At 43.3% G+C, this 286,561-nt stretch overlaps 4 protein-coding genes, 3 long non-coding RNA genes and 5 pseudogenes across 9 annotated transcripts, besides 18 other annotated features; 8 read left to right on the top strand and 4 right to left on the bottom strand.

The window, feature by feature from the left end:
• Positions 7,189-11,056: an enhancer, noted in NCBI's record as "VISTA enhancer hs1962". NCBI's record gives its function as "enhancer in: heart[15/17] | melanocytes[7/17]" and the evidence as "EXISTENCE:transgenic organism evidence [ECO:0001131][PMID:17130149]".
• Positions 22,904-23,403: an enhancer, noted in NCBI's record as "H3K27ac hESC enhancer chr8:30122695-30123194 (GRCh37/hg19 assembly coordinates)". NCBI's record gives its function as "activates a minimal SCP1, AML or CMV promoter by ChIP-STARR-seq in naive H9 embryonic stem cells {active_cell/tissue: H9 hESC(naive)}" and the evidence as "EXISTENCE:reporter gene assay evidence [ECO:0000049][PMID:30033119]".
• Positions 33,948-59,115, top strand: LOC124901928 (uncharacterized). The gene is made up of 2 exons (XR_007060881.1): positions 33,948-34,100; positions 58,916-59,115. It is a non-coding gene; the product is annotated as an uncharacterized LOC124901928 (long non-coding RNA).
• Positions 38,413-39,082, top strand: TAGLN2P2 (transgelin 2 pseudogene 2; annotated as a pseudogene).
• Positions 38,646-39,845: an enhancer, noted in NCBI's record as "P300/CBP strongly-dependent group 1 enhancer chr8:30106253-30107452 (GRCh37/hg19 assembly coordinates)". NCBI's record gives its function as "activates an origin of replication core promoter dependent on BRD2, BRD4, P300/CBP, MED14 and CDK7 cofactors, with strong dependence on P300/CBP, by STARR-seq in HCT116 cells {active_cell/tissue: HCT116}" and the evidence as "EXISTENCE:reporter gene assay evidence [ECO:0000049][PMID:35650434]".
• Positions 49,193-51,296, bottom strand: HSPA8P11 (heat shock protein family A (Hsp70) member 8 pseudogene 11; annotated as a pseudogene).
• Positions 77,178-77,679: an enhancer, noted in NCBI's record as "H3K4me1 hESC enhancer chr8:30068419-30068920 (GRCh37/hg19 assembly coordinates)". NCBI's record gives its function as "activates a minimal SCP1, AML or CMV promoter by ChIP-STARR-seq in naive H9 embryonic stem cells {active_cell/tissue: H9 hESC(naive)}" and the evidence as "EXISTENCE:reporter gene assay evidence [ECO:0000049][PMID:30033119]".
• Positions 83,799-84,466: an enhancer, noted in NCBI's record as "OCT4-NANOG hESC enhancer chr8:30061632-30062299 (GRCh37/hg19 assembly coordinates)". NCBI's record gives its function as "activates a minimal SCP1, AML or CMV promoter by ChIP-STARR-seq in naive and primed H9 embryonic stem cells {active_cell/tissue: H9 hESC(naive and primed)}" and the evidence as "EXISTENCE:reporter gene assay evidence [ECO:0000049][PMID:30033119]".
• DCTN6 (dynactin subunit 6) lies at positions 104,943-132,213 on the bottom strand. Its single transcript, NM_006571.4, has 7 exons — positions 132,176-132,213; positions 124,407-124,471; positions 113,392-113,497; positions 111,368-111,456; positions 109,127-109,174; positions 107,952-108,094; positions 104,943-105,507 (listed from the first exon to the last, which is right to left on the bottom strand). Exons 1-7 carry the CDS (start codon positions 132,196-132,198, stop codon positions 105,409-105,411), a joined length of 573 nt encoding a protein of 190 aa, NP_006562.1. The 5' UTR covers positions 132,199-132,213; the 3' UTR covers positions 104,943-105,408.
• On the top strand, positions 130,472-131,410 carry LOC124901927 (uncharacterized). The gene is made up of 2 exons (XR_007060880.1): positions 130,472-130,558; positions 130,700-131,410. It is a non-coding gene; the product is annotated as an uncharacterized LOC124901927 (long non-coding RNA).
• Positions 131,843-131,952: a silencer, noted in NCBI's record as "silent region_19076". NCBI's record gives its function as "represses an Ori minimal core promoter by ATAC-STARR-seq in GM12878 lymphoblastoid cells {active_cell/tissue: GM12878}" and the evidence as "EXISTENCE:reporter gene assay evidence [ECO:0000049][PMID:35858748]".
• Positions 131,922-132,753, top strand: DCTN6-DT (DCTN6 divergent transcript). The gene has a single exon (NR_186490.1). It is a non-coding gene; the product is annotated as a DCTN6 divergent transcript (long non-coding RNA).
• Positions 132,013-132,162: an enhancer, noted in NCBI's record as "active region_27211". NCBI's record gives its function as "activates an Ori minimal core promoter by ATAC-STARR-seq in GM12878 lymphoblastoid cells {active_cell/tissue: GM12878}" and the evidence as "EXISTENCE:reporter gene assay evidence [ECO:0000049][PMID:35858748]".
• Positions 132,013-133,122: a biological region, named in NCBI's record as "NANOG-H3K27ac-H3K4me1 hESC enhancer GRCh37_chr8:30013010-30013992".
• Positions 132,106-133,088: an enhancer, noted in NCBI's record as "NANOG-H3K27ac-H3K4me1 hESC enhancer chr8:30013010-30013992 (GRCh37/hg19 assembly coordinates)". NCBI's record gives its function as "activates a minimal SCP1, AML or CMV promoter by ChIP-STARR-seq in naive H9 embryonic stem cells {active_cell/tissue: H9 hESC(naive)}" and the evidence as "EXISTENCE:reporter gene assay evidence [ECO:0000049][PMID:30033119]".
• Positions 132,913-133,122: an enhancer, noted in NCBI's record as "active region_27210". NCBI's record gives its function as "activates an Ori minimal core promoter by ATAC-STARR-seq in GM12878 lymphoblastoid cells {active_cell/tissue: GM12878}" and the evidence as "EXISTENCE:reporter gene assay evidence [ECO:0000049][PMID:35858748]".
• On the top strand, positions 143,917-156,911 carry MBOAT4 (membrane bound ghrelin O-acyltransferase MBOAT4). The gene is made up of 3 exons (NM_001100916.2): positions 143,917-144,099; positions 149,826-150,050; positions 155,676-156,911. The coding sequence occupies exons 1-3, from the start codon at positions 143,981-143,983 to the stop codon at positions 156,637-156,639; spliced, it is 1,308 nt and encodes a 435-aa protein (NP_001094386.1). The 5' UTR covers positions 143,917-143,980; the 3' UTR covers positions 156,640-156,911.
• Positions 150,234-193,174, bottom strand: LEPROTL1 (leptin receptor overlapping transcript like 1). 2 transcript variants are annotated; one of them, NM_001128208.2, is made up of 4 exons: positions 193,054-193,174; positions 186,609-186,684; positions 184,096-184,282; positions 150,234-151,310 (listed from the first exon to the last, which is right to left on the bottom strand). In NM_001128208.2, the coding sequence occupies exons 1-4, from the start codon at positions 193,067-193,069 to the stop codon at positions 151,080-151,082; spliced, it is 510 nt and encodes a 169-aa protein (NP_001121680.1). In that variant the 5' UTR covers positions 193,070-193,174; the 3' UTR covers positions 150,234-151,079. The 2 variants fall into 2 exon arrangements, with proteins under 2 accessions (NP_001121680.1, NP_056159.2); NM_015344.3 differs by lacking the exon at positions 150,234-151,310 and adding an exon at positions 180,058-182,836.
• Positions 170,773-171,242, top strand: RPS15AP24 (ribosomal protein S15a pseudogene 24; annotated as a pseudogene).
• Positions 192,867-193,326: a silencer, noted in NCBI's record as "silent region_19075". NCBI's record gives its function as "represses an Ori minimal core promoter by ATAC-STARR-seq in GM12878 lymphoblastoid cells {active_cell/tissue: GM12878}" and the evidence as "EXISTENCE:reporter gene assay evidence [ECO:0000049][PMID:35858748]".
• Positions 195,442-195,611: an enhancer, noted in NCBI's record as "active region_27209". NCBI's record gives its function as "activates an Ori minimal core promoter by ATAC-STARR-seq in GM12878 lymphoblastoid cells {active_cell/tissue: GM12878}" and the evidence as "EXISTENCE:reporter gene assay evidence [ECO:0000049][PMID:35858748]".
• Positions 205,195-205,564: a silencer, noted in NCBI's record as "silent region_19074". NCBI's record gives its function as "represses an Ori minimal core promoter by ATAC-STARR-seq in GM12878 lymphoblastoid cells {active_cell/tissue: GM12878}" and the evidence as "EXISTENCE:reporter gene assay evidence [ECO:0000049][PMID:35858748]".
• SARAF (store-operated calcium entry associated regulatory factor) lies at positions 205,374-225,579 on the top strand. Of its 2 annotated transcripts, NM_016127.6 has the most exons (6): positions 205,518-205,735; positions 214,527-214,705; positions 218,523-218,940; positions 221,664-221,805; positions 222,443-222,594; positions 224,669-225,579. In NM_016127.6, exons 1-6 carry the CDS (start codon positions 205,633-205,635, stop codon positions 224,692-224,694), a joined length of 1,020 nt encoding a protein of 339 aa, NP_057211.4. In that variant the 5' UTR covers positions 205,518-205,632; the 3' UTR covers positions 224,695-225,579.
• Positions 205,605-205,954: an enhancer, noted in NCBI's record as "active region_27208". NCBI's record gives its function as "activates an Ori minimal core promoter by ATAC-STARR-seq in GM12878 lymphoblastoid cells {active_cell/tissue: GM12878}" and the evidence as "EXISTENCE:reporter gene assay evidence [ECO:0000049][PMID:35858748]".
• Positions 212,077-212,126: an enhancer, noted in NCBI's record as "active region_27207". NCBI's record gives its function as "activates an Ori minimal core promoter by ATAC-STARR-seq in GM12878 lymphoblastoid cells {active_cell/tissue: GM12878}" and the evidence as "EXISTENCE:reporter gene assay evidence [ECO:0000049][PMID:35858748]".
• Positions 230,443-231,642: an enhancer, noted in NCBI's record as "MED14-independent group 3 enhancer chr8:29914456-29915655 (GRCh37/hg19 assembly coordinates)". NCBI's record gives its function as "activates an origin of replication core promoter dependent on BRD2, BRD4, P300/CBP and CDK7 cofactors, and independent of MED14, by STARR-seq in HCT116 cells {active_cell/tissue: HCT116}" and the evidence as "EXISTENCE:reporter gene assay evidence [ECO:0000049][PMID:35650434]".
• RNU6-1218P (RNA, U6 small nuclear 1218, pseudogene) lies at positions 244,674-244,781 on the top strand (annotated as a pseudogene).
• Positions 254,418-255,239: an enhancer, noted in NCBI's record as "NANOG-H3K27ac-H3K4me1 hESC enhancer chr8:29890859-29891680 (GRCh37/hg19 assembly coordinates)". NCBI's record gives its function as "activates a minimal SCP1, AML or CMV promoter by ChIP-STARR-seq in naive H9 embryonic stem cells {active_cell/tissue: H9 hESC(naive)}" and the evidence as "EXISTENCE:reporter gene assay evidence [ECO:0000049][PMID:30033119]".
• On the bottom strand, positions 258,750-261,306 carry MAP2K1P1 (mitogen-activated protein kinase kinase 1 pseudogene 1; annotated as a pseudogene).
• Positions 268,075-268,369: a silencer, noted in NCBI's record as "tiled region #14750; HepG2 Repressive non-DNase unmatched - State 23:Low". NCBI's record gives its function as "represses a minimal TATA promoter and a strong SV40 promoter by Sharpr-MPRA in HepG2 cells {active_cell/tissue: HepG2}" and the evidence as "EXISTENCE:reporter gene assay evidence [ECO:0000049][PMID:27701403]".

Raw genomic sequence — 286,561 nt, 5'->3', positions numbered from 1 at the left:
TGTCTATCTATCTATCTATCTATCTATCTATCTATCTATCTATCTGCCTGCTATAAAATGGTTTATTTCAGATTCGAATTTAACTGGGCATTATTATTTTTATCTACTAAATCTGGCAACCCCAAATCTATGGGGAAACAAATTCAATTCATTGTGTAGATATTTGGACTATGTGTCATCTGGCTAAATTAATTTCATTTTCATACATTAATAGATGCTTGGCTTTTGCATAAAGTGCTTCCTTCCTTTCTTCCCTTGCTTGTAAGTGTTTGGCTGATACAAAAGATTTTTCTTGCCATTCCTCCAACCCTCAAGGACCCAAGGGCCAGAAGTTCTGGGTAATTCATTTATTTACTTTCCATGGAGAGGGCATTCATAAAAGGGGTCAAAATGTGTGCCTGGGCTTTCAAAGAGCTCAAAGTGTAAAAAAGCTAAAAGTGACAAAACCAACTCATTCCTCGACACACTTTCCAATCTGAGAGTCACACAGCCCTGGCCATAAGGAACCATGCTAGAAAACCTAGTCTTAGGGAACATGCTCATAATTTTTCATAACAAATAATAACGTGGACAAAAGACACAGAGATACTCTCCCATATAGCAAATCAAACCCAGAAATGCTGGGGTTTGAGGTATAGGATGCCCATGGACTTGGAGAAGAAGAAATCAGTAAAAATGGAAGGAATTTGTGCAACAATAAAAAGTTGTAATTTAAAAAGGCAACAGTGGGCTTGATGTCATTTTTAGTCTGATATACCTACATGGAAACTTTACCAATCCATTTTAGCTGGAGGTAAGATCTCCAGCTAAAGTTTCATTTTAAGAGTTCTTTAAGAAAGAGCCAAGTTTATTCCTTTCAAGCATATATACTAATTGAAATTAAGCTGATCAAGTGGAACTATTAGAAGTCCTGTGTTAATGAACGGGCAAGAATAAGGGATATGGTTAAAATGACAGAGGCACCCCAAGCAGTAACTGACTTCTTATAGCACAACTACATAATTCATGATAATACAAATATTAATGACACATATTTATTATACATTTATTGGGTACAAGTGTGCTAGAATTCTTGGGGTGCTCATGAAGATTCACCCTTTTTTTCTGATACAGAGTCTCGTTCTATCGCCCAGGCTGGAGTCTAATGGCACGATCTCGGCTCACTGCAACCTCTGCCTCTTGGGTTCAAGCAATTCTTCTGCCTCAACCTCCTGAGTGGCTGGGATTACGGGTTCCTACCACCATGCCCGGCTGATTTTTTTGTATGTTTAGTAGAGACAGGGTTTCACGATGTTGGCCAGGCTGGTCTTGAACTCCTGACCTCAAGTGATCCACCTGCCTTGGCCTCCCAACGTGCTGGGATTACAGGTGTGAGCCACCATGCCCGGAAGAAGATTCCCCCTTTCTAAAAGTGACTCTAGAACTCAGGAGTGGGCTGTGCATAGACTGAGTCACCCAATCCCCTGGCCATAGCTGATGGGTCCAGGGGCAGACACCTGACCCACACTGGACCCATTAGAGCACTTCTCTAAGATTTTTATTGCATTAATTTTTTTCTCTAAGATTTTAAAAAGAGGAACTGAGGGAACAGAGTCCATAGTCTTTGGGGCTAGAAGCCTGGTATGTGTGACCTGGGGGTCCTCAAACTACATGGGGGTATCCTGGCTGCAGCAGAATGACTCCACATGCAGAGAGAAATAGTGATAGAGCAGGAACATGTATCCTGTTGAATTCCAGCCCCTGGCTCCAGGCTTCTCTGAGGCCCAGCAGTCCGTGTACTTCCTACTGCTGTCTGTAAGCAACTGTGCGTGTGTTTATCTAATGTACTTTTTTTTTTTTTTTTGCCTTTGTTAGAAAAGCATCTTGGGCTGGGCATGGTGGCTGATGCCTATAATCCTAGCTCTTTGGGAAGCCAAGGTGAAAGGATCACTGGAGGCCAGGAGTTCAAGACCAGCCTGGACAACATACAGAGCCCTCAATTCTAAAAATGAACAAACAAACAAACAAACAAACAAAACAAAACAAAATTGGCCAGGTGTGGTGGCATGTGCCTGTAGTCCCCAGTACTTGGGAGGCTGAGGTGGGAGGATCTCTTGGGCCCAGGAGGTCAAGGTGGCAGTGAGCTATTATTGTGCCACTGCGTTCCAGCTTGTGCAACAGAGTAAGATCCTGTTTCAAAAAAAAAAAAGTTAATTAATGAATTAATTAAAAATAAAAATAGAAACATCCTGAATAGACTAGCATTGTGGCTCATATACTGTGCTACTGCTGTGGGGTCTGTACCGAGGTGTAGAACGGGCCCTGGCCCTTAAGGAACTTACCTTCCTGTGCATTAACTGGAGGATAAGGTGGAAGGTTATAAATGCTGCAGGAGGATTCAAGAGCTGTAAGAAAGCAAAAGTGGGAGCAGTCCCTTCTAGCAGGAGGGTTTAGGGACAACTTCTTGGCCAAGATGGGTTTTGCGCTGGCCTCTGAGGTAAGACAAGATTAGATCATGTGGCAATTGGGAGAGAAGGCCCTGGAGCTAGAGAAAATAGCACAAGCAAAGATTTAGTGGCAGACAAAATGGGGTATGTGGGGAAAACAGCCATGCTGGCAGGTCAAGGCATTTAGATTTTATTTGGTGGCCAGGAGACATCTAAAGATTTCCTTCTTTCCTTTCCTTCCTTCCTCGACAGAATCTCACTCGCTCTGTTGCCCAGGCTGGAGTGCAGTGGTACAATCATAGCTCACTGCAGCCTTAAGCCCCTGGGCACAAGTGATCCTCTGCCTCAGCCTCCTAAGTAGCTGGGACTACAGGCATGCACCACCATGCCCAGCTAATTTAAAAAAAAAATTATTTTGGGGAGGGGCAGAGATGGGGTCTCGCTCTGTTGTCCATCTGGTCTTGAACTCCTGGCCTCGAGTGATCTTCCCACCTTGGCCTCTCAGAGCACTGGGACTATAGGTGTGAGCCACCATGCCTGGCCTACCTGAAGATTTTTAGGCAAGGGAGGAATGTTGTCTTTGAAACAATAAGTCCAACAGTGCACTGGAGTGAGGAGAGAATGGGGTCCTGCAGTCAGGAGGTTATGACAGTGTTCCAGGCTGAAAATAAATATTCTAACTAAGAGAAGGCTGGCAGGGAGATAGAAAATGAGGCAACCTCTTACTTCAGATAATCACAATATTTTCAGTAAAGAAGGATATCTGAGAAGGAGAGGGCAGAAATGGGCTGGGACTCAGAGCAATGTGAAGGAGCCAGAGATGCCTAAGGACTGCCAGGAGTTATTGAAACCTTCATGGAAGTTAAAGTAGGCCAGGCACAGTGGCTCATGCCTGTAATCCCAGCACTTTGGGAGGCTGAGGCACGCAGATCACTTGAGGTCAGGAGTTCGAGACCAGCCTGGCCAACATGGTGAAACCCTGTCTCTACTAAAAATACAAAATTAGCCGGGCGCAGTGGTGGGCGCCTGTTGTCCCAGTTACTCAGGAGGTTGAACCAGGAAAATCACTTGAACCCCAGAGGCAGAGTTTGCACTGAGCCAAGATTGCAACCACTGCACTACAGCCTGGGTGACAGAGCGAGACTCTGTCTCAAAAATAAAATGAAATAAATAAGAGCTAGAAGTAAACCCAGCCACCAAGAAGGACCCTCTGTCGGTGGCCTCCCAGCAGAGGAGAGAAAGTGGAAGGGACAGGTTATCCAGAGTGGGGACCACATAAGGTCTGGGAAGGAGAAAGTGGGAAAGATGAAGCTGGGACCCTGGAGGGAGAGCCTCACAGAAACCAGGGAGGCGGGGGGTGGGGGTTGGGACTCATCAGGGAGTAGGGGGATGGCTCAGAGGCGGAAGTCTCTAGGCTGGGTGAGCACACAAATTAAGACTGGAGTCATGGAGGAAATAGTGAGAGGGGAGTGATGAGATCTCTGGTTGAGCAAGAGGAAGACAGCGTGAGACGTGCAGGGCAGAGGAGAATTTCAGGAATTCAGAGCGTGGGGCTGGAGCAGCTCTGCCTGGTCATCTGTTTGTGTCTTGATGATGTGGAATGAGTGGAGATAAAGGTCTCTAGACCTGTGGAGGCTGAAGAACTGCAAGGAAAGGAAATTTATGGATGTTTCTAGAATGGAAAGGGGAAAGACTAAGACCTCTGAAGAAGATCCTAGAGCATGTTGAGCAGGAAGAAGGATTGGGAAAGGCGCGTGAACAGAATGGTGTGGACATCCATGGAAGCTGCCGAGAGTTGATGAAAGAACTAGTTGGGAAAAGGGACGGGGACCCAGGAAAAGGAGAGGCCCCTAGGAAGGTGGAGAGTGAGAGGAATGTCATACCAGGGGAGGAGGGAGCTATCGTCCAGCAGATAAAATAGATTTTGATTAAAGTGAAGTGTTACAGAAAGGAAAAGGGATGGTTTACTTCCCAGGATACCCCGAGGAGAGCACAGACTGAGCTGAGAGAAGCAAGAATACAGACAAAAATGAGTACAATTGATCATTTTCCACGTTAAGTTTAATGAAGTGAGGGGTGGGTCAGGACTCACGCAAGTGATGAGGACACAGATATATGACGATGGCTTCTCCCCAGATTCTCTTTAAAAGATTGTTTCTGGGCGGCTGAGTTGGCTCACGCCTGTAATCCTAATACTTTGGGAAGATTGCTTAGGAGTTTGAAACCAGCCTGGGCAACATGGCAAAACACTGTCTCTACAAAAAAATACCAAATTAGCCAGGTGTTGTGGTGCTTGCCTGTAGTCCCAGCTATTTGGGAGGCTGAGGCAAGAGGATCACTTGAGCCCAGGAGTTCAACGCTGCAGTGAGCTATGATTGTGCCACTGCACTGCAGCCTGGGTGACAGAGCAGGACCCTGTCTCAAAAATTGTTTTTTAAATAAAAAAATAATAAAACAGGCTAGGCACAATGGTTCATGCCTGTGATCCTAACACTTTAGGAGGCCAACGCAGGCAGATTGCCTGAGCTCAGGAGTTCGAGACCAGCCTGGGCAACATGATGAAACCTTATTTCTACTAAAATACAAAAAAATGAGCTGGGCGTGGTGGCACACACCTGTAGTTGTAGCTACTCAGGAGGCTGAGGCAGGAGAATTGCTTGAACCCAGGAGGCAGAGATTGCAGCGAGCCGAGTTGGTGCCACTGTACTCTAGCCTGGGCGACAGAGCAAGACTTGTCTCCAAAAAAAAAAAAAAATAATAATAATAATAAAAGTTTGTTTCCAAGTATAATATCTCCCCTCCCATCTTGCATCCTTTATTTGTTTGGCAAATCGTGTGTGTGCGTGTGTGTGCACACGCATGTGTGTGCATGCTTGTGCATATGTGTGCACATACCTGTGTGTGTTCATGTGAGGTCAGAAGGGCTCACCTGACCTTTTGACCTTTGGTGTTTGTGTGTAGAGGGCCTGTGTCCCCTTTTTCCATCACTGCAGTGGACAGTTGAGTATTAAAGACTCCAGAGTAAACAAATCCCTTCCCTTACTCTCTTACTCCATCTTCTGGAATGGGGAAAACGACAAAGGAATGCCAGGACCTACTGTGAGCTGAAAGTGGAAGCAAGGGCAGCTTTCTGAGATAAGCCTGTTTTCCACTGGGGGCATCTTTCCCAAAGCCTCAAAATCTGAAGATTGTCACCTCTTTTGTTTTTTCTCTGCCTCATGGGTGTATGGTAACCCTGCTAAGCTCATTCTCAACCTCACGTGGCAGTGTTCTGGGGGCCCTAGCACCCCAGCTCCAGTGCCCGGATGCAAGGAGTCCTGTTTGGTGAGGCTGTAGTCTCACACAGAAGACAATTAGGCACGGGTTCCAGAACTGTGCCCAGAGTCCAAGAAGGTGCCCACTCTTCAGATCTCTGGGCATTTGCCACCTGTGCTCTTAACGGGGCACAAGCAGGGTGCCATAATTAGAGTCATCAGCTCATTTCTCAGAAACTCGGTGTCCTTCCTTGGATTGCAGTATGGTGGCCACACACCCCATCTGTGACGATTCATGTTAGCACAGTGCCCAGTGTAGAATTTAGCAGGTGGGCAATATTATTATTATTGATTCAATAAGTTTCCATGGGAAGCAGGAGGAAGGCAGTATGTGTAGGGTCACTCAGTCCTTGGGCAGAACAAGAACAGAACACAGACCAGGAGTGCTGGACGTGGGGGCTTATGCCTGTAATCCCAGCACTTTGGGAGGCCGAGGTGGGTGGATCGCCTGAGCTCAGGAGTTCTAGACCAGCCTGGGCAACATGGTGAAACCCCATCTCTACTAAAAATTGCTAGGCGTGGTGGCGTGCACATGTAGTCCCAGCTAGTTGGGAGGTTGAGACACAAGAATTGCTTGAACCCAGGGGGAGAAGGTTGCAGTGAGCCAAGATCATGCCACTGCACTCCAGCCCGGGGCACAGAGCGAGACTCCATCTCACAAAAAAGCAAAACAAAACAAAACAAAACAAAAAACATAGACCAGGAGTTCCAGAGCAGCCAGGAGAGCTTGAGTCCATGGGGAGGAAGGGGAGCTTCACAAAGCTGGATGAAATCCGCAGGTGTGCTCTGGACACACAGCGCTTCTATAACGAGGTCCTCCGGGCCTTGTCTTTCCTTTTTTTTTTTGAGACAAGGTCTCACTTTGTAACCCAGGCTGGAGCGCAGTTGCACAATCGCGGCTCACTGCTACCTCCACCTCCCAGGTTCAAGCAATTCTCCTGCCTCAGCCTCCCAAGTAACTGGGATTTCAGGCATGCCACTATGCCCAGCTAATTTTTTTTTTTTTTTTTTTTTTGGATTTTTAGTAGAGACAGAGTTTCACCATGTTGGCCAGGCTGGTCTGGAGCTCCTGACCTCAGGTGGTCCACCCACCTCGGCCTCCCAAAGTGCTGGGATCACAGGCGTGAGCCACCGCGCCCGGCCTGCTTTTCAAAGTGTTGTTTGCACCAAGCCCTGGCGTCCTCTGGAAGCTGATTAGAAATGCTGACTCCCAGGCCAGGAGCTGCTCCCGGCTACTCGGGAGGCTGAGGCAGTAGAACCACTTGAACCTGGGAGGTGGAAGTTGCAGTGAGCCGAGATTGCACCATTGCTCTCCAGCCTGGGTGACAGAGTGAGACTCTGTTTAAAAAAAAAAAAAAAAATCTGACTCCCAGGCCCCAGCCAGCCCTCCTGAATCAGAGTCTGCGTTTTAAACAAGATGTACATGGGAGTCTGAGAAACCTTGCTGTTGGGATCTGTGGAAGCCTACAGCAGCCTTCCAACAAAGGTGAGAAGAAACTTGCAACCCTCCTGCTGCTTCTGGGGAGTTACTGAGAGGAGGTGATAATCAGGAAGAAACCTCTGGGCTGGCTGCCGCTACTTGGAGACATTTCACTGACCTTTGTCCAGTAAGGCCACTAATACGGCAAAAGAGTGGGACCGACCCTTTAGAACACCCTTACTGGTGACCAGTGATTGCAGGCCTCAGACAAAACAGGGAAACACTTCAGGGAAGCAAATTAATGTCCTAACCCAGGTCTGCCCTGAATAGGCACATGTTTACAAAGTGCCTAGTGCTGTACTCGCGAGAGAGAGTGTGTGTGTGTGTCTGTGCGTGTGTGTGTGAACAGTCCTCCCCTAACGTGCATGGCCAGAGACAATGTCTGCTTTCTTTTATAAACAGAACCCATGTGTCTGCATAAAAGAGGAATACTATTTTATTAACATCTCATCTAAGGATACAAAAACTTCTGTCTTAAAGAAAAAGCCATTTCCAAAAATCAAGAATTTTTTTTTTTTTTTTTTTTTTGAGACAGTTTCGCTCTGTTGCCCAGGCTGGAGTGCAGTTGTGCAATCTCGGCTCACTGGAACCTCCACCTCCCGGGCTCAAGTGAGTCTCCTGCCTCAGCCTCCCAAGTACCTGGGATTACACGCCTGGCTAATTTTTTGTATTTTTAGTAGAGACAGGGTTTTGCCATGTTGACCAGGCTGGTCTTGAACTCCTGACTTCAGGTGATCTGCCTGCCTTGGCCTCCCAATGTGCTAGGATTACAGGCATGAACCACCACGCCCTGCCAAGAATTTCTTCTTACTGTGAAATATGACTGGTCTCTCTGAATCCATCTCTTTCTCTTTGCCCTTTCCCCAATAGATTTCCTTTCTCTTTTTTTTTTTTTTTTTTAACAGAGAACATGAGTTTCCAGTTGACAAAGTCTGTGCTCAGCTCCTTCACTGAACATTGCTCTGAGCCAACGCATGTCAGCGAGAGGACGCGGTGACACCGGCCTGTGGTTGCACCCAGAAACAAACAAGTAGGGAGAGCAGCCCCAGTTCTCCAGAATGACCTCTTTCCTCCGAATCCCACTCCAGGAAGAGAGTCCAGCAGGGGCCCCTGAGCTTGGGGCTGGCCCTGTGCGCTGTCAGCAGAGACCCCTGTCCATCAGCACTTTGCATGGGTCTGTCCTGCTTCAGTGGGGAATGTTCCTCAGCAAAAGAACTGAGTGCAATGCAGGGATGCCATCGGAGTTGGCTGGGGACAGCCTGGCTTTGTCATGTTAGGGGGCATGGAGGGGCATGCAGTGCTCAGGGTGGACACCACACACAAGGGTCACACTGAGCTCAGAGGAACAAATCGCAGGGAGAGAATGTGCCAATGGTGCTTTCTCCAAGACACCTCTGACCTGGAACTGCAAACCACCGCTGATTCCCCTGCCCAGCTCCTCTGTTAGAATGACCCCGTGGGGCTGCAGATGACTTAACAGCTATATTTAGCAAGTCATGGGAGGGATGGGCCAGTTCCAGCCAGCTAGCCTGCCTTCAGAGGCCCTAGATTCCTTTGTCCTTCCCTTCTGCCTCCCCTCCTAGTTTTTCCCACTGGCTGGCTCTTAACCCCTTCATGGCTTGAGGACTCCTCTCAAATATGGGCAAAGCAGATAGAACGTAAGGGAGGCCACCCGAGTATCCCAGCCCCCAAATTTCTCACTCAGCTGCCTGGAACTCTGCTTTACGAACTCCCTTTCTTCAGTCCTGAACTTTTCTTTTTTTTCATCATTAAGTGTTTCCTAATAAAATTATGCAAGTACCCTTGGGAAGGGGATGACTCAAGCTTTTCTTTGATCAGCTCACAGACTCCGCAGAATGGGCACAGTCGAGGCTTTGGAGGGGACGGGACTGACTTCGGGAGAAAACGGAAGATGATTACACACCCAAAATCAGTAAAACAAAGCAAAGTGATGCAAAAGGGCAAAAGGCACGGAAGAAGGCACAGAGGAGTTCTCTCTGGCTGGTTCTGCTAGCCCTGAATGAAATTGACAGTTAGAATAATGGAAACCCTACATATTGATTTAATCAAAATCTGTGAGAGGAGGAGTGTAGGTGGGAGCTGGTGCGGATGAAACACTCTAGATCTTCATCTTTCACACGAGAAAGATACGGAAAACTGAAATATTGAGAGAGCTTGAAATATTCAGAGAACTGGATATGCTTGTATTTTAAAAATAAGGAGTAAGGCCGGGCGTGGTGGCTCACGCCTGTAATCCCAGCACTTTGGGAGGCCAAGGCAGGTAGATCACTTGAGGTCAGGAATTTGAGACCAGCCTGGCCAACATGAAGAAACCCCGTCTCTACTAAAAATACAAAAATTAGCTGGGTGTGGTGAAAGGCGCCTGTAATCCTAGCTACCCAGGAAGCTGAGGCATGAGAATCACTTGAGCCCAGGAGGCGGAGGTTGCAGTGAGCCGAGATCGCACCACTGCACTCCAGCCTGGGCAACAGAGTGAGACCCTGACTCAAAGGAGAAAAAAAAAAAAAAAAGACACTGAGTTTGGGGGTGGCTTTTTATGCAGCATTATTGTGGCAATAGCTAACTGACATATTGCCTGACCCCAGAGCTATGCTCTTGAACGCTGCTATATTGTCAATATGAAATTTAAAGGGGAATAAAAGAAAAATAAAAACAAACATAAAAAAAGAAAGAAAAGAATTTTTTTTTAAAAAAGGAGCAAATAGCAGAAAAAACAAAAAGGAGGAGAATTAGAAGTGAAGAGGAATGCACTAGGGACCCTTTTTCTTTACAATTCTAGGAGTATTTAGCTTCTAAACTATTTTTAAAAGAATTAAAAAGAGGTCAATGCCCCTTAATTTCAGATTTCTACACAGGGTTCTCAGCTGGGTTTTTCTTTTTTTTTTTGAGTCGGAGTCTCACTCTGTCACCCAGGTTGGAGTGCAGTGGCGCAATCTCGGCCCACTACAACCTCCACCTCCCAGGTTCCAGCGATTCTCCTGCCTCAGCCTCCCTCAGCTGGGTTTTTCTAAAGCCTGTGCCATTCAGAGGCCCAGCACTTTGCTGAATGGGTTGAACAAGATCCACCACACCCTCGAGAGGATGGCAGAAAGCACTGCCAGGGTCTTTCCCAAGAAGTAGGACTCATAAAGCTGGTCTTTTTTTGTGATGACCCCAGTAGCGTTAAGCAAAGAACCAGCTTTGTGAAATGTATTTTTTTTTTAAAAAAAGAAGAAGTAGCACCAAGAAGACAGAATTCTTTGTCCTGGTTTGGCTTGAAAAGGGGCAAACCTGGGTGAATCCACAGGACTTGAAGCCGCAGGTTTGTCTGTGTGTGGGGTTGCGGGGGAGAACTTATAAACGGGCAATTCCAATGGAAGAACTTGCACACCCTTTGCCTCCCAGGGCTTCATAGTTTCCATGCTCGCTGACCTGTTGTGCAGAGAAACCACACAAACAGATAGACCTGGCCTTCCTGTAATTCCTGTCCTTGTGACTGTACTCTTAGGGGGCTCAGCCTGCCACATGCAGCAAACACTGCTCGGCTGATGTTCAGATGGCGGGGTCCACGCCAGATAGGAGCCCCAGCAAAGATCCAGCACAGCCCCTTTCCACAGGTATCTGGGGATCTGGGCTCCTACAGCTCCTGTCCCATGGGTAAGCCAGGCTGGACAGTGGAAATCCACTTCCCTGGTTTCTGTGCGCAGTTTTCTTCTCTTTATTGCATCAAAACCTGGAACCCAGCTGCTAGCATCCCTAAACTATAACTCAGACACCACCATTTCACAGTGGCATTGTACCCAACTTACAGGCGTAATGCCTGGGAGAAAAATGGACTGAAACGCTGTGTATGGGTGGGCTTTACAAAACATATAAAATGAGATCGTGCAATGCACTTAAAGCCCTTCCCCTAGGCTGGGCGCGGTGGCTCACGCCTGTAATCCCAGCACTTTGGGAGGCTGAGACGGGTGGATCACGAGGTCAGGAGATCGAGACCATCCTGGCTAACACGGTGAAACCCCGTCTCTACTAAAAATACACAAAATTAGCCGGGCGTGGTGGCGGGCACCTGTAGTCCCAGCTACTCGGGAGGCTGAGGCAGGAGAATGGCATGAACCCGGGAGGCAGAGCTTGCAGTGAGCTGAGATTGCACCACTGCACTCCAGCCTTGGGGACAGAGCGAGACTTCGTCTCCAAAAAAAAAAAAAAAAAAAAAGCCCTTCCCCATATAGTCAGCACTTAGCATTAAAATAAAGCAACAAAATAGCATGCAGCTGTAATCCTAGCTAGTCGGGAGGCTGAGTCCAGGAGTTTGAGACCAGCCTGGGTAACATATTGAGACACGTCTCTAAATAAATAATATTTAGAGCATGTGCCTGAATAAAATAAAACAAAGAATATTAGTCATAAATATGATAATAATTATTATCACCTACTTTGATCAGGAAATATGCTAGGAACTGAGATTAATTTACATGTATTCTCCTACCACAGTACAAACTTTACATTTTTTAATTAAAAAATAGCTTAATAAACCCATTGTTGGATGATAAATCTCTGAATTCCAGGTTGTAACAGTATGTGTAAAACAAAACAGTCAATTCTACTCAGCAGGTTTTAAGGGAGACCTGCATTCTTTTTTTTTTTTCTTTCAAGACAAGGTTTCGCTCTGTCATCCAGGCCGGAGTGCTGTGGTGTGATCATAGCTCACTGCAGCCTCAAAATCCTGGGCTCAAGCGATCCTCCCATTTTGGCCTGCCAAAGTGCTGGGATTAAAAGCATGAGCCATCATGCCCAGCCAACTTGCTAACTTTCTACAACTTTCTCAGTCTTTGCCCTACAGCTAATTAGATGTGATCATTGCCAGTCCTTTAAGACAATATGATATTGTACTGAGTGAACTTACTGCACTTTTTATAATTATTCCCCCAAGTGCTGGATATTTAGGTGGTTTCTTACTTTCATACTATTTAGAATACTGGATGAGCATCTTTGTTCAAAAGCTCTTTTCTATCTTTAAAATTATTTCCTTGCTTTAGAGTCATAATCAGGGAAATGTTAAAGGGGAATGAAGACTTTTAAAGGCTTTTGAATTTCATTCCTTAAGAATTGTACTAATTTATGATTATCACTGGGAGAATTTGAAAGTTCCCATTTTATTGAACTCTTGCTAGCATCAAATATTTTCATTTAAAAAATAATTTTAGGCCAGGCGTGGTGGCTCACGCCTGTAATTCCAGCACTTTGGGAGGCTGAGGTGGGTGGATCACTTGAGGTCAGGAGTTCAAGACCAGCCTGGCCAACATAGCAAAACCCCATCTCTACTAAAAATACAAAAATTAGCCAGGCGTGGTGGCACATGCCTGTAGTCCCAGCTACTCAGGAGGCTGAGGCAGGAGAATCGCTTGAACCCAGGAGCCAGAGGTTGCAGTGAGCTGAGATCACACCACTGCACCCCAGCCTGGGTGACAGAGTGAAACCCTGTCTCAAACAAACAAACAAAAAATAATTTTAAGTACTTAAAATACTTATATGGCATTTTCTTTTAGCTTGTACTTCCTGGATTACTGGCGAGATTGAACATTTTCTTATTTGCCTGCTAATTAGTAGGATGTCTGTGTTTGCTATTTTTTTCTGGTCATATCCTGAAGGCAATTATGCATATTTAGGACCAAATATGATAAATGTAAATACTGAATATCCTGATTATCCAAAAAAATCACACCTTTAATTACTTGGAGTTTTTGCAATTTTTTAACTCCTGGGAGAAAGTGGTAAACTGTCAACTAAAATCTAACAACATGAATGAAGCTCATGGACATGACGTGGAGGCAAAGAAGCCACACACAGAAGTGCACATGCTTTCGTTCAGACGAGCTCCAAGGACGAGCTCCTGAATGAGGGCATTGACTGGGGGTGGAGGGTGGGGGTTGGGCAAAAGGAAGCAGTTTGGGAGACTGGAAATATTCTATGTCTTGATCTACATATATATGTATACACACACATGCACCCTCACATACATATTTTTAAATCCCCCTAACGTGAGAACATTTCACATTTTACTGGGTCTCTATTCTCTCTGTATGTGCATATGTGTGTATGATATGTACATCCACACATACACAAACTTTTTCTCTCGTAAACTTACTTTTATAGCTTCCATAAGGCTTCCTAGGGTCAGAACTCTGAGGATCCAACAGTGGCCCAGGGGTTGTCAGTTCCACTGCAGAGTCTAGGGAAGAGGCAGCAGAGTGACCCCCCAATCCCCAGCCCTATGTGAGAAACCGAGAACAAAAGCCCATTGTGAACACAGAAGGGGAAAAATCCTAGATTTCACGAGGCTCTGAACTAGGAAGTATTATGAGGTCCACAAGACTCCAGTACTCGAAGACCACAGACAATGTGGCCCAAGATCTGGAGCTACTGTTAAGTCAGAAGAGACCAGAAATGGTAGGGAAGAGAGTTAGGAAGCTGTGTTGACATTTTGTCAGAAACCAAGATGTCTGTGAAAGATCTCAGGTTAGTCTTCAAGGACACCTCCTGAAAAGCAACAAGCGATACCCTGACACTCCTCTGAGATGTGAGAACGAATGTTTAGAAGGTGACCCTGTGTCCCTGCAAGAAACTGCCTGAAGAAAAGATCCATTTGGCTGGATCTAGACAGGGAACATAATATAAATATGTTAAAGGGTTTTCGTTGATAAATATTGACTTGGATTAACCTGAGTGTTCTGTTGGCAAGGCAGCCGGAAGGGACCCCTCCGTAGGCATCTGGATCACCAAGTTCTGTGTCTACATTCCCTCATCCATCATTAGTGTCACCTTCAGCAGATGCTTCACACCTGAGCCTCCTTACCTCCATTTGGACTATTATGTTTGGGGTTTGGACTATTATGACCTCTCAGGTTTTCTCAATCTCTTACTGTATTAGTCAGTATAGTAAGGTATAGTCACAGGCATGTAGCCTAACCCACTCCAATCAGAGTGAATGCAATGCATTAGTCAGTTCTCACAGTGCTCTAAAGATACTACCTGAGGCCGGGCATGCTCGTTCACGCCTGTAATCCCAATACTTTGGGAGGCCGAGGTGGGCAGATCACCTGAGATCAGGAGTTTGAGACCAGCCTGGCCAACATGGTGAAACTCTGTCTCTACTACAAATACAAAAATTAGCCAGGTGTGGTGGCAGGTGCCTGTTATCCCAGCTACTTGGGAGGCTGAGACAGGAGAATCGTTTAAACCTGGGAGGCAGAGGTTGCAGTGAGCCGAGATTGTGCCACTGCACTCTAGCCTGGGAAACAGAGTGAGACTCCATCTCAAAAATATAAAAAAATAAAATGAAGATACTACCCAAGACTGGGTAATTTATAAAGGAAAGAGGTTAATTGACTCACAGTTCCACATGGCTGGGGCTGCCTCAGGAAACTTACAATCATGGCAGAAGGCAAGGGGGAAGCAGACCTTCTTCACAAGGCAGCAGGAGAGAGAAGTGCATGTGTCAGCACAGAAAAAACTACCATTTATAAAACCGTCAGATCTCACGAGAATTCACTCACTATCACGAGAACAGCATGGGGGAAACTGCCCCCATAACCCAATCACTTTCCACCCGGTCTCTCCCAAAACACCTGGGGATTACAATTCAAAATGAGATTTGGGTGGGGCCACAAAGCGAAACCATATCACTTATCATTCTGTTATTTTATGCAACATATTGCTGGAGAGTGCACAAAGACCAGGATGTGGTGTGTCTGGGACTGCAGTGTGTTTTACAGCTATGATCCAGGATCACTTGAGCCCAGGAGGTTAAGGTTGCAGGGAGCCATAATTGCACCACTGCACTCCAGTCTGGGTGATAGAGCCAGACTTTGTCTCAATAAAAAGAGTTTGGGGGGAGCAACAGACTCCTCTACTTTCAGATTCCCCTGAATATACATGAGATTCTGTTGTTCTCATTTCCCAGGTTTTGAGAATGAAAGTAGAGCAGGGTGCAAGGGCCCCATTAAGAGATAAGCAGCATATTACTCCTTTGTTGCCTAGCTCTCTTCCTCTAGCCTAGAAAACCATTATCTGGCCTCCCCAGGTATAGGGTATCTATTCTCTCTTCAGCCTATTGTTTATGACCCTAATTTTATGATTCCTTAATGATTTCCTTTTGACACTTAAAACCAAGCTCTTGGAACTAAAAATTACTTTCATCATAAAAAATCTTTTAATTAAGAATGGGGATTTCTATTCATTATCCACGGAATTCATGCACCCCAGGAATGGGTCACTGATTTAGTTTCCTAAGGCTGCTGTAACAAATCACCACAAATTTAGTGGCTTCAAACAACACACAGTTATTATCTTACAGTTCTGGAGGTTAGAAGGTCAACACAGGTTTCTCTGCGCTAAAGTCACGGTGCCAGCTGGGCTGTGTTTCCTCTGGAGGCTCTAGGGGAGAATCCTTTTCCTTGACTTTTGCATCCTCTAGAGGTCATCTGCATTCCTTGGCTCGGGGCCCCTTTCTCTGTCTCCAAAGCCAGCAGCATAGAGCCGTGTCTCGCTCACTCTGCCATCCCTCTGGTTCTTTCTCTTCTGCCTCCCACTTCTACTTATAAGGACCCTTATGAAGACTGTGGGCTCACCAAGATGATCCAGGATAATCTCCTCATCTTAAGATCAGCTGATGAGAAAGTTTAATTCAATCTGCAACTTTCCTTGTCCTCTGTCATGCAGCCAAATGTGTTCATGGGTTCTAGAAACTGGGACATGGATATCTTCGGAGGGGGACATAATTCTGCATACCAAAGTCATGCCCAACTTTAGCTGATTGGCACAATCCATACCTCTGGCTACAGTCACTGGCGTAAAGTCACAGACATAGAGCTGGAGCCCGGTAAAGATTCGCTGGTATAGTCACAGGCATGTAGCCTAACCCACTCCAATCAGAGTGAATGCAAACTCTAGCTGAGTGTGGGGACAGAACCACATTCCCTCTTTCTCTAGACCTGTGCTGCCCAGGACAGTAGCAAACAGCCACATGAGGCTGTTGAGCACTTAAAATGTGGGCACTGTGGGCCAGGCATGGTGGCTCACACCTGTAATCTCAGCACTTTGGGAGGCTGAGGTGGGTGGATCCCCTGAGGTCAGGAGTTCGAGATCAGCCTGGCCAACATGGTGAAACCCCATCTCTACTAAAAAACTAATAATAATACAGAAATTAGCCAGGCTTGGTGGTAGGCACTTATAATCCCAGCTACTTGGGAGACTGAGGCAGGAGAATTGCTTGAATCCGGGAGCAAAGATTGCAGTGAGCCGAGATCACACCACTGCACTCCAACCTGGGCAACAGAGTGAGACTCTGTCTCAAAAAAAAAAAAAAAAAAAAAAAAAAAAAAATGTGGCCACTGTGAATCAAGATGGCCTGTAAGCATAACACACATACTGAATTTTTTGGAGGGGGAGAGGACAGTGTCTCACTCTGTCACCCAGGCTGGAGTGCAATGATATGATCACAGCTCACTGCATCCTCAATCTCCCAGGCTCAAGTGAACCTCTTGCCTCAACCTCCTGAGTAGCTGGAACTACAGGCATGCATCACCATGCCTTTATAATTTATTGTATTATTTGTTGTAGAGATGGGTTCTCACTCTGTTACCCAGGCTGGGCTCAAACCTCTGGGCTAAAGCAATCCTCCTGCCTCAGCCTCCCAAATTGCTGGGATTATAGGTGTGAGCCACCATGCCTGGCCCACACTGAATTTTGAAGACTTGGTACAAAAGAAAAGGAATGTAAAATATCGCATTAATTTTTATATTGATTATACACTGAAATAATAGTTTATATACATTGGGTTAAATAAAAGTATTTTTAGGATTAATTTTACCTTTTCTTCTTACTTTTTTTCTTGAGATGGAGTCTCACTCTCCTACCCAGGCTGGGATGCAGTGGCACGATCCGGCTCACTGCAACCTCCGCCTCCCAGGCTTAAGCGATCCTCCTGCCTCAGCCTCTTGAGTAGCTGGGACTACATCTTACTTTTTAAGAATGTGACTACTAGAAAATTTAACATCACACATAAGGCTTATGCTATGGTTCGAATGTGCCCCCTCCAAAACTGAGGTGTTACCAGTGTGGTAGTATTGAGAGTTGGGCTCTTTAAGAAGTGATCAGGGACCGGGCACTGTGGCTCACGCCTGTAATCCCAGCACTTTGGGAGGCCGAGGCGGACGGATCACTTGACGTCAGGAGTTTGAGATCAGCGTGGACAACATGGCAAAAGTGTCTCTACTAAAAAAATACAAAACAATTAGCCAGGCGTGGTGGCACATGCCTGTAAGCCCAGCTACTGGGGAGGCTGAAGCAGGAGAACTGCTTGAACCCAGGAGGCAGAGGTTGCAGTGAGCCGAGATTGTGCCACTACACTCCAGCCTGGGCAACAGTGAGACTCCGTCTCAAAAAAGAAAATTAAAAAAAAAAAAAAAAAAAAAAAAAAAGGAAGTGATTAGGCCAGGAAGTCTCCTTATTGGTGGGATTAAGGCCCTTTTAAAAGAAGCTTCACCCTCGTCTAAGAGGAGGGTTTTGTTAGCTCGTTAGCTTGCTCTGTTCTGCCTCTGCCCGATGAGGACTCCGTGTTCTTTCCCTTTGGAGGAGGCCGTCTTCACCATACAACGGAACCTAGCAGCTCCTTGATCTTAGACCTCTCATCCTCCAGAACTGTCAGAAAATAAATTTCTGCTCTTTATCAATTTCCCAGTCTGCGGTATTGTGTTATAGCAGCCACAAGATGGACGAAGACAGCTTGCATTGTATTTCTCTGGACGGCACTGTTCTAGATGGTGTAGTGAATAGACATGAAGTGTGGAGCTACTATAGCAATTTTTTATCCGTATGTGGGAAGTCAGTTTAGGATGAAGGCGAGACCGAAGAAGGCAGAAAAAGAAATCAGCCTCTTTGAAAAAAAGAAAAAATATATTTTGGGCCGGGCGCGGTGGTGCACGCCTATAATCCCAGCACTCTGGGAGGCCGAGGCAGGCGGAACTGAGGTCGGGAGATCGAGACCAGCCTGACCAACATGAAGAAACCCCATCTCTACTAAAAATACAAAATTACCCAGGTGGGTGGTGCATGCCTGTAATCCCAGCTACTCGGGAGGCTGAGGCAGGAGAATCGCTTGAACTCAGGAAGCGGATGTTGTGGTGAGCCGAGATCGTGCCATTGCACTCAAGCCTGAGCACAAAGAGTGAAACTCCGTCTCAGAAACCAAAAAAAAAAAAGTTATTTTGGAGAGATGGAGTCTTGCTCTGTCATCCAGGCTGGAGTGCAGTGGTGCCGTCAGAGATTGCTGTAGCCTTGAACCCCAGCCCCAGCCATAGACAAACCATCTCCGGAGCGCTTGGCTAGAGATTCCCTTTCCTAGGGAATCATAGGTTGGTCTGATAAACACCTAATTAGAAAGTTTTCTGGTTTTCTTTCCCCATAATCAGAGGAAAGGAGTAGGTGCCTAGTCCACCTGGGGGCCAATGATAGTTGTTTCTGTCCGCCTATCCATGGTGCTGTCTCTGCCATCTAGTAACCGGGATGCTGGCGTTGAGTCCAATCATTTCAGTAAAAGTCTCTCGCTGCTCTGTTCCCTTCTTTACATCCTGTAAGTGGACCTGCCTTAGACATCCAGTTTTTCTATTTATGCCCACTGCTTTTGAGATGACATAAGTTGGGGGGAAAGCTGGGTTTTACAGTCAACTCAGCTATTTTCCTGTACATCACCTTCTCGGATAAAAAGCACTTCCCTTCTGGGTGCAGTGGCTCACGTCTTTAATCCCAGCACTTTGGGAGGCTGAGGTGGGTGGATCACTTGAGGCCAGGAGTTTGAGACCAGCCTGGCCAACATGGTGAAAACCTGTCTCTACTAAAAATACAAACATTAGCCGGGCACGGTGGTGCATGCCTGTAATCCCAGCTACTCGGGAGGCTGAGGCAGAAGAATCGCTTGAACCTAGGAGGCGGAGGCTGCAGTGAGCTGAGATTGTGCCACTGCACTCCAGCCTGGGTGACAGAGCAAGACTCCATCTCAAAAAAAAAAAAAAAAAAAAAAAAAAAAGCACATCCCTAATTATGGCTCCTAACCACAGGAGTTATTGGGGCTAGGAAGTTCCAAGGGACAACTATGAAACAAGATGTGAAGCAGGATTTTTCCCATCAGACTGGAATTGTGGCTGAGGCTGAAAGCTGAGGACAAGAGTTGCTAATACCATGAGAAGTTGCTAATAACTGGGAACTAGAAGCATTCCTCGCAGCTTACCAAGAAGTGGAAGAACGGGCTCTGCTACCATCACCCTCCTCACCGTGGATTCTATTAGAGAATACCTGGGTGGGCCTCCGGGCTCAGAATGAGGGGAGAATCTCTCCCCATCCACCAAGGAAAGAAATGCTTCCCTTCCGTGAACCCCAGTGAAGATAAGGTGCTTCTCAGAGAATAGTTTACAGGAAATGAGGGTGCCCACAAGAGGCTGTTGTTTGGGCATCTCATTTCCCGGTTGGACATTGACTTAAGCCACAGATTTACTTGCTGACAGCCCCTGTGCTGGTGTGAGCAGGGACAAGGGAGTTGGGAAGAGGTGGCTGGACTCCAGGAAGGGGTTAGGCAAGGAGCAGCCACAGTCCCAGCACTGGAAATGGAAGGTAGCACCGCCGCCACCCACACAGAGTCAGTTTTGTGAGGGGTGGCTTTGCGGTGCCAACTCAGCTAGGCTGAACTAGACTCCTGTCATTCCCTTTCTTATATGTTTCTGGTTAGGGTTGGCCACAGGAGGAATTTGCATGAGATTTGGATGATGGAAACTCAGCAGCACCTGTGTTTTTGTCTCAGAAGGCCCAGGTGGGTCAGGTTTTAGCGGATGCAATGGGTCCATTGTTGGTGTGGGAAGCAATCTGGCCTAAAGCCCCAGCTCCCATGGGATCACTTCCTTCAGCTTTTCTGAATCCCGAGCCAGGTGCAAGTATGGCTCTGGGCAAGACAGCAGCTTCTCCTGCAGATAGTCTGCGGGCCCGGAGTTGGAGGCTCTGAGATGGGAAGGGGCTGACATGGACGCCAGTGAGAGACAGACAGAAGTCCAGCTGCCTGCCTCTCTCCCAATTTGTGTTCCCCTTTCTTCCCAGCCCCTGCCCTGTGACTTCCAGCTTGGCGCCAGGCACAGGAGAAACAGCTGGACTGAGACGGCTTTATGGCTCTCTGGAGTTGAATCCCTACAAGAAATATCTTGTTCTATCTACATCACACTTAGCAGTTCTGCTTCTTGGACTCAGTGCTGATTGATACTTCTAGGTTACGTGGAGAAACTTGGTACAGTAATAAGAACACAGTCAGATACATGTTCTAATTTCATCTGTTTGGCTGGGCGTGGTGGCTCATGCCTGTAATCCCAGCACTTTGGGAGGCCGAAGCAGGAGGATCACTTGTGTCCAGGAGTTTGAGACCACCCCGGGCAACATAGTGAGCCATCTCCACAAATTTTTTTTTTTTTTTTTGAGGCAGTCTTGCTCTGTCACACAGGCTGGAGTGAAATGGTGCAATCTTGGCTTACTGCAACCTCCACCTCTTGGGTTCAAGTGATTCTCCTGCCTCAGCCTCCCAAGCAGCTGGGATTACAGGCGTGTGCCACCATGCCCAGCTAACTTTTTTTTTGTATTTTTAGTAGAGATGGGGTTTTGCCTCCAGGCTGATCTCGAATTCCTGACCTCAGGTGATCCACCCGCCTTGGCCTCCCAAAATGCTGGGATTGCAGGTGTGAGCCACCACGCCCAGCTCACAAAACATTTTTTAAAATTAGCTGGGTGTGGTGGCATGTGCCTGTAGTCCCAGCAACTTGGGAGGCTAAAGCAGAAGGATAGCTTGAGCCTGGAAGGTTGAGGCTGCTGTGAGCCAAAATCATATCACTGCACTCAGCCTGCACAACAGAGTGAGATGCTATCTCAGAAGAAAAGAGAGAGAGAGAGAGAAAGAAACAATTTCATCCGTTCATCTTTTCAGCTAATTTGCTGTGTGACCTTGGGCATGTCACTTTGCCCACCAAGTCCCAGTTTCATCACTGGTTTAAATAAAGGAGGGTTGGATTAGGTGGTCTGTAAAGATGTTCCCGGATTTAAACATACAAGCAGACACATGATACTAAAGTTTATATTTAAGAGTTTCTGAACTCTTGAAAAGCAGTTGTGAAAATTATGCCCTAACAAAACTATTGCCTACTGGCTAATTCCAAACTTTATAACAATTTTCCCGCTGCTCAGTTATGGTCAACACTTTTTCAGGTGTGGGCAAAACTCACAATTCCTCATTCTCTGGGAACTGCCACCAGGTGCACTGGGGTAGGGCCCTGGCAGCCATGCTGATATTACAGGATACCCTCTGCTCTTGCCTATTGCTGACTGGACCAGAGGCGAACACCTGCTCCAAGGTGGCCTCAGGTCCTCTCCCCTGGGAAATTGAGAATTGGGACCAGGAAGCTGCTCAGTTTGTCCAGGCTGGTGCCTCAACCTCTGGAAACACTGGAGTGGCCAGAGAAGCAGAGAAAGTGTGTCTGAATTGAGAAAGAGAGAAGAATGAAGCACATGCTTCAGAGAAAAGCAAAGACAAGAGCTAGAGAGAAAAAAAAATCCTACCCATTTCTATCCGCATTACTGCCCCTTGTTTCCTTGAGAGGATCTGATTTTATTCCTTCCTTTCTGTTTATGTGAGCCCAGGTTCACCTGTATTACTTGTCTCTAAAGAACTTTGATAAGCCAATAGGAAGATCTATTTTTCTTGATAAAAACTGGCTAAAATTTGATTTGGGGGGAAACACGGTCTCACTCTGCTCCCCAGGCTGGAACCCAGTGGCACAATCACAGCTCACTGCAGCCTCGACCTCGCAGGATTCAGGCAATTCTTCCACCTCAGCCTTCTGAGTAGCAGAGACCACAGACATGTGCCACCACATCTGGCTAATTTTTTAATTTTTTGTAGAAACGGGGTATCCAGGCTGGCCTCGAACTCCTGGGCTCAAGCGATCCACCCACTTTGGCCTCCCAAAGTACTAGGATTACAGGTGTGAGCCACCTCGCCCTGCCTGATTTTATTTATTTATTTATTTATTTGAGACAGGGTCTCACTCTGTCACCCAGGATGGAGTGCAGTGGCACGATCTCAGCTCACTGCAACCTCCGCCTCCTAGGTTCAAACGATTCTCGTGCCTCAGCCTCCCAAGTAGCTGGGATTACAGGTGCACGCCACCATGCCCAGCTCATTTTTTTTTTTTTTTTTTTTTTTGGTATTTTTAGTAGCAGCAGGGTTTCACCATGTTGGCCCAGCTAGTCTTGAACTCCTGACCTCAAACGATCTGCCCGTCTCAGCCTCCCAAAGTGCTGGGATTACAGGCTTGAGCCACCACACCCAGCCTCTGATTTTTTTACTATTGTGCTTCTTCATCCAAAACAGAAATTCTGGTTTTGAAAAAATAGCCTAGCTCTGTTAAAAAGTGGACATTCTTGGGCTGCTGATAATATTATATTTGATGGCAATAGTGACAATGACTTCCACTGTCAGTCTTGTTCTCTCTTTCTATGGCAAACAAGAATTAACCTTCCAACTGAACACTCTCACACAAAAGTTTACTGAGTTGCCAATGGTCCCATATTGGAGCACTGGGCCTGGCTTATAAAGGTAGGGTTCAAGTCCCACTTCTGCCATTTACTGTGTGTGTGCCCTTGGAAAAGTGTGCAAACTCTCTGACCCTCAAATATGTCATCTATTTGTGTTAGTCCATTTTGCATTGCTATAAAGGGGAATAACTGAGGTTAATGCATGAAGAAAAGAGGTTTATTTGGCTCATGGTTCTGCGGGCTGTATAAGCATGGTGCCAGCATGTGCGTCTGGTGAGGGCCTCAGGTGCTTGTACTCATGGTGAAAGGTGAAGGGGGAGCAAGCACAGGGAGCAAGAGAGGAAGGAAAAGGTGCCAAGCTCTTTTTTTTTCCTTGAGACGGAGTTTCGCTCTTGTTGCCCAGGCTGGAGTGCAATGGTGTGATCTCAGCTCACTGAAACCTCCACCTCCCGGGTTCAAGCAATTCTCTTGTCTCAGCCTGCCAAGTAGCCGGGATCACAGGCATGCGCCACCACACCCGGCTAATTTTGTATTTTTAGTAGAGATGGGGTTTCACCATGTTGGCCAGGCTGGTCTCAAACTCCTGACCCTCAGGTGATCCGCCCACCTCAGCCTCTCAAAGTGCTGGGATTACAGGCATGAGCCACTGCACCCGGCCTGGTGCCAGGATCTTTTAAGCAACCAGCTCTCACGTGAACTGATAGAGTGAGCACTTACTCATTACTGCAAGGACAGCCCCAAGACATTCATGAGGGATCTGCCCCCATGATCCCAACACCTCCCACCAGGCCCCACCTCCAACACTGGGGATCACATTTCAACATGAGATTTGAAGGGGACAGACATGAAGCTATATCACTATTAAATAGGGACAATGCCTTCCACACAAAGTTATTGTAACATTTACATTAATTGCTATATGTAAGAAGTGTTTTATAAACCACAAAGCTCTTTACACACATGAATTCTGGATACTGAATATTTGAGTGTGTTGAAATATAGTAGAAAAAACCACAAACAATAGGAGGAAGAGAAAGGAATTATTGTCAGACAATGGACTTCCAAGTGGAGGGCCAAAACCCCAATGGAAAATTCCTTTTTTTGCCCCAATTAATCTAAAATAAGAGTAACAGAAATAACATAGAAATGAGCTCTTCAAGTCTACACTAAGGTAGAACTTCTCTACCAAGAATGTTTTTTAAACATTTTCTTACATTTCTGTGGGTACGTAGTAGGTGTATACATTTATGGGGTACATGAGATGTTTTGATACAGCACACAATGTGAAATAATCACATGAGACAGAATGAGGTATCCATCCCCTCAAGCTTTTATCCTTTGTGTTACAAACAATCCAATTGCACTGTTAGTTATTTTAAAATGTACAATTAAGTTATTACTGACTACAGTCACCCTGTTGTGTCTACCAAGAATGTTGTTCTGTATAAGAATGTGGTTCTTTCCCTCAAGCCAATTGTGTGAACATGGGCTTGAACAGAAACTCTAACAGAGACTCAAAAATGTGTTTTGTTTTGTTTTGTTTTGTTTTGTTTTGTTTTGTTTTGTTTTGTTTGAGAAAGAGTCTCATTCTGTCACTGAGGCTGGAGTACAGTGGTGCAATCTTGGCTCACTGCAACCTCCACCTCCTGGGTTCAAGCAATTCTCCTGCCTCAGCCTCCCAAGTAGCTGGGGTTACAGGTGTGCACCGCCACACTCAGCTAATTTTTGTATTTTTTAGTAGAGACGTGGTTTCATCATGTTGGCCAGGCTGGTCTCAAACTCCTGACCTCGGGTGATCCACCCGCCTAGGCCTCCCTAAGTGCTGGGATTACGGGTATGAGCCACCACACCCAGCCCTCAAAAACGTGTTTTTATAACTTTAGCTCAATGAGATGTGGCATATCATCTATATATACAAACACTTCTGTGAATGTTCATAATTCCCCATATAGAGTACAGACCTACTAGAATCATAAGGATTCCAAAGTGAGAGCCTCACCAGGGAATCCACTGGGAATTCTGACGTGTCCAGGCATGGCTACAGAGCCACAATGTGAGATCACCCAGGATCATCCAGGATCTATTTACATGAAGAACTGAGATGCCACAAGTAGGAGACAATGATGGGAAATGCTGGGACAGAGAGTGCATCCCCCAAGAATAAGCTCATCTGCCTTTGGGGTAACAGGGAGATCTGTTACCTGCTCTTTGCTCCTGATATGTGTGCCTGAGAGGAAGAGGGACTAGATGCACAATACCCTGTGTCTGGAGACATAGTTTTGGGTGCAAGGAGGTCTAGTTTCCCACGGCACCAATATGCTGCATTGGTGTCATCCAGATGCCCTCAGTATCCCTCTCTTGTGACCAAGAACTAAGAAAACGGCTGTATTCCTAGAGTCTGTGGGGGCCAAGTAAGATAGTGTAAGGAGATGCGGGTGGAAGTCATTACCTCCCTGCTTCAATATGGTATCTGTCTATTAAAAGCCAATAAGGGGCCGGGCACAGTGGCTCATGCCTGTAATCCCAGCACTTTGGGAGGCGAGGCTGGTGGATCACCTGAGGTCAGGAGCTTGAGACCAGCCTGGCCAACATGGTGAAACCTCATCTATACTAAAAATATAAAAATTAGGTGGGTGTGGTGGGATGTGCCTGTAATCCCAGCTACTCGGGAGGCTGAGGCAGGAGAATCACTTGAACCCAGGAGGCAGAGGTTGCAGTGAGCCAAGATCGTACCACTGCACTCCAGCCTGGGGGAAAGACGGAGACTCTGTTTCACACACACACACACACACACACACACACACAAAGCCTGGGGGAAAGACGGAGACTCTGTTTCACACACACACACACACACACACACACACACACACACACACAAAGCCTGGGGGAAAGACGGAGACTGTTTCACACACACACACACACACACACACACAAACACACACACACAAAAAGCCAATAAGGCCCATGAAAACAATAGATGTATTGGAAGCAGCACCTGTCTACCATGACATGGGCCAGCTGACCTCTCCAGCTCACATCCCTCATCACCCCTCACTCTGTTTACCTGTCCCATGCCTGTGGCAACTTTCTTTCCATCCAGAAATGAAGCTGTTTACACCCTCTAAAAAAACTCCTGTGACTCAACTCAAATGCAGACGTCTGTATTCTCTATGTCACCGCATCCTGGTGTGCCACGACCCCCTCACAAAGATGATGCAGCCTTAACAGGGCAGAGAGAGTGATCTTCTATTTAATTTTAACTTTTCTAGAGAAGGGATCTTGCTATGTTGCCCAGGTTGGCCTCGAACTCCTGGCCTCAAGCAATCCTTCCTTGGCCTTTCAAAGTGCTAAAATTGCAGGCATGAACCACCACACCCAGCCAGAGCAATCCTTTAAAGTGTGTCATGTCACCTCTCTGCCCAAAACACTCTACTGCTCCCTGTCCTACTCAGAGGAGAAGCCCCAGCCACCTCCTTGTCTTCATCTGTCTTTATTTCTACCTTCAGCATCAGATCCAGGTTTTGTGGAGCCCAAAGCTTATAAAATGGAGAGCTTTTTAAGAGGTACCATCCAAAATAATGTATGAAATTGAATATTTATTACAATCAGAAAATAGAACAGACGAAAAGTCTCCCTGTATTCATCAGGGTTCTCCAGAGGGACAGAACCAATAGGGCAGATATGCAACGTAGGTAAATAAGGGGGATTTATTAGGGGAATTTGCTGACATGATTATAGAGGCTGAGAAGTCCCATGACAGGTATCTGCAAGCTGGAGACCTTGGGATGCTGGTAGCATGGCTCAGTGCAAGTCCAAAGACCTCAGAACCCAAGGGGCCACTGGTGTAAGTCCTGAAGCCAGAAAGCCTGAGGTCCAAGGGCAGGAGCAAGGGGGTGTATCCCAGCTCCAGGAAAGAGAGCAACCAATTTGCCCTTCCTTTGTTTTTGTTCTATCCAGGCCTCTAGCCAATTGGATGGCGTCTGCCCACATTGAGGGTGGATCTTCCCCACTGAGTCCACTCAGGCTCACACGCCAAACTCCTCTGGAAACACCCTCAAAGACACACACCCAAATAATGGAGTATTAGTCTGTTTTCATGCCACTGATAAAGACATACCCAAGACTGGGCAATTTACAAAAGAAAGAGGTTTAATGACTTACAGTTCCACGTGTCTGGGGAGGCCTCACAATCATGGTGGAAGGCAAGGAGGAGCAAGTCACATCTTCTGTGGATGGCAGCAGGCAAAGAGAGAGCCTGTGCAGAGAAACTCCCATCTTCAAAACCATCAGATCTCATGAGACCCATTCACTATCACGAGAAGAGCGCAGGAAAGACCTGCCCCCATTATTCAATCATCGCCCACTGCCTCCCTCCCACAACACGTGGGAATTATGGGAGCTATAAGATGAGATTTGGGTGGAAACACAGAGTCAGACCATATCAACTGCTTTACCAGTTATTAAGGTATTCCTTAATTTAGCTAGGTTGACACCTAAAATTAACCATCACTCCCCAACTCAACTTCCTCTTAGTTGGATCCAGAAAATGTCAAATGCCAAATGTCCAACACCATCCAACTCAGGGGATGTGCAACAGAGGGGAAGTGGTAGTGGAAGGAGACAGCAGTCCCAATCATTTGCAGTTGAAATATCTTATTTCTGCAAAGTTTGCAAAATATATGACCACAGGAGTGCATTGCTAGGGCTCTCTCAGGGCTTGGAGGGCACCGTGCAAGTGACGTGTCCTAAAACTTTGCAGTGAATCCACCTTTCTCTACTTCCTTTTCTATTTTCTCTTCTCCCTAGCCATGTTGGCTTCCTCTGTAGGAAAATGCCAAGTCTGTTCCCTTCCCAAGGCTTTGGCTTTGCTGATCTCTCAGCCCACAATTCCTTTCTCTAAGATATCTGAATATTTCCCTTCCTCATTCCCTTCTGGTCCCTGCTCAAATATCACTGTGTCAGAGAGTCCTTCCCAGACATCCTACATGAAAAATTACCCCCACCACTCTCCACCCCTCTTGCCCTGACACATTCCTCCACCTGGTACATGTCAGCACCTGATAGGACTTCTAGCTATTTGCTGTTTTTCCTCACTAGAATGTGAGGTAGGCAGACTTATCTATTTGACTCATTAATTTATCTCCTGCACCTGTAACAATGCCTGGCCTATAGTAGATGATTGGTAAATACTCATTGAATCAATAAACGTCAATGTTTTATTCACTGCAGGTGTTACTTTGGAAATACTTATTGACAGGCCTTGGTTGGATGGTGTAATTCTGGGGAGCAGGGGGCTTATTTCTCCTTTCATTTATAAATTCACCAAATCTTCTGAGCACCTCATGTTAGGCAGTGGATAGGCAATGATAACAAAAATGGTCCTGACCCCAGCGTCAGGGAATCTGCAGCATATACTACAAAAAGTAGATTTTGGCTGAGCGCAGTGGCTCACATCTGTAATCCCAGTACTTTGGGAGGCTGAGGCAGGCGGATCACTGGAGGCCAGGAGTTTGAGACCAGCTTGGCCAACATGGTAAAACCCCATCTCTACTAAAAATACAAAAATTAGCCAGGCATGGTGGTGCATACCTGTAATCCCAGCTACTTGGGAGGCTGAGGCAGGAGAATTGCTTGAACTCGGCAGGTGGAGGTTGTAGAGAGCCGAGATGGCGCTGCTGTACTCCAGCCTGGGTAACAGAGTGAGACTTTGCCTCAAAAAAAATAGTAGATTTTGATACAAATGTTCATGGGAGGCGGGGTATGCTGAAGATAGAGTCTGAAAGCACTGTGGGAAGCATGGGCTCTTAACAAGAGCAATACTAATAGCTGACATTTATTTTGCACTTCCTATGTGCCAGGCACTGTTACCTGAAAGCAACTCTGTGAGGTGGATAACGCTACGATCCTCATTTACAGATGAGGAAAGGAGGCACAGGGAGGTTATACACCTCGCCCAGGGTCACGCAAATAGTACCTGGCAGAAACAGGATGTGAACAGAGGCAACTTGCTTCTAGAGCCATGCTCTTAGCATTTGGCTATAGAAGGTTTGAGAACCACCCCATCCCCCTCACCTTGTAGATGAAGATCACAACTTTCTTCTTTCCATCTCCAGCATCCTACGCCTGTATGTTAGCTGGGTTGAGCTGACACTCCAACCCTCTGCAGAGTTTACAAGCTCCGGTACTGCCCCCTCCATGCTACTCAGTTACCCATGGCCTTGATATTTGTCATAATCACTGATATTAGTTCAGTAGTTAATCAGTTCACAAAGCATTCTCACATGCCTTATGTATTAGTCTGTTTTCATGCTGCTGATAAAGACATACCCAAGACTGGGCAATTTACAAAAGAAAGAGGTTTAATGACTTACAGTTCCACATGGCTGGAGAGGCCTCACAATCATGGCGGAAGGCAAGGAGGAGCAAGTCACATCTTATGTGGATGGCAGCAGCAAAGATAATGGGCAGGGAAACTCCCCCTTGTAATACCATCGGATCTCATGAGACTTATTTGCTTTCATTAGAACAGCACGGGAAAGACCTGCCCCCATGATTCATTACCTCCCACCAGGTCCCTTCCACAACACATGGGAATTCAAGATGAGATTTGGGTAAGGACACAGCCAAACCATATCACCTTATCACACTTAATGTTTATAGTCATACTAATTGGTAGGTATCAGGATGCCCATTTTACATGAGAAGAAATTGAGAGGATGGGAGAAGGACATTGCCAAGGATGTTGCCTTAGAAGGAGTGGGACCTGGCCAGGTGCAGTGGCTCACACCTGTAATCCCAGCACTCTGGGAGGCCAAGGCGGCCAGATTGCCTGAGGTCAGGAGTTCAAGACCAGCCTGGCCAACATGGTGAAACCCCGTCTCTCCTGAAAATACAAAAAATTAGCAAATTAGCTGGGCGCTATGGTGGGCGTCTGTAATCCCAGCTACTCGGGAGGCCGAGGCAGGAGAAACGCTTGAACCCGGGAGGCAGAGGTTGCAGTGAGCCGAGACTATGCCACTGCACTCCAGCCTGGGCAACAACAGTGAGACTTCATCTCAAAGGAAAAAAAAAAAAGGAGTGGGACCTTTGGAGTAGCCTCATTGGGATTTCTGGTCACAGGCTTGGACTTCACTAGATCTGAAGTCTTGAGCAAGTTCCTCTGCCAGGGAGAGATGGCCAATGCAGGGTTTTTTTCCTAAGCCCAGCCTTGTTACTTTAAGCAGGTTTCTCACCCTTGGCACTCCTGACATTTGTAGGGGGCTATCCTGTGCGCTGTAGGACATATATTAGCATCCCTGGCTTCTACCCACTAGAGGCCAATAGCACCCCCTCTTCCAGTTCTAACAACTAGAAATGTCTCCAGACATTGGCAAATGTCCCCCTAAGGATAAAATTGCTCCTGATTGAGAATCACTGCCTTAAAGACAGGCCAGGGAGGCCAAGAGTCATTGAAGCTCATCCCTAAGGATGTGGGCGTATATCAAGATAGAGCCACCGGGTCTTCCTAGCCTTGCAGCTGATCAAAGCCTTCCTGATCTGCCAGACAGGAATCTACACTTTGCATTTAGCAAGTGTCTTATTATTTAATATTATAAATCTTGTTTTTGTTTGTTTCGTTTTGTTTTTGAGATGGTCTCGCTTTCTAGCCCAGGCAGGTGTGCAGTTGTACAATCTTGGCTCACTGCAGCCTTCGCCTTCAAGTGATTCTCGTGCCTCAGCCTCCCAAGTAGCTGGGATGACAGGTGTGTGCCACCATGCCCAGCTAATTTTTGTGTTTTTAGTAGCGATAGGGTTTTACCATGTTGGCCAGGCTGGTCTCAAACTCCTGACCTCAGGTGATCCGCCCACCTCGGCCTCCCAAAGCGCTGGGATTACAGGCGTGAACCACCATGCCTGATCTTAACATTATAAATCTTTATACTGGGTTCTGCCACCGTTCACCTCATCAGGTGTTGCTGGTATACAGTGATGAGCCTTTCACTGCAGCTGGGAGTGAGGTAAGGGGCGGACCCAGGCATGGAGTTTACAGAGCCAGCGACAGGCTGAAAGGTCTGGCTGATCAGGTGGTTCCAGGGATCATCTGGCCGCGTAGGCCGGTGGATTGGGCCCTAGCAAAGCCCTGTGTGCCTGCTTGAATATTTAATTTTGAGACCTGGGTTCTAGCCATATTTTAGCCATCTGGCTCTGGTGTGGCCTTCATAAAGTCCTAGTTTGCTCCTCCCTAACTTAGGGTCAACTGTACCTGCCGTACTTGCTCAGTTGAGATGAAGCAGGCAGAGGCTCTTTTAAACTGTGTTGCATGTCAGCTATTAATATGAAAAGTATCTGCCCTTCTCCTACAGGCCTACTGACTGTTGCCAGAAACTGAAACATCAGAACATTTCTTGGGGGTTCAGGTATGGTCTGGAACTAATCTGAAATCTGTGCTAGCTTCCTGGAGCTCTGGCCCAGCCTTTCTGAATTTGCTCCCATTCAGGCCTGCCTGTATTAGCTGGCTTGTCTACCTACCTACAGGTTTCCCAGGAACAAAGTCCATGTGAGCTGCAGACCATCTGGAAGAGGGCCAGTAAAATCTGGAACCAGGACTGGCTCCTGGAGTCTCCTGCCAGCCACAAACAGCCCTGGTGACTGGAAGACTGTAGATAGCCCTTACCAGCTTTACTTTAAACAGCAGCTGGGGAAACTAAGGGAATGATGCTGTCCACTTGTGAATTAGCACACGTGGCATGGACTTTATAGTATTGCCTGTAGTTTCTGTAACACTGAATTAACGAGAAATAGTTTAGCTGGGTGCAGCAGCTCATGCCTGAAATCCTAGCACTTTGGGAGGCCAAAGTAGATGGATCGCTTGAGCCCAGGAGTTCAAGACCAGCCTGGGCAACATGGTGAAACCCTGTCTCTAGGAAAAATACAAAAATTAGTCAGGCATGGTAGCGTGTGCCTGTAGTCCCAGTTACTTAGGAGGCTGAGGTGGGAAGATGTCCTGAGGTTGGGAGGTCAATGCTGCAGTGAGCTGAGATTATACCACTGCACTCCAGCCTGGGCAACAGAACAAGACCCTGTCTCAAATTTTTTTTTAAAAGGCAAGAAATGATTTGAAATACACTTCTCTTCTTTCTATATTTTATATGGATGTTAAATTACCACTTTAAATCTGTGTTTTTAGAAATAGTCAAAAAAAAATCTGCCCTTTCTGATGGAGGTTCATTTTTTTTAACGTAGAAAATGTCAAGATTTCCTAAATATACCATTTGCAAATAGCTGGAGATGTCACATTCAGTGTGTAAATTTCTGTTAAATTTTTGTTTGTTTTGTATTACTATTGTTTTTTGTAAAGACAGGGTTTTGCCATGTTGCCCAGGCTGGTCTCAAATTCCTGAGCTCAAGTGATCTGCACACCTCGGCCTCCCAAAGTGCTGGGAATTTTTGTTAAATTTTTTAAGTTAATTTTTAAATTTAATGTTTGCTTCTTTCCTATCCACCACTGTGCACAGTATCACCAGAGTCAGAATCCTCTGTAGTTCAATATCTCTGGAAACAAAACCTGTCAACTCCAATGGTTTTCAACAAAGTTTCTTCAAGGAAATTTCCTTCCAATTATAGAGAAAATTTAAATTCTCGACATCAGTGATGAAAGGGGTAGACCAAGCAAGTGGAAGAAAGGCTATGGGGTGTGAATCTTCCCTGTGGACTTTCAAAATTGTTGATTAAAAAACAACAACAACAACAACAACAAAACAAAACAAAAAAACAAGCAGAATTGGTTGAAATAGAAATTTTCTAAATTAAAAATTGACAAAGATATTAACAGCACTAGTCAATTTTAAGCTAGTTTTGTTAACAAATTTTGACTTTTGTTGTTGTTGTAGTTGTAGATACAGGATCTCAATATGTTGCCTAGGCTGGACTTAAACTTCTGGCCTCAAGTGATCTTTTTGCTTTGGCCTCCCAAATGCTGGGATTACAGGTATAAGCCACCATGTCTGGCCTGACCTATTTGTTTAACCAAAATGTCTGCTTCCATGAACTACTTCTTGTTCTTCAAATAATACTTAGTCCCTTTTCTGCTGCTATAACAGAATATCGCAGACTGGGTGGTTTACAAAGAATAAAAATTTATTTGGCTTACGGTTCTGGAGACTGGAAAGTCCAAAAGCATGGCACTGGCATCTGGTGAGGGCCATCCCATGGTGAAAAGCAGAAGGCAGAATTGAGCATGTGAGACAGAGAATTGGGGCCAAACTTATCTTTTTATCAGAAGCCCACTCCTGAGATAACTTACCCACTCCCATGATAACAGCATTAATCCACTCATGATCTAATCACCATGTAAAGGTGTCACCTCTAAATACTGTTACAATGGCAATTAATTTTATTTAAAAAAAATAGAGACAGGTCTTGCTATATTACCCACGTGGGTCTCCAACTCCTGGGCTCAAGCAATCCTCCTGTCTCAGCCTCCCAATGTGCTGAGATTACAGGAGTGAGCCATTGCATCCAGCTGGCAATTAATTTTCAACATGAGTTTTGGCAGGGACATTCAAACCACAGCAAATACGCAATTCATGATTCATTCCATTTAATGCTTTACTCCCTAGTTATTTATTGATTCTCCTCAGGGTCCCTGGCAAACAGTGAGAGACTTCATCTTTGGCCTCCTTGACCTCTGCTAATTCGTTCATTTAACAAACATTTGTTGAGATCCTGCTGTGCTTCAGACAATATACAAGCAATGTGGATACAGACCAGGAAGAGCTCATAATAAACGGTGAACCGCAAATAGTACATAGGTAAGAGCTATGACTGAGAATTATGTATGAAATATTGTGTGACTACAGCTGAGAAACCGTAGAACTTCCAGTGAGAGCATGAGTCAGCTTGGCTAACGTGACAGCTGAGGTATTTTAAAATCACTTTAGCCCATATCATCTGGCTCACTCATCTTCTCCACTACATGCAAAGGAAAATAAAACCTATTGTGTTTTCCCATTCAAATGAAAATATAGGTTGAAGTTCTCTCCTGAGTTGTCATCTTTTTTCTACCCATGTTTTCCCAGAAGATTGTGATACAGTGAAAGGTCACAGAATTTGGAATCAAAATTAGAATTTTCTGCCACTTAGTTGCTATGACCTTTTGACAAGTTACTTGACTTCTGTGGATCTTAGAGTCTTCGTCTGTTAAAACAGGAGTCCCCAACCCCTGGGCCGTGGACTGGTGCTGGTCCATGGCCTGTTAAGAACTGGGCCACACAGGAAGAGGTAAGTGGCAAGCAAGAGAAGTTTCATCTGTATTTATAGCTGCTCCCCATCACTTACATTACCGCCTGAGCTCCATCCACCTCCTGTCAGATCAGTGGTAGCATTCAATTATCATAGGAACATGAACCCTATTGTGAACTGCACATGGAAGGGATCTAGTTTACACACCTCTTATGAGTATCTAATGCTGGATGATCTGTCACTGGATGATGTCTCCCATCATCCCCAGATGGGACTGTCTAGTTACAGGAAAGCAAGCTCAGGGCTCTCACTGTTTCTACATTATGGTGAGTTGTATAATTATTATATGTTCCAATGTAATAATGTTATAAATAAAGTGCACAATAAATGTAATGTGCTTGAATCATCCTGCAACCATCCTCGCCACCCCCAGTCCATGGAAAAATTGTCTTCCATGAAATGGATCCCTGGTGCCAAATATGCTGGGGACTGCTGGGTTAAAAGAGATGACAGATGCCAGGTGCGATGCTTCACACCTGTAATCCCAGCACTTTGGGAGGCTAAGGCGGGCAGATTACAAGGTCAGGAGATCGAGACCATCCTGGCTAACATGGTGAAACCCCATCTCTACTAAAAATGCAAAAGAATAGCCGGGCGTGGTGGCGGGCACCTGTAGTCCCAGCTACTCAGGAGGCTGAGGCAGGAGAATGGCGTGAACCCGGGAGGCGGAGCTTGCAGTGAGCCAAGATTGCGCCACTGCACTCCAGCCTGGGTGACAGAGCGAGACTTCGTCTCAAAAAAAAAAAAAAAAAAAAAAAAAGAGATGACAATAGGCTGGGCATGGTGACTCAGCCTGTAACCCCAGCACTTTGGGAGGCCAAGGCAGGGGGGATCACTTGAGGCCAGGAGTTCGAGACCAGCCTGGCCAACATGGCAAAACCCCGTCTCTACTAAAAATACAAAAATTAGCTGGGCATGGTGGTGCATGCCTGTAATTCTAGCTACTCAGGAGGCTGAGGCAGGAGAATCGCTTGAACCCAGGAGGTTATAGGTTGCAGTGAGCTGAGATCATGTCACTGCACTCCAGCCTGGGCAATAGAGCAAGACTTCGTCTAAAAAAAAAAAAAAGAAATAGCAACTATGTGGCAGGCTGCTGTCAGTATTAGCAATGATGTATACAAAATTATAGACTGTTGTACTGATGGCTCCCTACTGATATTCCTGGTATTCATGCCCTTGGGTAGCCTCCTCCCATACTGACTCTGGACTTGGTTATATGACTTGTTGGCTAATGAGACATAACTGTGACCCAGGCAGAAGCTAAATAAATATTTGCACATTCAGCCTGGCCAACATGGCGAAACCCCGTCTCTACTAAAAATGCAAAAATTAGCTGGGCGTGGTGGCCAGGCATCTGCAGTCCCAGCTACTTGGGAGGCTGAGGCAGGAGAATCGCTTGAACCCAGGAGACGGAGGTTGCAGTGAGCCGAGATCGCACCACTGCACTCCAGCCTGGGTGACAGAGTCAGACTCTGTCTCAAGAAAAAAAAAAAAAAAAAATGTGCACATTGAGGCTTACACTCTTGGAACTCAGATGCCATGTAAAGACATTTGGGCTACCCTACATAAAGAGAGGGGCCCCCGTCTTCCAGCTGTCCCCACCAAGTGAGGCCCTCTGGGACCTTCTAGCTCCAGCCAATCCACCAGCTGAATGCAGCTTCTTCAGTGAGCCCAGACAAGACCAGAACCACACAGCCAGACCACAAAATCATGAGAAATTACTGTTTTGTTTCAAGCCACTACATTGTAGGATGGCTTGTTAAGCAAGAATACATAATGGACACACCAATATTTTAAAAATACTCACATATACCTACTATGAGCCAAGCACTATGCTAGGCTTTAGGGAGACAGCCGTGAACAAGACCAGCAAGGGCCTCCCTCTCATGGAGCTCACATTCTAGTGGGGAAGACAGACCAGAAAAATCAAATGATTGTGCTTTTTTTGGTGTACTATAAAGGACAAGGTTTATGAGCTGAAGCAGAGAATAACAGGGAATAGCAGTTGCTTTTGATAAGGCGATCAGGGAAAACCTCTCTGAGATTAAATTCAAGCAGAAACTTACAACATGAGAAGAAAGTAGCCAGGGAAAGTCATAGACTAGGTCTCAATAAATCACAGCTATTACTAGTAACATATAAAATTATTGATATTTATTATTTGTATACTTGGTATACAGAAGACATATATATATATATATAATCGTCATATATCTATAATCCATATATCTATATACTCCATATATCTATACACTCCATATATCTATATATACTCCATATATCTATATATATAGATATATATAGTTTCCTGCCCTTTCCCTTCCCCTATGTCACCAGTCAGGGTCCAATTAGAAAAATAAAAATCACCAGAAGGATTGTATTATCCTGTTCTCACACTGCTATAAATAAATGCCTGAGACTGGGTAATTTATAAAGGAAAGAGGTTTAATTGACTCACAGTTCCACAGTGCTGGGGAGGCCTCAGGAAACTTACAACCACGATGGAAGGCGAAGGGGAGGCAAGGACCTTCTTCACAAGGCGGCAGGAGAGAGAAGTGAGAGTGTAGGACAAAAACTGCCACTTTTGAAAACCATCAGATCTTGTGAGACTCACTCACTATCGCTAGAACAGCATAATCCAATCACTTCTCTCCCTCAACACGTGGGGATTACAGGGCCCTTCCTCAACATGTGGGGTTTACAATTCGAGGTTTTGAGATGAGATTTGGGTAAGGACACAGATCCAAACCTTATCAGGGATTTAATATAGAGGATTTGTTTCAGGTGTCAGAAAGCTGAAAGAGCAGAAAGCAATGCTGAGGTAGCCTAGAGGGCTACAGAGAGCAACTAATTCTTGTAGTGCTGGAATAACTAAAGGGAAGAGGTTGGGAGTCACCAGTACCGAGAAACTTGGAGGAGGGTCTATGAAGAGAAAGCATCACTCAGCTGCTATTGATATTTCTGAGAGGGCTCAATGAGGTTGGTTCTCAAGGAGCACCCAAAGTAGCTGGAAGCTGGAACCAACTACTATTTGTAAAGTAAAGTGTTGTTTTGGGGGTAACATTGGCTGAAAGAGCAAGTTGAAAGAAGAATGTCCCTTCTTCTTTTCTGTTACCTTCCAATCTTCCTCTAGTGCCTGCTATTGACAGAGCTTTGCAGGAAGGCAGCTAGCAAAGAAATCTGTGAAAGGAACATTGCAGCGTCCCAGACACAGCATAAAAGAGAGGAGCATGCAAGGGCAGATTTGGAGCTGAGAAATGGCAGGCAAAGGGCTAAGAATGTCCAGGTTAGTTTTACCTAACTTCTGTTTTTCCAGTATCTGGTCCAGTATAGCATTTGTTCTGAATCTCTCTGTTATTTTTAAGAAGGAATTTTTCTTTTAAAAAAGTTTCTGAGTAAAACTGGTTTTGGCCAGATGCAGTGGCTTACACCTGTAATCCCAGCACTTTGGGAGGCCAGGGTGGGCAGATTGTTTTGGTTCAGGAGTTCCAGACCAGCCTGACCAACATGGTGATACCCCATCTCTACTAAAAATACAAAAAAATTAGCCAGGCACGGCGGTGCATGCCTGTAATCCCAGCTACTTGGAAGGCTGAGGCAGGAGACTCGCTTGAACCCGGGAGGTGGAAGTTGCAGTGAGCCAAGATCGCACCGCTGCACTGCAGCCTCTGTCTCAAAACAAACAAAACAAAACAAAACAAAACAAAACAAAAAAACCTGTTTTATATATACTAATAAAATGACGATCAAGTATGTATTAGGTTGGTGCAAAAGTAATTGCGGTTTTTGCCATTGAAAGTAATGGCGAATATGTCCTTCATTGAAACATGACGGCAGGAACTTCTATCTTTGTCTGTCTCAGTAAAAATGAATGAATGGTTGAGGGCATGGACGAATGGAACTTACAAGATCTGTCTTTCCAATGGCCGGGGGGCATTTGGTCCCCACACTAAGGCTATTGGACATCTGCACAGGACAGTCCTATTTTTGGTGTCCTTTCCTTTCTGAAAATAAAGTTGTGCTTTAGAGAATGAAAAAAAAAAAGTAATGGCAAAAACCACAATTACTTTTGCACCAACCTAATATATAAACTACCTAGAGCAGCCACTAAAAGCTAATCAAAGATATATACTTAAAAACACTATAATAAATAAAAAATGAAAATCTGAAAAATGTTCAAATAACCGACAGGAAGACAGAAAAAAAAAAAAAAAAAAGCCAGAAAGACAAAAACAGGGAGAAACAGAAAACAAAATAGGAGACGTACACCAACATATCAATAATATCCTTAGCTGCTACAGCCCCTGCCTTGATGCATGGCACTCCAGCCTGCATGAATGCTCCCCACAGCCGCCACTACCCATTGGAATGGCCAACAAGGTACCTGCGTGTGGCCTGAGCCGGGAGGTGCAGCAGAAAATTGAGAATCCATATGACGCAGACCTGGAGCAGATCAATGGATCACCACCCAGTGCCAAAAGGATGTGGGCTGGCCCCAGCTTGGACATGAGAACTTCCAGAATTTCCTCAAGGAGGGCACAGAGCTATGTGAGCTCATTAACGCACTGTGCCCCGAGGGGCAGGCCCCAGTAAAGAAGACCCAGGTCTCCACCATGGCCTTAAAGCAGATGGAGCAGATATCTCAATGCCTGCAAGCAGCTGAGTGCGCTATGGCATTAACACCACAGACATCCTCCAAACTGTGCATCCCTGGGGAGGAAAGAACGTGGCCTGTGTGCAGTGGATCCTGATGAACCTGGGTGGGCTGGCAGTAGCCCAGGACGATGGGCTCTTCTCTGGGGCTCCCATATGGTTCCCTAAGAAACCCAAGGAGAATCCTTGGAACTTCTCAACCAGCTACAAGAGGGCAGGAACATGATTGAGGTACAGATGGGCAGCAACTGCGGGGTGTCTCAGGTTGGCATGACCGGCTATGGGATGTCACGCTAGATCCTCTGATCTGAGGACTAAGCCCTGATTTTTTTTTTTTAATCTTGTCCAAATTCCTATCTGGGGAGTCATGCCCTACAAACCATAAATTCTCATCAGATGGGTTTTATTTAACCCTGTATATCGTGACTTACTTTCCAACCTGACTCTGGAATAACATTACGAGACAAGGAAGAAAATCAAAATATTTTACCCCAAGACATGTTTCTTTGCCATATCTTCATATGGCCCTGCAAAGCTATCCTTTTGGGAGGAAATTTTGCATCTGTAAAGAATCTCTATTAACATAGCTGGATCTTTTTTTTTTTTTTCCAGGCCCTCCCAATCCTAAAGAAATTAAAAGTCTTGCACCTTTTTTTTTGAGATGGAGTCTCGCTCTGTCGCTCAGGCTGGAGTGCAGTGGCGTGATCTCTGGTCACTGCAACCTCTGCCTCCCAGGTTCAAGTGATTCTCCTGCCTCAGCCTCCCAAGTAGCTGGGATTACAGGCACGTGGCACCATGCCCAGCTGATTTTTGTATTTTTAGTAGAGACGGGGAAACTCAGTCTCAGGTAACCTCCGCCTCGCAGGTTCAAGTGATTCTCACTTGATTCGTGTGCCTCAGTCACCCAAGTCGCTGGGATTACAGGTGCCCACCACCATGCCTGGCTAGTTTTTGTATTTTTAGTAGAGATGGGGTTTCACCATGTTGGCCAGGTTGGTCTTGAACTCCTGACCTCAAGTGAGCCGCCTGTCTCAGCCTCCCAAAGTGCTGGGATTACAGGCGTGGGCCACTGCGCCAGGCCTGGGGATTAGAGTTTTTAAGGACAACTTACTGGGACGGGGGAAGCCAGTGAGCTGTGAGTGCTGATCAGTCAGGTCAGAGATGAAATCACAGGAAGTTGAAGATGTATTCCTGTGCTGAGTCGGTTCCTGGGTGGGGGCCACAAGATCAGATGAGCCAGTTTATCGATCTGGGTGGTGCCAGCTGATCCATCAAGTGCAGGGTTGGCAAAATATCTTAAGCACTGATTTTAGGAGCAGTTTAGGGAGGGTCAGAATCTTGTAGCCTCCAGCTGTATGACTCCTAAACCATAATTTCTAATCTTGTGGCTAATTTGTTAGTCCTATAAAGGCAGTCTAGTCCCTAGGCAAGAAGGAGGTTTGTTTTGGGAAAGGGCTGTTATCATCTTTGTTTTAAGCTGTAAACTAAGTTCCTCTCAAAGTTAGTTCGGCCTTTGCCCAGGAAGGAACAAGGACAGCTTAAAGGTAGAACCAATATGGAGTCAGTTAGGTTAGATCTCTTTCACTGTCTCAGTCATAATTTTGCAAAGGCGGTTTTTAGTTCTCCCACAGCTGTGGCTGCAGGGACTTAATTTATAGGGAGGGGCTTGTGGCGGTTGCTACCCCAGCCACTGCTGCACCGTGCTCACCACACATCTGGGGTAGGCTTCCCTGGCAGAGGCCCTCGTGGCTTCTCATTTTCCATTCCCCTCACTGTGGCTAGGGAGTAGGGGTGAGGGAACAGAGAAAGGAGGGCTGCCTACCATGGTCTGGGGCTTGAGGAATATGAGTTTGTTGATTTAAATAAAGAACTCCCCTGTCCCTGTCCCTGTCCCTGTCCCTGTCCCTCTCCCTCTCCCTCTCCACGGTCTCCTTCCACGGTCTCCCTCTGATGCCGAGCCAAAGCTGGACGGTACTGCTGCCATCTCGGCTCACTGCAACCTCCCTGCCTGATTCTCCTGCCTCAGCCTGCCGAGTGCCTGCGATTGCAGGCGCGCGCCGCCACGCCTGACTGGTTTTCGTTTTTTTTTGGTGGAGACGGGGTTTTGCTGTGTTGGCCGGGCTGGTCTCCAGCTCCTAACCGCGAGTGATCCGCCAGCCTCGGCCTCCCGAGGTGCCGGGATTGCAGACGGAGTCTCGTTCACTCAGTGCTCGATGGTGCCCAGGCTGGAGTGCAGTGGCGTGATCTCGGCTCGCTACAACCTCCACCTCCCAGCCGCCTGCCTTGGCCTCCCAAAGAGCCGAGATTGCAGCCTCTGCCCGGCCGCCACCCCGTCTGGGAAGTGAGGAGCGTCTCTGCCTGGCCGCCCATCGTCTGGGATATGAGGAGCCCCTCTGCCTGGCTGCCCAGTCTGGAAAGTGAGGAGTGTCTCTGCCCGGCCGCCATCCCATCTAGGAAGCGAGGAGCGCCTCTTCCCGGTCGCCATCCCATCTAGGAAGTGAGGAGCGTCTCTGCCCGGCCGCCCATCGTCTGAGATGTGGGGAGCACCTCTGCCCCGCCGCCCTGTCTGGGATGTGAGGAGCGCCTCTGCCCGACCGCCCCGTCTGAGAAGTGAGGAAACCCTCTGCCTGGCAACCGCCCCGTCTGAGAAGTGAGGAGCCCCTCCGTCCGGCAGCCACCCCGTCTGGGAAGTGAGGAGCGTCTCCGCCCGGCAGCCACCCCGTCCGGGAGGGAGGTGGGGGGGGTCAGCCCCCCGCCCGGCCAGCCGCCCCGTCCGGGAGGTGAGGGGCTCCTCTGCCCGGCCGCCCCTACTGGGAAGTGAGGACCCCTCTGCCCGGCCAGCCGCCCTGTCCGGGAGGGAGGTGGGGGGGTCAGCCCCCCGCCCGGCCAGCCGCCCAGTCCGGGAGGTGAGGGGCGCCTCTGCCCGGCCGCCCCTACTGGGAAGTGAGGACCCCTCTGCCCGGCCAGCCGCCCCGTCCGGGAGGGAGGTGGGGGGGTCAGCCCCCCGCCCGGCCAGCCGCCCCGTCCGGGAGGTGAGGGGCGCCTCTGCCCGGCCGCCCCTACTGGGAAGTGAGGACCCCTCTGCCCGGCCAGCCGCCCCGTCCGGGAGGGAGGTGGGGGGATCAGCCCCCCGCCTGGCCAGCCGCCCCGTCCGGGAGGTGAGGGGCGCCTCTGCCCGGCCGCCCCTACTGGGAAGTGAGGAGCCCCTCTGCCCGGCCAGCCGCCCCGTCCGGGAGGGTGGTGGGGGGGTCAGCCCCCCGCCCGGCCAGACGCCCCATCCGGGAGGTGAGGGGCGCTTCTGCCCGGCCGCCCCTACTGGGAAGTGAGGAGCCCCTCTGCCCGGCCACGACCCCGTCTGGGAGGTGTGCCCAGCGGCTCATTGGGGATGAGCCATGATGACAATGGCGGTTTTGTGGAATAGAAAGGCGGGAAGGGTGGGGAAAAAATTGAGAAATCGGATGGTTGCCGGGTCTGTGTGGATAGAAGTAGACATGGGAGACTTTTCATTTTGTTCTGTACTAAGAAAAATTCTTCTGCCTTGGGATCCTGTTGATCTGTGACCTTATCCCCAACCCTGTGCTCCCTGAAACATGTGCTGTGTCCACTCAGGGTTAAATGGATTAAGGGCGGTGCAAGATGTGCTTTGTTAAACAGATGCTTGAAGGCAGCATGCTCGTTAAGAGTCATCACCACTCCCTAATCTCAAGTACCCAGGGACACAAACACTGCGGAAGGCCGCAGGGTCCTCTGCCTAGGAAAACCAGAGACCTTTGTTCACTTGTTTATCTGCTGACCTTCCCTCCACTATTGTCCTATGACCCTGCCAAATCCCCCTCTGCGAGAAACACCCAAGAATGATCAATAAAAAAAAAAAAAAAAAAAAAAAAAAAAAGAACTCCAGGCCAGGTGCAGTGGCTCACGTCTGTAATTCCAGCACTTTGGGAGGCCGAGGCAGGTGGATCACCTGAGGTCAGAAGTATAAGACCAGCCTGGTCAACATGGCGAAATCCCGTCTCTACTAAAAAAATACAAAACTTAGCCTGGCATGGTGGCGGCGCCTGTAATCCCAGCTACTTGAGAGGCTGAGGCAAGACAACTGCACCATTGCACTCCAGCCTGGGCAACAAGAGTGAAACTCTGTTTCAAAAATACAAAAAATAAAAAATAAAGTGAGTCTCCCCTAGACAGCATACAGTTTGAGCATGTCTTTTTTATCCTTCTCCCAATATTTCCCTTTGATTGAAGTGTTTAATCAATTTATATTTAATGTAATTATTGTAGGATTTGTATCTGCCATTTTGCTATTTGTTTTCTATATGTCTTATGGCATTTTATTGTTCCTCTATTCCTTTATTACTGCCCTCTTTTGTGTTAGATATTTTCTCATGTACCATTTTAATTCTCTTGTCATTTTCTTTCTTTCTTTCCTTTTTTTTTTTTTTTTTGACAGATTCTTGCTCTGTCTCCCAGGCTGGAGTACAGCAGCACCATCTCAGCTCTCTACAACCTCCGCCTGCCGAGTTCAAGCGATTCTCCAGCCTCAGCCTCCTTAGTAGCTAGGATTACAGGCATGTGCCACCAGGCCTGGCTAATTTTTGTATTTTTAGTAGAGATGGGGTTTCACCATGTTGGTCAGGCTGGTCTCAAACTCCTGACCTCGTGATCCGCCCGCCTCAGCCTCCCAACTTTCTTTTTTTAGAGATGGGATCTTGCAATGTTGCCCAGGTTAAACTTGAATTCCTGGGCTCAAATAGTCCTCCCACCTCAGCCTTCCAAGTAGCTGGGACTATAAGTGTGTGCCACCACACCCAGCTCTTGTCATTTCTTTTACTATATTTTCTATTTATTTTCTCTGTTGCCCTTGTGATTACAGTTAACATCTTAATTTATAACCATCTACTTTAAATTAATACCAACTTAATTTCAATAATAGACAAGAGCTTCATTTCTATATAGTTCTATTACTTCACCACTAGTTTGTGCTATTATAGTCATACAGAATAAGCCCAATACAGTTTTATAATTATTGCTTATCCAGTTATCTTTTAAATCGGGTAGAAAAAGGAAAGACTTATATACACATAAAAATAATTTATAATGTCTTTTACATTTACCTATATAGGAGGTACCATTACTAGTGCTTTATTCCTTTGTGTAGGTCAGAATTACTGTCTATTTCCTTTTACTTGTTCAGGATCTCACTCAGTCACCCAGACAGGAGTGCAGTGGTGTAATCATAGGTCACTGCAACTTCAAACTCTGGTGCTCAAGTGATCCCCCTGCCTCATCCTTCCAAAGTGTTGAGATTACAAGCATGAACCACCATGCCTGACCCACAGTTTTTTGTTTTTAACCAGTGAATGTCTTTATTTCTCCTTCACCTTTAAAGAATAGCTTTACTGGATATAGAATTATTGACTGACAGTACTTTTTAATTTCGGCACTTCATATGTCACCCCAGTGCCTTCTGGTCTCCATGATTTCTGATGAGACATTCTCTGTTAATCTTATTGAGGCCTTACTGTATGTGACAAGGCACTTCTCTCTTGCTGCTTTCAAGATTCCCTCTTTAACAGTTGGATTAGGATGTTTTTAGGTGTTGATCTCTTTGAGTTTATCTTACTTGGATTTTGGTGAGGTTCTGGATGTGTATATTAATGTTTTCCATCAAACTTGTGAAGTTGTAGGTCATTATTATTTAAGATGTTAATTATGCCCCATTCTCTCTCTCCTCTCTTCTGGGACTCCCATTATGTATAAGCTGATATGCTTGATGGTGGCTCAAAGATCTCTGAGTCTCTTGTTTATTTTTATTCATTTATTTTCTTTCTATTCCTCAGATTGGATGATCTCAATTGACCTATCTTCAAGTTTGCTGTTGTACCCCTCTAATGAATTTTTTATTTCAGTTTTTGTACTTTTCAACTTCAGGATTTCTATCTGGTTCTCTTTTTAATATAATTTCTATGTCATAATTGATGTTGTACATATGGTGACACATTGTTTTCATGCTTTCCTTTAGTTCTTTAGACATATTAGTTCTTTGAACATATTTTTAGTAGCTGATTTAAAGTTTTTGTCTAGTAAGTGTAATGTCTGGCCCCCCTAAAGGACACTGAAAGTTTACTGGCACCATATTACCTTTTTTGACCTAGTCTTTTACCTTGTTTAGGCAGTCACACAAGTCCACCCAATTTCAAGTGGGGAGTGGCAAAGCTCCGGAATTGCAGGTGGGACCACAAATGTTTCTGTGACCATTTGTGGAAAATATAATCTGCCACATTTACTGTTTTGGAAAATCAAGTCACTAATGGCAGCACTGCTTATAGTAGTCAAGTCACCAGTTCAATACACTTGTCTCAGCCTGCATTAGTACCATAAAGCATATATATGAAGTTTTTTTTTTTTTTTTTTTTTTTTTTTTTTGAGACAGAGTTTCACTCTTGTTGCCCAGGCTGGAGTACAATGACACAATTTCGGCTCACTGCAACCTCCGACTCTTTGGTTCAAGCAATTCTCCTGCCTCAGCCTCCTGAGTCACTGGGATCACAGATGACTGTCACCACGCCCAGTTAATTTTTGTTATATTTAGTAGAGACGGGGTTTTACCATGTTGGCCAGGCTGGTCTCGAACTCCTGACCTCAGGTGATCCACCTGCCTCAGCCTCCCAAAGTGCTGGGATTACAGGTGGGAGCCACTGCACATGGCCCAAGATGATTTTTAAGATGTGAGCCTTAAGCTCCTTCTTGGGTCTTCTGGAGTTGTAGTGGCCAAGCATTTTTATATTAAAGTATCTTTCATAAATTGTCTTTATTTTATGTATCTTTTATATAACAATTAGGACATTACATTTATTTTCTGCATTAAATAATTATTAAATTTTATAATTTTTTATTGAAGCATAACATATATGCTGAAGTACCCAAATCTTCAGTGTATAGCTCAAGGAATTTTTTCAAAGTAATAGTACTCATTTATTATCTCACAGTTTCTATTGGTCAGGAATTCAAGAGAAGCTGAGTTGGTGGTTCTGGCTCAGAGTCGCTCATCAGGTTGGAGTCAGATGTTGGCTGGGACTGCAGTTATCTGCAGGCTTCACTGGGGCTGGAGGATTTACCTTCAGTGTGGTTCACATGGCTGGCAAGTTGGTGCTGGCTGGTGGTTGGGGGCCTCAGATCCTTTCTCCACGGGGCTCTCCCTGGGTTTCTCTGAGTGTGCTGACAATATGGTAGATAGATTCCCACAGAGCAAATAATCCAAGATACCAAGGTGGAATCAGCAATACCATTTATGATCTAGCCTTGACAGCCACATGCCATCATTTCTACCATATTTTATTGGCCACACAGAGCCAACTCTGATTCACTGTGGGAGGGGACTACACAAGGGCGTGAATACCAGGAGGCTGGGATTACTGGGGGATGGCTACCACATTGCCCCATAGATGGATTCTATTCTGGGTTCCACAGGGGTTCCATAGTCACATCAGTGTCTTGCATCACCTTCTTTTTTTTTTGAGACAGAGTTTTCCTCTTGTGCCCCAGGCTAGAGTGCAATGGTGTGGTCTTGGTTCATGTGAATCACTTCTTTTTTTTTTTTAAATCAAAAATCACATTTTTTTTTATTATACTTTAAGCTCTATGGTACCTGTGCACAACATGCAGGTTTGTTACATATGTATACATGTGCCATGTTGGTGTGCTGCACCCTGAATCACTTCTTAACTTCCTGTGTCTTGAATGTTGCATTGGTATTTTCCAACAATCACCCTTGGCTCCTCAAGGCTGTGCCCTCCTTAGTATCTTTGAGTTCTGAGAACACTGTTTATTACTAGCTAAGCAATAATTCCCATTGCCAAAGCTCCAAGGCTCATCTGCTTGTTTGTCTGGAGGTTTTCAAATAGACAAGGATGTGTTAATGACCTAGTACGTTATCTGTTAAGTTTTGGCAGGCAGCATGGAAATGTGACTTTTTAAATAGGAAAAATAAAATTGTAATTTTATTCTTAAACAACCACAATTACTTACTAATGGTATGTGTGCCTGTTGAGCAATGCACAGTTCCTCAAACCGTGGAATCAAATTAGACATTGCCATTCACATTTCCTGTTCCACATTGATATTTACACACTACTTACTTTTTTTTTAATAAGGGGAAATATTTTTAATTTTAAAAGTTTTTAATTAAACATTTTTTAATAAAAGGAGACACTGATGAACACTTTGTTTTCAATTTTGTACGCTTACTAACAATATTCCAAAGAATGTCTCATACAAATATCCTTGTTCATATGTGGGAGTGTTTCACAATAGTTTATTAGAACTGGAATTTCTGGCTTATAGAACATTTGCATTTCCAATCTTACTAGGTAATTCTGAGTTGTTCTCCATAGTAATTTACTCACTTATGCTCCTAAAGTGTTTAAGAATTTCCCTTTTGTCCATTCTTGCCAAGTTGAGTATTATTAAACTTCTCCATGTCTGCCAATCTGATGGGTGTGAATTTCATCTCATTTTTTAAAAAATTAGGGTAAATTACATCTAACATAACAATCACCTGCATCTCATTTTTTTCCAATATTAAACACAGTTTTATTTAAGACATTGCATTTTCCACTTACAATACAGTGCTTATAAAGTGCAATGTTATTTCCTTCCCTTGTGCACATGTTCCATATTCAAGTATTGAGAATGCCCAGTAATTTACTATAGCAGCTGAACTTTAAAAGCTGCCACAGAATTTGCTACAAATTTAAGTCCTTCCATATTTTCACTGTGTGGAACAATGCTACATCTTTTCTTGGGTTGGCTTAATTAACTTCTTCAATGGTAGGCCCTGAGGAAGCATTGACAGAGGGAGGAGCTCCACTACCAGGGTATCCCCCAGGCATTCCTCCTGGTATGCCTTCTGCACTCTGGTACAGCTTGGTAATGATGGGGTTGCAGACTATCTCCAGCTCTTTCTGCTGATGTTCACATTCTTCCTTCACTGCGGTCTGATTCTGTTGATAATTTCATTACACTTGTCAAGAATCTTCTGCTTGTCTGCATTGTTCATCTTGCCTTGAAGTTTCTCATCTTCAACAGTGCTTTCATGTTGAATGCATGGGACTCAAGTGAATTCTTGGGTGACACCTTGTCCCTCTGCTTCTCATCTTCAGCTTTGCACTTCTCAGCTTCCTGGGCCATAGCTCAATATCTTCCTTGTCCAAATGGCTCTTGTCATTAATGACAGTAATCGTGCTCTCTTTTTCTACTCTTGTCCACAGCAGAGACACTGAGGATGCCATTGGCATCAATGTCAAAAGTGACTTCGATCTGAGGAACAGTGGAGTGCAGGAAGTAGGCCTGTGAGTTCAAACTTGCCAATCCATAGAGACAGAAAGTAGATTGATGCTTTCTAGAGGGAGGAATAAGTGAATGGAGAATGATGGCTAGTGGATATGGGATTTCTTTTCAGGTTGATCAAACTATTATAATATTTTTGTTGTTGTTTTTTGTTTGTTTGTTTTTGAGACAGAGTTTTGCTCTTGTTTCCCAGGCTGGAGTGCAGTGGCATGATCTCGGCTCACTGAAACCTCTGTTTCTGCCTCCTGCGTTCAAGCCATTCTCCTGCCTCAGCCTCCCGAGTAGCTGGGACTACAGGTGCACAGCACCATGCCTGGCTAATTTTTGTATTTTTGGTAGAGATGGGGTTTCACAATGATGACCAGGCTGGTCTTGAATTCCTGATCTGAAGTGATCCTCCTGCCTCAGCCTCTCAAAGTGTTGGGATTACAGGTATGAGCCACCGTGCCCGGCCAAACTATTGTAATATTAGAAAACAGTGATAGTTGTATATCACTGTGTATATACCAAAACACATCAAATTGTATGCGTTAAAAGAATGATGTTTATTGTATGTGAATAATATCTCAATAAATTTGTGATAAAATAAGATGAAAATGCATTTCAAAATTCTTTCCTTTATGTTTCTTTTATATATCACACTTAGAAATGGAAATAGCTTTTTCAGGGAGAAAAGCCATCTAGAGACCTTGTGATGTGGTTTGGATGTTTTCTATCTCCAAACGTCATGTTGAAATTTGATTTCCAGAGGTGAAGCTGGGACCTGGTGGGAGGTGATTTGATCATGAGGACGGATCCCTCATGAATGGCTTAGCACCATTCCCATGGCGATGAGTGAGTTCTTGCTCAGTTAGTTGATGCGAGATCTCATTATTTAAGAGTCTGGGATCTTCCTCTTCACTCTCTTGCCATGTGATACACTGCTCCCCTTCACCTTCCACCATGATTGTAAGCTCCCTAAGGCTCATGCCATAAGCGAGAGGTTTGCGCCACACTTCCTGTACAGCCTGCAGAACCATGAGCCAAAATAAACATCTTTTCTTCATAAAAAAAAAAAATTAAAAACCCCAAAACTTGCCAAACAGGTTGTAATCCTTGGTCATGGAATGCTCATCTCTATAAACCTGAATAAGCACACCAGGCTGGTTGTCAAAATAGGCAGTGAAATTCTGTGTCTGCTTGGTAAAAATGGTAGTATTGTGCTTAATGAGGACAGTCGTGACTCCGTCATCAGTTTCAATACCAAGGAAAGAGGAGTGGCATCCAACAGAAGCAAATCTGGAACATTTTCAGACTTGTCTCCAGATAGGAGGGCTGCCTGGACAGCTGTGCCATAAGCAACAGCTTCATCAGGGTGGATGCTCCTATTCAGTTCTTTTCCATTGAAGAAGTCTTGGAGAAGCTTCTGAAGGTTGGGGATATGAGTAGAACCACCAACCAGGACAATATCATGAGTCTGTGACTTGTCTAGTTTGGTGTCTCGAAGGGCTTTCTCTACGGGGTCGATGGTGCCATGGAGCAAGTCAGTTCTTCAGGTCAGTTCTTCAAATCAGGCATTGGTAATGGAGGTATAGAAGTCGATTTCTTCATAGAGAGAATCAATCTCGATACCGGCCTGGGTGCTGGAAGAGAGAGTATACTTACCACATTCACAAACCATATGATGGTGTGAGATAGCTCTTTTGTTCTCACTGACATCCTTCTTTTTTTTTTTTTTTGAGATGGAGTCTTGGTCTGTTGCCCAGACCGGAGTGCAGTGGTGTTAGCTCACTGCAAGCTCCACCTCCCGGGTTCAAGCGATTCTCCTGCCTCAGCCTCCCAAGTAGCTGGGACTACAGGCACATGCCACCACACCCAGCTAACTTTTGTATTTTTAGTAGAGATGGGGTTTCACCATGTTGGCCAGGCTGATCTCAAACCCCTGACCTTGGGATCCGCCCTCCTCGGCCTCCCAAAGTGCTGGGATTACAGGTGGGAGCCACCATGCCCAGCCTCACTGACATCCTTCTTATGCTTGCGCTTGAACTCAGCAATAAGATGGTTGACTATTTGGTTGTCAAAGTCTTCTCCACCCAAGTGAGTTCTCTGGGTGTAGATTTTTTTTTTTTTTTTTGAGATGGAGTCTTGCTCTGTTGCCCAGGCTGGAGTGCAGTGGCACGATCTTGGCTCACTGCAACCTCTACCTCCTGGGTTCAAGTGATTCTCCTGCCTCAGCCTTCCACGTGGCTGGGATTACAGGTGCACACCACCACACCTGGCTACTTTTTGTATTTGTTTTTTAGTAGAGATGGGATTTCACCACTTTGGCCAGGCTGGTCTTGAACTCCTGACCTCAAGTGATCTGCCTACCTCGGCCTCCCAAAGTGCTGGGATTATAGGCATGAGCCACAGTGCCTGGCGTTCCAGCTGTAGATTTGATGTCAAAGATCCCATTCTCAATAGTGAGGATTGATACATCAAAAGTGCCACCTCCCAGGTCAAAGATCAGCATAATTATTTCAGCTCCAACCTTTCTCTGTCTAAGCCATAAGCAATAGCACCTGCAGTTGTCTCATCGATAATTCTAAGTACATTGAGACCAGCAATAGTTCCAGCATCTTTGGTAGCCTGACGCTGAGAGTCATTAAAGTCAGCTGGCACTGTGACCACAGCATCGGTAACTGTTTTCCCAAGATCAGCTTCTGCAATGTCCTTCATCTTTGTTAGAACCATAGAAGACATCTCGTCCTCTGGGTAGAAGCTTTTTGTCTCTCCGCTGTCTCCTCCTTGGACCTTGGGCCTGCCAGCATCATTCACCACCATGAAGGGCCATTGCTTTATATCACACTGGACAACAGCATCATGAGATCTGCATCCAATCAGACATTTGGCACTGAAAACTGTGTTGGTGGGGTTCACTGCAACTTGATTCTTTGTGGCATCACCAACCAATCATTTGGTGTCTGTAAAGGCGACATAGCTTGGAGTAGTTTGGCTTCCCTGATCATTGGCAATTGTCTCTACTTTTCCGTGTTGGAAAACACCCACATGAGAGTAGGTGGTGCCAAGATCAATACCAACTGTAGGTCCCTCAGACATGGTTGCTGCTGCGTAGGTCCAGCTCGGACAGTGAAAAAAGACACAGAAACCCCAAGAGCTGCAGGAACCCCAAGAGCTGCAGGCACGTTCCATGAGCTGCATCTTTTTTTTTTTTTTTGAGACGGAGTTTCACTCTTGTTGCCCAGACTGGAGTGCACCAGCATTATCTTGGCTCACTGCAACCTCCGCCTCCTGGGTTCAAGCAGTTCTCCTGCTCAGCCTCCTAAGTAGCTGGGATTACAGGCACCCGCCACCACACCCGGGTAATTTTTTGTATTTTTAGTAGGGACGGGGTTTCGCCATGTTGATAGGCTGGTCTCGAACTCCTGACCTCAGGTGATCCGCCCGCCTCAGCCTCCCAAAATGCTGGGATTACAGGTGTAAGCCACCGCGGTCAGCCACATCTAATTTTTGATTTAGATTTTTCTGGAGATAATTGTAGATTCATATACAGCTGCAAAAACAAATACAGAGAGATCCCTTGTTCAAGGAGGTATTTTTTTTAGAGAGATGAGGGTCTTACTATGTTGCCCGGGCTGGACTTGAACCCCTGGGCTCAAGTGATCCTCATCCTGTGCCTCAGCTGCCTGAGTAAGCTGGGACTATAGTTATACGCCACCATGCCTGGGTTTCAATGGCTTTTTATGTAGGAATGTAGTCATGTAGCCAACACTCACATCAACACACATCCATTCTCAGCACCCTCGAAGGCTCCCTCATGTCCTGCCCAGTCAATACCTATCAAAAGTAAATATACTGACTTAAAATTTTTATTTTGGCTGGGCACAGTGGCTCATGCCTATTAATTCCAGCACTTTGAGAGGCCAAGGCAGGTGGATCACCTGAGGTCAGGAGTTCGAGACCAGCCTGGCCAACATGGTGAAATCCCTTCTCTACTAAAAATACAAAAATTAGCTGGGCATGATGGTGGACATCTGTAATCCCAGCTACTCAGGAGGTTAAAAATACAAAAATTAGTTGGGCATGGTGGTGGACACCTGTAATCCCAGCTACTCAGGAGGTTGAGGCAGGAGAATCGATTGAACCTGGGAGGTGGAGGTTGCAGTGAGCCGAGATGGCGCCACTATACTCCTGCCTGGGCAACAACAGTGAAAATCTGTCTCAAAAAAATTAAAAATTAAAAATAAAATTTATATATCAAGGATGATAATAAACATAGTGTATTTATCATATTTGTATACTATAAAAGTATATTTATATATTTAGGGGAGTTGGGACTGATAAGATTGAGAACCACTGTGTCTAGTAAGACTTCCTTAGGCGGGTAGGTTGGAGGCATCAGAAAATGTGTTTTCCACCCTTTGCTTATTTTCATTGTCTGTCCCAGTCTGTAGTCTCAGGCACTGTGCTTAGTGAGGCATCACATAAAAATGGAATGATTAAGTTTTCTTTTTTTTTTTTTTTGAGACAGAGTCTCACTCTATCGCCCAGGCTGGAGTGCAGTGGCATGATCTCACCTCACTGCAATCTCCGCCTCCCGGGCTCAAGCCATTCTCTCACCTCAGCCTCCCAAATAGCTAGGATTACAGGCATCTACCACCTTGCTCAGCTAATTTTTGTATTTTTAGTAGAGATGGGGTTTTACCATGTTGTCCAGGCTGGTCTCGAACTCCTGACCTCATGTTATCTGCCTGCCTCAGCCTCCCAAAGTGCTGGGATTACAGACGTGAGCCACTGCACTCAGCCAAGTTGCCTTGTTTGAAAGTAATTGATGACAGTCTTAGAATTCGCCTAGCCCCACCCCTCGATGTGCCTTTTTTTTATTTTTTATTTTTTATTGAGACAGGGACTCACTCTGTCATCCATATTGGAGAGTGCAGTGGTGCGATCTCGGCTCACTGCAATCTTCACCTCCCAGGCTCAAGTGATTCTCCTGCTTTAGACTCCCGAGTCGCTGGGATTACAGGCACCTGCCACTACGCCTGGCTAATTTTTGTATTTTTAGTAGAGATAGGGTTTTACCATGTTTGCCATGCTCGAACTCCTGACCTCAAATAATCCACTCTCCTTGGCCTCCCAATGTGCTGGGATTACAAGCGTGAGCCACTGTGCCTGGCCTCGATGTCCTATTTCTTATTCATGTAACCTTTTCTGTTTTTACTGAGAAAGGAGTAAGACAAAGAGCATGGGTTATCAAAAGGACGTCATCCTTGACCACCACGCAGCAGGTAAACACCAAGAAAACCCAGAGAGCAGGAAGTACAGGCAGACTGTGGCTGAGGACCGGGTCAGGAATTCTCTGTCTTGTGGTTCACCGGTGGTTGGTTCCTCTTGGTTACAGGAAGAAGAAGGGACTAAGAGTATCTGAGTATGTGATGTGCAATTTTATGCACAGGGAACTCTGTTGGGCACATTGTGTAGATATCATTTAATCCTCACAACAACCCCGTGAAACAGGTGTTACAATTCCCTTCCTCTGGATTAAAAAAAAAAAAGGTACCCTGTCTCTACTAAAAATACAAAAATTAGCCACAGGAGGAGGTCAGGTAGGGAAGAGGATAGAGTGAGAAAGACTGCATCTAGTGTCTTCTGGCCAACCATTATTTGAATAACTGAGCAGAAGAAAAAGGCTCTGCAAAGGTATGAGGAAGAGGGGAAGAGGCCAGGTCCACCGGAAGCCAAGGCATGGCAACTAACATGATTCACCACCGCTGAGAGGGAAAGAAGAGGATGGAAACACGTCTGCTGACATTAGCAACAGGCACGTCTTGGGTGATGACGCTGATTGGGATGAAGAATGAAAAGGAAATGAGGCCATGGGACAGAGTGTATGGACCACTCTTTGGAGAGGATTAGTTGCAAAGGGGATACGAGTGGAGATGACGTGTTAAGGCTGTGTGTGTGTGTGTGTGTGTGTGTGTGTGTGTGTGTGTATGTGTGTGTGTGTTGTTTTGTTCTTATTGAACATGACTTGTGCATACTATGGAATCAGTAGAAAAGATCTGAAAGAGCTGGAGATAGAGACAGGAGAGTGAAGGGATGATAGACAGTTCTATGTTCCTACCAAAGACTCTTGGCCAAGATGCAAGGCAGGAATGAGAGCCTCACCTTTGATGGGAGGAACAGCAACCCCTGCTACAACAAGAGGCAAGGAGAGGAAAAAGTGAGCCTTTCAGTTGGTGTCGGGAAGAAGAGGCAACCATTGGCTTAAACACTTTGATTTCTCTGAATCTTAGCAGGTAGGTCCGCCTGAGAGTGAGAGGATCTGAGCAGAATAGAGTGGGCCTGAAATCATGCTTGCATGAGTAAGAAAGTGAGTTGGGCTGGGTTCGGTGGCTCACACTTGTAATCCCAGCACTTTGGGAGGCCGAGGCAGGAGGATCAGCTGAGGTTGGGAGTTCGAGACCAGCCTGACCACCATGGAGAAACCTTGTCTCTACTAAAAATACAAAATTAGCTGGGCATGGTGGTGCATGCCTGTAATCCCAGCTACCCGGGAGGCTGAGGCAGGAGAATCACTTGAACCTGGGAGGCAGAGGTTGTGGTAAGCCGAGATCGCGCCATTGCACTCCAGCCTGGGCAACAAGAGCGAAACTCCATCTCAAAAAAAAAGAAAGAAAGAAAAAGAAAGAATGTGAGTGGACTGGCAAAGCCTAATAGCCTAATAGTGTTACCCTGAAGGTCTAGTGGACCATTTGTGGAAGGGAACCAACCTGATTAGGTCAAAGTGAAATCTGCCTCGTATCCATGGATATAATCTGAAGAAAGGGCACCAGACATGCACAGATGAACAAGAATCAGTCCTTGCTCTCCAGGGCTTGTAGTCCATTGGAAAATTTCAAGGACACAGGTTGTAGGATAAGGATTAGGTTTGGCTGGGAGTAAAGGAGATCCCCCCAAAATAAAATAGTTTCTTTCTCTCTCAGAAATAATGTATGTAGTATACCAGAGATATTATGGCACACCACAGTGTTGTGAACCAAGACTTCTGTCTTGTTGCTCTAACATGTATGGCTTCCACTCCCAAGATATCTCATGGTCTTAGGCAGCTGCCATAGCTGCTATTCCAACCAAGAGAAATGTGGAAGAGAGAAAGAATTGACAAAGGGTGCATGCCAGCTATCTTTTATAGGGTTTCCTGGAAGCTGTCATCTCACTGGCCAGAACTTTATTATTTTTTCTGAGATGGAGTCTCATTCTGTCACCCAGGCTGGAGTGCAGTGGCACAATCATGGCTTACCAAAGCTTCGACTTCCCAGGCTCAATGATCCTCCCACTCCAGCCTCCTGAGCAGCTGGGACTACAGGCTGTGCCACCACACCCAGCTATTTTGTCATTTTTGCAGAGGCAGGGTCTCACTGTGTTGCCCTGGCTGATCTCAGACTCCTGGGCTCAAGCCTTGGCCTCCCAAAGTGCTGGGATTACAGGTGTGAGCCACTGCGCCCAGCCCAGAACTGAATCATATTACCATACCTCGCAGTAAGGGAGCCTGGCGAATGTCAGCTTTATTCCATTTAGCAATGTGCCAAACATAACACTTGGGGGAGGGGGACTTAGCTACCAAGGAAGAGGGAAGGAGCAGAAACTAGAGATCACTAACTGTCTCTTCTATATAGATAAATTAACAGATGAATGAGGCAAGGCACGGTGGCTCATGCCTATAATGCCAACACTTTGGGAGGCCTAGGCAGGAGGATTGCTTGACCCCAGGAATTAGACACGAGGCTGGACAACATAGGGAGGCCTCGTCTCTACTAAAAAAATTTTTTTTTAATTAGCTGGGCATGGTGGCACATGCCTGTAGTCCCAGCTACTTGGGAGGTTGAGGTGGGAGGATTGTTTGAACCTCAGAGGATGAGACTGCAGTGAGTTGTGATTGTGCCACTGCATTCTAGCCTGGAAGACAGAGCAAGACCCCATCTCAAAAAAACACAAAAAACAAAAAAAAGACGACAACAAAAACCCAATCAACTAATCAACAAACAGATGAATACAGTGCAGTGATACGGGCTAAGAACCACGTACAGAAAAGGGAGACATCAGCTCAGCTTGAAGCGGTCAAGAAAAGCTACACAGAGCTCAAGTTGGGGTTCTTTGGGTGCAATGCAATTTACAGAAACCATCAGGCAGACAGTGAATTGTTCGTTATCTGTTCTCTCCTTCTTCCATAGGATAGGATTTCAGCTGCCCAACTGAGAGCTATATTCCCAGACTGTCTTGCAGCTAGGTGGGGTTATTATTCAGTTCTGGCCAATGAGTTGTGAGCAGAAGTGCAGAAGTGGTGTATACCATTTCTGAGTCTTGCCCTTCTAAATCCTGAGCATATTCCTCCCTGGTGTGTAGGTGTGGTGCTGGGATCTAGCTTTGATCTTGCAGAGAAAAGCAATACCTTAAGGCATGGACTGCTGGGAAACAGAGACAGAAAAAGCCTGGTTCCCTGGATGTCCTAGTGCCTCAGAGCCCCCAACCTCCCTGGACTGCCTGCCTATAGATATAATAGGTAAACTATCCTGTTGGAGCTATATTTGGGGGTCTTTTGGGCAACAGCAGCAGTTTAGCCCATGCTGTAAATAATTTATTACTCAAGCTATTTGAAGGAAAAAAGAAAAGAGGGCAATAAAGGGGTACTATGCAACCCAAGTAGTGGAAAATGCTGCCCAGCCTCAGGGAGGAAAAGGAACTAAGAATTGGAGACTGGGTGGAAACCCACATATGCCTTTCTTGACTCTCATCCCTGCTTTGCTCTGCACACCTGCTTTGGTTGTCTGTCCCCCTGCAGACCAGCTTTGTCCGATTCTGCACTTATATAGCTTTTAAGGCTGCCCCGCAGTTTCCAGTGTATTTGTTATTGTTCTAGACACAGGTCGGCAATAAGCAGTGGTTTCAATCCCATTTTCAGATTCCTGAGAGGAAGGATCAGATTTGCCTGTCCTGGGTCAGGTATTTATCCCTGGAACTGTCAGTTAACTATGAGCAAGACAGTGAGGGTCAAATACTATCAACTAGGGGCTGAGCAGGGTGGTTTATGCCTGTAATCCCAGAACTTTGGGAGGCTAAGGTGGGTGGATCACCTGAGGTCAGGAATTCAAGACCAACCTGGCCAACATGGTGAAACCCCGTCTCTACTAAATTAGAAAAATCAGCCAGGCTTGATGGTGGGCGCCTGTAATCCCAGCTACCCGGGAGGCTGAGGCAGGATAATCGCTTGAACCCAGAAGACAGAGGATGCAGTGAGCTGAGATGGTGTCACTGGACTCTAGCCTGGGCAAGAGTGAGACTCCATCTCAAACAACAACAGCAACAACAACAACAAAAACATCTATCAACTGGCTACCTGGACCCCAACCCATGGAGTGACAGAATTTTTGGACAGGGTCATGGCTCTTGGACTGGGAAGGACCCCCTGATATGGTTTGGCTCTGTGTCCCCACCTAAATCTCATCTTGAATTGTAATCCCCGCGTGTCGATAGAGGGACCTGGTGGTAGGTGATTGGAGCATGGGAGCAGTTTCCCCCGTGCTATTCTCATGATAGTGAGTTCTCACAAGATTTGATGGTTTATAAGTGGCAGTTTCCCCTGCACTCTCTCTGCTGCCACCTTGTGAAGAAGGTACTTGCTTCTCCTTCTCCTTCCACCATGACTGTAAGTTTCCTGAGGTTTTCCCAGCCAGATGGAACTGTGAGTCAATTAAAGCTCTTTTGTTTATAAATTACCAAGTCTCAGGTGGTATGTTTATAGCAGTGTGAGAACGGACTAATGCAACCCCCAAAGCATCTACTCTGCAGGGTAAAATCCAGCTTCCTTAGTTTGATGTATAAGGCCTGGTACAACCTGACTCCACCCCGTTTTCTCTCTCACCTGCCTTCCCTACACACATACCCACTCCACACAATGAACATACCTTGTCTCCCACAGGACTACAGGTCTCTGCACATGCTGTTCACACTCTGGAATTTTCTTCCCTCTTTTCTGCTTGGTTAGCTTCTATGCGTGCTTCAACAGCTGACTTAAATGTTGCATTCTCTTGAGTAGACAACAACTTGATACTAAGTTTCATTTTACTGGAATTTTATCCGCTTAATTGCCATTGTGATAACACTTGTTATCCCTGAGGGGGAAGTAATAGATGTCTCATTAACATGAAATGTGCACAGTAAACTGCTACAGGACATTCTACTCACCAGAAATTTCTATGAACTGGCATTTCTAAACTATGCAATTGCAACTGATGGCAACTCTAGAAGATACAAAGTTGTTTCACAAGTCAATTAAAAATAAAGTGAGGTGTGAAAGAGAGAGATGCTTTCTGACTAGACTGCTAGTTGCCCCACTTTTATTTTATGTTTTATTTTATTTGAGAGGGTCTTGCTCTGTCACACAGGCTTGGGTGTAGTAGTGCCATCATAGCTCACTGCAGCTTTAAACTCTTGGGCTCAAACAATCCTCTTGCCTCAGCCTCCTGAGTAGCTGGGACTATAGGTGTATACCACCACCATGTCCAGCTAATTTGTCCATTTCTTTATTTTTGCAGAGACGGAGTCTTGCTATGTTGCCCAGGCTGCCCCACATTTCTAACTAGGCTCATCACTGCCTAGCAAAAGGCTACATTTCCCAGCCTTCCTTGCAGCTAGATGTGGCCATAGGACTAGGTCCATGCCCTAGAATGTGAATAGAAGTGCTAGGTGTGACTTCTGTGTTTCTTGCTTAAAAGCCAAATTGCATGCCCTCCACTTTTTCTCTTTCCCTTCTCCAGGGTGAAGCATGGATGAGGTTATGACTCAGCTTTGACCATGCAGCCAAAGACAACATCCTAGGAACTGTGAGCCAAGGGGATGGGAGGAAGCCATGGCCCCGACTGACCCGATGGAGCTGAGTAGCCCGACCAGTCTGGACCACCCACCCCTGGCCTTTTGCTTGAGAAATAAATTAATTTCAGATTCTTTAAACCTCTGAGTAGCTTATCCAGTGTCTTATGTATCTCTCATATATATAATTGTATCTTATAATTAAGATTAGCAGCTTAGATGCTTAGCCAATGCTATGGATATGGATAATTTTATATATATAAATGTTAAATAATTTTATATCTATATTATATATAAATAAATTTATATCTATATTATGTACAAATTTATAAGTTATTTATAAATAAATTTATACATAACATAAACATAATTTTATATCTATATTATGTATACATAAATTATTTATACATAATATAGATATAAAGTTATATCTTATATATAATTATATATAATATAAACATATATCTTATATATATAATTATCCATATCCATAGCATTGGCTATGAAATATATGTGTTTCATGTATATTTCATATATAGCTGCTAATTAAGATTAGTAGTCTGGGCTCGGTGGCTCACAACTGTAATCCCAGCACTTTGGGAGGTCGAGGTGGGTGGATGGCTTGAGCCCAGGAGTTCAAGACCAGCCTGGACAACATGGTGAGATGCCGTCTCTATGAAAAATACAAAAATTAGCTGGGTGTGGTGGCCCACACCTGTAATTCCAGCTGTTCAGGAGGCTGAGGGGGAAGGATCACTTGAGCCCAGGAGGTCAAGGCTTCAGTAAGCTGTGATCGCACCACTGCACTCCAGTGTGGGTGACAGAGTGAGATTCTGTCTCAAAAAAAAAAAAAAATTAGCAGCTTAGCAGCTTAGCCATAGCAGCTTAGTCAATGCTATAAATATGAATAATTATATATATCATTCATATATAATTATATGCAATTAATATAAATATATCATATATAATTATATATACAAAATATAAGTATATAATTATCCATATCCATAGCACTGCTATGACAAATATACATACATACATACACATGTATAATGTGTATATCTATACGTATATGCTACGTAATGTCTAATAGCATATATGTGTATATGTACGCACACATATTTGTTGTAGCAGCTTAGTCAATTTTTTTTTTTTTTTTTTTGAGTTGGAGTCTCGATCTGTCACCCAGGCTGGAGTGCAATGGTGTGACCTTCGGCTCACTGCAACCTCTGCCTCCTGGGTTCAAGCAATTCTCCTGCCTCAGCCTCCCAAGTAGCTGGGATTACAGGTGTCCGCCACCACTCCCGGCTAATTTTTGTATTTTTAGTAGAGATAGGGTTTCACCATATTGGCCAGGCTGGTCTCTTGGCCAGGCTGGTCTCGAACTCCTGACCTCGTGATCTGCCTGCCTCGGCCTCCCAAAGTGCTGAGATTACAGGCATGAGCCACCGCTCCCGGCTGCCAATGTTTTAACATAGCAGCTTAGCCCTCTCCTGGGCAGAGTAAGCCATGCAATTCTCCGGAACAGAGGTGAAATCTCTGTCATCTTTTCATTTCCAGCCCCCGGATAGCCCCTTACAAATAACGAATGTTCAATAAACCTCTGCTGATTGAATGTGTGCCTGAATTGGCAAGAACTAAGGCAGTAAACCATGAGTTGGGCCAAATATGAAGGGCCTGGGATGTCCTAGTTAGGAATTTGGACTTTGCACTTGCCCACACACATTTTGGTGCCATCAAAGGTGTACGGAAAAAGAACCTCACATTTTTAGGCTTCTCTGAATCGTGTTAGCTGGGGTGACACCTGCTGGCAAATTGAAATACTGCAGCCTCAATCCGTCAGCCAGAGAAGAGATCAAGGAAGCAGTTGTTAAATATTGTTAAGTTACAAATAGGAGGTGCTGAGGAAAATATGATGGATAGCAATCGTTTGGAAATACTCTGGGCTAGTCATGGTGATGGGTGCCGTAGTGGGGATGCAGAAACCTTTTGACATAGTTCTGTGATGGTGAGTTTCAGGGTTTGGTTTTGTTTAGAGATGGCCTCTGTCCTTTGATCTTGATAAGCTGTAAAATGCCTCTCCCACCCTTTCCTCTTCCTGGGATTGATTCTTCATTATCTATTTGCATCAGCTTTTGATTTTCTCATTTCTGCCAAAGGGGTTAATCACCATGACAATGTTATTTGAGTCAACTTGTGAATTGGATTAAAAACAACGCAAAAGAAGGAACTATCACCCAAATACCATCCGACAACACTCCCCTCCCCACCCCCGGCCCCAACCCCGCAACACTTATCATGAAAACAGAGCAGCTGGGCTGGGCACCGTGGCTTATGCCTGTAATCCCAGAACTTTGGGAGGCTGAGGTGAGAGGATCGCTTGAGCCCAGGAGTTTGAGACCAGCCTGGGCAACATAATGAGACCCCATCTCTATTTAAAAAGGAAAAGAAAGAAAGAAAAAGAAAGCTGAGCACTCTTCTCGGGTGAGATAGTGCAACAGCGCTCCTTGGCTGGGCCCACTGGGGGAGATTTCGCTCTGTTCTCACTTTTGAGAGACAACAAGATATGCTATTCCTAAACACCAGTGTGATCACCCCTAAGGCCTGTGCAGCTGCTGCAATGATCATTTGCCCTTTTGCTTTGGCCTCCTGAAAACTTGGAGAGAATCCTAGTCCTCTTCCAGCAACTGTAGAAGACTGTGCTTTTCCCAGCCTGGGCAACATGGCAAAACCCCGTCTCTACCAAAATACAAAAAATTAGCAGGGTGTGTTGGTGCGTGTCTATAATCCCAGCTACTCCGGATGCTGAGGCAGGAGAATTGCTTGAACCCGGGAAACAGAGGTTGCAGTGATCCAAGATCATGCCACTGCATTCTAGCCTGGGCAACAGAGCAAGACTCTGACTCAAAAAAAAAAAAAAAAAAAAAAAAAGACTGTGCTTTGCTCAGTGCTAAAGGCATAACCTGGCCTTAAAATTTTTTCTCCTCTTATTTTGCCCAATCCATCTGGTATTTTTGTAAGCCATCTGAAATCCCGAATACAACCTAGGACCAAACATTAGGACAAGCGGCCCAAGTAGTGCCCTGGTGGTGGGGCTGGGGAGTCGTAGAAGTGAGGGGAAGAGGCCAGGCGCGGTGGCTCATGCCTGTAATCCTAGCACTTTGGAAGGCCGAGGCAGGTGGATCACCTGAGATCAAGAGTTCAAGACCAGCCTGACCAATATGGTGAAACCTTGTCTCTACTAAAAATACAAAAATTAGCCAGGCGTGGTGGTGGGCACCTGTAATCCCAGCTACTCGGGAGGCTGAGGCAGGAGAATCGCTTGAACCCAGTGAGAGACAGGACTAGCTGGATTTCCTAGGCCGACTAAGAATCCCTAAGCCTAGCTGGAAAGGTGACCGAATCCACCTTTAAACACGGGGCTGGCAACTTAGCTCACACCCGACCAATCAAGTAGTAAGGAGAGCTCACTAAAATGCTAATTAGGCAAAAACAGGAGGTAAAGAAATAGCCAATCATCTATTGCCTGAGAGCACAGTGGGAGGAACAATGATGGGGATTTGGGTCCCCTCCCTTTGTATGGGAGCTCTGTTTTCACTCTATTAAATCTTGCACCTGCATTCTCTTCTGGTCCGTGTTTGTTACGGCTCGAGCTGAGCTTTTGCTTGCCATCCACCAACCCCGCTGACTTCCATCCCTCTGGATCCGGCAGGGTGTCCACTGTGCTCCTGATCCAGCTAGACTTCCATTGCCGCTCCTGATCGGGCTAAAGGCTTGCCATTGTTCCTGCACGCCTAAGTGCCTGGGTTCATCCTAATTGAGCTGAACGCTAGTCACTGGGTTCCACGGTTCTCTTCCGTGACCCATGGCTTCTGATAGAGCTATAACACTCACTGCATGGCCCAAGATTCCATTCCTTGGAATCCGTGAGGCTAAGAACCCCAAGTCAGAGAACAGGAGGCTTGCCACCATCTTGGAAGTGGCCCACGCCATTTTGGAAGTGGCCCACCACCATCTTGGGAGCTCTGGGAGCAAGGAAGCCCGGTAACACCAGGAGGCAGAGGTTGCAGTGAACCAAGATCGTGCCACTGCACTCCAGCCTGGGCAGCAAGAGTGAAACTCTGTCTCAAAAAAAAAAAAAAAAAGAAACATAGAAGTGAGGGGAAGATAGATCTGAATGAGGGACAGAGGCTAGGAAAGGGCCCATACCTGGGGAAGGGGGGCTTGATTAAACATTGAAGGGTGACATTGATGGCAAACAATGCCAGGTGGGCTCACTCCCACCAACCCTGGCACCCTTTTCTGATAACACTTCTCCTGGCCTCTTTAAATGACAAAAGTCTTGTCCGTTGAGTTCATTTTAAAAATACCTGGTGATAGCCTGGGCAACATAGCGAGACCCTGTCTCTACAAAAAATGAAGAAATTAGCCAGGCATGGTGGCTCACACCTATAATCCCAGCTACTTGGGAGGCTGAGGTGAGAGGATCACCTGAGCCCAGGAGTTTGAGGCTGGAGTGAGCTATGATCGCAGCACTGCCCTCCAGCCTGGCGGACAGAGCGAGAACCTGTCTCAACAACAAAATCTCCCAGCCATAGATCCAATGATAAAGGTACACCCATGGCTTAGTCCTATGGGGGAATGTGGCAGCCAACCTCCAAGATGGCACCCTGTGGAGAGTGGCAGCCTGCCTCCGAGATGGCACCCTTCAAGGAGACACTCTCACCTCCTGGTTTTGTCTGTTTGTGTGTAGCTCCCTCCCCACTGAGTAGGGCCAACCTATGTAACTTCCCTGGTAACTGGCCACCCCTCCACCCCTGAGTTGATGAAACAGGGCACCAGCATTTCCACTGCGGCTGTCATGCCATCCAGAAGCCCACTTGAACCTATGTCTAAAATAAATACACGCAGCCCTGCTGGAAGTAAGAGGGGTACACTTTAGTCATGGCTTGTACAGAGATTTTTTGGGGCATGGGATTCCTACAGCGAATGAAGTTACACATAGCAGGCAGCTGCTGCTAGAAGGGGCCGAAGGCTTCGGCCCATGTGTTGAGATGTTTTCATAGCCATGCATGTCTGTGCACTGAAGAGGGACCTGGCACTTTCTGGGTCCTTGGTTCCAGCTGCTTGACAAGGCCAGGCGTTCAGACACAGGCAGCAACAGAGGCTGGAACGAAGTCTTCAGACTCAATGTCTAACTTCTGGACAGGCATGGTTGCTCACACCTGTAATCCCAGGACTTTGGGAGGCCAAGGCAGGCAGATCACCTGAGGCCAGGAGTTTGAGACCAGCCTGGCCCACATGGTGAGACCCTGTCTCTACTAAAAAAAAAAAAAGGGGCAAAAATTAGCCAGGCACAGTGGCTGATTTAGTAGTCCCAGATACTCGGGAGGCTGAGGCAGGATAATTGCTTGAACCCAGGAGGCAGAGGTTGCAGGGAGCTGAGATTGTGCCAATGCACTCCAGCCTGGGCAACAGTGCGAGACTTCATCAAAAAAAAAAAAAAAAGTCCAGCTCCTTTGCACAGTCCCTGTCTGTCTTCTAGGCAGGCAGGTGGTCTAGAGCTGCTGGGGTCCGATGCTGCTCCCTGGGCTCTAGAACCCCTAGATGGGCCAGGCCTTCAGCCCGTCACTGGCTCTGTGAACTGCATGCTTGAGCCTGTCCTTCCTCTCCCTCCCAAACACAGCGAGAAGGTCATTACTGCATGTCCTCAACATCCCAATGCAGGGGAGTGTGGCAGAACCGAGTATAAATATTTAGAGTGGCAAATAGGAGGTCCTTGCTCTCTGGAGCCAAGCATGTGTTTCTGTCCTGCAGCCAAGTGATCAGTGAGGTTGGATGGGACAGTAGGAGCTTGAGGCTGGCCAGGAGGTCCTTGGCTTACCAAGGGCAAGGTGCAGTGAGGCTACAGAGCTCAGAGGGCTGTGGCTGTGCCTCTGAACATGGCATTTACCTGGGTGGGCTTCAATAGCTCCTGTCTCACCCTAATGGAGACTCAGAGGCTTGGGCTGATGGTGGGAGAGAATTGATCTGAGTGTAAGGCTGCTGGTGTAGTGTGTGAGTGTGTGTGTGTCTGCGCATGCACGCGTGTGTCTATGTCTGTGTGGCAGAAGCTGGTGTTTACTCTAAGCCCAGGAAAACTTCCCAGTACCTTGTTGTTGAGCGAGAAGACTGAGGAGAGAGGTTTATTTAGGCAGTTAGACCTAGCCACAAAAACAAATGAGGAGGGAGGACTATTTCCCAGTGTCTTTGGTACCCTAGGAATGGACAAGATCTTTCCTGTTCATTACCAAAGTGCATTCAAATGATCCCTGGGGTGGATGCAGGGTGCACCACAGAGGGGTTGGCCACTGATAAAAAAAGGAAGGAAAGTTCATAGAAATAGAGCTGAAATCAACTGCCCAGGAAGTGTTAGCAGGTTCAGGAGAGCTGGGTGGCTACCCAAGCCAGGGCACTGTGCACACTAGATGCCCAGGGAGAGGAAGGAGGTGGGGAGCAGGGGGGAAAATGAGGGAAAGACAAAAAAGGAAGGGTCAAGGTCGGAGCGGCTGACCCTGTATTCCCAGACACCACCACATGGTAGGCACGCTACCATGGGTGCCTGCCCTTCGCTAAAGAACATTAGGAGAGTAATCCCAGCACTTTGGGAGGCCGAGGCAGGCAGATCATTTGAGGTCAGGAGTCCAAGACCAGCCTGGCCAACATGGTGAAACCCTGTCTCTACTAAAAATACAAAAATTAGCCAGGCATAGTGGTGGGTGCTACTTGGGAGGCTGAGGTACGTGAATTGCTTGAACCTGGGAGGCAGAGGCTGCAGTGAGCTGATTGCACCACTGCACTCCAGCCTGGGCAACAGCGTGAGACTCCATCTCAAAAAATAAAATAAAATAAAATAAAATAAGAACATTAGGAGAGAAATTGAACATGGACTCTATATTGGGTAATAGTATTGTACTAGTATCCAACATCTTGGGCATAATAATGGTATTGTGGTCATGTGGAAGAACGTCTTTGTTGTTAGGAGCACATACTGAAGTGTTTAGGGATGAAGTGTCTTGGCATGTGCAACTTTCAAGTAGGTGAGTAAAACGAAAAGAAGAGAGAAAGAATGGAAGCCAATGTGGCAGAATGTTAACAATGTAAAGGTCTAGACCAAGGGTTCAACTTCATGGTACTATCTTTGAGTTCTTCTCTAGGCTCAAAATTTTTTAAAAAATGATAAGTTAGGGGAAACAAATTACTGGTGCATGACAACATGGATGAATCAACATGCTGATTAAAAATGAAATCAGACAAAATATCAATTAATTTGAAATTCTAGAGCATGTAAAACTACAGTGAAAGATACCAGAACAGTGGTTGCCTCAGTGTGTGAGTGTGTGTGGCAAGGGCTGGGGAGTTGGCTGGAAAGGAGCATGAGGACATTTTCTGTATTTCTAAAGGGATTTAACTTACACAGGTATAAGATATTATTCAAAACTGGGCAGATGTACACCTAAGATTTGTGCATTTCATGGTACGTGAAATGTATATCAAAAGGGAAAAATGATTAAAAAGAGTTGGGGGCAGCCAGGAACAGTGGCTCCTGCCTGTAATCCCATCACTTTGGGAGGCCAAGGCGGGCAGATCACCTGAGGTCAGGAGTTCAAGACTAGCCTGGCCAACATGGTGAAACCAGGAGGCTGAGGCAGGAGAATCGTTTGAACCCAGGAGGCAGAGGTTGCAGTGAGCCGAGATCGCACCACTGCACTCCAGTCTGGGTAACAAGAGCAAAACTCCGTCTTAAAAACAAAAAAAAATTGCTGGGTGTGGTGGCAGGTACCTGTAGTCCCAGCTACTTGGGAGGCTGAGCCAGCAGAATTGCTTGAACCTGGGAGATGGAGGTTGCAGTGAGCCAAGATCGCGCCACTGCACTCTAGCCTGGGTTACAGCGAGACTCCATCTTAAAAAAAAAAAAAGGAATTGGGGGAAATGTTGAATTCAGATAGATTATGGTGGTGTGTCTTGGATTTCTAACCTCTTTGGGATAAACCTTGGGAGCCTGGCTGGACATATTTTGAATGCTTCACTTTGAGGATTCAGAAAGAACACATTGTTGCTCAGGTTTTGGAAGTTCCCAGCCCCAGAGTTGGTTTCCCTGCACTGAGTCGCAGCCATGGATCCAATGATGAAGGCACACCCATGGCTTAGTTCTATGGAGAATGTGGCAGCCAGCCTCCAAGATGGCACCCTGTGGAGAGTGGCAGCCGGCCTCCAAGACGGCACCCTCCAAGGAGACCCTCTTACCTTTTGGTTTTGTCTGTGGTGTGTGTGTGTGTGTGTGTGTGTGTGTGTGTGTGTGTGTAGCCCCCTCTCCCGCTGAATAGGGCCAACCTGTGTAATCAATAAGATATATGGAAATGATACTCTGTGTGTGTGTGTGTGACTCTGAAACTAGGTTATAAAAGACAATGCATGTCCGCCTTGCTCTCTCTTGGATACTTGTTCTGGGGAAAGCCAACCCTATGGAGGCATCCACCTTGCAAGGAACTGAGGCCTCCTGCCAACAGCCGTGTTGAGTCTGCCAGCCGTGTGAGTGACCTACCTTGGAAATGGCTCCTTCAGTCCCAGTCAATTTTTCACGTGATTGCAACCCTCGCTGACATCTTGACTAAAACCTCCTCAGAGACCTCAAGTCGGAATTATCCTGCTAATTCAATCCTGAATTCCGTACCTGCAGAAACTCTGACATAACAAATGTGTCTTGTTATGTTAAGCCAGTAAGTTTTGAGGTTAAGCCACCAGAGATAACTAGTACAGGAAGGGATGTTGGGACCTCCAGAGGACACCGAAGGAGGCTGTGGGCAGGTGTGGTCCGCCTTCTTGTGGCAAACCCCAGAGGCTTTCCCCTCTGCCCACAGACTTCACCTTCCCTCCTGGTTCTCATTCACAGCAGCCCAAGAAAAGACTGAGAAGTATTTACCTTTGCCATTCTGGCCCCATTGTCATACTGAGTCACTAAACTCTTTCAAGACTCTGCTGTCTTGCACCACTCCCACACCACCCTCGTGAGGGGAATTCAACCCTCTCTACACATTTGCCTCAGGACCTCACGGTACCCCATAGCACCTTAAAGACAATTACTTCTTGGAGCTGAGAAGTTCCCAGGTCTCACACATTAAAAGTTATTGCCAACATCCCACTTACATTTTCCTCCCCAACCTGAGCCTCTCATCTACGGAGAATCTCTCCATCCATAATCAGTTTTTGTGGCAGATATGGCATCCTCCTATAAAAGAAAGTATAGTTTTTTCTTTCTTTTTTTTTTTTTTAACAAAAAGAGTTTCACTCTGTCACCCAGGCTAGAGTGCAGTGGCACAACCACAGCTCACTGTGGCCTTGAACTCCTGGGCTGAAGCAATTCTCCTGCCTCAGCCTCCTGAGTAGCAAGGACTACAGGTCCCTGCCACCACACCCAGCTAATTTTTAATTTTTTTGTAGAGACAGGGTCTTCCTACTTTGCCCAGGTTGGTCTTGAACCCCTGGTCCCAAGTGATTCTCCTGTTTTAGCCTCCCAAAGTGTTGGCATTACAGGCATGAGCCACTGCACCCAGCCTAAAAATGTTTTTATTATGAAGGTAATACACGCTCATTTTAGCATTTCCATTAGTTGGAAAATATAGCAATCGCTGTCAAGGCTGTGTGCATGTATGTGCACACACGTGTATTCCCAAAGCAAATCCTCTATAAATAATTTAGGACTAAATGAAGCTCTGAAGTAATTTGCTTTGTCATAGCCAAAGCTTTAAAGCCAACATATTTTCAACCTGGAGGCTTTTTGTATTAAAGGCATATTCTGGCAAACAACAACTTAAATCTCCTAGAAAGAATATGGATACAGTTAAAAGTGGGGGAAGTGGATCTTTGTGGTACTTTCTCTGTCTGACCAGAAAGGAATGGCCAGCAGGTGGAGAGATCAAGGAGAAGGATGTGATCCCATACACCAGCACACCGCTTGGCCCTTTGCTCACGGCTTTGCACGTGGGCTCTGTGAATCCCCTCAGATGTCTGCTGACCCGGGCAGCCAGAACCACGGCCCTGTATTCCACAGAAGTGCCAGAGCTGTGCTCAGACCCAGGTCCCTCTAAGGCCACAGCCCATTGTATTTAGTTTGCAAGGGTTGCCAAAATGAAATATCACAAAGGGGCTGGGTGTGGTGGCTCACCACTATAATCCTAGTAGTTTGGGAGGCAGAGGTGGGAGGATCGCTTGAGGCCAGTAGTTTGAGACCAGCCTGGACAATATAGCTAGATCCCATCTCTACAACAAATTTTACGAAGAGTTGGGCATGGTAGCGCCTACTGTAGTTCCAGCTACTCGGAAGACTGAGAGATGGGAGGATCCCTTGAATCCACGAGGGTGCAGTGAGCTATAATTGCACCATTGCATTCCAGCCTGGGTGACAGAGTAAGACCTCGTTTCTTTTTTTTTTCTTTTTGAGACAGAGTTTCGCTCTTGTTGTCCAGGCTGGAGTGCAATGGCGCAATCTCGGCTCACTGCAACCTCCTCCTCCCAGGTTCAAGTGATTTTCCTGCCTCAGCCTCCAGAGTAGCTGGGATTACAGGCATGCACCACCACGCCCCGCTAATTTTGTATTTTTAGTAGAGACGGGCGTTTCTCCTTGTTGGTCAGGCTGGTGTCGAACTCCTGACCTCAGGTGATCTGCCCACCTCAGCCTCCCAAAGTGCTGGGATTACAGGCATGAGCCAATGCGCCTAGCTGAGACCCTGTTTCAAATAAACAAAAATAAAATCACAAAGAAAGTGGCTTAAAACAATAGAAATTTATTCTCTTGCAATTCTGGAATCTAGAAGTTGAAAGTCAAGGTGTCAGCAGAGTTGGTTCCTTCTTAGGGGCCTGTATTTTTCTGGTCTCACACTGCTAATAAAAACATACCTGAGATTGAGTAATCTATAAAGGAAAGAGGTTTAATGGACTCACAGTTCTACATGGCTGGGGAGACCTCACAATCATGGAGGAAGGTGAATGAGGAGCAAAGTCACATCTTACATGGTGGCAGAAAAGAGAGCGTGTGCAGGGGAACCCCCCTTTATAAAACCATCAGATTTCATGAGACTTATTTACTATCAGGAGAAGAATATGGGGGAAACTGCCCCCATGATTCAATTATCTCCACCTGGCCCTGCCCTTGACACATGGGGATTATTATAACTCAAGGTGAGATTTGAGTGGGGACACAGCCAAATCATATCAGGGCTCTAAGGGAGAATCTGTTCCATGCCTCTCTTCCGGCTTCTGGCAGTGGCCACCATCCTTGGCTTTCCTTGGCTTGTAAACAAATGCATCACTCCAATCTCTGTCTCCATCTTCTCCATCTCCATTTGTGTGTATGTCTCTGTCTTCACATGGCCTTCTTATAAGGACACCAGTCACTGAATTTAGGGCCCACCCTAATCTAGTGTGGCTTCATTTTACCAAGTTACATATGCAAAGGCCCTAATTTGAAATAACATTGCATTCTGAGGTTCTGGATGAATATGGCTTTGAGGTGGGGTTGTTGGGGGCACTATTCTATCCAGTACATCAACATTCAAACATTATGCTTTTTAGCCATCAGCAATGACAGCACCTGGGTATCCCTAATAGATAAGTCCCTTTATTGTGAGCAATAAAGACAAGGGAAAAAGTCAAAAAAAGAAAGACTTTACACTTGAACTCTACTGAAATACATTTGACTAAAGTTTTATAGAGGCCCAGGAGAACATGGATGAAGATTTTGCTGACTTCCCTGTTGCCTTGGAGAAAACAGAGGAGCAGTTCTTTGCAGGGGGAAACCCTCTAAGACATGGATAATGAAAGCAAACCTCATGGAAACATAAGGGCTGGATCACAGCTAATTTAGACAAGAAAATAGTGCAATGATTATTACGTAACCTATACAATTGTCTTCAAGAAGAGTTCTTACGTACATGGGAAAATGCTTATGCTGTAATATTAAACAACAACAAAAAAAGCCAGCATTCAAATTTGTCTTTGCAACATGAGCTTAACTATGCATATCCCAGAAAATAAGTCTGGTGCCAATTTAGACATGAGGAGATAGAAGCAGAGCACTATTGTCTTTTATTTTATATGCTTTTGTATTATTTGAATTTTGTACCCAATAATAATGTAGTACTTTTTAATTTTTCTTAATTTTTTTTTTTTTTTTTTTTTTTAGAGAGAGAGAAGGTCTTGTTCTGTCACCCAGGTAGAAGTGCAGTGGTGTGATCATGGTTCACTGCAACCTCCACCTCCTGGGCTTAAGCCATCCTCCCACCTCAGCCTTCCAAGTAGTGGGGAATACAGGCACCAACCACCATGCCTGGCTAATGTTGTTATTTTCTGTAGAGACAGGATCTTGCTATGTTGCCCAGACTAATCTCAAACTCCTGTCCTCAAGCAGTCCTCCCACCTCAGCCTCCCAAAGTGCTGGGATTACAGGTATGAGCCACCACACCCAGCCATAGTACTTTTTAAAAATAAGCTTTGTATTTAAGAATAGTTTTAGATTTACAGAAGAGTTACAAAGATAATAGAGTTCCCATATGGTATCCAGTTTCCTCTATTGTTAACATTTTATATTTGTCACAAGTAATGAACCAACACTGATACATTATGATTAACTAATGTCCATACTTAAATGGGGTTTCTCAAGTGTTTTTCTAATGTCCTTTCTCTGTTCCAGAATCTCATCCAGGATACCACATTATGTTTAGTGGTCATGTCCCTTTGTGACTGTGGCATTTTCTCAGACTTCCCTTGTTTTTGATGACCTTGACAGTTTTGAGGAGTACTGGTCAGGTATTTTGTAGAATGTCCCTCAATTTGAATTTGTCTGCTGTTTTTCTCATAATTAGACTTGGGTTATGAATTTGGAGGAGAAAGACCACACAAGTTAAGTGCCATTCACATAAAGTCATGTCCAAGGATACATTACTTTTGTAATGAAACATACGATGAAATATTAAACAAAGCCAGCATTCACAATTGAATATATAAGTTTTGTAATGAAACATACAATGAAATATACAATGAAAAGGATATATTACATTTGTAATGAAATGTACAATGAAATATACATTTCTTTTTGTTTTTTTATTTTGTTTTGTCTTGTCTTTTTGTAGAGACAGGGTCTTACTATGTTGCCCAGGCTGGTCTTGAACTCCTGGGCTCAAGTGATTCTCCCACCTCAGCCTCCCAAAGTGCTGGGATTACAGGCATGAGCCACTGTGCCCAGCAAAACATATTCTTAAATAGGATTATGCCAAAAAACTGTTTGACTCTAGGTGGTGGATTATAAGGGTTTTCTAAATATTTTCCTTTACAGTTTTCTATAAAAAGCATACAATATATTTTATAATTTTAAAAATTTATTTTAAAAATCCTACTGTAAATACTTAAGCTGCCTGGCTGTAGAGACAGAGGAGGGAGGGAGGGAAGCATCCCGGGGCCTCAGCCTGGCCTGCGTGGGAGCAGAAAGTGTCAGAGTGATGGGGAACACACCAGGACTTGGCTGTATGCTGGGAGCAATCAAGATTACTTATGGCAGGACAGAAAGTAACAGCAACAAAAGGAGAGTGAGGGCCGGGGCTGGGAAGACATCTCTAATGAGAACATTGAGATGCATTCCAGGCGAAAGGGTAACCCAAAAATGTAAGCAAGCCTAGAGCAGAGATTAGTTATAGCCAAATAAGTCAGGCAGAACTCAGAGGGTGCAGGCGGCTTCGGGGAGGGACAGGCCAGCTCGGTGTCTCCGAATCCAGCAACCTGAGGCTTTGTATAAATACTGACTTTTTAGGGAAGACACAGAGGAGCCTCTCTCTTTTTCCACTGGAGGGATTAAGAAGAGTTTACTGATTTTCAAACAGGCTGTTTCTAATCAGGGCTTATTGTAGATCTAATAAGGCTCTTATTTTTTTTAATTGGGTACAGAGAAGGGAATTTAATGTCAATCTCTGGGTAAAGTATTTTTAATTACTTTGGATGATGTTACATTGAAACTAAGATTGTAGGTCACACGCAAACCCCAGGGAACTGGTCCTACAAGGATATTCTACTAGAATTAGGGGAGCCTTGCCCAAGGTGTCTCCTAGCTCTTGGTCCAGCATGAAAATGACTGGGCAGATGGGCTGGCATCCATAGATGGGGTAAATGATGATAACTTCCAGAGTAAACAACTTTTTTTTTTTTTTTTTTTTTTTTTTAGATAGAGTCTTGCTCTGTTGCCCAGGCTGGAGTGCAGTGGCTTGATCTTGGCTCACTGCAATTTCCACCTCCCAGGTTCAAGCGATTCTCCTGCCTCAGCCTCCCTAGTAGCTGGGATTAGAGGCATGCACTGCCATGCCTGGCTAATTTTTGTATTTTAGTAGAGGTGGGGTTTCGCCATGTTGGCCAGGTTGGTCTCAAACTCCTGACCTCAGGTGATCCACCTGCCTCAGCTTCCCAAAGTGCTGGGATTACAGGCATGAGCCACCATGACTAGCCTAAACAACCATTTTTTTTCTTTATTTTTAAATTTTTTTAAAAATTAAATTTTTAAATAATAGAGACGGGGTCCACTATGTTGCCCAGCCTGGTCTCAAAATCCTGGGCTTAAGCAATCTTCCCGCGTCAGCCTCCCAAAGTGCTGGGATTACAGGCGTGAGCCACCATGCTCTGCCTTTTAATTACAGTTGGCAAACTTCTACATATCCTTCAAGACCCATATAAAGTGTTCTGTGAAGTCTGCTCTATGAGCAATCATAGCAGCTCTGACTTCTGCCCCCACTGTGGAATGTCACAGCTATTTTAATTATTGCATTTATCACACTGCACTACAATCATTAATTTATAGTTCTGCTCCCCCGGTAGACTATAAACCTTAGAGAGCAGAAGCTGTAGCTTATTCTCATCCTGTATGCCTTTCTCCTTCAGTGCAGCTCAGTTATTAGAAAACAGAAGGCACTCAGATAAAAAATGCTTTTTCGGCCAGATACGGTGGCTCCTGCTTAATCTCAGCACTTTGGGAGGCTGAAGTGGGAGGATTGCTTGAGCCAAGGAGTTTGAGACCAGCCTGGGCAACATTGCAAGACCCGATTTCTATAAAAAATAAACAAAAATTAGCCAGGTGTCCTGGCACGTTCCTGTAGTCCCAGCTACATGGGAGACTGAAGCAGGAGGATCACTTGAGCCTGGGAGGTTGAAGCTGCAGTGAGCCAAGACAGAACCACTGCTCTCCAGCCTGGGTAACAGAGCAAGACCCTATCTTAAAAAAAAAAAAAAAAAGAAAAGGCTGGGCGTGGTGGCTCATGCCTGTAATCCCAGCACTTTGGGAAGTCGAGGAGGGTGGATCACGAGGTCAAGAGATCAAGACCACCCTGGCCAATGTGGTGAAAACCTGTCTCTACTAAAAATACAAAAATTAGCTGGGCGTGGTGGCATGCACCTGTAGTCCCAGCTACTCAGGAGGCTGAGGCAGGAGAATTGTTTGAACCCGGGAGGCAGAGGTTGCAGTGAGCTGAGATCATGCCACTGCACTCCAGCCTCGTAACAGCAAGACTCCATATCAAAGAAAAAAATTAAAAAAGCTTTTCTCTGAATAATAGACTTAGCTATCCTTCTGCAGATCTGGTGTGTCTAGATGTACCATCACATGTGCATCCAGTCAATTTTTGATTTACTAACTTTATGAAGATTCATTGTTGAGCACTTCCTATGGGCTTAAGTTCTGTGCTAGACATAAAACTTCTGTGCAAAGTTATGTAATCACGCTGTGGTGTAGCCCTTGATCTTTAAAGAAATACAGTGAAGGAAAATATTAAACCATTAGAGAATAGGAGAAGATGTAATTATAAAAAAATTCAAAGTCAAGTGCCCCCATGCATGATGAAGATGGTGCCTGTCGAGGGGCTGAGGCAGGGGAAGTGGCAATGGCTGGAGTCATCAGGAAGGGCTTTCTGGAGAAGTGGGGTTTGGGTTGAGACATGGAAGACAGGGACAAGCAGCCAGGTGGAAGGAAGCGGGGAAAGCTTCAGACCGGCAGAGCAGCCTCCAGGATGAGACGGAGCACAGAGGGGAGAGGACAGTGAAGAGACCAGAGTGGGATTCCTGATTGTAACTCGGAGTCTTTGGGGTCCACACCTAAGCTGTAGTGTAGGCCAGAATGACGTCACAGACACTCGCAGTGGACCAAGAGGCCAAGTGCTGAGTGAGCACAGCTGACAACAGAAGCTGGCAATGATCTGAGTGAAACTAGGGCCAGGGGTGTGGCATCACCCTGATTGCAGCTCGGAGGCAGCATCTGGATAACCTGGGGGCCCTAGAGGAAGCATCTGGATAACCAATGGAGATGGGGCTACAGGAATTGGCGAGATCTGGCAGTGCAGGCACCAGAGCCTCAGGAAGCCAGACGATGCCACTGATTGCTGTGTCCCCATCCCTGCTCCTCCCTCTGAGACAGGCCTCTTCTCTCTACAGTGCTTCATGGCCCTAAGTTATTTCTGAAGACTAAGAAGGGGCAGGAGGAAAGGAAAGGATGGGTTGAGGAGGTACCTATAAAGGAAACAAAATTCTGAGAGGAGGGAATTCAGGCAGCAGCGTGGCACTTGGGCAAAGTTTTGGTGGACACCACAATATGGCTACCTGCTAGCACTGCACCCTGGGCAGGCAGCCTGATCTCTCTGAGCCTTAGTCTCATTTGTACAACTCAAATGCTCATCCTTCTCTTCTGTTTTTACTTGATAGGTAAATATTGTATAAATTCATGGTGTAAAATTCCTTTCTTTCTTTCTTTTTCTTGAGACAGTGTCTCACTCTGTCATCCAGGCTGGAGTGTGATGGTGGAGGCATGGCTGACTGCAGCCTCGATCTCCTGGTCTCAGGTGATCCTCCTGACTCAGCCTCCTAAGTAGCTGGGAGCACAGGTACACATCATCACACCTGGCTAATTTTAAAGATTACTTTTAGAGACAGGTTCTTGCTATGTTACCCAGGCTGGTCTTGAACTCCTGGGTTCAAGTGATCTGCTAGCTTTGGCTTCCCAAAGTGTTGGGATTACAAGTGAGCCTCTGCCTGGCTTCAAGCTATTTCACACGTGCATTACCTCATATACTTATTTTTTGGTGGTGAGAACACATAAAATGTACTCTTGGCAATTTTCAAGAATACAATACATTGTTATTAACTGTAGTCACCATGATGTCTGATACGGTTTGACTCTCTGTCCCCACCCAAACCTCACCTCGAATTGTAATCCCCATGTGTCAGGGGAGGGGCCTGGTGGGAGGTGATTGGATCACGGGGGTGGATTTCCCCCTTGCTATTCTTGTGATACTGAGTTCTTACGACGACGTGTGATGGTTTAAAAGTGGTTCTCTTATGGCCAGGCACGGTGGCTCACGCCTGTAATCCCAGCACTTTGGGAGGCTGAGACAGGCGGATCACCTGAGGTCAGGAGTTTGAGACCAGCCTGACCAACATGGAGAAACCCTGTCACCACTAAAAATACAAAATTAGTCGGGCATGTTGGCACATGCCTGTAATCCCAGCTACTAGTGAGGCTGAGGCAGGAGAATCACTTGAATCCAGGAGGCAGAGGTTGTGGTGAGCCAAGATCACACCATTGCACTCCAGCCTGGGCAACAAGAGCAAAACTCCGTCTCAAAAAAAAAAAAAAAAAAAAAAGGCAGTTCTCTCCATGTATCCCACCCCCGCCCCACTCCCGCCACCTTGTGAAGAAAGTCCTTGCCCCTGCTTCGCCTTCTGCCATGATTGTAAGTTTCCTGAGGTCTCCCCAGTCATGTGGAACTGTGAGTCAATTAAACCTCTTTCCTTTATAAATTACCCAGTCTCAGGCAGTTCTTTATAGCAGTGTGAAAGTGAACTAATACAATGTCCAATGCATCTCTTGAACTATTCCTCCTGTCTGATATTTTGTGTCCTTTGACCAACACCTCCCCAGTCTTCCCCGTCAACCTTATGGTGCAGTTCTTGGGACATAAAGCAAATGAGGCACTTGGTTGCAAGAGACTCACTGGGACCATCTAAAGTGTGCAGAGGGTGATGGCCAAGTTAATTGTAAACAGTTCATCCCGGCACGGCCCTCCCAGCCTCATGGCAACCTGGGGCAGACACACAGCGAGGACCCACTCTGTGTGGGATGAAGCTCAGGTCCGGGGGTGAGCTCGGGGTGCAGAGTGGCCCCGGCAGCAGGGCCACTTTTCTGTGCACTGAGGAGCAGGTGCTCTCATTGGCTGCCTCTCTGCCATTGATTCGCCAAATCCTCTTTGAGGGCCTACTGTGTGCCAGACCCTGAGTGGGTGCTTGGGACGCGGTTTGGTCTCTGCCTCTCTATGGTCTTTTGGCTTCTGTGCCCTGTCCCTAACTGCTCAGCTCCCCCTGCCTGCATTAGTCAGTGGTCTTTGTTCTCGAGTGTCTGACTGAAACCCCACTCAAACTAACTGAAGTAAAGGGAGCCATTAGGAGATCCTAGTATAAATCATCTATAGAAAGAAAGGCAGGGGTGGGCGTGGAAGGCAGAGGGAGGCAGCGGAGAATGAGGCTGACTTCCAAGTTGACAGATCTAGCTCACCAGGGAGCAAGCTGGGATTTTAAAATAGCTGCAGTTGGGTGCAGCAACTCATGCCTGTAATCTCAGCACTTGGGAGGCTGAGGCAGGAGGATTGCTTGAGCCCAGGAGTTCATGACCAGCCTGGGCAACATAGTGAAACTCTGTCTCTACAGAAAATAATTTAAAAATTAGCCAGGCATGGTGGCATGTGCCTGTGGTCCCAATTACTCGGGAGGCTGAGGCGGGAGGATTACTTGACCCCAGGAGGTTGAGGCTGCAGTGAGTAGTGATTATGCCACTGCAATCCAGCATGGGTGACAGAGCAAGACACTATCTCAAAAAAAAAAAAAAAAAAAAAAGAATTGGGTTTCTGTCTCCACTTAACAAACGAGATTTCTTCCATTATACCTCCTCAAATCCCAAACTCTCCAATATTTTAATAGTGCTCTGCTGTAATTTAGAAACTCTGCTCTCATTTGAAATTTACTGAGGATCTGTATAACAATAATATTAATAAATAGCAATTGTTGGCTGGGTGCAGTGACTTATCCCTGTAATTCCAGCACTTTGGGAGGCCGGGGCAGGAGGATTCCTTGAGGCCAAGAGTTTGTGACCAGCTTGGGCAACATAGTGAGACCCCATCTCTACAAAAATTTAAAAATTAGCAAGGTATGGTGGTGCACGCCTGTGGTCCTAGCTACTCAGGAGGCTGAAGTGGGAAGATTGCTTGAGCCTAGGAGTTTGAGGCTGTAGTGAGCTATGATGGCACCATGGCACTCCAGCCTGGGTGACAGAGCAATGCCCTGTCTCAAAAAAAAAAAAAAAAAAAAAAAGCCAGGCATGGTGTAACACCTATAATCCCCACAATTTTGGAGGCCAAAGCAGGTGGATCACTTGAGCCCAGGAGCTGGAGACCAGCCTGGGCAACATGGCAAAACCCCATCTCTACAAAAAATACTAAAATTAGCCAGATGTGGCAGTGCATGCCTGTAGTCCAAGCTACTAGGGAGGTTGAGGCAGGAGGGGATTTTGCTTGAGCCCAGGCTGGGATTTCAAGACTTCAGGAAGCTGAGATCACACCACTGCACTCTGACCTGGGCAACAAAGCAAGACTCTGCCTCAAAAAAAGAAAAAAAAATCTGTGTAGATACTAGGCAAACATTTTTCTGAGCATGGCTTTGATCTTTTGGTAGGAACATTCCAGGAGAAAAACAAGAAAAAAAGCTTCTTAAGGATCTGCTGTTCCTTGGCTGAAGGATCTGGTATCAGGCTGATTGATGAAGGTCATGACATGCAGCAGTTAGGCAAAAAAAAGTCCTCTTCTCACGATCAGAAGAGCCGCATGTGTGTGTGAGCCAGTTGCTATCCTGCCTCCTTCAAGGTTAAGCACCTCAAAAAACTACCATGTGTCTGCTGGAAATTTTACTTAACCCAAGAAATAAGCAACAGTGCATCATAGGGCCATAAAGAGTTCTGCACCTATGTTCACATTATTTGCAGAATCATGTCTATTACAATTGTGACCTGTGTACAAACAAATAGACTTCTTAATGCATGGATCAAGTATGATAGTCACCTCTGAAGATTTTTAACGTGGGAATGTGATGGGGTGAGACTGGAGAACTTAACAATCATATTAACAGCTGCACAAGTCATTTTCTCATTTTTCTACTTTTCATAATAATCATGTAACTATACATATGTTAGTATTAATGCTTATTTCTTTGGTTAAATAAAAATTCCAAAGGACACAGGGCAGATTTTGGAAGTTCTTAACCATGAATGAATCAAGATAGGGTAGTGATTAGCCTTAGATAAATCCCAAGAAAATTACATTCATTTGGTGGATTGAGACCAAATGCAGATTTTTTTTTTTTTTTTTTTTTTTTAAATAAAAAGAAGCTCACGCCTGTAATCCCAGCACTTTGGGAGGCCAAGGCAGGCAGATCACTTGAGGTCAGAAGTTCAAGACCAGCATGGCTAACATGGTGAAACCCCATCTCTACTAAAAATACAAAAATTAGCTGAGCACTGTGGCAGGCGCCTGTAATCCCAGCTACTCGGGAGGCTGAGGCAGGAGAATCGCTTGAACCTGGGAGGTGGAGGTTGCAGTGAGCTGAGATCGCGCCATTGCACTCTGGCCTGGGCGACAAGAGTGGAACTCCATCTCAAAAAAATAAATAAAATAAAATAAAATAAAAAACATTTAACCCTCAAATTTTCTTTTAAAAAATTAGTATTTTCTATTTGATTACTGATGGAAATTGATCATGTCCACATTCCCTCTGTGTTAGTCCGTTTATGTTGCCATAAAGGAATACCTGAGGCTGGGTGACTTATAAAGAAAAGAGGTGCATGTTGGCTTATGGTTCTGCAGGCTGTACAAGTACGGCACCAACATCTGCTTGGCTTCTGGTGAGACACCAGGGAGCTTACAATCATGGCGGACAATGAGGAGAAGGCAGTGTCACATGGCAAGAGCGGGAGCGAGAAAGAGAGGGGGAGGTGACACAATTTTTTTTTTCTTTTTTAGACAGGGCCATGCTCTGTTGATCCTGCTGGAGTGCAGTGGCACAATCATAGTTCACTGCAGCCTCAAGCTCCTGGGCTCAAGCCATTCTCCCATCTCCGCCTCCCAAAATTCTGGGATTATAAACATGAGCCAGTCCACACTCTTTTAAACAACCAGATCTCACGTGAGCAAGAGCTCATTCATTACTACAAGGAGGGCACCAAGCCATTCATGAGGGATGCACCCCCATGATCCAACACCTCCCACTAGGCCGCCTCTCCAACATTGGAGGTCAAATTTCACCATGAGATTTGGAAGGGACAAACCCAAACCATATCACCCTTCCTTCCTTTCCTTCTTATCAATTCATAAAACAGAACATACTCCACCTATTGTTCCTCCCCTCACCCCAAATCCTCTTATTTTCAGTAAGGAAGAGTTGCCAAATAATAATATTTGATGGTAGTTTCTGATACGAGAAAGAGAATTGGATAGAGGCTGACGGCACATCCAACAGATGTGGGCAAAGGGCGAGTTACGTGTATGGGGAAATCTGTAAGATATCATCTAGACATTTTTATTTTGACAATTCATTCCCTTATTTGAAAAAGTAGTTTTCCAGTGTCTCATGGCTGTAATATCAATGCTTCTTCTTCTTTTTTTCCCCTCTTTCTTTCTGTGAATGGAATAATCCCAAAACTTTGGGAGGCTGAGGTGGGAGCATTGCTTGATGTCAGGAGTTCGAGACCAACCTGGGCAACATAGCAAGGCCCCATCTCTACCAAAAATTTAAAAATTAGCCAGACATGGTGGCAAGTGCCTGTAGTCCCAGCTACTTGGGAGGCTGAAGTAAGTGAATTGCTTGAGCCCATGAATTTGAGGCTATAGTGAGCTATGATCACACCACTGCACTCCAGCATGGGCAACAGAGGCTGACCGTGTTTCTAAAAAAAAACCCAACCAACCAACCAACCAACAAAACAAAAAAGAAAAACCTGGACCGAACTCACAGCATTAGAGCCATTTTTGTTCTGAATTGCTTTTTGGTTCTAATTCAGTTATTCCCTGCTTACTATGTACTATGCTGGGATACCTGGGGAAAGGCCAGGCTTTTACACACTACCTTCTGATATTGCCTTAGGTGGATCAAAGAATAAAATGGAACTGGGCATGGTGCCTTATGCCTGTAATCTCAGCACTTTGGATCACTTGAGTCTTGGAGTTCAAGACCAGTCTAGGCAACATAGCAAGACCCCATCACTACCAAAAATTTAAAAATTAGCCAGGCACAGTGGCATATACCTGTTGTCTCAGCTAATTGGGAGGACTGCTTGAGCCTAGGAGTCTGAGGCTGCAGGGAGCTATGATCGCACCACTGTACTCCAGCCTGGGTAACAGAGTGAGACCCTGTCTCAAAAAAAAAAAAAAAAAAAAAAAAAAAGGAAGGTTCTAAGGATTTGGAGGGAGGCAAAAGGGAAGAGCTATAGGAAGGCATATGAAGAGAGCCTTGGCCTTCAGGCCTAGATGGAATCTTGCTGGCTTTTTCTTTCTTTTTTTGTTTTTTTGAGACAGAGTTTCATGCTTGTTGCCCAGGCTGGAGTGCAATGGCACTATCTCAGCTTACTGCAACCTCCATCTCCCAGGTTCAAGCAATTCTCCTGCCTCAACCTCCCTAGTAGCTGGGATTACAGGTGTGTACCACCATGTCTGGCTAATTTTTTTTTTTGTATTTTTAGTAGAGACAGGGTTTCACCATGCTGGCCAGGGTGGCTTTGAACTCCTGACCTCAGGTGATCCACCTGCCTCGGCCTCCCAGTGTGCTGGGATTACAGGTGTGAGTGCTGGGATTACAGGCGTGAGCCCCCGTGCCCGGCCTCTGGCTGGCTTTTTCCAAGGTCAGCAATTGTGCTATTGATGCAAACCACTGTCTGTTGTAGCAAGTAGGATTCTCTCTCCACACCCCACACTTGGGCATTGCTGGGAGACTCTGGGGGCAGCTCTGGGGCCGCTCTGGGGCCTTAGGGGTATACAAGTAGGTTATTGAGGGCAGTAATCTCAGATCCAGATGTGCAGTGATAAGAGGAAAATCCTGTTTGGTTGGATTCTACAGTCTCTCTGACCTGCACTGGAAATATTTTCTGAGGACCTTCTAGCTGAAAGCTTCCTTTATGTGTGATGAGAACAATAGCCTTACTCTTTTTTCTTATTTGTCATGGCTACCAAAAATCACAGAGATGTTTTTCAGACCAATATATTGGGGACTTTATTGCTTCCAAATTTTCCAGGCAGAGAAGAAAGAACTAAACTTATGGGGAAAGAATACTGTGAGTTTAATTATTGTTTTTTATTTCCTGAAACACAAGGCTCAAAAGTTCCTGGGTCAAAAGAAGAATGCAGCAGGGCATAATGGCTCACTCACACCTGTAATCCCAGCATTTTGAGAGGCCGAGGTGGGAGGATTATTTGAGCCCAGGATTTCGAGACCAGTCAGGGCAACACAGCAAAACCTCATATCTATTAAAAAACAAACAAACAAACAAACAAACAAACAAAAAACTAAGAGTGGGATCACACACTGGCCGGTAGAACTTGATGCTGGACTGGGCTGGAGGGTCCACCCAATGGTGTCTTGTTCCAGAATTATTTTAAAGCCTTAAGAATGGATGTACTGGAAACAGTGGCTCCAGCCTGTAATCCCAGCACTTTGGGAGGCTGAGGCAGGAGGATCACTTGAGGCCAAGAGTTTGAGACCAGCCTGGGCAACACAGTGAGACTTCATCTCAAAAATTAAAAAAAAAAAGAATGAGCGTAGCTGCAACTTCATTTGGTGACACAACATGGGTGAGAAGTGTAATACTGGTTGTGAAATATAATACTATTAGCTACCATTTATTAGCAACTCCTGTGTTCCAGATTTTCTGCTAACTGCTTTGTATACGTGGTCTCAAAGTCAAATCATCTCATAATCAGTCACAGTGGTTAGTTAGTCAGGGCTAGCACATCTGCTTTTCCACATTCCCTGTTGCTCTGTTCATTTCTACTTTATTAACCTTGATGTATACACATTCTCAATCTTAACCCCCTGCAAATTACTGTTAGAAAGAGGAAGCATACAAATCAGGGAAACAAATATTTGGAATGATTTTCTAAAGAGTGATCAATTGTGAAGGCTTTGTTTGTTCTAAAACTCTAAAGAATAGCCGGTGTAGTTGTACATTTTACTAGGAAGAAAAACAACCACCATTCTTGTTAAATTATTCTGCTAATGTTTACTTTGTTGAAACAGTGGTATTTTATGAAAACAAAACAGAAAAGTTTTTATTTGGGCATGGCAGGGGGCAAAGGCCTTTCCTCTATTACTAGGAACTGGTTGAGCATCCCTAATCCGAAAAATGGAAAATCCAAAATGCTCCAAAATCCAAAACTTTTTGACCACCAACATGATGCTCAAAGGATTAGAGCATTTTGGATTTCAGATTTTTGGATTAGGGTGCTCAACTGGTAATTACATAATGTAAATATTAAAAAAAAATCACTCTCAAATTCAAAACACTTCTGGTCCCAAGCATTTCAGAGAAGGGATACTCAACCTGTATTCTGGAAGGAGGCTTTGTCATTTCTATCACTGCCCTTGGATCGTAATGGACTTGTGGGGTGTCAAGTCTTCTAGAATGAAATCTGATTCAATCTCCTTTTCAGTATAAATAATGTGTAGTCATAGACACATAATCTTTGCACTTGTCCTCAGGAACAATGTATGCAGGTGTGTGTGCATATAAATACGTAAACCAAAAATAGTATTCTAAGCCAACTGATGGACCCTGTCCTCTCAGCCAACGGCATTCCAAAGTTAACCTGAAAAACTAGTTCAGGCCTTGATGGGAAGGGGACATGTCAGACATGCCTCCTCATTCCCTCCTCCCTTTTGGAATTCAGGCCCAGCTGACCAACATTAACATCAACACAGAGACCTGAAGACTGATAGGACAGACTCTTTAAGTCTGAAAAGAAGCATTTACAATCTATTCTCTCTGAAGCCTGCTACGTGGAGGCTTCATCTACATAATAAAACCTTCATCTCTACAACCCCTTATCTTCACCCAGACATTCTAGGTCTTTAGAAAAGAACTCTTTCAACCAATTGCCAATCAAAAAATCTTTGAATCTGCCTATGACCTGGAATGCCACCCCCACCTTCCAGCTGTCTCACCTTTCTAGACCAAACCAATGTACATCTTACGGGTGTTGATTACATGTCTCCCTAAAATGTATAAAAATGTATAAAATCAAGCTGTAGCCTGACCACCTTGGGCACATGTTCTTAGGATCTTCTGAGGCTGTGCCACAGGCCATTCATTGGTCACTCATATTTGGCTCAGAATAAATCTCTTCAAATATTTTACAGAGTTGGACTCTTTTTTTTTTCGACAAATATGTGGTATATATGTAATCGTTTCTTTTTTATTTTTATTTTTTCTTTTATTTTTTGAGATAGTGTCTCACTGTGCTGCCCAGGCTGGGGTGCAGTGGTGTGATCTTGGCTCACTACAGCCTCGACCTCCTAGGCTCAAGTGATCCTCTCACCTCAGCCTACTGAGGTAACTGGGACTACAGGCTTGCACCAGCATGCCTGGGTAATTTTTGTATTTTTAGTAGAGACAGGGTTTCACCGTGTTGCCCAGGCTTGTCTCAAACTCCTGAGCTCAAGTGATCCTCCCGCTTCAGCCTCCCAAGTGCAGGGATTACAGGCATGAGCCACCACTGTGCTTGGCCTGCATCATTTCTTTAAGCTGTTTCATTTCTCCTGAGTAGCCCTACAAAATTATGCAAAATAATTATGTACAATAACCTAATAGAAATATAAACTTTTAAAAGAGAATTTAGATTTCCAGAGAGGAGGACAGCTGCCCATTGACAAGAACTCCTGCCACTGGGAAGCCTTTTTGTTTTTTTAGAGACAGAGTTTCACTCTTGTTGCCCAGACTGGAGTGCAATGGTGCGATCTTGGCTCACTGCAACCTCCATCTCCCAGGTTCAAGTGATTCTCTTGCCTCAGCCTCCCAAGTAGCTGGGACTACAGGCATGTACCACCATGCCTGGCTAATTTTGTATTTTTAGTAGAGACAGGCTGGTCTCGAACTCCCAACCTCACGTGATCCACCCACCTTGGCCTCCCAAAGTGCTGGGATTACAGGCATGAACCACCACACCCAGCAGGAAGCCATTTTTACCCTTGGGGGGAGTATGTGCCACCTGGGAAACTTTTAAAGTTTTTCAGAGATTTTGAGGTCTGGCCTAGGGGTGTCAATGCACAACCAAGGTCAAGGGCTTCCACAGACTCTCTCATAATCTGGGTGTAACCCTTCTGTGAGGACCATGGCAAATGGGACCCTAGACTAGAATAATCAGAGCTGAAGGGAGTGCTCACAGTCATCCACTACTGTATTGAGCACCCTTGACATAACTAACTCCATCTTAGAAAAAGACTCCATTTTATATTTCACAGGGGACTCTGCCAACAAGGATAAGATGTTTTGTTTAATACACAAATAAAAAGATAAAGACTGCATCCAACCAGATAAAGACACAAACAGGCACACTCTTCCAGGATCAGTTCTCACCAGAGGACTCTGTGACTATAAGAGGTCAGGCTTTCAGCAGCTTGAAATGGCTGTCTTAAATGACACTGTCTGGCGGTCACTCGTGATAAGAACTTTGCATCTGTGTCTGAAGGCTCTGCCACATAAAACACTCTTCCTTGAAAGACTGACCTGGCCCAGGCCCAGACTCCTTTTGTCTCTGCTTCCCTGGTCTGGTCCATTAACCCTTTCTCCTATCTCTTTTTTCTGAAATTCGGGAATACTTAGACAAGCAAATTCCTTTTCAAATGAGTGGAGTAGGAGACATGGATGATTGCTCTCAGCTCCTGCCCCTCTTTCCTGAGAGCTGCCCCTGTTCAGGAGCAGCAGTTGTGCTTGCAATACAGGACCACACACTCTCTGGATCCTGAGAGTTTCAAGTTGGGACTGTGAGATGCTACTTAGTCATTCCTGCAGGGCAAGCAACAGAGGACACATAAACCAGGGAGCTGAGAGCTGCCACGGTGGGTCTTGTGCGTGCATAAGCAGTGACCACGTGTGACTGCTGAGACCTACAGAGCAGACAAATTCGAGAAAGAATGAAAGCACAGGCAGCCGGCGCCGGCTTCCTGGTCCAGCCCTCTGTGGGGCTGGCTATCCTCGGTGCTCTTGGAATCCATTAGCTATCTCCAAGGCCTCCCAGAAAAGGCCTTTTGCTTAAGCTAGTTTGAAGTAGTGTTTTTATCTCTTGGCCCCCAAATCCTTAATTAGGAAAAATGGTAACCAAGGCAAAATGCATAACTTAAGCAATAATTAACATGGAGATAGAAATGCAAATGGAAGCAAACATTAAGGATGTATTAGTCATCTTTCCCTGTTGAAAATCTTACAGCAATCATTCTTAGCTTTTTGAGGATGGCAGTAGTTAGAATTTTTTTTTTTTTTTTTTTTGAGACAGGGCTTGCTCTGTCATCCAGGCTGGAGTACAGCGGTGCAATCACGGTTCACTGCAGCCTTGACCTCCCAGGCTCAAGCCATCCTCCTGTCTCAGCCTCCCGAGTAGCTGAAACTACAGGCAGGTGCCAGCATGCCTGCTAATTTTTGTATTTTTTGTAGACAGGGGTCTTCCTATGTGACCAAGGCTGGTCTTGAACTCCTGGGTTCCAGTGATTCTCCTACCTTGGCCTCCCAAAGTGCTGGAATTACAGGCATCAGCCACTGTACCTGGTCAGTTATAAATTTCTTTATAAAGGATAAGATTATTGTTACTCTGTAAATTTATTTTAATTTCTTTACCTGATAGCTCAATTAGAATTATTACTGTTATCATTTGTTCAGTAATAGGATATAAATTTTTAATATTTCAGCCATTAAAATACAGCATTGTGTAGAATTAGTTGAAATTTTATTAACATGTTGTCCACAATTAGTTCACCAAAATCAATGAATTTTACCTTGTGAACATTATTCAAATACTTTCCAAATGCAAATTGTGATGCGTGCCCCAAACTTTGTAAATGTCCTGTTAAGATGGATTACGAATAGTTCATACAGAAATTGAAGAACTTCTTCTGTGGGTTATCCTTGGGTGGCCTCTACTGAACTTGTAATTTATCAAAGAAGGGCCAAATAGGTGTCAATGAAAAGAGTCAAACTCTGTAAAATATTTGAAGGGATTTATTCTGAACCAAATATGAGTGACCATGGCCCGTGACACAGCCCTCAGGAGGTCCTGAGAACATGTGCCCAAGGTGGTGGGGGAGCAGTTTGGTTTTATACATTTTAGGAAGGCATGAGACATCAATCAAATACATTCAAGAAATACATTAGTTTAGTGCAGAAAGGCGGGACAACTCAAAGCAGGTGCTCTCAGGCTATAGGTAAATTTAAACGTTTTCTGATTGACAATTGGTGGAGTTTGTCTAAAGACCTGAGATCGATAGAAATGAAATATTCAGGTTAGAATAAAAAATTGTGGAGATCAGGGTTCTTCTGAAGTCTTATAGTGGCTGCCCTTAGACACAATAGATGACAAGTGTTTCCTATTTAGATGTTTAAAAGGTGCTGGAGTTTTAATTAATCTCTTCAGGATTGAGAGGACCTGGAAGAAAAAAATCTAGCTATGTTAACAGAGATTCTTTACAGATGCAAAATTTCCCCCAGAAAGAACATCTTTGCCAGGCCATATCAAGATATGGCAAAGAAACATGTTTTGGGGTAAAATATTTTGATTTTCTTCCTTGTCCTGTGAAGTTATGCCAGAGTCAGGTTGGAAAGTAAGTCATGATAGATAGTGTTAAATAAAAGCCATCTGATGAGAATTTGTGGTTTGTAGGGCATGACTCTCCAGGCCCCTTAGACAGGAATTTGGGCAAGATTAAAAAAAAAAAAATCAAAGCTTAGTCTTCCTAGGTATCCAAGTCAGACTGTCTGTATTTGAATCCAGGCTGTACTACTCACCAAAAAACCTTGGGCTAGTTATTATATTTGTTTCCCTGACAGGATTTCTCCACAGGAAAATCAGGTATTAGTGGTATCTAATCATAAGGTTTTTGTGGGCTTTTAGGAAGACAATCCATTTAAAGCAGCTAGGAAAATGCCTAGCACACAGTAGGTAACCATTATTTTCTTATCTCTATGATTAATATAGAATATTAGTAACTATTGTTAAGCTGCTTCTGTTGAAAGACCCTTTTCCTGACTTGTATTAATCAGGACTTTCTAGAGGGACAGAACTAATAGGATAGATATATATATGAAAGAGATTTTATTAAGGAGAATTGACTCACACAATCACCAGGTAAAGTCCCACGATAGGTTGTCTGCATGCTGAGGGGCAAGGAAGGTAGTGGTGGATCAGTCCGAGTCCCAAAACCTCAAAAGTAGGGAAGCCGACAGTGCAGCCTTCAGTCTGTGGCCAAAGGCCCGAGAGCCCCTGGCAAACCACTGGTGTAAGTCCAAGAGTCCAAAAGCTTAAGAACTTGGAGTCTGATGTTCGAGGGCAGGAAGCAGCCAGCACGGGAGAAAGATGAAGTCCAGAAGACTCAGCAAGTCTGCTCTTCCATCTTCTCCTGCCTGCTTTATTCAGCTGGCAGCTGATTAGATGGTGCTTACCCAGAGTAGGGGTGAGTCTGCCTCTCCCGGTCCACTGACTCAAATGTCCATCTCCTTTGGCAACACCCTCACAGACGCACCCACGAACAATACTTTGCATCCTTCAATCCAATCAAGTTGACTCTCAATATTAACCATCACAAGTATCGTCCTGTGTACTTGTGCTCACAGAGTAAGGGCTAAGGTTGAGTCAAGGTCAAGGTCCAGTCAAGGCTTTCCTCTTCATACGGTTTGACTGTGTCCCCAACCAAATCTCATCTTGAATTGTAGCTCCCATAATTCCTACATGTCAAGGGAGGGACCCGGTGGGAGGTAATTGAATCATGGGGGTGGGTCTTTCCCATGCTGTTCTCCTGATAGTGAATAAGTCTCACGAGATCTGATGGTTTTATAATGAGGAGTTCCCCTGCACATGCTCTCTTGCCTGCCACCATGTAAGACACCCCTCGCTCTTCCACCATGATTATGAGGCCTCCCCAGCATGTGGAACTGTGAGTCAATTAAACCTCTTTCCATTATAAATTACCCAGTCTCGGGTATGTCTTTACTAGCAGCATGAAAACAGACTAATACACCTTTCCTGTGAAACTTCCCTCTGTTTCTCAGACAAAGTGAGTATCCTCTCTGGGTTCCCTGGGCATTCCTCCACACTGAATTGGAATTAACTGTTTAGCTGGGCTCCCTCTCTAGACTGTAGGTACTCTGAAGACAGGAACTCTGTTATTCTCCTCTGAACCCCATAACAGTTTGTTGAATAAATACATGAATAAAAAAAGAGCAGAGGCTCTCCTGAGGGACAGCATAGAAGAGGTTACTGAAAACATGGAAGAGGTTGGGATGAGAATAAAAAGGGTCTCACAAATTTAGGGAAAGACTGATTGTTCTGTAGCCATGGTAACAAACAGCCACCAGAACCAATTTTAAATCTGTTCCATTAATTCGTGAGAACTAGCCTCAGTGAACATGCTTTTGCAAACCAACCAATCAATGTCAGCCTTTGCTTATGAAAATCAGCTAAATAAGAATGGATTTGGGGCAGGTGTGGTGGCTCACACCAGTAATCCCAGCTACTCAGGAGGCTGAGGCAGCAGAATTGCTTGAACCCGGGAGGGAGAGGTTGCAGTGAGGTGGGTGGGTAGATCACTTGAGGCCAGGACTTCGAGACTAGCTTGGGCAGCATGGTAAAACCCTGTCTCTACTATTAACAAAAATACAAAAATTAATACAAAAATTAGCCTGGTGTGGTAGCACACAACTGTAATCCCAGCTACTCAGGAGGCTGAGGCAGGAGAATTGCTTGAACCCGGGAGGCAGAGGTTGCAGTGAGCTAAGATCACACCACTGCACTCTGGCCTGGGTGACAGAATGAGACTCCATCTCAAAAAAAAAAAAAATTAGCTGGGCATGGTGGACATGGTGGCAGGCACCTGTAATCCCAGCTACTTGGGAGGCTGAGGCATGAGAATCACTTAAGCCCAGGAAACAGAGGTTGCAGTGAGCCAAGATCACTCCACTCTAGCCTGGGCAACAGAGCGAGACTGTGTCTCAAAAAAAAAAATGGATTTGCTTCATTAAAAATACCTCCAAGTGACAACAAATCAATGTTATGTCTCACTTATGTGACCACACTTCTACAGATGATGTCAACCTATTTATATCTGTGAACTTCTCCAAAACCCTAAATGAGATCAGATCAGCAGTCTGGTCTGCTCCTGGAGACCATGCCTGACCAGTGTAGTGGTATAGTTCTCCTTCATTATAGAAGCAATAAATTCAGTTTTGCTCTTTTATTTCAGGTATTGAGTGCTAGTTTCATCATTCTTTAACAACTCTGATACAGAAATTTTTTTTTTAGGTAAAATTCACTTAACAAATGTCTTAGTCCATCTGGGTTGCTATAGGAGAAGACTTTAAGTGGGATAACTTAGAAACAACAGAAATTTAATTCTTACAGTTCTAGAGGCTTGGAAGTCCAAGATCGAGGCACCAGCAGATTCAGTTCCTTGTAGAAGGTGACTTCTATGTGTACTCACATGGCAGCAGGAGCTTGCAGGCTCCCTCAAGCTTCTTTGTAAGGGTACTAATCCCATTCATGGAGGTGGAGCCCTCATGGCCTAATCACTTCCCAAAGACCCCACCTCTTAACACTGTTGCATTGGAGATTAAGTTTTAGGATACGATTTCCAGGGAAACACATGTTTTGAAAATAGCAACAAAATTCACCATTTTAAATATTTTGCAACATACAATTTGTGATATTTATTATATTTACAATATTGTACAACCATTATCCTTATCTAATTCCAGAATATTTTCTTCACCCCCAAGGGGAAGCCTTGTACCTTCCAATTTCCTCTTCTGTTCATTTCCTGTCAATGACTAATCTTTCTGTCTTTATAGATTTGTTTATTTTGAATAGTTCATATAAATGGAATCGTACTGTATGAGGCCTTTTGGGTCTGCCTTCCTTCACTTAGCATGTTTTCAAGATTCATTCATGTTGTAGCAAGTATCAGTACTTTGTTCCTTTTTATGGCCAAATTATAGTCTACTGCATGAACATAGTACATATTTATTTAGTTTTTTGAGACAGGGTCTCGCTCTGTCACCCAGAATGGAGTGCAGTGACACCATCTTGGCTCACTGCAACCTCCATCGCCTGGGTGCAAGTGATTCTCCTGCCTCAGCCTCCCGAGTAGCTGGGATTATAGGCGTGCTCCACCAAACCAAACTAATTTTTGTATTTTAGTAGAGATAGGGTTTTACCATGTTGGCCAGGCTGGTCTCAAGCTCCTGACCTCAGGTGACCTGCCCATCTTTGCCTCCCAAAGTACTGGGATTACAGGCATGAGCCACCATGCCGGGCCTATACTACATATTTTTAATCCATTCATCTGTTAATGGACACTGGGCTATTTTCTACCTGCAGCTGTTGTACATAATGCTTCCATAAATGTTGGTGTACACATATTTGAGTTCCTGTTTTCAAGTTTTTGGAGGTATTTTACCTATAAGTAAAATTGCTGGGTCAACTGGAATATCTATGTTTAATTTTAGAGGAATTGTCAAACTGTTTTTCACTGTGGCTGTACCATGTTTCTTCCCACCAGCAATGAGCAAGAGATCCAATTTTTCCACATCCTTGCCAACAGGTTATTTTTCATTGTTTTGAATACAGACATCTTAGTGGGTGTGAAATGGTATCTGGTGGATTTGATTTGCATTTCTCTAATGACAAATGATGTTGAGAATTCTTTGGTTATTTGTATATCATCTTTGGAGAAATATTTATTCAAGTTCTTTGCCCACTTTAAAACTGGGCTGTGTGCTAATTGTTGAATTGTAGAGTTTCTGTATATAATCTGAATGTTGTGCCCTTATCAGATATGATTTGCAAATATTTCCCCATTTTGTGCATTGTCTTTTCACTCTCTTGATAGTGTCCTTTGATACAGAAAAGCTTTTAATTTTTGTTGTTGCCTATGCTTTAGCATCATATCTGTAGGTCTTGTATGCTTTTTGTTCTTTCATCACTTCCTTTTTTAATTTAGTTGATTTTGTTTGTGTGTGCTACAATTTTAATTACCTTTTTCTTTCCATATATATAAAAGTTATTTTCTAACTGGTTACCTTGGGCACTACAATGAACAACTTAAACTTACAACAACCTACAGTAATTAACACTAACTAGTGTTAATAAACACCAGTTTGAATAGTACACAAAAACTGTGCTCCTATACATCTGTATCCCTTTCCCTTATATTGTTATTACCACAGATTACATCTTTATACATCATGGGCCCATTCCTATAGATTCATAATTATTGTTTTATATATTTGCCTTTTAAATCATATAGGGAAAAAAGAGGAGTTACTTAACAAAACACAATAATACAGGATTTTGTATTTACCTATGTAGTTACCTTTACTCGTGTTCTTTATTTCTTCTATGGCTTTGAGTTACTGACTAGTATTCCTTCATTTCAGCCAGAAAGATTCTCTTTAGCATTTCTTGTAGGGCAGATCTAGTAGCAACAAACTTCTTCAACTTAAAAAAAAAGTGGAAATATCTTAATTTATCCTTTATTCTTGAAGAATAGTTTTGCTGGTTTAGAATTCTTGGTTGAAAGGTCTTTTATTGTTTTTGTTTTTATTTTCTAAAGACTTTAGATGTGTTATCCTACTGCTTTCTGGTCTCTGTGGTTTCTGATGAGCAATCAGTTGTTAATCTTGCTGAGGATCCATTGTACATAATGAATTGCATCTCTCTTGCTGCTTTCGGCATTCCATATTTGTCTTTGGGTTTTGACAATTTGCCTATAATGTGTCTTGGTGTGGGTCTCTTTAAGTTTATCCTGCTTGAGTTTCTTGGATGTATTTATTCATGTCTCTCCTCAAATTTGAGAAGTTATTATTTCCTAAAATATTTCCTTCAAATATTTTTCTTCTTTTTTTAAATCTCTCTTTGGCACTCCTATGATGTGTGTATATGTTGACATGCTTGATGGTGTCCCACAAGTTCCTTGGGCTCTGTTCATTTTTCTTTCTTCTGTGTTTTCTGGTCCTTAGACTGGTTAATTTCAATTGCTTTATCTTTCAGTTTGCTGATTCTTTCTTCTGTCTGCTCAAATCTGCCATTGCATTCCTCTAATGAATTTTTCATTTCAGCTGTTGTAATTTTCAGCTCCAGAATTTCGATTTGATTCTTTTTTACTATTTCTTTATTGACGTTCCCTATTCATTCATACATTATTCTCCTGTTTTCCATCAGACTTTTTCTTGGTTTCCTTTAACCTACTGACTATATTTAAGAGAGTTAATTTGACATCTTTGGCTAGTAATTCCAGTGTCTGGGCTTCCTCAGGAGTGGTTTCTGTTCAACTCTTTTTATCTTGTGAAAGAGCCATACTTTTATGTTTCCTTGTATGCTTTGTAATTCTTTGTTAAGAACTGGATATTTTGCGTTTTGTAATGTGGTAACTTTGGAAATCAATTTCTCCTCCTCCTCAGTGATTGCTGATTTTTGCTTTTTGAAGGCTGCTGCTGTCCACTAGTTAACTGATTTTTTCAAACTATTTTTTTTTTTTTTGCAAAGTGTGTATTCACAGTTGCGTTTGGCCACTGAGGTTTCTGTTCTACTATCTATAGAGTCATCAGTGACCTGACAAAGATTTTTTGAAGTGGTTGGCTCCCAGAATGGGAAAAAAAAAATTGTCACCTTAAATATTCTAATGGATGCCACCAGGGAAAGCCATTACAGCTCATGAAGGCCGAATCCAAGGCCAGCATTAGAGACAGAAAAGCAGCTTGGTGGTTGCCAGGGGTTAGGAGGAAGGGAGAATAGGAAATGACTGCTAAAGGATATGAAATTTTCTTTTTGGAGTGATGAAAATATTAAAAAATAATTTAGATAGAAATGATGGTTGCATAACTCTGAATATATTAAAAACCAGATAATTTTTTAAAAGGTAAATTATATATTAATCAAGCTGTTATAGAAAAATCTAAACTGGATACTTCAAAGGTATCTCAAATTCAGTGTGTCAAACATCAATTTTTTATTTTTTTTTTTGAGATGGAGTCTTGCTTTGTAACCCATGCTGGAGTGCAAGCGGCATGATCTCGGCTCACTGCAACCTCTGCCTCCCGGGTTCAAGCGATTCTCCTGCCTCAGCCTCCTGAGTAGATGGGATTACAGGCATGTACCACCACACTCGGCTAATTTTTGTATTTTTACGGAGTCTCACCGTGTTGATCAGGCTGGTCTCGGACTCCTGACCTCATGATCCACGACATCAGCCTCCCAAAGTACTGGGATTACAGGCATGAGCCACTGCGCCTGGCAAACATCAAATTCTTGTTCTTCAATATTAAACCTTCTCTGTTCTGGTGATCTCTGGAGCTTAGTGAGTGTATCACTATCCATCTACTTATGCAAAATAGAAACTCCTAGGGTCATGCTTGCCACCTGTCTCTCCCTTCCCTTAGTATTTAGTTCATCCCTGAATCTTATCAGTTTTGTCTCTTAATTACATCTTTAATTTTTCCACTTGTCCATATCTTTATTGCCACATCCCAAAGCTGCCATTATCTCTTGTTAAACAAAGCTTTTTCTCTGGCTTCATATCTACAATCATGTGTCACTTAACAATGGGGATGAGTTCTGAGAAATGTATCATTAGGCAATTTCATCATTGTATGAATATCACAGAGTGTACTTACACAAACTAGATGATATATCCTACTATATATCTAGGCTATAGCCCATTGCTCCTAGGCTACAAACCTGTACTGCACATTACTGCTCTGAATACTATAGGTGATTGTAACACAATGATAACTACTATACTTCTATACAACTAGCAGCACAGTAGGTTTGTTTACACCAGCATTGCCACAACACATGAGTAATGTGTTGCACTATGATGTTCCAATGGCTATGACATCACTTGGTGATAAGCATTTTTCAGCTCCATTATAATCTTATGAGACCACTGTCATACATGTGGTCTGTCATTGACTGAAACGTTGTTATGCAGTGTGTGACTGTACATGTATAATATGCTCTTGCCCCTTTTCAGTTAACCATCCCTACAGCAGCCAGCAATGTTGGGACCAGGCAGATGCTTACTGCATCAGTAGAGCAGGACACTAGAAAATTGAGGCAACTTTTTGATATTTTGTAACAGGACACAAAATTTCTGCAAGTCACAGACAACGCAGTTCACTCTCGCTTAAATAGGGAGAAAATGTATTATCTACAAGGACTAGGCTCTAAGTTTGGGTTCAGCCATGTCTTGAAGCATCTATATTTTTTATATCTTTGCATTTTGTTGCTTCCCCTCATGGTGGTAAGGTGGCTGCCAGTTCCAAACAGGCAGCATGTTCCCCTATTCACATCCAGTGGAAGAAGGAAAACCTCCCCCAACTATGAAATATGTTCTTCCCTTAGCTTGTATTAGGCAAATTATACATGCACCTGTGGATCAGAGAAAGGCCAAATATTCATTGGAATGGACTGATTAAAGTCAATCCATGGATGGGTGGATAGTTGAACAAAATTGAAGATCTGTTAGGAAGAAGAAAGTGATGTGCTATGGTCTGAATCTGTGTCCCATCCCCCAAATTTATGTTTGAAATTCCATCCCCATGATGGTGGTATTAGAAAGTGGGGACTAGGCCAGGCACGGTGGCTCACATCTGTAATCTCAGCACTTTGGGAGGCCGAGGCAGGTGGATCACCTGAGGTCAGGAGTTCAAGACCAGCCTGGCCAACATGGTGAAACTCCGTCTCTCCTAAAAATACAAAAAATTAGCCAGGTGTGGTGGCACATGCCTGTAATCCCAGCTACTTGGGAGGCTGAGGCAGGATAATCACTTGAACCTGGGAGGTGGAGGTTGCAGTGAGCCGAGATTGCACTGTTGCACTCCAGCCTGGGGGACAAGAGTGAAATTTCATCTCAAAAAAAAAAAAAAAAAAAAAAAAAAAGGAAGGTGGGGCCTTTGGGAGATGATCAGGTCATGAGGATGAAGCCCTCATGAATGGGATTAGCATCCTTATAAAAGAGGCCCAAGGAAGATTGTTTGCCCCTTTTGCCATGTGAGGGCACAGTAAAAAGATGGCCTTCACCAGATATCAAATCTACCAGCACCTTGATCTTGGACTTCCCAGCCTCCAGAACTGTGAGAAATAAATTTCTATTGTTTAAGCCCCTCAGTCTATGGCATTTTGTTACAGCAGCTTAAATGGACCAAGACATGAAAGACAGAAGCTTGTCCTTGATCTCATATGTCTCTTCTTTGGTGCAGAGCTTTAAACATACAGAAGGGGCCACATATCTTGCAAAAAGAGGAAGGCAGCCTTAGCAAAATATCATTTCCAACATGAGAGATTTCACCCTTCATTTTCAGTGTTCAAAACTGAAAATGCACTTGATTTTACGTGGGACAAACAAAATTTAATAATTATAACTTAGTAAAGAGCTTTTTAATGTTTCTATTTGCATTATGATAAAGTTAGAATGTAAAGAATGCCATCTGGGGCAGGGTGCTGTGGCTCACACCTGTAATCCCAGCACTTTGGGAGGCCAATGCAGGAGTATAGCTTGAGCCCAGGAGTTCGAGATCAGTCTGGGCAACATAGGGAGATCTCGTCTCTACAAAAAAAAATTTAAAAATGAACTGGACATGGTTGTGCATGCCTGTAGTCCCAGCTAATTGGGAGGCTGACGTGGAAGGATCATGTGAACCTGGGAGGTCAAAGCTGCAGTGAGCCATGATAGTGACACTGCACTTCAGCCTGAGTGACACAGTGAGACCCTTTCTTAAAAAAAGAAAAAAAAAAAAAGAATGCCATCTGGGATTCAATATGGTCATTTTTTTTTTTCTGATTACAAAGTCTACTGAACATAATGGCGAAAGTTCACGGGTTACAGCAACCAAAAGTGGAAGTCTTCCCTTTCATGCTAAGCATTTAAGCAAAATATATTACACATCTACAGCAGTGCCAGGTAGCCTTAAGTAAAAAAGGAACATATTTTAGGCACAGTTGCAGGATAAGCTGACAGACTTGAAATTGTTCTCTGAACAAACAAGTGTAGATACTGATATGGTTTGGCTGTGTCTCCACCTAAATCTCATCTTGAATTGCAACTCCCACAATTCCCACATGTTGTGGGAGAAACCTGGTGGGAGGTGATTGAATCATGGGGGTGACTCTTTCCTGTTCTGTTCTTGTGATAGTGAGTTGGTCTTGGTCTCAGTCTCACAAGATCCGATGGTTTTAAAAACGGGAGTTTCCCTGCACAAGCCCTCTTTTCTTGTCTGCCACCATGTGAGATATGCCTTTCACCTTCTGCCATGATTGTGAGGCCTTCCAGCCACGTGGAACTGTAAGTCCAGTCAACCTCTTTCTTTTGTAAATTGCCCATTCTCCGGTATGTCTTCATCAGCAGTGTGAAAACGGACTAATACAGATACATTAATGATGATTAAGTCCTAAAAATCTATTCTACTAAAATCAAGCACAGCTAGCCTACAGATAAGGGATGCCAAAGTATAATCTTCATAAAAAGAGGTTATTCATTTGAAAGTATACATGTGTCACTGACACTGAGGATATGTTGAGGCCCAGGCAATTCATTTCCTTATACCACTGTTTGGCAGCTCCTGGAACTATACTGCAGAAATTCTGATTCTTCTTCTTCTTCTTCTTCTTCTTCTTTTTTTAATAAAGATGAGGTCTGGCTGGTCTCAAACTCCTGGGCTGAAGCAATCCACCCACCTCAGCCTCCCAAAGCGCTGGGATTACAGGTGTGAGCTACTGCACCCGGCCATCCTAACTACGCAGTCAGAATCTGTAGTTGGTTGGTTAAAGAAAAAAGTCAGCTATATGGGGCTTCATAAAATTATTATATATATCTTCAAAATTTTATTTTTAATTTAAAATATAAACAGGTTTATCTACCCATCACTCCTTTGATGTCAGGATAAGACCTTTTCTTTGCGTGTGGGCCTGCTGATGCAGGCTGCACAGAGGACATTGATTAGCACAGCAAGAAGCATTATCAATTTCAGCTTTAGTAGAATGAGGACTCAAGACACTTGTGAAACAAAATGAAGGCAAAGTCCTATATTTTGACACTTTTCTCTCCCTCCCAAACATTCACGGTTGCTTTACCCACACCTAATTCCACAGCATTTTTTTCTTTAATAACACGTCTTTTATCAGGTCTTTCCCAAGTTTTCAACTTTTTTTCATAGAGATTACTCTCTTCACACTCATAATTGTTTGATTTTGGTAATATTGAATTAAATTACATCGTTATTAAGTACAACTTGCAAAAACAAGTTTTGGAACAAATACAACTGATTTTTTTTTTTTTTTTTGAGATGGAGTCTTGCTCTGTTGCCCAGGCAGGAGTGCAGCAGCACAGTCTTGGCTTACTGCAGCCCCCGCCTCCTAGGCTCAAAGAATTCTCCTGCCTCAGCCTCCTGAGTAGCTGGGATTACAGGGGCCCACTACCATGCCCAGCTAACTTTTGTATTTTTAGTGGAGATGGGGTTTCATCATGTTGGCAGGCTGGTCTTGGACTGTCCTCAAGTGATCTGCCCACCTCAGCCTCCCAAAGTGCTGGGATAACAGGCATGAGCCACCATGCCCGGCCAAATACAACTGATTTTTGGAAAGCATACAACTCAGAGAGAGCAGTGATTAGCCTACCAAGGAGCAGACGACTTCATAGTAGGGGAAATTTGGGTTCTGAACATCCGGCATTATTTTTCACCGAGAGCAGAGACTGGCTCAAAAGTCTGAACCATATAGGTAGCTAATGAAAGCTGAGTTAGTTTAAGAAATGGAAAATCTAGGCAGGCCATGGTGGCTCATGCCTGTAATCCCAGCACGCTGGGAGGCTGAGGCAGGAGGGTGGCTTGAGTCCAGGAGTTCAAGAGCAGCCTGGTCAACATGGTGAGTCCCTGTCACTGAAAATTTTAAAAAGGAAAAAAGAAAGTCTAAATTCAGGGACTTAGCACCAAACTTTCATGAAGGTGAGCAATGCTGAAACCCTGTGGAGAGGGATGCTGACAATGAAGGCTTGGGCAATCAATCCATTCTTGGCTGGGTCTCTAGTGGGCCTGACAATGATTCTCTTCTCAAAGCCTGAGCCTCCATTTGCATGTGTTTAGTGTCATGAACCTAGTCCCAGCTAAATGTTCTAAAATATTTAAATACAACACCCTTTAAAGGAGACAAGAAAGGAACTGCTCCTAGTTTTGTTTAATAAAGTATTAAAGTCTAAAGTATCCTTAAAATGGGTCAGAAAGAGCGATGGCTCATGCCTGTAATCCCAGCACTTTGGGAGGCCCAGGCAGGTGGACAACTTGAGCCCAGGAGTTCGAGATCATCCTGGGAAACATAGGGAGACTCCATCTCCACAAAAAAAAATTTAAAAATTAGCTGGGCCTGGTAGCACAAGCCTGTGGTCCCAGCTTCTCAGGAGGCTGAGGCAGGAGGATTGCTTGAGCCCAGGAGGTTGAGGGTGCAGTGAGTTGTGTTTTCCAGCCTGGGTAACAGAGCCAGCCCCTGTCTTCAAATAAAAATAAATAAATAAAACTCTCCAAGAGCACCCATTTGCTAGACACTATGGGGGGACTATCCTGTCTACTGGTGCCCTCTTGTGTTAAAACAGCAGGTCTACATGAGAATTATGAAGCTTTAAGGTGCATGTGTCTGAGAGATCTTCATTCACCTTGGATTGCACATTAAAAATTAGCCCCAAAATGATTCAAATGGTGGTGCTTGAGGTGGGGCCATGGAATCAGAAGTGTTTTCTCCCCACCTCCTAAACTGTGTAAAATGAAATTATTAATGTATTACTTTTACCAGTAAAACACACACACACTAAAAAAACAGAACAAAACACCACCACAAATTACCACTACAGTTAATTAGTTATAACAAGCAGACCCAGACTGGGCACAATGGCTCACACCTGTAATCCCAGCTCACTCAGTTTCTGAGAATCAGGAATCTGCATGTGGCTTAGCTGATGCTGGGGCTGCAGTATTCATTTCCAAGATGGCACACTAACATGGTTGTTGCCCGAAGGCCTCAGTTCATCATCACATGAGCCTCTCTACAAGGCTACCTGGGTGTTCTCTTGACATGGCAGTTGGCTTTTTCCAGAATATGAGTGATCCCAGAGAGGATCACTCAGTTGAAGAATTTAAAGAGAGGCAAAGCGTTTAGGAAAGGTGAATCCACATCTGTTTTCTCCATTTGTATTTAGGAAGCCCACTGAATTATAGAATATCTATCTTAAAAGGTTTAGTCTTCCAATAAAGCAACAGAGAATATGCTTAAGATCATGAACTCTGGAGCCAAAATGCCACTTACTAGCTGAGTGGACCTCTGGCAATTACTTAACCTCTTTGTGCCTCAATTTCTGCAAAATAAGGATAGTAATATCACCTACCTGATTAAGACAATTAAAGGAAATAATGTGCAATTAACAAGTTACACGTAAACTGCTTTTAACAGTGCTTGGCATGTAGTCAGCTCTATGCAAGCTTAATAAATGCGATTTTTAAAAAAGTCAGACTTGACAAAGTATATTAGGGTTAAAATAGTTCTTCTATTATTTCTCCCGCTTAGTATTCTTATCTCTCAAGGTTTTTGCTAATAATAATTTCTGTTACGCCTCAACTTAAACTGATGCTTAATGGAATTTGTTATATTTAAGGGAAAGTAATCTAAATTGCTAAGAAGATAGATGTGGCAAAATAAAAAATATTTGGTCTTTGTCCCTGGTCCCTGGCACAGAGCTTCTCAGACCCTTGGAAATTACTGGGTTTTTTTTTTTTTTTTTCTTGAGACGGAGTCTTGCTCTCAGGGGGAGTGCAGTGGTGCCATCTTGGCTCACTGCAACCTCTGCCTCCCGAGTTCAAACAATTCTGCCTCAGCCTCCCAAGTAGTTGGGATTACAGGTGCCCACCACCATGCCTGGCTAATTTTTGTATTTTTAGTAGAGATGGGGTTTCACCATGTCAGCCAGGCTGGTCTTGAACTCCTGACGTCAAGTTATCTGCCCACCTCAATCTCCCAAAGTGCTGGGATTGCAGGCATGAGTCACCATGCCTGGCCGGAATGTACTGTCTTTTGTATGCTAATGAGAACATAGGGCTAGAGGATCAGAACTCTCAGCCCTGACCCACAAACTCCAGGGAGGTTAGAGGGGCTACAGACCGGATCATAAAAACTCCTGAATGATTAGATTTGGAAAGCTTCCAGGCTGGTGCTGTGCTGGGAGGCTGACGTGCTCAAAGAAGGAATGGAAACCCTGTGCCATTCCATCCCATCCCATGGCCTTGGTACTTCTTGCTTTCAGCTGTTCCTGAGTTGTACCCTTGTAATACATCTGCAGTAGTAAATACACACTTTCCTGAGTTCTCTGAGTCATTCTAGAGAATTATTGAGCCTGAAGGATCATGGGAATACCCTAATTTGGAGTTGGGGTGGGCAGAAGTATGGGTAGTTTGGGTACCCTATTTGATGCTGGCAAATGAAGTGGGTGTAGTTTTATGGGAGTGTGGGGTCTGGGCTAACTCCAGATAGCACCAGAACTGTTCTGAATTGCTGGACATTCAGTTGGTGTTGGAGAATCGGTTGCTGGTGTTGGAAAAACCACACATTTGATGTCAGAAAACACTACATAATGGGGCTTCAAGTGGGTAAGATGACCTTTGATGACGTCATGTGCCATGGCAATTAATATACAGCAGTCCTTCCCAAAGTCATCTTCCTCCCAGTGTGGAGACTCTCTAAAGAGATGCTGATAGTGCACTGGGAGAAACCCAGATGTAAATGGATGTGTACATACATGCTGGAGTTTAAAAATATGAGCATGGGCTGGGCACAGTGGCTCACGCCTGTAATCCCAGCACTTTGGGAGGCTGAGGCAGGTGGATCACCCGAGGTCAGGAGTTCGAGACCAGCCTGGGCAAAATGGTGAAACCCTGTCTATTAAAAATACGAAAATTAGCCAGGCATGGTGGCACACACCTGTAGTCCCAGTTACTCAGGAGGCTGAGGCAGGAGAATCATTAGAACCTGGGAGGCAGAGGCTGCAGTGGGCTGAGATCGTGCCACTGCACTGCAGCCCGGGTGACAGAGCAAGACTCTGTCTCAAAATAAATAAATAAATAAATAAATAAATAAAATAAAAAATAAAAATATGAGCATGAACTCTTTGATGCTATTGCCTTCAAAAGGTACAGCTTAATTCCCCATCCCTTCAGTGTAGAATGGACTTAGTGACTCACTTCTAACAAATCAAATTCATTGGAAATGATCGTGTGCAACTTCAGAGACTGGGTCATGAAAGGCCTTGTGGCTTCCATCCTCTCTGGGATCACTCATTATGGAGAAAGCCAACTGCCATGTCAAGAGAACACCCAGGTAGCCTTGTAGAGAGGCTCATGTGATGATGAACTGAGGCCTTCGGGCAACAACCATGTTAGTGTGCCATCTTGGAAATGAATACTGCAGCCCCAGCATCAGCTAAGCCACACACAGATTCTTGATTCTCAGAAACTGAGTGAGCTAATAAGATGTGTGTTGTTTTAGTTTTGGGGGTAATTTGTTACACAGCATACATAACTACTACAGTGTGTGCTTATGGATGAAGTGAAGTTTCATCACTGTTTCTAGACCTTACACTGTTCAACTGGTGAAGATCCATCATCTTGCCCGAAGAGCTAGTGCCAGATTGCAATAAGATGATTTGATAAAATGGTTTCTCTCTTTTCCCTGCCCAGTTACTACCTCATGTCACATGGATGTCTGGGTTCTCCTTACCACTTAGCTTATTTGTCTAGAATATTTGGGATGCAGTTTGAGTGTAGTCTCAAGTGAGATAGAGTGCCACTAGAAGAAGGCTGACAGCCTGGCTATGCAGAAGCCCCAAAGAGTGAAGTTTGCAATAATCTGTCCGGGCTTTGGTTCTCTATCCTGAAGAATCAGAAACTATGTTTCATCAGAATATTTAGAAACTCATAGGCTAAACTGACAAACTTGGGGGCAGAACCACACACACAAAATTCACATGAGACTGACATATAAACCAGAGAATTTCTCTAAATTTACTATGTGCAGAATGAAATGTTGGTGCCCTCATGCAGAATTCTCCCTTTTCCTGAACAACAATAGCTTAAAAGGCCATATCAACAATCAGAAGATGGTTCAGTTAGGCTTGTAATTAGTGCCAAAAGAAGTGGCAAGTCTCAAGGTATGTTCTCCCTAAGCCACATACCTTGGGTCTTGATAAACTAGTCCTAACTGAAGTAGAGAACACTTTTGGTCACTGAATTACTCACATCTCTTGGATGCAGGACTTCCTTTTCACGGATAACACTGTATACACACTGTCATATTTTGTTTCTTCAAACCCCATTTTGGTGAGTTGATAATTTCGGTTTTCTTTTCTCAAATGAGTTAATATCATGTAATAACCTACAGTGTACCTGGGAAGCATTGAGACTCTCCTCACTATGTGTAGACTCTCTGGTGGTTTCTTCTTATCAAGTCCTTAGAAGGTATCTCACTGCTGCCCCACATAGTACCTGTGTAGTTTGGAGAGGCCATTTACTTAGCATATCAGAGCCTGTCCAAAGAGAATACATTAGAACCAGTAAAGAATTTCAAAGACTGTCTTGTAATTTCTCATTTCTTTTATCTAGAAAATTTCCATGATCAACAACATTCTGAACTGATCACCAGGGGGTTGAAAAATGAATAAATAGCAGTTAACAGAAATAGGGTATTTATGTTCTCCTTTTCAAAAGCTCAATGTTTCATCTGCTACAGTATAGTTTTCCAAGTTTAGTCATGAGTATTCTTACCAAAATCATTCCAATTTCGAATGATTACGCTAATTTGCACTGTCAGTTTCAGAAATTCAAAAATATATTTTTTTCTATTCACAATTAAAAATTAAATTTTGAGTCAGGAGTTTGAGACCAGCCTGGGCAACACAGCGAGATCCTGTCTCCACAAAAAGTTAAAAAAAATAAAAAAGCTAGGCATGGTGGCTTATGCCTATAGTCCCAACTACTCAAGAGGCTGAGGCGGGAGGATCACTTGAGTTTGAGGAGGTCAAGTGATCCATGTGAGCAGACTGTGCCACTGCACTCCAGCCTAGGTAATAGAGTGAGATCCTTGTCTCTAAAATAAATAAATAAAAATTAAATTTTGAGAGAATATCTTAGTATTTTAGTATCTTAGTATTAGTCAATATCTACTAATTCAAAAGTTGAGAAGTATGTTCCAGTAAATTTATGCACTTGAATTATTTTAAAAATTTGGAATTATAAAATTCTCAACATTTTGCTCACTACATAGACAACAGAATAATAAAGCTCAATGATTAGTGATTAGCACTATGCTAAAATATTAATAATTTCATAAATTTGTATAATTTCAAAATTTCTTTTAGTTTCATTGTCCTCAGAAACCCAAGAATGCCACTAATTTGTATTCTACTGAAAACATCTTTCCCTGATTACTTTTGTTTTACCAAAAAGAAAAAATTGTACTTTTCTTAAAAACAAAGTGAAGTCTAAATTAATTCAATAGCTACTGAAATTCACCTGAAATTTTAAACAGCTACAAATCCACAAGAGGAAAAAGTAAACACATTAGCTTTAATACAACTAGTACATAATAAAAATTAAGAGAAAAGATTAATTCAAGGAGAAAAACTGATTAAAGTATGCTTACTAAAGGTCCTGTTATCAGCATTTTTATTCAGTTTAGTCTATGCTAGAATATAAATACATGACAGTATGTCTTTTCTTGTCAAGGGTAGCCTTTTACATAACTAAAATTTGTGGCTAGCAGTTTATATAACAAAAGAAAAGCTAAATCTGTAAATTATCAGAAAAGAACCAAGGATATAGGAAAATAATACATTTATATAAATTACAAAGGACAGTTACAATGAAACTCCATTAGTTTCCTCTCAACCCAATTTTACAAAATAAAGTGAACATGTATTATTCTGTGAGTTGTTAAGAGTACATAAACACTGTGGGCCCATTCAAAAGACAGTGGTCAAAGACAAAATGTTATCTTCATGTTATACACTGTTCTTAGTTCTTTACTGGAGTTGAGCTTCCTTTCATAGTCTTCTTTAGGTGGTGGTAATTTGGCAAGATTTTCATCAAGAAATCCAGCTGTAGTGTCTGGGGCTAAAAAGATAAGGTAATTAAGGCCGATTGGCAGAAAGCAAAGTCAAGAGTACCACACAGCAACCAGGCGTGGTGGGTCATGCCTGTAATCTCAGCACTTTGGGAGGCCCAGACAGGAGGATGATTTGAGCTCAGGAGTTCCAGAACAGCCTGAGCAACATAGGGAGATCTTGTCACTAAAAAAATTTAAAAATTAGCTGTGTGTGGTGGCACACCCCTGTAGTCATAGCTACTCAGGAGGCTGAGGTGGAAGCAGGGCGGCAGGGGTGCAGGTGGATTGTTTGAGCCCAGGAGGTTGAGGCTGCAGTGAGCCATGATTACACCACTGCACTCCAGCCTGGGTGACAGAGCCAGACCCTGTCTCAAAGAAAAAAAAAAAAAAGTTCCAGGTAGCAATGGTTATTAATAAGTTGTGGAATTACAGGTGCTTTTCATTGACTCATTTTTGCTTACATGCTTGTTTTTTTTTTTAATTTATAAGGAACATATACTAAGTTTGGTTACAAGAAAAAGCCAACAGATTTTATATATTTATATAAAAATATACAGAAATCAGTTTTAAAACTCGCTTTTGTAGATTTCACCCTGGCTTCTGAAAAGTTAAAAGTTCCGATTACAGAAGACCACATAAGTAAAACACCCAGAGTATTTTGTTTTCCACGTGACCTACAGAGCCACACAGCTGAGGTGTACTTGTTGGTTACATCTGTCTGATCTTCACTCTTCATATACCAGTACTGCCCAGATTTTCCTGATTGTAAAACTCACTGCGGTACTTGTGAAAAATATAGATTTTTAGGCCCCTGCCCTAGCACTGTGACTCAGTAAGTCTGGGGAATCTTTATTTTGAATAAAGACCTCTACATAATCCTTATGATTAGTGAAATTTAGGCATATTATAAAATATAAAGCTTCAGATATTCTTGCTCACTTAATTCTAATCTCCCTTCCCCAACACAAGCTTCATTTCCCACTCTTCAGTCATTTTTGCTGTTATGTAGAAAGTAAAACAAATGACTGGATTTGACCTTATTTCCTTTTTAGTCTATAGAGTAATACTTGCTTAAAATAATAATAATAATAATGAAGCCAAACATTACAGAAATAGAGTAACCCAAAAAGAACTGGAGTTTTGATTTCTGATAAAATATGGCTAAGAATCAGAAGCAAAGTTATGTCTTGAAACTATTCTTTTTTTTTTTTTTCTTTCCCAGGCTGGAGTGCAGTGGTACAAACAGCTTACTGCAGCCCTGACCTCCTGGGCTCAAGCGATCCTCCCACCTCAGCCTCCAAAGTAGCTGGGACTACAGGTGAATGCCACCATGCCCAACTAATTATTTTTTATTTTTTGTAGAGATGGGGTCTCATGATGTTGCCCAGGCTGGTCTTAAACTCCTTCCTGGGCTCAAGTGATCCGCCCGCCTTGGCCTCGCACAGTGCTTGAAACTATTTTCTTTAGTGGGAGGAAAAGGAGGCTAGGTAACTAAAGAAATATATATTGAATGTGCCAAGCAATGAGGCTCGAAACTGCAATACAAATGTCTTATGTCCAAAGGAAGCCCAAATGTCCTATCTTTTTCATCTCCTACTCTAATATTAAACTCCAAATATGTACTCTACATTATTCTTGATCTGAATTTCTAGGAGGAGATAATTTCTCAAGCCAGGAAAATATCCAAACACAGTTTCTTATTCACAAGCTGTGTTTATTATGAAGCTATGGCAATAAATAGACACACCCCAGTTAGAGGCACAGGATAAATGTAGTATGGTCATTCCTTAACCTTGAAGACTGATATTTTAGGAGTAAATCAATATGGCTTGTACAGTTTGTTTATGCATTGTCAGTGACAATGCATGAGACCAAGAGTAACATTTCTGGATCTTTTCTCATAACTGACTTGTCATTGTCATCCTTGTATATATTTTTGATATTAACCTAAAGACTAAATAATTGAACTGCAATTAAATCTTGGTTTTAGGGATTGAACTGCAATTAAATCCTGGTTTTCGGGATGTTTCTCATTGTTTTCTTTTTATTTATTTATTTTTTGAGTTGGGGTCTCTGTTGCTCAGGCTGGAGTGCAGTGGCATGATCATGGCTCATGGTAACCTCACACTCAAGAATTATCTTCCCACCTCAGCCTCCTCAGTAGCTGGACTATAGTCATGCCCCACCACACCTGGCTTAGTTTTTCTAGTGTTTGTAGAGACAGAGTCTCACTATGTTGCCCAGGCTGCTCTTAAATTCCTGCCCTCAAGTCATCCTCCTGCCTCGGCCTCCCAAAGTGCTAGAATTCCAGGCACGAGTCACTGAGACTGGCATCTTTTGTTTTATTTTAATTATGTTCTTAAATAGTGTACCTGCTGCCTCATGAAGACAATTACATTGTATTTTGGGAAAATCAGCAGATAGAACTCTTTTTAAAGAGAGGTTCTAGTACCTGCGGTCGCTCAGTCTGCACCCGACGAAGGCAGTCTGCACCATAGATCACCGTATTCTCAGGGATGACTTCAAATGTATTTAGGTTGCAACAAGCCCCAATGATGCAGCCACTTGTCAATATTACATTTCTGCCTACATATGCTGCAATAAAAACACAGAAAGAACTGCAACTTAAGACATCAAATGATTCCAACACTTTTTTTCTTAAGGTGATTTAGGTATAAAAATGTAAACTGGCCTCAAGAAAAAAGTTAAAGAAAATACATCAGTTTGGAGTTTGTATGGACAACACAGAGGCAGGCAGTACAAGCCAGGGTCAGATGAATTCAAAATGGAGCTCTGCTGCTATTTGTGTGACCTTGGGAAAGTCGCTGCAAAGTCTCTAAGCTCAAGTTCATCTATAAAACAAAGAGGCCACTCTACTTCACAGTTTAAGGAATAAATGTGATAACAGATGTAAAGTGATGAGCACAGGTTTGACACACAGTAAGCATAAAATAAATAGAAAATGCTGATGATAATAGTGATAATTGATAATCCAAATTAAAATAAAAGTCATTAAGTAGATTAACAAAAAGTGTAATTTTATTATTTTAAAAAGAAGCATTTTCTTTCGTGCCACTCAGGACCAAGAAAGATAACCCACTATTCTAAAGAATTGTCATCATTCAGGTTTTTTCTGGACCTTGGTGGGACAAGCTCTTGAAGTTGCTTCCCAGTAGTGACAGTGACTTTAGGTAATCTCCTGTCTGGTCCCACTTACAAGCACATGATATTTGTTTCTGATTGGCTAGGGAAAAGTATTCCTGAAATTAAAGAAAACAACTGCTACAGAAACTTTGATTTTTCCCCCCCTTTAATTCTACAACAACACTAACCAACTAAAATTTCAGAGACTAGTATTTAGTAGAAATCTTTTCCAAATCTTTCATTTAAAGTTTATGGTTTAATTCAATCCTGTACATAGCTGATTTTAAATTTAATGTATTTAACATTACCAGATAACCACATAACCAGATTAGGTTCCTTAGTGGCAAACAATTAGTTCGCCAGCTATTGTAGCCCACTTCCAAGCACAACACCTTGCCACAGTTTCTATTAGGTTGTTTCCCAGGACACCACAAAGAGAAAAGAGGTCACTGCTTTGACAATGAAACTCTGAATGTAGCTTACCTTTTGATTCAATGACATTATTATCTCCCATCTTCATGGCTTGGGAATCTGTAAGCCAGAGTTAGGTAAATACTACAAATATGTTCATCTTTAGTCCCCACTAACACAGTATGTACTTACATTGCACTGGGACAGAGGACAGGGGTGTCAGATGGGCCATGCAGGCTCACCCTTGCCAGAACTCTTTGCTCTGGGCAATCTGTGGTAACGGTTTAATCTTTAAACATAAGTATCTCTAGGTATAAATAAATGACTTGTGTTTTTAAAGAAATGAGCACCTTATACCCTGATTTTATGAGTAAAATATTTTCATAATTGTTTCAAGATAATTAAAACTATCCATCACCCAATCACTTAAACACTGTTAAAAGTTTGATATATCTTTATATAAATATATAGAATTTCCTGTATATAAGTGGGAATCAAACTGTATAAACTTTTATAGCTTATTCAGTTCACTTAAATTTGCAAGCATTATTCCACGCTATTAAAATCTTTAGGCCAGGCAGGGTGGCTCACATCTGTAACCCCAGCACTCTGGGAGGCCAAGGTGGGAGGATTGCTTGAGCCTAGGGGTTCAAGGACCAGCCTGGGCAACAGAGTGAGACACCATCTCTACCAAAAATAAAATTAGCTGGGCACGGTGGTGTGCACCTATAATTCCAGCTACTTGGGAGGCTGAGATGGAAGGATTGCTTGAGTCTGGGAGCTGAGGCTGCAGTAAGCTATGATTGTGCCACTGCAATGCCAGCCTGGGTGACAGAGCAAGAGCCTGTCTCAGAAAAGATAAAATAAAAAAAAAATCTTTAAAAACATAACTTTAAATGACTGCTTAATGCTCCTAGTGGTTTTATGCTCATAGTTCAATTTATTTAAATATCTTGCTATCATTGAACATTTAGATTTTTCCTTCTAAATATTTTCTACTATAGTATGTTTTGCTGACACCATAAGATTTTACTATCTTTTTTTTTTTTTTTTTTTTAATCTTTTTGAGACGGAGTTTCGCTCATTGCCCAGGCTGGGGTGCAATGGCGCGATCTCAGCTCACCGCAATCTCCGCCTCCTGGGTTCAAGTGATTCTCCTGCCTCAGCCTCCCGAGTAGCTGGGATTACAGGCATGTACCATCACGCCCGGCTAATTTTGTATTTTTAGTAGAGACGGGGTTTCTCCACGTTGGTCAGGCTGGCCTCAAACTCCCAACCTCAGGTGATCTGCCCGCCTCGGCCTCCCAAAATGCTGGGATTACGGACATGAACCACGGTGCCTGCCCTGATTTTACTATCTTTTTAGAGTACTAAACTAAGCAAAAGAACTGGAGACATTCTAGGGAGGAAAAAAGACAACACATGAATAATGGAATATTTTCACCCCTACACACCATTTTCTTGAATCAGACAATGCATTGTCTACCTAAAACTACAGAGGAACCACACTGACAAAGCTGGGGTTCTTGAATCAAGAAGGAAGCCAGCATTGCTGCTTCTATGTTTACTGTCACTCAGCCATTGCTACCTGTCAACAAGCTGTAGTACCAGCAAAAGAAGTGGTTTCTTTCAAAGTGCTGAGCTAAAGATATGTGTGTGTCTGCGTTTGTCTAAAAACGGCATACTTATTTTACTCTATTGACTTATTTACAGGAACAGAAGGGACCATTTTTAAAATATATACTATTCAAGAAGTCTGTTCAAAGAGCTAGATGACCTACTTTTATTTATTTTTATTTTTATTCTCTTTTGAGAAGGAGTCTTGCTCTGTCACCCAGGCTGGAGTGCAGTGGCACAATCTTGGCTCACTGCAACCTCTGCCTCCCGAGTTCAAGCGATTCTCTTGCCTCAGCCTCCCAAGTAACTGGAATTTCAGGCGTGCACCACCGTGCCCAGCTAATTCTTGTAATTTTTTTTTTTAATAGTAGAGATGGGGTTTCACCATGTTGGCCAGGCTGGTCTTGAACTCCTGGCCTCAAGTGATCCGCCAGCTTCGGCCTCCCACAGTGCTGGGATTTACAGGCATGAGCCACCGCACCCAGCCTGGATGACCTACTTTTAAAAATGTAATTATAATATATATTGTGAATGTAAGTATGTTTGATAGATAAATTATGACAATTTTACAATTTCTACAGGAGAAGACTTAGGTACTAAAGGAGAGCCAGGAATTATTTACAATTTCTACAGGAGAAGACTTAGGTACTAAAGGAGAGCCAGGAATTATTTATGGTAGATTATTGTAAAGGATACAACAGCCAACTTCAAACACATTATTGGTGCCAATGATCATAGGTTTTGGTTCTGGATCTTCAGTGTCAGGAGTGATATTATCTGGGTAACTGTAAACAGAAGAAACAAATCATCCAAAAAGTCAATAACACAATAAGCAATTTTCTTCCCATTTTCGAATTTGGGTTAATTCTTTCAATTTTACCTACATCAAGCTTAAAAGACATGACTATATAAGTTATTTCTTTTTTTCTTTCTTTTTTGATATGGAATCTCACTCTATCACCCAGGCTGGTACAGTGGCACCATCTTGGATCACTGCAACCTCCGTCTCCCGGGTTCAAGAGATTCTCCTGCCTCAGCCTCCCGAGTAGCTGGGACTACAGGCACGTGCCACTAGGCCTGGCTAATTTTTGTATTTTTGTGGAGATGGGGTTTCACCATGTTGCCCAGGCTGGTCTCGAACTGATCTCAGGTGATCCACCAGCTAGGGCCTCCCCAAGTGCTGAGATTACAGACATGAGCCACCACGCCCAGCCTATGTAAGTTATTTCTTAATTCAAGTGATTCATTCATCCTGTGTGCTAGAGAAGGCTTGATTTTGAGTTGAAGAGAGCTACTGAAAAGTGAAGAAGTCATTGGTGTGTGGAAAAGAATAGCCTTCCTTAGTTTATTTGATTTTTTTATTTTTTATTTTTTTTTGAGACGGAGTCTTGCTGTGTCCCCCAAGCTGGAGTGCAGTGGCACGATCTTGGCTCACTGCAACCTCCACCTCCCAGCTTCAAGCGATTCTCCTGCCTCAGCCTCCCAAGTAGCTGGGACTACAAGGTGGGGTGCCACCACGCCCGGCTAATTTTTTTTTGTATTTTCAGTAGAGACGGGGTTTCACCATATTGGTCAGGCTGGTCTTGAACTCCTGACCTCGTGATCTGCCCGCCTCGGCCTCCCAAAGTGCTGGGATTACAGGCATGAGGCACCACGCCCAGCCTACTTTATTTTTTAAATTCAAAGTCCAGTGGGTCTTCTCCAGGACAAAGGAAAGAAGATGCTAGCTATCTTTTTAGGCTGTTAATTAGAACCAAAATCATGCCTAACTTGAAAATTTTCCACCCTTAATAATCATTTGGGATTGTGAAACATAAACAGATATTCACATAAAATAATTATTGCTATTAGTTAGCTAGTTGAAATATTTGGAAGATAAAATGTTTGTGTTCTAAGAGGTGGACGCCATTTTTAAATGGTGCTTTATCTCTGACAGTTGAGTTACTGCAGAATATAGTTGCTGTTAATTGACTTACACTGAAGGTGCCAAATGTATTTTAAATCCTAAGTAAGCATTAAATCAGTCTTTTTCTGACAGTTAAATATTTTCCCAAGGTCTTTCTTACAAATTCCATACATGGTTGCTATAAATTAGGTATAAGCTTGAATTCCTTCCCAAAATTTTATCTAGAAAGAACTTATGTTTATGAAAAATTCATACGTATTACAGTCTAGTTCACTCAGATCATGCACATGTTCTAGTATTTTATTATTTTTAATCTTTACAGTTTAAAAATTGCCTCTAAGACTCCACATTTTTCAACTATAATTCTGGGTGTCACCTGTGCAAAACATGTGAAAAAATATATTTGAGTTAAATTCACGTGTTTAGGCATGAGTAATAACATTTCAGCTACAACCAAAAAATCAAAAAAAAAAAAAACTCTGCAGGGTGGTGGGCACAGCACTTGGAGGCTTGAAGTGTTCGGGAAATGTTTGCTTAAGGAATGGGTGAGATAGCCACATGTAAGGGGAAGATCACCAGACCGAGCGTCAAAGATTCTAGGCAGCTACTCAGCTCTCTCATCTTGGACAAGTCTTTTCCCTCATATGGTATTTGGTTTGCTCATTTACTTATGTTGAAAAAGACCCTTAATGCTTCTCTAGCTCTAAAATAGTAGGCCTCCTGGATGTCAGCTGAAAAGGTTCTTACAGACAGCTGAAATTAAGAAAAACCGTTACCCATGGTACTTGGTTCACAGTATGTATAAGAGTCTTACGCATTTATGATAAGGGCCTGTTCTTCTATTAGGTTCCCTTCGCCAATCACTATTGGCCCGGCTTCCGCAATAATTCTTGCTTTAGGGTGGATCACTGTCCGAGGTCCTGTTAAAAATAGTTTGAGAAGAAATTATTGGTGGAGGCTATGCTTCCAACAGAAGGGTGGAAGGTGACTGAGGATGGGTGAGGCTGTTGGGAGGAACATTTTCTAAGTATGTGCCAGGCACCAAGCTAGGTACTTCACAGATACTATCTCCCAGGCTTTATCATCAGTAGTCAGGGCCAAGTTGCAAGCCAATGTGAGTGGAATGGCACAGGCACTAGAGCCAGACAGCTCTGGCTCAGCCTCCACTCGGAAGCTTCCTGTGATCTCAGCGGTGAAACAGAGGTGATGACAACACCAGTCCCACAGGGTTGCTGTAAGGGCTAGGGGCGATAATGCTGGAGACACAGCATGTGACACAAAGGTGGCAATAAAAATTAATTCCTTCTTTTCCCTCAGCAAGGTAACACTCTCTTTGCTTAAGCTGTTCTGCTTTCTTATGCGAGTGTACCTCCGAATTAGTCTTTTTATTACATAATTGAGAAGAAATGTGGAGGCCAAGGCGGGGAGATCGCTTAAGGTCAGGAGATCGAGACCAGCCTGACCAACATGGCGAAACCCCATCTGTACCAAAAAATACTAAAATTAGCCAGGCATGATGGTATGTGCGCCTGTAGTCCCAGCTACTTGGGAGGCTGAGGCAGGAGAATCATGTGAACACAGGAAGCAAAGGCTACAGTGAGCTGAGATCATGCCACTGTACTCCAGCCTGGGTGACAGAGCAAGACCCTGTCTCAAAAAAAGAAAAAAAAAAAAGGAGAAATATGGGTGGACAGAAGTCAGAAATTATGGGATCTAACAGCTTTGTTCCTCTGTCAGTGTCCCTATTACAAGCACACCTACTGAAAGGTGGCACAGCTTCTGCTGTCTGGCCCAGGATATGATTTAAACCAGTGAAAGCTGAAAAGGTTAAAGGGAGGCAGCAGAAGGACCCAAAGGTGATCACTGGAGTCCGAGGACTTTGGCGTGGGGAGCCCTGAGGCGATGCCTCTAGTCTCGAATTGAAGGGAACAGCCAGGGCCCTCATTACTCCCACTTCACCAGCACGGTCTACCCCGCCCTGAGCCTGGAATGCTAACATACTCCCTCCCAGCTTTATCTACCACAGGCTGAGGGTTCTGGTGATAATGAAACCACTGATGAGAAAACATAGCCTCCTTTAGGCTCTCTCCAATATCCATCCCACGTACCCCTCAATACCAAGGCAATTTTTATGGGTAAACAAGTGCAGATGAAGTAACTGACTCTGAAAGTAAGGGAGGGTGGACAGAAGTGTTGATAGAGGGGGTGGGGGATTAGGAAAGAAATTCAGTATTCAATTGTGTAAACTGGTTTTTTTTTTTTTTTTTTTTTTTAAGAGACAGGGTCTCATTCTGTCACCCAGGCTGGAGTGTAGTAGTGTGATCATAACTCCCTCCAGCCTTCAATTCCTGGGCTCAAGCAATCCTCCTGCCTCAGCCTCTTGAATCACTGGAACTACAGGCACATGCCACCACATCCAGCTAATTTTTAGAGATGGGGTCTCACTATGTTGCCCAGGCTTGTCTTGAACACTTGGCCTCAAGAAATCCTCCTGCCTCAGCCTCCCAAAATGCTGGGATTACAGGCGTGAGCCACTGTGCCCCACCTAATGATATAAATTGTCAATTCATAATTATTATCTGCCTGTGACAGCTGAGATGCCTCACTATATGTTATGGGGCAACAAAAATAAATACATGTTATTTTTGTCCTTTTGAACTTGTTATCTTGAAAACTGGGAATGCTTAATATACACTCATTCACAAATGTACTAAAATAAATAAGGAGGTGTTTCTGGTGCCCAGAGAATTGGAGAGAACCTCAGGAATGCCTATTGTTTTTCCTGATGAGGAATTGCTGGGGGCTGATAATGAGGGCGGGGGCCTAAAACAGGGTGCTCAGTCCAACATCCCAACATTTCTTATCAGAACGCACAGTCTGGTAAGAAATAACAAGAGTGGCCTTGATCTCTCAGTCACTTCTGGCTTTCCAAATCTTCAGCTGTTAAAGTAAAATTTCCCAGGCATATTCTCCTATTCAGGATGGAAGATTTCAGGATGGAAGATGGGATGGATCTCTGAGATCCCTGGGAAGCTTCTCAAGTTGAACATGAGTGTAAATGTGTGCATCTAACCTTTTCTTTAAAACAAACAAAAAATATATATGCATATATAACACATATTCACATAGATACATATATAAAATAACATGATCATTACAAAAAATTACAAAAAAATAGTTAGCTATTCTTAAAAGTTTGGAGTATATTATTCCAGATGTAAGCTCCACTGTACACTTAAGATATGTAAATATTGCTGGGGGCGGTGGCTCATGCCTGTAATCCCAGCACTTTGGGAGGCCGAGGTGGGTGGATCACTTGAGGTCAGGAGTTTGAGACCAGCCTAGCTAACATGGTGAAACCTTGTCTCTACGAAAAATACAAAAAAATTAGCCAGGCATGGTGGTGCACACCTGTGGTCTCAGCTACTCAGGAGGCTGAGGTGGGAGGATCGCTTGAACCTGGAAGGTGGAAGGTGCCGTGAGCCAAGATCACATGACTGCACCCCAGCCTGGGTGACAGAGCCGAGACTCCATCTCAAAAAAAAAAAAATTTGTAAATATCACTCCATATAAACTATATCTCATTAAAAAGTTTAAAAATAAATACGATTTGGAAAAACATATGCATTTCAAGCACACACTTCTTTCACACCAAGAAATATTACCTTCTTCTGCAATTTGCTTATTTCATGGTAATTTTTCCAAGTAAGTATATCTAGATAGATATTCTTTTTAATGGCTGAAAAGTATCTCATTTTATATTAATATACCATAATTTATTTCACAGGTCCCTTAATAATGGCATTTAGACATCACAACTTTCGGGGCTGTGATCCTAAACAACAGGGAAATGAGCAGTGGATTTCTTTTAAAGGAGAAACTGTAAGGCTTCCAGCTGTGGGAACCAACTGAAATTTGTAGTTTGCACCATACCAGGTTTATATTTTACGTCAAAATATTCTATGATAACAGGACACAATCTGCCTCTTTTAGGTTCTTTGTAATCAAAGCCCCAGCCAGCCCCACCCCCCTTGTCTAGAGAGTCTAGACACCGGACTCTATCACTAAAGGTGATGTGCTTACTCTCACAAAGGCTTGTTTTCTCATCTACAGAAAGAAGAGATCTGTAACCTACTTCTTTGGGCTGAAATGTGGATTATATGAAATGTTTGAAAGAGGGATTGTGGGGTCTGGACCATGGTTCTTAAAAAATGGGAGATTTATCACTATTTACTACTAAGAGCTAATGCACAACTTTTTCATAGTAAGCAAAATAACTAATTCTGGTCTGGGACACAGAAGAAAATGAACCACTTTGCACCTCTACTCAGGTATCAGGGTAATACCTCCTGTTAGCCAAGGGGAAAAATTCCACACCACATGATCAGACAGTAAAAAGATTAATGAAAGTATTTTCCATAACTAGCTTTAAAAATCTTAGATATGGGGCTGAGCACAATGGCTCACACCTGTAATCTCAGCACTTCAGGAGACTGAGGTGGGAGGACTACTTAAGGCCACGAGTTCCAGACCAGCCAGGGCAATGAGTCAGACCCCCTTCTCTACAAAATGAAAAATTAAAAAAAAATTGGCCAGTTATGGTGGGGTGCACCTGTGGTCCCAACTACTTGGGAGGCTGAGGTGGGAGGATTGCTTGAGTCCAGGGGTTCGAGGCTACAGGGAACAATGATTGTACCACTGTACTCTAGCCTGGGCAACAGAGCAAGACACTGTCTCTGAGGGGAAAAAAAAAAGATAGGAGGAAGTGATCGTCATATCTGTTACAGAAAGCAGATCCTCTGCCACTGCTAGATAAGTAGCCAGAGACACTAGATATTCTGCCGGTCATCAAGCTGTAGTTCTTGACAAGACAAGGATACCCCTGGGACCTGTGTGTTTCTTTAAAACTTATGAAAACAAGTGACAGTTTCATTTTTCCCTTTCAAAAATGACTAAGTAATACAAATTTCTTATATAAAGAACTCAAACAAATAAGCACACTTTTTAAAAATTTTTAAAAATTTTTTTCACAGAAGATACCAGAAGCACACATTTTTAAAAATTAAAATAGGCCAGGTGTGGTAGCTCACATCTGTAATCCCAGCACTTTGGGAGACCGAGGCAGGTGGATCACTTGAGCACAGGAGTTCGAGACCGGGCAACATGGCGAAACCCCATCTCTACTAAAACACAAAAATTAGCCGGGCATTATGGCGGGCATCTGTAATCCCAGCTATTGGGAGGCTGAGGCAGGAGGGTCACCTGAACCCGGGAGGCAGAGGTTGCAGTGAGCCGAGACTGCGCCACTGCACTCCAGCCTGGGTGACAAAGTGAGACTCTGTCTCAAAAAAAAAAAAATTAAAACAACCCCAAGTCCCATAAGATGTCTTGCACAATATTTAAAAAATAATATGTGAGCTATTTTAAGCAGGTATTTTATTTTATTATTGTTATTACTGTCTTTATCATTATTAATAATTATTAAACAAGTAACTGGAAAATGCCTGGTTAGAAATCTGAGGGCTGTGTCCAGAGAGGGAGAGAAAGCACCGCCGCATTTAGGTGAGACCAGTGATTTAGACACCACCTCCACCTGCTGGCAGCATTGCCAAACTACAGGTCCCAGTGTTAAGAGGCTGAAATAAAAGTTTGAGAAATGATCAGCTTTAAATTGTGAGGTGACAGCAAATGTCACGGGCAATAACTCATCAAATAGCTTCTCTCAACTTCTTGCGGGTCTTTTTTGGGCACAGACTGAAGTAGTTAGCATAAGCGTACTTCAGGATACATAACCGCTAGATTTTGGTTTGGTGAACTTTTTTTTTTTTTTTGGATACAGAGTCTCGCTCTGTCGTCCTGGCTGGAGTGCAGTGGCACCATCTCAGTTCACTGCAACCTCCGCCTCCCAGGTTCAAGCAATTCTCCTGCCTCAGCCTCCCGAGTAGCTGGGACTACAGGAGCCCACCACCACGCCCAGCTAATTTTTTGTATTTTAGGAGAGACGGGGTTTCACCGTGTTGCCCAGGCTGGTCTCAAACTCTTGAGCTCAGGAAATCCGCTCGACTCGGCCTCCCAAAGTGCTAGGATTAAAGGCGTGAGCCACCGCCTCTGGCCTGGTGAACTTCTTAAAGGAAGGCTGTGATTTCCGTGAATGATGCGGATAATTCTGCTTTGTCTGCGTGGTCTATTGATGGAGGTTGGGCAGCACAGAGCCCAGAGCCCAGCAACTCAAGCACCATAAGAAACAGCACACTGAAACGTGGCCACGGTTCACTTCATGCTTTTCTGATGCCATGAGCACTTTTATTACACCTAGATCAGGTCTGAATTCAACATAAAGTTTAAGGGTCTTGAGGTTAAAGTGCTTTAAAAATAAAAATCTGTCACCACGGAAAACATTGAAAGCCTGCTGTGAACCCTGGCGCTCCTTCTGGCGGGGTAGTTTGTGTATTTTCTTACTAAATGTGCTGAAGCCCTATTTGGCTTATCTGCTTGTTTGGAAAAATGTGTCTAGAGTTGGAACTGCCTTACTGGCTGATGAATTATTTTTCTAAATGGTTGGCTGGGCTTGGTGCCACATAGCCAGAAAGATATTCCTTGCATCCAATTTCCATTTCCCTGGTAAAGGACACTTTTCCTGTCTATCTTTGCCACAGAAAGCAATCTTTGTGTACATTTCCATTTGTCAATAAATAATTCAAAAGGCCTTAAGCTCTGTTTTTTTGACAACTAAACAATTTTCTTGAACTGTAAGCTGAAGTACCTGTAAGAGTGCTTTATAGGTGATAATTTCTCAAGTCAAAGCCACTGTTCTGCCTTACTGAAAAAGACTGCCGCAATGAAAGGGAGGCTTTTGGTCCGTATTAAAACTCTCCTAGAGAGACTAAGTAAGTGGGACAAAGTGCTTCCAGCACAAAACATTTCCACTGAGCCGAGTTCCGCCTTCACATACTGATGTCCTGACCAAGTTCTGTCCCGGCCTCTCGCCCTGTAATGGACCACGGGACGGTGCTTCAAGGTACCTTTCAGAAATGTTTTCAGCTCTCAAAATAAAGATTTACAGGAAATAATTCATGGGCCATGAATTAAGGCAGACTAACTAAAAATAGGCTTGATGCTATGAAACCTTATTTACCCAAATTATAATTAACAAGAGGGCTGTTACTTTTCCCAAGCTCTGTCTCTGAACAGCCTTGAATAAGGGGGTCAGGCTCCAGCAGAGCTTCAAGTCATAGGGTTTCTGGTTAAGGACCATACTTCCAAGCATCCAGCTAGTTTCTCTGAAAAAACAAATACCTGCTTTTCTAGGAAAACAGATCGGGTTTAAAGTTCCATTAGCCTGAAACTTAGCAAAGGAAAACATTACTTTCTTCCTGAAATATTTCAGAATGGAATAATTTGTAAAAGTATACATGACTAGAAGATGGAAAATTACACAAAACATCCTGAAAAAAATCTATGAATTAAACAACAGTTTATTGCTACTTAACTCAGATAAACTAAGTAAAAACAACAATAAAAGCCCTAAAATGAAAAATAAAGCAGGGTGGGGAGAGTTGTAATCAGATGACTTATCTCCACTCTTTGCTTTTATAATTGTATCTCCCAGGAGCTTTTTAATCTGATGCATTACATCAGAAAAATGAATTAATAGAAGCCAAAAGACTTGAGACATTTTATACCAAATATAACAATGACAAAAATGATTATCTAATTACTAATTCTGAAAAATTCCCATATTATACAGTTGAAGATAAGAAACATACATAACAAAAATGAGACAAGAATTGTAGAAGACAGAACCATGGGTAACTATATAACTCTTCTGAACCTTCATTTTTCCTCATATTTTCCTTAACTTTTAAAATTGAGTTTTTCTCCTCAGTATTTGAGCAAAAATTTTCTTGTTTAGAAACACTGGGTCAAAGTAAATATAACAAGTATTCACTTGGAGGCTGTCTGCTGTGATAAACTTTAAATCGCTAGAGATTTCTTTCCTTAAAAATGTATTACCACTTCTTATGTTATAATCTGTGCTAACTTTGGGAGGCCGAGGAGGGTGGATCATTTGAGGTTAGGAGTTTGAGATCAGCCTGACCAACATGGTGAAACCCTGTCTCTACTAAAAATACAAAAAAATTAGCCAAGTGTGGTGGCACATGCCTGTAATTCTGGCTACTTGGGAGGCTGAGACACAAGAATCGCTTGAACCCAGGAGGTGAAGGTTGCAGTGAGCTGAGATCATACCACTGCACTCCAGCCTGGGCAAGACAGCGAGACTCTGTCTCAAAAAGAAAGAAAGAAAGAAAGAAAATCTGTGTTAAAATGTCATTTTAACCATCAGAATTGTGCACTACCAGCTAGTGGTCAAAAACTAGCTGAAGGGCCAAGAGCAATGACTCACACCTGTAATCCCAGCACTTTAGTAGGCCAAGGCAGGAGGATCAACTGAGGCCAGGAGTTTGAGATCAGCCTGGGCAAAAATACAAAAATTAGCCAGGTGTGGTGGTGCGTCACTGTAGACCTAGCTACTTGGGAGGCTGAGGTGGGAGAATCACTTGAGTGCAGGGGTTCGACACTGTAGTGAGCCATGATCACACTGGTGCGCTCCAGCCTGCCCAACAGAACAAGACCTTGGTTCTAAACAAACAAACAAACTAAAAGGAAAGTAGATTTAAACAATGCACTTCCTTATGTAATTTTTTTTTTTTGAGACAGGGTCTCACACTGTCATCCAGGCTGGAGTACAGTGGTGCAATTATAGCTCACTGAGCCCTCTCAAGTAGCTGGGACTACAGGCATGCGCCACCACATGCAGCTAATTTTTCCCTTCCTACCTCCCTCCCTTCCTTCTGCTAATTTTTCTTTTTTCTCCTTCCTTCCTTCCCTTTCTCTTTCTCTTCCTTTCCTTTCTTCTTTCCTTCTTTCTCTTTCCGTCTCTCTCCCTTCCTTCCTTTCCTCCCTCCCTCCCTTTCCTCTCCTTCTTTCTGTCTCTTTTCCTTCCTTCCTTTCCTTCCTCCCTTCCTTCCTTTCTTCCCTTCCTCCCTCCCTTCCTCTCTCTCTCTTTTTGTCTTTCTTTCTGGTCCCACTATATTTTCCACACTCGTCTTGAACTCTTGAGCTAAAGTGATCCTCCCAACCTCAGCCTCCCAAAGTGCTAGGATTATAGCCATGAGCCACGGCATCCAGCCTGTACTTCCTTAAATAATTTCAACATGTAGGGAAGGTAGGAACATAAGAGGGTTAAAGATGGGGGAGGACCACAATGTAGTGAAAACCAGAGAGAGAAACAGGAAAGTGAATACTGATCCCTGATACCCCTAAAACTCAGTCCTAGGCAGTGGTCCACCAATCACTGGCAGCTACCTTCCTTGCACAGGATAATGCCTTTACAGCCCAGAAAAGCTTCTGCAAAAGATGTTATTTCAAATCTGAAATACATACCCCCCCCACCACATAATGCCTGTGTATATTTATGCCTGCAGATGTATCTATACTATCTACATACCTATCTTATAGTAGACATTATATACTTATTTAAAATGGGGTTGTTGTTGGGCCAGGTGTGATGGCTCACTCCTGTAATCCCAACACTTTGGGAAGCTGAGGCAGGAGGATCGCTTGAGCCCAGGAGTTTAAGACTAGCTTGGCAAAATAGCGAGACCCTGTCTCAAAAAAAAAAAAAGAAAGAAAAAAAAAACCAAAACGGGGTTGTTGTAACATTGGGGGATTTAAAAAAAAAAGAAAAGAAAAAATGTAAAATGGGGAAGAAGTAGAAATGCCAGGGAAAATCTACATAATTAATTACATCACTTCAGTCTTACTTTCCTTCTAACTGAAGAATGCATTGCAAACTACTATAAGGTATTATTCCTAGAATATCATGATGATAGCCACAATTATAATGCAGTAAAATGATGAGTAAAAAGAACACAGAGGAGCATTTTGATAAATATGTGGTCCCAGTCTGCAGTAGAGATTGTAAAAAATTAAAAAACATAACTTTCCTCATTTTGCTTCATAAACACTTCGCAAGTGGTTTAGGTAATACAAAAGACAAAGAGTTACCACGGCACTGAAAAGAAATAATTAAATCAACCAACCTGGCAAATTCTTTTTTCTTTTTTCTTTTTTTTTTTTTCTGAGAAGGAGTTTCGCTCTTGTTGCCCAGGCTGGAGTGCAACGGCGCGATCTCGGCTCACCGCAACCTCTGCCTCCCAGGTTCAAGCAATTGTCCTGCCTCAGCCTCCCGAGTAGCTGGGATTACAGGCATGCACCACCATGCCCAGCTAATTTTGTATTTTTAGTAGTGACGGGGTTTCTCCATGTTGAGGCTGGTCTTGAACTCCTGACCTCATGTGATCCGCCCGCCTCAGCCTCACAAAGTGCTGGGATTACAGGCGTGAGCCACCGTGCCCGTCCTAACCTGGCAAATTCTTAACAATGTTCCATAATACTGGCACAATCTCCACTGGTTTTATAAGACAAGATGCCTAAATTGTTTGGAGGCTTAGATTTTTTTTTGGAAAAAAAAAATGACGTTACAGGGTTTTTTTTTTTTTCATTAAAGAAACTGTTCATTTAAGGAAATAAAGTGTATTTCCTCTCTGAAAGTGTAATAGTTCACTGAACACTTTAGTCTGGTAGCATACAGGTGACATGCGGCTGCTGGTAAGAATGAGCTCACACCAATAAAACTACAAGGGCACCATATCCAGGTAAACCCCAGTTAAAAGAACAGAGTAAAATGTTTGAGGAACTTAGTCAAGTTCACGTAAGTAAAATGTTGGACTTGAACTCTGGCAAGGCTACACTGAGAAGATCTGACAGCGTTAACAGCAAATATTTATTGACAGCTTACTACTCACAATTTTCATGTTTTCTTTCAAGAAACCTAGGAGGTAGATACTACTATTTTGCATGTTATGAAAATTGCTCATTGCCATCCAATATCTCTTCTCCTCTTTTTCCTTGTAATAGAACCCTGATCTCATTAGCGGCTGCAATGCAACCAGCTAAGACTACAACTCCCAAACTCCCTTGCAGCTTGATGTGTCCATGAGATTGTCTTAGCCATGAGACACACAGAGGAGGGTCGTGTGGAACTTTCAGGAAGGCTGTTTAAAGGGAGCTGACTCACAGCTGGAACACATGCCCTTTTGCTTCCACGCCTCCCCTTTCTCATCCAAGATGATGCTTGGTGCTCTAGCCATCACTTCCTGGCCTGCAGGGCCGGAGCTCCATGCTGGACAATCAACCGATCAGCCCTCCATTACTCACCTTGAAACTTTTTATATGAGAGAATAAACCTCTGCAGGTGTAAGCCACCCCTACATGCAGCCGAACCTGATCCTGATACACACAATTATATAGATGGGAAAAACATCAAGGTTAGAGAGGTTAAGTAATATGTTCAAAGTAACCCAGCAAGAAAGGAGCAAGGAGCAGAGTAGCCCAGGTCTGTTGACTCCATGGCCCACGCTCTCCACGAAGCTCCACAAAGGCAGCACCTTTGTCTGCTGTGCTTACTGACGTGTCTCTAGCACTAGCACAGTGCCTGGCACATCGCAGGTACACAACAGATCTCTCTTAAATACATGAATGACTTTGTTATACAGCCTCATTAGTATTTCAGATAGGAGTTTAAACACAGCCTCCATCACACTACATTCTTTCAGAAATTTAAACACATAGGAGAAAATGCATTATTTTGTCAATAAAACTAGGACATCAGTGAAATAAACATGGAAGACGGTATCTAATTGTAAAGCACTAAAATAGATTAAATCACATCAATTCTTGAAAAACAGTAAATAAACTATTTCTTACCGATAGTTACATCTCCTCTGATTTCACTTTCTACACATACAACTGCTCCAGGAGCAATCTTCACACTGTAGCAAGAAAAAGGTAACATTTACCAGGGGTAAGATTAAACATACTGTTGGAGGAGCTACCGTGACATTGTAATGAAAACAAGGTTTAAAAAATGATGGAAAAAAAGGCCAGGCGCAGTGGCTCACGCCTGTAATCCTAGCACTTTGGGAGGCCGAGGTGGGGGGATCACCTGAGGTCAGGAGTTCGACACCAGCCTTACCAACATGAAGAAACCCCATCTCTACTAAAAATACAAAACTAGCCAGGCGTGGTGGCGAGCACCTGTAATCCCAGCTACTTGGGAGGCTGAGGCAGGAGAATCACTTGAACTCGGGAGACAGAGTTTGCAGTGAGCCGAGATCGCGCCATTGCACTCAAGCATGGGCAACAAGAGTGAAACTCTGTCTCAGGAAAAAAAAAAAAAAAAAGATGGAAAAATGGAAAGTCAATGGTAAGAGGGTAAGGTTTTAATACATTATAAATTTTTCAATTGGTATATTGTCCATCATCCCAAATCACATGTGCTAAAACACTTGAGAAGAGTTTTGAATCTTTTCTTTTAATAGCAGCACGTTTCTAAACAACAAAAAGCTGAAAACAACCTAGATATTCATCAGTGGAAGATTAGTTAATAAATTATGGCACATTATGGACTATTACATGGCCATCAAAAAGAATGAATAATCTCTTGTCAAGATTTTGGAATGGCTGAGCACAGTGGCTCACACCTGTAATCCCAGCACTCTGGGAGGCCAAGGAAGGAGAACTGCTTAAGCCCAGGAATTCAAGACCAGCCTGGGCAACATAGTGAGACCTCATCTTTTTTTTTTGAGACAGAGTTTCACTCTTGTTGCCCAGGCTGGAGTGCAATGGCACCATCTCGGCTCACTGCAACCTCTGCCTCCCAGGTTCAAGCAACTCTCCTGCCTCAGCCTCCCTAGTAGCTGGGATTACAGGCATGTGCCACCACACCTGGCTAATTTTGTATTTTTAGTAGAGACGGGGTTTTTTCAGGTTGGTGAGGCTGGTCTCGAACTCCCGACCTCAGGTGATCCACCCACCTCAGCCTCCCAAAGTGCTGAGATTACAGGCATAAGCCACCGTGCCCGGCGACCTCATCTCTTAAAAAAAAAAATATGGAATGATCTCCAAGCTATATTGTTAAAAGTAAAAAAGAGTGAAGTGAGAAAATGGACAGTATGTAATATGCCATTATTTTTGTAAAGGTAGGAAGAAAAAATATACATTCAAACTATTTAACAACCAGCAAGGTAATACTAACTTAGAAATTTAAAATTTACAAATGTTTCTGTTTACTCTCATATATATATATACATACACATATATGAGAAACTTTTTACCAAGTAATATAAATTGTAGTACAAATTCTTCAAAAGACTCTAATAATTTCCATATAACTTATTGATGCTTTTTTATATTCTGCTGTTATCTTTTGTTTGACAAAGCTGTATGTAAACACTGACCCTAGCTGAACCATGAGCTGACATGAGGAAGTACATCAAATGACTTCTCCATTACAGTGATAGTTATTAGGAAACTTCTTTTCATTAATAAAAGAATTTTTCTAAATGGCAATGACATTCATGGTGTTAAATCTGCTCTCAGCTACTATGAAATAACACTAACATTTTAGATATTTTGTCTTTGTAATTTTGTTTGGATTTTTCAAAATTTTGATTTCCAATTGTCACAGTATACAGAAATACAATAGTTTTGGGCTGGGCATGGTGGCTCACACCTGTAATCCCAGGACTTTGGGAGGCCAAGGTGGGTGGATCACTTGAGGTCAGGAGTTTGAGACCAACCAGCCTGGCCAACATGGCAAAACCCCGTCTCTACTAAAAATACAAAAATTAGCCGGGCATGGTGGTGGCCTGTAGTCCCAGCTACTGGGGAGGCTGAGGCAGGAGAATGGCATGAACCCAGGAGGCGGAGCTTGCAGTGAGCCGAGGTAGCGCCACTGCACTCCAGCCTGGGTGACTGAGCGAGACTCCATCTCGAAAAGAAAAGAAAAGAAAGGTGTAAATGTTTGTGCAAGAATGCTTATGTAAAAATATTAAGGCTGGGCGTGGTGGCTCACACCTGTAATCCCAGCACTTTGGGAGGCCAAGGCTGGCGGATTGCGAGGTCAGGAGATCGAGACCATCCTGGCTAGCACGGTGAAACCCCGTCTCTACTAAAAATACAAAAAATTAGCCGGGCGTGGTGGTGGGCGCCTGTAGTCCCAGCTACTTGGGAGGCTGAGGCAGGAGAGTGGTGTGAACCCAGGAGGTGGAGCTTGCAGTGAACCAAGACTACGCCACTGCACTCCAGCCTGGGCGACAGAGTGAGACTCTGTCTCAAAAAAAAAAAAAAAAATTAAAACACAATTTTATCTATTCTATCTATTTTTAAATACCATATGCATACATCTAAGCAAAGACTGGTAAGTAACAAAGTAAAAACCTCTTCCCCCCTCCCAGGTTGGACATCACTGAATGAGAAGAAGCACAAAAATCATGAAGAGAAAGGGAGCAGGTAAGGCTGGGAGGAAAAGCAGGATCAGCCCATGAATAAGCTTGTACACCATGACCAGGGATTTGAATTTGCACCTGTAGGCAAGAAGTCACTGAAGGATTCCTATTCCCAAGCCAACAATGTCACCAAATGGTATGCAGATAATTGACACTTGTATGAAGAAGTACTTGGTGGTGGGGGGGGTCAGGGAGGCAGTTGGTCTAATCCTACAGAGATAATGCAGGCCTGAAATGCTGTATTAGTCCATTTTCACACTGCTCTACAGAACTTCCCTGAGAATGGGTAATTTATAAAGGAAAGAGGTTTAATTGACTCACAGTTCCACATGACTGGGGAGGCCTCAGGAAACTTACAATCATGGCGGAAGGTAAAGGGGAAGCAGACACCTTCTTCACAAGGCAGCAGGACAGAGAGACAGTGTGAGCGCAGGAAAAACTACCATTTATAAAACCATCAGGTTTCACAAGAACAGCATGGGGGAACCACTCCCATAATCCAATCACTTGGATTACGGGTCCCTCCCTCAACAGGTGGGCATTATAATTCAAGATGAGATATGATGGGGACACAGGGCCAAACCATATCAAATGCACTGGTAGCACATAGGAGAAGCTGCAGGTATGTCTAGGAAATAGAAACAAGACTTGGCAACAAACACATTTAATAAAAATCTGGTTTCTAGGCAACGTTGAAGGTAGGTATTTCCCATTCCTTGTTACAGGCCCCATGGACCACAAAGTGCATACAGTCGCATCCCTCAGTACCCAGTATCTGTGGGAGATTGGTTCCAGGACCAGTCCTCAGATGTTCAAGTCTCTGATATAAAATGCTGCAGTGTTTGCATAAAACCTATACACATCTTCTCATACTTTGTCATTTCTAGATAATTTACAATACCTAATACAATGTAAATGCTATGTAAATAATTATACTGTATTGTTTACAGACACAATTTTTTTTTCCTATTTTCGATCTGAGGTTGGTTGGATCCATGGATGTGGAACCCATGGATATAAAGAGCAAACTATATTTGCTTTCTTCTCTGTGCAGGGGAAGTAAGTTTGACTAGTGTATTGGTCTGTTCTCACACTGCTAATAGAGACATACCTGAGACTGGGTAATTTATAAAGGAAAGAGGTTTAATTGACTCACAGTTCAGCATGTTTGGGGAGGCCTCAGGAAACCTACAACCATGGCAGAAGGGGAAGCAAACACGTCCTTCTTCACATGGTGGCAGGGAAGAGAATGAGTGCCCAGTGAAGGGGGAAGCCCCTTATAAAACCATTAGATCTCATGAGAACTAATTCACTATCATGAGAACAGGATGGGGGAAACGGCTCCCATGATTCAATTATCTCCACCTGGTCCCTCCCACAACATGTGGGAATTATGGGAACTACATTTCAAAATGAGATTTGGGTGGGGACACAGCCAAACCATATCAACTACAGAAGGATGGGTGTGAGGGGCATGGAGTGAAATAAGGAAACTGGTGCCATCTTGTCCCCTTCCTGGGAAGGGATGATTCCTGATGGAGAGGGAAGCTCAAATTCCAGGGCTCAAAATCAGCTGCTGTGACTCTGCTTCACTTATGCCAGAAAAACAACCAAAACCAGCCTGGGTCACATGGTAAAACCCCATCTCTACAAAAAATACAAAAATTAGCTGGGTATGGTGGCTTACACCTGTACTCCCAGCTACTTGGGGGGCTGAGGCGGGAGGATCGCTTGAGCCCAGGAGGTAGAGGTTGCAGTGAGCTGAGATTGCACCACTGCACTCCAGCCTGGGTGATGGAGTGAAACCCTGTCTCAAAAAAAAAAAAAAAAGAAAACTAATCAAAAGTCTGGAGCTAGGGAGCAAGGTCAAAGCCTCTAGGTTTCTGATCTGGAAAACTAATGGCACCATCTGAGAATAGCCTATGGGAGGAGGGGTAGATTTTAGAGAAAAAAGTCATTTGGCTAAATTTTAGATAAACTCAGTCTGAGGTATCTATGGAATGGTCACCAGATATATCCAATAAGCGACTGAAAATACAGATTCTGAAGCTCATAAGAGAGTTCTAAAAATACAGCTCTGAGAGTCAGAAGGGTAAAGATTCTTTCATTAACATGTCTCTCCATCATTTCTATGCCAGAATCTTCCCCCCAAGTATTCCCTAATATACATGCAAAGTAAGATGAAAACTATTTTTAAGATTGTACCAACTTCCCTACTGGTGTGATGAACTAAAAAAAAAAGAAGACATACACAAATTTTTCTTCCACAAATTAGGGTGGACAAACCTTCACACCGCCATGAATTTTTAAAGCTCTAAGTAAACAAAAAAACATGTATCAAATAGAAAAAACTAATAATCCCTGAGTCTATCTTCAAGAAATGGTTTTGAGAATAGACACAGCTCCAGCTGTTTCCATCATTTTGTTAGGCTCTGACTTTTTATAAGGCGTAAGTCAATGAAATCCTACCAATGGTCCTTCTGGGTGATACAGCCTGTCAAGAGTCAATCTGGGCCAGGTGCAGTGGCTCACGCCTGTAATCCCACCACTTTGGGAGGCCGAGGTGGGCAGATTCCTTGAGGTCAGGAGTTCGAGATCAGCCTGGCCAACATGGTGAAACCCCATCTCTACTAAAAATACAAAAATTAGCCAGGTGTGGTGGTGGGTGCCTGTAGTCCCAGCTACTCTGGAGACTGAGGCAGGATGATCGCTTGAACCCAGGAGGCAAAGGTTGCAGTGAGCAGAGATTGTGCCACTGCACTCCAGCCTAGGCAACAGAGTGAGACTCCGTCTCAAAAAAAAAAAAAAAAAAAAAGGAACCAGGCATGGTGCAAAGCTTTCACTGCACTCCAGCCTGAGCGACTCTGTCTCACAAAAAAAAAAAAAAAAAAAGTCAATCTACTGAAATAACAGAAAATATGTAGCCCTCCTGCTGTATTGAAGAAGAAAGATTTTAGTAAGATTAGAAGAAAATCACCTGGTCTAACCCTCTCATATTATAGAAGAAAAAACTGAAATTCAGAGACTAGAAATTTCTTGGAGCAGAGTTCATTCCTGGGGCATCACTGTCCTGAAATCAGTCATCTGTCTTCTAGTTGAAAGTTTTCTGGAAACATCCTGTCACTCCAGATGTTTTTCCATGATAAATGAGCGACACTGTCCTTGAATGTATCACCAGCTGTAAATGTCATTTCTCTGATACTTTTCATTTAAAGTGGGTTTTTTTTGTTAAAATATGCAATTTTATTAAGCCCTGGTCAAATACATTAGCCTCTATAAAATGTCTCTTGTTTTAGACCTTATTTCTCATTGCAATTTTCCATTTCCTCAGCTTCCTTCTCATTATGAAAAGAGCATTATCTAACATTGAACTTGTCCTGGGCAACTGAGAGTAGGAGAGACTCACAAATGCCCCCTGCCTTCAGTTTTACGCCCAAGGGAGAGATCCCAGGTAATGCTTGCGTCACAATCAGCACACTTCTCAGTGGGGCAGGCCACTAGGCCAACTAAAACGTGGTCCCGATATCTCTGCAAGGACCCCTTGTATCTCGGAGTGGTGGGAGCAGAGAGGTGAGCCGGCAGATGGGAGGGCAAGACTTAACCTCAGATCTGTAAAAGTAACAAGTCAACAATACCTTAATCTTCACTGTAAGCTACTATCTACTGCTATCTACTGCACATAATATTTATAGTACATCTGTTCCTCTTTAGCTTATGAAAAAAGATTACAGAGTATCTACTTAAATGGAAGAAAAATCTACATTTTAATTTATGGCACCAGAAACAATGTCAGTTTTCTTTGTCAAAAATAGTCAGCAGAGGGAGCTCAACACTGCTGCTGTTCGAAATGGCTTTACTTATGCACTTGTCTCATCCCAGCCACCAACAGCCACCAACAGCCCCCAGCAATGAAGACTACCGGAGAAGAAGCCAAACTTCCTGTCCCCACATGTTTACAAAGGAGCTTGTCCACTCCACGCCTGGCAAAAAATGTCACAGTTCTAAGCTTATACACTATTGGTGGGAATATAAATTAGTTCATCTATTGAAAATAGTATGGTGATTTCTCAAAGGACTAAACACAAGTACCATTGGACCCAGCAATCCATATAGAGCTACCAATCCAAACGGAACTACCATTCGACCCAGGATCTACTCAAAGGAAACCATTGTATTAAAAAGACAACTGCACTCCTATGACTATCACTGTACTATTCACAATAGCAAAGTATGGAATCAACCTAAGTGTTCATCAACGGATGACTGGATAAAGGAAATGTGGTGTATCTATACGATGGAATACTACAGAGCCATCAAAAAGAAAGGAAACATGTCTTTTGCAACAACATGGATGGAACTGGAGGCCATTACCTTACGCGATAACTCAGAAATAAAATCAAATGCACATGTTCTCACTTTTAAGTGGGAGCTAAAATGAGTACACATAAACATAAAGAGGGAAATAACAGACACTGGGGACTCTAAAAGCAGCGAGGGTAGGAGGGGTTTGAGGGCTGAAAAATTACCCATCTGATACAATGTTCACTATTTGGGTGGTAAGTACACTAGAAGCCAACTTCACCATTACGCAATTTATCTATGCAACAAATCTGCGCAAGTACTCCTTGCATCTATATAATGTGTGTGTGTGTGTGTCACAGTTCAAGTCCAGGCGCGGCCCCCCTTTTGACAGCGACCGTAAATCCCTTTACACACCCCACCCTCCAGAGACAGGAAGGGCCTGGGGTGCGGCCAGCACTGGCGTGGGGGTCTCGCAACATGCAGCAGAGAATCCAGCGCCAAGCCGTGGGGTACAGCGGCGCCAAGCACCGCCGATTATGCGGGAGAAGGGAGCCGGCCTTCCCCAGGAAAAAGCTGACGTCACCCTCCCCTCACAGCCCCCCCCGCCCTCCCGGCCGGGAGACCCCCTCTGCGCAGGCGCATGTGGGGAGGGACGGCCAGACAGGAACAAAAACCTTCCAGGCAGCGACTCCGCGTCCCTTCTCAACCCTCCCCGCCCCCACTCCGTCGCCCCCTCCCTCAGTGGACGCCAGGTCTGGGCTTCAGGTACCTTCGGCCCGAATGCCCAGGATGAGACACCTTCTGAGTCGCCACCATTGGCGACCAGGAACAGGTTCCACCCCTACGGAAAGCTGAGAAAAGGCTTTTCTCAAGCAGCAAACCCACCTCTTTTGAGTCTTCTCCGCCATGGTACGGCCCCAATTGGAACGTAGATCGACACCACCGCCTGGGTAGAGCGATAATTCCACATGCGATTGGAGAGCCTGGCAGGGTTGGGGGAGGGGCGGAGCCGGGGTGGGGCGGGGACCCGGAAGCTTGCGACTCTTGTTTGCGTCGCGTCTGGGCGCACAGGACTGTACTTTTGGTAGCGGTGCGGGGCCGCCCGCGGACTTTAGCCCTGCATAGAGATGGGTAGACCCTAATTTGGAACAGCCATTGACTGGGCACAGGCCAGCACTTTGGGAGGCCGAGAGGCCGAGGCAGGAGGATCGCTTGAGGCCAGGAGTGCCAGACTGCGAGACTAGCCTGGGTAACATAGTGAGACCCTCTCTTCAAAAAAAAAAAAAAAAAAAAAAAAAAAAAGCCTGTCACGGTGGCCTGCGCCTGTACCCCAGCTACTCGAGAGGATCGCCTGAGCCCAGTGAAGCTGCAGCGAGCTGTGAGGATGCCACCGCACTCCGGCCTGGGCTAAAAAGCTAGATCGTGTCTCTGATAAAAGAATAAAAGCTGTTTATTGCAATCCAGTCCGCGTCATTATGCCCTCATTTTACCCACTCGCGTAGGCGTAATTACACCCTAAAGGTATTTCTCTGACCTCGCCGATGTCCTTTTCAGCCTGTCTTTCTCTACTCATTAGGGCTCCTTCTGGCCCTTTTCTCGCTCTATATGAGTGCATCCTTCCTATAGGTTAAGTGCCCTCTACCTGTTTGCTCTCTAATGAATGTCTCTGGTTCTGCCCTCTGTGCCGATCTTCACACCTGACATTCGGTTGACTAATTGACATCTCCGCTCAGAGTCGTATCGAACCTAAAACTTACAGAACATGACTTTCGATTAACACTGCCGTCCTCCCTGCAACCTGCTGCTTTTTTGATCCACACCATTTGCCTAGCTGCTCAAGCCAGACACTCAAGAGTCACCCTGGCACTCCTCACCCCTACATCTGTAATAGATCTGCAAGTTCTGCTTGTCCTACCTCGGGTCTCATGCTTACACTTTTGTCTACCGGACCATCTCTCTAATCTCAGCCGATGTGTCTCTCCCAGTTGTTCACTCATTCTGTACTTGGCCTCTGAAATCACACCTCCTCATCTCCCACCCCCAACCCTGATCCAAGTAGTTCTCTTGTAGTCAAAATCATCCTTTAAAAGACAAATTGAGGCCAGGCGCGTGGCTCAAACCGGTAATCCCAGCACTTTGGGGGGCCGAGATGGGAGGATCGCTTGAGGCCAGGAGTTGGAGACCAGCCTGGTCAACACAGCATGATCCCGTCTCTATATATTTTTTCTATAATGTATTTTTTTAATGGAAAAAAATTAAAAATAAGAGCCAAATTCAGTTATTTCCCCTTCCTCTTAAAATCTAAAATCCAAACTGCTTTCCATAACCTATCTCTGAGCTACATCCAGCCCCTGCCTACTTCTCTCTTTCTCTTTCTATGTGTTCGATCACACCCTCATTCTCCAAAAAAGCAAAGCTGACTCTCCACCCCCAACCGCTTCCACTTGCCCCCACCCTAACACCTTCTGACCCTTTATGTCTCGGATGTCACATACTCAGTTTCCAACCAGAGAAACAGAACTAGTAGTAGATGGATATCAAAAGGCTTATTGTAAGGAATTGGCTTACATGATTGTGGAGCCCCAGCTAAGCAAGTCCAAAATCTGTACACTAAGCTGGAACTCTCATGCAAGGGGTGAGGCTGTTGTTCACAGGAGGAATTTCTTCAGGGAAGCCCATCTCAGCTCTTATGGCCTTCAACTGATTGAATCAGGCCCACCCAGATTAGCTAGGATAATCTCTCTTCCTTAAAGTGAACTGATGATGGGCTTTAATCACATCCACAAAAATACCTTTACAGCAGCATCTAGATTAGTGTTTGACTAATGACTTGGGAATGTAGCCTAACCAAGTTGACACAAAAAACTGACCATCACACTCAGGGAAACCCTCCTTGACTGTCTTAGTTCTTTCTGGCTGCTATAACAAAATACAGTTGGCCCTTTGTATCTGTGGGTTTGACATCTGTGACTGGTTGACAGCAACCCACGTTGGATCAAAAATTTGGGGGAAAAAATTACGCAAGTTTCCAAAAAGCAAAACTTGAATTTGCTGCATGCCAAGTGCTACATTGAAGCCACATGAATGAAGTGATATGTAGGAATTGTATTAGATATTCTGAATAATATAAAGATGATTGAAAGGATATGGGAGGATATGCATCAGTTAGTTATATGCAAATACTACACCATTTTATATCAGGGGCTTGAGCATCTGCAGATTTTGGCATCAGGGTGTCCAGGAACCAGTTCCCCAAGCATACTGAGGGACAGTTATACCTTAGACTGGGTATAGTAGTCCTTTCTTATCCTCGGGGGATACATTCCAAGACCTCTAGTGGATGCCTGAAACCACAGATAATACTGAACCCTCTATATACTATGCACACATTTCCTTTTCCTCATTAACAGTTTCATGGGTAAAAGATTTATTCTTACCATAGATCTTAGCAACCTCAGCATATAGTTTTTTTTCTTTCCTTTTGAAATCAAGAAGTTTTCACATTTTCACTTAAAGCATTTTACAGTTTCTCTTTGGCAGATCCAAATCACCTGCATCGCTACTTTTGTGCTTTGGGGCCATTATGAAGTAAAATAAGAGTGACTTGAACACAAGTACTCTGATACTGCAACAATGTATCTGATAACTGAGAAAGCTTTAATGGGCAGGTAGTACCAACAGTGTGGATACAAAGGGATGATTCATGTTCTTGCCTAGAGAGAGCAGCATGGTACGAGAGTTCATCATGCTACTCAAAATGGTGTGCAATTTAAAACTCACAAATTGTTTATTTCTGGAATTTTCTATTTAATATTTTTGGACTGATGTTGACTACAGGTTACTGAAACCACAGAAGATGAAACCATGGATAAGTGCGACTACTGTTATTTATAAACAAAGACATTTATTGCTCACAGTCCTAGAGGCTGGGGAGTCCAAGATCAAAGCGCTGGACATTCTGTGTCTGATGAGAGCCCTCATCACCTAATCACCTCCCAAATGTCCCACCTCTTAATTGCCAAGTAGTCAATAAAATATCAGATGTGAGGCTCGGCAGAGAGGACAGAACCTTGAAGGTATTATTTCAACATATGAATTCTGGAGGGACAAAAACATTCAGACCATAGCACCATCTAATCAAAAATAGGCTACCCTTCCTATTCTAATTATTTTCTCTGTGGGGTAAGGATTGCACTCATCACCAGCTATACTTACTTATCTTACCATTTCCTCCAAAGACTTAAGTTCCATGAAGTTAGAGCCATGTGAGTTTTGTTCCCACTCTTTACTCAGCACCAACCACAGTGCCTGGTGCATGGTTGATATTCCTCTAAACTTGTTGAATAAGTATATGAATGAATTTAGAGTGTTTTGTCACTGCCAACCATGTAAACACCTATCCATTTTCAAGCAATGTGTATTTATATTAATTTGAAAGACTTCTATGGCATACTTATAAAGGATCATTTTATCAGTATTAGGTACAGTGTCTAGGGCCTATAGGCTTTTTGGGGATCAACGAACTGTTTGAAACCTGAAAATAAAATGTACTGATTCCAGAATGTAAACCGTACAGGTAGGAATTAATTAATGCTAAGGCCAGGCACAGTGGCTCACGCCTGTAACCCCAGTTCTTTGGGAAGCTGAGGCAGGTGGATTGTTTGAGTTAGGAGTTCGAGACTAGCCTGGGCAACATGGCAAAACTCTGTCTCTACAAAAAATACAAAAATTAGCGAGGCATGGTGGCACGTGCCTGTAGCCCCAGCTACTTGGGGCCTGAGGTGGGAGGATCACTTGAGTCCGGGAGGTCAAAGTTGCAATGAGCCAAGATCATGCCAGTGCACTCCAGCCTGGGCAACAGAGCAAGAGCCTGTCTCGATAATAAAATAAATAAATGCACACATACTTTTTTTTTTTTTTTGAGATGGAGTTTCACTCTTGTTGCCCAGGCTGGAGTGCAATGGCGTGATCTCGGCTCACTGCAACCTCCACCTCCTGGATTCAGGTGATTCTCCTGCCTCAGCCTTCTGAGTAGCTGGAATTATAGGCACCTGCCACCATGCCTGGCCTTTTTTTTTTTTTTTTTTTTTTTTTTTTTTGGATTTTTATTAGAGACAGAGTTTCACCATGTTGGCCAGGCTGGTCTTGAACTCTTGACCTCAGGTGATCCACCTGCCTCTGCCTCCCAAAGTGCTGGGATTACAGGCATGAGTCACTGTGTCCAAACCCACACGTACATACTTAATTCAATGTCTACAAAGCAACTTTTTTCTTAACTAATCAACTGCAATTCAACTCTTCTATACCTAGAAATTATATTTGATGTGGGATTTGGTTTCATTCAATATGTTTAATATGATGTTATCTTATTTAGTTCCTTAGGGAGCCCTCTTCTTCCCTGTTGGGAATAGGCCCCCAAAATCTGGTCATAAACTGGCCCCAAAACTGGCCATAAACAAAATATCTGCAACACTGTGACATGTTCGTGATGGCCATGACGCCCACGCTGGAAGATTGTGGGTTTACCAGAATGAGGGCAAGGAACACCTGGCCCACCCAGAGCAGAAAACCCCTTAAAGGTGTTCTTAAACCACAAACAATAGCATGAGCGATCTGTGCCTTAAGGACATGCTCCTGCTGCAGATAACTAGCCAAACCCATTCCTTTATTTCAGCCCATCCCTTTATTTCCCGTAAGGAATATCTTTAGTTAATCTATAGAAACAATGCTTATCACTGGCTTGCTGTCAGTAAATATGTGGATAAATCTCTGTTCGAGGCTCTCAGCTCTGAAGGCTGTGAGACCCCTGATTTCCCACTCCGCACTCTATATTTCTATGTGTCTGTCTTTAATTCCTCTAGTGCCGCTGGGTTAGGGTCTCCAGGACCGAGCTGGTCTTGGCAAGTGGCGCCCATACGTGGGGGCTCAAACCCAGGTCGAAGAGTCATCAGAGCAATGGTTGGAGAATGTGGAGCTAAGCTGGAGGACACCCAAGTACTCTTAAAGCAATCCCCGTGGTGGGTAAGAAGGGGAGCTCAGAAGCATCAGGGTAACAATGGGACAAGTGTGGGCTCTGGTTCGTTCCACTTTGGAACCTTTTCACACTGATGATGAGGAAGGAGAGTATAACGAGATAACAGAAGAGGTTACAGAGGAGGTTTATTTGCCAGCTAAAGCTAAAGTGGCAAAGGAGGGAGAGGTTCATCCCTACCCTTCTGCACCCCCTCATTATTATTTTGAAGAAAAAGAGTGGCCTCACCCTCCAGATCTTTCTTTTCTGGAGGACACTGAGTGAAAAGTAGTTGCCCCAGTGACTGTTCGAGCAGCGCCTCCAGCGACCACTCTCAGTTCTATTCAGGCAGGAATTCAGCAAGCTAGACGAGAGGGTGATATAGAGGCTTGGCAGTTCCCTGTTAGAATACACCCACCTGATCAACAGGGAACTATTACAGCTACATTTGAGCCTTTTCCTTTTAAATTACTCAAAGAATTTTAAACAAGCTATTAATCAGTATGGACCAGGTTCTCCTTTTGTAATGGGACTGTTAAAGAATGTTGCTGTTTCCAGTCGGATGAGTCCTACTGACTGGAACACTCTTACTCGAGCTGGTCTAATTCCCACTCACTTCTTACAATTTAAAACTTGGTGGGCAGATGAAGCTTCCATTCAGGCTGCTCGCAACACCCAGGCCCAACCTCAAATTAATATAACTGCAGACTAACTTTTGGGGGTCAGCGGCTGGGCTGGTTTAGATGTAGAAGTGGTCATGCAGGATGATGCCATAGAACAGCTTAGAGGAGTGTGCATTAGAGCCTGGGAAAAAAAATCACTTCAGGTGGAGAGCAATAACCTTCCTTTAGTGCTGTAAAGCAGGGACCAAAAGAACCATATGACGATTTTATAGCTCGGTTACAGGAGTCTCTTAAAAAGGTAATTGCAGATTTGGCTGCTCAAGATAAAGTGTTGTGGTTATTAGCTTTTGACAATGCTAATCCCGATTGCCAGGCTGCTCTGCCACCTATTAGAGGGAAAGCACATTTAGTTGATTATATCAAGGCCTGTGATGGTATCGGAGGTAATCTGCATAAAGCTACTTTGTTGGCACAGGCAATGGCAGGACTGAGAGTGGATAAAGGAAATACTCCATTTCCTGGAGAACTGTGGGAAGCATGGTCATACTAAAAAAGAATGTAGAAAAAAATCAGGAAGTCAGGCCACCAGATGGGGGAAAAAAGAAAACTGCTGAGCCTGAAGTATGTCCAAAATGCAAAAAGGAAAACATTGGGCTAACCAGTGTCATTCTAAGTTTGATAAAGATGGGAACCCGATTTCGGGAAACACCCTGAGGGGCCCATCCCGGCCCCATTCCAAACCAGGGCATTTGTGGCTCAGGCCATTCCCTCACCCCGTACAATGTCTGTCCCCTGCCACAGCCGGTAGTGCCGCAGTAGATTTATGCTGCACAAAAGCTGTGAGCCTTCTGACTGGGTAACCCCTGCAAAACGCCCCAACAGGAGTCTGTGGACCCTTGCCAGCAGCGATGATAGGATTACTTTTAGGAAGGTCTAGTTTAAATTTAAAAGGGGTACAAGTACAAACAGGAGTCATTGATTCAGATTACAATGGGGAAATTCAAATTGTTATATCTACTTCCGTTCCCTGGAAAGCAGAGCCAGGAGAACTCAGAGCACAGCTCCCGATTGTGCCGTATGTGGGAATGGGGAAAAATGAAATTAAATGAACAGGAGGATTTGGAAGCACGAATAAGCAAGGCAAAGCAGCTTATTGGATAAATCAAATTACTGATAAATGTCCTACCTGTGAAATAACTATTCAGGGAAAGAAATTTAAAGGTTTGGTAGATATAGGAGCGGACATTTCAATCATTTCTCTACACACTGGCCATCCGCGTGGCCAATTCAACCCACTCAATTTAACATAGTTGGAGTTGGTAAAGCCCCTGAAGTATATCAAAGTAGTTATATTTTGCATTGAGAAGGGCCCGATGGACAACCTGGGACTATTCAACCAATTATAACTTCTGTACCTATAAGTGTATGGGGAATAGATTTGTTACAGCAATGGGGAGCACAAGTTCTAATTCCTGAACAATTATATAGCCCTCAAAGTCAACATATAATGCATGAAATGGGGTATGTCCCTGGTATGGGACTAGGAAAAAGTTTGCAAGGTTTAAAGGAACCGCTTCAAGTGGAAAGACAAAGTTCCCACCAAGGTTTAGGATATCATTTTTGATGGTGGCCATTGTTAAGCCTCCAGAATCTGTACATTTAAAATGGTTAACAGAGTAGCCAATTTGGATAAAACAATGGCCGCTAAGTAGAGAAACTTGAGGCTTTAGAGGAATTCGTTACTGAACAATTAGAAAACGGGCGCATAGCTCCAATATTTTCCAGTTTTCGTAATTAAGAAAAAATCAGGTAAATGGAGAATGTTAACTGACTTAAGAGCCATTAATTCAGTTATACAACCTTAAAATAATAACTTGGGGTAGACGTTATGCTTGTGTTTCTCCAGGACCAAATCAACAGCCGATTTGGATACCATCAAGACACCTGAAAACTTATCATGAACTAGATGCTGAGGAAGAGATTCTGGGAGGATCCTGAGGACCCCCCAATTACAGCCACGTTGAGAGTGATGCTGAGGAGGACCCCAATTGTCACGAGCAACACCCATCAAACACAGCCACCCACCTGAGGACAGATCAAGAAGCTGTCACAGATGGCAGAAGAAAACTTGAGAAAAGCGGGACAACCAGTCACAATGAGTAATTTAATGGTAGCTATGATGTGGTGATCACCATTGCCGTAAGTATTCCTTCAACAAGGGCTGACACAAAGAACAATTATACTTATTGGGCATATTTATCAATCTTGGCTGGCAATAATGCCTGGATGTAATCAGTCTATGACACAGTTACACATGCTTTCTGACCTCAGTATTTACCATAATAAATCTGCTCCTATAACTGAGGCATACCACCCTCAAAAACCTATTTGTAAACAGAATTGGACCTGGCCAGAATTAATGGACGTACTTGTTTGGGAAGATTGCATTGCAGAACAGGCAGAGGTGCTGTGCAACGATTCCTATGGAATCATTATTAATTCGTCCCCAAGGGGATGTTTAGCTTGAATTGCACCTCTCAGTCTGCATGCCATGGCCACACTATATTCAGCTGGTCTGAACAAAACAGTCAGATGGTAGAAACGGTAAGAAGTATGGCAAGAGTTCCTATTATCTGGAACCATGGTGGTATAGTGGCACCTCAACCTCAAATGATACGTCCCACTGTAGGAGCTAAACATAAGGATTTGTGGAAACAATTAATAGCTCTTAATAAGATCAAAATTTGGGAAAGAATAAAAAAGCATCTAGAAGGACACTGTACAAACTTGTCTTTGGATATCACAAAATTAAAAGAACAAATATTTAAAGCATCCCAGGCACACCTGACATTAATGCCAGGAACTGGAGTGCTTGAAGGAGCTGCAGACAGATTAGCAGCTAGTAACCCATTAAAATGGATAAAAACACTTGGATGCTCTGTGATTTCAATGATGATTGTGCTTTTAATCTGTGTTGTTTGTCTTTGTGTAGTCTGCAGATGCATATCCTGACTCCTGTGAGAAGTAGCTCACTGTGACAAAGCTGCCTTTGCTTGTATTGTTTTGTAAATCAAAGAAGGGGGACATGTTGGGAATAGGCCCCCAAAATCTGGCCATAAACTGGCCATAAACAAAATATCTGTAGCACTATGACATGTTCGTGATGGCCATGATGCCCACACTGGAAGGTTGTGGTTTTACTGGAATGAGGGCAAAGAACACCTGGCCCACCCAGGGCGGAAAACTGCTTAAAGGCATTCTTAAACCACAAACAATAGCATGAGCGATCTGTGCCTTTAGGACATGCTCCTGCTGCAGATAACGAGCCAGAGCCCATCCTTTTATTTCGGCCCATCCCTTTATTTCCCATAAGGAATACTTTTAGTTAATCTAAAATCTATAGAAACAATGCTTATCACTGGCTTGCTGTCAATAAAGACGTGGGTAAATCTCTGTTTGAGGCTCTCAGGTCTCAGCTCTGAAGGCTGTGAGACCCCTGATTTCCCACTCTATACGCTTTATTTCTGTGTGTGTGTCTTTAATTCCTCTAGTGCTGCTGGGTTAGGGTCTCCATGACCAAACTACTCTCGGCATTCCCATTAACTGTTTTATTGTTGCCTAAGACTTTGTGCCTTCTGTGGCCTAGAATAAGCCACCCATCTGCTTGCAAACATCCTTTCACAGAGAGCCAACTTAAGCAGTTCCACTCTTCCAAAATCCTTTTTGATTCCCTATTTCTGCAGGTGATTGTTTCTTTCTTTATCCCCTACCATACACCTGTGCACCTACAGTTCATTAAGAAAGGTATTTATTTCCATTTCTGTCTCTCCAGTAGACTGAGAGCAACATGAGTGCAGGGACCATGTCTTACTCATCCCCATATTCCTAGTGCTTAGCAAAGAGTCTGTCATAAAGTGGTAGCCCAATAATGCTCATAATGTTAATTATTCAATCACTTTACCTTCAGCTACATTCAACCAGCCAGCTTTATATGCCATGCTTTTACATGCTTTATCTGATTTTCATAACAGTTCTGTTGAGATAGGCCTAATTATGTCTAGTTTTAAGGTGAAGCTTAGTCCCAGAGAGGTGATGTGACTTGCTCAAAGTTCCCCAATCAATAAGATTCTTTTGGATTTTCTTCTCTGTGCAGAGCAGTCTCTGATATGTTTGGGTCTATGTCCCCACCCAAATCTCATCCCCAGTTATAATCCCCATGTATTGAGGAAGGGAAGTGACTGGATTATGGGAACGGTTTCCCCATGCTGTTCTCGTGATCATTCTCACATGATAGTTCTCATGAGATCTGGTGGTTTTATAAATGGTGTTTTCTTCCTGCGCTCTTACTTCTCTTTCCTGTCACCTTGTAAAGAAGGTACTTGCTTCTCCTTTGCCTTCCACCATGACTGTAAGTTTCCAGAGGCCTCTCCAGCCATGCAGAACTGTGAGTCAATTAAACCTCTGTCCTTTATAAATTACCGGTCTCGGGTAGTTCTTTATAGCAGTGTGAAAACGGACGAATACAGTCTCTCACTAAAAGATGGTCCTTGCCCTGAAGATGCTCATGTCAGATTTTCCTGTCCTTTATTGACAACTTGCTCATGCAAGTGACTTTGGAGAGGGAAAACAACTGATCAGGGACAGCCCTGGAATGCCCTGGGCTCAGGAGATGGATCGCTACTAGCCAAGAGATGTCTTGCCTCTAGGAAGTCTCTTCTGTATTACTTGTCAAGAAAAGATTCTCTTGAAATGTTTCCCCTCTACACTTTGATATCCTCAAAACCTTTTTTTTTTTTTTCCAAGACGGAGTTTCACTCTTGTTGCCCAGGCTGGAGTGCAGCGGCATAATCTCAGCGCACTGCAACCTCTGCCCCCTGGGTTCAAGTGATTGTCCTGCCTCAGCCTCCTGAGTAGCTGGGATTACAGGTGTCCACCACCATGCCCAGCTAAATTTTTGCATTTTTCATAGAGACAGGGTTTCACATGTTGGCCAGGCTAGTCTTGAACTGCTGACCTCAGATGATCCACCCACCTCGCCTTCCCAAAGTGCTAGGATTACAGGCATGAGCCACCACAGCCAGCCTCCTCAAAATCTTTTAAACAAATATTTACTGGGTATATAGTATGTATTCAGCAGTGTTCTATGTGCTACGGATACAGTAATCAACAAAACAAAGTCTTTCCCTTGTAGAGCTCATGTTGTAAAGGGGGCAGGAAAATGAATTGAGAAATAGATACATAAGAGGTACTGATACGAAAAAAAGTAGCATAAGGAGGAGAGTTGTGGTGAGGAAGGGGAATCTTGGTTTTTGCCTTAAGAACCTGCCTCCAGCTGGGTGCAGTTCCTTATGCCTATAATCTCAGCACTTTGGGAGGCTGAGGCAGGAGGATCGCTTGACACCAGGAGTTTGAGATCAGCCTGGCCAACATGGCAAAACCCCATCTCTATAAAAAAAATATAAAAATTAGCTGGGCATGGTGGCACATGCCTATAGCCCCAGCTTCTCAGGAGGCTGAGGTGGGAGGATCACTTGAGCTGGGGAGATAGAGGTTGCAGTGAGCCAAGGTTGTGCCACTGCACTCCAGCCTGGGTGACAGAGCCAGACCCTATCTCAAAAAAAGAAAAAGAAAAGAACCTGCTTCCCTTCCTCCTGGTCACATTCTTGTTTCCCCTTTTCAGTCCACAGAGTTGTCTGTCCACAGTTGGGAAATGAGATTTTTCATTAACTTAGTGAAGAAAATACGACAGCATGATGACTGGAAAGGTAAATAGTATACTATGTCAATGAAACAAAACCACGCTTCCAAAAGCAATGTTTTTAGTGCATGTCATGATTAATGTTACACCAAAATGTGTTTTGGTTTCCATAGTGCAGTTCCTCAATCAGAAAGCCAGTTTTTATTCTGCTTATCTCCAGAGCTTTTGTTTGCCTTTTGCTCACCCTAGCCCCGCTAAACCAGATAAAAAGACCAGAGACAGCCTGGTTGAGATTACTCTTGGAGGAAGGCATCAGTTAAGGACACTGGAAAAGACAGGCTCTTTTGTTCTGGTTCCTAATGGAGTGGCTTTGGCTGTTCTTTCTCCATCCTATATCGTTTTACCAGGGGGCTGCATTTCCCTTTGCACTTCTCTTCAATTATCTCTGCATCATGGATTCATTCTCCACTCGTGCCAGGTAGGCTGGATGGCTATTTTTACTCTTACATCCAGAAATACTATAGTGACTGGGTGCGGTGGCTCACGCCCGTAATCCCTGCAATTTGGGAGGCTGAGGCGGGCAGATCACTTGAGGCCAGGGGTTTGAGAACTGCCTGGCCAACATAGCGAAACCCTGTCTCTAATGCAAATACAAAAAAAATTAGCTGGGCATGGTGGCTCATGCCTGTAGTTCCAGCTCCTCGGGAGGGAGGCAGGAGACCTGCTTAAGCCCAGGAGGTGGAGGTTGCAGTGAGCCGAGATGGCGCCATTGCACTCCAGCCTGGGCAACGGAGCAAGCCTCTATCTAAAAAAAAAAAAAATTCAGAAATACTATAGTAGGGCAAAAAGCAGAGTAGACTGCAGATGTGAAGATTACAATATATTAATTACACTTGTTTTTAACTTACTCTCACTGTCACTGATTATTGATATTTGATAATGAATATATATAACAGAGTAAAACTAAACTGGAAATTCACATCCTTCCTGCACTGATGTAAGGTTTGCTGGGTTCAGGTTAAATGGCAGATGAGTGAAAATAAACTCTCAGGAGAGATGGTTGTTGCGATGGTACAGGAATTCTCCAAATGGATACATCTCTGTCAACCATGGATCTCAGATATTCTTGAATAGTCCTAATTTTATGGAATTTTATCATTTTCAATCAAATTAAATTTTATATAAAGTTACATCAGTATAAGTTTTATTATAACTAAATGTGATTTTTAAAGTGCCTTTATATGAATTCTCAGAGAAATGAAATAAGTCAAAATGAATCTTGTTAGATTAGCTATATGATAATTTGAAGTTCAAAAATTATCACTAGAGATGTGATGACTTGATTGTAATGATTTTTTAAATATCAAATAACCTCAACACATTAGAGACAGCACCTATTTTTTTAGATTGCTCATATAAGATTTTATGTTTTTAACATAGTCAAAAGGCAAGAACTTAACTGAACATAGAACAGAAATGGTGAGTGTACTGTTAACATGGCTACATGATTTTCTGTTAAATTGAAAAGTCGCAAATACATTTTTTATTTTATTTATTTTTATATATATATATATATATATATATATATATATATTTTTTTTTTTTTTTTTTTTGAGACGGAGTCTCGCTCTGTCGCCCAGGCTGGAGTGCAGTGGCACGATCTCGGCTCACTGCAACCTCCACCTCCTGGATTCAAGGGATTCTCCTGCCTCAGCCTCCCCAGTACCTGGGACTATAGGTGCACACCACCATGCCCAGCTAATTTGAAATACATTTTTAAAAATAATTCCAATTTTTATTTTAGATTCAAGGGGTACATGTGTAGGTTTGTTACGTGGGTATATTGTATGATGCTGAGGGTTGGGGTATGATTGATCCCATCACCCAGGTAGTGAGCACAGTACCCAAGAGTTAGTTTTTCAACCCTTTTTCCCTGACAGTCCCTATTTTTAACAAGGTTTTGTGGAATGTCCTTTTGTAAAGTGAAAATCTGTTGCCAAAGGGCCACTTCCTAATAATTCACTTATTTTGGGAATTAGGATTTTTATATATTGGGATTCTTAAATAAAATATAGCTGTATCTAACGATCAGTTAGGATTGTGGAATTTGATTAAACAATGGTATGATCAAGTGTTCACAACTGTCTCATGGCCCTTAACTTCACTAATGGAGATTGGAGTTGGGGGACAGCTGTAAAGAAGTTTCCTTTTGAGAAAGATTCTCAAAACAATAAAGCAACATGAGTGCAAAAATAAGGATTAATCCTCATGGAGTTACCTTAGGGTGAAGATTGCTCAGTTTCTGGCTGGATGCAGTGGCTCACACCTGTAATCCCAGTAACTGGGAGGCAGAGGCAAGTGGATAGCTTGAGCCCAGGAGTTTGAGACCTGCCCGGGCAACATGACAAAATCCCTGTCTCTACAAAAAGTACAAAAAATTAGCCAAGTGTGGTGGTACATGCCTGTAGTCCCGGCTACTTAGGAGCCTGAGGCAGGAGGATCCCTTGAGCCCAAGAGGTTGAGGTTGTAGTAAGTCGTGATTATGCCACTGCACTCCAGCCTGGGCAGCAGGGAGAGACTCTGTCAAAAAAATAAAAATAAAATAAAAAAGACTTCTCACTTTGGATTCAGCCTGTTGAGTCTTGACTCCCTCACCTAACTAAGTGTCCTTGTGTATATCAATATACTTCACCCAAATGCCCTCTTCTTATCTGTAGAACAGAAAACATAATGCCTATCTCATGGGGTTATTTTAAGTATTAAATAAATATATTTCTCGTAAAGGGTTATTAGCACTATGCCTAGAATGAAATATGCAATCGCTAAGTCACACATTGCTAAGTCACACATTCTACATTGTCCATGTACAGACAATTTAATGTTTATAAATCTCCTAGGGGAGTTGCCTGTGGGTGGGAGTGTTGCTGTGTAAAGGATAAATGTTCCCCCTTTTGTTTTCCCATAGCAGGGAAGTAAAGGCTTGGACCACAATGTTAACTGGGGTGTTGAGGGGGGAAGTCACCCCAAGCATAGGTTCAAAGAGAAGCACAAGAATGGTCCAGGCTTTTGAGTCATAGATGCTCTCACACTGAGACACTTAACGCTCTCCCCCAAGGAAAAAAGTGGTTCTTGCTAACCTGTACTTGGCACTGTGCCCGGAGCCGTGACACACATTTGCCTTGCAATGGTGTTTCCTGGTTCTGAGCTGGTAGAGAAATCCTAGGCTTCTTTGAGTCGCTTTCCCAGCGAGTCAAAAGGACCAGTGAGTCCTTTTTTCTTTTCTTTTATTTTCGCTTTTCTTTTCTTTCTTTTCTTTTCTTTTTGAAACAGAGTCTCTCTCTGTCACCCAGGCTGGAATGCAGCAGTGCGATCTCAGCTCACTGCAACCTCTGCCTCCTGAGCTCAAGCGATTCTCCTGCCTCAGCCTCCTGAGTAGCTGGGATTACAGGGGCCCGCCACCATACCCTACTAATTTTTTTTGTATTTTTAGTAGAGACAGGGTTTCACCATGTTAGCCAGGCTGGCCTCGAACTCCTGACTTCAAGTGATCTGCCTGCCTCAGCCTCCCAAAGTGCTGGGATTACAAGCATGAGCCACCACGCCCTGCTATTCCACACTTTTTCTGACCCCTTCATTCAGTTTTATTAACTAGGCACCAATTAAAAAACAAGCCTCCATATAATGCAGAAGGAAGAACCAAGTGTGCGTAATGTGAAGCTTCCCAGGCCTCTGCAGATCTGCATCTCCTTGGCTTCTGAGAGAGGCATGATTCACAAACCATTTCATCAATGTGGGTATTTTACAACATTAAAAAAACAATGGCCAGGCACCCTGGCTCATGCCTGTAATCCCAGGACTTTGAGAAGCTGAGGCAAGAGGATTGCATGAGTCTGGGAGTTCAAGACCAGCCTGGGCAACATGGCAAATCCCCATCTCTACAAAAAATATTAAAAAAATTAGCCAGGTATGGTGGTGCGTGTCGATAGTCCCAGTTACTAGGGAGGCTGAGGTGGGAGGATTTCTTGAGCCGGGGGGGTCAAGGCTGCAGTGAGTCATGATCGTGCCACTGCACTCCAGCCTGGGCAACAGGGACCCTGTCTCAAAAACAAGACAAAACACTGCTCTTTTCCTCCCTGGCCACCTGAAAATTGGCCACTATCATGAAAGACACAGCAGCTACCCATTCAAAGGAGTTCTTAATCAACTGACAACTTTGGTGGAAACATACGGTCGTGGTCACCCTTCACTCTGGGAAGGCAACAGTAATAAGAAAGAAATTTGGGAAAAACCAGCCAAAATGTACAAGATCTCATGGACATGATATATAAGATGGAGATCGTCTTTGTTTAGATTCTGACCCCATTTTGTTGTAGCAAGATAAGTGGCATGATTTATGATTCCCTGGATTATGTAAAGAAAAGTGAACCCAAGCATAAACTTGCAAGACATAGCCCAGATGAGAGAAAAAGACATCAAGAAAACAGCAAAAGGAATGCAAGGACAGAATGAAGAAAGTCAGGGGGCCCCAAAAGCCAGTGTTGGTGCTGACAAAAAAGAGTCCAGATTCTGCAGTGGCCGGGCGCGATGGCTTATGCCTGTAACCCCAGCATTTTGGGAGGCTGAGGTGGGCGGATCACCTTAGGTACAGTGTCTAAGACTGTACCAGGAGTTCAAGACAGCGTCTAAGACTGAGGCCAGGAGTTAGAGACCAGCCTGGCCAACATGGCAAAACTCCATCTCTACTAAAAATACAAAAATTAGCCAGGCATGGTGGCAGGTGCCTGTAATCCCAGCTACTCAGGAGGCTGAGGCAGGAGAATTGCTTGAACCCAGGAGACGGAGGTTGCAGTGAGCAACATCGCACCTCTGCACTCCAATCCGGGCAACAGAGCGAGACTCTGTCTAAAAAAAAAGATTCTGCAATGACTTCATCTGCGGTGATTGTGCAGATTTTTCGTGACAGGATATAATAAACTGTAACAACTTTTTGGGTTTTTTTAGAGACAAGATTTTGCACTGTTACCCAAGCTGAAGTGTAATGGTGTCATCATCGCTCAAGTGCAGCCTCTAACTCATGGGCTCAAGTGATCCTCCCACCTCAGACTCCTGAGTAGCTAGGACTACAGGTGTGCCACCATGCATGGCTATTAAACAAATTTTTTTTTTGTAGAGATGGGATCTTGCTATATTGCCCAGGCTGGTCTCAAACTCTGGCCTCAAGTGATCTTCCCTCCTTGGCCTCCCAAAGTGCTGAGATTACAGGTGTGAGCCACTGTGCCTGGCCTAAACTTTAATAAGTATAAACTTTAATAAAACAAAACAAAATCCTAACTCATAAGATCTTAAAGTGCAGTAGTAAGGATGAAGGGTGGATATAAAGATTTTTCTGAGTTTTCACTTTTCGAAGGGAAGTGTTGAGTCTCCTTTCTCTGTCAGCCTCTGGAATGCTTCCGGGTAGCACGACCCTGTGAAAAGGAAGGTACTTGTCTTGAGAGGATGCCTAGGGCGCTCTTCTAGATCCTTGACACTAGGTTCACAGCACTTTTCAGTCAGATGACGTACCAGGAGATTTCAAAGATGTCCTTGCTAGCCAGACTTCCAGGACGGTCAGGGGCAGGCGGTGGAATACCTTGGGAGGGAATCGCTTGAATGGAGGGCATCAAAGAGAGGTTCCAGGGCCACTAAGGCAGGAACTGAGATTTGTCTCCAGGCCAGGGGGGTGGCTCATGCCTGCAATTGTAGGATTTTGGGAGGCCGAGGGAGGAGGATCGCTTGAGGCCAAGAGTTTGAGACTGGGCGACACACCAAGACCCCATCTCTAAAAAAATAAAAAGCTAACCAGGCATGGTGGTGCATGCCTGTAGTCCCTCCCAGGTAGGAGGATCACTTGAGTCCAGGAGGTCAGGGCTGTGGTGAGCCATGATTGCAACTCTATACTCACCCTGGGTGACAGAGAGAGACCCTGTCTCAAAAAAAAAAAAAAGATTTGTCTCCAAGGTGGAAATTTACAAATTTACCCTGGCTCCTTCTCCCGTGATTCTTTTCTTCTGAAGAACAAAAGGAAGGCCCCAGAGTGCAAACAGCATGGCTACTTTAGGTGTTGTGTGGGGCCTACCAGATCGGGTTCCCTGGAGTGACATCTGCAGTAATTCCTTTGCTGTGCCGTTCTAAGTCATTCTCCCCAAGGTGTCCCTTCTCTTTCAGGTACCTCTTTCTCCTGACTGGAGGAGGTGCCCTGGCCGTGGCTGCCATGGGTTCCTACGCCGTGCTCGTCTTCACCCCTGCTGTCTGCGCTGTGGCTCTCCTCTGTTCCCTGGCTCCTCAGCAAGTCCACAGGTGGACCTTCTGCTTTCAGATGAGCTGGCAGACCTTGTGTCACCTAGGTCTGCACTACACTGAGTATTATCTGCATGAGCCTCCTTCTGTGAGGTAAGCAGCCTGTTCGTTGGTCATGCTCAGCCCACCTACAGTTTGCTTGCACCACGGTGGTAGCAGAGAGAACCTGGGTGTTGGGTTGGAGTCCTAATTTTTCCACATTTGACCAGTGTGACCTTGAGCAAGTCATTTTACCTCTTTCAGACTCATTTCTTTTTCTGGAAAAGATATGGGGCTAACAATACTGTGTTGCAAGATTGTTGTGAATGTTAGTGTAACCGCCCAGTGGGTTCACCTTCTCCACTGCCTAGACAAACAGGGGAATTGCAGTAAAGAAAGAGTAATTCACAGAGAGCTGGCTGTGCGGGAGACAGGCCAGTTTTATTATTACTCCAAGCTTTGGGGTAATCATAATCAGTTTCCCTGAGCATTTGGGGATCTGAGTTTTTAAGGATAATTTGGTGGGTAGGGGGAGGCCAGTGAGTTGACAGTGCCGCTTGGTTGGGTTGGAGATGAAATCATAGGGAGTCAGAACAGTCTTCTTGCATTGAGTCAGCTCCTGGGTGGGGGCCACAAGATAAGACGAGCCAGTTTATCGGTCTGGGTAGTACCAGCTGATCCATCAAGGGCAGGGTCTACAAAACATCTCAAGCACTGATGTTAGGCCTTAGAATAGTAATGTTATCCCCAGGAGCAATTGGAGGAGTGTCAGAATCTTGTCATCTCCAGCTGCATGACTCCTAAACCATAATTTCTAATCTTTCGGCTAATTTGTTAATCCTACAAAGGCAGTCTAGTTTCCAGGCAAGAAGGGGGTTTGTTTTGGGAAAGGTCTGTGATTGTCTTTGTTTTAAACTGTAAGCTATTAACTAAGTTCCTCCCAAAATGAGTCCCGGGAATGAACAAGGACAGCTTGGAGGTTAGAAGCAAGATGGAGTTGGTTAGGTCAGACTTCTTTCACTGTCTCAGTTATAATTTTGCAATGGCAGTTTCATTAGAATGAATATAAATGTGATTTTGTGACTAATCATCACTGCCACGTGTTGCCTACATGGTGCAGTGTCTGGCACTGAGCAGTAGTTGTCATTGTGCCTGAGAGGGAGGGCAAAGCAGGAATCCTAGAGCCCACAGAGCAGGCCTGCCCAGAAGTGACTCAGCACTGTCTGCCAGCCTCAGCACGGGTTGAGTGGACACTCTGCTTGCAGGTAACAATCTTCTCATGGCGGCTGCTGGGAGAGGCAGCTGCTGTGTCAGTGTTTCTCTTCCTTCAGACTCAGCTGTTCCCATCTTGCTGAAGAAGGGTAGGCGCCCCATCTAGAAAACAGAAATCAAGAGCTAATTACAGTCTAGAGAAGTGTTGTCATGAATCAGCAAGATCCCTGAGATGAGAGGAAACATTGCTTTGTGATCTGGAGATCTCATGTTCCTGGCTCTCTCTGGTGATCACAATTGGCTTCAGGGTCACTTGGAGCACAGAGGCTGTGATGCTCCAGGCGGTCACCTATCTGATTCTAGCCTGCGGTTGGTTCACTTGCTTTGCCATCCTCCTGACTATACCTAGAATTTTTTTTTTTAATTTTCCTGTAAAGACTATTTTCAGCCAGGCACAGTGGCTCACTCCTGTAATCCCAACACTTTGGGAGGCTGAGGCAGGCAGATCACTTGAGGCCAGGAGTTCAAGACCAGCCTGGCCAACATGGCAAAACCCCGTCTCTGCTAAAAATACAAAAATTAGCTGGGCATAGTGGCGGACGCCTGGAATCCCAGCTACTCGGGAGGCTGAGACAGGAGATCGCATCACTGCACTCCAGCCTGGGTGACAGAGGGAGACACTGTCTCAAAAAAAAAAAAAAAAGTTCGGGGGGAGAGACTATTTTCACCAAAGGCTTCAGGTTGGCTGCTCTAAGGAAAAGGCAAGATGGCAGGTGGGTGGGGCGTAGGAAGTACCAAATGGGATGGAGTGAATCAGGATTTCAGTAGGGAGCTGGGGCCTGATGGGGCTGGGAGAGCAAGTTGAACAGGATCTGGCTGGATGCGAGGCAGGCTGGAGCAGACCTGGAATGGGGGGCTCTGCTAGTCGGGCAGGGCTGCTGCCATCACACAGTGCCACAGACTGGGTGGCTCAAACAACAGAAATTCATTTCCTCACAGTTCTGGAGGCTGGAAGTCACTGATGATGACGTCAGCAGGGCTGGGTTCTTCTGAGGCCATTCTCGTGGCTTGCGGGTGGCAGTGTCCCTGTATGTCCGCGTGATGGTCACTCCTCTGTCTGTGCATGTGTCTGTGTCCTAATTGTCTGTTCTCATAAGGACTCTGTGCATATTGGATTAGCGCCCATCCTAATGACCTCATTTAACCTTAATCACATCTTTAAAGACCCTAACTCCATATACAGTCACATTCTGAGGTACTGGGGTTAGACCATAAGCACAGGAATTTTGGGGGCACATTCAGTCCATAATAGAGAGTGAATGAGCAGGGTTTGGTGGCATTTGGAGGCTACCTTGCTTTCAGTGAGAATCAGTCAAGTGACGGGGTCAGTTTTTCTTAAATCTTCAGACACATGGATAGAAACAGCAGCAGTTAGAAGACTGTTGTTTTCTCTCCACAGGACAGCATTTCTGACTGTAGAGTGTGTCATTGTAATTTTCTTTCCTTTTTTTTTTTTTTTTCAGACAAGGTCTCACTCTGTTGCCCAGGCTGGAGCACAGTGGCATGCTCATGGCTCACTGCAGCCTCGACCTCCTGGGCTCAAGCAATCCTCCCACCTCAGCCTCCTCAGTAGCTGGGACCACAGGCATGCACCACCACATCGGGCTAATTTTCATATTTTTTGTAGAAACGGGGTTTTGCCATGTTGCCCAGGCTGGTCTCAAACTCCTGGGCTCAAGTGATCAGCCCACCTCACCTCAGCCTCCCAAAGTGCTGGGATTACAGGTGTGAGCCATTGTGCCCAGCCTAATTTTCATTCATTGTTCTCCTCAATAATCTTGCCAGTGGGATCTTTGATGGTGAAGCAGTAAGAGCTCAGGTGATTGGTTAAGGCCATATTTCAAATTGCTAATGGCTCAGCACACATTGTGATCCATTCCTCAGTACAAATCCCACATTAGGCAAAGTCCTACAGCCAGGGCCTGGTTCGTATTTAAAATCTTCAGCTTCCTATCTTTTCTTCACTACCGAGTTTTTATTTCCTCTACGGCAAATTTCTCCCAAGTCTCTGATCCTAATCTTTGTAGGCCTTTCTTGGAAATATTATAATCAACATTTCCCACAATGTTCCTCATCATTCTCTTATTTGCATCTCTAATGTTTAATTTCCCCATTTACATGATCCTGCCTGATGTCACCCTAAATAACAAATAGGAAGAGTCTCCCTAAAAGAAAATGATGGGGCTGGGCACAGTGGCTCACGCCTATAATCCCAGCCCTTTGGGAGGCTGAGGTGGGTGGATCACTTGAGGCCAGGAGTTTGAGACTAGCCAGGCCAACATAGTGAAATCCCATCTCTACAAAAAAAAAAAAAAAACCCACAAAAATTAACTAGGCGTGGTAGCGCATGTCTGAAGTTCCAGCTTCTCAGGAGGGAGAGGTGGGAGGATCACTTGAGTCTGGGAGGCAGAGGTTGCAGTGAGCCAGGATGGTGCCACTGCACTCCAGCCTGGGTGATAGAGTGAGACCGTGTCTCAGGAAAAACAAAACAAGAGAAAAGAAAAGAAAAAAGAAAAGGATGCTTATGGCTGGGAGCAGTGGCTCACACCTGTAATCCTAGCACTTTGGGAGGCCGAGGCGGGCAGATCTCCTGAGATGAGGAGTTCAAGACCAGCCTGGCAGACATGGCGAAACCCTGTCTCTACTAAAAATACAAAAATTAGCTGGGCGTGGTGGCGTGCACCTGTAATTCCAGCTACTCAGGATGCTGAAGCAGGAGAATCGCTTGAAGCCAGGAGGCAGCAGAGGTTGCAGTGGGCGGCTGAGATCGCGCCACTGCACTCCAGCCTGGGCCATAGAATGAGACTCTGTCTCCAAAAAAATAAAAAAAGAAAATGATACTTATTTAGGAATTGGGCATTACAGTGGGAATATGTGTGCCATCGTATGTGTTTTCAGGTAGGTAAAGGAAGACAAAGTTTTTTTTTGTTTTTTTTTTTGTTTTGTTTTTTTGAGATGCAGTCTCGCTCTATCACCAGGCTGGAATGCAGTGACACAATCTCGGCTCACTGCAACCTCCGCCTCCCAGGTTCCAGTGACTCTCCTGCCTCAGCCTCCCGAGTAGCTAGGACTACAGGTGTGCACCACCACACCCAGCTAATTTTTGTATTTTTAGTAGAAATGAGGTTTCACCATATCGGCCAGGATGGTCTCGATCTCTTGACCTCGTGATCCACCTGCCTCGGCCTCCCAAAGTGCTGGGATTACAGGCGTGAGCCACCACACCCAGCTGGTAAGAGAAAGTTTTTTAAGAGAAAAATAAGGAGCATTACATAATTGTTTTGAAATCATTATCTTTGAGTACAGGCTCAATGACAAGGGTGATGTCAGTCTGTGGTTGGGCAGGAAGTGGCTGGGCAGGTGACCTCACAAAAGTATTTTTTTGTATAGGGTTGCAATGGTTGTTATGCAAGGTTGTGGTTTTTGCAGTCTTTTGTGGTAGTTTTTGTTATCAGACATACAAGCATTGAGAACCCTCTCTTCATACCTTTTCCTGGCTCTGTTTGTCAGAAGTGTTTTGTTTTGTTTTGCTTTTTAACACAAGTGACTTCATTTTCTTTTCTCTTTCTTTTTTTTTTTTTTTTTGAGACAGGGTCTCACTTGGATGTGTAGGCTGGAGTGCAGTGGTGCAATCATAGCTCACTGCAGCCTTGAACTCCTGGGCTCAAGGGTTCCACCCACGTCAGCCTCCCAAAGTGATGGGACCCACTGCACCCAGCCATGATTCCATTTTTATTCCCACAACTTTCAAATTGGAGTAGTGTGTGGTTCTGAATTAATTCAAGAACCTTCAGCTGTTAAAGTAAAATTTCCCAGGCAAATTCTCCTATTCAGGATGGAAGATTTCAGGATGGAAGATGGGATGGATCTCTGAGATCCCTGGGAAGCTTCTCAAGTTGAACATGCGTGTAAATGTGTGCATCTAACCTTTTCTTTAAAACAAACAAAAAATATATATGCAAATATACACACATATTCATACAGATATACATATGCTTATTTATAAAACACACATGATCATTACAAAAAATTCAAACAACGCAAAAAGTGAAAGATTTTTTACGCTAATTTCATTCCCTAGAGGTAACTATTCTTAAAAGTTTGGGGTATATTAGTCTAGACTTAAGCTCCACTGTATACTTAAGATCTATAAATATTGCCAGGGGCGGTGGCTCATGCCTGTAATCCCAGCACTCTGGGAGGCCGAGACAGGCAGATTGCTTAAGCCCAGGAGTTTCAGATCAGCCTGGGCAACATAGTGAGACCCCATGTCTATAAAAAAATAAATAAATAAGATTGATTTATTTTATTTTAAGATTTATTTTGTGTGGGGTCCTGCAGGCCATGAGATTAATCTTAGCTGTACAGACCTATCTATTTCCTGCGAGATCATGTATGACAGACTGGAATAAGAGAGAGAGAATAAATACAGAGTGTTTTTATGTTCTTTAAAAAATTATCTTGCAGGTTCTGCATCACTCTTTCTTCTCTCATGCTCTTGACCCAGAGGGTCACGTCCCTCTCTCTGGACATTTGTGAGGGGAAAGTGAAGGCAGCATCTGGAGGCTTCAGGAGCAGGAGCTCTTTGTCTGAGCATGTGTGTAAGGCACTGCCCTATTTCAGCTACTTGCTCTTTTTCCCTGCTCTCCTGGGAGGCTCTCTGTGCTCCTTCCAGCGATTTCAGGCTCGTGTTCAAGGGTCCAGTGCTTTGCATCCCAGACACTCTTTCTGGGCTCTGAGCTGGAGGGGTCTGCAGATTCTTGGACTAGAATGCCTAAACGTGGCAGTGAGCAGGGTGGTGGATGCAGGAGCGGGACTGACTGATTGCCAGCAATTCGAGTGCATCTATGTCGTGTGGACCACAGCTGGGCTTTTCAAGCTCACCTACTACTCCCACTGGATCCTGGACGACTCCCTCCTCCACGCAGCGGGCTTTGGGCCTGAGCTTGGTCAGAGCCCTGGAGAGGAGGGATATGTCCCCGATGCAGACATCTGGACCCTGGAAAGAACCCACAGGATATCTGTGTTCTCAAGAAAGTGGAACCAAAGCACAGCTCGATGGCTCCGACGGCTTGTATTCCAGCACAGCAGGGCTTGGCCGTTGTTGCAGACATTTGCCTTCTCTGCCTGGTGGCATGGACTCCATCCAGGACAGGTGTTTGGTTTCGTTTGCTGGGCCGTGATGGTGGAAGCTGACTACCTGATTCACTCCTTTGCCAATGAGTTTATCAGATCCTGGCCGATGAGGCTGTTCTATAGAACCCTCACCTGGGCCCACACCCAGTTGATCATTGCCTACATCATGCTGGCTGTGGAGGTCAGGAGTCTCTCCTCTCTCTGGTTGCTCTGTAATTCGTACAACAGTGTCTTTCCCATGGTGTACTGTATTCTGCTTTTGCTATTGGCGAAGAGAAAGCACAAATGTAACTGACATCTTTCCCTGGCTTTCACCTTAAACACCCAGGAAACATTTTAGAAAGTGCCAGATGACGCATCGATAATGCATACATTTGAACTTTTCCATAATAAAATTTTTTCTAAAGTTTTGGATGGATATACCCAGTGACTTGCAGTAGGAATTTGTGTATCTACTTTAGCAAGCTATTCTGCTGGTACTGAGGATACAAAAAGGAAAAAGATGTGGTTTCTTCCCTTAAGGTTTACAGTCTAGATGTGGAAGCAAAGATTAAGTAAAGTGATACATAAAAACACAAGGTGCTATGAACCAGATGGCAAACGCTCTATATATAGACACCCCAAAATTGAATGTTCAGTTGACCCACCTGATCCTGGAATGGGAACTTTAGCAACACAAAACCAAAACAAAACCTAACTCATTATCATATTGGTTTGTTATGTGGACTACAGACTTATATCCATTATTAGGTTTGAACTTTTTTTTCTAAATTTGGAAATTTGGGCCAGGTGCAGTGGCTCATAACTGTAATCCCAGCACTTTGCAATGCTGAGGTGGAAGGATTGCTTGAGGCCCAGGGTTTGAGACCAGGTTGGGCAACATAGCAAGACTTTGTCTCAAAATATATATATGTGTATATATATATATATACACACACACATATATATATATATATATACACACACATATATATATATGTATATTTGGGTGGACATGGTGTATGCACCTAAAGACCTAGCTCCTCTGGAGGCTGAGAAGGATCTCTTGAGCCCAGGAGTTTGAGGCTGCAGTGAGCTGTGATTGTGCCACTGCACCCCAGCCTGGTTGACAGAGGGAGACCCCATCTGCTAAAAAAATTTTTTGGGCCGGGCGTTGTGGCTCACACCTGTAATCCCAGCACTTTGGGAGGCCGAGACGGGCGGATCACAAGGTCATGGGATCACAAGGTCAGCAGTTCAAGACCAGCCTGGCCAATATGGTGAAACCCCGTCTCTTCTAAAAATACAAAAATTAGCCGGGCGTGGTGGTGGGCGCCTATAGTCCCAGCTACTTGGGAGGCTGAGGCAGGAGAATCGCTTGAATCCAGGGTGTGGAGGTTGTAGTAAGCCGAGATCACACCACTACACTCCAGCCTGGGCGACAGAGCAAGATTCCACCTCAAAAAAAAAAAAAAAATTTTTTTTTGAAAATTTGAAAAAAAAATTGTCCTAAAAATAAATGGCTGATATTATTCCCAGGTATATGTTAATAAGTAAAAACCCACATGATAACTATTTACATAATTGTTAAATACACAGCTGACTCATAAACATGTCTTACAAAGAGATCAATAACAGGAAGTAAACACTATTTTAATATGACTTTGAGGGTGGGTTTGATTCTTTTTTTCTTGGCATATCCTAAATAACTCCCTCTGTTTCTTCCTGTTAGGATTTAATATACACAAGAGAAAGGTTTCAGGACTTCTAAATTATGCAGTAGCAATGTCATTTAACTAGCACTTACAAATTACTGCCACATCTGCAGGTCACCTGTACTGTTATGTAATTACCATTTTTCTTTAGTCAACTTTAATTCAACTTACTTATAAAACTTACCCTTCTTCTAAGCAATGGCAGTGATGAAAATTGGGTTTGGTGTGCTAATTCTATTTTACTCCAGTACTCACTAAAAGAAATACATGCTTGTTCAAATAAAAAAAAACAAACTTTGTATTTGTGTTCTGTGTAAAACCATCTGCTTATCTAGGGTGACATCTATCCCACCATACAAAACACTGTACAGGTATCTCAGCTTGTTGAGTATTCCAAACCAATCCTTCTCATCATTTTCAAAATGTAAAATTGCAAATAAGCTTTTTGATATGGTTTGGGTCTCATGTTGAATTGTAATCCCCAGTGTCGGAAGAGGGGCCTGGTGGGAGGCGATTAAATCATGGGGGTGGATTTCCCCCTTGCTGTTCTCATAATAGTGAGTGAGCTTTCACATGATCTGGTTGTTTATAAAAGTGCGTAACGCCTTCCCGCTCTTTCTCTTCCTCCTGCTCCAGCCATGTAAAACGTGCCTCCTGCCTCTTCACCTTCCGCCACGATTTTAAGTTTCCTGAAACCTCCCCAGCCATGCTTCCTGTATAGCCTGTAAAACTGTGAGCCAATTAAACCTCTTTTCTTTATTAATTACCCAGTCTCAGGTAGTTCTTTGTGTGTGTGTGTGTGTGTGTGTGTGTGTGTGTGTGTGTGTGTGTGACAGGGTCTCACTCTGTCACCCAGGCTGGAGTGCAGTGGTGTGCAGTGGTGTGATCTCAGCTCATTGCAACCTCTGCCTCCTAGGTTCAAGCGATTCTCCTGCCTCACCCTTCCAAGTAGCTGGGACTACGGGCACATGCCACCACACCCAGCTAATTTTTGTATTTTTAGCAGAGACGGGGTTTCACCGTGTTGGCCAGGCTAGTCTTGAACTCCTGACCTCAAGTGATCCATCCACCTTGGCCTCCTGAAGTGCTGGGATCACAGGTGTGAGTCAACGCTCCCGGCCTCAGGTAGTTCTTTATAGCACTACGAGAACAGACTAATACACTTTTAATCGTTAAAACTTCGCAAAGATAATACTAAGTTAGAAGTTATAGATAACTTAGAAAGTTATAGGTCAATATCACTGATTAACATGAAGGCAAACAACGAGCCCAATCTTAGCACTCAGAACATAACACAGTGAGGGTCTTGATGAACAGAGATGGCAAGGATTTGTAGTGGCCTTGGTGGGGTGCAGTGGCTCACGCCTGTAATCTCAGCACTTTGGGAGGCTGAAGCAGGAGGAGCTCTTGATCCCTCGAGTTTGAGACCAGCCTGGGCAACATAGGGAGATGCCATCTCTATTAAAAAACACACACACAAACCCAAAACTTGTAGTGCCTTAACCAGAAGGGTTCTATACTTTCTCTCACCATACTCAGTAGCTCAGAGGAGACAAAGTAGATAAATGGGGTTTCCCAGAGTTGGGAATAGTCAAAGAGACTCTGTCTCAAAAAATAGTTTCAGACTCTGTCTCAAAAAAAAAAAAAGAAAAACAGAGTGCTTTTTATAGGGGCACTTCTGGGGAGCTGTCTAGGGGTGTGTGCAGTTGATGAAAATCCTTCGAGAGGTACACTTTAGATGTGTGCAAGTTTCCATATATATGTTACACTTCAGTATTTTTTTTTTTTTTTTGAAACAGGGCCTGGCTCTGTCACCCAGGCTGGAGTGCAGTGGCATGATCTCGGCTCACTGCAACCTCTGCCTCCTGGGCTCAAGGAATCCTCCCACCTCAGCCTCCCAAGTAGCTGGGACTACAGGAACGCACAACTATGTCCGGCTAATTTTTTTTATTTTTTGTACAGACAGGGTTTTGCCATGTTGCCCAGGCTGGTCTCGAATTCGTGAGCTCAAGCGATCCAACCTCCTTGGCCTTCCAAAATGCTGAGATTATAGCCGTGAGCCACTGTGTCCAGCCCCGTAATTTTTTTAAGTGACTACTCTTCATGATGAGGGAAATGCTCATGAAGGAATGTTAAATTTAAAAAAGAACTTGGTTAACAAAGCCTTTTAAAATGCAATCTGGCCTCCAAATCTATCTCCCCACTGATGGCCAGGGGTAATTTCTACTCCTCTGATTGGTTAAACCAGGACGTCTGCTTCCTTCTTTTTCTATTTGCATTCTGTAGAGAATGATTCATTTCTCTGGACAGTAGTAGAAAGAACATTTCTCTGGACAGTAGAAAGTGATTTGTGGGAATTGATCTAAGGAAAGAAGTCGGAGCCAGAGATGTAGACTGGAGCCATCTGTCTGCCCAGAGGACAGCCCGGATCCAAGATGGGCAGAAACAGAGAGGAGGTGTCTCCTTCCAGTTCTGATTTTTTTGTTAGATCTTAACTCATTCACTTCCCAACTCCTGCCCCCGCTGCTCCCTCCCATTTGGCAACAGTTTCCCTATCCTTCATTACCCACTCTATTACTTCCAAGACTCTGCCCATTGCTCCTGAATTCCCTTTGCTACATGACTGGTAGTACCTGGTTATTGACACCCCACCCGCTCTTTTTAAAAAATTCAATCACTAACCTTCTGGAATATCCTCTCATTAATGTTCTCTGACCTCACTTCCAGATCTGGATTTGATGTTTTCCTTCTCTTGCTTGATCTAGAAGTAACCCTCAGGTTACCCCTGCTTTTTGTCTTGTTCTGGCCCATTTATTGGCCCAAGCAGAATACATATACGTGTGTGTGTGTGTGTGTGTATTTTTTTTTTTTTTTTGAGACAGGGTCTCACTCTGTCACCTAGGCTGGCATGCAGTGGCACAATCATAGCTCACTTCAGCATTGAACTCCTGGGCTCAAGCGATCCTCCCACGTCTGCCTCCCAAGTATAGAATAGTATTTTGATGAATCGTGCCTATCCTTACAAATGCAAGGATGGGGCCAGCTGTCTCTGTCTTGCAGGCAGTAGCCTTGGACAAGTGAACTCAATTCTGTGGACCAAGTACTAGAGCTCAGTAACCCATGGAAACAGCGCCCATTGGGCACACACCTCCTGACCTCTGGCCTCCCACTTTCATCAGCCGAATCACTCTGAGAGGTCTGGCAGCTCTTTCAGGTCCCCAGGGGATCTCATTCATTTGTTTGAAAATAGTGTCTGAGAGTTTGGTGATTAAGAAATCCCTAAGAGGAGGGTAAGCTAAGCCATGAAAACCATCAAGCTCAGGATGCTGGCAAAGGTTAATAAGAAAATGTTTAGCAGAAAGCTATAGCATTAGCCTTTCTAAGAGCAGCAAGAAACTATAGCCTTCATTATTTATAGATTGAAATGGCATCATCACCTAGGAAGTGTCATGAGAACTCAGGTCATCTGTCAGCATATTATTTTGTATTTTCTTTTTTTTTTTTCAGACACAGTCTCACTCTGTCACCCAGGCTGGAGTGCAGTGGTGCCATGTTGGCTCACTGCAACCTCCGCCTCCTGGGTTCAAGCGATTCTCATGCCTCAGATTCCAAAGTAGCTCGGATTACAGGCGTGTGCCACCATATCCAGCTAATTTTTTTGTATTTTTAGTACAGATGGGGATTTGCCATGATGGCCAGGATGGTCTTGAACTTCTGGCCTCAAGTGATCCTCCCGCCTCAGCCTCCCATAGTGCTGGTCTGGCCTGTCAACATATTATTCTGAATATACTACCCTCATAGTGCAGCCCCATCCTTCTGAATCATAGCAGCTACTAAGCTGGGCTGGCCTCCTTCTTAATCTGTAGACAGTTGTCATGATCAACAGGCAGCCAGTGGCTTTAATGTATGTCCCAGGTTTAGCAATCCACTCAAGTAGTTAAACTTTTCCATAGGAGACAATCCAACCTTGGCCTTTTTCTATCTATGTAGTTTCATAAAGCAAACCACAGGAAGGCTTCACTGATACACATTCAGTCTGTTGATTCATCTATACTGGATTCATCAATTCCATGAGGACTTGGAAAAGGAGGTTGGTATGGTTTGAACGTGTCTCCTAAAGTTCAAATGTTAGAAACTTAATCCCCCGTGCAGCAGTGTTGGGAGATGGGGCCTAATGGAAGGTACAGTCATGTGTCACTTAATATGGGGACACATTCTGAAAGATGCATTGTTAGGCTATTTTGTCATTGTATGAACATCATAGAGTGGCCTTACACAAAGCTGGATGGTCTAGCCTACTACATACCTAGGCTATACGGTATAATCTAGGGGTCTCTGACTCCCAGTGCTGATCCACAGCCTGTTAGGAACTGAGCCACACAACAGGAGGTGAGTGGCAGGCAAGATTATAGATAGATTATGGGCATTGCAATGACCAATTGCAATCATTAGTAATTATCCTGATTAGAATGCCAACTATTAGATAGTACATTCAAATCACTTACAACAGATTCTTCACAGATTTATAACATAGGAGATGGTTCAGGAAACTTGATTCTCCATAGTCTAAGAGTTCAGTACTAACAGGTGAAGGGATAGTGATTATATTTTATGTGAGCTTTTTCCAAATGTCTAAATGCATCTATTTCCGAAACATTTCAAAGGAAATTATAGAGTAAAATGGCCGTGACTACTTTAGCATTTTCTTCCTGATAATGGCTGATTCGGATGTTAGCAAAGCCATCTCATGGGGAAGCAGTCTGAACCCCTCTCCTGGAGGCAGGAGTTCTGGCCCTGTCCCAGTTCTAGCACAGGCCAACTGTGGGACCCAAGCAATTCCATCTGGGCCCCAAGTTTCCTAGTACGCCATAACAGGATGTGGATAAAATATTCCTTTTAGAGTATTTAATTTTAAAACTGAAGGCATTATGATTGTATAAGTGTTCTATTAATTTTTCAACACATTAAGCAGAAAAAGTAAGGCATCCATCTCCCAATCTGCCTCTATTCATCCAACAAGAATTTTATAGAAAGCAATGGAAGAAAATCTGCTGAGTGCTCAAGGTTCTTTATAAACACCCGGCATTTCCTATTATATTCCTTCCATTTGTTTTCTATTGTATAAAAAGAACAAAGTGATATTTTTGTGGCTCATCAAAAAACTGAGAGTTGACAATAGTTCTCTCCTACTAAGAAAACACTGTTAACTTCTCTGACTCTTTCTTTTCTGAATCGTAGGTTTAATTTCTTAGCCTTTATTTGGCAGCTCATAACAGTCAGATACTTATTAATCTGTTCTGGCTCGTTTCCAGGGACAATCATAACAACAGCTAGAGATGCCAGATTATTTCTAAGGAAGTATTTTTGTCTTACTTGGTTCTTGCTGCACCTTTTTCTTCAGAAACACCTTTTAAGTTACAACAAGTGAGATAATTATGTACGTATGTTTTCCTTGCAGGGAATTTGTGCAGTTCATAAGATTCAAGTGATACTTTGGTTTAGTTTCATGGCCAATCTGGATATGTTACATCGAGTGCCTTAAGTGGATTCATTAGCCTGAGGACATGTGAGGTGATGTTTTCTAGCATTCTCAATTTACTAAAGGAATGCTTTCCACAACTTTGCTTCTAAATTGTTTGTTTAGAGGTTAGATGACATTTCCCTGTAGAAAGAACATTATGTTAACTCCTAATGGATGACACTCATGGTAATGACCTGAATTCAAGGGAACATGTTGTTTAGGATTGAAGAGAAGAGCAAAGGTAATTTCCTCCCTATTTCTTAAATATGCAGCTGACCCTAAGTACATTTTATTTTTATACTTTTTTCTGTTTATATAGTTATTTACATAACTATATAATAAACTACATTTATGAACTATATATGGACTTTGTTTAGATCTTGATTCAAATGAACCGACTTTGAAAGAATATTATAGGGAAATTTAAACACTAATTGGATAGTAAAGCTTTATTGTTAACTTTTTCAGGTGTAATAATCATACTGTGGTTTTTCTTAAGAATAAGGAAGGGTCACATTTTAGAGATATTCACAGATTAAATGATATTTAATCTTGGATTGCTTTAAAATAATCTGAGTTAGAGAGAATGGAGAATACATGGACGAAACAGAACAGCCATGTGTTCAGAATTGTTGAAACTGGTTGATTGGGAGTTCAATATATTCTATTTTTTATAGGTTTGAAAATTTATATGAAAACAAGTGTGCAAGAGACTACTGGGTAGATAAGGAAGAAGGAAGTCAGATACAGGAATTTCCATTCCCCAATTCCTAATGAAAAGATCAAAAACTGCAAAAAATCATTGTGGCCCCAGTGACCCATCCCCTCTTCTGGCATTTTCTTCATCCCACATTGAATCAAGGTTGGTCTGTGTGATGAATATTACATGACAGAAGTGATGGTATGTCACCTCTGAGATTAGGTTATAAAAGACAGTTAGTATAAGACTAACAATCTCACCAACTTTGTGTTTTGGTAGTTTCTTCTTCACTGCACTCCAGGTACAATGGCCTTGCTATCTTCTGGAAAAAAAAAAAAAAAGCCTATTCCTCCCTTTGAGCCTTTGAAATTGCTTGTCCTTCTATCCAGAATGTTCTTACCCAGGTCTCTGTGGATAGAGATGCTGCTCCTTTACATCATTCATGTCTCTGTTCAAATGACATCTTGCCAGAGAGGAACACCTTGTCTAAAATAAATCCCATTCCCATGCCATCATTCCCATCTCCTCACTCTGCTCTATTTGGTTCATTTACTTTTCATTGATTGAAATTATGTTATTTATTGTTTGACTAAATGAATAAATGATAGGTCTGGATAGAGCTTCCTAAGCAGGAATAAGTATAGACATGGGAACCATGCAAACATACTTCATACTTGAGGTTTGTATGTGTGTATATGTATGTGTGTGTGAGTGAGAGAGAGACGGAGCGAAACAGAGGAATGCTAGTATGACATGAGAAAACCTGACATATTTAGGAATAAATGTAGTAAAATGACTGCAAGACTTGTACTTGGAAAACTATGAAACACTGCTGAGAGATGTTGCAAACCTCAATAAATTGAGAGATATATCATGTTCATTGATTGAAATACTCAATATTGTTGTGGCAGATTGCATTTTCCAAAGATGGACACCATAATATATTCCCTCCCATATGCTTTTCTTACAATGTAACATTAACACTCTTCCCATTGAATGGTCTACGGTCATTCCCCTTGAACCTGGGGGGACATTTACACAACTGGGTTGACCACTAGAGTATGGCAGAAGTGATGCTTCGTGACTTCTAAGGTAGGTCATAAAATATCCATACACTTCTGACTGGTTTTCTTGGGATGATTCACACTCTTGGAATGGATGTAAGAAAGCCACATTGCCATGGAGAGGCAGAGTTTTATATGGAGAGGAGCAGAGACCCCTGGCCTTCATACTAGCTGAGCTCCCATTTAGACATCCAGCACCAATTGCCAGCTATGTAAGTGAACCATCTTGGGAGATGATCCACCAACCCCCAGCTGACACCATGTGGAGCAGACAAACACGTACTGTTAAGACAGGACCAAATTACAGATTTGTGAGCTGAACCAATGATTATTGGTTTAAGTCAATAGGTTTTGGGTGGTTTGCTATGCTGCAATAGGTAACTGTTACAATTGTTAAGATTCATTCTCCCCAAATTGATCTATAGCTTCAATGCAATCCCAATTAAACTCCCAAAAGTTTTTTTGGGAGAGAGTCTTGCATTGTTGCCCATGCTGCAGTGCAGTGGCGCGATCTCAGCTCACTGCAACCTCCACCTCCTAGGTTCAAGGGATTCTCCTGCCGCAGTCTCCCGAGTAGCTGGGATTACAGGCATGCACCACCACACCTGGCTAAATTTTTTTTGTATTTTAAGTAGAGACGGAGTTTCACCATGTTGGCCAGGCTGGTTTTGAACTCCTGACTTCAAGTGATCCACCTGCCTTGGCCTCCCAAAGTGTTGGGATTACAGGCGTGAGCCACCATGCCTGGCCCTCCCAAAAGTTTCTAAAAATAGAAATTGACAAACTAACTCTAAAGTTTATATGAAAATACTAGACTGGGTGAAGTGGTACAGGCCAATAATCCCAGTACTTTGGGAGGCTGAGGTGGGAGGATTGCTTGAGGACAGGAGTTTGAGACTAGCCTGGTCAACATAGTGACACCCTGACTCTACATAAAAATTTTGAGTGATTTTTGAATATAGAGTGAAGTAGGGGTCCAATTTCATTCCTTTGCATGTGGATATCTAGTTATCCCAGCAGAATCATCTGGAAGAGGTGATTCTTTCCACATTGAATTACCTTGACACCTAAAGTTAATTTTTTTTTTTTTTTGAGAGGGAGTCTCGCTCTGTTGCCCAGGCTGGAGTGCAGTGGCATGATCTCGGCTCACTGAAACCTCGGCCTCCCGGGTTCAAGCGATTCTCCTGCCTCAGCCTCTTGAGTAGCTGGGATTACAGGCGCGTGCCACCACGTACAGCTAATTTTTTGTATTTTTAGTAGAGATGGGGTTTTACCATGTTGGCCAGGCTGGTCTCGAACTCCTGACTTCAAGTGATTTGCCCACCTTGGCCTCCCAAAGTGCTAGGATTACAGGGGTGAGCCACTGTGCCAGCCTAATTTTTTTTTAAAGATAAAAAGAAAACAAAAAAGAAATCACTGGAATGCTTAGGGGAGCAGAAGGTAAGGAGCTCTCCACCAGCTTTCCTGTTAGACCCCACACCCCTAATCCAGAGGCCAGGACATTTCTACTGCCATCCAGAGGCCAAGAAACCACTGCCAGAATCACACATCCCTGCATTGGGTAAAAAGCAGTGCAATAGAGTCTTGTCAGCCCCAGAAAAAACACACCAAAGCCCACATACCACTGCTGGCAGAGGAAGGATGTCTTTTGCTTTCCTTCAGGTTTCCAAGTCATCTCATGAGTTTATTTTATTAACAATATCTAGGCTGGGCGTGATGGCTCACACCTGTAATCCCAGCACCTTGGGAGGCTGAGGTGGGCGGATCACTTGAGCTCAGGAGTTGGAGACCAGCCTGGCCAACATGGCGAAAACCCATCTCGACTGAAAATACAAAAAATTAGCCTGGCGTGGTGGCGGGTGCCTGTAATCCCAGCTACTTGGGAGGCTGAGGCAGGAGAATCACTTGAACCCAGGAGGCCAAGGTTGTGGTGAACCAAGATGGAGCCACGGCACTCCAGCCTGGGCGACAGAGTGAGAGTCCATCTCAAAAAAAACAAAAACAAAAACAAAAACAAAAACAAAACCCCAAAAACAATAAACAACAAAACACACAAAACACAATATGTAGATGAAACACAGAACCCTGGAGGTAAGAGAATCGAGTAAATGTAGTTTCAAGGCTCCTGAGATAAAAGGGGATGGGAATCAGTAAACAATATACAGCTTATCAACCAGTCCCAGAAGAACAAACGCTATATGATTCCATAGGAGGTACCTAGAGGAGTCAGACTTACAGAAACAGAGTAGAATGGTGGCTGCCAGGGGCTGGGAGCAGGGGGAATGGGAGTAGAGTTTGTCATGCGAGATGAAAAAGTTCTAGAGATCTGCTGTATAGAATTATGCGGGTATATAACAATACTGAAGTGTACACTTAATAATTTAAGATGGTATTTCAGCCAATCCTGTTTGAAAAGAAAAACAAAACAGTTGGGTGTGGTGGCTCATGCCTGTAATCCCAGCACTTTGGGAGGCTAAGGCTGGTGGATCACTTGAGCCCAGGAGTTCAAGACCAGCCTGGGTAACATGGCAAAACTTCATCTCTAAAAAGAAATACGAAAATTAGCCAGGCATGGTGGCTCATGACTGTAGTCCCAGCTACATGGGAGGCTGAGACAGGAGGATTGCTCAAGCCGGAGAGGCGAAGGTTGCAGTGAACTGAGATTGCACCACTGCACTCCAGCCTGGGTGACAGAGAAAGAACCCATCTCAGAAACAAAATTAAACAAAGATGGTAGATTTCATGTTATGTATTTTGTTACCAGAGTTAAAAAAATATATACATATATATATATGCATATACAAATACATACAACTTATTAAGCGACCATTTACATTTTGCCCTCTTTATATTTTACAACTAAAAGAGTATCATGTAACATCTTATGCACATGCAGTCTTATGATAGTTCTTATTCTTCTATTTCTCCCCAAATGGCTGGGGGAGATCTGGATCCATGCTGTTCTTTTATGTTTGTTATGGAGGAAGCAACTGTTAACAGATTTTCCAACTCAGAATCTGCTTCAAAGGGATGAGCTATTTGGACCCTTTTCAGAAACTTGCTTGGGGCAAAACTCATTAGTAATAATGACAATCAATTATAATTTTATTATTTTATTTGAGGTAGTTTAATGTGCAGCCTTAAAAACATACATTTATTTATTTATTTATTTATTTATTTATTTATTTATTTATTGATGGAGTCTCACTCTGTTGCCCAGTCTGGAGTGCAGTGGCATCTCGGCTCACTGCAACCTCTGCCTCCCAGGTTCAAGTGATTCTCCTGCCTCAGCCTCCCTAGTAGCTGGGATTACAAGCATACGCCACCACGCTCTGCTAGTTTTTGTATTTTTAGCAGAGACGGCATTTTGCCATGTTGGCCAGGCTGGTCCTGAACTCCTGTCCTGAAGTGATCCACCTACCTCGGCCTCCCAAAGTGCTGGGATTATAGACATGAGCCGCCAGGCCCAACTTAAAAGCATTTTTATAAAAAAATCACGAAAAAACTCTCCATATTTTAAAAATACCTAGTTAATATTTTCGTATATAGATGTTATGGGCTGAGTAGTATTCCCCTAAAATTCATATCCTAACCCCCAGTACCTCAGAATGTGACTATATTTGGAGAAAGGGCTTTAAAGATGTAATTAAGGTTAAACGAGGTCATTAGCATGGGCCCTCATCCAATATGACTGGCATCCCTCTAAAATCAGACAATTAGGACACAGACACAGAATAGAAATTGACAAGTGAATTGTAAAGTTTATATAAAAAAACTAGATACGGTGCAGTGGCAGCTCACGCCTATAATCCTAACACTTCTGTGTGAGGACACAGGGAGAATGGGCCATCTGCAAGCCAATGAGGGAGACTGTAGGGAAAAGAAAGAGAGATCAGACTGTTACTGTGTCTACGTAGAAAGGGAAGACATAAGAAACTCCATTTTGACCTGTACCCTGAACAACTGCTTTGCCCTGAGATGCTGTTAATCTGTAACTTTGCCCCAACCTTGAGCTCACAAAAACACATGTTGCATGGAATCATGGTTTAAGGGATCTAGGGCTGTGCAGGATGTGCATTGTTAAAAAAATGTTTACAGGCAGTATGCTTGGTAAAAGTCATCACCATTCTCCAGTCTCGATAAACCAGGGGCACAATGCACTGCGGAAAGCCTAAGGGACCTCTGCCCTGGAAAGCTGGGTATTGTCCAAGGTTTCTCCCCATGTGATAGTCTGAAATATGGCCTCGGGGGATGGGAAAGACCTGACCATCCCCCAGCCCGACACCCATGAATGGTCTGTGCTGAGGAGGATTAGTAAAAGAGGAAGGGAGGCGAGACATGTTGGCAGCAATGCTGCTTTGTTATTCTTTATTGAGATGTTTGGGTGGAGAGAAGCATAAATCCGGCCTACGTGCACATCCAGGCATAGTACCTTCCCTTGAACTTATTTGTGACACAGATTCCTTTGCTCACATGTTTTCTTGCTGACCTTCTCCCCACTATCACCCTGCTCTCCTGACACATTCCTCTTGCCGAGATAGTGAAAATAGTTATAAATACTGAGGGAACTCAGAAACCGGTGCCGGTGCAGGTCCTCCATATGCTGAGCGCCAGTCTCCTGGGCCCACTGTTCTAACTCTATACTTTGTCTCTGTGTCTTAATTTCTTTTCTCAGTCTCTTGTCCCACCTGACGAGATATACCTACCGGTGTGGAGGGGCAGGCCACTCCTTCAGGAGATCTCAGAAAAAACTGAACCTGTTGACACCTTACTGTTGGACTTTCAGCCTCCAACAGTGAGAAAATAAATGTCTGTTGTTTAAACTACGCAGTCTGTGGTACTTTATTATTGCAGCCCTGGCAAATTAATATAATAACCTTCTAGCTTTTTCCACATGTACACATGTATCTGTATGTACATATATTAATATATTTGTGTTTTTCTGGCCAGGCATGGTGGCTCACACCTGTAATCCCAGCACTTTGGGAGGCCAAGACAGTTGGATCACTTGAGGTCAGGAATTCGAGACCAGCCTGGCCAACCCAGTCTCTACTAAAAATACAAAAATTAGCCAGGTGTGGTGGCGGGTGCCTGTAATCCCAGCTACTTAGGAATGTGAGGCAGGAGAATCCCTTGAACCCAGGAGGCAGAGGTTGCAGTGAGCCAAGATTCTGCCACTGCTCTGCAGCCTGGAAGACAGAGCGAGACTCTGTCTCAAAAAAAAAAAAAAAAAAAAAAACAAATCAAAAAATATATATACAGATTTTTTTCCCAAACAGTAGATTCATACTAATTTCTATTTTATAGCCTGCTTTTTAAACTTTATGTCTATAAGCATTTTTCTACAATGTAATTTTAAATAACCACCTAATACAGTCACAGTTGATTTAATCAATCTTCTGCTAACTTTCAGATTTTAAAAATTTTTTATAGAAACAGGGTCTCACTGCTCCTCCTGCCATCTTTCTGCGCCGCCACAATGGTGCGCATGAATGTCCTGGCTGATGCTCTCAAGAGCATCAACAATGCCGAAAAGAGAGGCAAACGCCAGCCAGGTGCTTATTAGGCCGTGCTCCAAAGTCATCGTCTGGTTTCTCACTGTGATGATGAAGCATGGTTACATTGGCGAATTTGAAATCATTGATGATCACAGAGCTGGGAAAATTGTTGTGAACCTCACAGACAGGCTAAACAAGTGTGGAGTGATCAGCCCCAGATTTGATGTGCAACTCAAAGATCTGGAAAAATGGCAGAAAATCTGTTTCCATCCCTTCAGTTTGGTTTCATTGTACTGACAACCTCAGCTGGCATCATGGACCATGAAGAAGCAAGATGAAAACACACAGGAGGGAAAATCCTGGGATTCTTTTTCTAGGGATGTAATGCAGCATATATTTACAAACAAAATGCCTCACAGACAATTAAAAAAAAAAAAAAGAAACAGGGTCTCACTATTTTGTCCAGGCTGGTCTGAAACTCTTGGCCTCAAGTGATCCTCCTGCCTCCACCTCCCAAAGCACTGGGATTACAGGCCTGAGCCACCACACCTGGCCTTAAGATCATTTTGATTTTTCATTACCATAATTAGTAAAGCGATGATCATCTTCTGTCTCTGACTAATTCCCTAGGATTACAATACAAGGAGTTAGTAGGTCAAACAGTATGCATATTTTGAAGGTGTAAAGGGGAAAAAAAAACATTTTTTTCCTCTACTCACACATCTCTCAATACTTCTGATCACCAAATGTATGGTTTTTTTTCTCCCCCATACTGACCAATTCTCCAGCACTAGCTGGGTGTCCTATAATTCAATTCATGTCTAATACTGACTACCTGGAGTTAGTATCAGATCCCACAGGGTGAGGGCCCAGTCCCACAAGATTGTCCCTCCCTTCAGATGCAATCACAAGTAGTAGGTCCCTAGAGAACCCACGATGTCTGTCTGACTTGGCTACAAATCAGAGGTTCCAACCCCCTTCTTGGGTTTGACCATTTGCTACAGTAGCTTATAGAACACAGGAAAGTGCTTTACTTTATTACCTGTTTACCCTAAGGGATACAACTCAGGAACAGAAGGACATTTATCACGTAAGACAGGGGTCCCCAACCCCCGAGCCCCACAACCCCCAGGCCAGGGGCCAGTATCAGTCCATGGCCTATTAGGAACTGGGCAGCAGAGCAGGAGGTAAGCAGCTGGTGAGCGAGCATTACTACCTGAGCTCCACCTCCTGTTAGGTTAGTGGTGGCATTACACTCTCACAGGATCACAAGCTCTATTGTGAATTGCACATGCGAGGGATCTAGGTTGCGCGCTCCTTATGAGAATCTAATGCCTGATGATCTGAGGTGGAACGGTTTCATCCCAAAACCATCCCCCGCCTCCCTGTCCATGGAAAAACTGTCTTCCACAAAACCAGTCCCTGATGCCAACAAGATTGGGGACTGCTGACCTAACAAACTGCAAAGATGTTATGAGCTGTGTGCCAGGAAATGAGGGTAGCAACCAATTTTTTTTTTTTAAGACAGGGTCTCACTCTGTCACCCAGGCTGGAACACAGTGGCATGATCACAGCTCACTGCAGCCTCTACCTCAAGGCTTAGGTGATTCTGCCACCTCAGCTTCCTAGGTAGCTGGGACCACAGGCATGTGCCACCATACCTGGCTAATTATTTATATTTATGTAGAGACAGGGTTTTGCCATGTTGCCCAGGCTGGTCTCAAACTCCTGGGCTCAAGCAATCCGCCCAGCTTGGCCTCCCAATATATTTCTTATTATATCACAACATTACAGAAGGCTTTTAATATTTACTACCAAATTACATTTTAGAAGGTTGAGACCAACTACTTACACTTCCACCTAAAATCTATGAGAGTGATCATTTTCATATGTACTACCTGGGTATTATAATTTCTTAGGAACACTGGGTATTAAAATTTTTATAGATCTTTGCCAAATTTGTGGGTAATATAAAGTATCATATTGATGTTTAAATTTCATTTATTGGATTACTAATGAGAATAATGCCCCTTCCCACATTCTTTATTTGCCACTTACAGGTTTTTATTCAGAAATTGCCTGTTTATATATTTTGCTATTTCTCTCTTGGGCCTTTTGTCTTTTCCTTATCTATTTGTGAGGTTTTAAAGCATTCTCCTAAGCCTGGGCATCATGGTGAAACCCCGTCTCTACAAAAAAAAAAAAAAAAAAAAAAAAAAAATTAGCCAGGCATGGTGGTGCGTGCCTGTAGTCCCAGCTACTTGGGAGGCTGAGGTAGGAGGATCACCTAAGCCCAGGGAGATCAAGGGTGCAGGATTAGATGAAGGTATGCATTTTTGGTAAGAATGTGGTGTGCTTTTCAGTACATCATATCTGGGGGTACATGATATAGATTTTTTTTTTTAAGATGGGGTCTGGCTCTGCTGCCCAGGCTGGAGTGCAGTGGTGAAATCTTGGCTCACTGCAATCTCTGCCTCCTGGGCTTAAGTGATCCTCCCACCTCAGCCTCTGGAGTAGATGGGACCACAGCGGCACCACATCCGGCTAATTTTTGTATTTTTATAGAGATGAGGCTTATCATATTGCGCAGGCTGATCTTGAACTACTGCTCTCCAGGGATCCACCCGCCTCTGCCTCCGAAAGTGCTGGGAATACTGGCATGAGCCACCACTCCTGGGCCACAGTATTTATATCAGAAAAAAGTCAAATACTGTACATGAGTTTCAGGAGCAGGAGAGAAATAAGGGAAAAGTTGTATAAAGAAGGGCGGTCAACTGTCTTGCTGGCGTTCACATTCCCCCATGTCTTGAGATCAGGTGTGGCTGTGTGACTTGCTCCGGCAATGAAAGGGGAGTAGAGGAGGTGCGTGTGACCCCCAGGCAGATCTAACAGCCACCATGGAGGCCTCCATGCTTGTTCCCAAGTCTGCTAAAAGACGGACAATGCTACTGATAGCCCAGGTTCCTGAGACAATATTCCAGTAGAATCACAGCCAATCTGTGATACATTGAGTGAGAAATAAACCTTTGTTGTTAGCCCTGAGATATGGGAGTCGTTCGCTGCTGAAGCATAACTGAGCCCATCTGGACTCCCATCAGAGTTTTCCAACTCGAATAAATGTCCACAATGGGCCATGCAGGGTTCTAGGTGGGTAACCAAAATGTCATGTAAGCTGGGCGCAGTGGCTCACGCCTGCAATCCCAACACTTTGGGAGGCTGAGGCAGGCAGATGACTTCAGGTCAGGAGTTCAAGACCAGCCTGGCCAACATGGTAAAACCCTGTCTCTACTAAAAATACAAAAATGAGTTGAGTGTGCTGGTGGGCGCCTGTAATCCCAGCTACTCGGGAGGCTGAGGCAGGTGAATTGCTTAAGCCAGGGAGGTGGAGGCTGCAGTGAGCCAGGATCACATCACTGTATTCCAGCCTGGGTGACAGAGCCAGACTCCATCTCAAAAAAATAAAACAAAACAAAACAAAACAAAAAAATATCATGTAAGATGTGTCATTCTGAGCATAACTTTTCCTTACCTTCCTATCCAAGCAGATGGCAGGTTCTGGGTTCATTGTCTCAGGACGAGTGTTAAAGGAAGGAGAATACATTGTTGAATAAGGTTTATCCATATTAAGATTATACTATGTGTCTTTGAATCAAATCCATCTTTGTGATAAAACAGAGAGCCTCTGAGGAAAACCAAAATGTTTTCCCTAGGGTTCAGTCCTGGGGCAGCCTAATTGGATTTGGGTGCAAAAAATGTAAAATGTTCTCTAACTTTAACCCTCATCAGCCTGACTTTGTACAACAGTTGCTAGGGTCTCCCTAGGCCGGTGGGTGGCTCCAATACTTAAAACTGTAAAAACGGAGCTTCGGTGTATTCCATTGTTTCCTCAGTGGTGAGTTCTCTGAATTTGTTTTCTTCCTGCACTGTTGGGTGATCCTCTTTGCATGGAGACCCCCTGGCTGGACGGCCAGCCATGACTGCTTGAGGGTCTCACTAAACGGAGAGGCACAGTGTTTTCCCAGCATTACGGATGAAAACGATGTGCTGCTGAGCAGAGGGCCCGGTGGCTGCTCTTCCAGACTTGGTATTCTTATCCTCGCTACTGCAGGAAACATGTTCTCTCCGGCCCATAATGGAGGGTGAGATGGAGACCTGTGTGTACGTGGAGATGCGTAGTCATCTGCCGGCTTGGCTGCTCCCCTGCCACACCCCAAGTCCTCCCTCTGCAAGTTGCCTCAGTAAGCCCCCTCCTGCTCCTGGATTCCACCACTTGCAGCGATGACAGGCTCTTTGGCAGGGGTCCCAACTTTTATGGTAGTATTCTCCCACGCTTGCTAGCAGCATTTTAGGCTGCAGTTTCCCTCTTCAATACGATCCCGTATGTTTTCGTTTTCTCAGAAATTTCTTAGTTTCAGATCCACCAAGGCTTCCCCTTCTTGTTTTAACTTTGCCCATGTATTTCTCTGTTCTTTGTTTGTTTTGTTTTTGTGACAGTCTTGCTCTGTTTTGCAGGCTGGAATGCAGTGGTGCAATCTCGGCTTACTGCAACCTCTGCCTCCCAGGTTCAAGCGATTCTCCTGCCGCAGCTTCCGGAGTAGCTGGGATTACAGTCATGAGCCACCACACCCGGCTAATTTTTTTTTTTTTTTTTTTGGAGAGACGGGGTTTCACCATATTGGCCAGGCTGTCTCAAACTCCTGACCTCAAGTGATCCGCCAGCCTCAGCCTCCCAAAGTACTGGGATTACAGGGGTGAGCCACTCTGCACCTGGCCAAAAAGGGTATCATTTCTAAGATTCGGTGCAGGAGTAGGGGTAGGGAGGATCAATATGCTTAGTCCAGTAGATCGTTAAAATGTGTTTTTAAAAAGTTTGCCCTCTTAAAAGAGGAAACTGCTTAGCAATACAGGCAATTGGTAAGAAACAGTGAAAGCAACAGCGAACATCTAACATTCACTATCTATGTGAGCTCTCTGTGGGTTACATTTAAATCTCACCACTTTATGAGGTAGATACTATTAGTATCTTCACTTTATAGATGTGGAAATGGGACACGGGTTAAATAACTCGGCTAAGGTTACACCACTAGCATCAAGAAGAGCTAGAAGTTGGGTGGTCTGCCTCCAGAACCTGGTATGTAGCCCCTATGCTGTGATGTGTGCTACCATGTAAACCCTCCAGGAATTTAGAAAATGGTTACAAAGGCCGGGTGCAGTGGCTCATGCCTGTAATCCCAGCACTCTGGGAGGCCGAGGTGGGTAGATCACCTGAGGTCAGGAGTTTGAGACCAGCCTGGCCAACATGGTGAAACCCTGTGCCTACCAAAAATCCAAAAAAAAAAAAAAAAAAAAAAAAAAAAAATTAGCTGGGCATGGTGGCGCACACCTGTGATCCAGCTACTCGGGAGGCTAAGCCAGGACAATCGCTTGAACCCAGGAGGTGGAGGTTGCAGTGAGCCGAGATCACACCACTGAACTCCAGCCTGGGCGACAGAGCAAGACTCCATCTCAAAGAAAGAAAAGAAAAATGGTTACAAAGTTAGCGTCCCAACTCTGAATAGTGTTTTGTTTGGCAAGGGTCTGAAACAAAGCAAATTGTGGCATGTCTGGGTAACAGGTGGATATGATGAACCAGTTTGGATCTGTGTTCCAGAACCTTGATTTTTATTTTCCATTTCTCCCTTACTACTCCTTTACTCCTATCCAGGTGATATGGATGAGCAAAAACTTGGTAGTCATCACTGACTCCACTCTGTCTTCCACACAACTCATCAGCAAACCTGCTTTTATTCCTTTAAAATATAGCCTGAGTCTCACCACTTTTTATATCTCCATGGTATCTGGGATCCAGAGATCATCGTGTCAGAATCAAAAAGCTGTCCCCAACTGCCTCTGAAACCTCAGGATGCTGAAGAACCCCAGACTGCTGCTCCAAAGGAATTCTCACATCCTGTGACCCTGCTGGCTGGCACAAGACCCACCAGAGCAACAGAAAACCACCCCCCACCCGACCTCTTTCTGTCTCCCAAATCTTTCCCTTCCGTGAACTCCACACTTCTCTCTTGGCTTGGAGATGAATTGGCTTCGATATATTTCTGTCTCTCTTATCTCATTAGATTACCACTTCAGAGAGGGACTGTGCTCCAAGATTTTCCTGTTTCCAGTAGTACCTGGAATGCGGCATGTAACTGCCACTGGGAACAAGGAAGTTTTCTAGAGGAAAAGCTGAAACCAAATGCGGAATTTCAGCATAACTACCTCATGACATAGCCGAAGTGAAATACAGAGATGTGAACACCAAGTTGTTTCTACCTAATACACTGGACATTTCTTAGCATCTGGGTTTTTAAATGTATATATTTTTGAAATCACTGTTTTAAGCACTGTTTGGATTTAGTTGATAATAAATTATTTAATTTAAATAATTACTAGGCCATTTAAATTAGTAAATGACAAACATCATTTGTAGTATGAAGTATAGCTCAAAACCATCTTCTTTTTCTTTTAATTCTTAGGGACTAACACCTTTGTCTTCACTGCTACACTCAGTTAATGTTTAGAGCCAATTCTTGCTTATGTTTTGGAAGTTGATGATTTAGACCCTCCCTGACAAAAATAAATCCACCTACACTTGGTTTAATCCTAGGAAGTTGTTTCAATTGTAAACCCTTTCAGAAACAATCTTCAAATAGATGACATAAGTAAACCTAGCTTTCAGGAAAACATCTGTCCTATTTTGGGGAGGTTCCCAAATCTACACAAGTTCATTTACTTTTATGTCACAGTTGTATTTACATGATATTATACAATAAACTGATCTACCAAGAGAAAAAGATACTTCCAATATTAAATGCCAGACACACTATATATCAAGATAATTAATAAATACTAATGCTTTTACAAACAGATATGGAAATACTCAGGTTTATTCTTTAGTATTTTATTCTATTGGCTGGTTTCTATGGTTGTAAACTGCCACAACGCTTCTCTTTCATAGTATTAGACATTCTATTTGCTTTTTTTTTATTTTGGGACAGAGTCTCACTCTGCCACCCAGACTGGAGTGCAGTGGCGTGATCTTGGCTCACTGCAACCTCTGCCTCCTGGGTTCAAGCGATTCTACTGCCTCAGCCTCCCAAGTAGCTGGGACTACAGGCGCCACCACCACACCCGACTTAATTTTTGTATTTTTAGAAGAGATGGGGTTTCACTATGTTGGCCAGGATGGTCTCGAACTTTTGACCTCAAGTGATCCGCACCGCCCCCCAACCCAGCCTCCCAAAATGCTGGGATTACAGGTGTGAGCCACCATGCCCAGCCTCTACTGGCTTTTGAAGTAAAAAAAAATTCCTGATTCTGCCCCCACTACACACACGCGCGCACGCACACACACACACGGAGTACTGCCTCTAAATACAAAACTCTGCAGAATTACAGTTGAAAGATAAGTGTTTTATGGTCTTAATCTCTCACTCATAGAAACAGGTTTGGATTTGCTCTGTTCCCACCACCCTCTGCTAGAATTTACAAGCTTAACAGTTAATATCTGAATTACTGTGACTAACCATGTGTATGGGCATAAACCCACAGATGAATTCAAATAATCTTCAAGAGACTGGAAGCAAAGCATACAGTATAAAGTTTCTTGTAAAAATAAACTGTAAATCTATCTTCATCCCTAAACTTTCAGTAACTAAACACAAAGGGTGAAGTGAGATATAAGACCCTGGAAATCAGACAAAGGTCTATGAGTATCTTGAGCTCAGAATAACCCCAACATTAAAGTGTAGTAAACTTAATTATAAGCCTTCTTCTGCTGCACAGCATGGTAACACCTCCCTTATCTGGTGCTCCTTTTGCAATCTCAGATTATCTAGTATACAGTTAAAAATTATTTTTTTCTTAAAAAAGCCTTTCAAGAGGAAGAATACCTGTCACAAAGCATTTCATTTGTGTAAGAGGTAGGAGGCACCCTAATTAAGTCCACTGATGTACTGTGTACAGAAATGTTACATAATTGATTTAATAAGCTTGGTTGCCTTATTTTTTTCTTGACCACTTTCCACTCTTCCTAATATACTGTAAGTCAGCAACTTGGAAACAAAATAAGTTAAGGGGTGCTAGAAACAAATACTCAGTTGTATGAAAAGGATCAAAAACACAATTCCAGAAAAATACAGGTCGGCAGCCACTTACAATGGGGGGGAAATAGTTTATGATGATAGTCCTAAATTACCAAGGAAAAATTAAAGTGTTTTAATATATTCTAAGAAAGCACATGTGTACAATCCATTTAATACTTTCATCAAATGATTAAAGTAAAACAAACATTAGTTCTTAGTAAGCTAAGCTTCATTGATCTAAAATATTTACCTACAGGACATGTTTTCTTCCTTGAGAATGCCATAAAATGAACAGACCTGTAATAAAATCAGAGCTCCTAATCTTCACTGAAAGAAAGGGCAATACAAGCTTATAGAGAAGAAATACGAATTTCAATTTCCCACCAATCGTATACATCATAAAGCATCCTGGGATCTAAAACACACATACCACTTAACAATAACGTTGTGTTGCTTGTTAACTTTGGTGCATTGATTAAAAGTTATCTGAAACTTAAAAATCTAGTCACATTCAATATAAATATCCTAGACTTTAGAAATCTGGATTATTTTGGCCAAAGTGTGGTGGCTCACGCCTGTAATCCCAGCACTTTTTTTCGGGGCGGGGGGGTGGTTTGAGGGGGGTTGTGGTGGTGATGGCTTGAGGCCAGGAGTTTGAGACCAGCGTGGCCAACATGGCAAAACCCCATCTCTACAAAAAATACGAAAATTAGCCAGGCGTGGTGGTGCAGGCCTATAATCCCAGCTACTCAGAAGGCTGAGCGGCAGGGCGATAACTTGAGGCCAGGAGTTTGAGACCAGTGTGGCCAGCATGGCAAAACCATGTTTCTACAAGAAATACAAAAATTAGCCAGGTGTGGTGACCTATGCCTGTAATCCCAGCTACGTAGGAGGCTGAGGTATGAGAATCGCTTGAACCTAGCAGTTGCAGTGAGCCAAGATCGTACCACTGCACTCCAGCCTGGGCACAAAGCAAGTCTCAAAAAAAAAAAAAAAATCTGTATTGACAATGTCCCCAAAATCATATTAGAGCAGACATTTAGTGTCCACAGCCTAAACTTTTTAAAGTATATGATAAGATTATAATTAGGACAATTTGGGACACGACTAATATTTGAAAATACAGAACAGTACTTTTCTCTCTTCACAGTGTACCAAACAGAAATATTTTTTGTTTAAAATGTTTGCAAAAAGTAACATGCTATAATAATGAGTGGTAATAAATACATAATAAGAAGTCATAAAAATGTTCTGAAAATTTAAGAAGTAGGACCTTGCCTTTAGATCAGTAGTAGTCTTAAATGTCAACAAAACCTTTTATGACTATTTTTGTAAAAGATTTTGTAAAAATTCTACTTCCCAGATTACCAATCCTTTTACTACAGCTCAAAATTACAGGGCTGCATTGTAATATCTGTAACTATGGTTTCCATTTTATTTTGGAATGGAAACTTCTGCAACTCTAACATTACACCAATGTCATCTTGCTTTACATCACCTTATTAGAATGTTAATGCACTTCAGAATGAAAGTGTGCCATATATTTTCATTTCAAAAACACCCACAAACTAAAATAGATATTTAAAATCTTTATTGTTTCATCATCAAAAGTTTTCTTTCCATAGAAGAATGGTAATATTGTATCAGTGCATATTCTATGGAAAATTCATATCTCAAGTAACTAGCCTAGAAATCAGAGACAGCACTATGTCAAGCTAGTATACAAGGTCAAAGACACAATGCTGCCAATGCAGTTAGTATATAGAAATAATACGCAGCTGTTAGAAAAAGTCTGTGGCCAAGTGGATAAAACAGTAGCAGTGCACTGCACTGACATCCAGAACAGAAAATAGGGAAGGACCAGAGAATGCACTTCCTGCAAAAAAAAGTCCAGTAGATCACAAGCACAAAGAGTTCCCAACTGTCTCACCAGCTCTCTAACTCATGTGTACCTGCACCTTCCTCTTGAAATCTGAACATTATAATACCACAAGCCACTTTCAGCCTCCAGTGGGAAGGCTCCAGCCACACGCCGATATTTCGTCCTGCTTCCCGTCATCTCATATCTAAAAGTCATGGCTTAAGTTAGGCAATAAAACCTGTGGCTTTAGGCATCTTTAGTAAAAAAGCTGAACAAATCCCAAATTTATTCCCATTTTCTTGAGAAATAAACTTCATAAAACAACAGACAGCTGTCATGATTACTGAGTTTTGGCTGATGGCGAAATAATTTTTATGTAAGTATACTGAATAAACATACAAACAAATATCCTTAACAAAATACTGTCAGACCAACTTGAATGTTTTTATAACCCACTCCTGAAAAAAGTCCTGATAATTATTAGATGTAAACGACCACTATAAATTGATCATGCCTGGTTACTGGGAATTTTTTGGTCAGGTATGTTTCTGAAGCTGCTATATAGCTGGACTTGGCTACTTTGCATTAACTCACACAACAAATGCCTTTTATAAGGAAACAGCAGATCTATCATGATGAACTCAAAATCAAAACAGTTCAGAGGTATACAGGAAACTTGTCTTAAAAATACTTTTAAATTACATATGATATAACCTTAGAGAATAAGAACTACTATTACCATGGTCTAAATCTTAAACTGTTAATGCATGAATTATCTGTAAGACTAACAAGTTACTTGTTAATCATGGCAAGGCCTTGCAGGGGAGGGGGCACTCTGAATGTACGGCATAGCAATTATTTTCCAGGTAAGTAAACACTTCTAAGTGTTATTAAACTATATTTGAAAAGTTATTTTATGTAATATATACAACATACCAAATAAGTCAAAAGGAGGAAGCAGAGGAAGGTTTTCTGGCATATATGATGCAAACATACAACTGTCCCTCATCAGTAGTGGTTCCATGTATGTCCATTTTAACAGGGTAAAACATGAAAGGTTGATAGGAGATCACAAATTTCACTTATAAATAGAAACAGGATTCAAAAACTGGAATTTCAATGTCATTTCTTCCCACATTGCAACTCACTCTAACAATAATAAACATAAATAAAAACCTTATCTCAAAAATGTTTTTACACCCTTACCTTAAAGTTTAACATAAATTCTTCTAACAATTGAGAAGAAAAGCACTCCTCTGTAGCAATTCCATAAAATAATTTTCAATCCACAAAACATCTGTCTACCAGTAAAACCAACAACCCTTAACGGAGGGCATGGGCATTAACACTTGGCCCCTCTGAGGTATAAATGCAGCTATATTTGCACTGAGTATACAGTCTATAACGTATGCCAACCGTCTGTATGTCTGCATAACATTGGGAGTGATGTCATCCTGACTGACTGAAAACTTATTTTTATAATTTTTTGTAATAATGGAGGCTAAATAATTTTAAGAGAAAAGATGTACTTGACCAGTAATAGAGCCGGCGGAATTCTGAATTCCTAACCAATGCAAATGATTACATTAAAAAAGTGTTTAACATTGCATATTGATTCCAAAAAAAATCAACCTAACAGGAAAAACACATAAATATTTAAATTCAGCAGGACACCACAAAAAGCATACTATAGATAAGTGTGAAATCAGTCAAGCTTTTCCAAAAGAGAAAATCCTTTTAATCCTTCAGCAAGTCTCTGTGAAAATAGTATGCTTACAATAAAAGTGAGAAGGGAGCACCTAAAATACCCCCAAGAGGCTTGCTATACCATTCAGCATTAACTGCCCCATCTCCTGTGTGCGTGAATGGCCAACAAATGACAGGAAGTCCATTTGACAATAGTTCAGTAATTTCTTTTCACCACTGCTGCCAGCTGAAGTCGTCATTGCTTCCAAAGACCAAGAAAAAGCCTAGTATAGTTGCAAAGATGACTGTGTTTCCTGTGAGAACAAGTGCACAAGCTCCCCACTCAATCTATGGAAATAAGATACACTCAGTCAACAGGCATGAAAAACGAAAGGAAAATAAAAAAAAAAATCAAGGCTCTAGTTGTATCCCAATTATGATCTAAAAGAAGCATGCCTTGTAACAATAATTGTCACAGTGCTGAACACATACTTATAAATATATATAGTATAAATATATATAGTAAAAAAATATATAGTATAAATATATATAAATATATACAGTATAAATATATTTATAGTATAAAAGTGGTACTTTTATACTAGTATTTTCATTTACCTTTGGTTCCTTTAAAAAGAAAGTCATGAAATGACCATTCAAAAACAAGCTTGACTTCTGGGCTATGAAGAAGCAGCATAAAATTCTACAAGTTTCTGTTTATAAAGGAATGTGCTTACTCTTCCTTAATATAAAAATCTATCTAGAGTAGATTAAATTTTAGCATATCACAGATGGAAACACACCCATGTACATTCTTTTGAAGGGGTGGGAAAACAATTGCCTTCTCCATATGGCTGTCTTCTCTACCTCCCCAGAGATGAAGGCGCGTGGATCAGTGAGTTTGGGAGGAAGAACTGAGTACCCGTAGCCAGCCCCTTCCCCTCTTCAGTGCTTTTCTGCCTGCAGAGCACATGCACCTTCTCAGGTCTTCCATATTTTAGGTTTTACAGGATAGGCCTGGGTTGTTCAGCACTGGGGGAGTTGATATGCTCAACTCTGACAGTTAAGTATTAGCAAGCCAGACGGGTGCGGTGGCTCATGCCTGTAATCCCAGCACTTTGGGAGGCCGAGGCGGACGGATCACGAGGTCAGGAGGTCGAGACCATTCTGGCTAACACGGTGAAACCTCGTCTCCACTAAAAACACAAAAAATATCAGCTGGGCGTGGTGGCGGGCACCTGTAGTCCCAGCTACTCGGGAGGCTGAGGCAGGAGAATGGCGTGAACCCGGGAGGCAGAGCTTGCAGTGAGGTGAGATCACGCCACTGCACTCCAGGCTGGGCGACAGAGCAAGACTCCATCTCAAAAAAAAAAAAAAAAGAAAAAAAAAAGTATTAGCAAGCCAACAGCTGCTGCAGATCCAAGCCACGTTCTCCAATATCACTTTTATTAGTTAACAAGAACAAACAATAAAGTGAGATTTTAATCTCTATCTTCTAGGCTCTTATGTCTTTCACCTCTTTTCATGTCATTAACAAAAACTTTGCTTGAGAAAAATGTAACACATGTTCAATATAAAATCATTAATGGAAGAATATATTCACTTACCAGATGTGCTCTGGCAAATACAATAGGGAGTCCAAAAGCTGACACGACAATGCCCGTTGTAAGAAAGATGGCAAGTTCCTTACAAGCGTTACTCATAGCATCTGTATCATCCACTAATCTTCTTGCTATGCAGTATGGAATAGGTGAAAGGATGTAAAAAAATAGAACAAAGAGGGGCCAGTATTTGCTAGAAAAAGAAAAATAAGTTAATGTAATTTTTGCTATGTCATTTTCCTACACACAAAATATGGTCTTTTTAAAAAATCAAGATTCAATCGCTTGACTTCTAATGGATGATACCCAACCTTAGCATAAAGCTGAAACAACCCTAAACTTCCCTTACAACACGAGGAACTCCCAAATTACAGAAATCAAAATACAGAAAAGAAGCTAAAAGTAAGAACACTTTCAGTCAGAATATAGAATTTATCACAATAAAAATAGATGGCTTTTACTCTACATCTAGTTAACTGTATTGTACCACAGTCATTTCCTGGTTTTGATAACTATGGTTATGTAAGATCTTATGACTCTGGCAGGCTGTGTGGAGGGTACAGGGGACCTCTGTGTATGATTTTCACAACTTCTTCAGAATCTAAAATTGTTTCAAAATAAAAAGTTAAAAAGAAATAGATGCCCTTAAAACTACCATAGAATAAAATAGGTATCATGGTGGAGATCTGATTGTACAGAGGCTAATGATAAGCAGCTACTTATGTTTCCTAAATTTTTTTTTTTTTTTTTTGAGACAGAGTCTCGCTCTGCTGCCCAGGCTGGAGTGCAGTGGCATGATCTCGGCTCACTGCAACTTCTGCCTCCTGGGTTCAAGTGACTCTCCTGCCTCAGCCCCCGTGACTAGCTGGGATTACAGGCGTGCACCACCATGCCCGGCTAATTTTTGTATTTTTAGTGGAGATGGAGTTTCACCATGTTGGCTAAGCTGGTCTTAAACTCCTGACCTCAGGTGATCCACCCACCTTGGCCTCCCAAAGTGCTAGGATTACAGGCATGAGCCACTGCGCCTGACCATTTCCTAAATATTTTAAGAAAAAAAATTAAAAATTGAATATATGCTTAAGAAAAATAATTCAAACAGTACAAAAGCACAAAAAGTAAAGACTAAAAGTTCCAAATCTCCTCTTGCCCACTTTCCTATTGAGCTTCTCAGGGACCCTTCCACATTTCCACATAAACTTTAAAATATGAATGGGTCCCTGCAGTTTTCTAACAATATGTCTTGAACATATTTACATGTTAGCACTTACAGCTCTTCCTCATTCTTTTTAAGACTGCCTAGTATTTCCATTAAAAGATTTACTATAATTTAACCATTTTTCTTTTGAAGGACATTTAGGATGTTTTCAGAATTTTTTTTGGCTCTTATAAATAACGCATAAAACAACAAAACAAAAACAAAAACCAAAAAATAAACAAGGCTGCTTGAACATCCATACTCTCCCCCACTAAATATATCTTTGTAAACATCTGCAAGTGGGTTTGTATCAGAAAGTCTAACAAGTGAAAGGGCTAACTCAAAGAATATATACTTTGAGAGCTACAAGCAAACTTATCTCCAAGAAAACTATCTATGTGTACTCCCCCCACAGCACAAAAGAGTCCCTGCTTGCCCTGTCTCTTGTCTTTGTCAATAGATTTTGTTTAGTTTTGAGTGAGGCTGGGGATATTTTTATGTGCTTATTAGCAATTTGTAGTTCTCTTTTTGTATTTATTTTTCTATTGAGTTGTCCATCTTTTTCTAATTTATCTAAATGTTAAAATGTTAACTTTGAGAAGTTCTTTCTATCCTAAGGAAAGAAATTTTTTTTTTTTTTTTGGAAACAGAGTCTTGCTCTATCACCCAGGCTGGAGTGCAGTGGCGTGATCTTGGCTCACCGCAACCTCCATCTCCTGGGTTCAGGCGATTCTCCTGCCTCAGCCTCCCGAGTACCTGGGACTACAGGCATGTGTCACCACGCCTGGCTATTTTTTTGTATTTTTAGTAGAGATGGGGTTTCACCATGTTAGCCAGGCTGGTCTTGAACTCCTGACCTCAGGCAATCCTCCCGCCTTGGTCTCCCAAAATGCTGGGATTACAGGTGTGAGCCACCGCACCCGGCCGGAAAGTAATTGTTTACATCTCTCTCTTTTTTTTTAATTGTGTTTTGACTGCTTATGGTATTTTTTTGCAAAAAGACATTTTAAATTTTCTTGTAATTAGTATTATCAATAGATGTTAAAAACTGAGCAGGAGGGCTGAGGTACTGTGTAGCTATCTTGCCACTGCAGACTCAGCAGTAGTGAAAGAGCAGGTAACAGCCAAAAATATTATTTGCATCTTGGTGTCCTAAAATCTTTAGAAACAAACTTTAAGTGGTGATTTTTACAAAGGTATGTGTTTGGTAAGTGAACATTTCTCTGCATTACTTTTACAGTAGTAAAAAAACATTTTTTTAAGCTTTAAAAGTAGAAAAATTTTACCCTTAAATATTCAGAAAGACAAACATTTTACATACTTGTATATTGGAAGGGCACATCCAAGCATCAAAAACATCAGTCCGATTGCTCCTCCAAAGGACAAACTAATCAAAGCTGCAAAGCAAATAAAAAGTGCAACAGGAATATAAATTAAATATTATTTTTATTAATATCAGCAGTCTGAACATTATCTGTAACCTCAGAAGCAAAAATCCCTAAAACGTATTAATAGCAAGTTGCCATCAGAAGTGTAAGTTATCTAGTCTTAGAATAAGTCTTCTGTGGTATCTTCAAGGCAAAATGAAGTGACACTGGCCTTTTTTTTTTTTTTTTTTTTTTTTGTGAGATGGAGTTTCACTCTTGTTGCCCAGGCTGGAGTCCAATGGCTTGATCTCGGCTCACCACAACCTCCACCTCCCAGGTTCAAGTGATTCTCCTGCCTCAGCCTCCTGAGTAAGCTGGGATTACAGGAATGCACTACCACATCCTGTTAATTTTCTATTTTCAGTAGAGATGGAGTTTCTCCATGTTGGTCAGGCTGGTCTCGAACTCCCGACCTCAGGTGATCCACCTGCCTTGGCCTCCCAAAGTGCTGGGATTACAGGCGTGAGCCACCACATCCAGCCAGTGACACCGATTTTTAAAGCTCTAACCTACTGCTAGTACCCCACCATATTCCCCAGACGCTGGTTCCCTTTCTAAAGAGTCAAAGTCCACAGGCTCAATGCTCTTCTGGGCATTAGAATTATATTTACTTCACAGATCACTACAGTTTTGAAAAGCAGTATGTGGAGAAACTCCACATGCTCAAGTTTACTGGACTTTAGAAACCTCATCCTATAGGAAAACCTCTTCTAATCAGCTCCTGTTTCTGGCACATACACTCTCAATGTGCATAAAACTGACCAGAAAAAATGCCCGAGAATATCTGTAGTTAATGATTTTAATCAATTAATTTTGTTGCAAATCTTTAAATAGTTTGCAAAAGTAGAGCTGGGTTTCCTTCCCTAATCTACATTAGAAAATCTGTAGGACAATGGGTTATAATCCTTCTGAGGTATCACTACTTTAACATGTTATTATAAGCAATAGATGCATTCTACAGGTGAAATATAGTTTCTAAAGCTACGCGCGCACACACAGACACACACACACACACACAGCAGTACATTTTAAGGTGCTCTCACGTTAGTGAATAGAAACAACTTTCTTGAATAGGCATAGTTAACCAATGACCTAGACTAAAGCAAAGAAATAAATGATAGCCGAGTGCAGTGGCTCACGCCTGTAATCCCAGCACTTTGGGAGGCCAAGGCGGGCGGATCATGAGGTTGGGGGTTTGAGACCAGCCTGGTCAGTATGGTGAAACCTTGTCTCTACTAAGAATACAAAAAATTAGCTGGGTGTGGTGGCACATGCCTGTAGTCCCAGCTACTTGGGAGGCTGAGGCAGGAGAATTGCTTGAACCCGGGAGGCGTAGGTTGCAGTGAGCCTAGACTGCGCCTTTGCATTCCAGCCTGTGCGACAGAGCAAGACTCCATCTCAAAAAAAATAAATAAATAAGTAAATGATAAATTTATTTTGAGTTCTATATAACCTGTATTTCTACAGTTACAGTGGCTAAGAAAATAACTAGTTTTGTTGTTGTTAGGTCATTTTATTAAAATTCAAAAGTTAAAATTCGAAAGATTTGTAGAAGGTCTAAAAGTTACCAAAACAAAGGCTAACATAGAGAAACCAAAATGAACAGGAAACAAGTTAAACTTTGCCAAGTACTACTGATATACTCTGCACAACTAAAACAGTCATAATCAAGGACACCCCATGACATAGTGGCTTGGCAGATTTGGTTTTTGGTTAGATCGCTGATGCAGGTCATGGCAACCCCGAACACATCACTTAGTCCTGAATACCATTCTATTTCCAGCTACAGGAAAAGAATTGCATTTTTACTTTACAGCAAACGAGGCACTTCAAGTTTACAGGGGAATGCAATATAAACTGTAAGGAAAACACTGAATTTACCATTTGTTTTCTTCAGTTCCAAATTGGTTCTCATGACCGGGCCCTGCCCACCTCTCCTGTGACGTGTCACACCAGGCTACTACAGTGTCCCTGAACCCTCACTTCAGTTATACTGGCCCTCTTTCCTTTCCTGGAAATCAGCAGACTTGCTCACTCACGTGGCCTGTGCACACTTTGTCCCTTCTGCCTCAGACATTTTTTCATTCAAGAAATATTCACTGAGCACTAAATATGTGACAAGCACTAGGGATACAACAGTGAATGAGGCATGGTCCTTTCCCACTCCTCTCTACTTTCCTCCAACTTAACTCCTGCTTTTCCTTCAGATCTCAGCTCAACCAGTGAAGTGTTTTTTTGCTGGTTTTTTTTTTTTTTTTTTTTTTTTTTAAATGGAGTCTTGCGCTGTCGCCAGGATGGAGTGCAGTGGCGCGATCTTGACTCACTGCAACCTCCGCCTCCCAGGTTCAAGCCATCCTCCTGCCTCAGCCTTTCTGAGTAGCTGGGACTACAGCTGTGCACCACCATGCCTAGCTAATTTTTTTTTTTTTTGTATTTTTAGTAGAGACGGGGTTTCACCACATTGGCCAGGATGGTCTCCATCTCTTGACCTCACGATCTGCCCACCTTGGCCTCCCAAAGTGCTGGGATTATAGGCGTGAGCCACTGCACCTGGCCTCAGTGAAGTTTTTCCAAACCTCCTGATTAGACCAATTCCCTGTTATATTTATTTATTCATTCCTCTAACAAACATCTATGGAGCACCTAACGTGTGTCAGATACTGTTCTTGCTACTGGAGACAGAGCAATGACAACAATCAAAGCTTTTGCTCTCACGTTCTAGTGGGAGAAGAAAATGATTTTTAATAAGCAAGTGAATAAATGTCAAGTGATGACAAACGTCAGGTAGAGTAAGGGATGGGAGTGCTAGTCTAGATACAGTGGCCAGGGAAGGCATCTCTGATGAAGCACCACCTGAGCAAAGATCTGTATGAGGGGAGGGAGGAAATCATGTGGGTATTTGGGATGAGTATTCCTGGCAGAGACCCGTGTATGCTGAGGTCCTCTGTTCACTGAATGCCTCTCCTTTGCTCAATTATCAGCTGCGATTTCCTACTGGTTTGTATTTTGTCTTTCCTTCTCAACTGTCCATTTCACGAAAGGAGGGAGCAAGTTTTTCTGTTGTGATGATCGTGCCTGGCTCTTAACACTCAACAAATATTTGTGGAATGAATGTAGCAGAGTGGAAGCAGCATGGAACTGAGACTCTGGAGGGTCCAAGGCCCTAATAGTTACTAACTAGTTGTCCAAGTAATTTATGAGTCTCAGTTCTTCCTTCTCTAAAATGACAGTTGGACTAGATCTTAAATGCAGATAATTTTCTGAACACTAAAGGTACTGTTAAGACAGCTAAGTCCATTACTATAAATACTACCTAGTAACACCTCATTCATTCAGAAGCCATTTATACGCAACTTAGAATCCTGGAGAAAACAAAGGCCACTAAAAAGAGACAAAATAGATGTTACAAAGCCCATATACTAAAGCCAACATTCTCTATAAACAGACCCTTAAGTTCTTATTTATACTAACTCATTTTCGTGACACAATTGTTAGATGGGAATTCAGAGTAAAACACATTTTTATTTTAAAGAATCATCTATGCTCACTTATATATATTTTTCAATAGGTAATTCATATACCCAGAACAAAAATTAAGTGAAAAGGAACTTTCTCTTATCAAAAGTAATCACTATTACCTATATACCTTGTGACACAAAATTTTCTAAGTTTATCTTCCCACACTGAAACAAATGGGAATTAGGAGAAAGAGTTGCATACAAGCAAGAATTGCCCTTTGACAGGAGGGAGGAAACAACAAAAAAAATTTAAACCAGGCAGAAAAATCTCAAAAAGCATGTTCACGGTAATCTCCGCAAGAGGCAAGCCACCTTAGGACCATGAGGGCCTCTGAAGGTGGCTGTTCTGTGACAGAGAACAGTCATTCAAGTTTTTATCAAAAAAGAAGGCCTAAATTCTTTGATTACACTCTTACAAAGTTAATGAAAAATGATTCCTTAAAAAAAAAAAAAAACCAAGGGACTAAAATGAGATAAGGCTCAGGTATCAAAAAACAATTTTAAAAACATAAACCAAGATTGTCTTATTGTAAGTGCTATGAATATGAATACTGGAATAACATTTGTTTGGGGGAATCAAGATACCTTGAGATAATACTTCTACTCCATTAAATACTAAATATGTGTGTGTGTGTGTGTGTGTGTGTGTGTATATATATATATATTTTTTTTTTTTTTGAGACAGAGTCTCACTCTGTTGCCCAGGCTGGAGTGCAGTGGCGTAATCTTGGCTCACTGCAACCTCTGCCTCCCGGGTTCAAGCAATTCCCTGCCTCAGCCTCCTGAGTAGCTGGGATTACAGGTGCCTGCCACCATGCCCAGCTAATTTTTTTGTATTTTTAGTAGAGATGGGGTTTCACCATCTTGGACAGGTTGGTCTTGAACTCCTGACCTCATGATCCATCCGTCTCGGCCTCCCAAAGTGCTGGGATTACAGGTGTGAGCCACCGCGCCAGGATTAAATACTAAATTTTTTTTAAATATTCATAACACAGTTTGATGTGACATCTCATCTTCCAGTCATACCGAATAAGGTAGCCAATTAGAGGTTAAATAAATTGCTTAAAAGTGTTCTCAAAACTTGCAGTTTCTTCAATCTTATGAAATTGGCAACTAGGAAGATTTATATATACACTTCATCATTTGTATATAAGCTGTTTCTTAAATGACACATCAACAAGGCAAGAATTCATACAGTAATTGAGTGATGCAACATTTGGAAGACAAAGCTTAGATAAGTCTGGGTTCTACTCCCAAAGCCTCTAGGCTAGGCATGGAGCAGCCCAATTATCTAGCAAAACTCTCTAGAGACAAGATGCTGATTCTGTGATTACAAAGAAATTAGAGTAGAAGGAGGGACCACTTCTCTAACCTGGGAGTTACCAGAAAATCCAATATATCAAAAAGTAATAGACAAATGGCTCAAGCAATGCCTAATGGTCTCTAATTACAGCAACACTCCTTCCTAATATAAAGATATTAGGCCAAGAGAAAGAAACATACTGACTCATAACAACCAGAAAATCCTGCTGAAATCAAAAGTGCAGTTCACCTGAGGCACCTTCATCAGTTTAATGCAGTATTTCCCTAGGTCTGGAGAAGTAAATTACAAAGCTATTTTCTTAAGAGACCCCCGCATTATTGACACTGAAGAAACAGGGAAGAACAGGGAAACGGGCAACATCCTAAAAACCACAGCAATTCACAATAACTGCCTTTCACATAAGGGTTTAGAGTCTATCATAGTTCAAAAGGAGATTACAAAGTATCCCAGTTGCTTAAATGACAAGGTTTTATATGGGAAATGAAATGTTTTCAGACATTGAAAATAAACAAGAAACAGTAAGACTGTGACCCTGAAAAAAAACTCGATTAAGTTTTCCTTAGAGAAGAAAAAATACAAAGAAAACCACTGCTCCCAAAGTTACCTGCTTCCTGCCTGACTGCCCTTCTACAGAGCGGCAGGTCAAGAAATCAATGTAATTAGTTAAGCAGTAGCTGAAAACTTTGCTTCTCATCACACTGACAACAAAACTACCTAACAGGTGGAACAAATGCAACATTCCTTTTTTTAAAAGAAAATACATGAATAAGCCAGTAGTTTTTCATTAAGTTGTACCAGTATTTTATCTTCTTAAAAAAAAAAAAGGAAAAAAAGAAAAATTTTGAAATTTGAAAAAGCCTCAGGGTGCAACTGCGGAGAGGGAAGAGAGCCAGGAGCACTTTGGGGTCGCCTACAGGATCAACTCTAGGGTCCAGACACCGCAGATGAAAATGCACCCGTTTCGGGAGCCTGTAAAGCCTCGGGCGCGGGCGGCCGGGGTGGACGTGGGGTCGAGGTTTCGGGCAGACCCGTGCAGCGCCCGCAGACCGCACTTGTGCCTTTCGGTGGGAAATGACTGGTTTTCCATAGCTGGCATCTCTAGCAGCCTCAGCCTTCTCAATCCCACGCTCTGCCTGCCTCTCTCTCGGATGCAAACTCCTGCAAAACGTGTGTGGCCGTCCAAGTCGCGACGGGACTCCTCACTGACCGCCAACCACTTCATATTTTGTCCGGGGGGCGATGGGTGGGAGAGAGGCTGCCGAAATCGGCAGAAAGTGGGGGCTGCGGGGCGAAGCCGGGGTCGCAACCGTCCGTTGCCCGAGGGCGCCGCGCCCACCTCCGGGCCAAGCGCAGGGCCGGGGCGGGGGTCGCTTCCCCGGCGCAGGGACCCCACGCGCGCGCGCGAGCCCGGAGGGGAAGTGCGGGGGCCGCGTGGGACCCCCGGCCCATCTTCCCCCGCCGGCCCCAGCCCTCCCGCGTCCTGCAACCCAGGCCCACCTTTGATGCCTGCCATGGCGGTGACGTCGCTCCTGGCTCCACGACCCGAGGCGGCGGCGGCAGCAGCGGCAGCCGGGAGACCCAAGACGCGCTACGGCGGCCAGACAACACCCGGAAGTGCGCGACGCAGCACTTCCGCCGGCGACTCGGGCTCGCGCGGGGGCGCGGGGGACGCGCCGGGCTGGGCTGTGGGGTCGACCCCCTGCCTCTCTTCTCCGCGGGTGTGCAGATCGCCGCCGGCCGAGGCTTGCCGCCGCCGCCCCGACTGGGGGAATGAGCAGGCGCCAGGTCTTGAATTCCTGTCAGGGCCGGTCTGGGGGCTCCCTGCTGAAGCCCCTGTCCCTGATCCCGCAACCTCCCGCGTGCGTTGGGAAGGGGTCGCGGGTAGCGGCCGTCCTTTGGATGCACGTGTGATGGCTTTTGGCTTAATTTCACATTGTTTTGTTTGTTTTTTGAGACAGGGTCTCTTTCGCCCAGGCTGGAGTGTGATCACGGCTACTGCAGCCTCGATCTCCAGGGCTCAAGTGATTCTCTCACGTCGGCCTCGCAGTAACTGGGACCACAGACATGAGCCACCATGCCTGGCTTTTTTTTGTTTTGTTTTGTTTTGTTTTTTGTAGAGACAGGGCGGGGTGTGAGACTCTCATCTTGTTGCCCAAGCTGGTCTCCTGAGCTCAAGGATCTGCCCTCCTCGGCCTCCCAAAGCGCTGGGATTACAGCTTGATACCCTACCTTGTTTTAACCTGATTGACTCGCTCTTAGCTGAGAGAGCGGGACAGACTCCATTTTGGTTTCTTCGCTTGCAGCACCTTGTCCCCCTCCCTTAAGGACATAACTGGTGCAGACTGACACCAAGCACATCCAGGAATGTGCTTACTGATAAGATACTGAGGCAAGCTGTACCAGCAGCTCCTGGGAACGCGCTCGGTTGATGGTACCCAAAGCCCCTGCGTTTATCTCTTTGTGATAATTTAAGCCCCATGCACCTGGAACTGTTTATTTTCCTGTAACTGTTTCTATAACCATTTATCTTTTAACTCTTTGCCTGTTCTGCTTCTGTAAAAATTGCTTCAGCTAGACTACCCCTTCCCTATTTAGACCAAGGTATAAAAAGAAATCTAGCCCCTTCTTCAGGGCCGAGAGAATTTTGAGCTGTAGTCGTCTCTCGGTCGCCGGCAATAAAGGACTCCTGAATTAGTCTCAAAGTGTGGTGTTTCTCTATAACTCGCTCGGTTACGACAACAGGTGTGAGCCACTGCGCACATTATTTTACTGCGCCTTTTCCTCTCTCCCTCCATCCCTCCATCCCCAGTCCTATAATTAAGGTTAGTTGGGTGGTCTGCACTTGGCTCCTTGGTTTCCTATACAGGACTAGGGTTCTGGTGAGGACCCACCTCCAGAGATAGGAGCAGCAGGGCTCAGTAAAGGGTGGATTTAATAGAAATCCAGTCCCTTGGGTGGCTGTCTTTTTGGTAGTAACAAGGCAAGGAAAAAAAAGTGAAAGCCCAGGTTCAACACCTTTATTTACACATCCTACAATTATTTATAGAACATTTACTATGTGTTAGGCACAGGGTTAGACGCTGAGATGTGCAAAACCAGGTACTGTTTGCAGACTGGTGAGGAAGACAGACACACAAAAAATGTAAAATTGCAATAATGATAATTGCTAGTAAAGGGGATCAGAATATGTCACTCTAAAATATGCCACTTTGAAGTCTGGTGTGGTGACTCAGGCATGTGATCCCAGCACATTGGGAGGCTAAGACAGGAGGATCGCTTTGGCCCAGGAGTTGAAGACCAGCCCTGGCAACATAGTGAGACTCCATCTCTACAAAAACGAAAAAAAAATTAGCCAGGCTTGGTGTGTGCCTGTAGTTCCAGCTACTTGGGAGGCTGAAGTAGGAGGATTGCTTGAGCCTAGGAGGTCGAGGCTGCAGTGAGCTCTGATTGTGCCACTGCCTGGGCAACAAAGCAAGACTCTGTCTCCAAACAAACAAATAAATGTCAGGCCTCTGAGCCCAAGCTAAGCCATCATATCCCCTGTGACCTGCACGTACACATCCAGATGGCCGGTTCCTGCCTTAACTGATGACATTACCTTGTGAAATTCCTTCTCCTGGCTCATGCTGGCTCAAAAGCTTCCTCACTGAGCACCTGGTGACCCCAGCCCCTGCCTGCCAGAGAACAACCCCCTTTGACTGTAATTTTACTTTACCTACCCAAATCCTATAAAATGGCCCCACCCCTATCTCCCTTCGCTGACTCTCTTTTCGGACTCAGCCCACCTGCACCCAGGGGAAATAACCAGCCTTGTTGCTCACACAAAGCCTGTTTGATGGTCTCTTCACACGGACACGAGTGAAAATAAGGCTAAGGATTGTTTTGAGCTGAAAGCAAATAAGAAGCAACAGGCATAGGAGGAGCTCTCTGCTCTCTCCTTTTCTACCCAAAGGCCGTGCTTAAGTTCCCTTTGTAAAGATAACATAAAGTTCCACTTTTTGTTTTGTTTTGTTTTTCTTTTGAAACGGAGTCTCGCTCTGTGGCCAGGCTGGAGTGCAGTGGTATGATCTCGGCTGACTGCAACTTCCGCTTCCTGGGTTCAAGCGATTCTCTTGCCTCAGCCTCCCAAGTAGCTGAGACTACAGGCACGCGCCACTACGCCCAGCTAACTTTCAGTCTTGCTCTATCGCCCAGGCTGGAGTGCAGTGGTGTGATCTCAGCCCACTGCAACCTCTGCCTCTTGGTTAAAGTGATTTTCCTGCCTCAGCCTCCCAAGTAGCTGGGATTACAGTCATGAGCCACAATGCCTGGCTAATTTTTGTATTTTTAGGTAGAGACAGGGTTTCACCATGTTGGCCAGGCTGGTCTTGAACTCCTGGCTTCAAGTGATCGGCCCACCTGGGCCTCCCAGAGTGCTGAAATTACAGGTGTGAGCCACTGCGCCTGGCCCCCAAAAAATGTGTAAACAAATTTTTCTACTTATAAATATTTACATTTCCCAGACCAGGGAGAGGATGCAACTCCTATGCCCCAGTAAACAGCATTTATTGGAGTCTGTGAAAACATTACTAAAATAGCCCTTATCTTTCATTAGTTTTCCCCTATATATTTACCTTCTTAAAATCTACTGCCCCTAGAAGTCCAAAACCTTTCCTTTGTCTACTTTTCCACAATGCATCACCCTTTGTTAAAATGATACATGCTCCCAGGCCTAATTACTTTTTGAGTTTTCACTTCTTTTCTGTGAAGCCTCCTTGTGCATGCAAAATAAACCTTTTTTTTTTTCCTGGTAATCTGTACTTTGTTAGTTTAATTCACAGTTCTCAGCTTCTGAACCTAGGAGGGTAAAGAAAGTTTTTATCCTTTCCTACACTAGGAAAGATGGGTAAATAGTTCTCTGAAAACTTTTGATTGCGATCTGCCAAGGAAAATTTCCCCCAAGGAGAGACAACACAGTGATGAATAAATGTGTTAATAGAGAACGGAAAAGCCATCGCAGGTGGCGGGGTGTGTTGTTTGTGTGTGTGTGTTTGCGTGTGTTTGTGTGTGTGCGTGTTTGTGTTTGTGTGTGCCTGCATGTGTGTGTGCATGCATGTGTTTGTGCGTGTTTGTGTGTATGTGTTTGTGTACGTGTTTGCGTGTGCATGGGTATTTGTGTGTGCGTGTGTGTGCGTCCTTGTGCGTGTTTGGGTGTTGTGTGTGTGCGTTTGTCTGTGCGTGCGTTTGTGTGCGTGTCTGTGTATGCGTTTGTGCGTGCATGTGTGTTTGTGTGCGTGCGTGTCTGTGTTGTGGGCGTGTTTGTGTGTGCCTGCATGTGTTTGCGTGTTTGTGCACGTTTGCGTGTGTATGCATGTTTGTGTGTGTGCGTGTGTTTGTGCATGTGTGTTTGTGTGTGTTTTGTGTGTTGTGTTTTTGTGTGTTTGTGTGTTTGCGTGCGCGCATGTATGTATGTGTGGTGGGGAGTTAGGAGCTTTGGCAGCAAATGGAGCAAGGAACTTGCTTGGTCCCTTGGAGAAAAGAGAGGTGGCCAATGGGGTTGGTCAAGGTTGGGGTGGGGCAGCATGCTTATATAGTAGGGACGTACACAAGCAGTTTTGGGTTTTCTCTCTGAGCAATAAAAATCTTTTGAAGGTTTTAAAAGGAAGTAGGTGGGGGTGAGCTACGTACGATTTGAATTTTTAACTTTTTTTCAGTCATCAGACTAACATAAAGTGGCATGTAAGACTGTGGAGTGAATGTTTAGAAGAGATATTTCCAATATGCTTTAAAATGAGAGCAAATGGGAAGCTTGAGGCATTACCCACTTCGCTTCTCTCTACTATTTCTAGAGTTGAATTACAATTTAAACAACAACAACAACAACAACAAACAGGTCACTTCTTGAGTCTTAATGCACCAAATGAGTCTATGGGTGTTTTGTAGGAGAGTAGAATTTTTTTCTGTTCAAGTTAGTGCAGAAAGATCTACCATCTCTTTCCTGTATCATGAAAAAAGTTTCCATTTAAGGATGTGGTAACAAAACCACAAGGCACACTTGAACATATGCCATGGAAATACACGCTGTTTACACGGAATCTGTGAGCCACCAGCTCCTTTCTCTAAACTACTGAAGCAGGCATATACGTCCTTCTCCCCAGCCATCTTGAATGGATAGGTGGAATTCCTGGAGAAGTGAATAATTCCATCCCACATGTCACCTACCACAACACCTTTTCTTGTTTTGTTCTGTGAACCCACAATATGTGAGACAGGTCTCAGTCAATTTAGAAAGTTTATTTTGCCAGGGTTGAAGACGCACCCTTGACACGCCTCAGCAGGTCTTGATGACCTGTGTCCAAAGTGGTTGGGGCACAGCTTGGTGTTATACATTTTAGGGAGACATGAGACATCAATAACTGTATATAAGGTGTACATTGGTTCGGTCTGCAAAGGCGGGACAACTCAAAGTGGGGAGGGGGTGTCCAGGTCATAGGTAGATAAGAGACAAATGGTTGCCTTATTTTGAGTTTCTTTTTCTTCCTTTCTTTTTTTTGAGACCAAGTCTCACTCTGTCACCCAAGCTGCAGGCTGGAGTACAGTGGTGCGATCTCGGCTCACTGCAACCTTCAACTTCTGGGCTCGAGCAATTCTCCTGCCTCAGCCTCCCGAATAGCTGAGATTACAGGTGCCCACCACCACACGTGGCTAATTTTTTTGTTCTTTTTTTTGAGGCTGGAGTGCTGTGGCACCATCTGTCTTCTGGATTCAAGTGATTCTCCTGCTTCAGCTTCCCAAGTAGCTGGGATTACAGGCATGTGCCACCACACCTGGCTAATTTTCGTATTTTTAGTTAGAGACGGGTTTAACCATGTTGGCCAAGCTGGTCTTGAACTCCTAAGCTCAAGTGATCCACTTGCCTCGGCCTCCCAAAGTGCTAGGATTATAGGCATGAGCCACCATGTCTGGCCTCTTCTGAGTTTCTGATTAGCCTTTCACTGAATACACAATTTACAGGTATAGTCACTTATGCTTTAGTCTGGGTTAGTGAAAAAACAGGGCAAAGGAAGCAATCAGATAAGCATTTGTCTCACAGTGAGCAAAGGATGACTTTGAGTTCTCTCTGTCCTTTGTCCACAAGGAATATCCTTGTGGGCAAATTGTGAGGTAGGTATGTAGCTTTATTTTTTTCATTTATTTTTATTATTATTTTTATCTTTGTAGCTATCTTATGTAGGATAAGATAGCTACAAAGATAAATTTCCCTTTTTTTTTTTTTTTGAGGCAGGGTTTTATCCTGTTGCCCAGGCTGCAGTGCAGTGGAGCAATCACAGTCATGGTAGCTTCCTGTCATGGCAGCCTCCACCTCCAGGGCTCAAGCTATCCTCCTGCCTCAGCCTCCCGAGTAGCTGGGACCACAGATATGCACCACCATGGCCCGCTAATTTTTTACTTTTTGTAGAGGCGGGGTTTTGCCATGTTGTCCAGGCTAGTTTTGAACTCTGGGACTCAAGAGATCCTCCCACTTTGGCCTCCCAAAGGGCTGGGATCACAGGTGTAAGCCACTACCCCCAGCCTGATTTGCTCTTTTCAGTACAAATGTGTTGGCATTACAGATGTCCTTGACAACATTCATGGGCAACTGGGATTACTCATCAGGTTACAGGAATCTACATTCTTTTCTTCCATGGTCACAGAATCCTGAGAGATTGTGCTCCTTATCTTTCCCATGAGATTCAGTGTTTCCAGCACAAAAACACTCATCACTCTAAGGACCATTTTTGGTTTACTGGTCTAGGGACCAGTTGTGTCCGGAATTGGTGGGTTCTTGGTTTCACTGACTTCAAGAATGAAGCTGTGGACCCTCACGGTGAGTGTTACAGTTCTTAAAGACGGTGGGTCCGGAATTTGTTCCTTCTGATGTTCGGACATGTCCGGAGTTTCTTCCTTCTGGTGGGTTCGTGGTCTCGCTGACTTCAGGAGTGAAGCCACAGACCTTCGCAGTGAGTGTTACAGCTCTTAAAGGTGGCGCGTCCAAAGCTATTCGTTCCTCCCGTCTGGAATTGTTTGTTCTTCCCAGTGGGTTCGTGGTCTCGCTGGCTTCAGGAATGAAGCCGCAGACCTTCGCTATGAGTGTTACAGCTCATAAAGGCAGCACAAATCCAAACAGTGAGCAGCAGCAGCATTTATTGCAAAAAGCAAAATAAGAAAGCTTCCACACCCAGGAAGGGGACCCCAGCGGATTGCCGCTGCTGCTCTGGTGGCCTTTCTTTATTCCCTTATCTGGCCCCACCCACATCCTGCTGATTGGTCCATTTTACAGAGAGCTGATTGGTCCGTTTTGACAGAGTGCTGATTGGTGCATTTACAAACCTTTAGCTACACAGAGTGCTGATTGGTGCGTTTACAATCCTTTAGCTAGACACAAAAGTTCTCCAAGTCCCCACCCGATTAGCTAGACACAGAGGCTGATTGTTGTGTTTACAAACCTTTAGCTAGACACAGAGTGCTGATTGGTGCATTTACAGCCCTTTAACTAGACAGAAAGCTCTCCAAGTCCCCACCGGTCCCAGAAGCCTAGCCGGCTTCACCTCTCACTGGCGCTCTTCGCGGGATTTTGCGGCACTTACCCCGGGTGCTCCAGTAGCCCAGAAGGAGCTTGTCCCAGACAACCAAGAGGAAAAGAGGGGAAGCGAGAAAGAGAGGGAGACCCGCCATTCTGGCCAACGACCCTGCGAAGAGGGAATGGCGGTGCACGCACGGGACCCAGCCTCTGATCAAGCCCAGCAGGCGCCGGCCAGCTGCGCTGAGTGCTGGGCCCGTGGAGCCCGCGCCCACCCGGAACCTGCGCCGGCCCGCGAGCGGTGAGCGCCGGGCGCAGCCCCGGGTTCCGCCCGCGCCTCTCCCTCCACACTTCTCCGGGAGAGGAGGGAGCCGGCTCCGGCCTCGGCCAGCCCCAGAGAGGGACCCCCACAGCGCAGCGGCAGGCTGAAGGGCTCCTCCAGCGCGGCCAGAGCGGACGTCCTGGCTGAGGAGGCGCCGAGAGTGAGCGAGGGCTGCTAGCACGTTGTCACCTCTCACAGTCACTTGAGACCTTAAAAACAGTGTGTCTAAATGTTGTATTTCAAGGACCACCTAAAGCAGAATACTTTGGGATGCCTTCCAAATTCTTGACTGCTACTCCCGACCTTCTGAATTTAGAACTCTTGTGGGTAAAGCCCGGAATCTGAAAAGTTAACAAGAATCTCAAACAATTCCTGTGCAAACTAAAGCAAAGCTTGAAAGTCATTGTCGGAAAAAAGGTAGAATGTCAGTTTTCTCCACCAGTTTTCCAAGGGAACCCTAAATGCTAGTTAATGTCATATCCTTTAAATGTTCTCTATTGTTATGTAATAGCTAATTAGTGTTACCTTTCAGTTTCAATACTTCTTATATGGATGGTTTTCCATTCTCCAAAGTTAAATGGTGGAGATGAGAATGTGGATGAGAGGAAGGGAATTCTTACTTTTTCAGCAGGTGCTATTTGCCTGGTGCTTTAGCATTCATCTCATTTAATCCTCTTCACAATTTTGTAAACTGAGAATTACTAACTCTTACAGGTTGATTCAGAGAAAGCTCAGAGGAAAAAAAATCTTTTTTTGGGTCAGGGTCTCACTCTTGTCACCCAGGCTGGAGTGCAGTGGTGTGATTTCGGCTCATTGTAACCTCTGCCTCCCAGGCTCAAGCTATCCTCCTGCCTCAGCCTCCCGAGTAGCTGGGACCACGGGCATGCACCACTATGCCTGGCTAATTTTTTTTTTTTTTTTTTTTTGTAGAGACAAGGTCTTCTTACGTTGCCCAGGCTGGTCTCGAACTCCTGGGCTCAAGTGATACACCCACCTCGGGCCTCCAAAAGTGCTGGGATTACAGGTGTTAGCCACCGCACCCAGCCCCTCCTGTATACTTTAAATAATCTCTAAATTATTTATAATACCTAATAACAATGTAAATACTATGTAAATAGTTGTTATACTGTATTGTTTACAGACACCAAAAAGTCAGTCACCAGAAAGACCATGTGATTAGAGTGTTAGAGGGTTGGAAATTTCAGCCCACCCACCAACCAACAGGAGAGATCGGGGGCGGGTGGCTGGAGATTAAGCTCTATACAAACTCTTAGACAACAAGATTTCATGAGCTTCTAGGTTGCTGAATACAGGGAGGTGCTGGGAGGGTGGAGTGCCCAGCGAGGGCATGGAAGCCCCATGGCCTTCTTATCTTTGCCCTATCCATCTCTTCATCTGGCTGTTCATCTGTATCCTTTATAAATCCTTTACAATAAACTGGTAAACATAAAATATTTTCCTGGACTGACGTCTGAATTGGGGCAGTCTTGTGGGAGACTGGGCCCTTAACTTGAATTGAGTTATAGGACATCGTGTTGATGTCCTTTAGAGTTGGTTGGTGTGTAGGGAAATACTCCCCCAGCCCCTCTTCTGGTCACAGAACTGCTCTGTGTTTTGTGCCAGTAGAAAGGAGAAAACAGTTTGTTTTTTCCTTTTACAGCCTCATCATTTAGCTCTCAGCTCAAATGGTAATTTCTCAGAGAATCTTTTCTGGGCCATCCTACTTGTTATGGCACTACCTGTCATATTGCTCTGTTTTCTTCTTCAAGGTACTTATTATTATTTGAGATAGAGTCTTGCTCTGTTGCCCAGGCTGGAGTGCAGTGATGCAGTCATGGCTTGCTGCAGCCTCAACCTCCAGGGCTCAAGTGATCCTCCCACCTCAGCCTCTTGAGTGGCTGGGACTACAGGCACATGCCACCACATCTGGCTATTTTTTTTTTTTTTTTGAGACGGAGTCTCACTCTTTCGCCCAGGCTGGAGTGCAGTGGTGCGATCTTGGCTCACTGCAAGCTCCGCCTCTCGGGTTCACACCATTCTCCTGCCTCAGCCTCCTGAGTAGCTGGGACTTAGGCACCCGCCACCATGCCCAGCTAATTTTTTGTATTTTTAGTAGAGACGGGGTTTCACTGTGTTAGCCAAGATGGTCTCGATCTCCTGACTTCATGATCTGCCTACCTCGGCCTCCCAAAGTGCTGGGATTACAGGCGTGAGCCACTGTGCCTGGCCACATCTGGCTAATTTTTTAAAAACAATTTTTTGTGGAGATGGGGTCTTACTATGTTGCCCAGATTGGCCTCAAACTCCTGGTCTCAAGTGATCCTGAGCCTCGGCTTCCCAGAGTGCTGAGATTACAGGTGTGAGCCACCGTGCCTGGCCCAAAGCACTTATTTATTTGAAATGACATGATTTGTTGGCTACCTCTCCCACTAGAATGTTTATTATAACAACCTTTCATCTTTTGTTCATGACTGTCCAGAACTGTACATGGTACATGGTGGGAATCTAAAATAACAAACATTCTCTTGTTAAGGTAATTAGTGATTTCTACATTGCAAAATTCAGAGACCAAATTTTGCTTCAAGCTTTCAGCAACAGTGGACACTGTTGACCATTCTTTCTTTCTCTCAATTACCATATCCTATTGTCCTAGTTCTTCCTCCTTCTTCACCAGAGGTTACTTCTCAGATTCTTTCTAGAATCTTCTGCTTGAGGTTCAAATGTTAGTGTTTCCATAGCCTGGGCCTCCTTTTTTGTGGTATCTCAATTCTCTCATGTTACTGTGTCTCTTCCCACATGTCTTAGTTCATTTTGTGTTGCTATAACAGAATACCTGAGACTGGGAAATTTATAAAGTATAGAGATTTATTTCTTATGGTTCTGGAGGCTGGGAAATCCTAGGTCCAGGGGCCTGCATCTGGTGGGGAGCTTCCTGCTGTGTCATTTCACGGTGGTAGGCAAAAGAGAAAGGGAGCTGAACTCATCCCTTTTATCGGGAACCCACTCCCCAATAACTAACCCACTCCTGTGATAATAGCATTAAGAGCTCTGCCCTCATAACCTAATCACCCCTTAAGAGTCCCCCCTCTCAACACTATTGCTTTGGGGAATAAGTTTCCAACACATGAGCTTTGGGGGACACATTCAAACAATAGCATCATGACATTAAATGCTATCTTTATATTTACAACATAACTACCAAATTTACCTTAGTTTTGAACTTCAGACTTTTACAGTTTATCTATTTATTTGACACGTCTACCTGGATGCCTAATAGTCACCTCAAACTTAACATGTTGAGCATAGATTCTCTATTATCTCTTATTTCAGTCCTTGGTCCCAGCATTGGTTGGTTCCATGCCGAGGCCCCACTGCTCTGCCATCTCTTATTCCACTCTTCCCCTAACTTACTTTGCTTCAGTTATGGCCTTGTTTGCCTCTTGTCCCCCAAATTTTGTTTTATTCACTGCTGTATCCCCAATACTGATAACAGTGCCTGGCAGGTACTGTTAGGTACTAATAGGTGCTCAATATAATAATCTGGTAAACATAAAGTGTTTTTTTGAGTTCTGTGAGCCATTCTAGCAAATTATGGAACTCAAGATGGGGGGTTATGAAAACCCCAATTTATTTGTTGAGAGGGAGTCTCTCTCCATGGTCCAGGTGCAGTGGGGCAGTCTTGACTCACTGCAACTTTCGCCTCCCAGGTTCAAGCGATTCTCTTGCCTCAGCCTCCCAAATAGCTGGGATTACAGGTGTGCACCACCACGCCCAGCTATTTTTCCTATTTTTAGTAGAGGTGGGGTTTTGCCATGCTGGCCAGGCTGGTCTTAAAGTCCTGACCTCAGGCGATTCACCTGCCTTGGCCTTCCAAAATGCTGGGATTACAGGCATGAGCCACCACGCCCGGCCTGGAAACCCTAATTTATAGCTGGTTGGTCAGAAGCATAGGTCACAACCTGAGACTTGTGATTGATGTCTGAAGTTGGGGCCATCTTGTGGGACTGAACTCTTTATAGGATCTGACCAAATAACTCTTCCTCGAAACACAAAGTTAGGGCTTTTGCATCCACTGTTCCCCAGATGGGAAGATGAGTCCCCTGATCTTTGTACGGCTAGTTCTTTCTCATCATTCAGGTCCCAAGCTTCAAAAACCACTTCCTCAGCAAGGCCCTCCCTGAAGTTGTGTCCCCAGGCTCCATTATATCACCCTGTTTTTCATCAATGTTATTACCTATCATTACCTATTATTTTTGTTGTTTAATTGGTATGTCGTTTGTCCTATTCTATTTCAATGAGTACAGGGATCTTGTCTGTACCATCCATGCCTAAAACAGTGCCTGGTGCGTATTAGGTATTCAACATATATTCATTGAATGAATGAATGAATGAATGAATGAATGAATGAATGAAAGAAACCCAAGCCTGCTAGACCTCAAAAGCCCAGAGAACTGTTTTCTCTGGCTGGTTCTTCATTCAGACGATATTTTCTCCTCTTGACATTTTATAGTCTTCCGGCCTCCATGCGCAAGGAACCATGTAAAGGTTCTGAGCCTTGAAACCAGACAATGTATTTCCCTGTTACTTTTCGCTTGAATCTTCTCTGTATTTAGCAACCAGTCATAGAACACTAACCATGTACCAAGCGCTATGCTAAGTGCTGAACACATAGAGCTGAATAAAGCACAGAACTACCCTTGGTACAATTATTGAGGTTTTAATAATACATAATTTGACTACATTTCTTAGATTTCGCGTCGTGACGTTTTCAGCCTCTCAAACTGCATCGCCTACGCACAGAAGCTTCCCGAATCTCAGACGAGACACAACAAAGCTGCGCGCTGCCCTCGCCCCGCCCGCGGGCGCGGCGGCGACAGGCCCTCGGCCCCGCCCACACCGCGGCGCCACGCCTCCAACCCGCCTCCAGCCGTGCCTCCCCAGGCCCTTGGCCCCGCCCACACCGCCTCGCCCCGCCCCAAGCCGCGCTGTGCTCCAGGGGCGGGGGCCCACGGCGGCCACTCACTGAGCCCCACGGGCCGCAGCGGCAGTGACGTAGGGTTGGCGCACGGATCCGTTGCGGCTGCAGCTCTGCAGTCGGGCCGTTCCTTCGCCGCCGCCAGGGGTAGCGGTGTAGCTGCGCAGCGTCGCGCGCGCTACCGCACCCAGGTTCGGCCCGTAGGCGTCTGGCAGCCCGGCGCCATCTTCATCGAGCGCCATGGCCGCAGCCTGCGGGCCGGGAGCGGCCGGGTACTGCTTGCTCCTCGGCTTGCATTTGTTTCTGCTGACCGCGGGCCCTGCCCTGGGCTGGAACGACCCTGGTGAGTGCTGCCAGGGCCCTCAGGCGCTTCGTTCGCCCTTTTCCGCCGCCGTCAGCCGGTGCAGGCTCCCCTGCGTTTCCGTGCGCCGTCTTCCCGGAGCCTGGGTGCCCGGATTCCCCATGTCTGACCTCTTTGCTGTTCGTGCTCTCCCTGGTTCCACTGCTCTTCCCAGGCGTCTTGGGAGGCGGGTAGGGACTGCTCGAGTGGGCGGGGCGGGACGGCTGGAGATCCTTAAGGTCCCCTTTCTCCCTGCCCCGGACTCCCGGAATTTGCCCATTGTCGTCTTTCTCATCTCTGAGTATAACTGGAGAGCTGGACACTCACCTGCGCATCTGCTTTGTTGTTATGGCTGTGTGATGTCATCGTGGCCTGCTGTTGTCATGGCTGCCTGTTGCTATCGCCGGCCGTTGCCTGCCACTGGCAGTCTCTGAGTCACCCTTAGCGGACAGGGCTGCAGACCTCGCAGGTCTGTTAGCAGAATCGCAGATTGCACTCTTTTTTTTTTTTTTGAGTCGGAGTCTCACATTGTCGCCCCGGCCGCACTGCAATGACGTGATCTCGGCTCACTGCAACCTCCGCCTCCTGGGTTCAAGAGATTCTCCTGCCTCGGCCTCACCGGTAGCTGAGATTACGGGTGCCCACCACCATGCCTGGCTATTTTTTTGTATTTTTAGTAGAGACGGGGTTTTACTATGTTGGCCAGGCTGGTCTCGACCTCCTGACCTCGTGATCCACCCGCCTTCATCCTCCCAAAGTGCTGGGATTACAGGCGTGAGCCACCGCGTCTTTATGAGAACCGCTGCCTCTTATCTGACGATTGCAGTGATGTACATCGCGCGGCACCAGCTCTTCCCATTGGCTTTCACCGTAGAGAAGAATTTAAAAAATAATTTTCTCGGTTTTTTTTAGTGATGGTACATGATAAGTGGGTTTTAGGAAAGAGGTTCTTTTATGTCAGTACAGTATTAAAATTGTCTAAAGAATTTTCATGGGATCAGTAATATTCCGTGCAATTAATACGTATATGTCTATATACTTAGATACAGATTTTGACTTTTTCCATGTAATAAATGACGCATGCTGTTACTTTGGAATTCTGTAAAAAAAAAAAAAAATGAAAACAACATCATTTTTGCTTTGCGAAGTAAAGATGGCATGGAAAGCATATTGCCTTTGTGATTTGGTGATTGGAAATGCCTGCATTGTCGAATTTAAGCAACAGGTTTATTTCTATAATAGCCTATTCTTACATGCTGAAATGAGAGAGAAGGTGCTATTTGCAAGCACATCACGTTGAGTAGTCATTTGATGTGGACATTTTATTACCAAAAATAAAAAGCCAAGTTGTATTTAAATGTCTGTACGTTTTTCTTTTGTATTTCTAGAAAGCTGTGTATGAGTGGGAGACTTGATCAGAATTACAAGTGAAAACCTAGAATGAAACTTTAATTTGTTGAACTTTGAATCAGTTCGTAAATAAATTTAATAAAGGAAGTTTACAGTTGAAGAGCCAGAAGAACTATAAAAACTATGAAAGAAGAACCAAATTTAAATTAAAGATGAACCACTTCCTGGTTTATCTACGCTGTAAAACTATTGTTCTGGAACACAAAGCACCACAATATTTTGCAGAGTAAACTCAATTGTTTTATGTAAATTCTACTTCAAAGTTTACTTTGAGGAACTTTTTTGTTTTGTTTTGTTTTTTTGAGACAGTTTCACTCTTGTCGCCCAGGCTAGAGTGCAATGGCGCGATCTTGGCTCACCGCAACCTCTGCCTCCTGGGTTCAAGCGATTTTCCTGCCTCAGCCTCCCGAGTAGCTGGGATTACAGGCATGTGCCACCATGCCCGGCAAATTTTGTATTTTTAGTAGAGACAGGGTTTCTCCATGTTGGTCAGGCTGGTCTTGAACTCCCAACCTCAGGTGATCCGCCCGCCTTGGCCTCCCAAAGTGCTGGGATTACAGGCGTGAGCCACCGCACCCGGCACTTTGAGGAACTTTTTAAATGAAGATACTTTATTGACATACTATTTATTAAGTCCTTTACTAAAGCATTAATCGGCTCCCTAATTTATCTTTTGTTTGACTTGGATGCCATTACTTTAGCTCACATTGAGCAGTAATTTGTCTGGAAAAAAAAATTAGCACCATTCTAAAGAGATTACCAATGAATTTTCAAAATTCCTTATTGAATGTAATCTTATATTAAGTTACTCTTCCGGGTGTTGGGAATATAGCAGTGAACAAAACAGTGTCTTGCCTCCAAGGACTTTACCTCTATTGGGGAGAAATAGACAATAAACAGATAAACATGTAAATAACATGCTATATTGTGAAAATTGGTATGCACCGTGTATGATAAACAGCGTAAGGAGGACATGGTGTGCGGGCAGAAGTGGAGACTTAAAAAACGTACATTGGTCAGGGAAGTCACTGTTAGGGTGACATTTGACTGGAAACCTGAAGTGGGGAGGAGGAGTAAATGACCTGAAATTACTTATATCTTTAAAGGCTCATTTGGGCTGCTCTGTGGAAAACAGACCGAAGAGGGTAGGAGGGAAGCAGGGAAACCAGTGAATTAATATATATTGCTATCTATTTTAATATTGTACAGTAAGTTCTTAGAGTGGTGACCGCTTGGCCCAGGGCAGGAGCAGTAGAGAGCTGGTTAGAGTAGCTGGATTCTCTTGTCACCTGTTTGGAAGGTGGAGCTAACATGATCTTCTGAAGGATCAGATGTAGGAGTGAGAGGAGAGAAGATGAGAAGTCCAAGGTTTTTGGCTTGAGCAACTAGAAGCATGGAGTTAACCATTTCCTGAGATGTGGAAGAATGTGGGATGATCAGGTTTAGGGGAGTTTGGTTTTGTTTATCTTGTTTGAGACCTGCCGTGATTTTGATTTATGAGTCTGGAGTTCAGGGAGCTCCTGTGTCCCTTGACTGATCTAACTAGTGGGGCGTGGGTATTAGAATTTTGTTCTTGGACCTTAAGAATCTCTAGGGAAGAAAGATGCTATAGGATTATGGTAATGCTATTCCATCTTAAAACTTTCAGTAATATTTATCATACCTGATCACCTGTTATGCTTCAAGTACTCAGCCAGATAATAAATTATATCTAAGCTTCACAACAAATTTCAAGGTTGATAATATTTTAATTTTGTAGGTGAGGAAACTTCTACACAGGTAAATTAAATGCCTTGGCCAAAGTCACAGCCAGTTAGTGACACCAACTTAGTTCAGTGTTCTTTGCATTATTGCAACTCTGTTACAATAAATTCAATTTATTATTTCTGTTATTTAGTTGATTAATACAGTCTGATTTTTCTAAACCATTGAACATTTTCATTGTCTTATTTTTTATGTATGAGGAGGTAGTAGTTTGTGTTTAATGTAGCATGGTTTATTTGAATATAGTTCTTGGAAATTTTAGATCTGTAGCCCATGTGGAATTAAATTTTTATATAGCTTTAGGTGGATTTTCTTGTGGCTGCATAGTCAATTATGCCAGTGCTATTTATTAAAGAAGACATCTTTTATCCACTAAATTAAAAAGACCACTTCATCTTACTGAATTCCCAAATGTATCTTGATTTATTTCTGATCTTTCTTTTGTTTCACAATTTCCTTGTCTCTGTTCCAATTCCCTACTATTTTGATTATAATCTTTTTTTTTTTTTTTTTTTTTGAGATGGAGTTTCACTCTTGTCGCCCAGGCTGGAGTGCAGTGGTAGCAATATCAGCTCACTGCAACCTCCACCTCCTGGATTCAAGTGATTCTCCTGCCTCAGCCTCCCAAGTAGCTGGGACTACGGGCGTATGCCACCACGTCCAGCTAATTTTTGTATTATTAGTAGAGATGGGGTTTCACCATGTTGTCCAGGCTGATCTCGAACTCCTGACCTTAGGTGATCTGCCCTCCTTGGCCTCCCAAAGTGCTGGGGTTACAGACGTGAGCCACCGTGCCTGGCTGATGATAATAATTTTATAGTAACCTTTACTATCTGGTAACCTATGTGTTCTTTTTCAAAAAAAAATTGTCCACAGGACCTTTAACATAATTTCTTTCCCCAAAAAACCCTATTGGGTTCCTGGTTGGAAGTATATTTAGGTCTCTCTCTCTATATATATTTTTTATATAGATAGGGTATTGACCTTAAGTTTATTAGATTGATTAGATTCATATTAAATACTTGTGGGAAATACATCATAGGAGATGTTGTAACATCAGTTTGTTCCACCATTAGCAAAGCGATGGTTGGCAAACCCAGCCAGACTTTTTCCTTTAGAGTTTTTGAATATATTTCTCCATTTTCTTTTTCTATCCTGTTGAGATACCTGAAGCTTTTCTAAGTCTTATCTTTTCTATATGGCTTGTTTTCTCCCTATTCTTCTGGCAATTTGTAGAATCTTTTTTTGTCTTCAGTGTTCTAAAATTTACTTTTCGTGTGCCTTTGTGTGGTCTGTTTCTCAGGCCTGGGTATTTGTTGGGCCCTTTCAGTATGACAACTCAAGTCCTTCAGTGTGGGAACTTTTCTTGAATTACAGCCTGGAGTTTGTCTAATCAGATTCCCTTGTTCATTCTTTCAGAAGCCCTTGTTGGATTTTTGGACTTTCTGAACTGGTCCTGAACTGGTAATTTTCTTTCTTTCTTTTTTTTTTTTTTCCTCCTACTGTCTTTTTTCTTTCTTTCTTTTTTTTTTTTTTGAGACGGAGTCTAGCTCTGTCCCCCAGGCTGGAGTGCAGTGGCACCATCTCGGCTCGCTGCAACCTCTGCTTCCCGGGTTCAAGCGATTCTCCTGTCTCATCTTCCTGAGTAGCTGGGATTACAGGTGCCCGCCACCATGCCTGGCTAATTTTTGTATTTTTAGTAGAGACGGGGTTTCACCATATTTGCCAGACTGGTCTCGAACTCCTGACCTTGTGATCTGCCTGCCTCGGCCACCCAAAGTGCTGGGATTACACACGTGAGCCACTGTGCCCAGCCTTTCTCTCCTACTTTCTATCTTTTTGCTCTACTTTCTTTTTTCTTTTTCCTTTTTTTTTCAGATGGAGCCTTGCTCTATCGCCAGGCTGGAGTGCAGTGGCACAATCTTGGCTCACTGCAACCTCTGCTTCCTGGGTTTAAGCAATTCTCCTGCCTCAGCCCCCCGAGTAGCTGGGACTACAGGCACGCGCCACCATCCCCAGCTAATTTTTGTATTTTTAGTAGAGCCGGGGTTTCACCGTGTTCGCCAGGATGGTCTTGATCTCTTGACCTCGTGATCCACCTGCCTCGGCCTCCCAAAGTGCTAGGATTACAGGCATGAGCCACCACGCCCGGCCTCTTTTTGCTCTACTTTCTAGAAGATTTTCTTTTAACAGTTCTGTCGTATGTATGTATTTATTTATTTATGTTTTGTGACAGGGTCTCACTCTATCACCCAGGCTGGAGTGCATGGCTCACTGCAGCCTCGACCTCCCCAGGCTCAGGTGATTCTCCCACCTCAGCCTTCTAAGTAGCTGGGACTGCAGGTGTGTGCCACCATACCTGGCTAATGTTATAATTTTTTTTGTAGAGACAGGGTTTTGCCATGTTGCTTAGGCTGGTCTTAAACTCTTGGGCTCAAGTGATCTGCTTGCCTTGGCCTCCCAAAGTGCTGGGATTACAGGCATGAGCCACTGCACCTGGCAGTTCTGTTGTTTTTAATCTTGGCTGTCCTGTTTTTAATTTCCAAAAGCTCTTGTTTTTTCTCTGAGTATCCCTTTTAAAAATGATTGTTTTATTAACGCAGTCTTTTTCTCTTATCTCTCTGAGGATATTACAGTGTTTTTAAAAAAGTTTTCTTCTTGTGCGTCATCTCTTTTTTCCTCCTGCTTCCTTTTGTTGTTGTTTTGTCCTGGTTGCTGTATTTCATGTTAGGGGCTGTTTTGTCTGTTTAATGTTACTGTAACACAATACCACAGACTGGGAAATTTATTAAAAAACTGAATTCATTTCTCACAGTTCTGGAGGCTGAGAAGTTCAATATTAAGGTGCTAGCATCTGGTGAGGGCCTTCTTGCTGTGTCATCCCATGGTGGAAGGCAGAAGGGAGAGAGTGAGAGAGGGGAAAGGGGCCTAACTCATCCTTTTATCAGGAGTCCACTCCTGCGATAACTAACCCAGTCCTGCAAGAACAGCATTAATCTATTCATGAGGGCAGAGCCCTCTTAAAGATTCCATCTTTCAACACTGTTGCATTGGGGATTAAGTTTCCAACATGTGAACTTTGGGGGACACATTCAAACCATAGCAGGGACTTTCCTCATATTTTTAGTAATCCTTGGCTCCCTGCTCATGGTTAATTCTGGGGAACCAAAAAGCTCATTGGAAGCTATCAGTGTGCAGTTGCACTTTTGATTTTGAACTTCACAACAGGGTGACCTAGGTTGCTCTTTTTTGGAGGAAGTTCCTGATGTCAGTGTATTTAGGTACTTCTTCTTGGTTAGATTACCAAGGGAATAGTCATCCAGTCTCCCACAGAGGACAAGGGGATGGCTGTTAGCATTTTGTGCACCATGTGGGGAAGGAGAACTGTGCTTTCAGCAGTCAGAGTGCACACAGTCACTTGGGTTCCCTGTTTGGTTGTTTTTGTCCCCATGCCCTTTACTATGCCAGATGGTCCCCAATGCAAATCCCTTCAGTTTTATCCTCTCCAGAGAATACATCTCCAGACAGTTTCCTTAGTGGGGAAGAGGGAGTTAGAACAGTGTGGAGTTGGGGAGAGGATCTGGGAATATGGCTTCCTCTCAAGTAGCTTTCACCCTGTAGTGTGTATTCCAGGCATCTCCCATTCCAGAGCTGCCATTTCCCGTTTTTTGTTTTTTTTTTTTTGTTTTTTTTTAGGGATTCTGTTATGTACATCAGGTTGATTCTCAGTTTCCCCCTTTGCTGTTCTGGCATTTGTCTTTCACTTAGGTCTAGTCATCTACCACTAGTCCATTTACTTTCTCCTTCCAAAATTCTGCTGTCATCTCCTCTTTCGTTTTACCTGACCACAGTCATTCACATCATCAAAACAATGTATTTATTATAGTTTTAGTAGAATTTTGGGAGGCTGCAAATTCTGCTAATCTGACAGGTTGAATATAGGGAATTGGGTACTCACAAAATGGTAGAAAGCGATGCCTATTACATCTGCCACATTGAAAAATAGATTGTTCATGTCAAGCTTCATGACAGCCAGGAAGCTGATTAGAGGATACTATCAGTTTGAAAACTCATGGTCTCCATGCCTGTGTTTACTAGCTGAAGGACAGAGCACTGTATAAGTCTAGGGTCTGCTTTCCAGATTTTGCTCGAGTCCCTCTGGTTGGCAGAACTGAAATTGCTTTTGGCAACTATAGCTGCAAGAGGTTTTGGGATTCCTTTTGCTTTGCAGGAAGGCATACCTGTTTGAGGGTGAAGTGGATGTTGACTGAGCCAATCCACAGCATCTTCCATCAATAATCCACAACATGATAAATAGGAAGACTTTGTCCTTATTTTCCAATAATGCATAGAAATTCATTTTTTTTTTTTTTTTGAGATGGAGTTTCATTCTTGTTGCCTAGGCTGGAGTGCAATGGTGTGATCTTGGCTCACTGCAACCTCCTCCTCCCAGGTTCAAGCGATTCTCCTGCCTCACCCTCCCAAGTAGCTGGGATTACAGGCATGTGCCACCACTCCCGGCTAATTTTGTATATTTAGTAGAGATGGGGTTTCGCCGTGTTGGCTAGGCTGGTCTCGAACTCCTGAGCTCAGGTGATCCACGTGCCTCGGCCTCCCAAAGTGCTGGGATTACAGGTGTGAGCCACCACACCCAACCTAAAAATTTCATTTTTGCACATGAATGCCAGACATAATTTTATTGTTTTGACTCCTCCTTTCAAAGTCTCTTGTCAGTATGTTTTAAATTTTTTAGTTTGTGAAATAGTTTAAATAGTTTTGATTTTTAAAATTATGAAATACCTAAAGTATTTAAACATACAGAAGTGTACAATGAACCTACACATAGTCATCACCCAGTTTTATTGAATCTTTATATTTTGCCATATTTGCTACAAATCCCCCACTCCCAGTAATAAAACATTAGGAATAGAGCTAAAATCTCTTTTCTTTCTCTCTCCCTAGACTAGATACTTATTTGAATTTGGTGTTAAATCCTTCCCATACATGTTTTCATGTTGTTATTATATACATATATAGACATTAACAGTATGTAGTACTGTTTTGCCTTTTTTAAAGGTTTATGTAAAGCTGTCATACAAAACATTCTGCAACTTGTATTTTGTTTAAAATGTTTTTGCCATCTATCTAGTTTGATACATGAATTCTAGTTCACTCATTTTAACTGCTATGTAATATTCCACTGTAATAGGTCAGAATGTGTTAATTTCTTCACCTGTTGATGGACATTTAAAGCATTAAATGTGCTTCAGGAACATGCTTATATTCTTGCCATTTTAATTAACCACTATTATTATTACACAGTAGTACAATGTTTCAGGTTAATGAACTTTTTGTTCTTTTGATTTAGCAAAAATGATGTACAACTTGTGCTGTAGAAGCATCTGGCCTGAAATGCAGGGAGATCTTAAAAGTGTGACCTGAATTTTGTTCAGAAGGCCTGAATGTTGTTGGGATAGTTTTGAGAAATAGATTCATCCTCTCTTAGCCATCCTCAGAAGGCAAGAAAGGCATTTCCTATGACGAGAGTTTCGTTAGGATGAACCTTTCTTTCTCTGACACGATACTTACTTTGTGTTCCTCTGTTTTCTTGCTGTTTCAGACAGAATGTTGCTGCGGGATGTAAAAGCTCTTACCCTCCACTATGACCGCTATACCACCTCCCGCAGGCTGGATCCCATCCCACAGTTGAAATGTGTTGGAGGCACAGCTGGTTGTGATTCTTATACCCCAAAAGTCATACAGTGTCAGAACAAAGGCTGGGATGGGTATGATGTACAGGTAATATCCACTACAGTAATGGCAGTCTAAATGGGGTTTTTATTCAGTAAATTGTTTATTGGGACATTATTCAGTCTTTTGAGGGTGCACCTACGGAAATCTCAGATCAGCCTAAAATATGTAAGTAAATCAATCACTCTTCCTGTGGAAGAAATGGCCTCCAAAAGAAATGAACTGATTTTAAAGCCTGAAAATACTCATTTTAGTTTTTGTATCGTGACCTCCTTCTAAGATATTTGTAAATTTTCACAACTTTTTATATACTTGAGGGTGAGGGATAGGGGATATCTTATGGTTGTCATTTTCCTGTCGTTCCTCAAAGAATACCAACCTACCCTTAAGACAAAGTTAAGATAATTAGGAATTATAGATCGTAAATAGTAGGGGTTCATATATCTCTATTGTGCTTCTAGCACTTGATTTTAAAATTGTCTTAGAACTGAGGGTGGTTACTTTTGAAAGGAAGCATTTCGGCAGGTTTCATTGATTGCCTTTGGGACGCTGGTGTTTTGTATACGAGCAGAGCATCTCCTTGAAGTTCCAAAACTGAATATGCTTTAGAGATAGATTTTATTAAATGAATTCAGTTTAAATCACTAGTTACATATTTCTACTTTGTATTCTGACTGCTTTCAAAATTGATTTAAGACGACTGGTCACAAGGCAAGAAACTTATGTTGACGATTTCCCCTCTCCATCAGAATGATATTCTTGTTTGATACAACCTTTATGCGTGGTCTTTGCAATTCAGAGAGGAAGTTGATGTGTACTGGGTGATACTTACTTCACAATATTTTCCCCCAGTACTGCTAAGTTGAATCATAGAATTCTCTGGGTTATAGCAGAAGTCTCACTCCACTTTACTTATGACTTTTAGAGTCTTGATGGGAAAAAAAGGCAGTAATGGTGATGTCATTCATTAAGCATGTATTAATTGCAATATACAAAAATGAATAAGGTAGAATGAAGAAACTGTCTTACTAGTAGAAGAGGTAAGACAGGCACTCAGATTACATGTAGGTCCCAACACAACATTATAAAGTCACGTCTGGTTGGAGCCATTGGGACTTAAAGGATGAGACATTTGTGCTGTGTTAGGAAGGAATGATAACATTTTTAGAGAGGAAAGGCTAGAGAAGGGAATAGCATGAGCAAAGGAGTGTTGAGCATATCATACATTGGCTTATGTTTAGTAGCAGGAGAGAGGCCATTTAGTAGCAGGACAGAAACTCCTTCTATTCCAAGAGTTGAAATTTAAATACAGTACTTAGAAGCTACTTGTAAGTACGCATGATTAAGGAAGTGGTAGTTAACATGAAATACCAATACAAGTTTAGCTTGTTTTATTTACCTAAGTCAACAAACCTATGAATCTTCCTCCAAATAAAATTATTTTAAAAACAGTGTAGTAACAGCAACAAAAGAAAAACTGCATCTTATCCAAATGAAAAACTTTTGACTATCAAAGGACATCATCAAGAAAGTGAAAAGACAACCTACAGAATGGGAGGAAGCTTAGCAAATCATAATTGGTGAGGGACTTGTATTTAGAATATAAAATAACTCTTACAACTCAGTAAGAAAACAACCAAGGTAAAAATGGCAGAGCATCTGAATAGACATTTCTACAAGGAAGATATATAAGTAATAAATAAGCACATGAAAAGTGTTCCTTATTATTAGCCATCAGAGAAATGCAAATCAAAGCCACAGTAAGATACCACTTCACACTCAGTAGGAAGGCTATAATAAAAAAGATAACAAGGCTGGTGAGGATGTCGAGAAATTGGAACCCTCATACACTGCTGTTGGGAATGTGAAATGGTCCAGCTGCTTTGGAAAATTGGCAGTTCCTCAAAAGTTTAAATGTAGAGTTACCATGTATGCCTCAGTCATTCCACTCCAAGGTATATACACCCAAGAGAATTGAAAACACATGTCCACACAAAAACTTGCATACAAATATACATAGCAGCATTATTCATAATAGCCAAAAAGTAGAAACAATTCAAATGTCCATTACTAATGAACGATAAATAAAAGTGGTATATCCATGCAAAGAAATATTATTTAGCCATAAAAAAGTGAAATAGTAATACATGCTACAACGTGGATGAATCTTGAAAATGTTATGCTAAGTGAAAGAAGCCAGTCACAAAAGACCACATATTGTATTATTACATTCCTGTGAACTGTCCATTTAGGGAAATCCATATAGACAGAAAGTTGGTTGGGAGGTGTGCGGCGGGAGAATGGAGAGTGACTGCTAATGGGCACAATATTTCTTTGGGGTGACGAAAATATTCTAAAATTGATTGTGGTGACAGTAGCACAACTGTGAATATACTAAAACCATTGAAATGGGTGAATTGTATGGTATGTGTGAATTATATTTCAATAAGGCTATTATAAATGAAGTAAAATAGTGTGAACTTTGAAAGAGGAAAATAATTTGTACAAAAATTTGCAGAAGGGCAACAGAACCAATTAAATCTACTTTAGCTTGTGTCTTTTTTCATTTTTTTTGAGACGGAGTCTCCCTCTGTCACCCAGTCTGGAGTACAGTGCAGTGACATGATCTTGGCTCACTGCAACCTCTGCCTCTGGGTTCAAGTCGTTCTCCTGCCTCAGCCTCTATTTTTGAAGTAGCTGGGATTACAGGCGCCTGCCACCATGCCCACCTCATTTTTGTATTTTTCGTAGAGATGGGGTTTTGCCATTTTGGCCAGGCTGTTCTTGAACTCCTGACCTCAGGTGATCCGCCCACCTTGGCCTCCCAAAGTGCTGGGATTACAAGCATGAACCACCGCGCCTGGCCTTTAGCTTGTATCTTAAGAGTTAAAGAAGCATATTGCTTTTTCCACCACAAAATATAGAATCTAGACCAAACTTGGGCATATATTTTTTTATAAGGTGGACATTTTTGGGGCTAGCCTGGGTTCTTTTTGCATTTTTCTAAATATCTTTAAAAAATACAAGAGAATTACATAGAATTGGACCTTGGAAAGTTAGTCCATGGTTTTATAAAATTTGTGTAGAAAAGTTTTTTTCTCTGAAGGTTATGTAATATCTCTGTTGCTTTGTGTAGCTACCAGACATTCATATATGATGCTGTTTTGAGCCTTAACATCTTTTAAGAAATCTGGATTTTTAAAGAAAGCATCTTGAACAACAGTGGCAAAAAGTTGACATTTTGGCAGTTTGCTTAAATTTTATAAATTGTAGAATACTTAATATGTTCAGATGGATATATAACATGTATATGTAAAGAATAGTAATAAAACGAATACTCATATACGCAATATCCAGCATAAGAAGTAGAACACAGATACCACCATTATCTTTGAAGCCCCTCATTTTCCTTCCCTTAGACATGAATACTTACCATTGTGAATTTTGCGGATCATTCCCTTGCTTCATTTTGCAATTTTATGACGGATATATAGCCCAAGTAACATTTTTTTTTTTCTTGAGACGGAGTCTTGCTCTGTTGCTCAGGCTAGAGTGCAATCACGATCTCAGCTCACTGCAACCTCCACCTCCCAGGTTCAAGTGATTCTCCTGCCTCAGCCTCCTTAGTAGCTGGGATTATAGGCGCCTGCCACTGCGCCTGGCTAATTTTTGTATTTTTAATAAAGATGGGGTTTCACCATCTTGGCCAGGCGGGTCTTGAACTCCTGACCGCGTGATCCACCCGCCTTGGCCTCCGAAAGTGCTGAGATTACAGGTGTGAGCCACTGCGCCCGGCCCCCAAGTAACATATATTAAATGAAAAAAATGTTTGTTTCTAATAGTCTGTTTCTATTTTTCTTCACAGTGGGAATGTAAGACGGACTTAGATATTGCATACAAATTTGGAAAAACTGTGGTGAGCTGTGAAGGCTATGAGTCCTCTGAAGACCAGTATGTACTAAGAGGTTCTTGTGGCTTGGAGTATAATTTAGATTATACAGAACTTGGCCTGCAGAAACTGAAGGAGTCTGGAAAGCAGCACGGCTTTGCCTCTTTCTCTGATTATTATTATAAGTGGTCCTCGGCGGATTCCTGTAACATGAGTGGATTGATTACCATTGTGGTACTCCTTGGGATCGCGTTTGTAGTCTATAAGCTGTTCCTGAGTGACGGGCAGTATTCTCCTCCACCGTACTCTGAGTATCCTCCATTTTCCCACCGTTACCAGAGATTCACCAACTCAGCAGGACCTCCTCCCCCAGGCTTTAAGTCTGAGTTCACAGGTATGTTTCCCTCGCAGTGGCCATAAATAGAGCGGGTGTGAGGTTAGTGCATCCTGTGCTTGGTTCTGAAATAGAAAATCGTTGCATTGGGAAACCAAAGGAGGTTTGTCTTCTCATTTTGTTTTTTACTTTCAACTTCTTTTACCTCTTCTGTTTGGCTCTCTCCCAAGGTATATTGTGGTTGCTATGTTAATGCCTGATTGGCCGGGCGCGGTGGCTCACGCCTGTAATCCCAGCACTTTGGGAGGCCGGGGTGGGCAGATCACTTGAGGTTGGGAGTTTGAGACCAGCCTGGCCAAGATGGTAAAACGCCGTTCTTACTAAAAATACAAAAATTAGCCGGGTGTTGTGGCGGGCACCTGTGATTCCAGCTGCTTGGGAGACTGAGGCATGAGAATCACTTGAACCCGGGAGGTGGAGGTTGCGGTGAGCCGAGATTGCGCCACTGCACTCCAGCCTGAGTGACAGAGCGAGACCCTGTCTCCAAAAAAAAAAAAAAAAAAAAAATGCCTGATTAAATTATAAATACTCTTAATCAGAGAAACTTGATCAACTTTGCTAATAATCATTTGCCCTGACTCCTGTCTCACACTATACATAAAAATTAATTCTTTAAGTATTATAAATCTCAACGTAAAAGGTAAAACAATTAAGTTTCCAGAATAAAACATAGGAGAATATTTGTTATGACCTTAGGATAGGGAAAGATTTCTTAAACAGAACATAAAAAGTACTAGCCATAAAAGAAAACATGGGTAAATTAGACTTTATTTAAATTAAGAACATCTAATCATCAAAAGGCACTATTAGGAGAGTGAAAAGGCAAGCTACAGACTGGGAAAAATTTACGAAACGTATTTCCGGCATATATATATATAAAATGTATTTCCGGTAGAACATAAAATGAACTCCTGTAAATCTGAGCAACAGGCAGACAGGCCCTCCAAAGAGGACTTGAATGCCCATTTTATAATAAGAGAAGACATCTACTTCACCAGTCCCCAGCCTTTTTGGCACCAGGGACCAGCTTTGTGGAAGACAATTTTTCCACGGACTAGGGGGGTTGGGGTGGGGTGGGGTGGGGAGAGAAGGTTTTGGGATGATTAAAGCATATTACATTTATTGTGTACTTTATTTATGTTGTTATTACATTGTAATATATAATGAAATAATTAACAACTCATGTAATGTAGAATCAGTGGGAGCCCTGAGCTTGTTTTCCTGCAACTGGATGGTCCCATCTGGGGGTGATGGGACACAGTGACAGATCATCAGGCATTAGATTCTCATAAGGAGCATGCAACCTAGATCCCTCGCATGTGCAGTTCACAGTAGGGTTTGTGCTCCTATGAGAATCTAATGCTGCTGCTGATCTGACAGGAGGCTGAGCTCAGGTAGTAATGCAAGTGATGGGGGAGTGGCTTTAAATAGAGATGAAGCTTCAGTCGCTTGCTTGCTGTTCACCTCCTGCTGTGTGGCTCAGTTCCTAACAGGCCGTGGAGCAGTACTGGGGTCCCAACCCATGATTTACATGTTCAACAGAAATAAGAAAAGGTGCTTAGCATCATTAGTCTCCTGAGAAATGCAGATGAAAACCACAGGGAGATTATTTTTAGCCACCAGATAACCACCATAATGGCTAACATTAAAAAGACAGAGTACCAAGTATGGGCAAGAATGTAGAGTGACTGGAACTTTCATACTTTGCCGGTAGGAGTTTAAATGGTAAAACAACCCAAACATGCATACCCAATTCTATTCCTATGTACATACCTGGGAGAAGTGAATGCATGGTGCACCAAGAAAGATGCACAGGAATGTTCATAGCAGTTTTATTTATAACTGCCAAAAAATGGAGGTGGAATATCCATAAACATTAGAATGGGACTGTGTAAATTTTTCACACGGTGGAAGACACATGAGTTAAGAAAAAAACTGATAATGCAATGGTAGGATTGACTCCCATAGACATAATGATGTGCCGGACACAGAATACATACTTTGTGATCCTGTTTAGAAAAAGTTCATGAATGGACAGAATTAAAATATGGTAAGAGAAGTTAAAGTAGTGCTGATCTCTGACATAGATGGGAATCTATTAGGAGTTGTCATGAGGGAGCCTTCTGGGGTGCCAGAAATGGTTTATTGGTGTGGGTGGTGGTTACATGGATAGGTACATATGTACAAATTTGTTGTGCCACACGTGTAAGATTAGCACACTTTCTTATATATATGTATACATCAGTTAAAACTTCCTCTGAGCAGAAGATACTTTTTAGGTCCCTTTGAGATCTGACTTCCCAACTGACACAAATAAATATCTGGCTGCCTCCCCTTGGATTCCTCGGTTAGAGACTGAGGCACAGCTCTCATCTGGAGCTCTTAGAGACTCCACTTAGAGTTTGTACTGCAGAGAGAAAGTAACCCTGAAAAGTGGGGTGATTTTCTAGTAGCTGATTGAGCAGGGCAGATGTCATTTTATAGCAAGACCCTCCCCAGTCCCAAAATCTATCCCTCTCCTCCCATATCTATGGGAAATGCTCTCCCTCATTATAAACCAGTATTTTACAAATACCTTTTTGAATACAACTTGTTAATAACTTGATGCCTGAGTATTATTAATAATTCAGTACAGATGAAATAATTGAAATGTTACATTATCTTTGCTTTTGTAGACTGTCATGTTTAAGTGAGGATACATAATAAATCATTTTTATTTTAAGGACCACAGAATACTGGCCATGGTGCAACTTCTGGTTTTGGCAGTGCTTTTACAGGACAACAAGGATATGAAAATTCAGGACCAGGGTTCTGGACAGGCTTGGGAACTGGTGGAATACTAGGATATTTGTTTGGCAGCAATAGGTAAGCTTTTTGCATTGATCTCACTTGCTCTTTAATTCAAGAGGCTTGTTTTGCTTACAATTTAACTGCATTTAGTTTTGCTAAGGAAAATAAATTGTGGTGACGTTAGCCTATTAAATAAGATTCTCTGGGAAGGGGGAAGGTACACTATATTTGTTTTGATCAGTATTGTGTATGTTATTTTCTTTCACTGTGTTTCTTCCTGTGTCACCTTCATATATATTATGAGATAAGAAAAAGACTGTTTAGTTGACATCTGAGAAAATAAGAAGGCAGGAAAGAAGACAGCATTTGGGGAACAGTCTGGTTTGGTAGGAGAATGATAAAAATAAGGCTGGAAAGAGCTTGGGGCCAGATTTTGGAATATGAAGTATTAATGGTAGTTTAAGTTTAGATTTTATTCGAGTGCAAATTCAGAAAGAGCATTGACTCCCTGTCACTTTTCCCCCATAGCAGTGACCATAATAATGGCAGAAATATGAAACGGTTTTTATTTCATGTTAACTCTGATATACCAGAACATTCAGGAAAAAATACTTGATAAAGATATTTTTTTCTGACAGTTTAGGAACAGGAAGGTATTTAAAAATTATAGCCACAAGAAAAAAATGCCTAACCTACTTTTATCCCTTTAAAGAGCGGCAACACCCTTCTCAGACTCGTGGTACTACCCGTCCTATCCTCCCTCCTACCCTGGCACGTGGAATAGGGCTTACTCACCCCTTCATGGAGGCTCGGGCAGCTATTCGGTATGTTCAAACTCAGACACGAAAACCAGAACTGCATCAGGTAAGAGCAAAAAATACAAGTTCCTTTTACCTAGGAGTAAAGTACAGAAATAGTTTGGGAACTTTAGAAGATGATTATCTGTTTAGCAACCATGGTTTTATTTGGTGTACCTACCAAAAATATTAATAGCACAGTTAACTGAGATCCCACTTTTAAACATTCTTTAAAAATCAAACAGGGATTTGATTTAGGCTTAGCTCTACCATAGACCAAGGTTTTAACTTGAACCTTACTGGGTGCTAGCTTCCCCATATATTTAATTCTGTGATCTCTAGAGATCCTTTAAGTTCTAAACTAGACTTTTCTAAGTAGAAGCTTAAACTTAAAATTCAATAACATTCAAAAAAGATATTGAGGTATACTTTAATTTTCAAAAATATGATTGTAATGTTTATTGGAATGCTCAGAGGATATTTTGTAAAAAGCAAAGATACAAAAAAAACAAAGGAATAACTGGATTAAGCATCAAGCCTAATTGGGAGCTGCTGGGTAAGGAGGCCATGAGAGATTGCTCTGGAGTAGCTTTGTCTTTCAGGAAAAGGAAGTTATAGAACAATGATTAATTCTTGAAATTGATAGAAAAATATATTTAAATATGTTTTAAAATGTGAGTAGAATTCTCATAATGCTGGTTTGGATATATATTGATACATTCAATTAAAAAAACTGGTACTACCTCCTAAAATTGAACCTATGCATACTTCCAAAGGACAGAGCAGTTTTGCTCTCAGATATATCGCCACAGAAATGCATACACTTGTGTGCTGGCAGATAAGCACAAGACTGTTCATAGCATCCCTATTCATAATTGCCCAAAACTGGAAACAGCCCACGTATCCATCAGCAGTAAAATGGATGAATAAATTGAGTTATGTTTGCTGTATTGCAGTGGGTTACTGTGCAACTAAGAATAAGTAGTTGTGTGCAATAACATGGATAGATCTACCAAATATAAAGAAGCCAGACACAAAATAATATATACACTATGATGATAGCAGTTACATTTTATAAAATACACATGCAAAAACAGGCAAAACTAATTTATGGTGTTAGAGTATGAGATAGTAGGTACTTCTGGGAAGAAAAAAAGGAGTTGGGAGAATATATAAAAATATGACTAGGTAAGGCCAGGCACGGTGGCTCACACCTGTAATACCAGCACTTTGGGAAGCTGAGATGGGTGGATCACCTGAGGTCAGGAGTTCGAGACTAGCCTGCCCAACATGGTGAAACCCCATGTCTGCTAAAAATACAAAAATTAGCTGGGTGTAGTGGCACATGCCTGTAATCCCAGCTATTTGGGAGGGTGAGGCAGGAGAATCGCTTGAACGCGGGAGGCAGAAGTTGCAGTGAGCCGAGATTGCACCATTGCACTCCAGCCTGGGCAACAAGAGCAAAACTCTGTCTCAAAAAAAAAAAAAAAAAATATATATATATATATATATATATATATGGCTAGGTAAGACATCATGACAGAAAAATATTCATTCTCAGTGGAAAGAAGACTTGCATAAAATCATGACTATGAACTAGAAATGTATGGGAATTATATGAAAGAAAATCATAAAAACCAAATAATGTAAACCTGAAAATAATTGAGAGACTTTCTAGATAGGAAGATTTGTCATCCTGTAGCCTGTGTGTGTGCGCACAGTGTCTTAAGTAACGTTTAAGCATCTAAAGTCCGTAACCCTCCCCACATTACGTCTCTTACCACTGGAGTTGTGAGAGGTAGCAGGGCATGGCTTATGCGCCACTGGCCTCTGTCTTTTTGGCTTAGACTTTGAGTATTGCCTGTACCATGGTGGCCCCACTATAGAATGCATTCTCTTTTTTGGGGTCCTAACTGTCATTCCCAGCAACCATGTGTGAGTGTAGTAGGCTTGATGATTGGGAAGGTTGCTGTGGGAGGCGATGCACTGTCCTGCTTAGCCCAGTTCCACCTAGTGGCACACTCTTTCCTTTCCTCCTATCTCATTCATTTGCTGACAATAAACATGTATGACTTGTAATTTTATAAGCAATTCTAATGCATTTTTAAAAACTAATGTAAATTTTACCCCTCTCATTCTAGGATATGGTGGTACCAGGAGACGATAAAGTAGAAAGTTGGAGTCAAACACTGGATGCAGAAATTTTGGATTTTTCATCACTTTCTCTTTAGAAAAAAAGTACTACCTGTTAACAATTGGGAAAAGGGGATATTCAAAAGTTCTGTGGTGTTATGTCCAGTGTAGCTTTTTGTATTCTATTATTTGAGGCTAAAAGTTGATGTGTGACAAAATACTTATGTGTTGTATGTCAGTGTAACATGCAGATGTATATTGCAGTTTTTGAAAGTGATCATTACTGTGGAATGCTAAAAATACATTAATTTCTAAAACCTGTGATGCCCTAAGAAGCATTAAGAATGAAGGTGTTGTACTAATAGAAACTAAGTACAGAAAATTTCAGTTTTAGGTGGTTGTAGCTGATGAGTTATTACCTCATAGAGACTATAATATTCTATTTGGTATTATATTATTTGATGTTTGCTGTTCTTCAAACATTTAAATCAAGCTTTGGACTAATTATGCTAATTTGTGAGTTCTGATCACTTTTGAGCTCTGAAGCTTTGAATCATTCAGTGGTGGAGATGGCCTTCTGGTAACTGAATATTACCTTCTGTAGGAAAAGGTAGAAAATAAGCATCTAGAAGGTTGTTGTGAATGACTCTGTGCTGGCAAAAATGCTTGAAACCTCTATATTTCTTTCGTTCATAAGAGGTAAAGGTCAAATTTTTCAACAAAAGTCTTTTAATAACAAAAGCATGCAGTTCTCTGTGAAATCTCAAATATTGTTGTAATAGTCTGTTTCAATCTTAAAAAGAATCAATAAAAACAAACAAGGGGTTTAGTCTCATTCTTTCTATTAGCCTAGGCGCAAATAAATGTTACTTTTTGTTTTTTTAAACCCTTTTTCCCAAAGGGGAAAGTTCATGCAGAAGTTCTGTCTCCCTAAACAGTAATTTTATGTGGTAGTCGTACCTTAGTCTTTTGGTAAATGTTTTCAAAAAGTAATTTACAAATGGTGTGGAAGCCTCTGCCAAAAAATAGCGTTTGAAAAAAATAATTAAATCTCCAAGCCTCCCAACCCATCAGAGATTGCATGGTTACACTTAGTTAAGCTTCATAACCTCAAAGCCCCAGTTTTATATCTTATGTGTTTAATGATTTTTGCCATTTAAAACTGCAGTTACTTTTCACCAACCAATAAGAACCAATTTAAAACAAACCCTTATTAAGACTATTGCATAATAAAACTATCCTCTTTTCATCAGTAAAACAGTAGAAATTTTAACTGATAGAAGAAACACAGCTTTACTTTATGTATATCCCACTAAATCCTTACCCCATTTCTCCTTAGTAGAAGGATATGGAATAAAAGAGAATGTAGTTTGTTGCTTTTTTTTTTTTTTTGAGACAGAGTCTCTCGTTCTGTCACCAGGCTGGAGTGCAGTGGCATGATCTCGGCTCACTGCAACCTCCTCCTCCTGGGTTCAAGCAATTCTCCTGCCTCAGCCTCCTGAGTAGTTGGGATTACAGGCTCCTGTCACCAAGCCCAGCTAAGTTTTTGTATTTTTAGTAGAGATGGGGTTTCACTGTGTTGGCCAGGCTGGTCTCGAACTCCTGACCTCAGGTGTTCCACCTGCCTCAGCCTCCCAAAGTGCTGGGATTACACACGTGAGCCACCGCGCCCGGCTTACTCAGATTGTTTTTGAACATAGTACTGCAGATCATTGGGATTGTAAGAAAATAATGAGTTAATGTAAAGAGAGTTGACTGTTCTTCCTGTAGGCGATAGCTTTAAAAAAAAAGAGTTGACTTGGTGGCTTTTAGATTACTCTGGGGAGCCCTAGTGGTGTTCTTATGAGGTTCTTTAGAGGGTCCCTGGAGGGAAGGGAGGAAAAGAGGCAGAGTATAGGTTTCAAGCCCCACCTGAGTGTTCCTCTTTTATCTGTTGTGTATTTGTACTTCCTTGTCATTTAAGAACTTTTTTTTTTTTTTTTTTTTTTTGGTAGAGATGGTGTTTCACTATGTTGCTCAGGCTAGTTTCGAACTCCTGGCCTCAAACAGTCCTCCCACCATGGCCTCCCCAAGTGCTGGGATTACAGGCATGAACCACTACTCCCGGCCCTTTGTTGTCTATGGAAAAGGTTCACATGTATCACTTCCCCAAATGTAAAACTTAGAATAATAAGATAGTACAGTCTAAGGCAGGAGGATTGCTTAAGTCCAGGAGTTCGAGACAAGCCTGGGCAACATAGCAAGATTTCATCTCTACAGATTATTATTTTAATTAGCTGGGCATGGTGGTATGCACCTGTAGTCCTGGCTACTCCAGAGGCTAAGGTGGGAGGATCACTTGAGCTCGGGAGATTAAGGCTGCAGTGAGCTGTGATTTTGCCATTGCATTCCAGCCTGGGCAACAGGGTGAGACCTTGTCTCTTAAAAAAATAAGGTGAGAGCATTGATTGAGAAGCAGTGGGATCCTGAAAAGTGGAATGGGGACATAAGAAAGGATCCTGATGAAGCCAGTGAAATGGAACCCCTAAATTCTGCGTAGTATTTCTTGCCGGTAGAAGCAGCCCTTCTACTTCTGTCTGAGAAGGTTAATCCTACTTTGCCTGAAGGATCTGTAATGGTCTCTTCAGAGGTGTTCGTTACCAGGCATCACTCATCTGCCTCAGGGTCTGCCCTTGCTACCTGCTTTGCTCCTAGATGTACAGCTAGACTCACGTTCCAGTAGGCACCAAAGAGTGAGGTACAAATTATGATCCATGAGGAGGTACCCTGCACACCAAAAGGACTCCATGATTTTCCCAGTCTATACAGATAGAAATCTGGGGAATATGTGTGGGAATGGATCTTAGAGTGTAGGATATGGTGGTAGGACTGTAAAGTTCAGTCAGGACAACTTTATTGATATTGGCCCACTCAGCAGAGATTCTGGATTCAATATTTGAGAGGTTAGAAAGGACTCTTAACAGTTTAGTTGGTTTGCTGAACATGGACTCGAAGATGGCCTACACTAAAGTCAAAATGCCAGAACTGCCTCAGTGTACTGTGGAGGAAGGGATTCAAAGGCTCAGGGAGATTGGAATGTTAGGGTGGATTTATCATATAAGCCCCACCCACCCACCCTGGAGGAGTCAAGAGAATACACTTTTCACCATGATGGTGAGAAATAGATTTTTGAGAAGGAGGCCCACAAATTTGGTTTCTCTTCTTTGTAGGTCAGAATGTACAGTGGGAACTGCTACCATCAAACTGGGACCCCTAGAGGCAGTGGGGTTAATTTGATCCCAGGGTAGCAGGGGCCAAATGGTGACAATCAGCAAAGATAGCGTGGCATGGTTATGCTGTAATGGGCAGCAGAGTCAAAGCAGCCATCAGAATTGTTGGACTCAGGCCAGGAACACTGGCACATGACTGTAATCCCAGAACTTTGGGAGGCAGAGGCAGGAGGATTGCTTGAGGCCAGGAGTTTGAGACCAGCCTGGGCAATATAGTGAGACTCTATCTCTACAAAAAATTTTATGAAACAAAAATTAACAAGAATTGTCTGACTCAGAGACCTATGGCATTGGCTGGTTGATCATTGTGTACCTATGGAAGAAATAGATGGCAGTCTACTAAATTCTTATTTGATTTATGTATGTGGAAGAGTTCTAGGCTGAGTAAACGGAAGTCTTTTTTTTTTTTTTTTTTTTTTTTTTGAGACCAAGTCTCACTCTGTCACCCAGGCTGGAGAGAGCAGGGGCATGATCTCGGCTCACTGCAACCTCTGCCTCCCAGGTTCAAGCAATTCTCCTGCCTCACCCTCCCGAGTAGCTGGGATTACAGGCGCCTGCCACCATGCCTGGCTAATTTTTGTATTTTTAGTAGAGACAGGGTTTCACCAAGTTGGCCAGGCTGGTCTCAAACTCCTGACCTCAGGTGATCCGCCCGCCTCGGCCTCCCAAAGTGCTGGGATTATAGGTGTGAGCCACTGTGCCCAGCCAACAGAAGTCTATCTTAAGTCACCACAAGTGAGTCATAGCCTCTGAATCATTTCCTAGACTTGAGCTGGTTTATAGCTCCAGAATCCCTTCAATGAAGGAGAGGCTGGGTTCCCCTTGAGGAAGAACCCTACCACATTGCCAGGTTTATATTGTTTATCTTTCCCCCAGTCTTCCCTCAATGGACCCGTGGCTATTTACTGGGGTAACTATGCCCTGGGGAAAGGGAAAATAATCAGATAGTTTAGGGATTACTGGACACTGAATTGATGCTAATTCCAGGAGGCTCAAAACATTACTGTGGTCCACCAGTCAGAGTAAGAGCTTATAGAGTTTTAGCTCAGATCAATTTCACAGTGAGTCCCATGGGTCCCTCGAATGATCCTGTGATTATTACACAGGAATGGAACCTGCGTTCTAGAATGCAGGATTAGAATAGACATACTCAGCAACTAGCAGAATCTCTACGTTGGGTCCCTGACCTGTGGAATGAAGGCTGTTATGGTGGCATAGGCCAAGTGAAAGTCACTAGAACTACCTCTATCTACAAAAATGATAAACCAATAGTGGCTGTGATATGGACACTTGATTAAAGGGGCTGAGAGGACTTGTGGGGAATCCCAATTGGAAGAACATCCAAGTTAGAGATGAAGGCGACTAGGGAGAGTTGGAGTGAGGAAATGGGGTGAAATGGAGGGACACAGAAAGTGCCTGAGCTCTGTGCCTCAGAATGTGATCTTATTTGGAAATAGAGTCTATGTTAGTCCATTTGTGTTGCTATAAAGGAATACCGGAGACCAAGTAATTTATAAAGAGGTTTAATTGGCTCACAGTTGTGCAGGCTGTACAGGAAGCATGGTGCCGGCATCTGCTCCTGGTGATGCCTTGGGAAGCTTCCCATCATGGTGGAAGGTGCAGGGAACAGGTGCGTCACATGGTGAGAGTGGGAGCAAGAGAGAGCGAGGGAGGGAGGTCCCAGATTGATTGACTGATTTTTTTTGAGACAGAGTCTTGCTCTGTCACCCAGGCTGGACTGCAGTGGTGTGATCTTGGCTCACTGCCTCACCTCACCTCTGCATCGTGGGTTCAAGTGATTCTCCTGCATCAGCCTCCTGAGTACCTGGGATTACAGGTGTGTGCCACCACACGTGGCTAATTTTTGTATTTTTTTTTAATAGAGGCAGGGTTTTACCATGTTGGCTGAACTCCTGGCCTCAAGTGACCCTCCTGCCTTGGCCTCCCAAAGTGCTGGGATTACAGGTGTGAGCTACCGCACCTGGCCAGGTCCCAGACTTTTAAACAACCAGATATTGTGTGAACTAACTGAGCAAGAACTCATTCATCACGAGGGGGATGGTGCTAAACCATTCATGAGGGAATCCTCCTGTATGCTCCCAACACCTCCCACCAGGCCCCACCTGCAACATTGGGAATCACATTCAATGTGGGATTTGGAGGGGACAAACATCCAAACCATAACAGGGTTACTGCAGATGAAATTACGATGAGGTTATACTGGAGTAGAGTGAACACCAATGATTCATGTCATTATAAAATGAGGAAATTTGGACACAGACACACAAACAGAAATAATCATGTAATGTCTGGAGTTCTGCCAAAAGCCAATATATGCCAAAGATTACCAGCAAACCACCAGAAGCTGAGAGTCAGGCCTGGAACAGATCCTTCCTCAGCACATACAGAGGGAGCATGGCCCTGCTACCACCTGGATATCAGACTCACAGCCTCTAGAACCGTGAGATAGTAAGTTCTGCCTTTCTGGAGGGATTACAGAGATTAATGCCACCATCAAGGACTTGAAGGATATAGGGCTGGTGCTTCCTACCACATCCCCATTCAACTCGCCTATTTGGCCTGTGCCGAAAACGGATAGAGAGTAATAATAGGTTGTCATAAACTTACCCAGATGGTGACTTCAATTGCAACTGCTGTTCCAGATGTAGTTTCATCACTTGGGTACATGAACATATCTGGTAGTTGAAACACAAGTGCTCTGGCAAATGCTTTTCCTCCATACCTGTTAGTACACACCATCAGAAGCAGCTTGCTTTCAGCTGGCAGGGCCAGCAATACACCTTCACTTTTCAGTCCTATGTCATAATTTAGTCTGCAAGGACCTTGGTTACCTTTCCCTTCCACAAGACTTCACACTGGTCCATGACATTTATTATATTAAGCTGATTGGATCTGATGAGCAAGAAGAGCAACTACCAAGAAGTAGCAACTACTGTAGATGTATTGGTAAGGCATTTGTATGTTAGAGGGTGGGAAACAAATCTGACAAAGATTCAGGGGCTTTCTACCTCAGGGAAATTTCTAGGAGTCCAGTAGTATGGGACATGTTGAAATATCTTTCTAAGGCCAAGGATAAATCGTTACATCTGGCTCCAGATGAAAAAAATGATGCAATACCTAGTGGATCTTGCGGGCAACATATTCCTTATGTGGTATGCAACTCTAGTCCATTTACTGACTGATCGCAAAGCTGCTAGTTTTAACAGGAGCCTAGAACAAAAGAAGGCTCTGTGATAGGTCCAGGTTATTGGGCAAGCTCAAGAGTCATTTTAATATTCATTTTTTTTTCTTTTTTCAGAATAGTCTTGCTCTGTTGCCCAGGCTTTAGTGCAGTGGTGTGATCTTGGCTCACTGCAAACTCTGCCTCCTGGGTTCAAGTGATTCACCTGCCTCAGTCTCCAGGGTAGCTAGGATTACAGGTGCCCATCACCATGCCTGGCTAATTTTTGTATTTTTAGTAGAGACGGGGTTTCACCATGTTGGCCAGGCTGGTCATGAACGCCTGAATTCAAGTGATCCGCCCGTCTTGGCCTCCCAAAGTGCTGGGATTACAGGCATGAGCCACCGCGCCTGGCCAGCAACCTAATTTTCCCTTGATAATTAGGATGAATTACCTGTTAGAGTGGCCCCTTACTTTGTCCATTTGTTCAGTAGCATGAGGAGCCCAAACTGTCCAAGGACAGTCTCAGGTTTCCAATTCATCGTGACAGTGTTTCCTGGTGGAAGCATTCCTTCCTTGTGCACTGGAACTTCCAAATCCACTATATCAGCACCACTTGTACACCTTCTCAGAGGCTCTTAACTGCCTTCTCCTTTCACGTGGTTGGTGTCACACCCACACCAGGTCACCCCTCCACTTTGAGATTTGAATAAGACGACACATTGCAAGGTGTGGAATATGGTTTCCTGTGTGGCTGCCGGGAGCCCAGATGGTGCAACTCAGTTGTTTAGGGAATTAGCTCAATGGAATGAGCAATGACCAATGGGAAATAAATTCCTATCTTTTCAGGGATTACTGCAAGATGTGTTTTCTTTTTGCAACTCTTCTGGAGAAGTCCTTTGTGCAGAGTGAACCTGCCTGCAAAGCGACCTACTGTGTGTCTGTAGCTCATTGTGAAGCAGTGCCGCAATCCATTGCATGCCATTGCATCACATCTTTATTTGTCTCACTTTTTTCCCTCACCCTGTGTCTTTGGACATGCTTCTGTCCAAGTGCCAGAAATGTTTTTCTTTTTTTTTGCTTGAGTTCTGCTTTCTAGAGGACTTGTGTTAAGACAATTGGTGTGAAAGTTGTACAGGATGGAATTTTGGAATTGGACTGTTCAAGGAATCAGAAGAACTTGAACATCGACATCTTCCTAAGTCTTTCTTTCTGGCATAGCAGCCCCTTCCTTCTTGCTGAAGGGGATTAGCCTTCCTTGTCTAGAGACCATGTAACGGCCTCACCTGAAGCAGATGCCTTGTAAGATAGCATTTTTTCTTAAAACTGAGTCCTGCCACATCTCTGCCTCCAGGCCAATAACTAGAGTCAGATCTCAACCTTAACAGGGAAAGACAGTCCCTGCTTTGGGAGGAAATAAGCCACACAGCAAAAGAATGATAACCTCTTGGAATTATAGCACTTGCCTTGGGAGGAAATAGGTCACATACTAAAAAAATCATGGTACCATACAGCTAATATGTACCAGCGAGAGTAGGGATAAACCATGTGGAAATTCATCTGGAAGTTGGGCTGTGGGAGGGGTGAAATATGGTGGAAAGAGAAGTCCTTTATGTTCACCTGTGAATTGGGATTCAATGTTCTGTCAAAGACATGAGCTACTGGTTCTAATAATTTTCTGGGATGGTTTCTTGATGGATGATGATGGTTTCCTGATTGGATGTGATGATGCCTACCGTAAGTGAGGTAGAGATGCCAGACTTTCTATGGTATAGTATTGAGCACAGTATCTGAAGACTCAAGGAAGTGGGATGTTAGAATTTACTTATGAGACTGAATAATCCAACATTTGACTCTACTCTGAGGGTTCAGAGCATCTCCCTTTACCAAGGTAGTAAGGAAGGTACTGGTGAGAGAGTTATTAGCATTTTTAAGGGCTCAATGATAGTTGTCCTCTGTAGGCAAAGGTTAATAGTGGGAAATGCTGTCATGAAAATGGACTTCCCAAGATTAACAGAGATAGTGGGTTTCCGAAGTGGCAAATTGCATCTCTTCATTGTCAGAGCCAACCAAGGTGGATGGAATTCCATACAGGACAGCAAGTCAAGAGTAGCCTGATTTACAAATGGATCTGCATGATATGCTGATACCACCTGGAAGGACAGTGAAGGGAAGTGCCCTGAGGGGGTGGAATTTTGAGCTATGCATCTGAAATAAGAGATGGCAAGACATATGTATCTACACTTTTCAAAATAGACAGTGGTTTCTGGTTTGAATGGGTGACCAGGGGCTTGGAAAAATGAGACTGAAAAATTGACGATAAAGCTGGGCAAGCTGGCTCATGCCTGTAATCCCAGCACTTTGGGAGGCCGAGGTGGGCGAATCATCTGAGGTCAGGCATTAGAGACTAGCCTGGCCAACATGGTAAAACCCCATCTCTACTAAAAATACAAAAATTAGGCTGGGCGCAGTGGCTCACGCCTGTAATCCCAGCACTTTGGGAGGCTGAGGCAGGCAAATCACAAAGTCAGGAGATCGAGACCGTCCTGGCTAACACAGTGAAACCCTGTCTCTATTAAAAATACAAAAAATTAGCCAGGCGTGGTGGCACACACCTGTAGTCCCAGCTACTCGAGAGGCTGAGGCAGAAGAATCACTTGAACCCAGGAGGCAGAGGTTGCAGTGAGATGAGATCGTGCCACTGCACTCCAGCCTGGGTGACAGAACGAGACTCTGTCTCCAAAAAAAAAAAAAAAAAGAAAGAAAAATTGATAAGGATATCTGGGGGAAATGTAGATGTATGGTCCTCTCTTAACAAAGATGAGATTTTTTTTTTTTGTCCAATATACATGCTTACAACTACCTGAGTAGTAGAATATCACAGAAATTCTGGCATCTCCACCTTGCTTACTATAGGCATCATCACATCCAAGCAGGAAGCCATCATCCCTCAGGAAACCATCCACTCAGAGTATTAGGATCAGTAAGTAGTTCATGTCCCCGACAGAACGTTGCATCTTAAGTCACTTCATAAGATGACATTTTCTGTGGCTATTATTCAGCCTCTTTTTTTCAGCAAGCCCTACTCCTGTTTCATTGGCTCATAAACAAAGTGGCTAAGGTGGTAGGGATGAAAGTTATCCATCGATTCAGCAAAAGGGTCTTCCATTCACCAAAACCGATCAGGTTACAACCGCTGCTGAGTGCCCTATCTCCCAACGGCAGAGGCCAACACTGAACCCTGAATACGGTTCAATTCCCTGGGGAAATCAGCCCACCATCTGGTGGCATGTTGATTACATGAGACCACTTCTATCATGAAAGGGGCAATGATTTGTTGTCACTGAAGTAGACATTTACTCTGGGTTTGGATTGGCCCTTCCCACTCGAAAGGCTGTTGTTGAAACCATGATATGTAGATTTACAGAATGCCTTATTGTGTATCACAATGTTTCACATTGTTTCTAAGTAAATCATTTTCTAGTGGATGAAGGGCAGGATGGGAATAATGCCCACATAATTTATAGGAGTTCCTGTCTTCCCTGGATCCAGAAATAGTAAATCTTCATGATTTTGCTAGCTCTGTGATGCCTTCGGGAAGATGTCTTTTCATATTTTGCTCAGTTTTGTTAGTTTCCGTGTGTGATAGGATTGGTTCAAATCATCTTGCCCTCACAAACATAAAAGTGGAATTCCCTTACTGTAGATATTTGAAGACAGCTCTATTTTTTATTCAAGTTAAAAATCCAAAACACTCTCAATCATTTCTTACTTTACCTAGCTTTTGGATCCTCCACCATCTGGTCATCTACCTAGGTTTGATCATGTTTTTTTTTGTTGTTGTTGTTTTTTGTTTTTTAAATCCCCAGCACAATCTTTCCTTATTAAAGGAGAAAAGACACATTTCTTCCTTACATTAAAATATTCAAAATTATGAGTATTTATCAAGTTAAATTATATTTAATTAAATTATATAGATAAATCATTCACAACTATATATAAGTTAAAATATGCATATTTCATAATTGAAAAAAGAAAAGCAATGCAAGTTCTTTGTAAAACATTCGAACAGTTTAGAAGGATATAAAGAGAAAAGAAAGAGTCTGTATCTGGCTAGGCATGGTGGCACATGCCTGTAATCTCAGCTACTCAGGGGGCTGAGGTAGGAGGATCACTTGAGCCCAGGAGTCTGAGGCTGCAATGAGCTATGACCGTGTCAGTCACGACAGAGCAAGACCCTGTCTCCAAAAAGAAAAAAGTCTATATCTGCCCAACTCCCCACGGCCCCCTTCGTTTCATCCTCTCAGTGTGGTCTCTCTACCTAGAAATAATTTCTGTTAACATTTTTTGGTTATTATTATAGAAATTATACACAATGTCCAGAATTTTTTCACAAAGAATAAATCTATTCTTTTCACAGCTGCATAGTATTCCATCATATGGATATATTATAATTTAATCTCACCATTCCTTTATCAATATCAATATACATTTACCACATTTTCAATTTTGTTCCCTATTTTCAACAATGCAATAATGAACATCCGAACATATCTTTTGTACATGAGTTTATGTTGTAGCTGCTCCAAACACTGGAGTCAGAGACTTTATTATAGTTTAGATCTTTAATGTACATGTGTTTAGATTTATAAGATATATTTCTAGAATAAGATTTATGCTTAAATGTGGCACCCAGACTGTAATTAAGATATGGATGTCAGAGAAGCTGCCATTTAAACTTGGCCTTTGATCTTCCTGCATGGGAGGATAAAGTGAGTCATTCCAAAGCGGATCTTCTTTGTTCTTTGTGGTTCATAAGTAAAGATAGGGTAAGCAGACATCTATTGCTCTTGGGGAAATGTACAACAAAGCCTTTTAAAAAGGGCTTGATGAAGGCTGCTTTTTAAAATATGCAGAGATGAAAGTTTGCTTAAGCAGAAGTACATTTTCATGGAAACCCAGGTGGCTACTGGAAGAGTATGCAGTATCTCTCACACATCTCTTTTGGACTTCCTCATAAATAGTACCTTTTGGATGGTTAGAGGCAGCTCTTAGGGGAGAGAAGGATGAGTGAAGACCGGGAATTCTGGGTTATTACCCGATTCTACATAGTCTTGGGAAAAAGTGGGTTCTGGGTTAGCTTGTGGCTATGTCTGGAACTGGAATTGTCCTGGATCCACAAGGGCACAATGAGTGTGTTGGGAAGAATGTCTGCATATGTGGTTTTAACCTGGAGAGCTATTACCTGGGAAGTGAGGGAGGAGGACACCACTGTGACCTGCATAGGAATATGGATGGAAAAGAACAGTGGAAAAGAATATACCAGACTGGGAAAGACCAGTATTCATAATGTGGCAACAACAATGGTAGCTGAAAGTTAGGTCTGCTGGTGATGGATTGGATCCTCTGGATTGCTCTCCAGAAGGCATTTCAGAAATATGTTCATCCATTCTGGACAACATCCTGGGATTCTTGAATAAGTGGGCAGAAGAAGAGAAGTCCCTTGAAAGAAATTATACCTCCAACTTATCCAAAGTATTGGGATTCTGCTTGGTTTAGTTAAGTAAAATAAGAGATGCAACAATATTTGTATCTTGATTAAATAAATTATACTGGTTGTTCCAGCATAATTATATGAAGTTCAATGGATATATTACTTTCTTTTGGATAAACATTTCATGATTGCAGCCTTTTGGGAAGCTACATCTCTCTACTACTTCATATTGAGCTTATGAAAGTGACAAAAAAAATGCCACTCTATTTCACTAACTACTATTTCACTGAATTACTAACAGGAAGTCTCTCACCGTTCCTCATTTGTGCAACTGGTTAAAAAAACAAAGCAAAACAAAGAACACCAAGTTCAGGAATTATCAGTTACACACATTAATCTTCATCCCCTTACTTGTCCCTATCTTTTATGGAAGACAATAAAATATTTGTGTAGTAGATATCACTACTAATTCTTATACTTACAATAATCCTGGCACCTTAACCAACACGGATTCAGGATTCTCACTTTTTTGAAAATTATGGATAACTTTGAAAAGCAATGCCAGATTTTATCTTCTCAGATATACAATTGCTCATGGTGTCTCCCAGTCAAAAGTTGTTAGAAAGCAACCAGTCATGGCCCAAAGAATACCCCAAATTTCGAATTGAGTGTTTCCCAGAATCATTGGTTGTCACTTTCCTTTTCTCTAAGTACATTTTCTCTTTTATCACTAGAGGGCAATAATGCTCCACTATACAAGTCAGAAATCTCATTGCGGACAGTAAAATCTCCTAATATTTAGTAGGTTGCTTATGCTGTTGTAAACCTGCTAGATAGATTATTTATTTCCTTCCAGATTGTCACCAGACCATAAAAGATTGCCCCTAGAACCCTTCCCCTTTTTACACAAGTATATTTCCCCTTTTTACACAAAATGTCTCTGACATACTATTAGAATCAATGTAGTCTGCTGTAACTGGTCTCACATTTTCAATCATATAGGACTTAACTCTTTTCCATACAGCAAAATATTTCCAGATTCTGATGACTTCTCATCTCTTCTGCTATTGTCACTCAGGTTCAAGCCACTATCATTTGCTGTCTTAGTGGGGTCTACCCTGACAACTTGCATCAGTTAGGATAGGTCGGGTTATGCTGCAGTAACAAACAAGACCAAAAATCTCATTAGCTTAATATGTAGCTCACACCAAGTGTCTAACACAGGTTGGCAGGGGCTTTGGCTCATGATGTTATTCAGGAATTCTGGCCAAGTGAAGCTTCCTATGGCATGCAGCAGTGGGAGAGGCATGTGGAGAATCACACACTATACTTAAAGCTTCTGTCCAGAAATCACACACATCATTTCTGCTCACATTCCATTGGCCAAAACAAGTCCTATGGCTGTACTTAACTTTAATATGATAGGGAAGTACAATCCTAGTATAAGCCTGGAGATCAAAAACCATATGTATTTGGTGAACAGCAGTAAGGAAACCAAACCACTCTAATGATAATTTCACTTCCCCATTTCTGCCCTAGGACTTTGGATTTCCCTTATTCTGTTCTATTTTCTCCTATAACCCTTATCTTCTGACTTACTATATAATTTACTTTATTATTACTTTTCCTACCCCCTCTTTCTAGAATATAAATTCCACAAGGACAGGGATTTTTGTCTATCTTGTTCTATACTATGTCCATATTGTTCGCAACAGTGCCTGTCTCATACTAGGTATTCAACACATATTGAATGAATGAGTAACCAATGGATCATACATCAATTTTCTTCACCTTATACAACAGCCCACCCTATATGTGGAATGATGACACAAATTAGAGAAATTGACACTGTGCTTATTCAAAACCATGATATTTAGGCTGGGCATGGTGGCTCACAACCGTAATCCCAGCACTTTGGGAGGTTGAGGTGGGCGGATCATTTAAGGTCAGGAGTTCGAGACCAGCCTGGCCAACATGGTGAAACCCTGTCTCTACTAAAAATACAAAAATTAGCCGGACGTGATGGTGGGCGCCTGTAATCCCAGCTACTCAGGAGGCTGAGGCAGGAGAATTGCTTGAACCTGGAAGGCAGATGTTGCAATGAGCCAAGATCACGCCACTGCACTCCAGCTTGGGCAACAGAGTGAGACTCTATTTCAATAAAAAAAACAAAAACAAAAACAAAAACAAAAACCCAAACCATGATATTTAGGAAAGTCTTTGCAAGTAGGATGTCTTACTGGGAGAATGAAGTCTTTTGAATCCGGGACCTATTAAAGCATCATGACAACAAGCAGATTGGGAATATTGTTTACTGTACTGTCTTTATTGTTGGATGCATAAGCATGATGGTAAACATAATGGTAAGTCAATTATTTTCTTTTCTTATTTAATTAATTACTTATTACTTATTATTACCTTTCACTTGATGATTTCTGGAAGCTGGTGTTGGAATGGCAGTGTCGTCCCCCACATCCATGGCCACGATGTCCGGCTAAATTTTGTATTTTTAGTAGAGACAGAGTTTCACCATGTTGGCCAGGCTGGTCTCGAGCTCCTGACCTCAAGTGATTCGCCCACCTCAACCTCCTAATTAATAAGTAATTAATTAAATTAAATCAATTAGCTAATTAATTAATAAGTAATTAATTACATTAATAATCAATTAATTAAATTGGTCTTGTTCTGTCACCCAGGCTGGAGTGCAGTGGTGGGTTCATAGCTTGCTGTAGCCCTGAACTTTTGGGCTCAAGCGATCCTTCCACCTCAGCCTCCAGAGTAGTTGGGACTACAGGTGTGTGCTACCACACCCAGCTAATATTTTTTTCATTTTTGGTAGAGATGGGTCCCACTATGTTGCCCAGGCTGGTCTCAAACTCCTGGCCTCAAGAGATCCTCTTGCCTCGGCCTCCTAAAGTGCTGGGATTAGAGGCATGAACCACTGTGCCTGGCCAATTATTTTAAATATATGCTGTTTCGGTCCCTGCAGAGGCAGATGGAAGCTTAAAAGCTGTCAGCAGTCAAGCATCAAAAAGTGGAGTCAGATTCCTCATTGCGTATACATTCTTATTATTAGTTCAATACTGCCTAACTTGATATTTTAAATAACTCACAATTATTAGTTAGTTATTGGACTTCATGGAAATGAAAGGATCTGTTGTCATTTTCTGTAGGGAAAATGCCCGTGTGGCGGAGCAACAGGCAAGGATGCTTCTCAGATGACTTCCATCATTAAGTGTCTGTGATTCTGGGACATTGCTGTTCCAACACCAGCTTCCAGAAGTCATCAAGTGAAAGGTGATAAAGAAATTGTTTTATCTCATTATTTCCCTTTCTTGCCTTACCCTGTAAGCCTGGTCATAAGAAAGAAGAATAGGCTGGGCGCAGTGGCTCACGCTTGTAATCTCAGCACTTTGGGAAGCCAAGGCAGGCAGATCATTTAAGGTCAGGAGTTCAAGATCAGCCTGGCCAACATAATGAAACCCATCTCTACTAAAAATACAAAAGTTAGCTGGGCGTGCTGGCACACACCTGTAATGCCAGCTACTCAGGAGGTTGAGACAAGGAGAATCACTTGAATCTGGGAGGTGAAGGTTGCAGTGAGCTGAGATCACAACACTGCACTCCAACCTGGACGACAGAGTGAGGCTGTGTTTCAAAAAAAAAAAAAAACAAAAAACAAGAAGAATAGTCAAAGAATGGAGAGGTTTGATGGTTATTTTGATTTCAAAGAAGTTATGGAAACCTCTTTTTCTTTTTTTTTTGTTTTGAGATGGAGTCTTGCTCTGTCATCCAGACTGGAGTGCAGGGGTGCAATCTTGGCTCACTGCAACCTTGGCCTCCCAGGTTCAAGCAATTCTCCTGCCTCAGCCTCCTGAGTAGCTGGGATTACAGGCACCTGCCACCATGCTTGGCTAATTTTTGTATTTTTGGGGTTTCACCATGTTGGCCAGGCTGGTCTTGAACTCTTTACCTCATGATCCACCCACCTCGGCCTCCCAAAGTTCTGGGATTACATAGGCGTGAGCCACCACGCCTGGACGGAAACCTCTTTTTCTTAGGGAAAAAGAAAGTGAGGGGTGTATGTGTTTTCAAATTAAGACCAGGGTCCACTGGAATAAGTGCTAAGATATTAAATGGCCAGATTTCTTCAAATTAATGGACACCTTCCTTTACTAACTACTTATCTTCAGCAAGTGCAGATTGCATCAGAAATGCCCATTGACTAAAATTTTGAATCCCAAGAGAAGAAGCTATTTAAAAATAGAATATCTCTTTTGCTTTTACTTAAAAGACTGTATGAGCATCATGAAAAGTATAAATTTCAATCTTCGTTTGTATAAGTAGATTTTGTTAGTGTTTTGAAAAAAATTATGTAAATTTCCTATCCTAAACTAGCTTTGGCCCATCTGATAGTCCCCTTTCTCCGTTTCCCCAGGTTACTATGTCCCTTACATATATTTGTGGCCTCAGGGGCAAGGTCCACAGCCAGGGGACCTTCTCTTCTGTCTCTACCACCTTCTATTCCTGTTTCCTTCTCTCTTCTTCCTGCCCTGGGTCACACTTTTTCTTCTCCTCTCATACTATGGTAGGTCAGGCTCTCAGGCAATTTAGATGGGTAGGACTGATAGCATAGCACAGGAGATGGAGAAAGGGAGAGGAGGCGGGGGTGGGCGGCTCACGCCTGCAATCCCAGCACTTTGGGAGGCTGAGGCAGGTGGATCACCCGAGGTCAGGAGTTGGAGACCAGCCTGGCCAACATGGTGAAACCCCATCTCTACGAAAAATACAAACATTAGCCAGGCATGGTGGCGGGAACCTGTAGTCCCAGCTACTCGGGAGGCTGAGACAGCAGAATCGCTGGAACCCCGGAGGAGGAGGTTGCAGTGAGCCGAGATGGTGCCACTGCACTCCAGCCTAGGTGACAGAGAGAGACTCCATCTCAAAAAAAAAAAAAAAAAAAAAAAAAAGAGAGAGAGATTGAGAGAGAGAAAGGGAGAGGGAGGATGGAATAGTAAACTCTCCTGGCCACGCCCCTTTCTTCCCCACTAACAACCGCTGTTAGTGACTGGCTCCAGCAGTGAATGTGGTATCCTCTTTCAATCCCTCAGTCTATTCTCATGGGTCCTAACTTGCCCTATTCCCATGCTTTCCTCCTCTGGGTTCATGATTTACTCTCAAAACTGCATTTGTGGGAGAGAATAAGAAGAAATAATAAGGAAACAGCAGAGGGTATCGAGACAGACGGTATCACCAGTATCCACAACCATGCCCTAGGCTAGGCAAGCCTGGTTCCCTGGTCTAGTTTGGTCAGGAGGTCAGATGTCCAACATCAATGACTTACTGTTTTCAAACCTTAGGTCAGGGGTTTTGTTCCCTCCTGATATGAGGAAGAGAAAGAGGTGGACTTATAGCTGGTAGACAGCAGATGATGAAGCGGTGCATAACCCATAGCTAATCTTAGCTCTTTTTTTTTTTTTTTTTTTTTTTTTTTTTTTTTTTTATGAGACGGTGTCTCGCTCTGTCGCCCAGGCTGCAGTGCAGTGGCGCAACCTCGGCTCACTGCAAGCTCCGCCTCCCGGGTTGACGCCGTTCTCCTGCCTCAGCCTCCTGAGTAGCTGGGGCTACAGGCACCCACCACCACGACCGGCTAATTTTTTGTATTTTTAGTAGAGACGGGGTTTCACCATGTTAGCCAGGATGGTCTTAATCTCCTGACCCCGTGATCCGCCCGCCATGGCCTCCCGAAGTGCTGGGATTACAGGCGTGAGCCACCGCGCCTGGCCTAGCTAATCGTAGCTCTTTAAAAACATATCTGCTTACTCTTGGGAGTAAGTTTCAGATGTGACTTTCATTTCTCGGGTATGCTGTAGAGGAAACAGGGTTGAGAATCTCTGTCCTACTTTACACTATATCCACCTCCCTTAAGTACATTCTTATTCAATTTCCTCCCCAGCTCAGTTGCTGGGATGTTTTCTTGACCTAGTGACATCAGTTACGATGGAAATTTTGAAAGGGTGGAACAAGGGTGGGTCTTCTGGACTGCAAGTGCTCTCTTCTGTGTGTCAGGCATCTGCAGAGACCAAAACAGGAGATTCAGCCTCAGTGCTCAATTATATATTTTCTTGTGAATAATTATTAATTTTAAAATTTATTACAAAATACATCAAATATGAGAAGAGCACGGAGAATAGTATATCAAATATCCTGCTATCTTATAGCTATTTCAGATCCCTATTTTTTTTTTTGAGACAGAGTTTTTTTTTTTTTTGAGACGGAGTCTCGCTCTGTCGCCCAGGCCGGACTGCGGACTGCAGTGGCGCAATCTCGGCTCACTGCAAGCTCCGCTTCCCGGGTTCACGCCATTCTCCTGCCTCAGCCTCCCGAGTAGCTGGGATTGCAGGCAAGCCACCACTCCAGCTAATTTTTGTATTTTTAGTAGAGACGGAGTTTCACCATGTTGTCCAGGCTGGTCTCGAACTCCTGACCTCAAGTGATTGACCCGCCTTGGCCTCCCAAAGTGCTGGGATCTTGATATCCTTCACATGGACACTTAGTATACCACAGGAAGGCATCTTTAATAACTTCCTTTCTGTGTTCTGCTCTTCCTCCTGTGCTTGTCTTAAAACAGAGCCTTACAGGGTCATAATTTGGAGGAAGCACAGGTATGAGCCATTGTGCGCAGCCATATCAGATCCCTATTCTTGTTTTATTTATTTTTTGAGACGGAGTCTTGCTCTTGTCACCCAGACTGGAGTGCAGTGGTGTGCTCTTGGCTCACTGCAACCTCTGCCTCCCGGGTTCAAGTGATTCTCCTGCCTGAGACTCCCAAGTAGCTGGGATTACAGGCATGTGCCACCATTCCCAGCTAAGTTTTGCATTTTTAGTAGAGACGGGTTTCATAATGTTGGCCAGGCTGGTCTCGAACTCCTGACCTCAAGAGACCTGCTCGCCTTGGCCTCCGAAAGTGCTGGGATTACAGATGTGAGCCGCTGTGCCCAGCCATATCAGATCCCTATTTTTGAAGAATCTAAGTCACTAGGTATAGTTACAGGCACTGTGTATCACTCCCCAAACTCATTAGTCTCTTTCTTTTCCCAGAGGTAACCACTATTCTAATTTTGGAGTTCATCATTCCCATGAATATTAAAAAATTTTAATTACAGACAAATGCACGATTATGTGAAGAATAGTTTGAATATATTACAACTTTACATAAGTTTATAAAGTTATGTTCATTCCTCTGGGTCATTCCTTTCAACCGCTTCATAATATTTCTCTATGGCTTTAACCCAATTATTGTATTTATTCTCTTACTGTTGGATAGTATTTAAAAAAAAATAGATCTATGTTGAGATTATTTCAAAAACAGTGCATATTAACTGCCAAGCACTGTTCTAAACACTTGACAAGTACCGATTGATTTAATTCTCATAATAGGACTATGAGGAACTCCATATTATTTCTCCATTTTACAGATGGGAAACTGAGGCACAGAAGGAAGTTAAGTCACAGAGAGAGGTTATTTGCTCAAGGTCACAACGTTAGTAACTTGTGGGCCTACTTCCTAGAATTGAAATTTATGGATCACAGGCTATAGGCACCTTCCACCTTACTAGATATTGCACTCTACCAAGCAGTTGTGTAGATAGGAACTCTTGGAGAACAGAGCCAGAAGAAGCCCAGAACTGTGAGGAATAGTGGATTAGGAAACCATTCCCAGGATGTAAAACTAGGCCCTAAACTAGGAACATTCTCTGCCTCCAGAATAGGGTGTCTGGCATGGCCTGAATTATGTCTCCCCTCAAATTCATATGTTAAAGCTCTGTCCTTCAGTGTGACTATGCTTGGAGACAGTGCCTATGAGGAGGTAATAAGATTAGATGAGGTCATAAGAATGGGGCCCCAATCCAATAGGGCTGGTGTCCTTATAAGAAGAGGAAGAGACACCAGAGCTTTACAGCTGTCTGCAAACCAGAAGGAGCACCCTCACCAGGAATCAAGTTGGCTGGCACTGTGATCTTGGACTTCCCAGCCTCTAGAACTCTGAGAAATAAATTTCCATTGTTGTGATTGCTTTGGCAGCACATATACTAAAAATTGGAATGATACAGAGAAGATTAGCGTGGTGGCTGTGCAAGGATGGCATGCAAATTTTTGAAGATATATATGTATATATACACATATATGTGTATATACACATATATGTGTATATACACATATATGTGTATATATACATATATGTGTATATACACACGTGTATATACACACACGTGTATATACATATATGTGTATATGTGCATATATGTGTATATACATGTATGTACATATGTGTATATACATATATGTGTATATGTGTGTATACATACATACGTGTGTACATATGTGTATATGTATATATGTGTATCTGTGTACATATACATATATGTGTATCCGTGTACATATACATATATGTGTATCCGTGTACATATACATATATGTGTATCCGTGTACATATACATATATATGTATATGTGTACATATACATATATGTGTATATGTGTATATATACATATATGTATATATGTATATATACATATATGTATATATGTGCATGTGTACACATACATATATGTGTATATGTGTATATGTGTATATACATATATGTGTATATATACATATATGTGTATATGTGTATATATACATCCATGTATATACATATATATACACACACATCCATATATATATATATATATATATATATATATATATATATATATATGGAGTCTAGCTCTGTTTCCCAGGCTGGAGTGCAGTGGCACAATCTTGGCTCGCTACAACCTCCATCTCCTGGGTTCAAGTGATCCTCCTGCCTCAGCCTCCTAAGTAGCTGGGACCACAGACATGTGCCACCACACCTGGCTAATAGTGTTTTTGTATTTTTGGTAGAGACGGGGTTTCACCATATTGCCCAAGCTGGTCTTGAACTCTTGAGCTCAAGTGACCTGATTGCCTTGGCCTCCCAAGGTGCTGGGATTACAAGCGTGAGCCACTGCGCCTGGCCAACATTCCATATTTTAAAATGGACTCTGGGGACTCGAGAGAAAGGGTGGGAGGGAGCCGAGGGATAAAAGACTACACATTGGGTGCAGTGTACACTGCCTGAGTGATGGGTGCACCAAAATCTCAGAAATCACCACTAAAGAAGTTTTCCATGCAACCAAACACCACCTGTTTCCCAAAAACTATTGAAAAATAAAAAAGAAGCTAGATGACAGACATAATGGGTTAACTATACTATTCTCTGTATTTTTGTGTAAATTCAAACTTTTTTAGAATAAAAATTAAAGGCTGCTTAAAAATATTATATTGCTTAAGCCATCCCTTCTGTGTATTTTGTTATAGCAGCCCAAGTGGGTTAATCCAGGGTCTTAATCAAATTTGTCTGGCTATGGGTTGGTGGTTACTATATGCCTTCCATTACTCCTTTTTGTTTTTGGAGGGGGGTGTCTATTGTGACTGTCCTATCTCTGCCTCACCATTGTATGCTGGGTGCGTATGTGAGCAGATAACTTGTCTTTTTAGTACATGGGTCTCTGGATCCAGAGAAGTTGGACTTGAGAAGCGTCATCTACATTTGAACCTTGCAGATCATGTTGTCATGGACGTTGTCCCTGATGACATGATTGAGTGAGACTTCGGAGTCCTGACTGGGGATAAATGCCCCTTGCATGCGGGAGGGGTATCAATCATTGAGGTGGAGGGAAGACTGTGATAGAGATTGTTTTATGTATGTGTGCATGTATATATATTATATATATGTATTTATTATTATTTTTTTTTGCCAAGTGTGGCTCTATCGCCCAGGCTGGGCGCCCAGGCTCTGTCGTCCAGGCCCAGTGGCACGATCTCAGTTCACTGCAACCTCTGCCTCCAAGGTTCAAGCCATCCTCCCACCTCAGCCTCCTGAGTAGCTGGGACTACAGGTGCGTGCCACCACACCTGGCTAATTTTTGTATCTTTTGTAGAGATGGGGTTTTGCCATGTTGTCTAGGCTGATCTCGAACTCCTGTGCTCAAGCCATCTAACTGCCTGGGCCTCCCAAAGTGTTGGAATTACAGGAGTGAGCCACTGTGCCTGGCTGAGAGTGTTATATATTAAAGGCCTCCAGTGAATTTCTCTTTTTAGTATCCAAACCCTTGCAGTCTTCCTGTCTTGATGCTGGAGTTGGCTATATGACATTTTTTTTTTTTTTTTGAGATGGAGTTTCATTCTGTCGCACAGGCTGGAGTGCTATGGTGTGATCTCGGCTCACTGCAAACTCCACCTCCTGGGTTCAAGTGATTCTCCTGCCTCAGCCTCCCAAGTAGCTGGGATTACAGGCGCTCGCCACCAGGTCTGGCTAATTTTTGTATTTTTAGCAGAGACGGGGTTTCACCATGTTGGCCAGGCTGGTCTCGAACTACTGACCTCAAGTCATCTGCTTGCCTCGGCCTCCCAAAGTGTTGGGATTACAGGCGTGAGCCACCGTGCCCAGCCATGTGACTTTCTCTGGCTTGCAGGGCATAAGCAAATAAGAGGCTAGCAGAGACTTGATAAGCACTTTGCACTGGGGATTCCCTTGTGGACATTTATGTTGCCATGTGAAAAAGGCCAGTTTAGGCGCCTTAAGGATATAAAATCAAATAGACAGAGGTCTAGCCATCCCAGTGGAGCCCAGTCCCTGCCAACAAATGTAGCCACATCAGGACATGCAGGTAAGGTCAACAGAATAACTGCCCAGCCATCCTACAGATTCAGGAGAAATAATAAATTGTTATGTCTTTAAGCCACTAAGTTTCAGCCTAGCTTGTAACATAGCAATATATAACATATATGAAGTTTAGCTCCCCTATTGTCATTTTTATTTTTTTCAATTATGATCAATGACATCTATGCATTTTTTCCTAAGCAGAACTTTAGCGGCATCTTATACGTTTTGATGCATACTATTTTCTAATTTCCATTATACTTTTTTTTTGACTTAAGATTTACTCAGACAGGGCGTGGTGGCTCCCACCTGTAATCTCAGCACTTTGAGAGGCCGAGGCGGGTGGATCACCTGAGGTCAGGAGTTCAAGACCAGACTGGCCTACATGGTGAAATCCCATCTCTACTAAAAATACAAAATTTAGCCTGGTGTGGTGGCGTGCACCTGTAGTCCCAGCTACTCGGGAGGCTGAGGCACAAGAATTGCTTGAACCTGGGTGGCAGAGGTTGCAGTGAGCCGAGATCGCACCACTGCGTTCCAGTATGGGCAACAGAGTGAGAACTCTGTCTCAATTAAAAAGTAAATAAAAAAATAAGAGTTATTTAGAAGCGTATTTTAACATTTCTTTATATAATTTTTTTGTTACTTTTTTGTTATTGGTTTCCAGTTTATTTGAATCTTGTTAGGATTGGCTTGTTAAAACTTTTTGAGATTTACTTTGAGACCAAATACATGTTCAAATACTCTAAAGTATTCTGTTTATGTTTTAATAGCACATGTATTTGCTGATTTTTGTCTGTGGTATATATATATACACACACACACTTTATATATTTTATATATGTTAATAAATTGGGGAGGGGGGATAGCATTAGGAGATATACCTAATGTAAATGACGAGTTAATGGGTGCAGCACACCAACATGGCACATGTATACATATGTAACAAACCTGCACGTTGTGCATATGTATCCTAGAACTTAAAGTATAATAAAAAAAAATAAAAAAAAGAAAAAAAGAAAATCAGAGAAAAAAATAAATTAGCTTGATATGGTATATATATGTGTTTGTGTATATAGACTATCTATATCCATATATCTATTATATTTATGTATTACAATCATTATTCTATAACTATTATAGTATATTATATAATCTGATATATAATATATTTTATATATATATATATATATATATGTGTGTGTGTGTGTGTGTGTGTGTGTTTTCTTTTTCCGTCGCCCAGGGTGGAGTGCAGTGGCGCAATCTCGGCTCACTGCGAACTCTGCCTCCCCGGTTGAAGCAATTCTCCTGCCTCAGCCTCCCAAGTAGAGTAGCTGGGATTACAGGCGCCTGCCACCATGCCTGGCCAATTTTTGTATTTTTAGTAGAGACGGGGTTTCACCACATTGGCCAGGCTGGTCTCGAACTCCTGACCTCAAGTGATCTGCCCACCTTGGCCTCCCAAAGTGCTGGGATTACAGGCATCAGCCACCGTGCCCGACCTCTGTTTACTTTTTTTTTTTTTTTGTCCATTTGCTTTATTTACTATTGAGGTACTTTTGTTAAAATTTCCCAGTTTCACAATGGGTTTAAAAACTTTCCTTTTAATTTTACTCATGTTTACTTCATATTCTGATACTGTTATTAGTTGAGTACATGTTCAGAATTGTTATATGTTTTTGGTGGTGTATCATTCATCTACTTTTTCATAATAATTCTTTTGGACTTAAAGTCTTATTTAAAATATTAACATAGCTCTATCAGTAGTTTCGATGATATTTACTTGTAATATATTTTTACATCTTTAGTTGTAACTTTTCTGTATTCCACTGTGTCTCTAGTAAGCAGCTTATGCCTGCATTTTAATTTTTTAATTAAAAAACTTTTTTTTGAAATGGAGTCTCACTTTGTCACCTTGGCTGGAGTGCAGTGGCGTGATTTCAGCTCACTGCAACCTACGTCTCCTGGACTCAAGCGATTTTTGTGCCTTAGCCTTCCAAGTAGTTGGGATTACAGGTTTGCGCCACCACACCTGGCTAATTTTTGTATTTTTAATAGAGACGATGTTTCACCATGTTGGCCAGGATTGTCTCGAACTCCTGACCTCAGGTGATCTGCCTGCCTCGGCCTCCCAAAGTGCTGGGATTACAGGCATGAACCACCATACCCAGCCATACATGAATTCTGAAAGGCTGATTCTCTATTAATAATGAATTTTATCCATTTGCATTTATTGCAATTATTTACATGTTTAGATTTCTTCCTGTCCTCTTTTGTGCTTTCTATTTACTATGCTTTTTCTTTGCTCCTTTTTTGTCTTGCTTTAAGTGTGTTTTTTTAAATTCACATTTTTCTTTTTAACTAACGACATCATGCATTCAATTTCTATTTCTTACATTTAACTTGCGTCTTGATTTAAGACAGGCTGAAATTGATCAGCATCACCAGCCTCCTCTAGAACTAGAAAATAATCTTCTTGAAACAGTCCCAATAATAGGTTATTCATAGCTAATATTCTAGTTTCACAATGTTTTGTTTCCTCCACAAATTTGTTACTTTTTATTGTTTTATATGAGCAATGCTTACTTAGATTTACCCACATTTGACACATTTGCATCTTATTCCTTTCCTCTGGGCTCCCTCCCTCCCTCCCTCTCCCTCTGTTCCCTCCCATTTTAGAGACAGGATCTCTCTCTGTGGCCCAAATTGGAGTGCAGTGGCGTGATCATGGCTCACTATAGCCCGGAATTCCTGGGCTGAAGCGGTCCTCTCATCTCAGCTTCCTGAGTAGCTGGGACTACAGGTGCATGCTGCCATGCCAGGGTAATTTTTAAATATTTCTGTAGAGACAGGGTCTTGCTGTGTTGCCCAGGCTAGTCTGGAACTCCTGGCCTCAAGCAATCCTCTTGCCCTAGCTTCCCAAGGTGCTGGGATTATAGGCATGAGCCACTGCACTCAGCCCTCTTTTCCTTCTTCCTAAATTATGTCTTTTAGGATTCCTCTCAGCCAAAGTTTGACAGAGGTCAACTCTCTTATTCTTTGTTTGCTTTAAAATGTCTTTAGTTTGCCTTCATTCTTTAGTGATAGTTTATCTCCTTTATCTGCAGAGAATCCTAGATGATAATTATAATTTTACACTTTGAAGATATTGTGTTTTTGGTTTCTGTTGTTGTTAAGTCTGCTGTTTGTCATTCCTTTGTAGGTAATCTACTTTTTTTTTGGTGTTTAAAATTTTCTTGTTGTCTTGGTGTTTTGCTGTTTATTATAATGTGACAAGGTATAGATTTATTTCTGTATTTCCCACTTGGTACTTTTTGTATTATACTTCCTGAATCTGAGGATTCATGTCTTTCATTAATTCTAGAAAATTCTCAGCCATTTGTTCTTTGAATATTACCTCTCTCACATCTCTTTGTTTCTGCTGGAATTCCCATTAGATATATATTTATTTTCTCATTCTCTCTTCTGTGTCTCTTAAACTCTCTTGAACCCTTTCCGTGTTTTATTTCTTTTGCATTCTGGGCAATTTCCTGAGCCCTATCATAGTCTACTCTTCTCTTTTCAGTTGTGTCTAAGCTGATGCCAAATTTGACTAATGGGTTTTCTGTTTCAGTGATTCCATTTTTCATTTCAGAAGTTTTTTTTTCCTTTCTATACTGTCTTCTATGTTTACTTTTCTCCTTTATGTCTTTAATTGTTTTATCATCTTCATTTGATTATTCAGGAACCTGAAGCTCTGAGAGTCTAATGAACTTTATTACATGCTTGTTACTTCTGCTGGCTCTTGCTCACGATGGATTATTAAGTACTGAGTTGTGTGATTGTATGTTATGAGTTCATCTTCAGCAGGGCTCTATTTGTAAGAATGGTGGTGAGTGTGTCCCTCCTGTGTGGTTTTCTTCTGCCAGGTGCTCCAGTGATGTAGCCATCCTAGGATCTATTTATGTGTTAATTTTTTGGCTTGGGGGTTCCTGGGTCCTCACATGGCATTGACCCATAATTGACTTTCCGATGAGGAAACTAATTTTTTTTCTTTTTTTTTCTTTTTCTATTCAGAGTCTAGGTAGGCCAGAAGAGACAAACTTCTACGTCATTTCGTTATGCTGGTAGAGAGATATTTTTCTAGTCCACTCTTCCTGTGCTGTATGTGGAGTCAGGGGAGGGAGGATGGGTGGGTCTTACTTCAGCTTCCTACTTGGCAGTCTCAAGATCTTTCACTTTATCATTGTGTACATGTTAAAACCAAATTCCTAACGTTTCGTAAGTTGGAGATAAACCCGACCAATCCAGGTTAGTTGCCACATCAGCTCACTCACATAATGCTCTGGTTTTCAGAAACCAAATCTTCATTGCTGAGCTCTGGGGATTTCTCCTACTTTCTTGTAAGCTTAACTATGCATTCAAATGTTTTTACTTTTTTTTTTTTTTTTCCACAGAGTCTCACTCTGTCACCCAGGCTGGAGTGCAGTGGTGCAATCTCGGCTCACCGCAACCTCTGCCTCCCAGGTTCAAGCAATTCTCTTGCCTCAGCCTCCTGATTAGCTGGGATTACAGGCATGTACCACCATGCCTGGCTAATTTTTGTAGTTTTAGTAGAGATGGGGTGGCATGAGCCACCGCAGCTGGTTGCTATGCATTCAAATGGATGTTACATCTGGCATTCCTCTGTGTTAATGGTGGGAGAGTTTTCAAGACATTGAGTCTGTCCTGTTCATAAAATTAGAAATCTTCAGTATTCTAATCTATCAAAGGTCGTTGTCCATACCATACGATCATAGCCTAATTTCCATACATGGCACACACTTCCACAGGAGCATGCTGCATGTGCACATGTGTGCACCCACACAATACCTGTTTTGCCTACAGTAGACTCACCCTTAGTGCCCATGTGCAACTTTATCCCTTATGGGATCTCAGTGGAAGAAGTAAAAGTTTCAATGCCTAGAAAAGTATATGGGGTCAGAGGGAGTCCCTTCATTATCAACAAAAACTTTTCGGAAAATACAGCACAGTGGTTAATGGCTGTGTATCAGACAAGCCTGTGTTGAATCTAGCCTTTGCCAGTCTGTGACCTTGAGAAGAGTACTCAACCTTTTTTTTTTTTGGAGACAGGGTCTTGCTCTGTCACTGAGGCTGGAGTGCAGTAGTGCATTCTTGGCTCATTGCAGCCTCAATCTCCCAGGCTCAAGTGATCTCCTATTCAGTCTCCCAAGCAGATGGTACTACATGTGTGCACTAATTTTTAAAAAGTAAAAACAAATAATAAAAAAAAGTTTTTATAGAAACATCTCACTATGTTGCCCAGGCTGGTCTTGAACTCCTGGCCTCAAGCGATCCTCTCACCTTGGCCTCTGGGATTACAGGCATGAGCCACTGTGCCCGGCCTTACTCAACTTCTTTATGCTCAGTTTTCACATCTGTGAAATGAGAGTGTTAAATGTTGTGAGGGTTAAATGAATGCTTCAATAATGTTAGTTATTACATTTATTATTATTATTCTTTATTTGTATGCTTAAAAAAACTCAATCCCTTTCCAAAAGACTCTGAGGGCCAGTATATTAAGTTGAACCACAAAATCGCTTTCATGCGCGTCCGTGTGAAGAGACCACCAAACAGGCTTTGTGTGAGAAATAAAGCTTTTAATCACCTGGGTGCAGGTGGGCTGAGTCCGAAAAGAGAGTCATCGAAGGGAGATAAGGGTGGAGCCGTTTTGTAGGATTTGGGTAGATAAAGGAAAATTACAGTCAAAGGGGGGTTGTTCTCTGGTGGGCAGAAGTGGGGGTCACAAGGTGCTCAGTAGGGGAGCTTTTGAGCCAGGATGAGCCAGGAGAAGGAATTTCACAAGACAATGTCATCAGTTAAGGCAGGAACAGGCCATTTTCACTTCTTGTGTGGTGGAATGTCATCAGTTAAGGCAGGAACTGGCCATCAGGATGTGTACGTGCAGGTCACAGGGGATATGATGGCTTACCTTGGGCTCAGAGGCCTGACAATCGCCATGTTTGTAGATAAAAAATTATTAGATTGGTAGTTTTGTAAGGCTCAATGTAATACTTACTTCAGAACAGGGATCCTATTTTGAAGTTGTTAGAGGAAGACACATTCAAAGGATGAGACTTTGATAATAGAAACACAGATTGGGGCGGGGTGCAGTGGCTCATGCCTGTGAGCACTTTGGGAGGCTGAGGCAGGAGGATCACCTGAGGTCAGGAGTTTGAGACCAGTTTGGCCAACATGGTTGAAACTCCATCTCTACTAAAAATACAAAAATTAGCCGGGCATGGTGGTGGCCACCTGTAATCCCAGCTACTTGGGAGACTGAGGCAGGAGAATCACTTGAACCCAGGAGGTGATGATACAGGAGTTATTAAGAAATAATTTTTAGGCAGATAGTAAGGGTAAAGGTTCTCGGTGGAAATTTTCCTGGAATAAGAAACAATCCCTGAACCATCTCTTTTCTAACAGAAATGGTGGCTTGAAGGGTTGGGCCAGCAAGCTTTAATATGCAAATACAGGCCATTAGAAACTGGGTTCACTCAATATGGCGATTCCTGCCATCTTTTCCTTGTCACCAGGTGTAGCAATTGTCATGGCCACCTCCAGATAACACCATGTGTTCAGAACATCATGGCGACCTGCATTTGTATGTTACGGGGCTAAGGTGGGAGGGCCAGGTTTTTCTTGGGTTATGTAAATGACACACCTGGTGGGCCCTATGGAAATCAGACACCACCTCCTCCGGCCTCTTCCTATAAGCAGCCACTTTTCTGCCGCACACGGAGTTTTCTCTTTGTTTGAATACCCCTCCCTCTGTCTCTATACGGGGGAGCTGTTTTCTTCTTCCTTCTTTCTTGCCTATGAAACTTTTCGATCCCTAAAACCACTCCACGTGTGTGCGTTTTATTTAAACCGGCACGAGACCGAGGACCCTGGTATTCCTCCAGTCATTGGAGTGGTATCAGCAAGGTTGCAGTGAGCCGAGATCACCCCACTGCACTCCAGCCTGGGCGACAGAGTGCGACGCTGCTCAAAAAAAAAAAAAAAAAAAAAAAAAAGTAACAAAGATTGGGACTCAGTCTCTGGGGTTAGGAAGGTCCCCAGGTGTTGAATTTGAATTCCCCATTGGACATTTCTTCGGTTTTATTATAATTTAGTCAGTTTTAGCATTGCCTAATTTAGATAAGTTTTGCCAGAAAGTTGCTGAAAAGTTATATATTTCAGGGTATTGAATAGGCCTATGTATTTGAAACAAAAATATCCCATTTTGGAAGTGATCATTAAGAATAGGAGACTTGGTAGTTAGCAGGAGGCTTTCAGATGGTCAGCTCATTAGCGAGCTCCTAAGGTGGCCTGCTGAGTGATTAGGAGAAAGAATTGAGGGTGGATTTGCATACTTCTGGATCTGATCTTCTTGTTAACACTGGATAGCTGATTAATAACTGTGAAGAAAATAAAGGTCCTGCCGGGTGGCCCGCAGGGAGCGATACATAATTAGAGGAAACCTCCCCTGCCAGACAGAGAGCTGCTGCTGCAGGGTTGATGAATAACCTTCTGAGGCCGGGAGTTGGAATTTAGCCGAATTCCTGTCACTTTCTCCTGTAATTTGACTGTGTGATTCGTTGACAAGAAAAAGTGGCCCTGCGGAGGTGAGCCCTCCCCACACCCGAGGCTCTCCAGTGCTGCTGAAGCCTTTTGAATTCACTCGTCTTCGAACAGATCAGTCATTAGGTAATCTCTCTGATTTCACTTTTGTGATTTAGGTAAATTAGAAAATTAGCAACAATTAAGTCAGCTATGGGAGAGACTTGAGATATATGGCCTGTTATTTCACAAGAGATAGTTAACTACATTCTGTAGCACTTCCTGTGATCTTTATGAGACTTGTTTACTCAGTTTCTCTGGTGGGCAGAATTTTTTTTTTTTTTGAGACAGTCTCGCTCTGTTGCCAGGCTGGAGTGCAATGGCGTGATCTCAGCTTACCGCAACCTCCGCCTCCTGGGTTCATGCCATTCTCCTGCCCCAGCCTCCTGAGTAGCTGGGACTACAGGCGCGTGCCACCACACCTGGCTAATTTTTGTATTTTTAGTAGAGACGGGGTTTCACCGTGTTGGCCAGGATGGTCTCGATCTCCTGACCTCATGATCTGCCTGCCTTGGCCTCCCAAGTTGCTGGGATTACAGGTGTGAGCCACCGCACCCGGCTGCAGAATTTAGTTTCTATTCCTACCCCAAAACCGAATTGGTGGCTGAATGTTGACCTGAAATGACAATGTAGTGTTAGAGCCTCTCCAAGGATGCCAGAACTCTCTGATGACAATGGATTACACCTCCCTCTTAATTTCTTCCTTAAAAACTATGTAAGTAATCCATGGTAGCTTCTTTTATTTATTATATTGTATTTATTTATTTTTAGAGATGGGGGTCTCACTTTGTTGCCCAGGCTGGTCTCAAACTCCTGGACTCAAGTGATCCTCCGACATCGGCCTCCCAAAGTGCTGAGATTACAGGCATGAGCCACCATGCCTGGCCCCATAATCACTTATGTAAAAGTAAAAGAAAACCCCCAGATCACCATATTCACACCTTGGTGCACGGCAAGGCCCTGAGTGAAAAGAGGATTCAATCTAGAGCAGAGATGGAGAAGTATGACTTTCATTATGGGAAAGGCATTTCTATGTAATAGACGGAAAAAGAAGACTGTAGTTGCAGATGGAGAATTGGTGGTTAAAATACGAGGGATGATTTGGTACTTGATGGGTTCTGTATTCTTCATGAAGTGTGAGGAATGATCAATTGAGGCTACATGGAACAGGACGTCAGAGTTTTAGTGGAGTGGAGAGGTATGAAATCCTAATGGAGAATGGGAGAAGGGTTTAGTAGAGGAAATTTAAGAAAATTTCTGGGCATGGTTGAGTGTAAATTTGAGGTTGGTCACTACTAATTTGACCTGTTACCATTCTGCTTAACTGGGTGTTTTTCTCCAGTAATAACCAATGTTTCAAGTTCAAGGCATAGAGGAGGTAAGGTGGATATTGGATCTGTGCAGAGTTCAGGTTCTGCTGTGGAAGGAGAAGGTCAAGGAGCTGAAGGTATTTGTAAGACAGCAAATGCATTTGCTAGACTATGGAATTGTAGCTTGATGAGAAGGAATGTGCTGGGTAAAAAAAAGTAGAAATGTCATTGTTTTTGGGATGTCGATGAGATCAAAGAAATGTGGGAGGAAATGGAGAAAATGATGTCAAAGGAAAGAGGTTACGGTAGGAGACAGAGGTTTTTAAATTAGTGCCTTTTCTTTTTTTTAATATTTGTTTATTTAGTTTTTACATGGACAAGGTCTTACCTTGTTGCCCAGGTTGGTCTCGAACTGCTGGGCTCAAATGATCCTCCTGCCTTGGCCTCCCAAAGTGCTGGGATTACAGGCATGAGCCATTGCACCTGGCGGTACCTTTTCTTTTTGCTTCATTTCTTTTTTCTTTTTCTGAGAAGCTCAGTGGAAGAGGAGGTATCTTCAGCTTGGGTGACTGGAAAGGCTTAATTGAGATGAGATTTAAGTTGGCTTTGGAAATATTTGCATGGGGAAAGAGACTGGAAGTTACGTGGAGCTGTAATTTTGGTGAACACATTATGCAAAGTGGAAACTCATGACACTTGTCTTTCCTAGCAACAAATAACTTGCCCAGCCACTGCTGATGCCATTTTATTATTATCATTATTTTATAGAGACAGGGTCTCACTATGTTGTCCAAGCTGATCTCAAACTCCTGGACTCAAGTGATCCTCCCACCTCGGCCTCCCAAAGTGCTGGGATTCTAGGCATGAGCCACTGTACCCAGCCATAGCTATCTATTTTCTGTGCATCTGTTTATGTATTTGTTGAGAATTTATTATATTCTAGGGCTCATGATATATTCTTTACTTTTGTTAGCTCATTTAATCCTAAGGACTCTATAAGGCAGGCATTATTATCAACCCCATTTTTATATACGAAACTGAGACTCAGAGGCTAAAATTTTTGCCCTCATTCAAATGGTTGGATTTGGATTTGGTTGGAGCTGGGTGTTAAATCTGGTCTATGGACTGTTATTCATAGGTTGAATAACATAATCCGATGGTACACAGACACACCTTAAATTGAGGTAAAATTCACATAACATACATTCCCCATTTTAACCATTTTAAAGTATGCCAATTTAGTGGCTTCTAATACATACACAGATTGTGCTACTGCAACTACTAATTCTAAAACATTTCCTTGCTTCCTTCCTTCCCTCTCTCTCTTTCCTTCCTCTCTCCCCTCCGCTCCCTTCCCCTCCCCTCCCTCCCTCTCTCTCTTATTCTTTCTTTCTTTCTTTCTTTCTTTCTTTCTTTCTTTCTTTTTCTTTCTTTCTTTCTTTCTTTCTTTTTCTTTCCTTTCTTTCTTTCTTTTCTTTCTTTCTTTCTCTTTCTTTTTCTTTTTCTTTCTTTCTCTTTTTCTTTCTTTTCTCTTTCTTTGTTTCTTTTTCTTTCCTTCCTTTTCTTTTTTCTTTCTCTCTCCCCTCCCTCCCCTCCCCTCCCTTCCTCCCTCCTTTCTTTCTCTTTCTTTCCTTCCTGTCTCTTTCTTCCATCTCTGTTTCTTTTTCTTTCTTTTCTCCCTCTCTTCTTTCTTTTTAAAGACAGGATCTCACTGTTACCCAGGCTGGAGTGCAGTGGTGTGAAGTGAAGGCTCACTTCAGCTTCGACCTCCCAGGCTCAAGCCTTAGCCTCCCGACTAGGTGGGACCACAGGAATGCACCACTATGGCTGGCTAATTTTGGGAAACATAGAGAGACCTCATCTCTACCAAAAAAAAAAAAAATGTAGAACATTTTCAATACTCCAAAAAGAAACCCCATATTTATTAAGCAGTCACTTCCTTTGTACCCCTCCTACCAGACCCTGGTGATCACTAATTGGTTTTCTGTCTCTGTGGACTTCCATACTTTGGACATTTCATATAAATAGAATCATGTAATATGATAAGCCTTTTGTGTCTGGCTTCTTTCATTTGTTTTCAAGCTTTGTCTTGTTGTAGCAGGTAACACACTCTGTACATTTTAATGGCTGAATAGTAATCTGTGGTATGGATATACCACATTTTGTTTATCCATTCAACAGTTTATGAATATTTAGGTTGTTTCTACCTTTTGGCTATTGTGAATAATGCTGCTGTGAACATTTGTGTGTAGTTTCTATTCGAACATTCGTGTTCAGTTCTCTTAGATATATACCTGGGAGTGGAATTGCTCGGTTGTGTGGTAGTTCTATGTTTAGCTTTTTGAGGAACAACCAAACTGTTTTCTACAGTGGCTGCACCATTTACATTTTCACCAACAACATATCTACTCAAGTCCTTGTCTTTTTGAGTTGTAAGAATTCTTTTTCTTTTCTTTTCTTTTTTTTAGCTTCCATCCTTTTTTTTAAACTTCATAGTATATTTATTGGAATAAGAGATTAGATTTGTTAAACATCTAGGTTAAAATGGTTAAAAGGATTTTCATACAATATTAGGCACTGTACGTGTCGTTTATAGCAGCATTGGTACTTGGATATGGGGAAAGATAAATCTGACATTTTAATGCCTTGATCAATTTGTGACATTCAAAATAATTTCACCATTTAAGAAACAATCAAAACTTAAAGAGACATACCACTGAGTATCCCACACAGTATATTGAAAATAAATGTAGAAATACAACCGGAGGTCTACAGATCGTCACAGTAGACAGACTGGTGAAGCCCCAGCTATCATGGCAGTGAAGTGCTCTGGCTAGATTTGGATGTAAACTGCTGAATTCTACATGAAAAGCAAATAATAATAAAATAACATGATGTACACTTTCTGATGCTCATATTCACAGCAGCAAAGCATGCTTCACATGCACTGCCTGTGAAGGATCTCACAAAAAGCTCCCTCCTACTCAGAGAGAAAGTATGCCCAGCAAGAATAAAGTACCACCAAATGTGAAAGAATCCCGAAAATACAGGCAGACAGCCAGTCATGGAGCAAGAACAGCAGTGCAATTGTAAGAATGACTACCCACAGTCACCAGAATTTCACTGTAATTCAGCCTGGCACGGGTTTTGATCATCAACATACACACAAATAGCCCCAAGCACAAAGCCAATCCACTTAGAGGAACAATAATAGTAATAAGAATAAAGACAGTAATATTAAAAATGACAAGAGTATAATCTTGGCACATGCTGTGTTCTTCATCCTTTGTCACAGGTGAAATGCACATCTAAACAGAGACAGGCATGGGAAGGAGGCCCAAAAGTGACATGGCAAACCACTGGGCAGGGGACTTGCTCTTTGCTGCTTCCCAAACACTTAGACGCCAGCAGCATGGGTTGGTGTGCTGGGCTGGTTAAGCCCGATGGTGGAGCAGAGCCAACCCGCAAAATCCACTTCCTCAGCATCAGATCTCTTGATAAAAGCATGAACCATGAGTTGCTTCAAATCTGCTCTCTCTACGGGGTTTTTATTAGGCATTTATTCACAAAATCTTGAAATTCCAGACTGAACACTCCACTGGGCAGTTTTGGAGGAGGCTCGTTGACTATGTAATCCAACAACTCAAAAATTGCCACGGGAGGTCGGCTGTCCATTCCATATGAGCTAAGAGGCCTCCCTGGGGTCCTTGGCCTGGGTGGGGTCTCAGCCGCATCTCCCTCCACCTGGCACCCAAACATCAGCTCCAGCTCCTTGGCATCTGGAGAAGGGATGGGATACCTCCCAACTGCCATCTCTACCAGAGAGAGTCCCATGCTCCAGATGTCTGACTGCACAGAGTAATGAGTCCCCTGGAATCTTTCTGGGGACATGTAGGACCTTGGGCCCATGAAGGAGTTGGCCATGGAGTCGATGAGCTGCCCACTGACCCCCCAAAGTTACAGAGCTTGATCTCCCCACGGGAGCTGACTATGATGTGGGAGGGCTGGACATCTATGTGCATGATCTTGTGCTTCTCCCTCAGATATGTCAGGCCTTTTATTACAGCAATGCTAACTTTTTCTAAAATTTGTTCAGGAATTCTTCCCGCTTTCTTCAGGACTTGATCCAGGGAATCTCCATCCATGTGCTACCTGCAGATACTGATCTCGCCTCTCGCTGTAGAATGCACCACAGAAGCCCACGATGTACGGAGAGTTGCACTCATGAAGAACCTGCAGCTCCCTTATGATCTGGTTCCGGACTGCAGGTTTGATCTCCAGATGAATTAGCTTTCTGGCCACGACCAGGCCAGAAGGCTTGTGGGAGGCTTTGGACACCACACCGCCATTGCCAGCCCCCAGCTCACTGATCTTCTCAAAGTCGTCATCCTTTAGTTCTCCCACCTTCTATCTCTGGGTAAGAAAGGCCTCAAGGTGCTTTCGCTGCTGCTCGTCAAGCTCTAGCTCTTCCAGCTTCTTCTGCAAGGCCTCCAAGTTGGTTTCCGCAGAGCTGGTCCCGTTAACCACGGCTGGAGCCGTCGGGGGCTGGGGTCAGCTGGATGGGCGTCGGCGTCTTCTTGGGCATTTTGGACCCGACTAAGGCGCTTCCAACTCCGGGGGGAGGGCAGCACCTCTCGCGTCCTCCCGCTGCGCTGCTCCGCGCCTGCTGTGCAGGACCAAGTCCGGTCCGCGTCTGCCTTCGGCGAGGCTGCCTTCGGAGGGTGAGCCCCTCGCGGGCCCGTCAGCGCCGAGGGGCCGGTAGCGGTCTTAGGGGACCCCCGCCTCAACAACCCGGGACTCAGCTCCCCACGCAGAGAGCCGAAGGGCTGCCCTGCAGGAGCGAGCAGGCTGAACATGCGGTTGGGCAGCCCGGGATTCCCTCCCTTTCTCCCTCAACCAACCAGTCCCTCCGGCTCGGGCGGCCCAGCTGCGCGCGCACCAGAGCCCAGCTCCAGCTCCTGCCGTGGAAAGTGCTGCCGCCGCAGTGCACCTAGCCGCTCGTCGAAGCGACCCTGGGAGGGAATGGAGGCCGGGGCCGGGCGAGGAGGGGGAAGAATTCTTTTTCTGTTCTGGATACTAGGCCTTTACCAGATATGTGTTTGCAAATATTTTCTCCCATTCTGTAGGTTATCATTTATGCTTTCTTGATAGTTTCCTTGATGTCCAAAAGCCCGTTATTTTGAAATTCAATTTGTCTATTTTTTCTTTTGTTGCTTGTGCTTTGGGTGTCATATTTAAGAAAACTAGTTAAAGGTCAAGAAGACATATACTTACGTTTTATTCTAAAAGTTTTATCATTTTTATTCTTACATTTAGGTCTTTGATCAATTTCAAATTAATTTTTACATATGGTGTAAGGTAGGGGTTTGATTTCATTCTTTTGCATGTAAATATCCAGTTGTCTCAACACCATTTGTTGAAGAGACGATTCTTTCCTCATTTAATGGCCTTGACAAACTTGTTGAAAACCAATTAGCTATAGAAGTAAGAATTTATTTCTGGACTCTCAGTTCTACTCTATTGATCTGTCTATCCTTATGCCAATACCACACTGTTGTGATTACTGTAGCTTTGTTGTAAGTTTTGAAATTGGGAACTGTGTGTTTTCCTACTTTGTTCTTCTTTTTCCATCTTTGTTTTAGGATATTCTCCATCTTTATCAATTCCCTATGAATTTTAGAATCAGCTCGTCTATTTCTGCCAAAATGACAGAATTTGACAGAGATTGGATCAATATGTAGATCAATTTGGGGAACATTGCTGATATAGTTTGGATATTGTTCCCCCAGAATCTCATGTTGAATTGTAATCCCCAGTGCTGGAGGTGGGGCCAGGTGGAAGGTGACTGGATCATGGGAGTGGATTTTTCATGACTGGCTTAGTGCTATCCCCTTGGTGTTGTCCATGCAGTAGTGAGTGAGTACTTGAAAGATCTGACTGTTTAAAAGTGTGTGACATCTTCCCCTACACACTCTCTTGCTCTTGCTCTTGCCATGTGATGTGCCTGCTCTTGCTTCACCTTCTTGCTCTTGCTCTTACCATGTGATGTGCCTGCTCTTGCTTCACCTTCTGCCATGAGTAAAAGCTCCCTGAGCCTTCCCAGAAGCTGAGCAGATGTGCAGCACTGTGCTTCCTGTACAGCCTGCAGAACCATGAGCCAATTAAGCCTCTTTTCTTTACAAATTACGCAGTCTCAGCTATTTCTTTATAGCAATCTAAGAATGGCCTAATACAATTGCCATCTTAATAATATTGTCTTCTAATCTATGATAGTGAAATGTTTTTCTATTTATTTAGGTCTTCTTTAATTTTTTTTCAGCAATGTTTTGTGGTTTTCAGTGTATAAGTCTTTGCCCTCCTTGGTGACATTTATTCCTAGATATTTTATTATTTTGGATGATATTGTAAGTGGAGTCATTTTCTTAATTTCCTTTTCAGAGTGTTCATCGCTGTTGTCTTGAAGTACAACTGATTTTTGTGTATTGTTCTTATATTCTGTCACTTTGCTGAATTCACTTATCTCTAAAAATTTTATTGTGTATTCCTTAGGGTTTTCTCTCTCTCTCTATATATAAGATCAGTTCATCTGAAAAAGGGTTACTTCTTCTTTTCAGATTTGGATGGCTTTAATTGTTTTACTTGCTTAATTGCCTGGGCTGGAACTTCCAGCACAATGTTAAACAGAAGTGGTGAGAGTGGACATCTGTGTCATTTTCCAGATCTCAGGGAAAAAAACCTTCACTATTTCATCAGTAAGTGTGATATTAGCTGTGGGTTTTTAATAGATGACCTTGATCAGGTTGAGGAAGTTCCCTTATAGTCCTAGTTTGTTGAAATTTTTTTTTCAATGAAAGAGTATTGGCTTTTGTCAAATACTTTTTATGCATGAAGAAGTTTTCATGTTTTTCTCTCCTTTGTTCTATTAATGTGGTGTATTACATGGATTTATTTCCATATGTTGAATCATCCTTGCATTCCTGGAATAAATCCAACTTGGTCATGGTGTGTAATCCTTTTACTATGCTACTAGATTCAATTTGGTAGTATTTTATTGAGAATTTTCTCATCAGTCTTCATGAGATATATTGATCTGTAGTTTTGTTTTCTTCTAGTATCTTTACCTGGCTTTGGCATCAGGGTGATACTGGCTTCATATAAAGAGTTAATAAGTGTTCTCTTCTATTTTTTGGAAGAGTTTGAGAAGACTGTTAATCCTTCTTTAGGCATTTGGGAGTATTCCCAAGTGAAGTCATTGGGTCTTAGAATTTTCTTTGTTGAAAATGTTTTGATTACTGATTCAATGTCATTACTTGCTATGGGCCTATTAAAATTTTCTGCTTCTTCTTGAGTCACCTTTGGTACTTTGTGTAGGAATTTGTCCCTTTCTTTTTTTCTTTTTTGTTTGAGATGGAGTTTCACTCTTGTTGCCCAGGCTGGAGTGCAATGGTGCTATCTTGGCTCACCGCAACCTCCACCTCCTGGGTTCAAGCGATTCTCCTGCCTCAACCTCCTGAGTAGCTGGGATTACAGGCATGCACCACCTTGCCCGGCTAATTTTTTTTTTTTTTGTATTTTTAGGAGAGATGGTGTTTCTCCATGTTGGTCAGGCTGGTCTCGAGCTCCTGACCTCAGGTGATCCACCCGCCTTGGCCTCCCAATGTGCTGGCTAAATGTTTGTTAATTTTGCTTATCTTTTTAAAAAACCTTTTTGTTTTGTTGATTCTTTCTATTGTTTTTCTATATTTCATTTATTTTTGTCTAATCTTTATTGTTTCCTTTCTTCTGATTCCTGAGTTTAGTTTGCTTTTCTTTTTCTAGTTTCTTAAAATAGGAGGTTAGGTAATTGATTTGACATCTTTTTTTATTTTTAAATGTAAGTGTTTAGAGTTATACATTTTCTTTAAGCGCTGCTTTCACTGTGTCCCAAAACTTTTTTGTATGTTGTGTTTTTATTTTTATTCACCTCAAAGTATTTTCTAATTCCTTTTGTTACTTTCTCTTTCACCTGTTGGTTGTTTAAGAGTGTGTTATTTAATTTTCACATATTTGTCAATTTTCCAGATTTCCTTCTGCTATTGATTTCTAATTCATTCTGTGTGGTTGGAGAAGAAACTTTGTGTGATTTCAGTTTTTGAAAAGTCTTTGAGATTTGTTTTGTGGTTTAAATATAATCTATTCTGGAGTTGGTCCATATACACTTGAGAAGAATGCTAGGTATGAGAAGAGTGTCTTCTGTTGGGTAGAGTGTTCTATAATAGAGCTCTATAGAGTTTGTTAGGTCTAGTTTGTTTACAGTGTCGTTCAACTCTTTTATTTCCTTGTTGATCTTTTTTCTAGTTGTTCCACCCACTACTGAAAGTGGAGTAGTGAAGTTTGTAATGATTATTATCGAATAATCTCTCCCTTCAATTCTGCCAGTTTTTGCCTTATATATTTTGGGTCTCTGTTTTTAGGTACATATGTTTATAATTGTTTTATCTTCTTGATTGTATATAATCAGTATTGTATATAATATTATATAATTATTATTGTATAATATCCATTATTGTCTTTTGTAAACATTTTTATCTTACTATTTTGTTTGATATTAATATAGCCGCTCAAGTTCTTTTTTGGCTAATGTTTGCTTGGAAAGTCTCTTCCTATTCTTTTACTTTCAACCTATTTGTCTTTGTGTGTGTGTGTATGTGTGTGTATGTGTGTTTTGAGATGGGGTCTCACTCTGTCATCCAGGCTCGAGTGCAGTGGCATGGTCTCAGCTCACTGCAACCTCCACCTCCCCAGGTTCAAGTGATTTTCCTGCCTCAGCTTCTGGAGTAACTAGGACTACAGGTGTGTGCCACCATGCCCAGCTAATTTTTTTTTTTTTTGAGACTGGAGTCTCGCTCTGTCGCCCAGGCTAGAGTGCAGTGGCACGACCTTGGCTCACTGCAACCTTTGCCTCCCGGGTTCAAGAGATTCTCCTGCCTCAGCCTCTTGAGTAGCTGGGATTACAGGCACTCACCACCACGCCTGGCTAATTTTTATATTTTTAGTAGACATGGGGTTTCACCATGTTGGTCAGGCTGGTCTTGAACTTCCGACCTTGTGATCTGCCCGCCTCAGCCTCCCAGAGTGCTGGGATTATAGGTGTGAGCCACCGTACCTGGCTAATTTTTGTACTTTTTAGTAGAGACAGGGTTTCACCATGTTGCCCAACTCCTGGCCTCAAGTGATTCACCCACCTTGGCCTTCCAAAGAGCTGGGATTATAAGCATGAGCCATCGTGCCTGGCCTCAACCTATTTGTCTTTGGATTTAAAGTGAGTATTTTGTAGACAGCATATGGTTAGATTATTTTAAAAAAATATATTCTGCTAAGTCTCTTCCCTTTACTCAGATAATTTAATCTCTGAATTAATTTACGCTAATTAATTACTGATAAGGAAAGGCTTCTGCACTTTGCTATTGTTTTCTATATTTCACATTGTTTTTTTTCCCTCAATTCCTCCATTATTGCCTTCTTTTATATTTAATAGATATCTTCTAGTGTACATTTTTTATTCCTTCTTATTTCTTTTACAATATACTTTTTAGTTTTTTTTCTTAGTGGTTACTCTGAGAATTACAGTTAACATCTTAATTTATAACAAACAAGTTCAAATTAATGCCAACTTATTTTCAATAGTAGTCACAATTTTTGCTCTTATAAAACTCTATCCCATTTGTTGTTGTTACAAATCACATCTTTATACATTGTGAGCACATCAGTGAAGATTTATAAGTATTGTTTTATACAGTTGTTGTGTTTTATTGATTGATTGATTGACTTTTTGAGATGGGATCTCGCTCTGTTGCCCTGGCTGGGGTGCAGTGATGTGAACATGGCTCACTGCAGTCTCAGTCTGTCTCCTGGGTTCAAGTGATCCTCCTGCCTCAGTCTCTTGAGTAGCTGAGACCACAGGCACATGCCACTATGCCTGGTTAATTAAAAAAAAATTTGTAGAGATGGAGTCTATGTTGCCCAGTCTGACCTCAAAATCCTGGGCCCAAGCAATCCTTCTGCTTTGACCCCTCAAAGTGCTAGGATTAAATGTGTGAGCCACCATACACAGCCCTAAACAGTTGTGTTTTAAACTATATAGGAAAAAAAGGAGTTACAAACTAAAAATAAACGAATACTGACTTATATTTACCTATGTTGTTAGGTAAATATTTACAGATGTTCATTATTTCTTTGGGTGGATTTGCATTGCTTGTGTTCCTTCTCATTTCAGCTGAAGGACTCCTCTCAGCATTTCTTATAGGTTAGGTCTACTAGCAATGGATTCTCTCAGTTTTTGTTTATCTGGGAATGTCTTAATTTCCTCTTTAGTTTTGAAAGATAGTTTTGTCAGATATAGAATTTTTGGTTAATAGCACTTTTAATTTATATTTCAGCTCTTTTAATATGTTATCCCACTGCCTCCTAACCTCCATGATTTCTGATGAGATACTAGCTAGATACTAGCTCTTAGTTTTATTGAGTGCACACCACCACACCCAGCTAATTTTTTTTTGGTAGAGACAGGGTCTTGCTGTGTTGGCCAGGCTGGCACACAGTGGCACAATCATAGCTAACTGCAGCCCCAACCTCCCAGGCTCAAGCAATCCCCCCACCTCAGCCTCCCAAGTAGCTGGGACCACAGGCATGCACCACCACAGCCAGCTAAATTATTTTATCTTTTGTAGAGACAAGTCTCACTGTGTTGCCCAGGCCGGTCTGGAACTTCTGAGCTCAAGCACTCCTCCCTTCTTGGCTTCCCAAAGTGCTGGAACTACAGGAATGAGCCACTGTGCCCAGCCTCCTCTGTGTTTCTTTTCTTTTCTTTTCTTTTTTGAGACAGAGTCTTGCTCTGTCACCCAGGCTGGAGTGCAGTGGCATGATCTCATCTCACTGCAACTTCCGCCTCCTGGGTTCTAAGCAATTCTTCTGCCTCAGCCTCTGGAGTATCTGGGATTACAGGCATGCACCACCAAGCTCAGCTAATTTTGTATTTTTAGTAGAGATGGGGTTTCACCATGTTGGCCAGGATGGTCTTGAACTTCTGACCTTAGGTGATCCACCCTCCTCAGCCTCCCAAAGTGCTGGGATTACAGCCGTGAAGCACTGTGCCCGGCCTGTGTCTATTTTCTTGACTGTTCTCCTAGGACATCACCAATTAATACCCAGGTAGTTTCTTGTGCCATGAGCCTTCCACAGTCTTTGGAAAAAAAATATTTTTTTCAAGGATTGCTTCCTTCAGAGATCAAGATGGATTTGGACATAAACCTTAGGGTGTCTATATGTTTCATATGGGAAAGTTTCTGATCTCGCTTCTGCTTGGGCCTTTATCTCAATTCCAAAGCGAAGCAAGAAACTTGGTAGAATCCTAGTGTTTGCCAGCAAAATAATCTGTTTCTTGCTGCATAACTTCATTCTCTTCTAGTCCTACCCTGCTTGTTACAGATGGCAAAGTAGAGAAGAAAGCTATTGAATGTTTCCAACACAAAGAAATGATAAATGATTGAGATGATGGATATGCTAATTACTCTGATATGATCACTATACATTCTATGTATCAAAACATCACTATGTACCCATGAATATGTACTATTATTTGTCAATTAAAAAATTTGTATACTTAAAAAATGGCAAAGCTAAGACATAGAATAATGCTATGTATCAAAACATCACTATGTACCCCATGAATATGAACAATTATTTGTCAATTAAAAATTTATATACTTAAAAAATGGCAAAGCTAAGACACAGAATGATGCTATGCCTCCATTATTTATGAGAAGAGATGGGATGGTATCTCCCAGCCTGTGAATTCACTGAGTTGGCTCAAAGTTCCGTTTCTGCCTCTGTGCTTTCTTTGGCAGTGGGATCTATAGAGCCATGCCAGCTGGGATAGTTCCCAGCCTCCTCCTCCACCTCCCCTTGGCATCTGGACAAAAATTCCTGGTATATATACAACCATCTAGCTCTGGTAGTGATTTTACTGGCTGAGTGTTTATCCTGCAATTTAGTTTGCAGACCAGATAGCAATGGTATGCCTATAATTACCCAGATTGATTGATGCGTTGATCCATTTATTTAACAAACATTTGTCTAATGTCTATGTGCCAGGTATTAAGATAGGTGCTGGTGCGAGAATCCACCATGAAAATATCACCTTCATTTGAATAGAGGTGAATTGTAATAGAGGTGAAAGGCAGATTCCTTGTTTATTTGCTTGAATTTTCCAGGAGATTGTGTGATTCAGCAATGCTGACTTGTCCAAATTTGGACTATCTAGATGATTGTAGCTAAACCAATAATAGGCCTAATCGCCACTTACCTGTTGGATGCTTTCCAACATGTGGATATCAAGATGCCTTTCTGGGATGGATGATAGTAAGTAAACAAGGTGCTGTTACTGTTGACCAAAGTTCTTGAGAGATGGCTTTACATCTAGATACTGGGGCTGTCAGATACAACAGATGGCAAGATGTTGTCATAGACTGTCTGAGTCTAAAGTTGGGAAGGGATGAATCATTCTGACCTTGTCATTGGAATTTTCTTTTTTTTTTTTTTTTTTTTTTTGAGACAGAGTCTCACTCTGTTGCCCAGTTGGAGTCAGTAGAGCAATCATGGTTCTCTGCAGCCTCAACCTCCTGGGCTTACATGATCCTCCTGCCTCAGTCTCCCAAGTAGCTGGGACTACAGGCGTGTGCTAACATGCCCAGCTAATTTTTGCATTTTTTGCAGAGACAAGAGTTTCTCTATGTTGCCTAGGCTGATCTTGAACTCCTGGGCTCAAGCAATCTTACTGCCTCTGCCTGGATTTTACTTTTAACCTTTCTAAACCTACAAACATTTCCTTTTCATCACCTATGGATTCTGCCTCAATAAAAAAGTTTTGCAATCTGATGACGGCAGTAAGTCTCTGCATTGTGAGAAGGTCTTATAGTGAGACTTTCTTTGCTGTTTTTGCAAGAAAGGCTTCAACATTGAAGTTCTTTGGAAAAGTGTGGTCTCTGCTTTCTGGTATTATACTAAGTCATATCTAGTTTTCTTCTCCTTTCTGAACATGTGGGAGGATTATTCTTTCTTGTGACCTTATAGTAAGGCAGGGCCTTTTGATTAGTTCTTGTCAATGGGCCATGAGTGAAAGCAATATGTGTCATTTGAGGGCATTTGTCTGTTGCTGTGAGACACTCCATCGCTAAGATACATGTCTAGAAACAGACTTGCTAGATTGGATTTCAAGGTACGTCTCTGACTTTATTATAGAGTGTCCAATTTTGCTCTCCATAATGGGTGTGATAATTTACACTTTGACCAACATGATATGAGAGGCCTCATTTCTCCACATCATTGCCAAATTTATAAGCCTTAAAACGCTTTGCAATCTAATGGTATAAAATCACCTGTTTTTTGGGGGTAAAATTTTGCATCTCCATCATTACTAGTGATATTGGTAATCCTTTCATATGTTTTTTTTTTGTTTTTGTTTTTGTTTTTGTTTTGAGACAGAATCTCACTCTGTTACCCAGGCTGGAGAGCAGTGGTGTGATCTCGGCTCATTGCAACCTGTGCCTTCTGAGTTCAAGCCATTCTCCTGCCTCAGCCTCCTGAGCAGCTGGGACTACAGGTGTGTGTCACAATGCCCGGCTAATTTTTTGTATTTTTAGTAGAGATGGGGTTTCACCATGTTAGCCATGATGGTCTCAATTTCCTGACCTCGTGATCTTCCTGCCTTGGCCTCCCAAAGTACTGGGATTACAGGCGTGAGCCACCATGCCCGGCCCCTTTCATATGTTTACTGGCTATTTGGGCTACATTTTCTGTGAACTGTTTGTTTCTTTCTGTAGGGATCATGCTTCATTTATTGCTGCTCCAAGTATTTTCTCTACATCTTGGTAACTGTCCACATTCTGAATCCCACTTTCACAAGAATGATGGCAGCAAACTTGCATCCCCCGGCTCCCTTGCAGCTAGGGTGCAGCATCTAATCTAGATCCTTTCACTCACATGAGCCCATGAAAGACTTGTGAGTGGTTGTCCTTAGGGTGAGTCACAGCAGTTGCTGCTGCAGATCAATTTTACCTTCTCTGGCCTGAAGCACAATGTACATTTACTTGTCACTTTCCAGAGTCTGATGTGAGAGTTCCTTGTAATGCAGCCCTCCATGTGGTCACTCAGGGGCTCAAGGCTTTTTTCATCTTGTGGTTCTGCCCTTCTCTAGGTCCACAGAGTCCTCTCCATTCAGGCAGGGGAGGAAGCAAGAAAAGATGACTTGCAGGAGGCTTTTACTGGCTCTTCCCGGAAGTGATGCACTTTTCCTCTACCTACATTCTATTGGCTGGAACTCAGACAGTCACCACATTTAACAGTAAGGAAGTCTGGGAAATGTGATCTAGTCATGGGTTTTGGTGACTGCATAGTAGTTTCTGCTACATGCTGGAATTGATCTTCTAGCTAACATGGGGACAGATGGCTGGTCCTTGGGAAAACTTTTTATTTTTTTGGAGAGAGGGTGTCTCACTGTGTTACCCAGGCTGGTCTTGAACTCCCAGCCTCAAGTGATTTTCCTGCCTTAGCCTCCCAAAGTGCTGGGACTACAAGTGTGTGCCATTCTGCCCAGCTAAAAGCTCTTTAATGTTCAATCTCTAGGGGCATAGAGAGTGAGCAGTGGGGGCTAAGATAGTTCCTTACAAGCCCCCACAACATAGCTGGGTGTTGTTTCTACCCATATGGTTCCAGCAACTGGCTTTCTAACTCTCTCAGCAATTATGTGAATTGTCTAATATCCTTGACCAAGTTCCTACTCTGTTAAGTCTGTGTGGCTTTCATGGGCTGCAGCTAAGAAATCCGGGGTCATTTTATTTATTTTTGTCTGTTTTTGTTTTGGTCAATTGTATCTATCTTTGAGATTGGGCCTCAGGGACAATATCTCTACTGAAATAAGTAATGGTGTTTACTTCTGTCTGTGTAATAGCCCATAGAACAAGCCTAAGCTCACATGTGTACAAAAGCATATCTACAGCAAATCCATTCTGCAAGTTTCAGGCCCATGAGAACAAGGTATTTCTATGCAGTTTCTATGCAGTTGAGGCAGGACAGTCTCATCTAATCTTTGACCAAAGAGTAGTTTATTTGAAATCCCATTATTGCCACCAGTGATAAAGGTGTGGTGTCAAGAATGCAATCCCAACTCTAGGAGGGGAGTTGTCACCTATGTTTCCCTCCCTGTAGGGAGGCCTTCAGGCTGGGCAGCAGGTTGTGACATATAGCTGGGAATCCAACTGTGTGCATTTGGATATTGACCAGAGAGAGAATCAAGACTGACTTAGAGATCATGATTGACAATTTATAGATTCCTGGGCTCAGGGAGTGATATGGTTTGGCTGTGTCCCCACCCAAATCTCATCTAGAATTGTAATAATCCCCACATGTCAAGGCTGGGGCCTGGTGGAGATAACTGAATCATGGGGGTGGTTTCCCCCATACTGTTCTTGTGGTAGTGAATAAATCTCACGAGATCTGTTGGTTTTATAAAGGGGAGTTCCCCGCACAAGCTCTCTTGCCTGCTGCTGTGTAAGATGTGACTGCTCCTCCCTTGCTAGCTGCCATAATTGTGAGGCCTCTCCTGCCATGTGGAACTGTGAGTCCCTTAAATCTCTTTCCCTTATAAATTACCCAGTTTCAGGTATGTCTTTATTAGCAGTGTGAGAACAGACTAGTACAGGGAAGGGCAAGTGTTGAAAGTTTCAGAGTGGAGTACAAGTTCCCTGATCACTGAGGCTCTTCAAAATCAGCCACTTTTCAGTTCATACTAGATTGAAACCATATCTGAGGGTAACCCATTTAATAATGACATTATTTCACCCTTTCAGCTTCGGCAAGTCACTTAAATTTGTTGAATCTCAACTTCATCATATGTAAAAGTAAAGAGTATCTTCCAGTCCCCACTTCTGGGATCTCATTTCTCTAGCAGACTGCACTGATTCTCATTATTCTTTGTTGCTTTCAGCATTCTCCACCAGATGGCTCCAGTCTCTCAGTGTAAACCCACGCCCACAGCTTCCTTTGGAGCCCGGCTTGCTTTTGTGGATTCCTCCCCTCTGCACACTCAACTTCTACTCTTCTCCAAGTTTTTAAACAAAACACTTCATATGTTTGAAAGCATTTTCTTCCTCCTGTCTTCCATAGCACATTACTCTCCTCATTTCAACCATAGATCAACCATTTATTTTAATTCATTTTTGATGACACAAAGCTAGTCTGTACCACAACCCCTATTGTGGACTGTGGCCAGGGGTCACACTCCAATGCGGGCCCATTGGTGCAGTTAAAAATGGGACAGGAAATTCCTGTGAAAGTCAATGAACTGAGATTCTGGGCTCTTTTGTCTTGGTAGGTTCCTTACTCTATTTGACCTGCTGAAGCCATTAAATTTTTGGGGGCTGTAAAGAATTTTAGGAAGGCAACTGGGATGAGTCTACTCATCCATATTTTTCTTTTTGTTTTTTTTTAAGAGCTGGGGGGTCTTGCTGTATTGCCCAGGCTGATCTCAAACGCCTGGCCTGTCGAGACCAGCTAGGTTGTGGAGACCCTAACCCAGTGGCACTAGAGGAATTAAAGATACACACACAGAAATATAGAGTGTGGAGTGGGAAATCAGGGGACTCACAGCCTTCAGAGCTGAGAGCCCTGAACAGAGTTTGACCCACATATTTATTGACAGCAAGCCAGTGATAAGCATTATTGCTATAGATTACAGATTAACTAAAAGTATTCCTTATGGGAAACAAAGGGATGGGCCGAAACAAAGGGATGGGCTCTGGCTAGTTATCTGCAGCAGGAACATGTCCTTAAGGCACAGATTGCTCATGCTATTGTTTGTGGCTTAGGAACGCCTTTAAGCAGTTTTCCTCCCTGGGTGGGCCAGGTGTTCCTTGCCTGGTAAGGTAAGGAACACACAACCCAGTAAACCCACAACCTTCAGTAAGGGTGTCATGGCTATCATGAACATGTCACAGTGCTGCAGAGATTTTGTTTATGGCCAGTTTTGGGGCCAGTTTATGGCCAGATTTGGGGGCCTGTTCCCAACACTGGCCTCAAGTGATCCTCCTGCCTTGGCCTCCCCAAAGCACTGGGATTACAGGCTTACAGACATGAGCTGCCACACCCTGCTGTGTATATTATTTTCTTTTTCTTTTTTGAAACAGTCTCACTCTCACCCAGGCTGGAGTGCAGTGGCATGATCTCGGCTCATTGCAACCTCCACCTCCTGGGTTGGGGAAATTTTCCTCCCTTAGCCTCCTGAGTAGCTGGGATTACAAGTGTGAGCCACCATGCCTGGCTAATTTTTGTAATTTTAGTAGAGATGGGGTTTCGCCATGTTGGCCAGCCTGGTCTTGAACTCCTGGCCTCAAGCAATCCTCCTGCCTCAGCCTCCCAAAGTGCTGGGATCACAGGCATGAGTCACCATGCCAAGCCTGTGTATATTATTTTCATTGCTCATTTGCTAGTTGGGTAGCAAACAAAAGTGAAAGCAACCTTAAGCCAAGTCTGAATGATCAGTCTGAAAATTATTGAATTCAGATCAGCTTTGTGATCTTGTCCAGCTCAGTCCCTTATCAACTGTATTCCTGCAAAATAATATTGACATCATAGAGATATTTGTATATATATGTGTGTATAATGGGTAATTGAAACATTAACCTGAGTTTTCTTCTTGTAGACTCAGCTAGAAAGAACCAAGGACGCTTTTCCATTTTCCATCTCTGAGATATGCTGCTTTTGAAGATCTAGGGCCATTCAGCATGGGGTTTGTTGGCAAAATAATGTTTGATAGTATAAGAAAAGGAGGAGGTTTCAGTCTTGGCATATTAAGTTACTCATTCAACAGATACTTGTCCCTAGCTTGTGCCAGGCACTTTTCTAGGCATTGGATATATATCAGCAAATAGGATTGGAAAGGATCCAGCTCTCACAGAATTTGTGTTCTTCTGAAGAACACAGTAAACCAACACATAGTCCACAAATCAGATTGCTTCAGCTAGTGATCAGTATTGTGAAGAAAATACGACAGGGCTGTGAGACATAGAATGCCAGGAGGTGTTATCTAAGCCGAGGGCTGCAAGGGCCGGGGAGTTAGTGGCTATATCGCCCAGGACTAGGAGGAGTGTGTGTTTCGTAAACAGTGCAGAGCTGACCTCCCTTGAATCCAACATCTCAGGGATGGAAAGACATCCAAAGGCAATGACTGCTGGGCTGTCTGAGTCTTGGTTATTAAGGGACATTCCTTTGTGGCTGAACTTGGCGTGGAGGGAATACAACTGCCTGCCATGGAACACATGCAGCACACACCCTGGACTAGGAGCAAGCAGTGCACATCATCTTGGGGGCAATGAGCAGGTCCTCCTCCTTTGTTTTTTTGGATCATGTAAAGCCTATGGGTTCTTATGCTTATGGAAAGGAGAAATAACTCCCCCAAATGACAGACATGAAACTTTTCATCACCTTTGGAAAGTAGGGTCTCATTAGATTCAATCTGACTAAAAAAATTAAGGAGGCATTTCTTGTATCCCCAGTGTCACAGAGTGGCATGTTACACATATATTTTTGATAGTTGCCTGCCTTGTTTTTCCTATTAGAAAGTAGGTGCCTTAAGGTCAGGCACTTGACTTCATACACAGAAATTTCCAGTGATATAAATCTTAACATTTTGCTGGCTGTGGTGACTCATGCCTGTAATCCCAGCACTTGGGAAGCTGAGGTGGGAGGATCGCTTAAGGCTAGGAGTTTGAGACCAGCCTGGGCAACACAGTGAGACCTGTCTCTACAAAAAATAAAATAATTTAGCTGGCTGTGGTGGTGCACACCTGTGGTCCCAGCTACTTGGGAGGCTGAGGTGGGGGGATTGCTTGAGCCTGGGAGGTTGGGGCTGCAGTTAGCTATGATTGTGCCACTGCGTGCCAGCCTGGCCAACACAGCAAGACCCTGTCTCTACCAAAAAAAAAAATTAGCTGGGTGTGGTGGTGTGCACTTGTGGTCCCATCTACTCAGGAGGCTGGGTGGGAGGATGCTTGAGGTTAGGAGTTTCCAGTTACAGTGAGCTATGATTGCACCACTACACTCCAGCCTGGGTAACAGAGGAAGACCCTCTTTCTAGAATATAAAAATTAAAACAAACCCCCAAACCTTAGCATTCAGTAGCCACTTCAGCACAATTCTGTTCTCTTTTTTAACCAAACAGACCTGTGTGAATGTGGGGAGAGCTGTGTGAAAATGGAGAAGTGCTGGCCTGCCCAGGGTGGGACGAGAAAATGGCTAGTTAAGGAGACTTGTTTTTCAGAACGTGTGGAGTCCTCCTTTGCCATTACTTGGTGGTGATGATTTTCCTCCACGAGTTTTCTCCTGTCTGGGTCTCTCTCTTTACTTTGTGGCTGTGTGACCTGACAGGCTTCTGTGACTTAGAAAATGCAGGACCCTAGTCCTTGTGGGACGAGTGACAGATCCTGGATGGTTACGCCAAAGGCCTTGATGAAGCACCAGGAAGCAAGTTCCCAGGAGGTGCTGGCTCCAGAAAGGCCAGAAGGTGCCAAGAAACCTACAAGGAAAGTGACGTTGCCTCTGCTGTGAGCGCCTGCTGCATCTGCCAGTGAGGATGCTCACCACCTGTTTCTCTATGCTCCATGGATGGGGGCCGGGAGTGGGGGCCTGAGGACGAGAATGCAAATGTGAGCTTCCGACCAGGCCATGTTGCCAGGAGCCGGTCCACTGAGCTGTGTCCTCACTCTCTCCCTCTCAAACATCTTGGCTGCAACAAAAGGTGCTGTGTCAGAAGAGTCAATTGTGTGGCGGTCTCTTGACTGCACGCCAGTTTGCTGAGTGGGCAGGTGTTGTTATCTGTTGGAGCTAGTTGCTAGGGTTTGAACCCAAACCAGGAAAAAGGTGGGAGTGAAGCAGGGCAGAGTGGAGAGGGAGAGCAGCTGCAGAGTGGGGGTGGGCATCAGCCGGAAGAGCCTCCCCGTCCTGGCCTGGCCACACCTCTGGCACTGCAACCTGGAGGCCAGCCTCACCTCCCAGTCCTGACCTGCCTGCCCCTGACAGTCCAGACCTACTGTGCATGTCGCTGGGCTGCTGAGAAGCATCTTGGGGTATTTAGGCAAACTGTGCCCTGCCAGACCTTTTAGGTGTACATGGGGCATTTTCTTCCACCCCCCTCTCCTTTTCTTTCTCTCTCTTTTTGGTGAGCTCCTCTTCCCCTAGAATCTATAGAAAAGAAACCTTGAACTCGAAGCCTGACCTGCTTCCTTGCTTTGGTCTGCTGCCTTCCCTCTTCCCTTCAGCTCTGGGCTTTGTGCAGGGAGACAGTGACCCCATGAACGTGCGTTTCCTGCCTGACATCCTCTGTCCTATTGGGAAGTCACTCCCACTCATTGGAAGTCACTTAGCCCTATTCCCTCTTCTTGGGCCCCCCGCAGGGCTCAAGATATTTCTCTGACAAGGCTGCTGAGTGAATTGATAAGTGATTTGGAAACAGACAAGGCTAGGTGGCAAGGAAAAACACTACTCTCCCATCTGTCACCCTCTTCCTAAAAGGGTAAGTGTGGATGACTGTATTTTGGCTGCAGGGGGTGTGAGGACTCTTCCTATCTGACTTCCAGGAGAGATGGCATTAGCCCTGTGCCTTTGGGTCTCTGGGTCTCTATTTCTTTACTTGTAAAATGAAGAGGTTCGTAAAATGTAAAATGATGACCACAATCTCTTCCATCTTTAAATTGCATGGCTCTTTCCTTGCAGGTGGGATGGCAAGAGCTCATGTGTAGCTGGCTGTGGTTTAGGAGAGGTCACTAAGCTTTGCTGGGATCTAGGTGGGGGCAGCATATTTGGCCTGGGGAATAAGTGTTTCCAGCTCTGAGGTTGATAGCCCTGGAGGCTAAGCCAGATTGATCAAGATGACAAGACACCAAAAGTGCCCTCTAATTAATTACCTCTTGTAGCAACTGAAAAATTCATATGAGTCTCACTAAGACAATTCATCTTTTCTTCCTTTTTCAGGTGTCTTTCAGTTATGGAAAAATACTTTGGGCAACATAGAGCAATTGTTTTTGCTAAGTGTGGTGCCTGGTGCAGTAATGGAACTGGCTAGCATAGAAAACAGATAGTTTTAAGTAGTTTTAGTTGTGATTTGGTTGTTGCAATGAAAGCTCCTGTAATCCATGGTAACTATTGTGCTATATCTTTGTGCTATTTTCTTGGCATCCTACCATCAAAATCACCTGGGATTTTTCTTTTTCTTTTTCTTTTTCTTTTTCTTTTTTTTTTGAGGTGGAGTCTATAGCTCTGTTGCCCAGGCTGGAGTGCAGTGGCACGATCTTGGGTCACTGCAACCTCCACCTCCTGGGTTCAAGCGATTCTCCTGCCTCAGCTTCCCAAGTAGCTGGGATTACAGGCACGTACCACCATGCCTGGCTAATTTTTGTATTTTTAGTAGAGACAGAGTTTCACCATGTTGGCCAGGCTGGTCTTGAACCCCTGACCTCAAGTGATCCACCTGCCTTGGCCTGCCAAAGTGGTGGGATTACAGGCGTGAGCCATCATGCCCGACCGGATTTTTCTTAAAAAGATCACAAACCTACTCCACAGGTACTAAATAAAAATATCTGGGAGTGAGGCTCAGGAATCTGTGCTTTAAATACGTTTTTCAGGTGCTCTTATGCATGCTAAAAAAAAAAACTGATTCAGAGCCTATGCCACATAATTTCCACTGTTATATGCCATGATGCTATTTATTTCTTTATTGTTTAAATGTGTGCCACCCTTGCCTTTCCTAACTTGATTGTAAGCTTTTGGAAGGCAGCACACCAGCCACTTCTTTTTCTGTAGTGTCAGCACATATTGGTGCTATACACCTCTGAGGTTTACAGGGTGTTCTGTGGATTTGTAACCCCACAGCTTGACACAGCTCAGGGATTTGGGCAGTAGCTGCCCATCTTTATTAGTGTGTTTTCACGCTGCTGATAAAGACATACCTGAGACTGGGTAATTCATAAAGAAAAAGATATTTAGTGGACTTACAGTTTCATATGGCTGGGGAGGCCTCACACTCATGGTGGAAGGGGAAAGGCACGTCTTACATGGTGGTGGCAAGAGAGAATGGGAACCAAGCAAAAGGGGTTTCCACTTATAAAACCATCAGATCTCGTGAGACTTGTTCATTACCACGATAACAGTGTGGGAGAAACTGCCCCCATGATTCAATTATCTCCCACAGGGTTCCTCCCACAACACATGGGATTATGGGAGCTACAATTCAAGATGAGATTTGGGTGGGGACACAGCAAAACCATATCACCATCCTAGGGAGGAGGATGTGGTGAGGGCAGAGAGAGGTCAGGTTTGATTCTCTGGATGCATTTGCCTCTTTCCCCTCTTTTCCTGGAAAGCATTTGGTCTCTGGGATCCTTCCTCTCCCTGGAAGTTTGGGTAGTTTGGCACTGGATAAAGGGTCCATAAGGAATAGCTGGGCTCTGAGAATGGCACGGAGGAAGGCAGGGATGAAAATGACAAATACAAGTCATTGGGATCCCTAATGACTGTCTTGGTTCCTACAGGGAGGGTGATGTGGGGAGGTGAGGGATGCAGGACAATGCTGAGGCTCCAAGGAACCTCAGCCCTTGGGAAAAATTAGCCACATGGCTCCTGGATGCAGGTTTTTGCTTAAATGGTGCAACTTTACGAAGTTACATCTTCTTTCTGCACATGGCAGAGAGAGTGAGAGAGAGAAAGAGAGAGAGAAAGAGAGAGAACGCTAGAAGTTGCATTAATTTCTTGGTGAGGGAGAAAAGCCCAGCTGGATGGAGTGAGTAAGAGACAGACCTCTAGGGGCAGTGATTGTAGGGTAGGGTGGCAGGCTGTGGGGTGGTGGTGGTGGCTCAGAAGAACTTTAGTGGCTGTGTCAAGGAGGGAACCAGTGGTTATGGGGGTCTCTAAGCCCCAGTGGCGGTGGCACTGGGGGAGAAAATAGCTTGGCTCTCTGGCACTGGCTGGCTCCAGGAATTGGATCACTCAGCACCAGTTGCAGACACAGAGACTAGATGAGAGAATACCATGTGGGGAGTTCTAGGACAGTGGTTTATTTGGCCGGGCTGTGGCTTGCTGATGGGGAAAGCACACCCTACTGGGAAAAGAGAGGGCAAACATCAGAGTTTTTGGAGCCAGAGGAGTCAGTCAGTCTTCTCCTCCTCTTCCTCCTCCTCCTCTTCCTCTTCCTCTTCTCCTTCTCCTTCTCCTCCTTCTCTTCCTGCTCCTCCTCTTCCTCCTCCTGCTCTTCCTCCTCCTCCTCCTCCTTCTCCTTCTCCTCCCCCTCCATGAGATGAGATCTCACTATGTTGCCCAGGCTGCTCTCAAACTCCTGGGTTCAAGTGATCCTCCCACATTTTCCTCCCAAACTCTTGGAATTATAAGCATGAGCCACCGCACCTGGCCAGTCCTCTACTTCTTACATGGCTGCACTCATCTACAAAGTGTATTGTATAATCCATCAGCTTTTGTAGGACAACTTCTTTCAATGCTTTAGGATTATTTCAGGAAGATTGTGCATGAAGGAGAATTCATTTGTGCCCCAGCATAAGCTAAGAAAGGGAGTGCATTACAACCAGAGCATATGAACTGCGAAGCCCCGTAAGATGGCCATAACATAGTCACTGAAGGTGCAAGGAATGAGAGAGCACAGGACTCCTTTAAGTTAGCCCCTCTACCCCCAAATTTTCTACTAAACCTCTAGCTCATATTATAATTAGTTGAAATCTTGAAACTGTATGAGACTATTTATATGATACCTACATTCAAGGAGTTTCAAGTTCTTTACTGCTGTCTGTTTTATCCTTCCTAACTCTAAAGGATGGCCAGAGGGCAGAAATAGGATTCCTATTTATGTAAATAGGAAACTGTTGGTTAGAGGAGCCAGGAGACTTCTAAGGTATACAGCAAACTGAGGGTAGAAATAGGAATCTAACTGTGTGTGGTCCATAGTTGTTGGGGATGACAGGAGTCTTCTCCCAGTCTGCAGACGTGGAAACTTCAGTCAAGGTGGGTTTGCTTTTCAGTTCTCATATTTGCATCTTTTCTTGGTGTGCCTCAGAGATAAAGCCTGATATCTGAGGCCACTGGGGGCAATTAACCAAGTATCAGCAACCCAAGGTACTCAGAGAAGTTTTGCGGTGGTATAATCACATACATGATGTTTGCTTTTGACATCTGCTTCCATTCCCTTCTTTCCTCCTCTCCATCTCTTAGGAGCTTAAGACCTGCCTTCTCAAGGTCTCCGCCCCCTGCTTTATCTTGCTGTCTGGAAGACAGATGCTACCTCTTGGGCCTTGAGGACAAGACTCCACCTCTGGGAGCAACAAGATAGAAGGAGCCTGGGCTCCTGTCACTGTGGAGCAACTGTGATGCTTGGGTCACTTCCCTGGATTTGTAGAAGCCACTGCCATTTTTTTTGGCTTGTTTGTTGATCATTCCAAGCTAACTCCTAACAAATAGAATGAAATCTCACAGGAGCCTGTGTAGATGGCTTCTAAACCAGACCAACTGACATAGGACCCTGGAAGAGCTTCTCTCTGGTTGCCCACCCCTTTGCTCCCATCTCTCAAGCTGCTGTGGCTAGTGGCCAAGACAAACTTTTCTTCTCAAAGGTCAGTTCTTGGTCGAGTTTAGTCATTAAAATTAAAATATACATTGGACCAACCCTCTAATCATCAGTCTGGCACCGATGTTTGTAGAGTCAATAAATATGCTGCCATACATTTATTTCCTGTTCTCCCTCTCTTGGGTCACTTCTCTGGATTTGTAGATGTCACTGCCATTTTGTTTTTTTTTTGTTTTTTTGTTTTTGTTTGCAAGGGTGGAGGTTGTATGCTGATTACCGCAAGCTAACTCCTAACAAATAAAGTGCAATCTCACAGGAACTCGTGTAGATTGCTTCTAACCCAGGACAACTTACATGGGACCCTGGGAGAGTGCTCTTTCACTATTTCCCAGTATGTGGTTTCTTCCCGTCTGTGATGCTGATGTGTATGCAAACCCAAAGTGTCTGAAACAGGTCTCAATCAATTTAGAAAGTTTATTTTGCCAAGGTTAAAGACACACCCATGACACAGCCTCAGAAGGTTTTGACAACCTGTGTCCAAGGTGGTTTGGACACAGCTTGCTTTTACACATTTTAGGGAGACATGAGGCATCAATCAATATTTGTAAGATGTACATTGGTTCAGTCTGTTAAGGCGGCACAACTTGAAGTAGGGGCTTCCACGTAATAGGTAGATAAGAGACAAACAGTTGCATTCTTTTGAGTTTTTGATCAGCTCCTTCCTTCCTTCCTTCCTTCCTTCCTTCCTTCCTTCCTTCCTTCCTTCCTTCCTTCCTTCCTTCCTTCCTTTCTTCTTTCTTTCTTTCTTTCTTTCTTTCTTTCTTTCTTTCTTTCTTTCTTTCTTTCTTTCTTTCTTTCTTTCTTTCTTTTTCTTCTTTTGAGATGTAGTCTCACTCTGACTCCCAGGCTGGACTGCAATGGCACAATCTCAGCTCACTGCAACCTCCACCTCCTGGGTTCAAGCGATTCTCCTGCCTCATCCTCCCGAGTAGCTGGGGTTATAGGCGCTTGCCACCACACCCAGCAAATTTTTGTATTTTTGTTAGAGACTGGGTTTCACCATGTTGGCCAGGCTGGTCTTGAACTCTTGGCTTCAAGTAATCTACACGCCTTGGCCTCCAAAGTGCTGAGATTACAGGCGTGAGCCACCAAGCCCGGCTGACCAGCCTTTCACTGAATGAACAATTTAAGTGTCAGGGGTATGTGTAGAGGAATAGTCACTTATGCTTTAGTCCGGCTCAGTGAACCTGCATTTTTACATGAACAATAGGGCAGAGGAAGGCAATCAGATATGCATTTGTCTCAGGCGAGCAGGGGCATGACTTTCTGTCTGGCACCTGTGAAGATAAGCTGTCAATTTACATTGCCAGGGTGAAATTCAGCAGAACTGTTTTAGGGTAAAGATCTTGAGACCCACAAGGAATTTCCTTGTGGGCAAATTGTGAGCGAGGTATGTAGTTTTTAAAAAAGTCTTTGTAGCTATATTATTTTGGAATAAAATGGGAGGCAGGTTTGCCTGACGCAGTTCCCAGCGTGACATTTCCCTGTGGCTTAGTGATTTTGGGGTCCCAAGATTTATTTTCCTTTCACATGCAGAACCAAGAAAGGGTGTGTATGTGTTAATTGCATGACTTTATTCCCTGGTTGACCAGTAGGAGAAGCAACAAGTCAACATCCCCCAGAAGTCCAACTCATTCCTTAAGTACACAAATCAGATTCATCATGTTCGTTCTTTGTCCAAAGCACAAATTCCTTGGAACTTTTCTTTTGACCTTCCCCCTCAAGGATGGAGCCAATTAGTCTGCACGTAGAGTGGACTTACACTGCAGTTTTCTTCTTTGGAATGTGTTTTTTTCTCACCCTAATGCAATTGCCAAAAGAAGGGCGATGGGCTCCCAGGTCAATTAGCAGTGGACGTATGCAGTTCAGCCTTAGTTGGATCCCCTGCTGACTTTTGAGATGACAGATGCAAATTATTCAATAGTTCTCCTTTTTGTCTTTCCCTTTCTCCCATTCCCTGTCTCTTACTACAAGGTCTGGCTGCTCTGTTTTGTTTCTTCTAAATTTACTAATTTAACCCAATTTATCTCTGCTGGCTATCTTGAAGCCATTTTCTTTTCCTACAAAAAGGATTACCTTCTAAATTGTCTCTGATTAGCACTCATTTTTGGTCTTGAGGCAAGATACGGTTTGGCTTTTGTTCCCATACAAATCTCATCTTGAATTGTTATCCCCAGGTATTGAGGGAGGAACATGGTGGGAGGTGATTGGATCATGGGGGCGGTTTTCCCCAGGCTGTTCTTGTGAGAGTGAGTTCTTACGAGATCTGATGGTTTTATAAGTGTTTGGCAAGTTCCTCCTTTGCTTTTGTCTCTTTCCTGCTGCCTTGTGAAGAAGGTACCTTCTTCCCCTTTCCACCACGAATGTAAGTTTTCTCAGGCCTTCCCAGCCATGTGGAACTGTGAGTCAATTAAACCTCATTTGTTTATAAATCACCCAGTCTTGGGTAGTATCTTTATAGCAGTGTGAGAATGGATTAATACAGGGCACCTGCTCTTCCATTTCCCCCACCTCACCCCATTGCTAGCCACCTTCCAGAGTTAGGACACCAGTGAGCTTTCAATAGTGTCATTTAAGGGCAATAAAAACAACTTTGAAAAGATCTGCGTCCTTGTGTAAGACTGGAGAGAGCCCAGTAACAACCCTGTCTGTGATTCCTTTCTTTTAAAAGTTTGAGGCCAGGCGAGCTTGCTCACGCCTGTAATTCCAGCACTTTGAGAGGCCAAGGTGGGTGGATCACAAGGTCAGGAGTTCAAGACCAGCCTGGCCACGATGGTGAAACCCCATCTGTACTAAAAATACAAAAATTAGCTGGGCGTGGTGGCAGGTGCCTGCACTCCCAGCTACTCGGGAGGCCGAGGCAAAGAATTGATTGAACCTGGGAAGCAGAGGTTGCAGTAAGCCGAGATCGTACCACTGCATTCCAGCCTGGGCGACAGAGCGAGACTCTGTCTCCAAAAAAAAAAAAAAAAAGAGTTTGGATGTCAGAAGAGGAAAAGAGGACAAGGAGAAGGGGCTGCAATTGGAAGGTATGAGAGGCCACCCAGGACTCTGAATGCTGGTTCTGAAGTTGCATAATGGAATTCATTCCAGGCAAAAGAAAACAAAGCTCTATTTTCTCCTAAGTATAACCCATATCCAACTTTATACCATGAAGCTAAGGGCAACTCCAGCTCAGATACTCGACTCACTCTGCAGTGACTGTCTCATATTGCACTTGCCAGGATCTTAATGTTTTTTGTTGGCAAGTGGAAGCATATCCTTACATCCTGAACTATGACTATTTCACCAGGGGTTTATTTCTTTTGTAATATGTTCAGCAATTTTTGTTGTTGTTGAGATAGAGTCTTGCTCTGTCACCCAGGCTGGAGTGCAGTAGTGCGATCTCAGCTCACTGCAACCTCTGCTTCTCCTGTTCAAGTGAATCTCCTGCCTCATCCTCCTGAGTAGCTGAGATTACAGGCACACGCCACCAGGCCTGGCTAATTTTTGTAGTTTTAGTAGAGATGGGGTTTCACCATGTTGGCCAGGCTGGTCTCGAACTCCTGACCTCAAGTGATTCGCCTGCTTCAGTCTCCCAGAGTGCTGGGATTACAGGCATGAGCCACCATGCCCAGCCAATATGTTCATCATTAGAAAGGCTATTCAGGCCGGGAGCGGTGGCTCACGCCTGTAATCCCAGCACTTTGGGAGGCTTTGGGAGGCTGAGGCTGGCGGATCACGAGGTCAGGAGATTGAGACCATCCTGGCTAACACGGTGAAACCCCGTCTCTACTAAAAACACACAAAAAAATTAGCCGGGCATGGTGGCGGGCGCCTGTAGTCCCAGCTGCTGGGGAGGCTGAGGCAGGACAATGGCGTGAACCCGGGAGGCGGAGCTTGCAGTGAGCCGAGATCACGCCACTGCACTCCAGCCTGGGTGACAGAGCGAGACTCTGTCTCAAAAAAAAAAAATAAAAATAAAAATAAAAAAGAAAGGCTATTCATTAATTTTGTGAATGTTTCCATTTTTCCTTATGTTTCTACTCTCGAATTGATTTGCATACAAATTTCAGTGAGGAAATCATTTATGAGAAGATTAATATTATTTGTCAAGATTGATTTATTTGTCCCTGACTGGCCTGTTTTAACAACATACCCTTCTTTGTTCTGCCTTTGAATGGTTTGGCTGTTTCTGAAACATTCTCTGGGCTATATCTTTATCCTCATGTCATATATTTGGAGATATTCAGATAGTTGTGTCATTAATTTTGAATCGTATAGCCATGAGTATGGTGTGATTTCAAATCTGTTCTATGACTATTCCAGTGGCTTAAACCAAATCTTCAGTTAAAGACCAAAACCTGGCTAGGATTTTTATCTTTGTCACAAATCCTCAACTGGATGCTACAAACACTCTGTGGAAGCCCATTATAAAGCTGCTTTTTAGACAATCACTTTGTTCTAGCTACCGCTTGCCTGGTTTTGAGAACACTTCTGGGTCACCTGCTAAGTTGCTGAGACCACAGAAACTTCTCCTGAGTACAAGAGGAGGACTAAGCACAGGTCTACTTGACTCCAGATTTCTTAATCTCTAAGGTGAGTTGCCATAAAAAATTTTGAACCATAAGAACTTTACAGCAAAAGAAAAACTAACACTAACAATTTCATCAACATAAAGCACCTCAAACTTACTTCCGATCTATGTGATTAAACTATTGCTAAGAGGTGTGAATGTACAATTGCATGTTCTGATATTTTTATTAAGACTCTTATTCCGAGTTATTCATGTCAACATTACATTCACATCCTTGATATTCATATAATTCATCTAACATTGTGTAATTCATATAACGTGGTTTTACTGATAGGCCGTGATATTTCTTGTAATTCATTTGTTATTGTGTATTCATTATGTCTTATTTCCAATTAATAGGATTCTTGGCTTTAGCAACAAAAACCACAAAATGATCATTTGGCCTCAAGCCACAAGCTGAGAATTACTTAATGGCTTAGCTTTGAGTTGAGAAAGGGTCTTGTGGACCTGAGAACCTTTTTCCAAGCTGGATACATGTTAGTAAGCAGTTTAAAGGCAGCCTTAAAAAAATTAAAAACAAAACAACAAAACAAAGAATATACAAATAACAAATAGCATCTCTTACTTTAACACAAAGTGACCAAATATTATTTGTATTTATTATTTTACATTCCAACCTAGTGTTTGTACATATCCATACAATGTACACATTTTACAACTTGTAATTACACTGTACATGCAATTTACAACCTGCTTTTTTCATTTTACATGAAACCACAAATAGAGGCTTTAAAATCATTATTTTAAGTGGCCGAATAATATAACAGTAAGAAGCTATTGCAAATAAAGCTGTGGTCTACTTTCCTATTTGTATCATTTAAAAAATTCTGTTGCATTATTTCCTGGAATCAGGATCAAAAGGTAACACATTTCATGATACCTAAACATATTATAATGTTGCTTCCCAATATACAATGATGAGTTTAGCAAATATCAATATACAAAGTATGACCGGGCACAGTGGCTCACACCTGTAATCCCAGCCCTTT

This window comes from Homo sapiens, chromosome 8, assembly GCF_000001405.40.
Source record: "Homo sapiens chromosome 8, GRCh38.p14 Primary Assembly".
Lineage (NCBI taxonomy): Eukaryota > Metazoa > Chordata > Mammalia > Primates > Hominidae > Homo > Homo sapiens.
Note: the sequence above shows the minus strand (reverse complement) of the source record. Positions and strands in the feature narration are given on the sequence as shown.

What these genes read in the sequence shown, in the direction of transcription:
- DCTN6 (NM_006571.4), bottom strand. Translation starts at nt 132,198, where the DNA reads ATGGCGGAGAAGACTCAAAAGAG. An exon ending in CAGGCCCTTATCATAAATGC is followed by an intron (nt 111,457 to 113,391) that starts GTAAGACTCTTA and finishes TTCTGTTTACAG; the next exon opens with TTACCCAGATAATATCACTC. An exon ending in TGTGTTTGAAGTTGGCTGTT is followed by an intron (nt 109,175 to 111,367) that starts GTATCCTTTACA and finishes TCTGGCTTACAG; the next exon opens with ATTCCCAAGCCATGAAGATG.
- MBOAT4 (NM_001100916.2), top strand. Translation starts at nt 143,981, where the DNA reads ATGGAGTGGCTTTGGCTGTTCTTTCTCCATCCTATATCGTTTTACCAG. An exon ending in TCATTCTCCACTCGTGCCAG is followed by an intron (nt 144,100 to 149,825) that starts GTAGGCTGGATG and finishes CTTCTCTTTCAG; the next exon opens with GTACCTCTTTCTCCTGACTG. An exon ending in CATGAGCCTCCTTCTGTGAG is followed by an intron (nt 150,051 to 155,675) that starts GTAAGCAGCCTG and finishes ATTATCTTGCAG; the next exon opens with GTTCTGCATCACTCTTTCTT.
- LEPROTL1 (NM_001128208.2), bottom strand. An exon ending in TGTGCCCTTCCAATATACAA is followed by an intron (nt 184,283 to 186,608) that starts GTATGTAAAATG and finishes TTCTTTTTCTAG; the next exon opens with CAAATACTGGCCCCTCTTTG. An exon ending in TATTTGCCAGAGCACATCTG is followed by an intron (nt 151,311 to 184,095) that starts GTAAGTGAATAT and finishes TCTGTTTTCTAG; the next exon opens with ATGGGGCGCCTACCCTTCTT.
- SARAF (NM_016127.6), top strand. Translation starts at nt 205,633, where the DNA reads ATGGCCGCAGCCTGCGGGCCGGGAGCGGCCGGGTACTGCTTGCTCCTC. An exon ending in CTTTAAGTCTGAGTTCACAG is followed by an intron (nt 218,941 to 221,663) that starts GTATGTTTCCCT and finishes TTTTATTTTAAG; the next exon opens with GACCACAGAATACTGGCCAT. An exon ending in TATTTGTTTGGCAGCAATAG is followed by an intron (nt 221,806 to 222,442) that starts GTAAGCTTTTTG and finishes ATCCCTTTAAAG; the next exon opens with AGCGGCAACACCCTTCTCAG.